Source organism: Eleutherodactylus coqui, chromosome 6 (genome assembly GCF_035609145.1).
Source record: "Eleutherodactylus coqui strain aEleCoq1 chromosome 6, aEleCoq1.hap1, whole genome shotgun sequence".
NCBI lineage: Eukaryota > Metazoa > Chordata > Amphibia > Anura > Eleutherodactylidae > Eleutherodactylus > Eleutherodactylus coqui.
Window position 1 is genome coordinate 216,569,277 of NC_089842.1, and position 236,531 is coordinate 216,805,807.

Consider the following 236,531-nt stretch of genomic DNA (forward strand, 5'->3'; position numbering starts at 1 on the left):
AGTACATTTGGGTTTCAATACCCAATTCAATTATATACCTCTTCCTGTGACATCACACCCTTGCCTCTACAGAACGCCCGTGACTGTCTGTCCTCTATCTCTAACACTATGTTATCGCTCTAGCTAAAACTTCTCAAAAATGTTACTTCTTGTGTTTCTGTTGTCCCACCTGAACCCAATACCTCCACTGCAGTCTGCGGGACCACCAGAAGGCCTCAGCAGTGCCGCTGGGGGTCACATATATCCTGACCTTCCCTTCACTCCCCATATTCAGTCACTTGATCATTCACCGGCACCTCAAAAACATCTCCGGAATCTGCCCTTTCTTCGCTGTGGAGACATCAGAACCTCTTCCTGTCGCCCCGATCCACTCTCCGCTGATTACTGCGACTACCGATCAGTCTGCAGCTCCCGAAACTTCCCGACCCACTCCAACTGCAGCGGCCAGCCTCATCTGGTCAAGCAGCTACACCGCTGCCTCCACCCTGTGCCAGTCACCGCACCGCTGCCTCCACCCTGTGCCAGTCACCGCACCGCTGCCTCCACCCTGTGCCAGTCACCGCACCACTGCCTCCACCCTGTGTCAGTTACCACACCGCTGCCTCCACCCTGTGTCAGTCACCACACCGCTGCCTTCACCCTGTGCCAGTCACCGCAGCGCTGCCTCCACCATGTGCCAGTCAGTGCACCGCTGTCTCCTCCCTGTGCCAGTCACCGCACCCCTGCCTCCACCCTGTGCCAGTCACCATACTGTCAACTCCACCCTGTGCCAGTCACTGCACTGCTGCCCCCACCCTGTGCCAGTCACTGCACTGCTGCCTCCACAATGTGCCAGTCATGACACCGACTACCTCACACCTCTTCATGTATTAAGCGCTTCTCGGCAGCTCTGTGCACCTGCCTAGAAATGTATGCCAGGTCCGACCTAGTGTACATATCTGGTATAATTTAATTGATGTAGATTATACATAAATCTGTCAATCTGGGGTGGCCACATCCCTTATGTAAAGTGGCCATGGCTTTTCAGAACAGTGGCGGGACCTCTGCAGAAAGCAAAAAAGTTGCAAAACTTTTGCGCAAATGCCAGCTTGTGCAAAAATGTGTCACTTTTTTGCAACACAAACTGGTGTAAAAGCTGCCAAAGGACCTTCAGAGGTAAGATCACAAGATTCGCAAGTCCTCAAATAAAAGGGTAAAGCAGCAAGTAGGTGGAGGAGGAAAGTGTTAACCAAGTGTAAGAGGTCTGTATCACTTTAGTGGGTCTGCTCTGGGTCTGCATTTAGGGAGTTTGGGATCTGAATTTATATAGGGGGTCTAGAAGTTCTGAAATCCCCCCCCCCCCTCCCCTCAGCCTAAATAAAATTTATTTAGGGTGGGGTTTCATTTATTTAGGAGCTGCCCCTTTTCCTGATATGTGTAATACGAGTATAGTAAATCCTTGTATTCCATAGAAAGTCTTCATGTAATTCAGGTCTAAATAACAAGTGGCCGCTACCATTCCCCTTTTCAGGAGGACATATCCTTACACAGTCCAATGCTGTCGGCGAGGATTGGAGACGGGCGGTGTGTTGGGGCACAGTCCTTTGATGATGAAAATGGTAATACACAGTTTTAAATGCTAGCACGTAAAGAGGGGGGGGGGGGGGGGGTTCTATAGGCACAACATATCAAGGTGATGATGGGAGAGTGGGGAGCCCAAGTAATAAGGCCAGTCCTGGACCTGGGGTCTACTTACTCAGCACTGATCAGTACAGAATTCCGGATCTAAAGAAGTTAAACATTCACTTTAATATTACTGTGGTGAATTAGAAAACAATGATTAATACGTGAAACCCCACGCCCGTCGACATGAACAACAGATGATCGCCGAAGTGGTCTCTCCTGGTATTTATCCATCCACCCCTTAATGATAGCCATGTTTTTGGACATTAGCCGATAGTCCATTGCCGGGGCTTTGGAGGACTCTTCTATTCAGATCTGGAATTTTCGGTTTTGAGATGATAAATCAGTATGCAGAGAGTAGCGACAAATATACAGGCAGCCAGGGCCAGGCGGATGTGATTCTGGAGGCTATTATACGTTTCTGCAGGAAAAAGAAAATGTATGAAAATTATATCAGATTACTTTATTTTACTTTATGTAAAAGTTTAAGGGGTTGTCCTGCGCCGAAACGGGGTTTTTTTTTTTCAACAGCCCCCCCGTTTGGCGCGAGACAAACCCGATGCAGGGACTTAAAAAAAAAAACGCACAGCGCTTACCTTAATCCCCGCGCTCCGGTCACTTCTTACTTACCGGTTGAAGATGGCCGCCGGGATCTTCTTCCTCGGTGGACCGCAGGGGTTCTGTGTGGTCCATTGCCGATTCCAGCCTCCTGATTGGCTGGAATCGGCACGTGACGGGGCGGAGCTACACGGAGCTGATCTCCGGCACGAGCGGCCCCATTGAGAAAAGAAGAAGACCGGGACTGCGCAAGCGCGTCTAATCCGGCGATTAGACGCTGAAAATTAGACGGCTCCATGGAAACGAGGACGCTAGCAACGGAGCAGGTAAGTGAATAACTTCTGATAACTTCTGTATGGCTCATAATTAATGCACAATGTATATTACAAAGTGCATTAATATGGCCATACAGAAGTGTATAGACCCACTTGCTTTCGCGGGACAACCCCTTTAAAGTAAATTTCTAACATTTTTACATTTTTGCTCCCTGTAGGGAGACAAATCAGGCAATTGCATGTTACCATTGCCAAGCTAACCATAGAACATTCAAAGACTTCTCTGAATAGGATGTTGTATGACTGCCTCAGCACTAGTACTGCCTAATCTGCCAGTTTCATTGCCCTCTGAGGAGGAACTATGCAATTTGGAAGTCTTTAAACAGTGGGCATGGACTCACTGTGCCACTGACTGGTTTGACTGTGGGGTGCTCCTGAGAACTGCTTTAAGGCTTCCCAGGTCTTCACCCTTTAACCCCTCATTAATGGGAATCTGGCCTTTGCTGCAAGGAACCCCCTGGTCGTTGCCCCAGAAGTAGTCTCAGTTCAGTTGCAGCTGTGCCAGACAGGTCGAAAGACACCAAAGCTTGGTATCAAACGAAGAGCAAAATATGTACTCGTAGTATAGGAAGCTGATGTCAGGACAGGTGGGGTTAAAGCAGTATGGTAAACAGAAAGACGTTCAAGGCGAGCAGAAATTGTGCAAATCCTAGTCAGAAATTGGGGTTGGGACACACAAAGTTCAGGAAAGCTGCGTAGACAGGCAATGGGTCAAACCAAGAGTTAAACAATACATATTCACATGGATCGCTTGGAACTTTATTGCTTATGCACCCTCCAGCGGGAGAAGCTCCTTAGAGACAGGAAAGCTGGGTGCGCACAGTAGTCCTTTAAGTGGAGAATAGTGCAATATTTGCCACGCAGGACACACCAAGAATGCCAATGGGAGGGGGAAAGTGAGCACCACCGGCCGCAGCCAGCAGTCATAACATAAGCAAGCATAGTACTCACCATTCTACAGGGAAGAAGTCATTATCTCTATTGGCAAGTCATCATGTAGCTCACAGAAGAAGCCACCATGATATGAAGATGTCTCAAAAAGCAACCGTAACACCTACATGCCAAGGTGAAGCAATCATATTATGTCTCTTGCTAGTGGGAAGCCCCAGTTTTACCCACATTTGGAAAATAACCATGATCCCACAGATTATTGGGGATCAATCATGGCATTGAGAAGTTGTATTGATGTCAACATGCTTATGATGCATGTGATCAAACATAAAACCCATGTGCCAACAAGAAGCAATCATGAGATCCCCAAATGGGAAATTGGGAAACAACCATGATGTCTAAATTCTCTTTGGAGCTTCCATGATACCCAAACAGCATTCAACGCCCAGAAAATCCTTATCATTACAATGGAAAACTGTGATTTTGGTGTCCTTACTTTTCACTCTGACTTCGTAATGTTGGTTACACAGGTAGCCCCAATTCTCTGTGAAAATCTCTGCTCTGTAGACCTGCTGATCGTTGGCGATGAGATTCGATAACTTTAGCGATCCATCCTCCGTGGCAGACAGTCTACCACTATAGCTGTCACGTTGATATTGCAAAATACCGCCTGGTCGTGTAATTGCTATGTGATCAATGTTATTGATGTCCCAGACTGCATGGACAACTTCTGCAGCTCTTGGATGATTTGGCAGCCTCAAAGTAACATTTTGTCCAAGACCACGAAAGACTTTTTTTGTGGAACTGCAGGACTCTTCGGGATCTAGTAAAACACAGAGATTAGCAGATGGGTTATTTCTGTATTCTAGCGCCTGACCTGTTTTGGACTGAGCAATTTTTCAGTTTTTTCATTCTAAGCATCACAGCTTTTCATTGTTTTGCAACTTTTTTAACATTTTGTTGTTTTGCTTTTTGGGTGGAGGATGAACGAAAAACAGCAATTCTGAAACTGTCTTTTTTTCATTTTCAGTTCATGGCAGAACACACCAGAGGCCATTGTTAGACCTCCAGCTGCCAAAGCAACCAATCGGCACCCTATAATCACATTGCAGAATGTCTGATCAGTAACAAGGAGAGCCCCCTCCCTTTCAAAGACCCTTAGATGCTGCTCTTTGCATTGACCAGAACATCTAAGGATTTAAATGGCTGAAATCTTAGGGCTCACACCCACTTCCGTTTTTCTTGTGCGTTTTTTTCACGCGATTGTCAATGGGACTTTCTAATGTTAAGAACGCATCGCAAGTTGGTGTTTTGCAATTTTTGTGCAATGTCGCGCGACTTTGTAGCATCACATGCGAGGATTTTCGGGGGAGGGGGGGCTTGGAGGCTTGAAATGTAAGCCCTACCCCCAAAATAAGCTGTAGCTGAAGAAAAAAAAAAAGTATACATCAACTCTCCCGTTCTGTCTGGGGCGCCGCAACAGCTTTTCCCTGGGTCCCGGCACTGTTCATCTTCTTCATCTTCTGGCCGGGGATTGAAAAATCCTGGGCTGCTGAAAGCGCTGGCTGTTATTGCCTCATGCTTAGCCAATCACAGCCAGTGCTCGATGAATGGCTGTGATTGGTTCCATCACTGCCATTCATCGAGCACTTGCTGTGATTGGCTAAGCATCAGACCTGGGGAGAAGCTGCGGCAGTGGCGGAGAGCACTTCTAGGGTGATGTATATCTTTTTTAAATTTTTTCCTGCCGCTATGGCTTAGATTATAGCTTTGACAGTAGGATTTCCTACTGTCAAAGTTGCATCGCACAGAACGAAAATCGCGTTTTCATGCGATGCGATGCAACAGTGAAGAAGGCTTAATAGGGAAACATGGGCTACAAAACCTCACGAGTCGCGGGCATGTTGCCGGACCCGTGAGGCTTTTGTGTTCGGTTGTTGCATGCTACAAAACATCACATGTGTGAAGGAACCCATAAGGAAGCATGGGCTTCTCATACATGCGATTTGTAGCATTGTAGCGACGCAACTTTGTAGCCCATGTGAAGGAGGCCTAAATGAGGAAAATTGGCTTCTACCTCATCAGTGAGGGTGGGTTGCCTTTCTCTGGATCAACACAACTGGGGATGGGAGGTGGTAGGCTCAACTAGATGGACATATGTCTCTTTTCACCCTTAAATACTATGCCACTATGTTCTCTATTGCTGGTCATTAGAGCAGGACCCTGACTGTCATCCTGCCAGCAAGAAACTACCATACTCCAATAGGCCTAAGTAAACATGTCGGGGAAGTCATTCATTTTATAGGGTAGTAGTATTACATTATACCACGATCTGACAGGCATTCTACAGGTCACTGACTGCCATTACAACTGCAGTACACCATGCAATCTCATCGTTGGGGGCTGTTCGAGACCCCCGAACTCCGATCGGGGGATTTATATGCTGCTGTCAGAATTGACAGCAGCATTTATAGGGTTCACAGCTGCTGTTTGGAGCAAAAAAAACAAACCCTCATACTGCTATACCAATGAAGAAAATTAAAAAGTTATGGCTCTTGGAAAGTTGGGCCAAAAAAACTAAAAGAAAAAAAATGATAAACCTCTGATCCTGAAGGGGTTTAAGTAAAACATAGATGCCCTGAGGTAAAGAGTGCCATCCCGAGACACATTCTCTTTAAAGTCATCCATTGTCAATGGTTCTAATAGGGCAGCACAATGGCTCAGTGGTCAGCACTGGGGCCCTGCTCATGGCGTACGCACAGCATGTCCGCCCCGTGTTCTAAAGGGTTTCCTCTGCTTTCTCCTGTTTCCAGTTTCAAAAAATATATGATAAAATAATTGGCTTCCTAAGAAATTCTCAGTACTGTGTATATCTGAGGTAGAGCGGAACACAGGGACTGATGGGGGAATGCGGAATAGGTTGGTGCCATAAAAGCAGCAGTTAATAAATGAGTCAATAACTTACCAACTTTTGGGGGAGGTCCATCATTTCCTATGGATAGAAGAAAGAAGCTTTAGAACTTTTCACAGACTGAAACCAAAAAGTTTCTATCGGATATACAACAAGGCGAGGGCATTGCGACAAGTCACATGACTACCGCTATTATGTGCCTTCTTTACTCCATTACAGTATTTGTTCCTTTTTTCTTAAATATTCTCCCATTAGAACAATCCCGCCTCTTAACTCCCTCTGTGCCCTAAGAGTCAGCTGAGGTCTGTCTGTTGGTGGCTGTCATACAGTACATAATTCCTATTGAATGGGAGACTATTGAATGGGAGACTCATAATACATGATCGAGCCGAGTGCACCCTTCATACACTCCATCTCAAGAGACTTTTGAAAGCAAAACGTTGTCCTGTAGAAATTATCCAGCTGCTTTAATTTATGCCCATGGCCGCCATCTTGCCTCACGTCCATCTGCTGGTAGCTGCGGCGCATACTCTCATCATATCCATGACAGGCATCTGGGTCCAGCCTCCTACCTGTCGTTTTATGTAGAACACACCTAGAGTCTTAAAGGGCCAGAGTCACCCTACTATTCTGTCCCCTGCCAATCATGGAGCACCTTTGGTTATATCAGGAAACTTTAAAGGGGTTGTCCAGTTGTAAACTATAGATGGCTTATCATCAGGACAGGTCATCAATAGTAGATCATCAGGTGTCAGTTGCCCAGGACCCCTGTCAAACTGCTGCATTCGTAAACTGAGCTGATTTCTGCAGAAAGCAGACAGCTCCATTCCTACTGCAGTGGCCAGTTTTGATATTGCAGGTCAAGTTTCCACTGAAATGAATAGGAACTTGGTCTGCAATAACTAGTCTGTCCACTACAGTAAGAATGGAGCTGTCTGCTTCCTTTGGAAATCAGCTAAGTGCAAGACTGTGCTGGCCTCAGCATACAGCTGTTTCCCGGGGGTCCTGGGTGACTGACGCCGCTGATCTACTATTGATGACCTCTCCTAAGGATAGGACATAAATAGTTTAGAACCAGACAACCCCTTTAAGGAAAGTAACTAAGCTTTTGGTCTTTTGGGTCCAGATCAAGGTGTTTCTCGTTTATGCTGACTTCCGGATTTCTGACTCTGGCTATTCCTGACTACTCTGCATTCTCCACTCCTGACCTTGATTTGCTTGACTGACCATTGTCCTGTCTGGTGCCTGCCCCAACTCCTGGCCAATTTGTGCCTTGCTGAACCTGCTCTGTGTGCCCTCACCTCTGGCCTGCCTTGTTCTGAAGTTTTGCTGCCTGCCTTGATTCTGGATTTATGCCTTTGTTCACATGCTCAGGTATCGCATTAGTGCTGTAAATATTGTATCCTGTATTCATTTTTGTATCCATCTTCCATTTTGTATCAGGTACCTATCCTGTACGCTTCTGTAATCTCATTGTCCTTTTCCTTCAACAAGAATTGCAAAGATGCACTAAAGAATGAAAAAAGACCTTGATGATTTAGACCATTCCATACCAAAGAGACAGAGGAAGACTCATGGGCCCGGAGTCGGAGTGATCTGTTCCTGCGATATCTTATTGTTAGACATTTCTGTCCCTCTTGTTTTAGGAAGCCAATCATGCTTGGTGCCACTCCGCTTGAGAGAATTCTGCTTGGCAACAAGGATCTTAATTTTCTTGTTTAGTTTTTCGAACCAATGATATTAAATGAATTATAACAAATTATAATTATTACAAGTGGGCCTTGTTTTAGTCCCGTTGCAAATGTCTTTTGGTGTGTATACTTCTGTTTGTTAATTGAATAAACAAATGACTTCCATTAAAAGTGGCTTGTGTGTAGTTTGCTAGTTACTTTAAGCTCGAATATATACTTTCTTACTAATTTGGAAGCATAAGAACATACCTTCTTAGCAAAACTTTTTTGCTTTCACTAACAGATGCTATATAGCTAGGAGGACCACTTCCAGTGTAATGGCTTAGGGACCCCACAAGAAAGCCCAGATCTCAACTTGTGGGGTGAAAGGGTGAAGACCAGGCTTCTTCAGGTGTTGCCTCTGGATTTGGCCCAAAGCCAAACCAGTATGTGGCACGGTAGGTCCACATTTGCTGATTCTGATACTGGTGTTAAATTTTTCTGACTTACCATCAGTTCTGACATCATAAAGTTGTACGCACACATACTGCCAATTCACATCAAACAGCTCAGCTCTGTAGATCTGCGCATCTTTGGCTGTTAACCTTGTAATTACTAAAGATCCGTTGTTGGCGCTGAAGAGTCTTCCACGGTATCTGTCGCTATGCGTCCCCAACACTATTGGTTGCCCTGGTCCTGTGGTGGCAATGATTTGCATCTCAAAATTCCACGTAATAAAAGATGACTGATTCAGTGTCTGGTTAACTCTTAGTATGACGTCTTCTCCTTCATGTACAGTAAGAGTCGTAGATCCACAACAGGAGACATCTAGAATAAAAGAAATATTTAGGTATAGAGTGCCCTTTTGTTTCAGTTCTGGGTATAAATAGATGATGGATAAGAGCTCTGTATTGTCCCCTAATATACCTATACATAGTTATTAGAGCGCCCCCTTATTACAGTCCTGGGTATAATAGATGATGTGAGAGATCCCTGTATTGTCACCTGATATATCTATACATAGTTATTAGAGCGCCACTTGTTACAATCCTGGTTATAATAGTTGATGGGAGAGATCTCTGTATTGTTCACTGATATAATTATACATAGTTATTAGAGCACCCCCTTGTTACAGTCCTGGGTATAAATAGATGATGGGAGAGATCTCTGTATTGTTCCCATATATATCTATACATAGATATTAGAGCGCCCCTTTGTTACAGTCCTGGTTATAATAGATGATAAGAGAGATATTTGTATTGTTCCCTGATATAATTATACATGCTTATTAGAGCACCCCCTTGTTACAGTCCTGGGTATAAATAGATGATGCGAGAGATCTCCGTATTGTTCACTTATATAATTATACACAGTTATTAAAGCACCCCCTTGTTACAGTCCTGGATATAAAAGATGATGGGAGAGATATCTACTGTCTACTGATAACTGATATTTTATACATAGTTATTAGAGCGCCCCCTTGTTAAAGTCCTGGGTATAAATAGATAGTGGGAGAGATTTCTGTACTGACCCCTGATATATGTGCACATAGTTATTACAGCGCCCCCTGGTCACATTCCTGGGTATAAACAGATGGTGGGAGAGATCTCTGTACTGACCCCTGATATATTATACAGAGTTATTAGAGCGCCCCGTTGTTATAGTCCTGAGTATAAATAGAATATGGGAGAGATCTCTGTATTGTCACTCATATAGTTATACATAGTTATTAGGTGAGCTGTCAAATTGAATAATCCCAGTTTTGATAACCTCTTTGGGAATTGTAGTCCGCCCATTTCATTTATTACTTTAGTTGCTGGCTTTGTTCCCGCTCAAGCTCTGATATGTCTTTCTTGAGTACCGCTGCCCAAAATTGCCCACAATATTCCATGTGTATTCTGACCAGTGACTTGTAAAGAGGAAAAACAATGTTCTCATCATGTGCCCCTAGACCACTTGTTCATGTATCACATGATCTAATTTGCCTTGGCAGCAGCTGCCTGACACTGGTTGTTCCAGTTAAGCTTACAGTTAACTAAAATCCCCAATTCCTTTTGCAGCATCCGAGGAGCAGGCTCACAGCCGAGGAGATAGCAGGGTAGATAAGGTCTTGTCACAGAACTCTACCATCTCTTCCCTTAGGGGTAACATGGGAACCAACCAAGTTACTGTTGGGGGAGTTTCACAAGGAAAACCTAATCCACGGTTTACCTTAAAGTCCTTTGTCACTCGTGACGCCACCGTTCCATCTTCTGCGGTGAATCCAGAAGTTGAAAATAAATAGTCCACACAAAGGGATAACTTTCTGAGCAAAACTGGGAACGGTCAGTAGAGCTCATTTACTTAAATAAAACTATTTACTGTCCACAAACTTTACATCAGCCAGCAGGACACCGGTGTAGACAGGATAGTGGTGTGACAGGGAGGATTCACATGATGGCAGATGAGTCCACAGTCCTACGTTTCTGTGGGGTTCTGCTCCCAGCAACTCTCTTGTACTCTCCAGCTCTCTACCGTTACAGCCTCACCTTGTTTTCTCCATTCATGCTTGTTGCATATACTTTCAATAGCAGGAGTCATATACTCACAACCTCCATTAGCCACTCGATCAGGTGGTTTTTAAACGTAGAATATATTCAGGCAGGTGGGAACTTGAAGTAATGTGAATAAAAAACTCCTCTTTATTATAATTCATGCATATTATGATCACAAGTTCGGAGGACGCGTTTCAGCCCGCCTTGAGCCTTGATCACCTCTTACGTAACGTCACTAATCATCTGCTTAAATAACAAAGCTAATTAAAAACATCCCCTGACCTTTAACCCCTTCTTAACTTTCTTATGGATTTCCCACCCCGCTCCCTAAGGGTAAGAATTAACCATATTATCTGTATATATTCAAATGGATATATAAACATGGATAGATTTATACAAATATATTGCACAGAATAAATAAATTGTTAATACACAGAAACAATGAGTGTGTTATTCTTATTGAAACGTTGTTGTGATGCCGATCTAATATATATGCATTATAGATAGTGAACACCTTTCAATGGACATAATTTGATATAATTACCATGTAACACAGCTCCCCTGTATGTTGAAGTCAATCTAAACAATTACTCTGTTCCGATATATTGGTATATGGTCTAGATCAATCTTTATCTTGGATTTCATATGTGCTTTATATAGAAATAGAATACTATTTATTACATAATTTTGCCTTTTGTAGTTATTTCTAATTGCTTTTTTGTTTTTACTTCAAACGGGAAAGGTTATTACGTTTTAATAAAATAAAATCAAGACTATATATTACTTATGATAATTATTGCAAAAAAGGCCAAAACGAACGGTCCACATCGATGTTGCTTCCAAATCGCATAACCGTCTCTAAACCTCCACTTTCTTGCAAAAAATATGTTGAAAAAAATCTTTAAGTTTGTTTTTCATTAACTGAAACACCAGTTCCTTATGAATTGCATAATCCAGTATAACTTTATAACCAAGAGCAACTTATGAAAAATAAATATTAGCTTTTACATATTATAAAAAAAAAAATTCAATAGCAAAAAAAAATAATTTTTTTTCTAAATATTTAAGTGTTAGTTCGTTGTATAATCAGCAATTCTAACGAAATTTCTTTTAAAAATTATGAAATTAGTTTCTCATTAGCTGTAATACCAGTTTTTTATGAATTGCATAATCCATTATAACTTCATAACCAAAAGCAATTTAGCAAATATAAATATTAACCTTTTTTTTATATTATGAAACAACAATTCATTTGCAAAACAAAAAAAAATAATTTTTTAATACATTTGCAATTAGTTATAATATCTTGTTTTCATCAATTAGATAATTCATCAAATTCTTGCAATCCAAAATAGTTATTCAGAAATGGATGTATGATTTTTCAAAGTAAATGTTAATTATTAGATGGTGTTAATTTTATATATATATATAATAAATCAGTCTTGGAGTTAAAGCCCTTCGGATATCTCGCATCTAGGGTTAAAATCCAGTAGCCCTCCCGTTTAAGGACATATACTTTATCTACATTTTGTTTTATTTTGCTTTTACATTTGACTCTCTCAATGCCAAAGTATGAGAAATTTTTCAGGCTTCCTTCATGCTCTTCTAAAAAAATGTCTGACTGCACCAGAATGTTCCGCATTATTATTTTTAATGTTCCTGACATGCTCAGTTATTCGTGTTCTTAATTTTCGGGTTGTGCACCCGACATAAAATTTTTCACATGCTGTGCAGATGATGACATATATTATGTTAATTGAGTTGCAATTAATGTATTCTTTTATGGGAAATTCCCTAGTTTTGGAACTATTCATAAATGAATTGCATTGTTTCGCCATATGACATCTACTACATCTGGTGTGTCCGCATTTCGCAAATCCCTTATAGGGTAGCCATGTTTCTTTGTCTTCAATCTGTTCTAACGAGAAGAAACTTGGGGACAAAATGTTCCCAAGATTTTTATTTTTTCTAAGCAGTAGAAAAAACCAAAGAATTACGGTAGATTTTTCATTTTTATCTTTCTTTCTGAACAATAATTCCTCTCTATCTATTTTATTAATGTTCCATGATACTTTCTGTGCAATATATTTGTATAAATCTATCTATGTTTATATATCCATTTGAATATATACAGATAATATGGTTAATTCTTACCCTTAGGGAACGGGGTGGGAAATCCATAAGAAAGTTAAGAAGGGGTTAAAGGTCAGGTGATGTTTTTAATTAGCTTTGTTATTTAAGCAGATGATTAGTGACGTTACCTAAGAGAGGTGATCAAGGCTCAAGGTGGGCTGAAAAAGAGTTTTTTTATTCCCATTACTTCAAGTTCCCACCTGCCTGAATATATTCTACGTTCTCTACCGGTACACACTCACTTTTTGGAAGTCACACTGAGCACTGCCTGGCGGTTCCTCGCACTCTCCCTCAGTTATCCATTTTAGCACCGAGGAGGCCTGGGTGATTTGCTCCCAGGGCAGATATTAGGCCATCGCTCAGCCTCTTCCATCTTGGGGATCCTCGAAGAACGAAGCATGGTTTCTCCTACTCACTAGAAGGCTCTCTCTTCCCAAGACTCCAACTTAGACTGACTGAGCTCTGCTTAGCTTAACTCTCTCTTCCTCTCTTTTCCCCCCCTCGCATACACCTTGCAAAACACATATATATGTGACATACAACAAGATACATTTTTCAGATATAGCCCAGACCTTAACCCATTCATTGCTGCAGAAGTGCAATACACATCAAATACACACACATAGAAGACACTGACAATACAATTGCACAAGACAAACACATTCATACTTATGGAGCGACCGTTAACTCTGGGCCACTACACTTTTCCATGTCAGTGTTCCCCATTTAGTGTGTAATGGGGACATGTATTTCCTCTGCCATGTAGTAATGTCACTCTGAATAGAGCGTTGCTGTGCATGTGCGGTCAGTGCTCCAATCATTTCAATGAGAGTGAAAGAAATACCAGTGCCATAGAAAGTGAATGGAGCATTGGTTCATTTGTGTGGCCAGCTCTCCATTCACTCTCTTCCGCAATGCGGGGTGCAGTAACTCCACAGTGTGGAGGACAGGGGACACAGGACCCCCATTCTTTAGATTGGTGGGAGTCTCAGTGATGAGACCCTCACCGATCAGCAATTTATTGCCTATCCTGTGGATAAGGAATAACTTGCTATTCTAGTACAATCCCTCTAGTGTAGAAAGTAGTGATGTAGAATGATACACCCGTAGACATGATAATTGTGTAGGTCTCTCTACTAACCTTCAACTAACTGTTCTCTAAAACAGCCTCCGACATACACAGTTCCTTCCTTACCACCCTCTCGGTTCGAGCTATCCTGAAATAAGTAGGAAAAAACCTTTGCAAGACTCAAAATGACCAATACTTTGAAACTCACTTTTCTGTTGACAGACTAGAAGAAACCAGCAGCAGAGCCAGAAGTTTATATTCATGTTCTTGAGTGGTATCTCCGACTTCTAGGAATAGTCAACAATGTGCACTTCCCTCTCGGTTATAAATGACACAACTGAGCGTTACCAGATGACACACCACATCCTACTTCTCCATAGGTATCCAGTTGCAACACCCAGTGGTGTTAAAATTGACCAACCAAATTTACAATTTACGTCATGCGTCAATTAGAGATGATGGAAAAGTCAGATTTGTTTCAACAAACCTCAATTCTGAGATTAAGACAGTTTCAACCCTCAAGAGATAGAAACCTTGAAGTGAGGGCTCTCACACATTTCCGTAAGTCACATTCATGTCATAAAAGTATTTTTTTCTTGATAGCTGATTAATGTCAGTGTGCTGCAAGTCAATAAAAGACAGAGCTTCCAAATGCTGCCTATGTGTGCCATCCCTCCACCCCCCATCCCCCGGAAGTATGTTTTCCCACGGAAAATACGTACTTCCCTGAAAAAGTTTGTGCGCCCACGCCACAAAATAATACAACCCCAATTCCAAAAAAGTTGTGGTGCTGTGTGAAACATAAATAAATATTAAAAAAAAAAAAAAGAATACAATGATTTGGAAATCTCATCTAACAATGTTTTATTAACAGTAGAACATATCAGAGGGTGGAGGGAAGACATTTTTCTATTGCATTAAAAAAAAATTAACTCATTTAGAAAGTGATGGCAGCTACGCATCTCACAAAAGTTGAGCCAGGAATAACAAAAGGCAGGAAAAGTAAGAGGTACTACTGAAAAACAGCCGGAGGGTCAATAGTCTACTAAATCACGTGACTATGCAAACAAAAAAAACATGTTAGAGAAGCAAAGTCTATTGGGGCAAAAATGGTCAGAGCTTCACCATCTGTGAAAAACTGCATCTAAAAATTATGGAACAATGTCAGAAAAATGTTCTTTAGTGTAACATTGGGAAGACTTTGAATATCCCACCATCTACAGTTTATCATATCATTAGAAGGTTCAGAGAATCTGGAGAAATTCACGTGCACAAGGCCAAGAGTTACTATTGGATGCTTGAGATTTACGGGCCCTCGGGTGGCACTGCGTTAGGGTCCATTTGGCGGGAGGAATGTCGGGTAAACAATGCTCGTCACTCGGCATTGTGTGTCCTCGCTGCCGTGCTGTCACACCAGAGCTAGTATCGCTGCCTCACTCACAGAGTGGCCAGAAGGGGGGCGCGGAGGCTGCAGGAGATTTCTCTCCTCTTGCTCCCCTGCCTCTCTCCATTGACTTAACATAGCGGTCGTTCATTACTGAACGGCTGCTATTTACACTGAACGGTCAGCGTTCAACTCATCGTCCATCGTTTATGCTGTATAACGATGGATGATTAGCTGAACGCTGATCGTTCAGTGTAAATAGCAGCTGTTCAGTAATGAACGGCCGCAATGCTAAGTCAATGGAGAGGGGCGGGGGAGCGTGAAGAGAGAAATCGCCTTCAGCGTTCCCGCTGTGAGCCATAGATACTAGCTCCCGTGCAGCAGCATGAGAATGAGTATGTTCGGGGACGAGTGTCAGGCCTCCTTTGCGCGACATTTGTCCAGTCTAAATTTGCCTTTATATACAGGCATGACTCTGTAATGTAAATGGCATGGACTCAAAAATACTTCCAGAAGTCATTGTCTGTGAACATAGTTCACCATACAATCCACAAATACAAGCTACAGCCGTATCATGCAAAGAAGAAGCTATATTTAACACAATCCAGAAATGCCAGTGTCTTTTGAGGGCCAAAGCTCATTTAAAATGGACTGAGGCAAGATGGAAAACTGTTCTGTTATCAGATGAGTCAAAATGTGAAATTCTTTTTGGAAACCACAGATGCTGTGTCCTGCAGACTCAAGAGGAGAGGGACCAACCAGCTTGTTATCAGGGCAGAGCTCTGCATCTCTGATGGTTTGGGGGATGCATCAGAGGCTATGGCATGGGCAGCTTACACTACCAATGCTGATAGTATATAGAGGTGGTAGAACAACATGTACTCCATCCAGACAACGTCTCTTTCAGGGAAGACCTTGTATATTCCAGTAAGACAATGCTAAACCACATACTGCATCCACCACAACAGCATGGCTTCACAGAAGAAGAGTCCGGGGTGAACTGTCCACCTGCAGTCCGGACCTTTCACCAATAGGAAACATTTGGCGCATTATGAAACTAAAGATCCGTCAAAGACGACGGAGGACTGCTGAGCAGCTACATCAGACAAGAACGGGATAACATTCCTCTTCCAAAACTCAAGCAAATGGTCTCACTTTCCAGAAGAGAGGATGCTACATAATGGTAGACACGGCCCCGCCCAACTATTGTGAGATGTGTTGCTGCCATCAATTTCTAAATGGAAAAGTGTCTCCCTTTTCCCCTCTGATATGTTCTTCTGTGTATAAAATATAGTTAGATGAGATCTCCAGATCATTGCTTGCTTTTATTTACATTTTACACAGCAGCCCAACTATTTTGGAATTGGGATTGTATGCCCTACTCACATAAGTATGTCCGCTCCCCTTGACAAAAGGTCATTGTTGTGCTGAAATGTGAAATTCCTCTTCATCTTCAGCTTTTTAGCTAAGGCCTAAAAGTTCTCCCCACAGCCAAGACATATGAAGGATACGAGAGATGGTTGTCATATGCCCTACACAACCAGGACTTACCAGAAACTCCTGCAGCTCCTTTAATGTTGCTGCCAGCCTTTTGGAAGACTCCCACACTTATCTTCTGGTCTTTTCATCAATTTTTGAGGGACGTCGAGTTCTTAGTGAGGTCGCTGTTGTGCCAAATGTAATCCTCTTCTTGATGACCATGTGCTCCATGGTGTATGTAATGCCTTGGAAAGTTTTTGGCTCCCTTCTCCTGACTGACACCTTCCAACAATCAGATCCCTGTGATGTGTTATAAGCTCTTTGCGTACCAAGAAAATGTCAGCAAAATCCTCGTAGAAGAGCCAAACTTTATATGGGGGAGATCAGAATCCCTGTAAAAAATGGCAGCGGAGTGCTGACTACTAGTTATCAGGAGGTTACATGTGATTGGCTGATTCTGAGCACAACCACATCCCTGAATATAGGCGGGTGTGAACACTTATGCAACCACATTAAATTAGTTTTATTATTTTTTTCTATCCTAAAAGATTTCAGTTTGTTTTTCAGTGGAATGGTACAGATAGTGGGTGGCATGGAAGGTGGAAAGAAATCTGAAATGATTCACCTTTGTTGGATTTTTTAACATGAGAAAACCTGGTGTTATAACAGGTGTGTAGACTTTTTATACTCACTGTATATAGGACTGCAGTATTATAAAAATTGTGTTGTGCAGAGTATTAAAGGGGTTGTCCCGCGAAACCAAGTGGGGTTATACACTTCTGTATGGCCATATTAATGCACTTTGTAATGTACATCGTGCATTAATTATGAGCCATACAGAAGTTATTCACTTACCTGCTCCGTTGCTAGCGTCCTCGTCTCCATGGTGCCGTCTAATTTTCAGCGTCTAATCGCCCGATTAGACGCGCTTGCGCAGTCCGGTCTTCTCCCTTCTGAATGGGGCCGCTCGTGCCAGAGAGCTGCTCCTCGTAGCTCCGCCCCGTCACGTGTGCCGATTCCAGCCAATCAGGAGGCTGGAATCGGCAATGGACCGCACAGAAGACCTGCGGTCCACCGAGGGTGAAGATCCCGGCGGCCATCTTCGCAAGGTAAGTAAGAAGTCACCGGAGCGCGGGGATTCGGGTAAGTACTATCCGTTTTTTTTTTTAAACCCCTGCATCGGGTTTGTCTCGCGTCGAACGGGGGGGCTATTGAAAAAAAAACAAAAACTGTTTCGGCACGGGACAACCCCTTTAAGGCAGCAGAAATATAGTCCCAAGCCCTCACTCATGACCTGAAGGCTGTAAGTTCAATCCCCTCATGGTTTGGGTAGCTGACTCAAGGTCAACTCAGCCCTCCATTTTTCTTTCCGAGGTTGGCAAAATGAGTACCCAGCTTGGTGGGGGGTGATAAATAAATAACCTGAAAGCACTGCAGACCAAGTTGCACTATACAAATAACAAGATTTTAAATCCATATAGCTCCTACCAATGTCTTGAAGACGTTTCCTGGAGTTGACCTTTCATCATCAGCCCTGTCTTAGTTTCCATGAAGCAATAGCGGAGACGACATCCGTTCTTTCACAACGCCAAGCTTCCCTTATCAATTCCTGTTTTTGTATTTTTAGCTTTTGTTGTGTCTTCACACTTCACTCTCTGATGCACTCTGCGTAGATTGCAAGCTCTTGAGTCCACAATGTTGGTCATTTCCAATCTTGTGTTATACATGGATTAGTGCAGCAATCAATGCTTGTTAGAGGTACAGATGAAGCCAAGTTTGATTGGACTGTGCTAATGTTCTGGGACAACTTATCTTATATTAACCCCTTAGTGACCAACCTGCATGCGCCAAATTTTGGAAATCTGATATGTGTCACTTTAACATAGAATAACTCCGTAAAGGTTTTGCATATCCAAGTGATTCTGACATAGTTTTTTCGCCACATGTTGTACTTCACTTAGGTGGTAAAAATAGACTGATAGAATTTGTGTATATTTATTAAAAGTACCAAAATTCGGAAAATTGTGAAAGAATTTAAAATTATCAACATTTTGAGGAACACTTTGTTTTCCTGCACCAAGCGAAGATTGAAAAGGCTTATAGGTGTCAGAATGATAGATACCCCCACACATGACCCTATTTTAAAAACTACACCCCTTAATGTATTCAATGAGGGGAGTATTTTGACCCCAGAGTTTTTTTTTTCAGTAGTTAATGCAATTTAGAGGAGAAAAAAAATGACATTTCATTTTTTTGCAAATATGTCATTTTAAAAACAGGATTTTTTTCTATAGTGCAAATGAAAATGGGGATTTACACCGTAAAATGAATACCCCTGTTTTTCCTGTGTTCAGAAACATACCTATTGTGGTCCTAATCTTATGTCTATATGCACAACGGGGCCCAAAACAAAAGGAGCAGACAAAACAGACATTTCGCTTGGAGGCATTTTAGGCACCATTGCTCACTTGTAGAGCCCTTGAGTGGCCAAAATGACAGAGGACCCCACAAATTACCCCATTTGGGAAACTAGACCCCTTAAAGAATTAATCAAGGGGTGTACTGCGTATTTTGACCCCACAGTTTTTGAATGAGCCTAAGCAAAGTAGAAGGAAAGAAAAATAGATTATACCTACCCGATAATCGGGTTTCCAGGAGTCTCCACGACTGCACCAATTGAGATTGCCTCCTCCTGATAGGACAGGAACATACTGAGAGGTTAAAAGCTCCCTCCCTTCCCCACTTTCCTCAGTGGATTCTAACGAATTGCCGGGGTAGGAGCTTAAATTAAATTCTTTCCCTAACTGGGATTTTTTTTTTGGGGGGGGGGGGGGAATTATATTCTATAATTTCTTTACTATGTTCTTAGGGGGGGGAAGGTACAGGTGCTGTCGTGGAGACTCCTGGAAACCCGATTATCGGGTAGGTATAATCTATTTTTTCCCCAGTCGTCTCCACGACAGCACCAATTGAGATGTACCAACTAAAGTTTATTAGGGTGGGATTGCTGCCGAGAGGACTTTGCGGCCGAAGGCCATGTCCTCGTCCTGCTGCACTTTTACCCTATAGTGTTTAATGAACGTGTGGGTTTTTTTCCAGACTGCGGCCTTGCATATCTGCTCAACCGAAGCTGAGCTATGTTCGGCCCATTAGGATGCTACTGCCCTTATAGAATGGGCTTTAAGAGCTAAGGGGATTTCCTTCCCGAGGGCCTTATAGGACTCTATGATGGCCAGGCGGATCCACCTGGCTATGGAGTTTTTTGCCGTTTTGTTCCCTTTATTTGGGCCACTGAACTGGATGAACAGGTTGTCGTCCCGTCTCCAGTGGCTTGTCACATCTATGTAGCCTAGGACTGCTCTCCTAACGTCAAGGCAGCTTAGGGTTTTTTCTTCCTCGTTTTTAGGTTTACTAAAGAATGAGGGAATTATTATGTCTTGGGACCTATGAAAATGTGATACCACTTTTGGCATGAAGGCAGGGTCCGTTTTAAATACTAATTTGGTGTCCGAGATTTTTAGGAATGGGTGGCGAATGGACAAAGCCTGAAGCTCGCTAACCCGCCTTGCGGACGTGATGGCTACTAGGAAAACGGTCTTGATCGTAAGCATTTTTATCGGTAGTGCTTCAATCGGCTCGAATGGTTCCGCTATCATGGCCCTTAGGGCCCAATTAAGGTTCCAGTCTGGAACAAGGTTTATGGGTCTAGGTCGTAATCTAGCTGCTGCTGTCAGGAACCTGTTGACCCATCTATTGTCCGCGAACTTTGTGTCGCATATGGCGCTAAGGGCTGCGACCTGGACCTTCAGGGTACTTGGAGAGAGGCCCATCTGTAGGCCCTCCTGCAAGAACTCTAAGATCAAAGGGATGTCCGGGATAGAATCCCCGGAATCCCTTTCCTGTCTCCATGTGGAAAACCTTCTCCAAACCTTCTGGTAGATAAGGTGGGTTGTCCTTTTTCTGCTGGACATTAACGTTTCTACCACTCTCTCTGAGAATCCCTTCCCCCTTAGTGAGGATTCCTCAAGAGCCATGCTGTTAAGTGGAGTTTGTCTAAGCCCGGGTGGTTCAGTGGCCCCTGTGATAGCAGATCTGTCCAGGTAGGAAAGGTGACTGGGTCCTGGACGCTCAACGTTGTCAGAAGACCGAACCAACTTCTCTTGGGCCAGAAGGGGGTCACCAGGATTAGCGTGCATACCTGGGTTCTGAAATGTTGTAAGACTCTGGGGATCAGCGGTATCGGAGGAAAAGCGTATGCCAGCCCCTCTCCCCAGTCCTGGCCTAGGGCGTCTATTGCTGTAGGACGATCTCCTGGCCGGAGGGAGAAGAAATTGCTTACTTTGGCGTTCTCCCTGGTTGCAAACAGGTCCAATTGTGGGATCCCCCACCGGTTGGTCAGGGTTCTGAATGCTTCCAGGGAGAGAGACCATTCTCCTGGCTCTATTTGCCTTCTGCTGAGAAAGTCCGCTTTTGGGTTTAGCGTCCCCTTTAAGTGTGTTGCCGTGATCGAAAGGATGCGGCCCTCTGCCCAGTGGAAAATTTTCTGCGAAATGTTTTGCAGGGCAGGAGACCTTGTGCCCCCCTAGTGCCGAATATGGGCGACCGTGGTGGTATTGTCCGACAATATCTTTATATGCTGGTTCCGTATCGAGTTTCCTAACTGCTGTAGGACCCGCCATACGGCCTGTAGCTCTCTGTAGTTGGAGGATTGTTCTTTTACCCTTTGAGACCACGGGCCCTGAAAGAACTGGTTCCCCACATGCACTCCCCATCCCCAGGCGCTTGCATCCGTTGTGATGTGCGTGGCTGGGTTCTGTAGCCAATGAACCCCTCTCTGCAGGTTCGCTGGGGATGTCCACCAACGCAGGGATGTTTTCACTGTTTGGGATATACATTTTTGTCCCTAGCGAGGACTGCTTTTTGTCCCACGTGGATAGGACGGAGGCCTGCAGAGCTCTGGTGTGAGCCTGGGCCCATGCTACTCCGGGATTGCATGACGTCAGGCTTCCCAGGAGAGACATGGCTTCCCGAATTGTGCATGATCGTCTCTGTAGGAAGGATTTGACCAGCCTTCAAGTTTTTTGTATTTTTTCCTCAGGCAGGCAGGAGCATTGTAATTCTGAGTTGAGCGTTATGCCCAAAAACGTCTTCTTCCTGTCAGAGTCTAAGCTGGACTTTTCCCAGTTTATGATCCATCCTAGAGACTGGAGGAGTTCTAGCACTATCTCTAGGTGTTTCGTTAGTAGTTTCCTGGACTCTGCTATTATCAAAATATTGTCCAGGTAGGGTATTATTAGGATCGACTTTTTCCTCAGGTAGGCGGCTACCTCTGCCATAATTTTGGTAAAAATTCTGGGTGCTGAGGCGATCCCGAAAGGCAGGCATCTGAATTGGTGGTGCTCTATTCCTTTACCCATATCCACTGCGAACCTTAGGTATCTTTGGGCCCCCTCGTGGATCGGTACGTGGAAATAAGCGTCCTTCAGATCGATGGATGCCATGTAGGCCCCTTTGGGAATCAACTTCATCGTTGAGGAGATGGACTCCCTTTTGAATTTTCTGTACTTGACGCAGGTGTTCAGAGGTTTCAGATTCACTATCATCCGCTGTTTCCCACAGGGTTTTCTTACTAGAAAAAGCCTGGAATAATGGCCCTGGGTTTCCTCGTTTCGAGGTACGGGGGATGTTGCGTTTAGCTGTTGCAGGTCCCGAACGCTTTGCCTTAGTAAGTGTAACTGTTGCCCTGAGCCTCCCATGATAACGAATTTCCTTCTGGGGAGGGACACCAGTTCTATCCGGTATCCCTGCTGTAAGACCTTTGGAATCCATGGGCCTTCGCAAATTGCGGCCCATTGATCCACAAAGTTCCCCAGCCTTGCCCCTACGGAGCTGGCGTCAGGGTCCCTGCTTGGGCTTCCCCTGGTGGGGGTTAAAGAGGATATTTCTTCCTCTGCCCCCTTTGGGGTAACTCCAGCGGCCTGTCTTGCCCTTGCCTCGGTAGGCCTCGGGCTGTTGCACTGGGGTTCGGAAGAAGGTCTTCCCTCTCTGCGGCTTTTCTTCCGGGAATCCCCTCTTTTTGTCGGCCGCCTTCTCCAGGATCTTGTCTAGGTCTGGTCCGAACAAAAACTGACCGTAGAACGGGAGGGCGCATAGCTTATTTTCAGAGGCTAGGTCGCCTGACCACGATTTCAGCCATAACACTCTCCTGGCTGAGTTAGACCGGGCTGCAGCTTTTGCCGAGAGTTTAACCGTTTCGGCCGCGGCATCCACTAGGAAATTTGTTGCCATACGCAGGATAGGAAGAGAATTTAGGATCTGTTCCCTTGACGTCTTATTGGTTAGGTGTAGCTCCAGCTGTTCTAGCCATACCCCCAGAGTGCGCGCCAGGCAAGTGGCTGCGATCCCTGACCTAAGTATGTTTGCCGCTGCCTCCCATGATTTTTTTAGAAGGCCTTCAGCTTTGCGATCCATAGGATCTTTTATTGTACGGCGTCCTCAAAGGGCAGGCTCGTCCTCCTAGCTACTTTGGCCACTGGGACATCTACCTTGGGTACCTCCTCCCAGCTTGCGCAAACTTCCTCCTCGAATGGGTACCTTCTTTTTACACCTCTAGCGGAGAAGGAACCTGTGTCTGGTTTCTTCCACTCCTTTTGGATAATTTTAATGATATTTTCGTGGACAGGGAAGGTATGTTTACACCTCTCCCCTAGTCCCCCAAATATCTCATCTTGTAAGGTACGTGGTTCTCTGGGCTCTTCCATTTTTAGTGTAGCCCTGACTGACTTAAAGGGGTTGTCTCGCGAAACCAAGTGGGGGTATACACTTCCGTATGGCCATATTAATGCACTTTGTAATGTACATCGTGCATTAAATATGAGCCATACAGAAGTTATTCCACTTACCTGTTCCGTTGCTAGCGTCCCCGTCTCCATGGTTCCGTCTTAATTCGCTGGCAGCTTGCTTTTTTAGACGCGCTTGCGCAGTCCGGTCTTCTATTTTCAGCACGAGCCGCTTCAGTGTGCTCCCCGCCACACATGCGCAGACGAGCTGTCACTGCTCGGGAGCGCGCTGGAGCGGCCATTCTGTACCATCCTCTGTTAGAGGAAGGTGCAGAAACTGGAGCTGCCGTCCCGAGAAGCCGCCCAGGTGTCCAGCTGTCCCGAGAAGCCGCCCAGGTGTCCAGCCGTCCCGAGAAGCCGCCCAGGTGTCCAGCCGTCCCGAGAAGCCGCCCAGGTGTCCAGCCGTCCCGAGAAGCCGCCCAGGTGTCCAGCCGTCCCGAGAAGCCGCCCAGGTGTCCAGCCGTCCCGAGAAGCCGTCCAGGTGTCCAGCTGTCCCGAGAAGCCGTCCAGGTGTCCAGCTGTCCCGAGAAGCCGTCCAGGTAAGTGATGGGTCGGGGGTGATGTTCACTGACAGGTGAAGGCCCCGGAGCCCAGCGCTGGGCTCCGGAACCTAGCGCTGGGCTCCGGGGCCTTCACCTGGGCTCCAGAACCTAGCGCTGGGCTCCGGGGCCTTCACCTAGGCTCCGGAACCTAGTGCTGGGCTCCGGAACCTAGCGCTGGGCTCCGGGGCCTTCACCTGGGCTCCGGGGCCTAGCGCTGGGCTCCGGGGCCTTCACCTGGGCTGAGGGTCTAGCGCTGGGGAGCCGGGAGCGTAGCGCTGGGGAGCCGGGAGCGTAGCGCTGGGGAGCCGGGAGCGTAGCGCTGGGGAGCCGGGAGCGTAGCGCTGGGGAGCCGGGAGCGTAGCGCTGGGGAGCCGGGAGCGTAGCGCTGGGGAGCCGGGGGCTAGCGCCGGTTACCTGCTGCCTGGCGGTGGGTGAGTGGTCGGCGGCTGCGGTGGGTCCGGTCGGCGGCTGCGGGGCGTCTGGTTGCCATGGAGACACAGCTGGTAGCGTCTCGGGAGCGCGCACGTCGGGCTGCAGCGAGCGACGGGAAAAGAGCCGACGGCCATCTTGGGGAAACTTTTATAAGTTGCTGAAACGCTGGAACGGTAAGTACAAACCAGCTAGAAAAGTCATTTACAGGGGGGCTTAGTAATGTATGCTTAATGGGGGGGACTGGGCAAAAAAAAAAATTCACTGCTTCCTCGAGACATCTCCTTTAATCAATTCCGTTAAGTCGTCCTGATAGAATAGGTATCTTTTGTAGTCCTCCTCCTCTGAGGACTCCTCGGCCGCCTGTTCCTCTTGCTCCGATCCGATAGAATTTTCGGAGTCGGAAGGCTTGTCGGGAACATACGCCTTTTTCTGGCGTTTAGCTGGCGGCGCCAGCTGTGACGTTAGGGCTGATCGAACCTCCTCTTTCACCAGCTTCCTAACGTCCTCCATGAATCCCCCCGATTTCCTCTTTGACTAGCCTAGCTACGCAAGCCTTGCATAGAGGCCTCTGGTACGTAGCTGGCACTCCACGCATTTTTTGAGTTATGTTCTGGGGGGGATGTCTTTTTTATCCCCCTGACAAAAAAGGGAAAGTATTTTTTGCGGGTAAATATGCAATTTTTCCATATACAATACATTGGATTTTGCATTTATATTTTTTGCCACACTGGCTACTTACGGCCGCTGAGGCTGAGGTTTCAGCTGTCTCTGGGGCTGGAGCACTCATTGCTATACCAGTGCTGCAGACACCCTGCGACCTGTAGTGCTGGTCCACCTTCTGGCTTCTCTCAGGTTCCTTTATTTTAAATTTTCACGCTCCTGCCCTAAGCCCCGCCCCCTCCGTGCGCCTCCTGATGCGGGCGCGATGAAGTCATTGCGCTGGACACGTGACGTGACGCCCCGCCCCCGCCATCAAGGGGCTTCCTGGAGCGCCGTGCTGTAACTCTGCAGGGAGGAGGAGGGGGACTGAGGCTTTGTACCCCCCATGGGCCGCTGCGGGAGGAACCTGGCCCGGGGGCTACCACCCCATGTGGCGTCCCGGGAGTCGTCTGGCTAGGAAGGGAGGACAGGCTGACCCACTGCCATCCGATCCGCCCGTGAGTAGCTTCTGGCTGGCTTCTCCACCAGCCCCTCTCAGAGATCCTGCCTCCTGGCAGGACAGGAAGACACTGAGGAAAGTGGAGAGCTTTTAACCTCTCAGGATGTTCCTGTCCTATCAGGAGGAGGCAATCTCAATTGGTGCTGTCGTGGAGACGACTGGGGAAATTACGATTTTCATTTTTTTGGCAATTGTGTCAATTTAGAACGTTTTTTTGTGCAGCATACATAGGAATGTGCCCCAAAATCGATATTCTTGTTTGTTCTGTGTTCAGAAATATACCCTCATTGTAGCCCCAATCTACTTACAGGACACAGGGCAAGGCCCATAATGGAGGGAACACCTATTTCAGGGCACAACTGAATAAATTCCAGGCCCAATTGCCCACTTGTGCGGAAAAAGAGTTGACTCCCTAAATATAGTCAAACCCCCCACTTTTTGACATTTCCTAAATCTTAGCTAAAAGTAATAATGTAAACTGTGTGGTATTTCTGAAGACAGAGGTAATTATGGAGGCCAGGTTGGAAAGGGCACATGGGGCAATAATGTTGGATATCCCTCCTCCTCTCATGCTTTTTTGGGGGGTATTTCTTGACCTCAGTGGCAGGGCTGGAGTGTAAAAAATGGTGCTCTGCAAAGCTTTGTAAGCTTGTTGAGTTCCTGCAGTCTCACATAGAAGACGCTCAACAAGCTGCTTCTGGAACTGCAGAAGGGCGAACGTTCCCGAGGCTTCCTGTAAGAAAGCGGGAAACATCTGTGGAGGATGATCGCGTTGGGGTTCAAATGTCTCCAGTAAGAAATTTCATCTCTCAACGATTGCATTGGTGAGGGGAGATGAAACTTTAAGTTCTTTTACACTTTTATGTGATCGCCATTATCCATTGGATAACAGTGATCACGTGACCAAGAACTGCATACCACAGACCCCCATGACATCTCCAGGCTCTTGGCTACTTTGGTAAATTTCCCAGGCAATCCTTGACTTTTACACATGCGTTCGCCATTTTGCAGAAGGGCGCATATGCTGAAGCTGGGAGAAGTCCACAGATAAAGATTCCATCAGGGGGACAAATCCGGTGACGTTGGGTATGTAATTTCATCTTCCCTCACAGATGCGATCCATAAGGGGAGATGAAACTTTAACTTTTTAAACTTTAAAAATTTTTTTTACACTTTTTAACTTTACGTGATCCTCGTTATCCGATGGATAACAGTGATCAGGTAACCGGGAACTGCATACAGCGGTCCCCGGTGACATCTCCTTGCACTCGGCTATTTTTGCTAGCCGAGTGCAGGGAGATCTTTAATTTATCGGGCTCTCTAGCCTTCTGCATATGCGTGCCACAGGTCGAAATCGCTGTGGGACATCACGATGGATGGAGGTGAGTAGTTTCAGCTCCCCTCATGGATCGGATCCATGAGAGGAGCTTAAACTTTATCTTTATTTGTCTGTTTTTTTTCCCTTTTCCACGATTGCCGTTATCCATTGGATAATAGTGATCACGGCCCCGGGGATCGGTCACCGCAGTCCCTGGTGACATCTCCAGCCTCCCGGCTACCTTCAGTAGCCAGGAGCCAGGAGATTTCAAATTTCCCAGGTCTCCCAGCCTTCTACGCGTGCACGTGACGTTTTACGTCTGGTCCAGAACAGACCAGAACACCGCGGCACATCGTGGAGGACAGAGGTGAGTAGCTTTAGCTCCCCTAATGGATCTGATCCGTGAGGGGAGCTGAAACTTTATCTTCTTTTTATTAATTTTATGCGATCGATGTTATCCAACAGATAATGTGATGGGGAGGGGGTCGAATATCCCAGCCAGCCCCATGACAGCTCCAGGTTATCAGGTACTTCCTACAGCCGATAGCAGGGAGCTGTCGCATCCACAGCCCCCACAGCTTTAATCCTCAGAGCGAGCGTGTTTTTACAGCCCTGAGGATTAAAGCCCCCTTAAACAGGGCATAAAAAGGTAATGGCGCAGTCACTAAGGGGTAAACCCATGGAAAAGCTATTGTTATCGTAACCTGTTAACGACCCTCTGCTGTAGTTGTATGGCACTAAAGCCTCGTTTAGACACAACGATTATCCCTCAAAAAAAAAAGACGTCAATTGTTGTGTGCCTTTACAGTGCAAGGTGATTGCTCAAACATTGAGCGATCACTTTGCGCTCTGAGTAGGGTATACAGAGCGGGGTCGTTTGTCTTCTGTGTCCAGCTGTTCTTTGCTCGGAATGCCCGGCCATTAAGACGGCTTTTGAGCGAATTTTGAGCGATAATTGTTGTGTCTAAATGGGCCTTTACTCTTATGGTGGCTGTTAGATCCTTAGATGTCGTTATCCATGTTGACAGCAGCAATTAAAGGGGTTGTGCAGGGTTAAAAAAAACATGGCTGCTTTCTTCCAAACACTGCACCACCCTTGTCCATAGGGTCGTGTGCAGTATTGCAGCTCAGCTCCATTTAGGTAAATGGGAGCTTAGCTGCAATACCAGACACGATCCATAGACAAGCGTGGCGCTGTGTTGGGAAGAAAGAAGGCGTGTTTTTCTAACCCATGGCAACCCCCCTTTAAGCAGCTAGTTGGAAGGAAGGAACCCAACACAAAATGTTCAGGATGGGCTGATAGATTCACATGCCTGACTGAAAGCTACTGAAGGCTCCCATTGCTGCCATGTATCACAATCTACCGTATTAAGCTTTGCCTGTGGTGGGGCTTATTGGACTGACATTAAAAATATAATATATTGAAATACTGAAGAATATTATGGGGGTTAGAAAATGGCAACAAAAACTGTTACCATGCGGCGGTTGCTGGTCTTCCCGGGGCGTCGTTGTGCAGGGTCCCTCGGTCGGGGCGCGTCCCCCCGGCTTGTTGTCTGGCTACCGGGGGCACAGGTGCCTGGCCAGCCTGGGCGGCGTGGTGCTGGTGGCGCGCAGCACCGTGCGCACCTGTGAGTGCAGCTGCCATGCGCGATCTCCCTTTTATTATGTTCTATTGGGAGTTGGCTGTCTCCCTCTCTCCGCCTCTGGGCGGAGGCTTTTGTTTAAAGGTCTGGCAGAGACTTGCAATCACTGCCAGTCATTGGTTTCCCTCAGTGTGCTAGCTAGTCTGCCTCTGTTGGTCTCTTGTCTGCTATACTTTGCTATTGTCCGCTAGGTTTTTCCATTTGCCTTAGTATTGTTTGTGTTGGTTATTTACATCTGCCTTTTCTGTCTGTATTCTATCCTTTCCATCTAGGTATGCCAGCGCCCCTTTTTGGTGCTTAGTGAAAGTAGGGACTGTTGCCCGCCTGGGGTTAGCCAGGAGAGGAGGCAAGCAGGCAGGGACAGGAGGTTATGGGTGAGATCTAGGGCACCTGGGCTGGCGTATCAAGGGTAGTATACCGTAACATAATAACTGGCCCTTAAAATTGCTCTCCAATGGAGGCCATGAGTACCCTCGCAAGTCAGTCGCAGGATTTAGTGGTCATGATCCAAGACCTGTCCGGTCATATTGTGGCTCAGAAGTAGCGGGAGTTAGTGCATGTTTCTACCTCCCCTTCTATTCCTGAGCCAAAGTGTCCGCTTCCTGAGGTATTTTCAGGGGAGAGAAGCAAGTTTTTTGTTTTTCAGCAGGCATGTAGATTGTATTTTCAGATGCGGCCCCGCTCCTCCGGCTCAGAATCCCAGAAGGTTGGATTGATTGTGTCCTTGCTTCGGGGTCCCCCCCCCCCCCCAGACATGGGCCTACTCCTTGCCCGAGAGTTCGGCTTGCCTGCAGTCAGTTGATTTGTTTTTTCAGGAACTTGGAGGTATTTTTGATGAGCCGGACCATGCGGGGTTGGCGGTATCTCATCTCATGTCTCTATGTCAGGGGCATCAGTGGGTAGATGACTATTGCTCTAAATTTAGACTGTATGCAGGTAAAACCTCTTGAAACGATAGCACCCTTAAAGATGTGTTCTTGTTGGGTCTTTCTGACGCTGTCAAGGATCTACTCATTTCTCATCCCGCTCCCGTGACACTCAATGATGCGATGGGATTGGTGGTCAAAGCTGACAGGAGGCTGAGATCTAGAAAAGAGGAACGTCAGGCCCATAAGGCTAGGGAATCCGGCAGACCCGCTCCCCCTTTTCCCATGCAAACTTCTGGTGTTGAGCCTATGGAAGTGGATCAGCTAAGTCCCGAGGAGCGGGAGTGGTCTCTAGAAGAGTGGCGTCACCATCTTGAGGGGGTAAGGCATCCCATTACCATGTATACTGATCATAAAAACTAGGTATATCTCGCCAATGCTAAGAGACTCACGGTTCGTCAGGCCAGGTGGGCGTTGTTTTTCTTTAACCTCGTTGTTACATATATTCCAGGAGAGAAGAACTTGAAGGCAGACGCCCTTTCACGGAGTTTCAGTTTGTCGGAAATTGAGACAGTGGCTCCCGAGAATATCCTGTCACCTGGGGTGGTGGTGGCAGCTGTAGAATCTGATCTTGTTCCTCATCTATAAAATTGTCAGCAGGACGCTCCCTCGGGGGTGCCGGAGGGCAGATGGTTTGTGCCAGAGACCTTGTGTCTCAGAGTCAATGAAGAGTCTCGCTTATCTGCTCTCGCAGGCCATCTGGGGGCTCAGGGGACTCTGGATTGTGTACTAGACACTACTGGTGTCCAGGCATGTCTCAGGAGATCCGCGACTTTGTTAAGGGATGCTCTGTCTGTGCACACGGTAAAAGTCGGCGTCCAGAGGGGCCTTTGAGACCGTTACCGATGCCTTTTCGATTTTATCACCGATCTACCTGAGTCTCAGAAGTTCACCACTATCCTAGTTGTTGTAGACCGTTTCTCAGAGATGGCACAATTCGTGGCGTTAAAGAAGCTGCCTTCTGCGATAGAATTTTCCAAGATTTTTGTAAAAAGAAATCATTTGTCTACATGGGGTTCCCGAGAACATCGTATCTGATCGCGGTTTTCAGTTTGTTGTGCAATTTTGACGAGCCTTCTGTAGAAACCTGGGAACGTCACTTTCCTTCTCGTCAGCAGTCCACCCACAAACTAATAGTCAGACTGAGCGGAAGAACCAGGATTTAGTGCAATATTTACGGTTGTTTGCTAGCGAAAAGGCTCATCAGTGGGCAGAGTTCCTCCCGTTGGCAGAGTTTGCACTAAACAGCCATACTTATTCTTCCACTGGGGTATCTCCATTCCTTTGGATATATGGTCAGCATCCTCGCTTCCTTACAGCTATTTCTACTCAGTCTGCCTGTTCTGCAGCTGATGTCACCACAGATGCGCTGCAAGGGGTATGGAAAGAAGTACAGAAGAACCTGGAAGCAACGGGGGCTTGTATGCAGTTGCATAGTGGGAAGAGTCTGTCAGTATCTGAACCTTGTAGGATGGGACAGAAGGTATATTTGTCTTCTAGAAATTTCAAATTGAAGGTTTGAAACTGGCACCGCGTTACGTGGGTCCCTTTGTTATCACGCGTGTAGTAAACCCGCTTGCTTATGAACTTGTTTTGTCAGCTACATGGAGGGTTCATAGCGTTTTTCATAAGTCATTATTGAAACCTTTTGTCCCTTCGGTGAACAGAGCGCACCAATTCCCGTTTCTGGCAAAATCTTTTCAGAAAACATTGGGGCACATCTGCACCCTGGATGCCAGTTTTCTAGCCAGAAACCTAATCCAGCTCCTAATTGTCGTAGGTACCAGTCTCTCCAATATGTCATATAGGGGCATTTTATAAAAACCAAGAGTAGACCTAACAGGACTATAGTGATAACTGTTCATCTATTACTTCTGACAACCAGCCTTTATAGCATGTTGAGCGGTTGTCACAGGCTGGCCAGGGGGGCGTTAGCCCTCTGGGCCTCTTGCTCCTAAAACTCCGACTAGGGATGTAAAGATTACTTTCATAATGATCACAAAGACACTGCCATCTAATGAGGCACAATCTTTCACACCATAACTTCAGTTTATCCCCTCCGGCTCCAACATGCATTGTGCCCCGTATACTGGAGACAGGGAGAGCAGCAAAGAAATATCGCACACAGCATCCAAAGGAAGAGTCTGTGTATTAATGTTGATAATCTCTGCCAATGACTGGAGTTCTGGGGGCACTATAACTCAGTGAGACCACAACAGGCACACTATTACTTACACTAAGTCAGGATAGTCCATACACCTTCTCACTTTCTTACACGTTGTAATGTTGTGCCCCCATCATTCTGCACTCAGTACCCCATAATGACAAAGTGACAACAGAACGGAAGAAACCTTTGTACATTATGTAAAAATAAAAAACTCCCGTTTTGCCCTGACATAAGTATTCACACCCTTTGGTACCACACGTGACATTTAACTCTGGGGTCTCACATTCCTTTTGATAATCTCTGAGATGTTTCTACTCCCTGATTGGAGTCACCTGCGGGAAATTCATCTGTTTGGACATAAAAGACCCTGGAGTCTACATAAGGTCTCACCGCTCACAATACATATGTAGTACCCAAGTACACTTACTGTGTATATGTCCAGAGGCCTATTCCTTGTCACAGCATAGCCGAGTGGTAACACAGGGGGAATGCTTATGGAAGTATATATGTATATCACGTCGTGACGCCACCGTTCCCACGCCATTATTCTATGCGGTGGAGAAATAAACACTGGACAAGTGTATCGTACTTCGGGTCCTCAGGAACGATTGAGGCCCGGTAAAACTATACTTGAATGAACTTTGCAAACAGGTTATTACAGATACATTCACGGCAGCAGTTACAGGCAGAAGCTCAGAGGTTGGGAGGAAAAATACACAGGAACAATATGGCCCTATAGTCCATGTTATCTATATGACACCGGTCCTGGACATTAAGTGTTCTCCGGAGGAGGTAAAGAAAGACAAGAATCTCTCCACATACTCTCTGCCAAGAAATTACATAGAAGATGGCTTGGCCTAGATGCACCCCGCACATTCTCCGCGTGGGTGTCACAATCGCGTACCTCTGTGTGGTGATCCTAATGGTGGAGGGCCATATAGGAAAAATAAATGCCTGTAATGTGAACGGGTACCTGGTATGGATGAAGTAGGATGTTGGAGGTTGTGTGCTCTCTCTTTCTCTGGCATGGACTTACTCCTATTAAATCCACTTTACATGCACCAAGAGTAGTCGTTCCTCTTCTTCCATCTTCGCCAACATGGAAGCTGATGGTGCTCCCATGTGGCTCTGTGTTAGCTCCGAGTAGCAGGTAAGATGGAACCCTGCTCCAACACAGATTGAAGAAGACAGAACTGAACTCAACTGCTTCCTGTTCTCAGACACTCACTTATATAATTAGAGCCTCGTGTGGCGCAGAGTGTAAGCTTTCGCTCATGCATGGTTCAGGTAGCCGGCTCAAGGTCGACTCATCCTTCCAAGGTCGGTAAAATGAGTACCCAGCTTGGTGGAGGGTAATAAATAAAAAAAAGCGCTGTGGAATAAGGACTTGCCGGCGCTGATTGGCTGAGACAGTCAATGAGGGGCTGTGATTGGACATCGAGCGCGCCGATAACCAATCACAGCACTCTATTGCCGGAGGCGGGGTTCTCAAACCTAGCCTACGGCAATAGACTTGTGAGTGCAGAGGAAGCCCGGATCAGCGGCAGAGACCAGCGGCCACGACCCGGACTGCAGCGGCTAGGTGAGTATTGCTTTTTTTTTTTTTCTCTACCTAGCTGGGACTGATTTTCGGGGTAGGGCTTCTATTGCAATCCCTCACCCCGAAAATTGGCGAGCGGTTAACGCTGCCAAAAATGTGGCACCAAGTGTTGCCGCGTTTTTAGCAGTGCTGAAACCGCTGCCCATTCATTTTAATGGGCGACGCAGGGCTGAAAACGCCCAAAAATAGAACTTGCATCGCTGTCAAAGCGCAGCGTTGGAAGGCGCTGCGTTTTCAGCCCTGTGTGAGCAGCCCCATTGAAATGAATGGGAGTGTTGTACAGCGTTTAGCGCTGGGCTGAAAAGGCAGCGCTAAACGCTGTAGGGAGGCCTAAGATCACAGACAACGCTGGAGGGGCTTAGGGATAACTTTGTGAATGTCCTTGTATGGCCAGGCCAGAGCCCTGTACTCAATGGGACATCTCTGGAGAGACCTGACAATGGTTGTCCACAGACGGCCCCCATCCAACCTGACAGAGGGCAGAAAACCCCCAAATTCAGGAGTGCAAACCTTGTGGCATCATCCCCAAGAAGACTGGAGGCTGGAATCACTGCCACTGGGACTTCACCTAAATGCTCAGTACAGGGGTGTAGATACTTATGTCACTGCAGAATGGGGGGTTATATATTTTTTTTATTTTCAAATATTTCTACAATTTTGTTGTCATGTTGTCATTATGGGGTACTGAGTGCAGAATGATGGGGGCACCAGGCCACAACATGTAAGAAGGTGGAAGGGTGGGAGGACTTTCTGCACTCACAGTAGTCGGGCCAGATTGGGCACATTATTACTATGGAGGAGCAGTGAGTTCACAGGTGAGTTGTCGCTGGAAGAAGTCTTAATAGCGGTCTGTACCCAAAGAGAATAGGTCGACTCCAGAGACGACCTCACCTGTGATCAATGGAGGTACCTGTACTGTAATCACTACGAGTGTAGAACTGGTATTAAAGTTCATTATATGGTGAGTGCATTATTTAGAGGCATATTAATACCAAGCCACTGTATCTAAGCTCGCCATGTTATAAAACCTCTATCAAATGTATATAATCTTCTATATATTTATCAATGTCTGTCTGTTTGTTGGAGCATCACCCACAAACTGTACCACTGATTGACATGACATTTTGTGCACAGTATAACCCCCACCCAGAGAAGGTTATAGGCTTAAAAAAAACTTCTGAAATTTTGTTATCTTGGCAACCGTATTTGCATTTTTTTGCCTTTCCTTGAATTTTAATGCAGCAACCCTCAAATTTGCTTTCACCAATGGATTCTACAGACTCGATTTAGTATTCCTGGTTATTTCCAACAAGTAATTCCCACTAGAAGAGTCAGACTGAGCACTGGCAATTTGTGATTCAGGAAATGATATGTCCCCAGACAGGAATACATGGAGCAACCGAGGATTGAAAACTGTTGCCCATAGTAACCAAACACAGAGCAGCTTTCATTTTACCTCAGCAGTATAATATATAGCAACCAATCACAGCGCAGCTTTCATTTTACCCCAGCACTAATAGGATTAAAAGATGTTGCCTATAGCAACCAATCACAGCACAGCTTTTATTTCACCTCAGCAGAATGACAAGTGAAAGCTGAGCTATGATTGCTTGCTATTGGCAACAAAAAATGCCCAATGTTACTCAAATCAGACCAGAACTGGGGGTTTGTATATTACACAAACAAACAAATTTTGTGTTTTAGATATAAGCAGCTTTCATTTTATCTCAGCACTGAGGATTAAAAGCTGCTGCCTACTTCAATAAAAACTATTGTTATTAAAAAAAAAAGCTGCTGCCTACAGCGGTGATTCCCAACCGGGGTGCCGCGAGAGGCTGCCAGGGGTGCTGCGGCTCTTTGGCTGGAAATCACGTCGGTACTGTTGTACCTTGACGCAGTGGAGTAGCAAGGTGGGTGCGGGAGGGACCGCCGGCCCCAGTTGCTATCGGTGAGGGGATTGACAGCTCAGCCAGTCAGCTGTAGTCATGGCGTGCAACAGCTTGGCAGCAGCAGGTAGAGAAGCTACTATTGAAGTCTGCCATAAGCCCCTCACAGAGCCTGCACTGCCCCCTAATGCCGGTTAACCCCTCCCCCGGCATTCCTGTCATGAGGGGACACACAGACCCGCCGAGCCAGCAGCTTCCAGGACCTCCAATGATGTCATGTGATACCCAGTGTGGGAGGAGTCAGGGATCATATGACCATGGGGGAGCTTAGTAAATGTAGGACTCTGCTGTGTTCTGTGTGTGTGTGTTGGAGCTGTGGGGGTCAGGATGGATGGAGTGAGTGAGTGGAGCTGTGGGGGTCAGGATGAATGCATGGATTGATTGAGTGAGTGAGTAGAGCTGTGGGGATCAGGATGGATGTAGGGGAGCTGTGTGTGTGATATGTGGGGATCAGGATGGATGTAGCCGAACTGTGTGTGTGATGTCTGGGGATCAGAATAGATGTAGGCGAGCTGTGTGTGTGATGTCTAGGGATCAGGATAGTTGTAGTAGAGCTGTGTGTGATGTGTGGGGATAAGGATGGATGTAGCAGAGCTGTGTGTGTGATGTGGGGATCAGGATGGATCTCGTGGAGCTGTGTGTGTGGGGATCAGGATGCATGTAGTGGAGTTGTGTGTGTGATGTGTGGGGTCAGGATGGATGTCGTGGAGCTGTGTGTGTGATGTGTGGGGATCAGGATGGATGTAGCAGAGCTGTGTGTGTGATGTGTGGGGATCAGGGTGGATGGAGTAGAGCTGTGTGTGTGATGTCTGGGGATCAGGATGGATGTAGTGTAGCTGTGTGTGTGATGTCTGGGAGACAGGATGGATGGAGTGGAGCTATCAGTGTGATGTCTGGGGGTCAGGATGGATGTAGCAGGGCTGTGTGTGAGATGTCTGGGGATCAGGATGGATGTAGCAGAGCTGTGTTTGTGATGTCTGGGGATGAGGATGGATGTAGCAGAGCTGTGTGTGTGATGTCTGGGGATCAGGATGGATGTAGCGGAGTTGTGTGTGCAATGTGTGGGGATCAGGATGTAAATGCACTACAACGAGGTAAGTACCATGTAGTGCATGTAATCTTGTATGTTTAGGTGATATACATTATATCAGCTGTACATATAATTATGTACAGGACATATCCAGTATACATCAGCATCACTTTATAAAGGGGAGGGATGTACTATATGTATTGATATGCAGCATGCTGGGTTAACCTGGGTATCTCCTGTATATAATTATATATGTACAGCTGGTATAAGCTCAAATACTAATATATTACACAGACCTCCTGTTCCTCAGATAATATCTTACACAGACAACCTCCTCCTCTGCTCCCACTACCACACAGCTTCCGACTAGCGCTAAGCCACTATGTACCATACAGAAATGAGCCCAGCACCCACTCTTATGAAAGCTGTCCAAAAGGAAATCTGTGTTGCCCATAGAAACCAATTACAGCATAGCTTTTGTTTTACTTCAGCAGTATAAAAGCCTAGCTGTGATTGGTTGCTATTGCCAACAAAAATTACAGGGGAAGTCGGTGTGTTTTTGATTTTTAATTACGCCAGTATTACACAGACCTCCTGCTCCTCAGATAATAATATCTTACAGCGACAACTTCCTCCTCCTCAAATACTAATATTACACAGATGACCTCCTCCTCATATACCAATATATTACATAGTCTACCTCCTCATATACCAATATATTACACAGATGACCTCCTCCTCATGCGGTAAGATATTACACAGACGACCTCCTCCTCATATACTAATATATTACACAGACAACCTCCCCCTCATGCAGTAAGATATTACACAGATGACCTCTCCTCATAAACTAATATATTACACAGACGACCTCCTTCTCATGCAGTAAGATATTACACAGACGACCTCCTCCTCATATACCAATACATTACACAGACGACCTCCTCCTCATGCAGTAAGTTATTACACAGACGACCTCCTCCTCATATACTAATATATTACACAGACGACCTCCTTCTCATGCAGTAAGATATTACACAGACGACCTCCTCCTCATATACTAATATATTACACAGACAACCTCCCCCTCATGCAGTAAGATATTACACAGACAACTGATGTAATAAAAAAAATTGAAAACTCACTGACTTCCCCTGTAATTTTTATTGCCAACAGCAACTAATCACAGTTCAGCATTAATTTCTTATACTTCTGAGGTAAAATAAAAGCTGCGCTGTGATTGGTTGCTATGGGCAACAGCTTTTTATTTTGGATGACTTCCATAAGAGTGCGGTACTGGGCTCATTGTTTTAGCTCACTTTGTATATTCCAGGACTGCTATTCATAAAATCACAGTGCAACGCATGGGTATATCTTCTAATATATATATATATGCACACACACACAACGCACTGGTATATCTAGTATGATACATTTTTAGAGGGGGGCAAATTTTGAGTTTTTCTATACAGCCCCATGCATTCTTTGTACGCCCTTGCTCCTATACTCAGCCCACCCCCTGCTGATGACATCACTGATATAATAACATACCTGGGACCAGCAGCCTGTATTTCACTTCTGCTTTGCTTGCTCATCATTTTACTCTGTAGACAAAAGTTCTTCTTGGAAATAGAAAATTCAGCTCCATCGCTGAGCGGACAAACAGGAAAAGGAAATCATCGATAAGGACAAAATGTTGTCAGTCTGCAGTTTCTTACCTCACATATGGAAACAAGAGAACTTTCCAGTGTCATGTACAGATTGGACTGCGAGCACTGTATATACTGCGAAGCACTGTATATACCACTAACCCCCAAATGCTATACAGTACAGAACCAGCCAGGGCTGACCTCCAGATGCTACAGAGTGCAGAACCAGCTAGGACTGACCTCCAGATGCTACAGAGTGCAGAACCAGCTAGGACTGACCTCCAGATGCTACATAGTACAGGACCAACTAGGACTGACCCCCAGATGCTACACAGTACAGCACCAGCTAGGACTGACCTCCAGATGCTACAGAGTGCAGAACCAGCTAGGACTGACCTCCAGATGCTACATAGTACAGGACCAACTAGGACTGACCTCCAGATGCTACAGAGTGCAGAACCAGCTAGGACTGACCTCCAGATGCTACAGAGTGCAGAACCAGCTAGGACTGACCTCCAGATGCTACATAGTACAGGACCAACTAGAACTGACCTCCAGATGCTACAGAGTGCAGAACCAGCTAGGACTGACCTCCAGATTCTACAGAGTGCAGAACCAGCTAGGAATGACCTCCAGATGCTACAGAGTGCAGAACCAGCTAGGACTGACCTCCAGATGCTACAGAGTGCAGAACCAGCTAGGACTGACCTCCAGATGCTACATAGTACAGGACCAACTAGGACTGACCCCCAGATGCTACACAATTCAGCACCAGCTAGGACTGATCGCCAGATGCTACACAGTACAGGACCAACTAGGACTGACCCCCAGATGCTACACAATACAGCACCATCTAGAACTGAGCCCAAATGCTACACAGTACAGCACCAGCTAGGACTGACCCCCAGAAGCTACACAGTACAGCACCAACTAGGACTGACCCCCAGATGCTACACAGTGCAGCACCATCTAGGACTGACCCCCAGATACTACACAATACAGCCCCAGCTAGGACTCATCCCCAGATGCTACACAGTACAGCACAAGCTAGGACTGACCCCCAAATGCTACACAGTACAGCACCAACTAGAACTGAACCCCAGATGCTACACGGTACAGCACCAGCTAGGACTGACCCCCAGATGCTACACAGTGCAGCACCATCTAGGACTGACCCCCAGATGCTACACAATGCAGCACCAGCTAGGACTAACCCCCAAATGCTACACAATACAGCATCAGCTAGGACTCATCCCCAGATGCTACACAGTACAGCACCAGCTAGGACTGACCACCAGATGCTACACAGTACAGCACCAGCTAGGACTGACCCCAAATGCTACACAGTACAGCACCAGCTAGGACTGACCTCCATATGCTACACAGTACCCGCACCATCTAGGACTGACCCCCAGATGCTACATGGTACAGCACCAGCTAGGAATGACCCCCAGATGCCACACTGTACAATACCAGCAAGGACTGACCGCCAGATGCTACACAATGCAGCACCAGCTAGGACTGACCCCCAGATACTACACAATACAGCACCAGCTAGGACTGACCCCTAGATGCTAGACAATGCAGCACCAGCCAGGACTGACCCCCAGATGCTACACAGTACAGCACCAGCTAGGACTGACCTCCAGATGCTGCACAGTACAGCACCAGCCAGGACTGACCCTCAGATGCTACACAGTAGAACACCAGCGAGGACAGACCCCCAGATGCTGCACAGTACAGCACCAACTAGGACTGACCTCCAGATGCTACACAGTACAGCACCAACTAGAACTGACCCCCAAATGCTACACAGTACAGCACCAGCTAGGACTGACCTCCAGATGCTGCACAGTACAGCACCAGCCAGGACTGACCCTCAGATGCTACACAGTAGAACACCAGCGAGGACAGACCCCCAGATGCTGCACAGTACAGCACCAACTAGGACTGACCTCCAGATGCTACACAGTACAACACCAGCGAGGACTGACCCCCAGATGCTACACAGTACAGCACCAGCTAGGAATGACCCCCAGATACTACACAGTACAGCACCAGCTAGGACTGACCCTCAGATGCTACACAGTACAGCACCAGCGAAGATTGACCCCCAGATGCTACATAGTGCAGCACCAGCCAGGACTGACCCCCAGATGCTACATAGTACAGCACCAGCGAGGACTGACCCCAAATGCTACATAGTGCAGCACCAGCCAGGACTGACCCCCAGATGCTACATAGTACAGCACCAGCGAGGACTGACCCCAAATGCTACACAGTACAACACCAGCGAGGACTGACCCCCAGATGCTACACAGTGCAGCACCAGGTAAGACGTCGTAGGACAATTATCAGAACTTCAACTTTAATAGGAAATAATATCCACCCTGCAACTTCAACCATTAATACAGAAGTGCTGGGGGTGAATATTTATACACAATATCACTAATATTGTACAATACATCATAAATCCTTCCCACAACTCACGTGAGAACTCGGTAACAAGATGCTGAAACAGCTTTGTGTCCAGAAATCCCGGAACCATCACTCCGCCCCCCAGGAAGCGCAAATTTAGTTTTATCACTTGCTTTTTCCAAAGTAGAAAAAACATCCATTCTGCCAAAGATAATCCCAGATGCCATGTCAGCCCTGCTGCTGTATATGCTGGCCCGTGAGTATGAGGGGATTCTACATTAATGCTGGTTTGTAGTGCTAAACATAGTTATAGTATGATTGTCATGGGGTCTGCTAGTACATACCATATACATATGATTAGAATAGAGCAGCTCCAGCACATCTTCTTGCGCATTTTCTACTTCATATCTTTTATTTTGTGCATTTGATGTAATTTATTTTTTGATTTTGTGTATGTGAAGTCATTTATTCTTACGTTTACTTAGATTGGCGTTTCATATGTTATCGAAGTGAACTATGTGCCAGGCTAAGTGCAACTCCTAATAACTTAGTCACATTTGGTGGCACCTCCCTGTGCCAGATGGACAGTTACACCAGCTACGAGCTGTCACAGGCGTCAGCTATAATTTACAGAAGTTTCTGTTGTAAATTATAGTAAATGTTAAGGGCCATGTGCAGCCGCGCTCGCTAAGGGCTCCGACACAGTTGCTTTTTTTTAACGCAAATGTCAACGGGACTTTTTTAATGTTAAAAAGGCATTGAACAAAAATCGCAAAGCACAATGCATTTTTAAAATTAGAAAGTCCCATTGACATTCGTGTTAAAAAAAACCCTCAGAGATATGGCAGCATTAAAAAAAAAACGTAATTATGTGGGAGCCTTAATGCTAAGCCTCTCCCACGTTTTGAAAAAGCCTGACACGAAAGTCCAAAAAGTCGCAATTTTTCTGAAGACACCAAAAGTGTGATTTTTGAATGGGCCACCCATATCACATCTTGTATCTAAGCTGGGGGCGGTACAACAGGGTACTAGAGCTTCCATGCCCAACCGTATCACATCTTGTATACAAGCTAGAGGCGGTCCGCAGGGTACTAGAGCCTCCATGTCCACCCGTATCACATCTTGTATCCAAGCTAGTGGCGATACAACAGGGTACTAGAGGCTTCATGCCCACCCATATCACATCTTGTATCCAAACTCAAGGTGGTATAACAGGGTACTAGAGCCTTCAGGCCTCACCCATATCAAATGTTGTATCCAAGCTAGAGGTGGCACAGCAGGATAGTATAGCCTTCATGCCCAACCGTATCACATTTTGTATCAAAGCTAGAGGAAGTACAATAGTGTACTAGAGCCTCTATGCCCACCGATATCACATCTTGTATCCAAGCTAGAGGTGGTACAACAGGGCACTAGAGCCTCCATGACTACCTGTATCACATCTTGTGTCCAAGCTCAAGGCGATACAACAGGGTACTAGAGGCTCCATGCCCTTCTGTATCCCATCTTGTATCCAAGCTAAAGGCGGTGCAACAGGGTACCAGAGCCTTCATGACCAACAGTATCACGTCTTGTATCAAAGATAGAGGCAGTACAACGGGGTACTAGAGCCTCCATGTCTGCCCGTATCATATCTTGTATCCAAGCTAGAGTCAGTACAACAGTGTACTAGAGCCTCCATGCCTACCCGTATCACATCATGTATCCAAGCTAGAGGCAGTACAACAAGGTACTAGAGCCTCCATGTCTGCCCGTATCATATCTTGTATCCAAGCTAGAGTCAGTACAATAGTGTATTAGAGCCTCAATGCCAACCTGTGTCACATCTTGTATCCAAGCGAGAGGCTGTACAACAGGATACTAGAGCCTCCATGCCTACCCTTATCACATCATGTATCCAAGCTAGAGGCAGTGCAATAAGGTACTAGAGCCTCCATGGCTGTCCGTATCACATCTTGTATCCACGCTAGGGGCAGTACAACAGGATACTAGAGCCTCCATGCCCCTGTATGACATCTTGTATCCGAGCTAGAGGCGGTACAACAGGGTACAAGAACCTCCATGCCCACCCGTATCACATCTTGTATGAAAGCTAGAAGCAGTACAATGGGGTACTAGAGCCTCCATGCCTGGCTGTATCACACCCTGTATCCAACTTAGATGCCGTACAACAGGGTACTAGAGCCTCCATGCCCAACTGTATCATATCTTGTATCCAAGCTAGAGGCAGTACAACAGGACACTAGAGCCTCCATGTCTACCTGTATCGAACCATGTATCCAAGCTAGAGGTGGAACAACATGGTACTAGAGCCTCCATGTCCACCTGTATTACATCTTGTATCTAAGCAAGTGATGGTACAAGAGGGTACTAGAGCGTCCATGCCAGACAGTATCATATCTTGTGTTCAAGCTAGAGGCGGTACAACAGGCTACTAGAGCGTCCTTGCCCACCTATATCCCATCTTGTATCCAAGCTAGAGGAGATACAACAGGGTACTAGAGCCTCCATGCCTGCCCATATCACATCATGTATCCAAGCTAGAGGCAGTGCAACAAGGTACTAGAGCCTCCATGGCTGTCCGTATCACATCTTGTATCCACGCTAGGGGCAGTACAACAGGATACTAGAGCCTCCATGCCCCTGTATGACATCTTGTATCCGAGCTAGAGGCGGTACAACAGGGCACTAGAGCCTCCATGCCCACCTTTATCACATCTTGTATCCAAGCTAGAGGCAGTACAACAGGGCACTAGAGCCTCCATGCCCATCTGTATCACATATTGTATCCAAGCTAGAGGCAGTGCAACAGGGTACTAGAGCCTCCATGTCCGGTTGTATCACATCTTGTATCCACGCTAGAGCGATTAAAACAGGGTACTAGAGCTTCAATGCCCACTGTATCATATCTTGTATCAAAGCTAGAAGCAGTACAACAGGGTATTGGAGCCTCCATGTCCACCTGTATCACATCTTGTATCCAAGCAAGTGGCGGTACAACAGGGTACTACAGCCTCAATAGCAGACAGCATCACATTTTGTATCCAAGCTAGAGGCGGTACAACAGGGTACTAGAGTCTAAATGGTCTTTCATGTCACATCTTGCATCCAAGCTAGAGGCGGTACAACAGGGTACTAGAACCTCCATGCCCCCCCGTAACACATCTTGTATGCAAGCTAGAAGCAGTGCAATGGGGTACTAGAGCCTCCATGCCTGGCTGTACCACACCCTGTATCCAAGTTAGATGCCGTACAACAGGGTACTAGAGCCTCCATGCCCAACCGTATCACATCTTGTATCCAAGCTAGAGGCAGTACAACAGGACACTAGAGCCTCCATGTCTACCTGTATCGAACCTTGTATCCAAGCTAGAGGTGGAACAACATGGTACTAGAGCCACCATGTCTACCTGTATCACATCTTGTATCTAAGCAAATGATGGTACAAGAGGGTATTGGAGCCTCCATGCCAGAAAGTATCACATCTTGTGTTCAAGCTAGAGGCAGTACAACAGGGTACTAGAGCCTCCTTGCCCACCCATACCCCATCTTTTATCCAAGCTAGAGGCGATACAACAGGGTACTAAAGCCTCCTTGCTCACCCATATCCCATCTTTTATCCAAGCTAGAGGCAATACAACAGGATACTAGAGCCTCCTTGCCTACCCATATCCCATCTTGTATCCAAGCTAGAGGCGATACAACAGGGTACTAGAGCCTCCATGCCTGCCCGTTACACATCTTGTATCAAAGCTAGAGGCAGTACAACAGAATACTAGAGCCTCCATGCCTGCCCATATCACATCTTCAATCAAAGCTAGGGGCAGTACAACAGGGTACTAGAGCCTCCTTGCCCACCCGTATCCCATCTTGTATCCAAGCTAGACGCGATACAACAGGGTACAAGAGCCTCCTTGCCCACCCATATCCCATCTTGTATCGAAGCTAGAAGCAGTACAACAGGGTACTAGAGTCACCATGCCCTTCCGTATCTCATCTTGTATCCAAGCTAGAGGCAGTACAACAGGATACTAGAGTCTCCATGCCCTTCTGTATCACATCTTGTATTCAAGCTAGAGGCGGTACAACAGGGTACTAGAGCCTTCATGCCTGCCTGTATCACATCTTGCATCCAAGCTAGAGACGGTACAATAGGGTACTAGAGCCTCCATGCCCGCTCGTATCACATCTTGTATCCAAGCTAGAGGTGGTACAACAGGGTACTAGAGCCTTCATGCCAGCCTGTATCACATCTTGTATACAAGCTAAAGACGGTACAATAGGGTACTAGAGCCTCCCTACAAAGGCCTAGTGCCCATGGCCATGACAGGCTCCACAAGCGTAATTCTGCAGCGGAGTCCATCACGGCGCCCCCCCCCCCCCCTTCCCCAGAGAACCCATAGTCACCTCCGGATCCGCTGCCCGATTTCCCGCATCCCATGTCGGTGCGCATGCGGCGTGAAATGCGGTGGAAATCTGTCCGTAGGAATTAGGCCTAAGTGCTCCCACCCACTTGCGAGGGTAATAGTGCGTTTTTAAAATCACTGAGATATCAGAGTTGCCAACGTGCGATTTTTGTGTGATTGCGCTGTGATTTTTCTCCCACTAAACTCGCATCGCAAAGCTCTATGTATTGTGACTGTCCTGCGTTTTTTATCGCAGCATTTTTGACACTTTAAACTTAATTATACAGCAGCGCATGCAAATCTGTGATGTGCAATGCGATTTTACGGCGACCATTGACTTGTATGGGTGAGGGAAAAATAGGACATCGCACTAATATAGGGCAGTCGCAAGCGATAAAAAAACGCAACCGCGCTGCGAGAAAAAAACGCAACTGCACATAGCCACATTACAACTCATTCGTTTCAAACTAGAAAGTTTTAGCGCTCTATCGCAGCGCTTAAAAAAAAACGCAAATTGCTAACGCAAGTGGGTGGGAGCCCTAAGGGTCAGTTCTCCACAATAAAGGATGCTTTTGCTCTGATATTATAATCACTTACTTATAACAACGTTACAATCACACAGAGATAAGTTTCATCCGATTCCAACAACTTCTAGGGGAGGGATTGATTGAACAGTGAGTGTGCATGGAATTGAGTGCTTACCACCCCTGAGATTTGTCTACAGAATTATTTATCTGTCTGTCATCATTTACTACATTTTACCTACAAGAATAACATATATTTTTAATTAATAAAGCAGAATATATATAATAATATAGTATATATAATAAAGCAATATAGTGACACATAATATAGTTGTTTCCTTCCCTGACATTTTGTCTTCTGTTTTTTCATGCAGCGACTTTTCTACCTGCTTTAGGTGAGTTCATTTTGCCTAAATGTTATTTTAATATTCATTGCTGAGAAATGGGTAGTAGTGTGTGAGGTTCATTTACTTTTTATGGCATGGACTTTACATTAGTAATGTACGACTGAGGAGTAGTAGAAGTAGTAGAAGAGTCAAAATGTTTTGCTTCTGTACTGAAAGATGGGAAAGGAGAATTAGAACATTTTTTGTGAATCAATGACATTCATTGTACATGGCTTTAATATTTTTTTTCTCTTGTTTTTCAGCTGCAGACCCTGAAAACCCAGGTGAGCCAATAACAAGCAAGCAATGATAGATAGATAGATAGATAGATAGATAGATAGATAGATAGATAGATAGATAGATAGATAGATAGATAGATAGATAGATAGATAGAACTATTATAATGTTTGTAGCTTGTGATAATGTTAATGTCTTGTCTCCTGTCATAGATGTACGCACCAACCAGCCGGTGGTGTCCTTCACACCTGACTGGAGAACCATGTTCTACAATGAGACACTGACTATCTCCTGTCTTGTGCCATATAAAGTGCAAGAGAATCAAACATATACTTGGTACCGAAATAACATAAAAATGGATATAAATAGTCAAAACTTTACTATAAACTCCATTCAGTTGTACGATCGAGCAAACTACCAGTGCCAGACTGGCACCAGTGATATTAGTGAGTATATTCGACCTCATGTTATAACAGGTAAGTCACTCGGATGTGTAATAGTTCTAGCCTATATATCAACTGTACTTCACTGTGAACAACATCAAGATGGATAAACCTGAATACTGTGGACCTTTTGACCTGTGAAATTCACTAGACAGTCAGAGGCAACTAGGTTTAAACTGTAGAAATAAGAGATATGTCCAGCTTCCTTGATGGTCTAGAGTGGTGGAAGAGTTAATGTCAACTTCCTTGCTGATCTAGAGCATTGGAGGGGTGAATGTCAACTTCCTTCGTGGGCTAGCATAGCTTTTCTGGTGGTCTAAGCCAGGTTACTGAAAGCATACACGATAGCCTGGAGAAAATGGGTTGTTTCATACAGCTTCCTTTATGGTTTAGGATTATGGAGAGTGTGATGCAATGTGGTACAGGAATGGCAGCAATTACAGGACACACACAGGTACAATGACAAAAGGTGTTTATTTTAGTAAATAGTACTCAGCTTCTTGGAAGGCTTCAGCTCACACACACAGGAGAGCATTAGGTTGGAGATGACAATGCACACTGTGGTGGTGACCTGCTACACTTGGTCGTTACACCTTTAGTGGTGACCTGCCTCACTTGGTAATCACCACTAAGATATGCATTCATGTCTTTTTAAGTTGACAGCAAAAATCCTAGAAAGATGTAGGATCCCTTGTGGTCTAGTGTACTAGAGGCATTAATGTCATCGTTCCTGGTGGTCTAGTGTGCTAGATAATTTTATGTCATCATCCCTGGTGGTCTAGTGTACTAGAGACTTTAATGTCATCATTAGAGATGAGCGAGCACCAAAATGCTCGGGTGCTCGTTACTCGGGACGAAATTATCGCGATGCTCGAGGGTTCGTTTCGAGTAACGAACCCCATTGAAGTCAATGGGCGACCCGAGCATTTTTGTATATCGCCGATGCTCGCTAAGGTTTTCATTTGTGAAAATCTGGGCAATTCAAGAAAGTCATGGGAACGACACAGCAACGGATGGGGCAGGCGAGGGGCTACATGTTGGGCTGCATCTCAAGTTCCCAGGTCCCACTATTAAGCCACAATAGCGGCAAGAGTGCCCCCCCCCCTCCCAACAACTTTTACTTCTGAAAAGCCCTCATTAGCAATGCATACCTTAGCTAAGCACCACACTACCTCCAACAAAGCACAATCACTGCCTGCATGACACTCCGCTGCCACTTCTCCTGGGTTACATGCTGCCTAACCCCCCCCGCACGACGCAGTGTCCACAGCGCACACCAAAGTGTCCCTGCGCAGCCTTCAGCTGCACTCATGCCACACCACCCTCATGTCTATTTAGAAGTGCGTCTGCCATGAGGAGGAACCGCAGGCACACACTGCAGAGGGTTGGCACGGCTAGGCAGCGACCCTCTTTAAAAGGGGTGGGGCGATAGCCCACAATGCTGTACAGAAGCAATGAGAAATCCAATCCTGTGCCACCTCCATCAGGAGCTGCACACGTGGGCATAGCAATGGGGAACCTATGTGCCACACACTATTCATTCTGTCAAGGTGTCTGCATGCCCCAGTCAGACCGGGTTTTTTTATAAATAGTTACAGGCAGGTACAACTCCGCAATGGGAATTCCGTGTGCACCCACAGCATGGGTGGCTCCCTGGAACCCACCGGCTGTACATAAATGTATCCCATTACAGTGCCCATCACAGCTGAGGTAACGTCCGATTAAATGCAGGTGGGCTTCGGCCCACACTGCATGCCCCAGTCAGACTGGGGTTCTTTAGAAGTGGACACATGCAGTTACAACTCCCTGTGGACCCACAGCATGGGTGGGTACCAGGAAGCCACCGGCGGTACATAAATATATCCCATTGCATTGCCCATCACAGCTGATGTAACGTCAGCTTTAATGCAGGTGGGCAAAAAATTAATTGGATTACACTGTAGGCGAGGGCCCCAAAAAATTGGTGTACCAACAGTACTAATGTACGTCAGAAAAATTGCCCATGCCCAACCAAGAGGGCAGGTGAAACCCATTAATCGCTTTGGTTAATGTGGCTTAATTGGTAACTAGGCCTGGAGGCAGCCCAGTTAAAATAAAAATTGGTTGAGGTGAAAGTTTCAACGCTTTAATGAGCATTGAAACGTATAAAAATTGTTTACAAAAATTATATGACTGAGCCTTGTGGGCCTAAGAAAAATTGCCCGTTCGGCGTGATTACGTGAGGTTTCAGGAGGAGGAGCAGGAGGAGGAGGAGGAATATTATACACAGATTGATGAAGCTAAAAGGTCCCCGTTTTTGATGGTGATAGAGAACAATGCTTCCATCCGCGGGTGCAGCCTACCTATTGCTTAGGTATCGCTGCTGTCCGCTGGTGGAGAAGAGAAGTCTGGGGAAATCCAGGCTTTTTTCATCTTGATGAGTGTAAGCCTGTCGACACTGTCGGTTGACAGGCGGGTACGCTTATCCGTGATGATTCCCGAAGCCGCACTAAACACCCTCTCTGACAAGACGCTAGCCGCAGGACAAGCAAGCACCTCCAGGGCATAGAGCGCGAGTTCAGGCCACGTATCCAGCTTCGACACCCAGTAGTTGTAGGGGGCAGAGGCGTCACGGAGGACGGTCGTGCGATCAGCTACGTACTCCCTCACCATCCTTTTACAGTGCTCCCGCCGACTCAGCCTTGACAGGGGAGCGGTGACACAGTCTTGCTGGGGAGCCAGAAAGCTGTCAAAGGCCTTAGAGAGTGTTCCCCTGCCTGTGCTGTACATGCTGCCTGATCTCTGCGCCTCCCCTGCTACCTGGCCCTCGGAACTGTGCCTTCGGCCACAAGCGCTGTAGGATGGGAATTTTACCATCAGTTTGTCCGCCAGGGTCCTGTGGTATAGCATCACTCTCGAACCCCTTTCCTCTTCGGGTATGAGAGTGGAAAGGTTCTCCTTATACCGTGGTTCGAGCAGTGTGTACACCCAGTAATCCGTAGTGGCCAGAATGCGTGTAACGCGAGGGTCACGAGAAAGGCATCCTAACATGAAGTCAGCCATGTGTGCCAGGGTACCTGTACGCAACACATGGCTGTCCTCACTAGGAAGATCACTTTCAGGATCCTCCTCCTCCTCAGGCCATACACGCTGAAAGGATGACAGGCAAGCAGCATGGGTACCCTCAGCAGTGGGCCAAGCTGTCTCTTCCCCCTCCTCCTCATCCTCCTCATCCTCCTCATGCTCCTCATCCTCCTCCTCAACGCGCTGAGATATAGACAGGAGGGTGCTCTGACTATCCAGCGACATACTGTCTTCCCCTGCCTCTGTTTCTGAGCGCAAAGCGTCTGCCTTTATGCTTTGCAGGGAACTTCTCAAGAGGCATAGCAGAGGAATGGTGACGCTAATGATTACAGCATCGCCGCTCACCATCTGGGTAGACTCCTCAAAGTTTCCAAGGACCTGGCAGATGTCTGCCAACCAGGCCCACTCTTCTGTAAAGAATTGAGGAAGCTGACTCCCACTGCGCCGCCCATGTTGGAGTTGGTATTCCACTATAGCTCTACGCTGCTCATAGAGCCTGGCCAACATGTGGAGCGTAGAGTTCCACCGTGTGGGCACGTCGCACAGCACTGGCAGATGAAACCGATGTTGCAGGGTGCGCAGGGTGGCAGCATCCGTGTGGGACTTGCGGAAATGTGCGCAGAGCCGGCGCACCTTTCCGAGCAGGTCTGACAAGCGTGGGTAGCTTTTCAGAAAGCGCTGAACCACCAAATTAAAGACGTGGGCCAGGCATGGTACGTGCGTGAGGCTGCCGAGCTGCAGAGCCGCCACCAGGTTACGGCCGTTGTCACACATGACCATGCCCGGTTGGAGGCTCAGCGGCGCAAGCCAGCGGTCGGTCTGCTCTGTCAGACCCTTCAGCAGTTCGTGGGCCGTGTGCCTCTTCTCTCTTAAGCTGAGTAGTTTCAGCACGGCCTGCTGACGCTTGCCCACCGCTGTGCTGCCACACCGCGCGACACCGACTGCTGGCGACGTGCTGCTGCTGACACATCTTGATTGCGAGACAGAGGTTGCGTAGGAGGAGGAGGAGTGTGGTTTAGTGGAGGAAGCATACACTGCCGCAGATACCACCACCGAGCTGGGGCCCGCAATTCTGGGGGTGGGTAGGACGTGAGCGGTCCCAGGCTCTGACTCTGTCCCAGCCTCTACTAAATTCACCCAATGTACCGTCAGGGAGATATAGTGGCCCTGCCCGCCTGTGCTTGTCCACGTGTCTGTTGTTAAGTGGACCTTGGCAGTAACTGCATTGGTGAGGGCGCGTACAATGTTGCGGGAGACATGGTCGTGCAGGGCTGGGACGGCACATCGGGAAAAGTAGTAGCGACTGGGAACTGAGTAGCGCGGGACCGCCGCCGCCATCATACCTTTGAAAGCCTCCGTTTCCACAACCCTATACGGCAGCATCTCCAGGCTGATAAATTTGGCTATGTGCACGTTTAACGCTTGCGCTTGCGCTCCAACACTTGCGCTAGCTACGGCTGGACAGTGCGCTGAGAGACATTGGTGGATGGGGCCGAGCACAGCGGAGGTGAGGGTGTGGGTGCAGGCCAGGAGACGGTAGTGCCTGTGTCCTGAGAGGGGGGTTGGATCTCAGTGGCAGGTTGGGGCACAGGGGGAGAGGCAGCGGTGCAAACCGGAGGCGGTGAATGGCCTTCGTCCCACCTTGTGGGGTGCTAGGCCATCATATGTCTGCGCATGCTGGTGGTGGTGAGGCTGGTGGTGGTGGCTCCCCGGCTGATCTTGGCGCGACAAAGCTTGCACACCACTGTTCGTCGGTCGTCTGCACTCTCAGTGAAAAACTGCCAGACCTTTGAGCACCTCGGCCTCTGCAGGGTGGCATGGCGCGAGGGGCCGCTTTGGGAAACAGGTGGTGGATTATTCAGTCTGGCCCTGCCTCTACCCCTGGCCACCGCACTGCCTCTTCCAACCTGCCCTGCTGCTGCACTTGCCTCCCCCTCTGAAGACCTGTCCTCAGTAGGCGTAGCAAACCAGGTGGGGTCAGTCACCTCATCCTCCTGCTGCTCTTCCTCCGAATCCTCTGTGTGCTCCTCCCTCGGACTTACTCCAATTACTACTACCTGAGTGATAGACAACTGTGTCTCATCGTCATCGTCCTCCTCACCCACTGAAAGCTCTTGAGACAGTTGCCGGAAGTCCCCAGCCTCATCCCCCGGACCCCGGGAACTTTCCAAAGGTTGGGCATCGGTCACGACAAACTCCTCCGGTGGGAGAGGAACCATTGCTGGCCATTCTGGGCAGGGGCCCGGGACCAGTTCCTGGGAGTCTGCCTGCTCCTCAGAATGTGTCATTGTAATGGAGTGAGGAGGCTGGGAGGAAGGAGGAGCAGCAGCCAGAGGATTCAGAGTTGCAGCAGTGGACGGCGCAGAACTCTGGGTGGTCGATAGATTGCTGGATGCACTTTCTGCCATCCACGACAGGACCTGCTCACACTGCTCATTTTCTAATAAAGGTCTACCGCGTGGACCCATTAATTGTGAGATGAATGTGGGGACGCCAGAAACGTGCCTCTCTCCTAATCCCGCAGCAGTCGGCTGCGATACACCTGGATCAGGAGCTCGGCCTGTGCCCACACCCTGACTTGGGCCTCCGCGTCCTCGGGCGCGTCCACGTCCTCTAGGCCTACCCCTACCCCTCAGCATGGTGTATTACCAGTAGTGCAGAAACAGAATGCTGTAATTAAATGTGCCGCTTATTGGCCTGTGGTTGGAGGCTGACTTCGCTTACGGAACGCACAGCAGAGGCAGGAAAGAATTTTGCGCAAGCCTGCTGTAACACTTAGCTGGCTGCGTATGAATTAGGACAACTACCCCCAGCAGAGACCCAGTACACTTGTGGACAGGAATACAGCGGTGATGTAAGAGGCAACACAGAGGCAGGAAAGAATTTTGCGCAAGCCTGCTGTAACACTTAGCTGGCTGCGTATGAATTAGGACAACTACCCCCAGCAGAGACCCAGTACACTTGTAGACAGGAATACAGCGGTGATGTAAGAAGCAACACAGAGGCAGGAAAGAATTTTGTGCAAGCCTGCTGTAACACCTAGCTGGCTGCGTATGAATTAGGACAACTACCCCCAGCAGAGACCCAGTACACTGAGGACGGTCACAGGCAGCCCAAATAGATTTTTTTTCCCAAATGTTTTTGGAAAGGCCCACTGCCTATATTCAATAAATATGTCTTCTGTCCCTGCCTCACCACCACTACTGGCCCTGGACAATGTGAAATTACTGCAGGACGTAATGCTCTGCACGGCCGATATACAAAAAAAAAAAAAAGTGCAACACTGCAAAAAGCAGCCTCCACACTACTGCACTTGGTTAGATGTGGCCCTAAGAAGGACCGTTGGGGTTCTTGAAGCCTAAAATAACTCCTAACGCTCTCCCTATAGCAGCTCCAGCACCAGCAGCACTGTCCCTGATCTCTGTCAGAATGCATCTGTGGCGAGCCGTGGGAGGGGCCGATTTATATACTCGGGTGACACCTGATCTCGCCAGCCACTCACTGCAGGGGGCTGGTATAGGGCTTGAACGTCGCAGGGGGAAGTTGTAATGCCTTCCCTGTCTTTCTATTGGCCAGAAAAGCGCGCTAACGTCTCAGAGATGAAAGTGAAAGTAACTCGAACATCGCGTGGTACTCGTCTCGAGTAACGAGCATCTCGAACACGCTAATACTCGAACGAGTATCAAGCTCGGATGAGTACGTTCGCTCATCTCTAGTCATCATCTATCCCTGGTGGTCTAGTTTACTAGACACTTTAATGTCATCATTCCTGGTGGTCTAGTGTATTAGAGGCTTTTATGTCACTATTACTGGTGGTCTAGTGTGCTAGAGACTTTTATGTCATCGTCCCTGGTGGTCTAATGTACTACAGACTTTAATGGCATCATCCCTGGTGGTTTAGTGTACTAGAAGCTTTTATGTCATCATTACTGGTGATGTAGTGTGCTAAAGACTTTTATGTCATCATCCCTGGTGATCTTTTGTAGTAGAGACTTTAATGTCATCATCCCTGACGGTCTAGTGTACTACAGACTTTAATGGCATTATCCCTGGTGGTCTAGTGTACTAGAAGATTTTATGTAATCATTACTGGTGGTCTAGTGTGCTAAAGACTTTTATGTCATCATCCCTGGTGGTCTTTTGTAGTAGAGACTTTAATGTCATCAGAACTGGTGGTCTAGTGTACTAAAGACCTTATTGAAAGCATCCCTGGTGGCCAAGTGTACTAGAGACTTTAATGTCATCATTCCTCATGGTCTTATTTCTTTGGCACAGCGTCTCTTACATCTACAGTTAGTTATATTTTGCCATTGTGTAAAATTAATAAAGTCCATTAAAAGTCTAATTTCATGTTTCCTTCCACCAGATCTTACTATCCTGAGAGTCTCTCGCTACGTGTTTGAAGGCGATATCCTGACCCTAAGTTGTGACAGTCGACTTGATATGAATACAACCGATGCTAAAGTCTCCTTTTTGAAAAACAGTCAACCTGTAAAACCTGTGAATTACGAGACGCATTTATTTGTCGGGAAAGTGGATAAAACTGCAGCTGGAAAATATAAGTGTACAAAAATAGCAATTTTAAAGAATGAAAGAAAGGAAACTGCCACTGAGGAGCAAATTGAAGTTACAGGTAACGTCCTTGTACCTTTATAACGGACCATGCCATTATAATTTAGCCTTTTTGGAAACAGCTGGACATGTTTAAGGGGTATTCCAGGTTGTTTTCAACCAATGAGCTCTGGATAGGCCATCGGTAGTTGATAGACAGGGGTCAGCTGCCTGGGACCCCCATCCATCAGCTGTTTGTCCGGCCCTTCATCCAGTGCAGCAGACAGGGCAAGAAGTGGGGGCGCCAGCTTCACTCCTAGTGAAACTAATGTCTGCTTATGACAACATCCGGCCCGTTGCACTGGACAGCAGGCTGGACAATTAGCTGATGGATGTGGTTCCCTATGCTGGACAGTCATCCATGAACTACTAATAGCCTATTCAGAGGATAGGTAATCAGTTGAAAACAGCCCAGACTACCCCTTTAGGTGCAAAAAACTCTTAAATTACCTTTATACAGTTAGACTGTTGGGAACAGAAGCAGCCAACAGCCGTTCTGGCGACTATTGCTCTCGTGCCTTCACATAGGAGCAATAGTCAATCAGAGAATGAAGGCAGAGCAGTTAGAGATCTCTTCTGGCCACCAACCTCCATTCACTGTGAACCAGCCTTCATTCAGAGATTGAGGACTCCGGTCTACATTGAGTGTGACGTCTCTTAGTAGTCGTTCTGTTTTGGCTCGCTAAAACGGAACGACTAGCAACTACTGAGCGATCTCTTGCTCAGTGCTCTATCAGGGCCCATGTGTACACTGGCCGACAGTCACCCATTATTGCTCATTTGAGCAATTATTTGGGTAAATATCGGCCTGTGTAAAGGTACTTTTAGCACCCGTAATTTGATTACATATTCAATGTTGGAAGAAATTTACTTGCTATCAAAGGCAAAGTCGGTAAAGTGTGCCCTTAGGCTTCAGTTGGTAACATCCTCCAGTTTTAGCTTTGTAACCCCACTGCACTATTTAGAACCTCTCCAAATAGTATCAGCTCACGCATTAGCATATAGTGTAGTCCTTAGCAGGTGGTGAACAGAAGGTGGTAGGGATTTGTGTAATATCATCTTCCCTAGTGGTCTCAGGCATTCAAAGGTTTAATAAGGCTTGTCTGTTGGTGTAGAGTGGTGGGGGTGTTGATATCAACTTCCGAGTTGGTCTAAGGTGCCTTACCTGGTAGTCAACAGTGCTGGAGGGGCTAATGGCAGGTTCACTGGTGATCCTAGGTAGCTTTCTTGGTTGTCTATGGTTGGTCATTGCATACCTCCCTATTGGTCTAGGGTGATAGAAGTGTTAGTTCCAGTTTACCTGGTGGTCTAGATTGCTAGAGGGGTTAATATCAGCTTCCCTGGTGACATAAGGTATTCATCCTGGTGCTTTTAGAGTGGTGGAGTGGTTAATGGCAGGTTCCTTGGTGAACTAAGGTATCCATTCTGGTGCTTTCGAGTGGTGGAGGGGTTAATGGCAGGTTCCCTGGTGGTCCTAGGTAGCTTTCCTGGTTCTTAAGGGTTGGTTATTGCAAAACTTCCTGTTGGTCTTGGGTGATAGGAGAGTTAGAGTTAGTTTACGTTGTAGTCTAGATTGCTGAAGGGGTTAATGCCAGCTTCTGTGGTTGAGTGTTACCAAGTGGTAGGAACATAAATCAGTGTGAGTAAGTGTGAACGAGCATGAGCGAGTGTGAACGAGTGGGGAGCATGTGAGTGGGCATGAATGGGCGGAGACACGTGAGTGAGTGTAGACAGACGGAGATACGTGAGTGGGGCAAATGGGCGGTGATACATGGGTGAGCGCGAATGGGCGGTGACACGTGAGACGCTTGAAAAAGATTACATTGTGTGATCAAAACGTTGCTTTTAATGGAGGAATAAAGGCTGTGTTACATTGCACTTTAGCACCGTTATATGCTGCAACAGAGCGACCTCTACTCACGTGAGCAAGCACGAATGAGCAGAGCTACGTGAGTGAGGGCAAACTGGAGGTGACGCGTGAGTGAGGATGATCGAGTGGAGGCACGTGAGCGCGAATGGGCAGAGACATGCGAGGAGTGTGATCTAGTTGAATTTTGTTACTTCTTTAAGTAAATTTGTAGATCCCCAGTAGAATGTGCTCCATGCTTGGCAATGCCATCCTGTGTATGTCTTGTGCCATGTATGCAGTCCTTGAGCATCCGGGTGCATACTTCTGTACGACATGCAAGCACATTGCACATTTGGAAGCCCAGATCCTGGATCTAAATGAGCGACTTGCAACACTGAAATCCATTGGCACCATGGAAAGGACTTTGCTGCTCACTGAGCGCTCGCTGGGGTAGATGGTAGTATGGTGGTGCAGGATGAGCAGGCACTCATTGGGGTACATGTGGGGGTGGATGGTAGTTCGGGAGAGCAAGATGAGGAAGCAGCTAGCTGGGTGACAGGAAAAGGGGTAGAGGGAAAAGAGCCAGGGAGGCTAGTCATTAACTGGCACACCCCAACAAGTTTGTAGAGTTGTCAGATGAGGGGGATACCACTACAGGATCAGCACTGCTACAGCACGACCTGCCCTCTGACCGCCAGGAGGATGTCTGCTCCAGTAAAAAGGCGAATAGGAGCGCAGAGCAGGTCAAACATGTCCTAGTGGTGGGGGACTCAATTATCATCGAACTTTGTGTTATCTTCCTGGCGCTTGAGTTCAACACATCGCGGATCGGGTTGACAGATTACTAGGAGGGGCTGTATAGGATCCAACAGTCATGGTACACATCGGCACTAATGACGAAGTCGGAGGTTGATGGAGGACCCTTAAAAATTATTTCAGGTATCAAAGATCTAAGCTCAGGGCAAGGACTTCGAAGGTAGTTCTCTCAGAAATACTACCTGCACCACGAGCCACACCAGAAAGGCAGTGGGAGCTCAGGGAGGTAAACAAGTGGCTCCAGAGTTGGTGTAGGAAGAAGGGGTTTGGGTTCCTGTCAGCTACAGGCTCTACCGTAGAGACGGGCTACAACTCAGTGGAGAGGGGGCAGCTGTGTTGGGGGAGAAGATGGCTAGAAGGTTGGAGGAGTGTTTAAACTAGAGACGGGGGGGGGGGGGCAAGAGTAATAGGGGGGAAGACAGTGTAGACAGAATTCTGGGATTAGGGAATGGGGGTTTAGTGGGGAGAGGGGTTAGTAAAGTTAGAGATGACAGAGCAGCTAATAGGACCATAAGTAGCATAATAAATACAAACAATGACCACAACCGTATAAACTGTATGGCAATGAATGCAAGAAGTCTGATCAGTAAAGTGGGTGAGCTTGAAGCGAGAATGTCTGAAGAAAACTATGATATAGTAGGAATAATGGAAACATGGCTTGATGAAAAATGCCAATGAGCGGTGAACTTAAAGGATGACAACCTCTTCAGAAGAGACCATTGAAACTGGAAAGAGGGAGGGGTATGTCTGTATGTTAAATCTTACTTAATGCAGAGGCTACGAGACGATATAGGTGTAGGGTATGAAAACGAGGAATCTCTATGGATAGAAATACAGAAAGGGAAAACTAACAAAATCCTGATAGGGGTTTTCTATAGGCCACCAAAAACAACAGAAGAAACTGAAAACTTATTACTAAGACAAATAGAAAAGGTTTCAAGCCACAATAAAGTAATTATTATGGGGAATTTTAACCCTTTCCAATCCACTGTCTGACTTGTAAAGACATTATGATTTAAGGCTGTAGAGCTCCAATGTTGGAAGACGTCCGTCGGGGTTCTCTTACTGTATATTGCCAGCTTCTGCGCTGTCGGAGCCTATCCAGCGTGTCACCTCATGCAGTACTGGCTTTAGCCAGCAGATAGCGCTGTTGTATAACAGCAGAAAAAGAGTAGGCCCCCTAGGAAAACCAAGATGCAAATTGGATTGGAAAGGGTTAATTATCTAGATATAATATGGGAAGACGAAACCTGCAAATCTCATAAGGGCGATAAGTTCTTGAGAACATTTAAAGATTTAACATTTAACTACCTTACCTAACTTGTATAGGAGCCAACTGGAGGGAGCGCCATCCTGGATTTATTATTAACTAACAAACCAGACAAAATCATGGGGGTGCAGATTGAGGGACAATTGGGAAATAATGATCACAATATAGTTAATTTCCAGTTGTCATTCAATAGGAAGCCTTATCAGGGAGCAGCCAAAAAACTAAACTTTAGCAAAGCTAACTTTGAACATCTCAGAATTACTTTTGGCAACATTAAATAGGACAATGTCCTCAACAATAACAATACAGAGGACAAATGGGAGAAATTTAAAAAACCTCCTAATTACCTCATGTGAGCAGTTCATACCCTTCAAAAATAAAAGAACTACGAATAGAAGGAAACCAATGTGGCTAAACAAGACTACGAGGGGCAATAAGTGAAAAAAGAAAGTGTTTAAATTACTAAAACAAGAAGGCAGTGAAGCACTAAAAACATACTGGGAAAAAAAAAAACTATGTAAGAAAAAGATAAACACTGACAAGGAGGAGGCAGAGAGATTGATTGCTAAATAGAGCAAAAATAACCTTCAATTCTTTTTCAGTTATATAAACAGTAAAAGGATTTGCACTGAGAGCACTGGCCCTTTAACAAATAATACTGGAGAAATCATAGAAGATGATTGGGGCAGGGGCATAACTATAGAGAATGCAGGGGATGCGGTTGCACCCAGGCCCAGGAGCCTTAGGGGGCCCATGAGGTCTCTCTTCTCCATATAGGGAGCCTAGTACTATGAATAAAGCATTATAGTTGGGGGCCCTGTTACATGTTTTGCATTGGGGCCCAGGAGCTTCAAGTTACACCTCTGGATTGAGGAGAAGGTGAATCTATTAAATAGTTTTTTCTCAAGTGTAGTCACGAAAGAAAAAAAAATGTCACACAAGATGCAAGGGGATGAAATGAACCCCCCACTAAATATCATCTGCCTAACGCAGGAGGTAGTGCAGAGTCGACGAATCACCGGGCCCAGATGGAATACACCCAGGAGGTTCTAAGGGAACTAAGTGATGTGATAGATAGACCACTATTTCTTACATTTAGGAACCCTATTAAGACTAGGTTGTACTGCTGGATTATTGCATTGCCAATATGGTTCCAATATGCAAAAAGAGGTCAAGAAGAGTCTCTGGTAACTACAGGCCGGTAAGTCTCACTTCAATAATTGGAAAAATGTTTGAGGGGTTTCTGAGAGATGTCATCCTAGAATACCTCAAGGAAAACAACAGTATAACTCCTTAGCAGCATGGGTTCATGAGGGGTCAATCATGTCAGACGAATTTGATCAGCTTCTGCAACAAAGTAAGCTTTAGGCTGGACATTGGAGAGTCTATTGATCCTGTATATCTGTATATTTCTAAATCATTTGACACTGCGCCACATAATAGGCTGATATATAAAATGAGACAGCTCGGTCCTGGGACGAAAATGTATGCAGCTGGGTAAAGAACTGGCTCGGAGGTAGAAAGCAGAGGATGCTAATAAATGGTTCGTACTCTGATTGGGCCACCGTTGCTAGTATTAAGTCCCATTCTGTTCAATATATTTATCAATGGCCTGATAGAGGGACTGCACAGTAAATTATCGGTATTTGCTAATTATACGAAATTATACAAGATTATTAGTACAACAGAGGACAACATACAGCTGCAAATGGACTTGGATAAGTTGGGAGCTTGGGTAGAAAAAAGGCAAATGAAGTTCAACTTTGATGAATGCAAGCTTATACTGATGGGGTACCGGTAAGGAAGACTTATATTGAAAAAGACCTGGGATACTACTTGAGTGTAGATTTAACTGGGGAAAATCAATGTCAGTCAGCTGCTGCAAAAGCAAATTAAAGACTTGGGGTGCATTAAAAGTGGTATAGGGGCGAGGGAGAAGAGCATTATGCTTCCACTATATAAGGCACTTGTCAGGCCCCACATGGAATACTATGTACAGTTCTGGACTCATGTGCTCAGGAAAGATGTTGCAGTGCTTGAGGGGGTCTAAAGACGGGCAACTAAATTAATAAACAGAATGAGAGGACTGGAATACCCAGAGAGGCTCTCAAAGTTGGGATTATTCACCCTGGTAAAAAAGTGGTTAAGGGGCGACCAAATAACTATGTATAAATACATGAGGGGACAATACAAGAATTTCTCCCATGATCTGTTTATACCCAGGACTGCAACGGTAACAAGAGAGCGCTCTCAATGTCTAGAGGAAAGAAGGTTCTATCACCAACACAGAAGGGAGCTCTTTACTGTAAGAGCAGTGAGACTGTGGAACTCTCTGCCTGAGGACGTGGTGATGGCAAAGTCGATAGAGGAGTTTAAGAGGGACTAGACGTCTTTTTAGAGCACTATGATATTACAGGACATGGACTTTAAATAGTCAGAAAGGTTGCTGATCCAGGGATCTTCCGACTGCCAGACTTGGGTCTGGAAGGAACCTTCTCTGAAGAGTGTTGATCCAGAGATTATTTTGACTGCCATTATGGAGTCTGGAAGGAATTTTTTCCCCAATATGGGGTAAATTGGTTTCTGCCTCATATTTGTTTTTTGCGGTACAAGTTGTATGTTTTGATGGCATCATTTTTGGGTATATATAATGTATTGCATAACTTTTGTAAAAAAAAATTGTAGGGAGATTGGGGGAAAGAAAAGAAATTCTGCCGTTTGCTTTTTGGATTCCATTTTTACGGTGTTCAGCGTGCAGAATAAATAACATGATAACATTATTCTCTGAGTCAGCATGATTCTGGTGATACCTAGTATACAGTTTTTTTATGTTTTGCTATTTTTGTACATTTTAAACATTTTCTTTCTTGAAGGTTTGCTTTTGTGTCGCCACATTCCAAGAGCTGTATTGTTTTATTTTGCCATTGCCAGAGCCCTAGAAGGCCTGTTTGTTGCAGAATGAACTCCAGTTTTTATTTATCTAATTTTTGTGAACATGTAAAATTTTGAGAGCTTTTTATTCCATTTTTTCTAAGAACAAAATTAACTAAATCTGTAATTCTGGCATGCTTTTTATTTTTTACTTCATTTTCTGAGCAGTATAAATAATATATTAACCCCTTAGTGACCAAGCCTGTTTGCGCTTTAATGACCAGGCCAAATTTTGGAAATCTGACGTGTGTCACTTTAACATAGAATAGGTCCGTAAAGGTTTTGCATATCCAAGTGATTCTGATCTTGTTTTTTTCGCCACATATTGTACTTCATTTAGGTGGTGAAAATAGTCCAATAGAATTTGTGTATATATATTAAAAGTGCCAATATTGGGAAAATTTTGAAAAAATAATCTTTTTTTTTTTACATTTTTAATTGTAATATTTCAAATATATCCAAACATACCGTACAAACTTTTGCTAAGATATATATTTCCATCTATTTACTTTATTCTGAATGCACATTTGAAAAAACTTTTATGCTTTTTTAATAGAGATGAGCGAACGTGTTCGTCCGAACTTGATATCCGTGCGGATATTAGGGTGTTCGGGATGTTCGTTATTCGTAACGAACACCATGCGGTGTTCGGGTTACTTTCACTTCCTTCCCTGAGACGTTAGCGCGCTTTTCTGGCCAATTGAAAGACAGGGAAGGCATTACAACTTCCTCCTGTGTTGTTCCAGCCCTATACCACCCCCCTGCTGTGAGTGGCTGGCGAGATCAGGTGTCCGCCGAATATAAAAGTCGGCCCCTCCCGCGGCTCGCCTCAGATGCCTTGTGAGTTAGATGAGGGACAGTGCTGTTTGTACCGGAGCTGCTGTAGGGAAAGAATTTGTAGTTAGTGTAGGCTTCAAGACCCCCAAAGATCCTTATTAGGGCCACTGATAGCTGTGTGTTGGCTGCTGTTAGCAGTGGCAATTTTTTTTTCTTCTCAAAATCGGCTCTGCAGAGCGTTGCACCCGGCATTAGGGACAGAAGTGTTGCATAGGCAGGGAGAGTGTTAGGAGTGAGTGTAGCCTTCAAGAACCTCAACGGTCCTTTCTAGGGCCATATTTAACCGTGTGCAGTACTGTGCTGGCTGCTGTTAGCTGTGCTGCATATTTTTTTTCTTCTCAAAATCGCCTCTGCAGAGCATTGCACCCTCCATTGATACTGCAGGGAAAGAATTGTGTAGGCAGGGCCACAACACAGTTATTATTCATTGAATATACGCAGTGCGGCCTTTTGCTTGTAAAACAAGTGAAAAAAATTCTATTTGACCTGCCTCTGTCCGTCCTAAGGGCTGTGGACACGTGTCGGCTGCGTGTGCAACGTTTAAAAATCAGACGCACCCAGCTACGGTTTACTGCTGGCTTCGCCATTTGCTTTCCTTAATTGGGAAAAAAAATACCTGCTCTGCCAGAGTTATAATAACTCTGCTACCCTCAAGTTCTGTGCCACATTAGCAGGGCCACAGCACAGTTATTAAACTTCTCATGTTCATTGAATATACGCAGTGCTGCCTTTTGGTGGAAAAAAACTGAAAATAATTCTATTTGTCCTGCCTCTGTCTGTCCTAAGGGCGGTGGACACGTGTCGGCTGCGTGTGCAACGTTTAAAAATCAGACGCACCCAGCTACGTTTTACTCCTGGCTTCGCCATTTGCTTTCCTTAATTTGGAAAAAAAATACCTGCTCTGCCAGAGTTATAATAACTCTGCTACCCTCACGTTCTGTGACACATTAGCAGGGACACAGCACAGTTATTAAACTTCTCATGTTCATTGAATATACGCAGTGCTGCCTTTTGGTGGAAAAAAACTGAAAATAATTCTATTTGTCCTGCCTCTGTCCGTCCTAAGGGCGGTGGACACGTGTCAGCTGCGTGTGCAACGTTTAAAAATCAGACGCACCCAGCTACGGTTTACTGCTGGCTTCGCCATTTGCTTTCCTTAATTGGGAAAAAAATACCTGCTCTGCCAGAGTTAATAACTCTGCTACCCTCAAGTTCTGTGCCACATTAGCAGGGCCACAGCACAGTTATTAAACTTCTCATGTTCATTGAATATACGCAGTGCTGCCTTTTGGTGGAAAAAAACTGAAAATAATTCTATTTGTCCTGCCTCTGTCCGTCCTAAGGGCGGTGGACACGTGTCGGCTGCGTGTGCAACGTTTAAAAATCAGACGCACCCAGCTACGGTTTACTGCTGGCTTCGCCATTTGCTTTCCTTAATTGGGAAAAAAAATACCTGCTCTGCCAGAGTTAATAACTCTGCTACCCTCAAGTTCTGTGACACATTAGCAGGGCCAGAGCACAGTTATTAAACTTAGATTATTCATACACTACAGGCAGTGGGGCCTTTCGTTTTCAAAAAAGGGAAAAAATTATATTTGGCCTGCAGTCTTGCGCCAATTTATTTCCTGCCTGTGAAATCAAATCACTGGTAATACAGCATGCTGAGGGGTAGGGGTAGGCCTAGAGGACGTGGACGCGGCCGAGGACGCGGAGGGCCAAGTCAGGGTGTGGGCACAGGCCGAGCTCCTGATCCAGGTGTGTCGCAGCCGACTGCTGCGCGATTAGGAGAGAGGCACGTTTCTGGCGTCCCCACATTCATCGCCCAATTAATGGGTCCACGCGGGAGACGGTTATTAGAAAATGAGCAGTGTGAGCAGGTCCTGTCCTGGATAGCAGAAAGTGCTTCGAGCAACCTATCGTCAACACGCAGTTCTGCGCCGTCCACTGCTGCAAATCCGAATCCTCTGTCTGCTGCTCCTCCTTCCTCCCAGCCTCCTCACTGCACTACAATGACACCTGCTCAGGAGCGGGAACACTTCCAGGAACTGTTCTCGGGCCCCTGCTTAGATTGGGCAGCAGCGGTTCCTCTCCCACCCACACCCTCATCTCCGCTGTCCTCGGCCCCATCCAGCAGTGTAGTTCAGCGCACCGTCCAGCCGTCGCTTGCGCAACTGTTGGAGTGCAAGCGCAAGTACGCCGCCACGCACCCGCACGCTCAAACGTTAACCGTCCGCATAGCAAAATTCATCAGCCTTGAGATGCTGCCGTATAGGGTTGTGGAAACTGAGTCCTTCAAAAGTATCATGGAGGCGGCGGCCCCGCGCTACTCAGTTCCCAGTCGCCACTACTTTTCCCGATGTGCCGTCCCAGCCCTGCACGACCACGTCTCCCGCAACATTGTACGCGCCCTCACCAACGCGGTTACTGCCACGGTCCACTTAACAACGGACACATGGACAAGCACAGGCGGGCAGGGCCACTACATCTCCCTGACAACACATTGGGTGAATTTAGTGGAGGCTGGGACAGAGTCAGAGCCTGGGACCGCTCACGTCCTACCCACCCCCAGAATTGCGGGCCCCAGCTCGGTGGTGGTATCTGCGGAGGTGTATGCTTCCTCCACTAAAGCACCCTCCTCCTCCTCCTCTGTCTCGCAATCAAGATGTGTTAGCAGCAGCATGTAGCCAGCAGTCGGTGTCGCGCGGTGTGGCAGCACAGCGGTGGGCAAGCGTCAGCAGGCCGTGCTGAAACTACTCAGCTTAGGCGATAAGAGGCACACGGCCCACGAACTGCTGCAGGGTCTGACAAAGCAGACCGACCGCTGGCTTGCGCCGCTGAGCCTCCAACCGGGCATGGTCGTGCGTGACAACGGCCGTAACCTGGTGGCGGCTCTGCAGCTCGGCAGCCTCACGCACGTGCCATGCCTGGCCCACGTCTTTAATTTGGTGGTTCAGCGCTTTCTGAAAAGCTACCCACTCTTGTCAGACCTGCTCGTAAAGGCGCGCCGACTCTGCGCACATTTCCGCAAGTCCCACACGGACGCTGCCACCCTGCGCACCCTGCAACATCACTTTAAACTGCCAGTGCACCGACTGCTGTGCGACGTGCCCACACGGTGGAACTCTACGCTCCACATGTTGGCCAGGCTCTATGAACAGCGTAGAGCTATAGTCGAATACCAACTCCAACATGGGCGGCGCAGTGGGAGTCAGCCTCCTCAATTCCTTTCAGAAGAGTGGGCCTGGTTGGCAGACATCTGCCATGTCCTTGGTAATTTTGAGGAGTCTACCCAGGTGGTGAGCGGCGATGCTACAATCATTAGCGTCACCATTCCTCTGCTATGCATCTTGAGAAATTCCCTGTAAAGCATAAAGGCAGCTGCTTTGCGCTCGGAAACAGGGGCGGGGGAAGACAGTATGCCGCTGGATAGTCAGGGCACCCTCCTGTCTATTTCTCAGCGCGTACAGGAGGAGGAGGAGGAGCATGAGGAGGATGAGGAGGAGGGGGAAGAGACAGCTTGGCCCGCTGCTGACGGTACACCGGCTGATTGCCTGTCATCCTTTCAGCGTGTATGGCCTGAGGAGGAGGAGGAGGAGGAGGAGGATCCTGAAAGTGATCTTCCTAGTGAAGACAGCCATGTGTTGCGTACTGGTACCCTGGCACACATGGCTGACTTCATGTTAGGATGCCTTTCTCGTGACCCTCGCGTTGCACGCATTCTGGCCACAACGGATTACTGGGTGTACACACTGCTCGACCCACGCTATAAGGAGAACCTGCCCACTCTCATTCCCGAAGAGGAAAGGGGTTCGAGAGTGTTGCTATACCACAGGACCCTTGCGGACAAGCTGATGGTAAAATTCCCAGCCGACAGCGCTAGTGGCAGAAGGCGCAGTACTGAGGGCAAGGTAGCAGGGGAGGTGCGGAGATCGAGCAGCATGTACATCCCAGGCAGTGCAACAGTCTTTAAGGGCCTGGACAGCTTTATGGCTCCTCACCAAGACTGTGTCACCGCTCCCCAGTCAAGGCTGAGTCGGCGGGAGCACTGTAAAAGGATGGTGAGGGAGTACGTAGCCGATCGCACGACCGTCCTCCGTGACGCCTCTGCCACCTACAACTACTGGGTGTCGAAGCTGGACACATGGCCTGAACTAGCGCTGTATGCCCTGGAGGTGCTTGCTTGTCCTACGGCTAGCGTCTTGTCGGAGAGGGTGTTTAGTGCGGCTGGGGGAATCATCACAGATAAGCGTAGCCACCTGTCAACCGACAGTGCCGACAGGCTAACACTCATCAAGATGAACAAAGGCTGGATTTCGCCAGACTTCTCTTCTCCACCAGTGGACAGCAGCGATACGTAAGCAATACGTAGGCTGCACCCGCGGATGGAAGCTACGTTCTCTCTCACCATCCAAAACGGGGACATTTCTGCTTCATCAATCTGTGTCTAATATTCCTCCTCCTCCTCCTCCTGCTACTCCTCCTGAAACCTCACGTAATCACGCTGAACGGGCAATTTTTCTTAGGGCCACAAGGCTCACTCAAATAATTTTTCTAAACAATTTTTAAAAGTTTCAATGCGCTTAAAAGCGTTGGAACTGTAACTTGAACCAATTTTTCGTTACACTGGGCTGCCTCCAGGCCTAGTTACCACTTAAGCCACATTAACCAAAGCGATTAATGGGTCTCACCTGCCCTCTTGGCTGGCCATGGCCAATTTTTGGGATGTACATTAGTACTGTTGATACAGCAATTTTTGTGGGCCCTCGCCTACAGTGTAATCAAATTAATTTTTAGCCCACCTGCATTACAGCTGACGTTACCTCAGCTGTGTTGGGCAATGCAATGGGATATTTTTATGTACCGCCGGTGGGTTCCAGGGAGCCACCCATGCTGTCGGTCCACACGGAGTTGTAACTGCATGTGTCCACTTGTAAAGAACCCCAGTCTGACTGGGGCATGCAGTGTGGGCCGAAGCCCACCTGTATTACGCACGACATTACTACCTCAGCTGTGTTGGGCAATGCAATGGGATATTTTTATGTACCGCCGGTGGCTTCCTGGCACCCACCCATGCTGTAGGTGCACACGGAGTTTAACCTACATGTGTCCACTTCTAAAGAACCCCAGTCTGACTGGGGCATGCAGTGTGGGACGAAGCCCACCTGTATTACGCACGACATTACTACCTCAGCTGTGTTGGGCAATGCAATGGGATATTTTTGTGTACCGCCGGTGGGTTCCAGGGAGCCACCCATGCTGTCGGTCGACAGGGACTTCACAATAGGGAGTTGTACCTGCCTGTGTCTATGAATTAAAAAGCCCGGTCTAACTGGGGCATGCAGACACCTTGACAGAATGAATAGTGTGTGGCACATAGGTTCCCCATTGCTATGCCCACGTGTGCAGCTCCTGATGGCGGTGGCACAGGATTCTATTTCTCATTGCTTCTGTACAGCATTGTGGGCTATCGCCCCGCCCCTTTTAAAGAGGGTCGCTGCCTAGCCATGCCAACCTCTGCAGTGTGTGCCTGTGGTTCCTCCTCATGGCAGACGCACTTCTAAATACACATGAGGGTGGTGTGGCATGAGGGCAGCTGAAGGCTGCGCAGGGACACTTTGGTGTGCGCTGTGGGGGGGAGGGGGGGCGGTTGGTCAGCATGTAACCCAGGAGAAGTGGCAGTGGAGTGTCATGCAGACGGTGATTGTGCTTTGTTGGAGGTAGTGTGGTGCTTAGCAAAGGTATGCCATGCTAATGAGGGCTTTTCAGAAGTAAAAGTTTTTGGGAGGGGGGGGGGCCACTCTTGCCGCTATTGTGGCTTAATAGTGGGACCTGTGAACTTGAGATGCAGCCCAACATGTAGCCCCTCGCCTGCCCTATCCGTTGCTGTGTCGTTCCCATCACTTTCTTGAATTGCCCAGATTTTCACACATGAAAACCTTAGCGAGCATCGGCGAAATACAAAAATGCTCCGGTCGCCCATTGACTTCAATGGGGTTCGTTACTCGAAACGAACCCTCGAACATCGCGGGAAGTTCGTTTCGAATAATGAACACCCGAACATTTTGGTGTTCGCTCATCTCTATTTTTTAACCATTTAGGAGACATACAAATTTAACATTACTTTTCAGCATTTTGAGGAACACTTTGTTTTCCTGCACCAAGCCAAGATAGCAAAGGGTCATAGGTGTCAGATTGATAGATACCCCTACAAATGACCCTATTTTAAAAACTACACCCCTTAATGTATTCACTGAGGGGGGTCAGGAGTATTTTGACCCCACAGTTTTTTTTTTCAGGAATTAATTCAATTTAGAGGAGAAAAAGTAAAATTTCATATTTTTGCAAATATATCATTTTAAAGACATATTTTTTCCTATAGTTTACATGAAAAAGAGGATTTACACCCCAAAATGGATCCCCCTGTTTGTTCTGTGTTCAGAAATATACCCATTGTGGCCCTAATCTTATATCTGGATGCACAACGGGGCCCAAAATGAAAAAAGTAGTCAGTGTCTTTCAGAACAGAAATTTTGCTTGAAGACCTTTTATGCCCCATAGCACTCTTGTGGAGCTTTTGAGCGGCCAAAACCATAGAAAACCCCCACAAATAATCCCATTTTGAAAACTAGACCCCTTAACGAATTTATCTAGGGGTGTACTGTGTATTTTAAAAACAGCTTTTTTTGTACAGCACACATATGAAGGAAGATTTGCACCCCAAAATGGATACCCCTGTTTGTGCTGTTTTCAGAAACATACCCATTGTGGCCCTAATCTTATGTCTGGATGCACAACGGGGCCCAAAATGAAAGGAGCAGTCGGTGGCTTTTAGAACATAGATTTTGATTGAAGACCTTTTAGGCCCATTAGCACACCTGTAGAGTTCTTGAGTGGCTAAAACCATAGAGAACACCCACAAATGACCCCGTTTTGAAAACTAGACCCCTTAACGCGTTGATCTAGATGTGTAATGTGTATTTTTACCCTACAATTTTTAAATAGATCTAAGCAAAGCAGTAGGAAAAAATTACGATTTTTATTTTTTGGGCAATTGTGTCAATTTAAAAACAGTTTTTTTGTACAGCACACATATAAATGAAGACTTTCACCCCAAAATGGATACCCCTGTTTCTCCCGTGTTCAGAAACATTCCCCTTGGACACATCGCAAGGCCTATAATGGAAGGAGCACCCGTTGGATTTAAGAGTACAACTGAATAAATTCCAGCCCCATTGCCCACTTATAGAGCCATTAAGTGGCCAAAACAATAAGGAACCCCCTCAAATGACCATTGGATAGCACCGATCACATTGCCGGGGGGACTGCCCGCAGCCCAGGATGACAGCTCCATGCTGTTGGCTACCTGCGGGCAACGACAGCATGGAGCTGTCACGTCCATAGCCCACGTGGCTTTATTCCCTGCAGGACACATATTTTTACGTCCTCAGAGAATAAAGCCCACTTGGGCAGGACGTAAAAACACTATGAGCTGTTCACTAAGGGGTTAAAGTAATTCTACAGGCCAGTACGATTATGCCAATGCCAAATTGTAATAGTTATTTTCTTTTTTGCTACTTTTTCACACTTAAAAAAATAAATAAATGAATAAAGAATTTTTTTATCGCTGCATTCAAAGACCCCTAGCATTTTAATTTTTTATCAACGGAGCTGTGTAAGGCCTCATGTCCACGGGCAAAAGATGATTTTAAATCCGCAGCGGATCACCCGCATGCGGATCCGCACCCCATAGGGATGCATTGACCACCCGCGGGTAGATAAATACCCGCGGATGGTCAATAAAAGTGAATTTAAAAAAAAATGGAGCATGAAAAAAAATGGACATGCTCCATTTAGGTGCGGGTCTCCCACGCGGACGGCTCCCGCAGGCTTCTATTGGAGCCTATGGAAGCCGTCCGGATCCGCGGGAGACCTAAAATCAGAATATATGCACATGCTCCGGATCTTCCCTTCTTTGCGGCTTGATCTTCTCTCCGTCGCGGCTGGATCTTTTTTCTTCGGGCCGGCGCATGCGTGCGGCACGCAACCAGCGTATCGTGCACCTCCGCCGGACCGAAGAAAGAAGATCCGGCCGCGACGGAGAGAAGATCAAGCCGCGAAGAAGGGAAGATCCGGAGCGTGCGGAGAGGTGAGTAATTCTTATTTTCAGCGCTCATGTCCGCGGGGCAGGAGGGACCCGCTACAGATTCTTCATGGAGAATCCGTAGCGGGCCTGATTTTCCCCGTGGACATGAGGCCTTAGGGCTCATGTCCACTAAGTAATTATATTTGGCAAATCCGCACGTGAAAAAAAAAGCAAATCCGCATCCCATAGAAAAGCATTAACCACCTGCAGGTAATTAAATAGCTGCGGATGGTATTTTAAGGGATTTGCGGATTTCACGCGCGTGAAAAAAACACGACATGCTCCATTTTAGTGCGGATCACGCGTGCGAGAGCTCATAGTGCACATATCTCAATTGATCTCCTGCATGAAAAAAAGGACAATTATAGTCCATCCGCAGCAGAAATCCGCCTGATTTTCCCTGTGGACATGAGGCCTAAGGCTGCCTGCAGACAGCCAGATCCGCAGCGGGACCCGACTTGAGCACCTGCAGGGACCAGCGCAGCACTCACCAGCTCCTGCGGCTCCAGCTCTGTGATGTGCCGGCTGCCGCCCAGAGCATGCCGCGTGCCGGACAAATCGCGGCCATCTGCATAGGATTGCATTTTCTAACGCAATCCTATGGCAGCTTCCACGGGCGGAAATTCTGTGGGAAATCCCGCCACGGAATTTCCGCCCGTGTGCACGGGGCCTTAGGGTTTTTATTTTGCAGGATGAGTTGTACTTTTTATTAGTATCATTTGTTAAACTGTGCAGCCTTTTGATTATTTTTTATTTCGTTTTTTGTATGATGAGATAGGCTAAATTAGCTATTTTTACCGCGTTTAAAAAAAATGTTTCCATGCCGTGTACCCTGCAGATTAAATAATGTACTAACTTCCTTTTCTGGGTCATTATGAACACAGGGATACCACATGTGTAATTTTGTTTTTAATTTTTTACAAAGTAAAGGTGGGGTTTGGGCGTTTTTATTTTTATCTTTTTAAGTTTTTTACAATATTGTTTTACCTTTTTAACTTTTCTTTACATTTTTCTCTCTTTAGGGGACTTACATAATGCTTTTTTTTATTCTTCTAATACTCTGTTATGCTGAGGCATAGCAGGGTATTAGACAGGCTATGACCCTCAGACAGAGTCTAAGCGTCATAACCTAATTTAGCTGGCAGACCCGGAGGCTATATTCAAGTCTCTGAGTGCCACAGAGACCCATCAGGACTCCCTAATCACATTGCTGGGGTCCGATGGTGACAGCTCTTTACATGCTGCGGTCGCACAGACTGTGGCATGTAAAGGGTTAACATAGCGGAGATCGGAGGTTTTGTGCATTCTCCGCTGTAAGAGCTGGTGCCCGGCTGTCATCTGACAACTGATCACCAGCTCCCCCTGCCACAGGGACCATCGGCCGGCTTCTGACAAGCTGATAGTCTCCGTGGCAACCTGTAAGCAAAGCAGTGCAGGAGTTTAAAAAAAGAAGCAGGACGTTGCCGTCAGATCGGTTCTATCTTCCTGCTTCTTTTTTTAAAGTCCTGCACTGGTTCTCTCTGGGACTGTGCAGGCGGTGTGTGTGCAGAACACAATGCCACAGTTTATGGCATTGTGTTCTGCATGGTCCCATAGTGAAACATAGCCCGAAAATCATCCGGGCTAGATCACTATGGATAGTGTAGCTAGTCTCTGAAAATTTCCAGGTGTGCCACTAAAGGGGTTAAAGGACACTCACAGGTACAATGATAAAAGATGTTTACTAAAGGCAAGCGAACAGTACTTAGCTTCCTGGAAGGTTTTAGCTGCTACGAACAGCAGTACAGATGGTGTAGGAGTTTGGGATATACCTCTGAAGGTGACTGTTATGTCCAGATGGGACACCCTGGCTCTGGGGCCTGCAATCTTCTGAAAATAACTATACACACGTTAAGTACCAACAGGAAGGGAACTGAGAACGGGGCTCATGGACAGACAAGTCATGTCACGGACAGACATAAATCATGACTGACAAACGCTTAAAACACTCACTTGCATACCTGCACGCATAGCCGAATGAAATAACTATACATTGTATGAGGTATAAGTTCTTATATTAACCAAGATACTTAAGCCTGCTTCAAGGGTTCTAGTTGTCTCGCGGGTCCCTACTCTCACAAGACATCTTCTTCATGAATCCTGCCTGCTTGGAGTGGGGGTGGTCGTCCCAATAGGGACAACCCAATGCTGGAACCTGAAGACTTAACTCACCCAAAGATGATAAACGATTCATGCAGACAGGACACAGTACACACCAAGGAATGCATCCCACACAGAACAGGACTGTTTATACACCATGTCCAGCCACCTGCACAGACCCACAGAATAACGTCACTGCTCACACCATACCAAGAAACATACATGGATGCAAACACAAGGGAAATGAGGAAGCCGACACACTCTAGCCAGAGAGCTGGTATATATGTGCAGCAGACCAGTGGGGATTGGTTGGCTGGAGAAATCCACACCCAGACAGCTTAATTGTCCACCAGTTTCCAGAAGCCCAGCTGTGAAGCTGGGCTCCTGGAAACCCGCAGAACAACAGGTCCCAGCAGCACAACCTAACAGTGATCTGCCATACTGGACCCTAGTACCTCTCGTGGCGCCCTGCCATATTATTTGCCCACATGTTGCTATATTTTTTGTTCCGAAAGGTACTGAGAAGCAAGTGGTGAGGAGCAGTTTATGGGTCTTTGTGTTATACCATGTCTTATGGACTCTTCTTCAAAAATGGAGCATCTTCCAGTAAGGTCAATGTTAGGCTTGTTTAGGCCTTTCTAGAATGATCAATGCATGGCCTTATGCTTAGTGATACATGTTGCCCTTCACTATCTCTTGCAGACTTGTTTTCACCTCCAGAAATACAAATAAGTTTATATCCAATATCAGTGAGGATGAACATGACACTGACTTGTGTGACGACTCTTCATCCTTTACGAGCAGACACGGAATTACAATTTGCTTTCTACCGAAATGGCTGGCATGTCCAAGGATTCGGTTCCTCTAATAAATACACGGTTCAATCTGTTCAACTGGAGGATTCTGGGGATTATTCGTGTGAAGTAAGAACGATAATGAACAGTGTGAGGAAGATGAGTAAACAGCTGCAGGTCCTCGTACAAGGTAAGTCAACCCTACATGACCCATGGCATCAAACATGACCAAGACCGTCTTTTACTTAAATCTTGTAATGCCTGTTTCCTATGAAACCCAAAGAATCAACCAGGTGGCACAATTTTACCCATAACACACCACTTTCCCACAACTTAGGATCAAGGTACTCAGCTGGCCCCAGGACTTTGGTGCCCCTAGCTAGCGCAGTGGTTCATTTTCTGGAAGGGCAACCAGGCAAACAGTATGGAGGTTAAAGATACTACATAAAAATGTCTCATATATGATGATTCAAGATAGAATAAGTCATATAGGCCCGTCCCAAAAATGAATGCAATACACTTACATCATCACTGATCAGCCTTCCCCACATCGTACAAATCCAACATGGCACCATCTATATCATTCAGCATCAAGGCAATGGAACTGCACAGCTGCAGGAACATAATAACCAAATCCTGCAAGATAAGGTTTGTAAAATGCGGTATATGTGGGTCAAACTACCGCATTCAGATGTAACTGTAGTATATAACAATTAGCAGAATGTATTCGCATAAGCAAAAGAAACATGCTATAAGCGCACATTAATCTGTCACTCCTAATGTGAAAATATAGAGGTCTGTCATCCAAGCCTTCATAAAGACTTTATAACGGGGACATCAGAGCACATTCATACCAGCTCCGATATAAACATGTGGAAAATGAATAATACCATTACTATACATCTCCTACTCTAACAAAGCCCATAAATGATCTCACACGGGCTCATAACCAAAACCATATTTTCCCAGCATATCACACGTTCACGGACATGCACAGTGGGATATTTTGTTTTGTTAAATTCCCCGCTCTGTTTCAGAGTGGTGATGTGTATATAAACGCTGCCCATATACAATATATTGCCTATGGACAGCGTATGATATGCAGCCCATACAAGTGTATAGGGCTCACGCTGCATGGTACGCAAAGAAATAGAGCAGAGGTGTGCATGGAAGAATGAAAGTCCATTGACTTTAATTGACTCCATTCATCGCGTATGCGTGATACATGGTGAAGATACTGTCGTGGGCATGAGTCCTTTCTCTGTGTACGTCCGCAGCGTGAGCCTTATACAATTGTATGGGCTTCGTATTATACACTGTCCATACAACAGTACATTGCGTATTGTCGGTGTTTTCATACACATGCCCGCACTGAACAGAGTGAAGAATTAAATAAATTAATTTTAAAAAATCCCACTGCACATGTCCCTGAGCGTGTGATATGCAGGGATTTTCATCACCATACGCATATGGCTGTGGGAATGAGCCACACAAGAGTAATGGAATGCAAATGGAACGCTCCCATAATAGGTGTAAAATCACCCACATGTTCATTCCTATTAACACGGGATTATCTAAGGGAACATTGCGAAAAAAGTGTCCTACTCAAGACGGATAATATGTATAGATATCCATATCTATAATCCAAAAATCAAGGATCCAAAAAATGTTTGAAAAATCCCCATATGGATGTTCTCGATAGGTGTTGCTACATATATGTGTTAATTCATGGTTCCCAACACGAAGATATAAAGGTCAATAATCCACACCTTAGCAGAGACATTATAAAGGGGACATCACAACAAATCCATACCAACTCCGATATGAACTTGTAGAGGATAGAGAATTCCACTGCTGTATATCACCCATTGAACCATCTACCAAATCCCATAAATGTCCGTACTAGCATGGGAATAATCAACTGCAAATAGGAACGCTCCCATAATACTTGTAAATCCCCCAAATGTGCAATCGTACTAAAGCGGGATTACATGCATAAACATTGCAAAAATACTAACCTAACAGCCAGCGTTCGGGTCCCTCGCGCTGGGCTGCGGTGCTGCTGCAGACTTCCATGTCCTCTGGCACACCGACAGAGCAGTTCTTCCTGGTAGCGTGGCTTAAATACCCCGCCTCTAGCAAGTTAATGCTCTGATTGGTTAATCGAGTGCCGCGTCAGCCAATAAGAGCGGCGCTCGATTAACCAATCACAGCCATCCATTCAATTACATAATTGAACGGCTTTGATTGGCTGACGCGGTGCTCGATTAACCAATCAGAGCATTCGCTTGCTGGAAGCGGGGTATTCAAGCCCCGCTACCAGGAGGAACTGCTATGTCAGCGTGAAAGAGGACATGGAAGCCTGCATGGGACCCGAACGCCGGCTGCTAGGTGAGTATTATTTACTTTTTTTTTTTACATGTGGCCACGTGAAAGTGCTTTGGAATAAGTTGGCGCTATACAAACAACAAGTCCCCCCTTCTCTAGTAGTAAAATCCATTTTAATTCCTTTCTCTTAAGCAATCCAACATGATCACCCCCTAATAGAGCTTGGTATTTGGCCAATGACCCTGAAATGTAGTTGGTTTACCAAATGTCCTTTTTCTACAAAATGTCTGGGAAGCGGGAGATCAACGGCCTTAGTGTGAATAGTACTCTTATGTTTAACAATTTGAGACCAGACTTCCATCATTGTTTCACCCACATATATCAATCCACAAGGGCACGTAATCACATAGGAGGAAGTGCAAGTATATCTACTTTTGATATGAACAGATCTACTAATGAACGGGTGTGTGAATTTGTGACCCCTCTGCAAATTATTCCGACAAGAACTATTGAGACATGGAAAGTTACCCACCTTCAGAGGGTACAGAAAGGTTTCTTCTGTGTACCAACCACGCTACACACAGATTTCACAAGTGTGTCTTTCAAACTATATGACATCATCGAGGAAGCCTCAAATTCCTTTATATTAATGCAGCCCATTGTAAGGTGGGACCAAGGTTTCCTCAAAATATGTGAAACTCTCCCACTCAAAGGGGTATATATACAAACAAAGGTCCCTCTTGTGTGACCTCTCCCTTGGTGCCAGCATATCACCTATCTCTTGTATCTTTGCTCTATTCATATATTTGGAACTCAAAGGCCTCATGTCCACGGGGAAAATTAGGCCCGCTACAGATTCTCCATAGAGAATCCGTAGCGGGTCCCTCCGGCCCCGCGGACATGAGGCATTAAAATAAGAATAAACTCACCTGCTGCGGGCCATGCAGGTCTTCCCTTCTTCGCGGCCGGATCTTCTTTCTTCGGCCCGGCGGATGTGCTCGGCACGCCAGCTGCGTACCGTGCGCATGCGCCGGGCACATCCGCCAGGCCAAAGAAAGAAGATCCGGCCGCGAAGAAGGAAGATCCGGCCGCGAAGAAGGGAAGACCTGTACTGTCCGGAGCAGGTGAGTTTAATTCAGGCGCGGGTCACCCGCGGATCCGGGCGGCTTCCATAGGCTTCAATAGAAGCCTGCGGGAGACCCGCACTAAAATGGAGCATGTCCGGATTTTTTCCTGCACGCGGGACCCGGGCCTGCAGGGAAAAATGACATCCGCAGGTATTTAACTACCTGCGGGTGTCTAATGCATCCCTATGGGGCGTGGATCCGCGTGCAGGAAAAACGCTCCAGATTTTAATTCTTAATTTCCCCATGGACATGAGGCTAAGGCCTAGGGTAACTTCTTTCCAGAAACTTAGAACACATCTGTTGGAGACGAGAGTCAACCACATCTTCATTAACAATCCGCCTCACTCTAAGTAGTTGACTCCAATGTAAGGAATCCAGAATACTGCGAGGGTGATAACTTTGATAAACCAACAGAATATTTCTATTAGTTGTTTGATGACTTATTGTTGGGAACCATAGATTACACACATTGAGAATATCCATATAGGAATTTTTTTCAATTTCTTTTGCATCCTTGATTTCAGGATTATATACATAGGTAACTCTGCACAATGTCAGTATCGAATATGCATCTTTTCACAATGTTTATTCAGGTAATTCTGCATTAGAACGAATGCCCATTTGAGTGATTTTACACCTATTATGGGAGCATTCCTGTTTGCGGTCAATCATTCCCGTGTTATGGGATTTGTTAGACGGCTGAGTGGGAGATATATAGTAATGGGATTATTCATTTTTTCACATGTTAATATCGGAGCTGGTATGGATGTGCTGTGATGTCCCCCTTGTGATGCCTTCGTTAAGGTTTGGATGACAGACTCAATGCTTGACTCTTTATACAGGTCTGTAGAGCAATGATTGGCAAAAACCCCAAAACAGCAATCTGTGTATAGATTCTAGCTTGGTTTTTCATTCCCAATCATTGCTCTACAGACCTGTATAAAGGGTCAAGCATTGGTTTGAAGGAATGCTGCCATTAAAATAGATGCTGTCCCTAAGGAGTGATGTTACCCCTCCTGACCCACAATTTATGGAAGTACACCAGATCTGGTTAGGGTTGTTGATGCAGATTTCCGAAGTCTCTACACATTTATTAGGTTTCTTAGGATGTCTATAAATTCGTTGTCATGCATGTTTAATAGCTGTGTTCAGGAGGAGTTGGGCCAAACCATTATCCACTGAGGGAAATTGTCAAAAAGGTTTACATGAACAAATATGGCTATCTGAGGAAATGATTATATTTCTCTCTATCGTAGAGTCTGTGAAGCCCATGCTGTCCGTTTTCCCAAACTTGGACAAAGTATTGAGATACGATCAAGTAACCTTTACATGCAATGACCAGAGGAGCAAAACATTTTCCTGGTATAAAGACAATGTCAAACTGAACTCAGTCAGTAATACACTAAGACTTTCTACTCAGGGGGATGAAGATATTGGGCATTACCAGTGCCAGGGCGAATCCGGTGAGAAGAGTAACTCTATTCATCTGGATGTTTTCTTTGGTAAGATTAGCAGTTCAGTTCCGAAATCTCCAGAAGTCTTCATGTTGTCATCAGTGCATGTTGGAAGTTGTAGTTTACTAATATATGAAGAGTCACAGCTTGGAGCCCCTAGGTCTGGAAAAAGGCAGATCTAGGGGGCTACGTGACGACCCACCTAACTAACCTCACGAAAACACTGGTCAATTTTCTGTTGGAAAGGTGAATGGTCACAGCGTAATTAAACATTGAATGATGATGATATAATCTGGAAAACAAAACATCGTAATCAACAACAATATCATTACAATACACTGGATATAATCCTGAAGCATAGTCCTGACCGCATGTCAAAACTCATATAAATATATCAATATATAGCTGAAACGAAGTTACCCTCCACTAGCCGCAAACCAGACAAGCCACAGTGGAGCCAGCCAAGGGGTAATTACATAACACATTCAATAACCAACTCAAAAACAAGCTTCCCGCCTCTTAGTGAAGTCCAAAGTAGAACCAAGCATATGATATGGTTACCAATAACTAAAACATCGGCTGTCAAGGACCCACCACTGCAAGCAGACTTGACCCATGCCCTAAAGCCAAAATACAAAACTTCTGAGAGGTCAAAGCTAAAAATGTCAAGACCCACATCTCTTAGGTACACTCCATCCTTTCCTATATTCAGTAGGGACATCATACCTCCAGTAGTTTGCGACACACTACAAGACCCCCATTAAGATGACCAAATTTTGTCATGGCTTTGTTAACTCTCATTCCGGCCCAATTTATGGCTAGAAAAGATCTCATTTCTCCATTTAATTTCCGGCCAAATAATAAAATGCTTGGGTGTAAATTTTCATATTATTTATTACATTTTTCATGGGGTAACTACCCAGAGCATTGCCCCCCCCCCATCAACTACCAATATATGAGGGGAGCCCCATCTCCTGAGGCCTTGCACTCCCAGCCAATGAACCTCAGCCCTCTTTTTGTATAGCCCCAAATACCTACCATCAGGGCAAATATTATATAATGAACTATAAAAAGTTGAGTAACATCTACTCCTCCTTGCAACTAAAATAAAAAAGGACAATGTAGCTAAGGACTTATTTACGTCATAAGACAAAAAGTCTTGTCAATGCAATTCCTTCCACCAAACAGGAATCATCCAGTTGAACAACCGTTTCCACACTTGGACATATGTCTCCCAAGTCAATAGTGCCAAGGAACACCTTATCCAATCTAACAACCTCAATAGATATTCTGGACAATGTGTCAGTTCGTGCCCTGCCTTTGGTGCCAATTCTATGAAGCGCGCAAACTGTTGGCGAGATAACGCATTAGCAATATGATTTTGTAAACGTGGAATGTGCACTGCTTTAAACAGAATGCTCAACTTCAGGCATGCCAATACTAACTGACGAAGCAGAAAGACCACCGGTGGAGAACTGGCAGACTGACTGTTGACCATGCCCACAACGGCATATTGTCACAATGGAACAGAACCAACTTGTTTGCTGAACAACTGCCCAACAATTCTAAAAAGCATAAATCACTAGTCAATTCCACCTAGCGCTACATGCCAGGCTATGTGCCCTGTGTGCATTAGAACTGGATGCATGCGTGAAAAGATGTAACTCTATATTAAACTGCGCTTCAGCCATCCATAAAGTCCTGCCATTGTTTTCTGATAAATACACGTCCCACATCCTTAGATCATCCCTATGTATTGTAGTTAACCTGATGAAATGCTGAGGTTGCATAATACCCACCATAGCTTGTGCTAAACGTCTGCAAAAAACAAGGCCGGTAGGCATGATTTTGCAAGCAGAGTTTAGTTTGCTGAAGCAATGACTGTAGGAGCCGTAAGGTCCTGTCTAGACAAAAGCCTCCGTAACTTGCAGGTCCTGTAGGGTTGCCTTGGGAAAACGACACTCCATGTTCTGCAAATAAATTTCGATACCCAGAATACATAGCATAGTAGTAGACCCTTCAGTCTTGTCTACTGCTAAGGGCACACCAAAATCACTGAAAACGTCTGCAAGCGTTTGTAGTAAAATCGCACAGGTTTGCCGTCTTGCCTATCCGGCACAAAGGAAGTCATATAAATAATGGATATCTTTATGCCAGATTTTTCTTTCATAACCCAAATATACTAAAAGCCTCGAAGTAGGGGCAAAAAATGGAAAAACCCGACCTAAAACTACCTCCTTTTTTATTTTTTCCCTCACCACCTCCGGTAAATCCTGAACAGACTACATATTTTGAGCTATGAAAGTTCAGGAATTCTAAGTCCGTCACAAAACCCTCCCACAACAACCGTGCCCTTTCATGATTGGGGTACTACTTTAACCATGGAATCTGAAGCAACGAAAGATGGGATGAGTGGATCCGCCACAACTAGCGCATTCATGTCGATAGATACATGATGTTGACCAGAGGCGTAACTTAAAGCTCCTGGGCCCCAATGCAAAACCTGTAACGGGGCCCTCAACTATAACACTTTATTCATAGTACTGGGCTTCCTATGTGGAGAAGAGGGGCCTTATGGGCCCCCTAAGGCTCCTAGGCCCGGGTGCAACCGCATCCCCTGCATCCTCTATAGTTACGCCCCTGATGTTGGCCATCTACACATACTCCCATTGAAGAGTCAGCACACACCCTTCCTGAAAGGCCCCAGCAACCCCCCTTTGTTTAGAACCATCAGGGCCTGAGCGGAAGGAATTCGACATGGCATAGTTGCTATTTGAGTTACCATATCCATCCAGTTAGGCACCTTTGAAGCCGACATCAAACGCATCCAAAGTCCAATATTTTGGTTGCTGCACCGCCATTCTCTGCCGAAATTGCTCATCATACTTTAACCACGCAATACCTCCATTAATCCTATCGGCTTCCCATATCACATCAAGATAGCAAAAATAGAGCACACTTTTAAGTAAACGCTATAAATTTTTTCTTTTTTCTTTACTGAGCCAAAATTGTTTTTTTGGTTCATTCTGCACCCAAAAAAAACCACAAAAAAAGTGGTCAAAGAAGCCATGTACCCCAAAATGGTACCAATCTCAATTACAGCTTGTCACGCAAAAAACAAGCCGTCACAGAGCTCCGTCTATGGGAAAATAAAAGTGTTATGGGACTTTGAGTGAGCTGATGCAAAAAAAATAATTTCCAAAAGTAGAAAAACCTAAAAAAATATATAATTTTGTTATTGTTGCAATCGTACCGACCTGCATAAAAAAATGTATCATGTTATTTATAATGCATGATTAACTCTGTAAACCATTTGTTTAAAGTAAATCGAAGCTGCTGGGGGAGAATACTCCCCGGCCGACCCGCCTCCATGCCGGCAGCACCTTCAGCTGTGTAACAGCACAAAGCGAGTATCACTGGGATATGCTATGGGGCATTGTTTGCCTGACAGCTCATCCTGTCGAAATAGGGCTTTAGAAGCAGCTTACTGGCATTGTTTCCCTCTATCATGTTGAGGTAATCCTTTTTTGTGCTCCTAATCTGGAAAAGTTTTCTCATTAAGGCCATCCTCATGCACAAGGTTGGCAAAACATCATAATTTTACCACCACTTTTGGTCGCAGGTTACTGCACCTGACAGTGGTTTGTACCGCACTCCATCATTGTGATGGGTGATGAGGTGCGTTTAAAAAAGCGCGGGAAAATAGAGCAGACAGCGCTTGAAAATCGCATCGTTAAAAAAAGTCTTGTTCGAGCGCATGTCTGTGAGGCCCCATTGAAATCAATAGGAGCGTTATACCGCAATTACCATGGCGTTCCAAGTGCGGTAAAAAGCGCATGTGTGAGAGTGGCCTAAGACATCACTTAAAATATTATCTTCTTTGAGATTGTCTCTACAGTTTTACATCTTTATTCCAGTGTGGCTTATCCTGCAAGCTCCGATCTCCATCCATGAAGGGGACAGCGTGACACTGAAATGTAGAATGTGGCGCAGCGGTAGGGCGGTTAATACGACATTTTACAAGGATGACAATATGATAAAGTTTTTGGGATCTCAAGAAGACTTAACCCTCGGAACTGTTTCCAAGAACGCGACCGGAAAGTATAAATGTACAAGATTCATAAACACGGGATTAATATCTAAAGTCTACATTGCCGAGGAGTACATTTCAGTAGCGGGTAAGTCTACCATATTTACCTACATTTAAAGTTTTGGTTTTTTTTTTTAGTTTTTACATTTTCATTTTTTCATCCCCACTTTCCAAGAGCTCTAACTTTTTTTCCCCATTGCAGAGCCATATGAGGTACCATTTAATGCATTGAAAGGGCCCGTGAGAGGTTCCAGTATGAGGCCGACCTTCTCAGGTTGATGACTGTTTATCAGGGTCACATGATAGGCTGTAGCAAAGCAAGTTATTTTGGCTTGTTTTGGCCCCATGACTCCTTGGTCGATTTATTTGTGCATGTGGCATTGTCAGCTGGTGTTAGTATATGCGTCGTTAGCTTGTTGCATGTGGGTGGCTTTAATTGCCTTTTAACACTTTCCAATCCACTGTCTGACGTCTGAAGACATTATGATTTAAGGCTATACAGCTCCGATGTTGGAAGACGTCTGTCAGGTTTCTCTTACTGTATATTGCCAGCCTCTCTGCTGTCGGAGCCTATCCAGCGTGTCAAACCATGCAGTACTGGCTTTAGCCAGCAGATAGCGCTGTTGTATACTGGCAGAAAAAGAGTAAGCCCCCTAGGAAAACCAGGATGCAAATTGGATTGGAAAGGGTTAAAGAATAGTATTAAGTGTATATTTTTATATTTGCACTATTTTGTTTGAGTTTCTATTTTTTCGCGCGATTTGCGCATGCAATCCGCGTATATATAGACCCGATGCATCCCAATGGGAGCAGGCACAAGTCCATTTTTTATGCGGATGTGCAATAAATTATAGGACACAACAATTCGCAGAACTCGCCTATCTGCGTTCTGCGAATCGTTGTGTTCTACATATGCGCTCAATGGGGCCGGCGGCAGCAGCGCCGACCCCATTGAGAACATATACTAAAGATCATTCTCCTCTGCCACAGCTGTAACAGCTGTGGCAGAGAAGAACGATGTTCACCCATTGAATTCAATGGAGCCAGCAATACAGCCAGCTCCATTGAAAGCAATGGGCTGCCGGCACGCCCTGTATGAATTTACGGGGAAGGACTTAAAAGATAAGCCCTTCCCTGAAAACCATCCTGAAAATGTGTAAAAATAAAAAAGAATGTATACTCACCTTTTTTCTGCAGCCAGAGTTCAGCTGCGTCCGGCCGGCAGTTCTCCTGAACTGGTCTCTGTAGTATTCAGCAGGCGGGGATTTTAAATGCTGAATGGGCTGCCTCTGATTGGTCACAGCCCTCACCAATCAGAGGCAGCTCTCACTCACCCATTCATGAATGCGTGAGTGAGTGCTGCCTCTGATTAGCTGAGCGCAGGGACCAATTAGAGGCAACTCTCAGCTATTGAATGACAGCTGAGAGCTGCCTCTGATTGGTCCCTGCGTTCAGCCAGTCAGAGGCAGCACTCACTCACCCATTCATGAATTCATGAATGGGTGAGTAAGAGCTGCCTCTGATTGGCTGAGGGCTGTGGCCAATCAGAGGCAGCCCATTCAGCAGGCGGGGATTTTAAATCCCCGCCTGCTGAATACTACACAAAGCAGTTCAGGAGAACTGCCGGCCGGACGCGGCTGAACTCCGGACGCAGGAAAAAGGTGAGTATACTTTTTTTCTTTTTTTTACACATTTTCAGGATGGTTTTCAGGGAAGGGCTTATCTTTTACGCCCTTCCCCGAAAATTCAAACAGCGCTTGCCGGCAGCCCATTGCTTTCAATGGAGCCGCCTGTATAGCCGGCTCCATTGACTTCAATGGGCGAACATCGTTCTCCTCTGCCACAGCTGTGGCAGAGGATAGCGGCCAGCACTTGGCCCTTTCGCTGAAAACGCTGCTAGGTGCAGATTTTTCGGCGAATTGTCAGCCCTGGTCACGTGATTTGCGGATGCGCATCCGTTATGCAATCCGCAAATCACGCGAAAAAACGCCCATGTGACTGAGGCCTGGGATATCAGTCTGGGATATCAACTCCTAAGTCCGCTCCATACTTACCTTATGCACATTCCATGTTAATTAACACCACACTGCATGAAAGGGTCACGCTGGCTCTTCAGCGACTGCCTTATGTTTTCCACCTTCTTGTTTACTGCTATGGTCACCGGCCGTGGTTAGCAGTATCACTCCTCACATCCTCCACTATAGAGTGCCTAAGCAATAGGCTTCTTGAGGTTCCATAAAGGTGTTCCCATGTCCTGTTTGAATCTCGGTTCTCACCCTTTCCTGTGCATCCAGCTATCCTGAATTCTGATTGTCCTGACCTCGGTCTGATCCTTGACTACGATTTGCCTGATTGCTACCTACCCTGACCCTCAACTTGTTTACCATATTGCACAAACTCCACTGGTCCTGACCCCTGCCTGTTGTACTGACTTTGTCCTTGCCTGTTGCTTTGGTACCACACTTCTGTGCCTATGGCCCATCCTGGTCAGTTGTCACTGCACCGAGACTGCACCTGTGGAAGCGACCCAGGGGTTCACTGTAGCAAAGACCAGATCCCTCAATAAGGGGTTAAACAATGAAAACCAGGTGACCCCTTAGTGCTCCCCACAGGAGTAGCTCAAGTCAAATCAGTCAGTGACACAGTGGGTCCACACCTGCTGTGTGATATTTACTATTGACTTCAGCCATGAGCATTAGGAGTACTACGTAGACTTCTAGAATTTAGCAAATTAAATCCCGTATTATGTTCATTGAAACTTCAGTATTAGTTGATTCATATGTTTTATACATTGTTTTATTTTGTTTTAGAACTTTTTACCTCTCCAGACATCAGACTAAACCTTCATCCGGTGGTGGAAGGAGCCGACATGACCTTAACCTGTCACACCAGCATAAGCCTACTCCGACAGTCCACAGCTTTGATGTTCGCCTATTATAAAAATGGAAAAATTGTGCAAGAATTCAGTGTCTCCAGAAAGTACAAAGTTTCCTCCGCCCAGCTGGAGGATTCTGGGAATTATACTTGTGAAGTGAAAGCTACTCTCAGTACTGTGAGGAAAATGAGCAAGGCAGTATCTATTAATGTTCAAGGTGAGCCAGTCATGTAAATGTATCCTGCAAGTGTTTTGAAATTACTTATGACATTGGGGGTCCTTTAACCCCTTAGTGATGGCCCCATAGTCTTTTTACATCCTGCCATTGCAGGACATGTATGGAGGGAGATAGCGCCGCTATCTCCCTCCATACAATGCGGGCGTCAGCTTTTATTACAGATGACACCCGCAGGCAATAGCTGCAATCAGCCGCACAGCCGTTCCTTTACATGCCGTTGTCAATTCTGACAGCGGCATTTAAATACCCTGAACGATGTTCGGGGGTCCCGTACAGCCCCCCTGCGGTGAGATCGAGGGTGTCGTGCAGGTGTCATGGCATACAAGTAGTACAGCAAAAAAAAACTATATAGGTTTGGTATCGTAGTAATTGTACTGACCCATAGCATAAAGTTATCAGGTCATTTTTGTTGCAGTTTGTGCGCCGTGGAAACGGGATGCACTGAAAGATGGTGGAATGTCATTTTTTTCCATTTCTCTCCACTTAGAATTTGGGAAAAACAAAAATGGAAAAAAGCTCCGTCACTAAGGGGTTAAGAAATTGAGGGTACTTAAAGGGATGGGAGGACCTTAAAGGGATTGCTCAGCCACTTCATTAAGAAAAATGCTCAGACCACTTTAAAATAATGACAAAAGTAATTCTCACCTGAACTATCCCACCCCTATTTCATGTCCTGTGAGGAAAGTCAAACATTAGCCACTCTGCAACACCCAAGTGATGGGGGATGCTGCAGGGAAATGTGACTCTCTATCCAAGCATACGTCTGGAGTTGGGAGGGTGTAGTGCATGGACCTTTCACGGTGGCACTTACCAACTCCTGGTCCGGGAAGGAGTTACTGCAGCAAAGGATAGGGCCAATAGACCTCAGGATAAGGGGGGTAGTAGTTGTCAGTTCGTGTCCCCACCGTTCCACACACCGGCATTCATACAGGGCGAATTAATACCACTTGTTAGGTACTGAGGGGCGTGATAGTGGATGGTCACTATGTCGCCCCTAGGTTCCATTATTATGCCTAGTGGGGCTGGAGGAAGTCCATGTCCCGCTATTAGAGACATTCCAGGAGTGCAATGTAATCTCCAGCAAGTAGTTGCTGGAGGTCTTTTCTTTAAAAGTCTTTGGGCCTGGATTTTTGGAATGGATGGTAGGTTGGTAGTGGGGCCATCCATTCCACTTCCTCCACTCCGGGGTAAGTGCAGGGTTAATCAGCACAGGTGCTGAGGCTGGGCCAGGAAGAGGTGTATATAAATAGCAGTGTGCACTGACACAGAGGGAGACTGGATGGCTCCTGGGCCCAGACAGCCTGAGATACCTGCTGGAGGTAAAAGCCCTGCTGTTTGGTGCACCTGCAGAACGTGACCTGTACAGGCAGGGTATGTTATCCTAATGCTGGACTATTGTTTTCATGCCTGAAGCTAAGGCTGGATTTGCTTTTGATTTACTGGATTGCAAATAAACATAGGTCACGCCTGTACTTGGACTTTAAATACTTGTCTCCATCTCTGACTGCCGCAAACCCGCACTCTACCGAGCTGTCTTCCCACACACTGGACAAGTGTATAGTACCTCGGATCCTCAGGAACGGTTGAGGCCCGGTAAAACTTTACTAGTGACTTTAAAACACGGTACAACAGACTTCAGCAGGCAGACTTTACAGTGCAGGCAGATTAGTAATATTCAGACAACTTGAAATGAAAGTCAATTGCCACAGAATGGCAGTAATTATCATCCCGCTCTCATAGACTTCAGCACACGTGGGTGTCAGTTAAAGGTGTACCACTATACGGTGATCCAGACTTCGGACGGCCGCATAGGAGTTATAAACAGACTTAAGACTATTCTCAGAGGTTTGGTAGACTTCTGCACTGATCTTATTTGAGGAAACATATAGTCACTAGAAGTGGTAGTTACTTACAATGGCTCTCTGGTAATGGGACTTTAGGGAACAAAACACATAGGCTCACTCACTCCCATTCTCACTCCCCTCTTAAAGATGCAGTCTTTCTTCCTCCTCCATCTTCAGCGACATAAGGGCTAATGGTGCCCTCATGCGCCTCTCTGGTAGCAAACCCTCAGATGGAAGATGGGTGCTCCTCAGCCAGGAAGATGGATCTCTCTTCTTCCATCCAATCACTCATACTTATAGATTCATCCACACCATGTCACATGACACAGAGAAATAGATACATTCAACATGCAGCAGAGCTCACAGGCAGTGATTTGAAGGGAGTTAACCCTTCAGACGCTGCAGCTGTGTAACACACATACAGAAAATAGACTTGACAGATTTGCACAGTGCATCCACCTAAGACATAACATGTATGACAATTATGGAGGGGTCCAGAATAATGTTCTGGGACACTACACCTACGCTCTCAATTGGATGCTTCCTGGGATCCTCTACTGATTTCTGTACTTCCTGATCCTTGTTGACACAGACAGGTGACTGCTTCAGCCAATCACTGGCCGTCCTAGTCCTTGTTGGCACGGCCATGTGACCACAGTAGCCGATCAGGGACTGTAGAAGGTCACCACTGTGGTCAGTGATTGACTGCAGCTATCATATGTCCATGTCAGCAGGGACCATGAAATACAGAGACCAGTGTAGGACACTGGGGAAACACAGATGTAGTACAGCAGAAAAAGCAAAAGCACAGATGTAGTATTTTAGCAGAAAAAACACATTTTTAAAGAAAAGCAATTGACTCTGCATTGTCGCATTCTAAGACCCATAATGATTTTATTTTTCTGACAGCGGAGCCCTAAATTGTCTTATTTTTTATGGGAAGACTTGCAGTTTTTACTGGAACCAGGTGCATGTTACTTTTGGGTTGCTTTTTATTGCGTTTTTTGGAAGGCAAACAAAACGAGCAACTCTGGCTTTACTTTTTAGAGTGACTTTTATGGCGTTCACCAAGCGAGATAAATAACACAATATTTTCATTGTTGGGTCGTTACGAACACAGTAATACCTATCATCTGCTGCTTTTTAAAAAACGTTTTTGGTATTTTATCAATTTAAAAGGGGTTTTTGTTGTCAAAAATGTGTATTATTTTTAAACTGTATTTTTTTTTTTATTAAACTTTATTGAACTTTTTTGACACAAATTTTTAGTCCCTCAAGGCAACCTAAAGTTGCAATCACTTGATCACTTGAATAGTACACTGTATTCTTATATACTGCATTCTACTAAGCCTATGATAGCAGCCTATTAGAATGCCAGAAGAGGGGCCTAATATGTTGAGTTAGATGGCAGACATGGAGGCCTTTGTCAGGCTTATGTTTGCTTTGGGAACCCCTTGGTACCTTGCGACTGCACTATGCGGTGCTGACGGGTGACAGAAGGATCCTGTCATCTGCCTACATGCTGCAGTTGCTATTGATTCTGATCTGTAAAGAGTTAAACTGGCAGGATCTGAGGTTTCTCTGTTCCTGGCAGTTACAGTAGGAGCCTGGCTGTCAGTAGTCAGCCAAGCCACCGCCTTAAAACGATGTGTGTGCAGGTTTAAAGCCCTTTAGTGGCCACCGTTTAAAGGCATATTGGGCAATTTTTAAATTGTGTCTGGACAATCCATTTAAATGGGTTCTTTAAGATTAGAATAACATGACTGATGTGTTAGTAGGCTGGATATCAACACAACTAATCCTTTCGTCCCCCCAAGCTAAGTGCTGTCACTGTAGGAATAACCAACTACAGAATTAACATATCAATTAGGCCTGAGCTCAATTATTGTGGTGGCACCAGTTGGAGGATTGGGTGGCTACCAGTTCTTTCATGTCTATGGCCAGCGGAGGTGTTAGCCACATGTTATTTCCTGCTGCTCATTCTCCACAACTCCCTCATCTTGGGCTTTTCTTCTCCTTCAGGTATGGCCGTGGTGGCATTTACACCCAATTTTGGCAAAATATTAACGACAGAAGCCATGACTCTGACATGTAACGTGGATCCTAAAATCAAGGACGAACAGGCGTATTACTGGTACAAGGATGGTGGCCAACTGAACATCAGTCAACAGAGCTTCACCCTTCAGAGTGCGCTGGTCAGTGACAGCGGCTATTACCAGTGCCGCTCAACGGATACTCATATAAGTGAACCACTCAGGCTGGATGTCTCTAATAGTAAGTCATTTACATGCAAAAGGTTCTCAAAGCCTCCTATATCTAAGCAGGGGTGCATGACATTCGGAAAGGAAATTCTGCTTCTGTACCATAAACAGCGCCAGTCTTCTCCATGGGCTGTGCCTGGTATGTAACGGGGTAGCGCTGCTTCCACACTTCCCCGTGTACAGCAGCGGCTCAGGAGAGGAGGATAGAAAAAGGACACGGCGCATAGAAACGCCTTCCTTACATTGCTGGCAGCGCTATCATAGGAGCATGAAAGTGCCGGTTCCAGCAGTAGAGAGCATGCAGGAAGCACCATATTGGTGTAGGCTCCAGGACGCTTCAGGGAGGGGTTCCGTCCCCATAGGGATGCGGACCCCTTCCTGAAGCCCCCTTGAGGCTACACCAATGAAGTCCCCTTCTTAGGAGATTGTTAGGGGTAAGCCAAGCCCCAGCCCAAAAGTCCTGTAGGTCACTAGTAGTCCTGCAGGAGGACTACAAATACATTTGTTGCTGCATCACTAAAAGAGAGCAGCAGAAGGAAAGGCCCCTTGGATTGCATTGAGAAAGGGGCTGGTGCACAGCCCAAAGGACATGGCAGCTGCCACTGCGACAGAGGGTGGTGTTAGCGCTGTCCCTGTGCCGAGGACCATCACCAAAGAAGAGAAGGCTATTGCAAGGGCCCTGATGACCAAGGGCCGAAGAAGCACTGCTAGACATGGACCAGCCAGAAAGATCACCGAGGCGAAGGACCCCAGCATGTTGGAGGAGAGAGAATCTCCTTCCCCGCACAAGATTTCCAGACTACACCAATGGCACCATCAAAACTGGTTTAAAGACACAGCTGCCAGATATCTGAGGCTGCTTTCCGCAGACAAAATGTGCGCACAGTACACGGACAATGACGGTGTGACTGGCATGGGCTGGGGAGTACCTTCCCATAAGGGACTGAGTTATATGGGAATGGCAAAGACATGTTTATGGCTACAGTGTTAGTAACATGTTAAATAGAGTCAGAGTTTGTAACTGAAGTGATGTTATGTGTAACGTGTATGTACCGGGGTGTTCTGTGTGGTTTGAGAGATGTACTCTGACACCTACAGTGTCAAGGCTGTGATCATAGTGTAATGCCGTGGACCACAATACTACCACTGGCTTCAGGTATTGTAACTCCTAAACTCTCCCCAGTAGAGGCTGCAAACCATCATTGCCTCAAAGACATAGGGTTCTCAGACCAACCAAATATTTTTTTAAAAATTGTGATTCAAATTTTCAGACATCTCCTGCTTGTTCAGTGTCTGCATTGAAGCTTTGAAGATTTGCATTCTGGGAAGTGTCATCTTTACACTAGGCACTGTAGTGTCATTTGATGTAGGACAAACTGACTTCTGCCCCTTCTTGCATTATAGTCTCCCAGCTAAGCTCTCAGGAGAGCCTGGTGAAAAACTAGCTGACTGTTTCCAATGACTGCCAGTAGAAAAATGTAAAACGGTGCCAAAAGGTGGGCCGACCCTCTAAGCTCTATACTGGTGTGGCTCTTTGTCTTTCAGGTAATCTCATTCTACAAGCTCCTCCATTCATATTAGAAGGTGACAACCTGATCCTCATCTGTCACAGTCGTCAAGGTCTAGATTTGCCACTCTCTGAGTTTGTAAAGGATGGCAGTGCCCTACAATCTAAGAGGAAGAAGTCTGATGTGCTGATGGAAAAGGTGCAGGTTTACATGACTGGAGGATATAAATGCATAAAACAGACCGAATTCTATCCTAACATAGGGTTTGCTGCAGAACTTTTTCTTCCTGTCACAGGTAAGAGCTCATGTTTTTGTAATGAATCAATGGCACTCAAAGGGTCACTCTGGCGAAAACACATTTTTCCATCACTGCCCCCTCACCTCGTACACTCTGGAGGTCTCCTCTGTGTAATGCAGTCACTTCCATGCAGTGCAGCCCGCTCTCTGATGTTTATCAGGTGCCATCTTGAGAGTGAGATGTTTAACTTTCAGTTTCAAGTCTTTCCCATGATGCATCAGCACATATATTAGCTAGACGTTATACCATTTGTGCTTGCTGGGTGGACACTTAAAATTCTCACTACCTTCTATATTCACCTATATAAGTTACAGCCCATAAGTATACAGTCAGGGGGATGAGCTGTGATCTCCTGTATTATACCTTGAACCTGGTGATCATCATCAGTAACTGTGACAGGAGTGTCTATGTCCCACTATAGTCAGTTTCTATGGTAGGTTAGATGCAACAACATCACCTAGGCTGAGAATTTGACTAGAGAATCTGACTAGAAACTGAACACATAACCCCAAGTAGACCTGAGCTGGTTAGAACTGACATCACATGACCATCTGGGGAAAAAGAGGCTGGGAGATGCAGACAGAATTAAATAACTAGCCAAGGTAACACCAGCTCACTTATATATACTGGGGGATAGATACATAGTGAATGGGAAAAATGGCCCTTTAAACTAAACAGTGATTCCTTGCTTGGATATCTGTGTTGGGGATTTACCGTGGTAAGAGGCAGAGCCGTATTTAGGGTTCCTGCTGCCCACAATACTTTTAGTGCCCACGGCCTCTATTGGCAAGTCAGGTAAAAGCTGCTGCCCTTGCAATTTAGATAGCTGCCTGTTTTAATATTGTGGCACTATGCTCTAAAGATCCCGTACTAGGATGCCAGCTGCTTATGCCTCCTGTACAGTCACACCCACTGGCAATGACTGAGTCATGCCGTCCAGCCTTTCAGCATGCCCTTCCAGCGTTTTGGTGCATCCCCCTGCTGCTTACATCGGCACGAGTACCAGTCGACTCCCATGCTTGCTCTGTGCTGCTCTCCGACACTCCCGGAAATGGATAGGCGCACTGAAGTTGAGGTCTCTTCACCTTGACTTCAGTGACGAAGAGGAAGTCATAGAGCATACACCAGAAAACTGCCTTAGGCGGGCTCACATGACTGGGTCGGATTCTGCATGCGGGAGGCCCACAGTGGATTCCAGCTGGGAGCGCGGCCGGTGGCACTGCGAATGGCAAGTAACTGTATCGCGTCTGACCGTAATGTATACGTGTTTTTTTTTTGTAATATCCTGTGCCGTCGCTTAGCGATGACACTGGTAACCGTAGCCCATACGCAATTTATATTGCAGCATATCGGCCGGTGGCACGGAATCCATGGTGAAGTAGTGAATGCTGTGACTTTTCTTCCGCTCACGGAATACGCAATTTGTACCTGCGGTTTTGAAGGAAAATTTGAAACTACATGCTTTTCTATGCCCTCGTTTTATCGTGAATCATCCGTGCGGACAGTAATTGTGGAATCCGCAATTCAAATACGGTGGTGTGAAACCGACCTTAATGAGGCACATGTGATATTTTTAAACATCTTTATATATAAAGACGAAAACCCTCACTCACTTACTGACTTACTGACTGACTCGCCACTAATTCTCTCACTCCCCGATGTCGTAGAAACATGAAATATGGCACAAGCATAAATTATGTCCAAAATAGGAAAAGTAAAGGGGGCCCAACTCGATTATTCAATTCTAGTGCAAAAGAACTAGCATCCAAATTTTACGTACGGAATCTAATTCTCCAATTTCCCGATGTCGTAGAAACATGAAATTTGGCACAAGCATTGATTATGTCATAAATAGGAAAAGTTAATGGGTCCCAACTCAATTATTCAATTCAAAGCACAAAAGAATTAGCGTCCAAATTTTATGTACAGAATCTAATTCTCTCACTTCCTGATGTCATAAAAACTTGAAATTTGGCACGAGCATTGATTGTCATAAATAGAAAAAGCTAATGGGTCCAAACTCGATTATTCCATTTTAGTGCAAAAGAACTAGCGTCTAAATTTTAGGTACGTAATCTAATTCTCTCACTTCCCGATGTTATAGAAACATGAAATTTGGCACGAGCATTGATTATGTCATAAATAGGAAAAGTTAATGGGTCCCAACTCGATTATTCAATTCTAAGCGCAAAAGAATTAGCATCCAAATTTTACGTACAGAATCTAATTCTCTCACTCCCTGATGTCATTTTGTATAAAGGAAACGTCGCATGGTTACCTCCACGTGGTGTTTTCTGGGTAACTCAAAGAACCATGCAAAATGGTGAACATATTTTTTTCCTCGGTATCTCTAAAGTAACCACGACTTCATAAGATTTTCCGTGTGAATACCAGATAAACACCGTTACCAAATTAACTCGGGTGAAGCCGGATATATCAGCTATTATGTCATAAATAGGAAAAGCTAATGGGTCCTAACTCGGTTATTCAATTCTAAGTGCAAAACAATTAGCGTCCAAATTTTACGTACGTAATCTAATTCTCTCACTACCTGATGCAACAAATAATTACACAAATTTTTGCCGCACAAAAGTGAAATTTGCCATGACCATTCTTTGCGTACTAAATATTGGAAATTTAAAGGGTTGCAACTTGATTATTTAATCCTATGCATAAAAGTAACCCCCTATGTAATGTAACTAATAACACACATCTGTACTGCACAAACTTGAAATTTGGCATGACCATTCCTATGTTATGTAACTAATAACATATCTGTACCCCGCATTATATGAGACAGTTATCTTCTCAGCAAAATAAAACGCATTTAGAAATATGAGTATATACTGACAGGAATAAAACTGACTGTCGTATGTATTGAAAGGCTGTAAAGTACAAAAGGAAGTCAACATGGACTGCTGGGATGGAGTATATCTTTAAGAATAACAAGGGGCTGCAACCTTCAGTCTGGGTAGGAAATTTGAATTAAAAGGGGCGTTACCTTTCAGGGTAAAAATGAGGAGAGTGTGTGAGGTGGCACATTCTGTGGGGTGACATTTTCACATACAGTCTGAGATAAATCTCTCTCCTATCTGCCTATACACTGAGAGGAATCTATCTGATCTGTGTGTTATGAGCAGCGTGTGAGAGGTGGACATTCTGTGGGGTGACATTTTCACATACAGTCTGAGATAAATCTCTCTTCTATCTGCCTATACACTGAGCAGAATCTATCTGAGCTGTGTGGTATGAGCAGTGTGTGTGAGGTGGACATTCTGTGGGGTGACATTTTTTTACATACAGTCTGAGATAAATCTCTCTCCTATCTGCCTATACACTGTGAGGAATCTATCTGATCTGTGTGTTATGAGCAGTGTGTGTGAGGTGGACATTCTGTGTAATGGCATTTTCACATACAGTCTGAGATAAATCTCTCTCCTATCTGCCTATACACTGTGAGGAATCTATCTGATCTGTGTGTTATGAGCAGTGTGTGTGAGGTGGACATTCTGTGTAATGGCATTTTCACATACAGTCTGAGATAAATCTCTCTCCTATCTGCCTATACACTGAGAGGAATCTCTGTATAGTTTTCCGTGTAAACGCCAGATAAACACCACTACCAAATTGACTCTGGCGAAGCCGGGTATATCAGCTAGTTATTGTCAGAACCTGCAACTCTCGGGGCCGCCGTGCCCACACCACCGGTCCTGCCACCCGGGTTACAGGAGTGCGGCATAGGGGAGCCCCGGTTCTTGTGATCTCCCCGGGCCGCTGTAAGACTGGTCGCCGCCGGGTTGCTAGGGAGGCAGCTGGTGCTTCTAGTCACTTGACTACCAGGCTGGCTTCCCTAGTAACTGTCTGTGCAGCAAGACTGGGGGCGTGCCCCCAGCACCTCCCTGATTAGCCCTGCTGCTGTCAGGCTCCCCGCCCCAATCAGCTTCTGGGGCGGGAGCGCTGACAGCATTTAAATATGTGTGTTTTCCTTTCAGCCCTTGCCAGTGTTAGTTTGGTTCTCCAGCTGCACCCGCGTTTATCCTGACTACTCTTTGTGACCCCGGCTTTCCTGACACCTGCTTTTGGACTTGACTACGTTTTTGCCTGACCCCTCCGTACTGCGTACCCTCTTGTTGCCAACCCGGATTGTCTGACCATTCTACCGTTGTTTTGTCTCAGTGTCTGTTTGTCTTCCCGTGTCCCGCTTCCCTAGTGAGGGTAGGGACCGCCGCCCAGTTGTCGCCCTGGGGGTTAGCCCAGAGGGGCAAGTAGGCAGGGACAGGGGTTGCGGGATATCTCAGGGACCCCCATATCCCGGACACTGTCCTGACAGTAACACTGGCCGAACGAAGGTCAGACCCTTGCATCCGCCCGGCAACTTTGAGCCCCTCGATGGAGGCCGTGGCGGCTTTAGCGAACCAGGTCCAGGTCCTTACGACCCTTGCCCAGGACCTAACAGCCCGCTTGCAGCTACAGGAACAAGTGGCAGCTGCAGGTCCCATGCAGCCCCCTTCCGCTCCAGGAACAATGTCAGAACCTCGAGCCACGCTTCCGGATTGCTTCTCCGGAGAGAGAGGTCAGTTTTTTGCATTTAGAGAGAGCTGCAAGCTCTACTTTGATCTCCGCCCCCACTCCTCTGGTACTGAATACCAGAAAGTGGGAATCGTAATTACCCGCCTGAGGGGAGAGCCCCAAAATTGGGCTTTCTCGTTACCAGCTGGCTCTCCCACCCGACTATTCCTTGACGCCTTTTTTTCCGCCTTGGGTCAAATTTATGACGAACCCGACCGGGCCGGCTACGCAGTCTCCAAGCTTCTGGCCCTGCGCCAGGGTCGCAAGATGGCGGAGGACTACTGCGCTCTATTCCGCCAACATTGTACAGAATCCGGGTGGAATGATGCCGCCCTAAAAGACCTATTTTTGACCGGTCTGTCTGAGGGTCTTAAGGACCTACTCGTGGCCCACCCGGAGCCTAGAACCCTGGAGCAAGCCATGTCGCTGGCTATTCGGGCCGACCGACGTTTGAGGGCCAGACACGCCGCTCGGACCACCCCACTCCCCACGCCCACTTCTTCGACTGACCCAACCTTTTTACCTCCCACCACCGAGGCCATGGAGCTGGGAGCCATGAACCCCAAGCAACGACGGGAATACCGCCTGAAGAAGAACCTCTGCTTCTATTGTGGGGAGCTGGGTCACCGCATTGCAACCTGCGCTAAGAAGCCACGGCAGGAAAAACTTCCGCTCCTAGGCAGTTGCCGGGAGGACTGTCTAGGAGCCAAAGTACTCCCTGTGTTGTCCAAAATGTTATTGCCCTGCACCCTAGAATTTCATGCTTTCCACCGTACTGGGCAAGCCTTCGTTGATTCTGGGGCTGCTGCTAATTTCGTTAACTTTAATTTCGTTGCTCAACTGTCCGGGGTTTTGTTACGTTTAGAGACTCCGATTTTTGTTTCAGGAGTGGACTCCACTCCATTGCAAGCAGGGGTTGTTAATCTGGTTACCCCTGAAGTAAGGTTTACTATAGGAGCCCTACACGTTGAAACCTGCACTTTTCTGGTGATGAGAGATTTGTCTGTGGACGTCGTCCTAGGCCTCCCCTGGCTCCGGGAGCACAACCCGGTAGTAAATTGGGACACGTTGGAACTGGTAGAGTGGGGTCCCCGCTGTGCCAACCACCTTTGTCCAGTGAAGGTGGGAATCTCCACCTGCGAGGGGAGTCCCCTACCAGATTACCTCTCCGAGTTTTCTGACGTGTTCTCCAAGCAATTATCTGAAGCTCTGCCCCCTCATAGGGAATGGGACTGTAAAATCGACTTGATTCCTGGGGCCAAACTTCCTAAGGGCCGCATTTATAATGTTACGGTTCCAGAGAGAGAATCCATGAGGGACTATATCCAGGACAGCTTGGCCAAGGGGCACATCCGGCCCTCAGAATCCCCGGTGGGTGCCGGGTTTTTCTTCGTTGAAAAAAAGGATGGGGGTCTCCGGCCCTGTATTGACTATAGAGAGCTAAATAAAATCACAGTCAGAAACCAGTATGCTCTTCCACTCATTCCTGACCTCCTCAACCAGGTCGCTGGTGCCCAATGGTTTTCTAAACTTGATCTCAGGGGAGCATACAACCTCATCCGCATTCGGGAGGGGGATGAGTGGAAAACCGCCTTCAATACGCCCCTCGGTCATTTTGAATACCTAGTTATGCCTTTTGGATTGTGTAACGCCCCCGCCATTTTTCAGGGGTACATGAATTCAGTGTTTCAGGATATCATGGGGGTGTTCGTTGTTGTATATCTAGACGACATTCTGATTTTTTCCTCCGACTTGCCGAGTCACCATACCCATGTTCAGACTGTGCTAGCTCGACTCAGACATAACAAGCTGTTTGCTAAACTCGAGAAATGTGTTTTCGGGGTACAAAAGATATCATTCTTAGGGTATATCATCACGCCATGCAACTTCCAGATGGATCCTGAGAAGGTGAAAGCCATCACGGAGTGGGCCCAGCCAGGTTCATTGAAAGCCCTTCAACGCTTCCTCGGCTTCGCCAACTACTATCGCAAGTTCATTAAAGACTTCTCCGTGGTGGCTAAACCTCTAACGGACCTCACCAGAAAGGGAGCAGATGTGAGTACCTGGTCTTCTAAGGCTCTGAGGGCCTTCGATACCCTAAAGGCGGCGTTCTCTTCTGCGCCCGTCCTAGTACAACCGGATCTGTCCTGCCCTTTTGTGGTGGAGGTAGATGCCTCTGAGTTTGGTGTGGGAGCGGTACTGTCCCAAGGTCCCTCCACACTCACTAACCTTAGACCGTGTGCCTATTTTTCTAGAAAGTTCTCTTCCACTGAACGGAACTACGATATAGGCAACCGGGAATTGCTGGCTATTAAGTGGGCTTTCGAAGAGTGGAGGCATTTTTTGGAAGGAGCCCATCACCAGATCACGGTACTCACAGACCATAAAAACCTCACCTATTTAGATTCCGCTAAGAGGTTAAATGCTCGGCAAGCCCGCTGGGCCTTGTTTTTCTCTCGGTTCAATTTTGTTGTTACCTATAGACCCGGTTCTAAGAATGTCAAGGCTGATGCCCTGTCTAGGAGTTTTGGTTCTCCGGAACCTTCCGAGTCTGAGCCTGAGAGCATTCTCTCCCCTGGGGTGGTCCTCGCTGCTGTCTCCTCCGACCTTTCACCTCTCATACACGCCGCTCAACAATCAGCTCCTGAAGCCCTTCCGGAAGGCAAATTATTTGTCCCGTTGTCACTGAGATTGAAAGTGTTAGAGGAGACACATGCTTCAGTCCTAGCTGGACACCCCGGCATCAGGGGTACTCTGGAGTTAGTATCCAGACTCTATTGGTGGCCGCACATGGCCAAGGATGTACGGTTATTTGTGTCCGCGTGCCCGGTTTGCGCAAGGGGGAAGAATCTCAGGAGACGTCCTGAGGGTCCTCTTCTTCCCTTGCCCATTCCGTCCAGGCCATGGTCCCATTTGTCCATGGATTTTATTACTGATCTGCCATCCTCGCTGGGGAATACGGTCATTTGGGTAATAGTTGACCGTTTCTCTAAAATGTCACATTTTGTTCCACTTTGCAAGTTGCCTAACGCCAAACTTCTGTCTGAAATGTTCATCAAGGAGATTGTTCGGTTACATGGGATCCCCGAGGATATTGTGTCAGATAGAGGGGTTCAGTTCGTCGCTCGCTTCTGGCGAGCTTTCTGTAAAAATCTAAACGTTAATTTGTCTTTTTCCTCCGCTTTCCATCCCGAGAGTAACGGACAAACGGAACGGATGAATCAAGAACTTATCCAGTACCTGCGACTTTTTGTCTCTGATAACCAGTATCAGTGGGCCAACTACTTACCTCTCGCCGAATTTGCTATTAACAACCACGTTAACTCGTCGACCCAATTGTCACCTTTTTTTTGTAACTATGGGTTCCATCCCCGGTTCTCGCTTTCTACTCCTTTTGTCTCGAACAATCCGGCCGCTGACATATCCTCTGAGGAACTGTGCACAGTTTGGGCCCAGGTTCGTAAGAACCTTCAGGTTTCCCAAGAGAAACTGCGTAAATACTCAAATAAAAGATGTACTATCTCTGCACCTTTTGTGGTCGGGAGCAAGTTTTATTGTCATCCAAAAATCTGAGACTTAAGGTTCCCTCCCTGAAACTTGCTCCTCGGTTCATTGGCCCATTTACTGTTTCTCAGGTTATCAACCCGGTGTCATATAAGTTGGCACTTCCTGACTCCTGGAAGGTCCACAAGGTTTTTCACAAAAGCTTGCTTAAGAAGTATGTGACTCCAGTTCTACCCACCCAGAACCCGCCCCCTCCTTCTCTGGTACAGGTGGAACTGGAGTATGAAGTAGAAAGGCTTGTTGATGCCCGACGGGTTAGAGGTGTGCTGCAGTACCTGGTCCACTGGAGAGGATTTGGCCCTGAGGATAGGACGTGGGTCCCTGCCAGGGACGTTCATGCGCCACGCCTAGTCCAGTCATTCCACAGGGCTTTCCCGCTTAAGCCCGCACCTGGCCATGGGGGTCCGGTGTCCCCCCGTAGAAGGGGGGGTACTGTCAGAACCTGCAACTCTCGGGGCCGCCGTGCCCACACCACCGGTCCTGCCACCCGGGTTACAGGAGTGCGGCATAGGGGAGCCCCGGTTCTTGTGATCTCCCCGGGCCGCTGTAAGACTGGTCGCCGCCGGGTTGCTAGGGAGGCAGCTGGTGCTTCTAGTCACTTGACTACCAGGCTGGCTTCCCTAGTAACTGTCTGTGCAGCAAGACTGGGGGCGTGCCCCCAGCACCTCCCTGATTAGCCCTGCTGCTGTCAGGCTCCCCGCCCCAATCAGCTTCTGGGGCGGGAGCGCTGACAGCATTTAAATATGTGTGTTTTCCTTTCAGCCCTTGCCAGTGTTAGTTTGGTTCTCCAGCTGCACCCGCGTTTATCCTGACTACTCTTTGTGACCCCGGCTTTCCTGACACCTGCTTTTGGACTTGACTACGTTTTTGCCTGACCCCTCCGTACTGCGTACCCTCTTGTTGCCAACCCGGATTGTCTGACCATTCTACCGTTGTTTTGTCTCAGTGTCTGTTTGTCTTCCCGTGTCCCGCTTCCCTAGTGAGGGTAGGGACCGCGCGCCCAGTTGTCGCCCTGGGGGTTAGCCCAGGGGGGCAAGTAGGCAGGGACAGGGGTTGCGGGATATCTCAGGGACCCCCATATCCCGGACACTGTCCTGACAGTTATCTTATAAAATACACATTTCTTCTCTTCACGATTAGCCTGAAATAATCAACACTACACAACTGATTCTCTGGGAACAAGGCACGAACAAGTCGCATCGCTATGCATCACTGAAGTTGAGGTGTGGACATCCCGATTTCAGACCACCACATAGCGCAAGCCTGGGATTGAACCAATGCTTGCACTGAGATAAGGGGCAAGAGAAGGTGCCAGAATGCTGGAGGGGCTTGCTGAAAGGCCAGACAGCGTGACTCGGGGCCCGCCTCTGTGACTTGAGGCGGGACAATTTGCATATTCTATATATAATAAACATATGTGTAGTTTGTGTGTAACATGCCAAGGAGCGCTATTGGGGCCAGTTTATAATGCTGGTGACAGTATCCCTTTAAAGCTTTCGGGCAATGACTCTGGTCTCTATGCCCCTGTCCCTTCCCTGACCAGAAGACTTGCCAACTCTTCTGCAAGAGTCTCAGAGTTATAGTATATATATGAAGCATATAGTAGGGCCATATGGTGAGTTCAGGACAAAATGCCAGGGAACAGGTTTAACAATGTCCACTTGTGGTGGAGTCTTCTGGACATTTGTCTCGTTTGACCCATACTACTGTTGTTGATGAACACAAAGCCCACATCCAATCAGATTGCTGCTCTCATTTGTATTTAGTGCATTTTCTATTTATTTAAAGGGCAGTTCCATCTGCAGTTGATTTTTCCATGACCGGGTTGGCAATCATTTCTTGGTCACATGGTGTCGATGACTTATAAACCAGATGCTGATTAGTCCCTTCTTTCTAAGTGTCACTCCCATCATGCCTCAAGACAGAGGATATATTCCATCTTCACTTTAAAATGGGAGGAGCTTGCTGTTCTGCTCTTTGTCGCCCCCTGCTGTGTATGACACTACGACAGATCCTTCCATTCTCCTTCATACAATTCCCACCGATGTTTTTACATTTCTTTCCTAGAAATCTTCACATATCTGGTCCTGAAAGTTAAAACGACTCCAGTGATCGAAGGAGATCCCATCACCCTCTCCTGTGGTGCCGCTCTCAATCCAGCCTTGAATCCTCTCCGTGGAATCACAAAGATAGAATTTGCTTTCTACAAGGACGGACAGAAAATACAGGATTTTAGTGAACTTCATACATATGCAATTAAAATAGCCACGATGAAGGATTCCGGCAATTATACGTGTTACGTTAAATGCTCAATTAACAACATAGTAAGGAGCAGCCAAGAGCTCGGGATCACAGTGCAAGGTAATAAGAGGGGGGCAGGCAGTTTGCTGGGGTTCATGTACTTGGTAAACCCCCCTTTAGGCCGTGATATAGGGGCCTGCATCCAATTAGATCACCTTTTAGGCTAATTCATTCCAAGATTTATCTTTATCGAGCTCCAACTTCTCCTGCATTCCCGTCTGTGATGCTTATTTTTTTGTGTGATGAGCTGTAGTTTTTATTGCTACCTCTTTGGGGTACATGTGGCTTTTTTAATCACTTCTATTGCGTTTTTTGGGGAGATAAAATGACATTTTATTTCTGTATTTTACTTTTTTTTTTAATAGTGTTTGCCATACAGGATAAGAAACATTTTCAATTCATTGTACAGATCTTTAGGGATGCAACAATACCAAACATGTGGGTTTTTAAATTTTAAATTTTTTTTTAATGCTTTTATTTACTTTTTTTTTCTTCTTTATTTAGAATTATGTCTCTGTAGGAGACCTCAGCCTGCGATGCTTCTCTACTGCAATGTATTATATATTATCGCTTTTCATAGTAATTATGTTCCATGGCAGACCCAGACGCCATTATCTGGCACCCGGTTGCCATGGCAACCCATTGGCGTGGCACAATTACATAGGCCAATGACATCACAGAGGGAGCACCATCCCTCAGTGAGCACGTTATATGCCGCTATCAACACGATCAGCGAGTATCGGTGTCAGTGCCATCCTGAGCCTGTGCCATCCATCAGATGTAAGTTGGTATTATTGTATCTTGACGCCACCGGAAGCTAGGGGTTTGACAGAGGGATCTCTTACCCAGCCAGAATGTATAATTATATCCTAATGCGGGAAGGGTTAAAAACTGTTAGCATAGAAATTGAAGCGAGTAGAACAGTATTAACAGTCCACACCCCCATGAGCAAGGGGGTACCTGGATGCTCTTTATCCTGCTGCTACCTCTGTCTTTCTCAGTACCCCTTTACAGTAATAATACCCTTTTTATACCTTAGTGCTCCTACACAGTAACAATTCATCCATTGTGCCCCCACAAAGTAATAATTCCCCATTAGTGCCCCACAGTTATAGTATCCCCTACAAGGTAGTAATGCCTACTTTGTGCCCCCTGTAAGGTAGTAATGCCTACTTTGTGCCCCCTGTAAGGTATTAGTGCCTACTTTGTGCTTCTATTAGTTAATAGTCCTCCCATAATTTAATAATGCCCCCTTTACACTGCACAACATAATAGCATCCACTTTGTGCCCTTGTAAGGTAAATAGTGCCCCCTTTGTGCTTCCATGAAGCAATAGTGCCTACTTTGTTCCCCCATTAGCTAATAATGCCTACTTTGTTGTGCTTGATAAGTCCCTCTTTGACTGCACTACTTGCTTTATCTACTTCCTCTGCCTTCCATGTGGCAACATTCATGGACATCTAGATGAATTGCCGCTCCCTGTCTGCTCCCCCTGAGCGCTGGAGGGGAGGAGATAGAACTGGTAGGTGGATACATCTAGATGCAAATGCAGCCTCTGCACAGAGTAAGTAATACAGCAGATAAAGTAGTTTGATGCAGCCCCAAGGAGACTTGCTAACTCTTCCAGGAGCCCGACAGAGCCTTCCACACGATCTGTCACAGTTGGCACACACGTGCTAGGATTTAGTTGGGAGACATTTACTTAAAACCTATTAATCTCTTAGTGACGCGGCCTATATTGGCCATAAGGAAGCAACAATTTTTTCGGGATTTTCATGTTCACGTTTCAAAAGCCGTTACTTTTTTATTTTTCTGTTTACATGGTCACATGAGGGCTTGTTTTTTGCATGGCGAGCTGTAACTTTTGTTAGTGCCATTTCTTGTGTACGTATAATGCATTGTATAACTTTTTTTAGGAGGTCAGAAAGAAAAAGCACATCAATTCTGCCGTTTTTTTCTAGTGTTGATCATGCAGCATAAATTACATGATACGTGTTTTCTGCTGGTCGGTACTATTACAGCAATACTGTAATTATATATATTTTTTAGGTTTTTCCAATTTTTCACAACAGAAATCCCTTTTTTTGTAAAATATTTTTTATTTTGCGTCTCTGCATTCGAAGTCCCATAATTTTGTAATTTTCCCATGGAAGGAGCTCTGTAAAGACTTGTTTTTTTGCATGACAAGTTGTAGTTTTTATTGGTACCATTTTTGGGTACATGTGTTTTGTTTTTTTTATTACTTTTATTAGATTTTTTGGGAGGCGACATGAACAAAAAAAAGCATTTGGCGCAGTTTTTTTTTAGCTTTTATCTTTACAGTGTTTGTCACGTAGAATAAAAAGTATGTTCAACTTATTGTATGGGTTGCTGCATGTGCGTGGGGAGGTATTATTTTTAAACAAAGAGGAAAAGTGTGCAGGAGATTTTTTTCCTTACTATTTTTTAACATTTTCTTTTTCTTTACATTTTTTATGTCCCCTGTTGGGCACTTGAACCTATGGCGCTCTGATCAGTCTCATAATACATTTCAATTAGAGATGAGCGAACGTACTCGTTTAGGGCGATTTTGCAATCGAGCACCGCTTTTTTCGAGTAACTGACTACTCGGGCGAAAAGATTCGGGGGGCGGTGGCGGCATGGTGGAGAGGGGGGTAGCAGTGGGGAACAGGGGGGAGCTCTCTCTCTCTCTCTCCCCCCCCCCCCCCCCCGCTCACCCCCGGAGCCCCCCGAATCTTTTCGCCCGAGTAGTCAGTTACTCGAAAAAAGCGGTGCTCGATTGCGAAATCGCCCTAAACGAGTACGTTCACTCATCCCTAGTTTCAATACTTCTACACTGCAATGCATTTTCACTAATCATAGCAATCACAGGCCATGACATACCCAGCCGCCATTATCTAGCATCCAACTGCCATGGCCCTCCGTGATTACTTAGTAAAGTGCCGGTGATGTCACAGAAGGAGTGACCTTTACATGCCGTAATCAACATTGATTGTGGCATGAAAGGGGTTAACAGCAGGAATCATTGTTCTCACTGATCCCTGCTGTTGCAGCGGGAGACCAGCTGTCAATTACAGCTCCCACTGTAGATGGCGCAGGTTCAGCTTCTGAGCCATCGATAGAACATAAAAGTACGCCCATTCACGGGAACTTCTTCCCAGCCAGGATGTATATTTCCGCCCCGAAATGTGATATATTAATTCTATGGTTTTCTTTTCAGAGCTCTTCTCCACTCCCGTTCTCGTGGTAAATCCTGCAGTAATTCAGCGAGGTAATCTAATGTCTGTAAGCTGTGACTTCTCCATGAATCCAGACAGATCCAATGCAGCTGTGCGGCCCACCATTTACAAGAATGGCAAAGCTATTTCCACAGGCCGAGTGTTCAAAGCTCTCCCAGTTGAGGAGTTCAATGCTGGACAATATATGTGTGAAATTTCGGACTTCGATAGAAAAATCATCAAATACAGCAAAACCACCTACGTCCTGGTTGAAGGTAATTCATTGTAAAGCCTCGTCTGGATGTGGAGTCCCTGTGCTCCGTCCATGGTGAGACAAGTTTGTGAAGCCTACTAAAACTTTATTGTATACATGATACATATGATACACGTGAACACTTCATGGGAAGGCAGCACTGACAGTTGGAAATGTTGCAAACACATACAGTCCCTAATAACGAACGGCCTTAGGACCTGGTACAGTACACAGTCTCTATAAGTCCTTGCATAGGCAGTTCAGCCTCAAGGTGAGCAACTATATAAGGATAGAGTCCTCAACATACATGGCCATGACAGTTTCTTACTGACTGCATTTCAGATGGACCGGTTACTGGGTGAGGGAGATTCCCTCTCCTCCAGTGCACTGGTGCTTTACTACAATTGGTCATCTGGGCCTGGAATTTCATCCATCAGCCACTGCACTCTGTTCTCGGCATACTTCTTCTGGGCAAGCTACAGACAGCCTCCCTGGAACCTGCTGACACTCTGATTTTTCTCATGGAAATCACGATCAGATCTACATGTGACCCATACGGTTGCACAGAGTGCTGGGCCTCAACTTGTAGGGGAACACCAGTGGATTTACGGTGGAAGTCATCTTCTTTAGGTCCGCCGAGCCAGATGATCTTCTGCCTCCATGCTACAGCACTTTGTGGAGCTACATGTATCATCCTCCTTCTTGCTCTGTCTCTTCCCTCTCTGATGGCTTTTAACAGGAGGAGGATGATTCATGTAGCTCCACAAGATGCTACCAGATGGAGGAAGTGAGCATATAAAACTCGGCATTGAAAAGGGACTTCCGGGGCACAAAGGTGTTCTATTACATTGTGGGGCACATTGGGTGCACTTTTACCTTATAGGGGCACAAAGAGGGCACTATTATAGGGCCACAAAAGTGGCACTATTACTTTTTGGGTGCACAAAGGGGACACTATTACCTTAAAGGACATTAGTATGGCTAATATGTTATTGGGATACAAAGAGAGCACCGTTATATTGTGGCGAGCACTATTATCTTATACAGATGATCTTAATAAAGAGATGAACTGTAAAGTCAAGTCAGATAGTTTCTACTTCCTAATACAACCTGAACAAGGGTAAAGTCTGATGGAAGTTGTCAGTTCGAAAACAAAAATGCTACTACCCATCATCAATCTACAGCTCATACAGTGACTTTAGGACTGCCATAATGCCCCCCTGTAGTAAATAAGGAGCTATACTGTCCCCGTAGTCATAATGCCCCCTCTAGCAATAAAAAGTCATAATGCCCCCTATAATAATAGCCATAATGCCCCCTGTAGTAGTGGCGATAATGTCCCGCTAGTAGCCATAATGTCCCTTTTAGTAACATAATGTCCCCCATACTAAAATAATAAGTCACTTAGCTCCCTCACAGTCCCTCAGCACCTTTTTCAACCGCCAGGCATCTTCTGTCTGAGATCCAGCAGAACGATGGCGCGAACGCGATATCACATCATCACACCACCTGTGTCACATAGATGGAGAGCACAGGGAGCAGAGTGTGGCCTCCTGCACTGCCACTGTTAATAGTATCCACGTCTTAAAAATGCAGATACAATTAATTCTAAATTCTGCCATAGAGGATCAGCAGGCTCCGCGGGAACTAGCGAACTCAGACGGAACCGCATAGTGGCGAAACGGACTTCATGCTCGCCAACAAGCGAACTCAGACAGGACTGCGAAACAGACTTCATAGTCGCCGACAGGCGAATCAGACGGAACTGCCGAACTGCGAACTGGACTCCATACTCACCAACAGGCATAAACCAACGACTGACAAGCACTCAAAACACTCACCTGCATATCTGCGCACATAGCCAAATGGAATAACTATAGAATGTATGAGGTATTGGTTTGTATTTTGGCCAAGATATCTAAGTCCAGAAGCCAACTTCACTGGTCCTCATTGTCTCGCAGGTCCTTACTCTAATGAGACAACTAACTCCAGGAAACATGTCTACATGCGGGATGATCGCTGGAACTTAGGGACCTACCTAATCCTAGATGATGAAAGATCACTAGCAAGATACAGTTCACACGACATGTATGGAAACCTGCGCAGACACGCACGAACATGACACTGTTTACACCTAAGCACACTGAACAAACGGGAAAGGCCAGCAACCTCCAGCAGAGGTGCTGGTATATATGAGCAGCAGACCTGGGGGATTGGCTGGCTGCAGCAATCCACATCCAGCCAGCTCAATCAACCCCACTGGTGGAGCTGTGCTACTGGAAACCCATGTAGTACAACATATCCCAACAACACATCCCAACGGTACTTCACCCTTAAAGAGGGGCACCCGGAGACACAGGTACCTAACCCACAGGGTCTGCTGCAAAAGGAAAGGCAGATCATCGCGACATGTCTAAACCGGACACGTTAGTTCAGAACCAGAAAATACTGTGCAAATGCACACAAACCCCCAAGTGAAAGAGAACAAGTCACACGAGCCTAGGACAGAGCCCAGGCATACACGTATGACAGATAAGGAGAGGGAAAAGAGCAATGGCACAACCCACACAGGGGAGTGGCACAAACACTCATCTCCCATTCTGGTATGTACAGTTCACACAAGAACTCAGGAACTCTGACGGAACACGGAAACTGCAATCTGGACTCATGGACAGATATACCACACACACAGAGGAGGGCCCCAAACAACACACTTAACTCCCACCTGAAACGCGTACATTCTCATGAACTGGCAAAAGTTCGGTGGAACTCGGAAATAGCAGACATAGCTCATGGACAGACATAACATGCTGAATGACAAACGCCAAAAAACACAATCAAGCATACCTGCATGCATAAACAGATGTAAATAGATATGATGCAAGGTATTGGTTCGTATTTTGGCCAAGATACTTAAGCCCACGAGCCCACTTCAAGGGTCCTCGTTTTCTTGCGGGTCCCTATTCTAAGGAGACAACTTCCACATGAATCCTGCCTGCACATGGGGCGATCGTCCTGACAGGGACGGCCCCGCACTGGAACCTAGGGACCTACCTCACACTAGATAGCAAACAAAACATAGCAGGACAGGACTGAACGCAGCTTACACCAACAAACCAGGGATTTGCATACAACACAGCACACCATGCACCCTGAACAAGACTGTTCACACCACACGTCCAGCACCCTGCAGCGACACTTAAGAACATAACACTGTTCACACATCGGAAAGCCCAGCAGCCTCTAGCACAGGAGCTGGTATATATGAGCAGCAGACTGGAGCTGATTGGCTGGCTGAAGAAAACCACGCCCAGCCAGCTCAATCAACCCCCACCTGTGGGGCTGTGCTGCTGGAAGCCTATGTAGAACAACAGATCCCAGCAGCACACCCTAACAGCCTCATAGATGTGTCGCAGCTGATTGGAACACAAAGAGGGCACCATTACCATATAGGAGGGCAAACATGGCACTATGACTTAAGAAGCCATTAGTACATTGTGGGAATACAAAGGGGGCACTATTATATTGGGAGGAGATCTCTCTCTCACTCTCCCCCCCCCCCCCCCCCCCCGCTCCCTCCTGCTCACTTCCGCAACTCACCGCTCTTCCCCGTACCCAAATTTTTTGAGATGAGCATAAGGCACTACTTGCTCGAGTAGTTTGCTTTAGCGAGTACGCTCGCTCATCTCTAGATGCAGCAGATGGAGTAACCAAAATGTACAATATTTATTGATAAACACAGAAATAGAAATGAACAATAATAGTATAGCAGTAATGGTTACACAGTTACAACCTTTTACTTACTATCACTTTTCGCTAACTACGGCTAGCTAGATCCTAAGGATAACACTATGCACTGTAGGAAATAATTCTGGGAGAACAATATCACTAGCACTTTACTATTATCAGCACTATTTCATACAATGTCCAGTTATGGAATATATGAAACGGCAACACAACCTTCCGTTAGGGCAGTGATGGCAAACCTTTTAGAGACCAAGTGCCCAAACTGCAACCCAAAACCCACTTATTTATCACAACGTGCCAGCACGTCAGGGGGCAGGGCTTAGCACAACGTATGATTTTTACCTTCGTCGTTCTAAAAAGCACAGGGCTGTTTCAAAATAGACAGGCCCCAGTAGTAATAGGGACAGACCACAGCAGCTCCAGCAGTAATTTTGACCTCCCACAGTGGCCCCCAGTAGTAATAGTGACACATTCACAGCTGTTCCCCATAAGATCCATATACTTATCCCCTCCTCTTCTGCTCGGCGCTGCTGCTGGCGCTGATCCCGGGTGCACACTGTGACGTCCGTGTGCTGCTGGATGCCTCCTCCCCCTGCTCTTGCGGAACCAAGTAGGAAACGACAGGGGAGGGGGATCTCAGCTGCACACTGAAAATACTGTGTGCACCGGAATCAGAGCAGCTAGCAGCACTCCTGAGTGAATGCCAGCAGGGGAGCCATGGCCCCTGCCGATATTCACTAACGTGGTGAGCAGCCAGCGGCAGTGCGTGCCAGCACGGAGGGCTCTGCGTGCTGCCTCTGGCACGCGTGCCATAGGTTCGCCACCACTGCCTTAGGGAATACAGTTTCTTAGATTTCCTTAGTCAGTTTGGCGGTAATATTGACTGAAGTTTTAGGGCTTTTACTTACAACCTTTGTTTTAAACGCTGCGATATCGCTGTGTTTTTTTCAATGGGACTTTCTAATATCAAAATCGTATCACACAAAAATCGCAAGTTTGTGCTGTTGCGATATTTGTGCGATGCGATTTTTTTAACATTGGAAAGTTCCATTAAAAAAACGCAGCGATATCGCAGCGTTAAAGAAAAAATGCTAGTGGGTAAAAGCCCTAAGATAGTTCTTTTTGTGATAGTATTTGTACTTGAGAAAGGGGGGAGTCCGAGTGGGGAGCAGCTGCAGTTTCCAGCGGATTAGGTCTTGCTGGAATTGAGTCTAGAGAGGGAGGAAGGAACCCTAGTAGATGAGTGAGAAGAGACGTTCTGAGGAACTGGTGCTGGCAGCACTTTGGGTGGTCGTTTGACCGCAGAATGGGAACCCTGGCCATGTTTTCCTGATTTGCGTTGAGAGAGGCTGATAGAATCATAGAATGGTAGAGTTGGAAGGGACCTTCAGGATCATCGGGTCCAACCCCCTGCTGAGTGGAGAATTTACTAATTCATCTCAGACAGATATTTGTCCAGCCTTTTTTTGAACACCTCCATTGAAGGCGAACTCCCAAAGAGATCATACATGTTCCACCGGGATTTGAACTCTGATCGCTGGATTCAGAGTTCAGAGTGCCAAGTCTCTGACACTTCTACATATCTTGAGCTGCACCATCTACTTCTCCAAGTGAGGTCCCAGGTGCTTTTATACAGTTGGCCCCTCCCCTTGATGATATCACTGATGATGATTTTCGGGGCGGGGCTTAATGATGGCACAAATTGTGTAGTAAAAAAAGCACTGCCTAACAAAAGGGGCGGAGCTGCAAGGATGAAACTTGTTTCTTCAGTGGTCAATCCAAGCATGCATGTTTGTGGAAGAGCTAGGAAACATGGCTGAAGCAGCAAACATCTTACAAAGAACCTAGGGGTTAATTTCTATCTAATTTCTTCCATTTTCAGCTGGCAGACACCAGAGGAATGGGGTATTGTTGCGGCGAAGTGGCTTGTCATGCCTGGTTTCACATAGCTTAGCAGTGGAAGAGGGCTCCTGCTTCTATGACAGCCAGAGACAGGTGTGATCTATGGTTTTGAGTAGAAGAGCTGATTTCCTAGAATACTGACCACTATGCTGACAAACGTTTTGGGACAGCCACCAATCTTGTGCTGTCAGGTGAAGGGAATATGCAAATCAGATGTGTGAGCATTAAAGAATCCTAGAATGGTAGAGTTGGGAAGAACCTCCAGGGTCATCGGGTCCAACCCCCTGCTCAGTGCAGGATTTACTAAATCATCCCAGACAGATATTTGTCCAGCCTCTGTTTGAAGACTTCCATTGACGGAGAACTCCTGTGGCAACCTGTTCCACTAAATGCTAAATCGTTCAGTTTTCGTTTGTCGTTCATTTTTATGCAGCCATAAAAATCATCATTGGCTCGTTCACTTATTATACGATTTAAATGCCGATCATTCAGTCGCTCTCACTTATACATGAACGTGAACAACTGAACGATTTCTCATTTAAAGAGCCAACGATGTATCTGCCTGTATAAACAGGCTGCCGAGGCGAACTCTGACATTGTTTGCTCGCCAAAAGGCAAAATCTTTTGGTGTAAACAGACTTTCGCGGCTCCTTCAGACGGTTATCTGCGCTATGTGCGAGGCTTTTTTACTGTACCTTCTGCACACGCAGGGCATGTTCATTTGCACGGCAGAACATGCTCCGATTTAGGACCTAAACAGACGAACTTGATTTAGCCCAGTTATTCAGCCGTGATAATCACGGACGTATATCGGGATACAACGAAACCAGTGATTTCAATTATTTCGTTTTTAATTGTACAGGCAAGAAAAGATAGGACTTGCCATATCTTTCCCGCACGTAGTATTAACTACAATAGGGCAGGACCTATCTTCTCGCTATTTTTGCACCATGTTGCGGAGTTTGAATGGCTGTCGAAAAAAAGAAAAAAAAATTTATTCGCAACTACGTTTCGTAGCTGCGCATTCGGCTATCTGAAACCTCCCTTAAATGGCTATTTAGCCTAATGAGTTCCAGGTGTGTTCTTTTTTTCACAGCATATTGTGCATCTGTGCAAATTGCATTGCGCATGCATTTGCACACCTCCCATAGGCAGGTCCTATTATTTTTGCATACATGAGAAATGCACACGCAAGAAAAGGATATGCGAATAAGCACATTGAAATTAATAGGTTCTACTCTCTGCACATTGCTTGTGCATTCCGGTTGTCTACATAGTCTACATTATTCTTTACACACAAGGATTCTGTTGATTGCAGGATTAGATAGACTAGGGGGGGTAATGAGAAACATATTTCTAGACTCTGTAGAAGTAAAATAAATGTATTTTCTTACAGAACGAGTGGTGGGTGCAAAGCTCAGATCTGACCAACAGGATCTTGCGATTGTGGTTGGTAGTAATGTAACGTTCACGTGTTCTACGCCTCAAGGTACCGCTCTTTCATTTACATGGTGGCACAATTCAGTGGAGATAGACAAGAGCTGTGCGACATACGAAGTCCGACAAGATGGTAAAGTGCTCTTCATTGCATCCATTCAGAAGGAGCACTCCGGGTTTTATCACTGCAATGTCAGCAACCACTTTTCATCCATTGAGAGTAATAAGCTGGAGGTCTCGGTCATAGGTAAGACTCTTGAAGGCCAAATCAATGTCAAATATCTCATCCCAATAAGCTTGGCTTAACTGTGAATTTCACTGAAGAAATGTCGCTATTGTAACCTTCTTTGTTTGTCATATTTCCCTCTTACAGAGCCGATAGGTGGCGCCTTCCTCAGCACCAACCAGAAGGTCATTGATGTGGTGTCTGAAGACAGTTTCACATTTACTTGCTCTTTGACTCAAGGTAATGGTTCCCATTTCTTCTGGATACACAACAATCAACACCTGGAACAAGACTCCTCTACCTACGAATACAGGGAAGGAGGGAAAGTACTACATATAAAGTCTGTACAACCGTATCATGAAGGATCTTACCAATGTAGGGTTGAAAAGTACACCTCAAAAAGGGCTTTGTTTTCAGAAAGCGGTACTCTGACTTTAAAAATCTCAAGTAAGTCTTCTTCACATTATTCTACAGGCAGCTCAGGAGACAGGAGCATTTCTTATAATCCTGACTTATTTCATAGGTAAGGGTGGCTCATACCTGAAACCGATGCTGATTGTCACGGCGGTGGTGGCTGTCCTCTTCATCTCTGTTGTAGTGTACAAGTATCAGACCAAGTTAGCTATGCTTCAGTTTTTCAAAGGAAAACTACAGAAAGTAGGTAAGTAGGAAAAGAACATGTTCTAAAGGCAGATCAAGTAAACTACACACTAAAATTCACAGATCAGCCATAACATTAAGACTTGTTGTGGGAGGGCACCATATTGGAGGGTTTCCCCATGGTAGGGTCGGGGCCCTCCAAGGTTGCAGGGAATAGAAGCCCTTCCCAGGGGTGTAGCTAATGGCTCATGTGCCCGGGTGCAAAAGTTTATCTTGGGGGCCCCCCAACTTCTCTTAACCCCTTAATGCAGAGGCGTAACTTGAAGCTTCTGGATCCCAATGCAAAACCTGTAACAGGGCCCCCAACTATAATGCTTTATTCATAGTACTGGGCTCCCTATTTGGAGAAGAGAGGCCTTCTGGGCCCCCTGAGGCTCCTGAGCCTGGGTGCAACGGCATCCCCTGCATCACCTATAGTTACGCCAGTCGCCCTATCGTTGCAGGTAAAGTCCAGGTAGCTGTTAGGTGCTGGCAGAAAGGACAATGGGCTCCTCTCTTCCCAGGATAGAGGCAGGGGAATATTAACAGTGTCCCAATTTAAGCCTCCCGTGATGGTGGTCACACCTTTGCATCATGATAGACAGTAGACGGTGCTGTGGGCCAGTGAATTCGTCAGCTATTGATGCAGTGAACCAGGTGATGACCCTGGAGGTCCCTTCCAACTCTACCATTTTAAGATTCTATGATTCTAAGTCATCCAGGACGCCAGAGGACTTGAGAACTTGAATGTAATAGTAACAGGCCCCAAGTAGCGGGGAACAGTGCAACATTAAAGTCTCTTCCGTTCTGGGATGTTTTGTGAAAGGTACTCAGGCTTTAGGCAAAGTCCTTGTCCTCAGTCTGATGTATGAGTGAAAAAGGCAATGTGGAGCAAGTAGCAGTGCCGGTCAGGAAGAAGTAGGGCCTATCGGCTCATTTCTGAGATCACCGTGTGCCAGCATGGTCCGGAGCTTCTCTGGGCTGTTTCTGTCTCTGCAACTATAGTTCGAGGCTGGACACTCTGTAGCTGATACCCTGTTCCTAGGCTGATCCGGAGGCCTTAATACAAGAACTTAGGTCTTAGGGACCCTCACATCAGAGGTCCGGCTCTCTTGTGTTCGCCTGCATCCTTACATGTAGTGATAACAGGAATCAGGGTCTTGTTTCCTCCACTCAGACGTGGGTCTCACATCTGCAGGAAACATAAATATGTTGTTCACTGAGCTGCTGCGTGACTGCTTCCCTGAACTATACTGTGTGGCTAAGTTCTAGAACTTTTGCTCCTCCCGCTTAGTCTAGCTCGGGCTGGGAGCACTGCCATTACAGAATCCCATTGCCATGAGGGGGTACTTGTCTGTACAATGATTAGGTAGGTGGTCACATCCACATGATGCCAGGACACAAGTGCACCACAGAACATTGCCCATCACACTGCCCCCGCCAGCTTGTCTTCTTCCCATTGTGCATCCTAGTGTCATCTCTTTCCCAGATTAGTGATGGACCTGGCTGTCAACTGGTTGTCCGTCTGATAATTAATTTCAAAGGCTGGTATTTATGTTTTACTGTCCTTATTAACGGCAAAAAATAAATGTCAGCTGAGATCACCTGCGGCCGGGCAAGAACCACACATCATCACGTATGTCACTGCCTGTCTAGATCCCGTCTAGCCCCTGCTGTAAACAGGCACTGTGAGCCCTGACCTTTACCCCAGTGTCTACGTTTCTGCACATCTGGCCGCAGGTTCAGGGTGGGTAGGACACAAAAACGCGGTCTTGCTCTTGGGGGCACTATTACTATTGGGGCTGCTACTGGGAGCTATGTTACTACTGAGATCCCTATTAGGGACACTCTTACTATTGAGGCCACTATTGGGGGCACTATTACTATTGGGGCTGCTACTGGGAGCTATGTTACTACTGAGATCCCTATTAGGGACACTCTTACTATTGGGGCCACTATTGGGGGCACTATTACTATTGGGGCCGCTACTGGGGGCTTTGTTACTACTGAGATCACTATTAGGGACACTCTTACTATTGGGGCCACTATTGGGGGTACTATTACTATTGGGGCCGCTACTGGGGGCTTTGTTACTACTGAGATCACTATTAGGGACACTCTTACTATTGGGGGTACTATTACTATTGGGGCCGCTACTGGGGGCTTTGTTACTACTGAGATCACTATTAGGGACACTCTTACTATTGGGGCCACTATTGGGGGCACTATTACTATTGGGGCCGCTACTGGGGGCTTTGTTACTACTGAGATCACTATTAGGGACACTCTTACTATTGGGGCCACTATTGGGGGTACTATTACTATTGGGGCCGCTACTGGGAGCTATGTTACTACTGAGATCCCTATTAGGGACACTCTTACTATTGGGGCCACTATTGGGGGCACTATTACTATTGGGGCCGCTAATGGGGGCTTTGTTACTACTGAGATCACTATTAGGGACACTCTTACTATTGGGGCCACTACTGGGGGCTCTGTTACTGCTGAGGTCACTATTATGGACACTGTCAATATTGGGGCCACTACTGGAGGCACTATTACTATTGGGGCCACTGTTGGGGGCTCTGTTACTACTGGGGGCACTATTAGTATTGAGACCACCAAGGGGGACAAAGTTACTGGTTGCAGCTACTAGAATAACAGAGGTAAAGCATATTTGGTGATAAACCCCGACCCTAACCACAACCCCTTTAACCTTGGCCGGTATTTTTTTTTGTCAAATGTGCCAACCCTATGATGTAGAACATGATACCTCAGACAAGGACACCTTCTTCTGCTGCTCCACAGTCCAGGTCTGACCATCATGTGCCCATTGTAGGCAGTTTCAGTGGTGCACGAGGGTCTGCGTCTACACCGCCCCGTACACGGCAAGCTGAGATGTCCTCTGTGATCTGACACTGTTCTATCATGACCAGTAGGAATGTTATTAGTAATGTGTCCTACAGTTGCTCTTCTATGGGATCGAACCAGACGGGCGGCCATCATCCTATACAAATCAGTGAGCTTTGGGCTTCACCTCGTCACCCATTCTCCGTCTTGGACCTCTTTTGGTAACTACTAACCCCTACATACCAGGAACACTCCACAAAACCGTCCGTTCTGGGGATACTCTGACCAGTCATCTACATGTCACAGTTTGGTCCTTGTCAGAGTCACTCAGATCCGCACACATCCCCATATTTCCTGCTTCTAGCATCAACTTCAAGAACTGAGTGACCGCTTGTTACCTAATATACCCCCTGGCAGGCACCATTGTCACTAGATCAGTGTTAACCACCTCATTTATCGATGGTTTTAATGTTATGGCTGCTCAATGTATACAGTGATAAAGCTCCAAAAAACCACCCACTATTTAGACCAGATCTTCTGTGTATATTGGCCTCTTTGCTGATAGGACCACCCCTTACAAGAATATTTTTGGGCGATTTCCATAGAGAAGTTCCACAAGGGTCCATAATAGAAGTCCATACAATCCAGTCATAATATAGGCCTCCCAACCGTCCCAGATTCTGCAGGACAGTTTCAGTTTTGGGGTGCAATTCCACGGTTCCAGACTGCAGGAGACATGACCTATTCTCTACCCCACCTCCTCAGTTACCAGGTACAGGGGATGAAGGAGCTGCAGTGACATCCCCTACACATGACCACTGCAGGTCCTCCCTCACATGATTCATCGGCAGTCTGTGGTGGAGTTAAGAGAGGAGCTCCTCCAGAATCACATAGAGGGGAGTGAAGAAGGATGTCAGCGAAGAAGAGATGCTGTTAGGGGAGTTCAACCTACTACAATTCCCAGCATGCAATTGGTCTGCAACTGTCAGGGCTTGCAGGAATTGTAGTTCTATCAATCTGTAGGTTCTTCAATTGTTGAGATTTTCTGGAACAACAACTTCCAGTATTCCCTGACAGTTCAGACATTAGTTCTACCATAATCTCGTGTGGCGATAGGGCGACACACTGCTGTATTTTAGTCTCTGTAATACAGATGTGCATCCTGGCCGGACCGCGGGTCTTCTGACCCAAACTCCGGGCATTTTGCGTTCCTGGTATGAAGATCCCCCAGTCAGGCTGGGACGCACGTCAGTATCATGGTCACATGTGGCCAAGCCACCACCACCACTCAGCAGCAGATGGCGGTGGGACGAGTTGTAGTCTTCATTGGCACAATTTTAGGCTACATATGAACTTTTGATCATTTTTTATCGTGTTTCTTGGCATCCAGATGACAGAAAAGCAGAAATTCTGTCTTTTTTTTTTTAAGGGGGAGGGGAGAGAGATCTTTCTCTAGCACGCGCCGTGCTGGATAGATAATATGGTAACTTTATTCATTGGGTTAATATGATTATGGCAAAACCACATTTATTTTTTTCTTAATTATTTTGCTACTTTTGCACGATAAAAACCCTTAAAAAAACAAACTTGTATTTACCTCATTACATTCAACGAACCATAATATTTATACTTTTCCGCCAACTGAGGTGCGTTTGGTCTTGTTTATTGCAAGACGAGTCGTGGCTTTCATTGATATCATTTTAGGCTACAGGCAACTTTTTCAGCACTTTTTATTGCGTTTGGGAGGCGGATCAATAACAGTTTTGGAATTTTATCGTTCCCCGTGTGGTGAAACAGACATTTTTATAGTCCCGGTCTTTATGAACTAGGCAATATGTGCATTTTTTAAAAATAAAAATGGAGTTTTGTAGGAAAGATTTTTTTAATTTTTAACCCCTTAGTGACCAAGCCTGTTTTCCAAAATTTGGCTCCGTCACTATTGCGCAATCTGACATGTGTCACTTTAACATAGAATAACTCTCTAAAGGTTTTGCACATCCAAGTGATTCTGACATCGTTTTTTACGCCACATGTTGTACTTAACTTAGGTGGTACAAATACTCTGATAGAATTTGTGTATAATTATTAAAAGTACCAAAGTTAGAAAAATTATTTTTTTTTCACATTTTCAACTGCAATCTCAAATATGTGCAAACATACTGTACAACTTTTTGATGAGATATATATTTCTATCTCTTTACTTTATTTTGGATGCACAAAACTTTTGGTTTTTTTTAACTGTTTATGCCAGCAGCTCTCTGTTTCTGGCATAAACTGGCTCTTTTGTAGCCACTTCCTGTTACACCCATCAGGTGTTAACCTTTACCTTTTCTCTCTCTTGCTACCCCTTTGCCTATATAGCACCCTCTGCAGGCCAGTCTGACATTGCTCTGCTACAATAGTGCACATGATAATGAGGATGTACATCCCAAAATGGATGCCCTTATTTGTCCCATGTTCAGAAACATACTCATTCTGGCCCTAATAATATGTCTGTATGCACAACGGGGCCCAAGCCAAAAGGAGCAGCCGCTGGCTTTCAGAACATTTTGCTTGGAGTTGATTTAGGCCCCATTGCCCACTTGTAGAGCCCAGCAGCGGCCAAAACGACAGAGAACGCCCACAAATTACCCCATTTTGAAAACTAGACCCCTTAACAAATTCATCTAGGGGTGTATAGCGTATTTTGACCCCACAATTTTTGAATAAATCTAAACAAAACAGAAGAAAAAAATTAGGATTTTTGTTGGTTTGGCAATAGTGTCATTTTAAAAACAGTTTTTTTTTGTACAGCATACATATAATGGAAGACTTTTACCCCAAAATGGATCCCCCTGTTTGTCCTGTGTTCAGAAACATACCCATTGTGGCCTTTATTTTCTGTGTATATGCACAACGGGGCACAAACCGAACAGAGCATCAAACTTCAACTGTCTTTTAACTTTACGTGATCGCCATTATCCATTGGTCACTGGTCCCAACTTTCGGCTACCTTTGGTAGCCAGGAGCAAGTAGATTGAACTTTTCTGGGCCCTCCCTAACTTCTGCGCTTGCATCTGCCATTTTGGTGATGGGTGCATGCGCCAAAGCTGTGGAAAGGTCCACGGATAAAGATCCCATCTGGGGACATCGCCGGAGGCCTTGGGTAAGTAATTTCACCTCCCCTCCCGGATCAGATCGAGGGAAGGTGAAACTTCAACTTTTTTTTACTTTTACATGATTGCCGTTATCTATTGGATAACGGCGATCACGTGACAAAGAACCGCATGCTGTGTCCCCCTGTGAAATCACCAGGCTTAGTAGCCAGGAGAAAGGACATTTTAAATTACCCTGGAAATCCGTGACTTTTGCGCATGCGTCTGACATGTTGGTGACGGGCACGTGTGCAGAAGCTGGCATAAGGTCCGTGGATAAATCCGGGGTCCTTGGGTACGTAATTTCATCTCCCCTCACAAATATGATCCGATAGGGGAGATGAAAATTAAATTTTCTCCTTTTTTTTTAACACTTTTTAAAAACTTTTACATGTGACCGGGAACCGCATACAGCGGCTCACGGTGACAGCTCCATGCTTTCGGCTACTCATACTAGCTGAGAGCAGGGAGTTTTTATATTTCCCGGGCCTCTGCGCATGTGTGTGATGTAATGACATCTTGTGCGCATGCACAGACGCCGGCATCAGGTCCTAGAGTATGTGAACGCTACGGGACATCGCAAACGACGGGGGTAAGTATCCTCAGCTTTCCTTACGGATCGGATCCGTAAGGGGAGCTCAAATGTTAACTTTTTTTTACATCTGATTGTCTTTAATGCGATAGCTGTTATCCGGTGGATAGCGGCGATTGCTTGACTGGGGGGGGGCTTCCCGCGGCCCCCCATAACAGCTCCATGATGTTGGCATGGAGCTGTCACGTTTACGGCTTGCAGAGTTTTAATCCCACTGGGAGCATGTTTTTATGTCCACGGGGATTATAGCCCAGCAAGCTAGGTCGTAAAAAGGCGATCACTAAGGGGTTAAGCTTTATTTAGCCTGTCGGCACAGTCCCAGATTTTGTCACTACTGTGAGCGGGTCACTAAAGGGCATTATTACTGGATACAGAGGGTGTGGCTTAGCATAAAGGGTGTGGCCTTTCCTAAAAACATGCTGCTACATGCTTCACTATAGTTGTAATTAGTAGGTTTGGGGATTATAGCTCCTAGGAAGTGCGGCGACCAAGACACAAGGCCCACGCTAAGGAGCTGGCGGGGGTAGAGATGGCACTTGTCATGGTGGCTCTACCAGACTCCACCCCGGAGGGACGCATGCAACCTCGGCCAAGGTACCACTAGGCCTCTTCCAGGCAACGCTAGGACAGCAATTAGCTGTATAGGGATGTGTAGTGGACTGTAGAAGTTGTCACTCGAGACGCCACCGTTCTTTTACACCATTGATTATCCGGTGGTAGAAATAATAAAGTCCACACACTGTTATGCTTAAATACCTCAATCACTGGGAACAGGCAGTGACTGGAACTGGAACTTTATTTCTTGTAGTACAAACCAGTGCAGGAAAGACAGTTAGGCAAGGTCAGGGAGGAGAACGCAGGATGACACTGGACCTTCATTCACTTTATCTGTAAGGTTCTTCTCCTGGAAAGGGAACACTCCAGAGGAGGATGGGGAAAAGGAACCCTCCACTGACACTCACTTGTACTGTGTAGCATGAACACTGCATGGTGGACTCCTTTCTTCTCTCTCACTCCTCATAGGCGGTTCCTGGAATTGGTGACCTCAGATTACTTCTCTTCTGCTTCCATCCCTTCACCACATGAGGGTTGAAGGTAACCCCATGTGGCCGGCACTTTCAATCCTCTCACAACCGTTGAAGCAGATAGATTCAGCTGAAGACCACGCCTAACTCCCAATGATTCATATTTATATCATTCAATACCACATGACTAGACAAGCTTGTTACTTTTTCCAGACATATCCCAGCCACTTTCAGACATTAACCTCTTACATGTTGCAGCTGTGCAATACACATAGCTAGAGACAAGACACTTTGCACAGTGCATCCACATAGAAGACATGATATGTATGACAATTATTGGGGGGGCAGATATGTGTTTCGGGCAACTACAGAAGCATTCACATGCGGATTTCAGTGGACAACCCCACAAACATCACATCATGGAAAGCTGTATGTACGTTATTTAGCTGCAGCTTTGCCCCGCATGTTATAGTATGTGGGTCTCCGCAAATCTCTATATGACTCACCTATGAAGAACTTATATAATGAAATGTGTGGGTGGTTTAGAGTTTTAGTGTAGGAATCTCATACTGTCCATTATCTTATCGTTTTTTTTCAGTGCCCATGGAGAAGATTGAAGATAAGATTCTTCTCGTAGACAATATGGAGAATTCCGAGAGGTCAGTACTTATACTAGGATGCCTCTTTTACTTAAAGGGTCACCTTAGAGAACCCATTTTCATATACCCTATTGGACAGTAGAGGTGAGTACTTCTGTTAGGATGTATTAGCCAGTGTGGAGAACAGCTACAAAGAGCGTCTCTTTCTGGAGGACTGAACATTTTTGCATGATATAGACAGCCTATCGATTTCAGTGTGAATTGTGTAATACTTCATTTCTCCTGTGGCTGCACTGCAGGGAAATTGAGCACTTGCTGTTCCACAGTTCACGGCTGATCACTGCAGCAGGGCACTGTGTGATGAGCGTATTGTTAGGGGCCCTTCTATGAAAAGGAGATGTTTGTCAGCCATTAAAGACAATGGATTTTTTCCATTTCTGATTTCTAATTTTTGGGTTTTACTTTCAGACTGTCCAATTTCCACCACTGAGATGACAGAGCAAACCATGGATAATGACTGATGTCCAGCCACGTGTGAACTCCACGTCTACCACATGGCCATCAATTTTTTTATTGTGACCCATAGATGTCCCTCTATGTATTTTCTGCCCTACACCCAATGTCATTGCCTGTACAGTATTGGAAATGTAACCCTCTGTCCCTTTACTAAAACCCCTATATATAGCACTTCAAGCATTTACTGTATTCCTAGATTGTCCCATTGCATCTCTACTGTGGTCTATATGTGGTCACTGTACCACTCCCGTGGCCAAATGATGCCACGCATGCCTTTAATGTTTCCCTGATTTTCACGTACTGTCTTTATTAAAGGGCTTGACCCGGATTAGAAAAACATGGCTGCTTTCTTACAAAAACAGCACCTGTCCATTGGTTGTGTGTGGTAGTGCAACTCAATTCCATTCAAGTGAATAGGGCTAAGCTGCGATGGAGAGGGGTAGGACTGTTTGTGGAAGAGAGCAGCCATGTTTTTCTAATCCTGGAAACCCCTTTAAGGACCAATAGGGTCTCTAGACCTCTAGTGTGCCCCATATATGGACCATCATGCCTTTACCATGGTCTATATGTCACCCTTCATATCTGTGCTGTGGCCTTTGCTGTCTTAATCTAAGATTAATGATGTAAAGTTTTCTAAAAAATTCGTAATATTGCAAATTAAAATAGGATTTTAAGAATTTTACTTGATATTTCAGAAAAAAACAATAAAAGAAAAAAAAAACACCAGGATTGATCTCTAGATATTCATATTTATCACGTTTGTCAAGCACCAATTTTTATCTCCTTTCCATAGTTTTTTTTGCCCAGGGAGCAATGCATGGCCTATAAGACTCACTACATACTCTTGGTGTTCTCCACATGGAGAATCATTACCTCCCCCAGAATGACCAAAACAAAGTGGGAACTGGTGTATTATGTTGCCACCAGAAGTAAGGGGTGGTGACATAATACCGGTGTCAAAGAAGTTTTTCATGCCCCCAGCTTCTGATTGGCTGGGGGCGTGTTTATTCCCCCAAGCGCAGTTCTGACATGGCAGGGGACAGCGGCAATGCTGGGAGCTGCGGCACCAGAGGACAGCAGCCAGTGCCGTTCAGAGGCTGGGGCCGGCAACAAAGTGGTCTCATAAGAAATGTTGAGCTATCTGCTCAAAATAACACAATTTTTTTTTTGCCAAGTTAGTTCAGAAAAATCAGTTTTCGTTCTACACTGACGATCAACGTCTCCCGGTCCAACATGATTAGTAAGTTACAGTATATTCATTGGAGTCTCTGCTTCACCGCGGCGTATGTTACAGACGCATCAATCTGTGGGAACCTAAACAAAAAGAAAGAAGAAAAATTCAAAATCTTTAGATACTTTTTGTTGGTTTTGTTTTTTTTATATTTTTCTACTCCTTTCTAATTAACTATGATATATAAAACTTACCCTATTCTAAGGGTTAAAGGGGTGGTCTCGCGAAACCAAGTGGGGTTATACACTTCCGTATGGCCATATTAATGCACTTTGTAATGTACATTGTGCATTAAATATGAGCCATACAGAAGTTATTCCACTTACCTGCTCCGTTGCTAGCGTCCTCGTCTCCATGGTTCCGTCTAAATTCGCTGGCAGCTTGCTTTTTTAGACGCGCTTGCGCAGTCCGGTCTTCTCCATTCAGCACGAGCCGCTTCAGTGTGCTCCCCGCTACAGCTCTTCTGCGCATGCGCAGACGAGCTGTCACTGCTCGGGAGCGCGCTGAAGCGGCCATTCTGCACCATCCTCTGTTAGAGGAAGGTGCAGAAACTGGAGCTGCCCAGCGGAGAAGACCAGCCCAGCCCAGCCCAGCAGCCCCGAGAAGCCTCCCAGGTAAGTGATGGGTCGGGGGGGGCTGCCGCTGCGCCGGGCTGCGCCGGGGGGGGGGGCTGCCGCTGCGCCGGGCTGCGCCGGGGGGGGGCTGCCGCTGCGCCGGGGGAGCTAGCGCTAGGCCGGGGGGGCTGTCGCTGCGCCGGGGGAGCTAGCGCTGGGGAGCCGGGGGCTAGCGCCGGTTACCTGCTGTCTGGTCGGCGGCTGCGGGGCGTCTGGTCGGCGGCTGCGATGCGTCCGGTTGCCATGGAGACACAGCTGGCGGCGTCTCGGGAGCGCGCACGTCGGGCTGCAGCGAGCGACGGGGAAAGAGCCGGCGGCCATCTTGAGGAAACTTTTATAACTTGCTGAAACGCTGGAACGGTAAGTACGAACCAGCTAGAAATGTCATTTACAGGGGGGCTTAGTAATGTATGTTTAATGGGGGGGACTGGGCAAAAAAAAAAATTAACTGCTTCCTCGAGACATCTCCTTTAATGTTCTTTTGGAGAACTGCCCAATCATTACAACAGTAACCCACAAGCTTCTGTGGTGGTGGATCCGTCTCCCACACTTCCTGCACAGTTCTTCTCCAAAGGTTGTATTGCACGGAACCTACTAAAGTCAGTATCCTCCAGACCGGCAGACATGGGCAGATGCAGGGGCACACCAGGACTGGGGGTCTTCAGGGCACTCTGGGTAAACATGCTCTACACTTTTAAGCCAAGACTGGGGCATATATGGGGCCACAGAAACCATTATGTACAACAGAGGTATTGTTCTCTTAGACCCCATATATATTATATTATATATATATATATATATATATATATATATAATGTGGGGTCTAAGAGAACAATATGTTAATTAATCCAAACATGTTCCACATTGTCTTCATCTAGATGAAACACTTTAACTGGCAGATAAGGCTAAAAAAAATCAAAAACAACTACATATTGATAATTATATAGTAAGAATCTATGTCTCTGCTGTCAAGGAACTAGTGCGGCGGAAGGAACCTTGAAGAGTTAGAGAATTACTGGAATTACAGATGGGTTACTCTTTAGCTTGACTCTTAATTTGGTGTGATATTATGGTGAGTCGGGTGCTTTATTTACACTGAATTACTAAAGGCCTTAATTCCACAGGCGATATTTCACTGCGCTACCTGCGGCGATAATCCACACGCGGGTAATGAAATGAACGCTTTCCATAGAATAACTATATAAAGTGTAGCACCGATGTACACGAGCGGAAAATCGCGGCAATTTTCCGCTCGCGTATAAAAATCGCCACATGATAACGCTCCCCTGCGGTGCCTCCCGCCGCTGTATATCCGTGGACAGACGGCCTTACAATGGGTTTTGTTGTGTTAAAGGGGTTGTCTGAGTTGTATTTTTTTCAGAAAAACACCATTCCCTATGCTATAACAAAACTAATCAGCATATACTCACCACACTCCCTGCTGTGTCCCGAACCGCTGCTCGGACCTCCTCTCCTTTGTTTGTTTACAGGCTGCAGTCCCGCCCAGTTTACGAGACATCGCAGGTGCAGCAGCCAATGACAGAGCTCAGCAACCAGGAGCTTAGCTCTGTCATTGGCTACAGCAGTCTGTGACGTGGCTAAGGCTACCTGTAAATGTGACATCAGAGGGGAGACCCAGACCATTGGAGCGGGACACAACAAGTGGAGGTGAGTGTATGCTGGTTAGTTATGTTATAGCAAGGGGAATAGGGCATCTACTGAAAAAATGCCACTCGCACATCCCCTTTAAAATAAGAAGATAATAGCTTTTTAATGGGTTAAGATAAGATAACTTTCTGTGCTATGCTATCACAATCAAGATAAAATTTGACCAATCTGTGCGTGAAAAGGCTTGGCAACAATAATAGGATTATTACACTGATAAACCTTTTATTTTACTTTTTATTGTATGTCATCATAGTGCCCCCTTTATAGTGCCAGCAAAATGCCCCCATTAACAGTCTTCCAAAGAGTCAGCATTACTAGTGCCATTATTAGTGTTGCTCAGGTGATAAAATCAGGTATTGTTTTGCTAAAGCAAATCGAATCATCCCTAACAGATTTTTAGCAATTGCCCAAATTTTGGCTTTCTGCATGGAGCAGAAGGGAAGGTGTGTTGGGTTAGTGCAGCTGGAGTTCCAGGTGTGAATATGACCTTGATGGGGATTTGAGCCTGGGACCTCACCGCTGCAGGGTGGCAGTGCTGATCACTGGGCTGTGATGCCACCACCATCTTCACTGTTGTTCCAGGAACAGTCTGTGGCCAAATTAGACAACCCAATTTTTACTTAATGAAAGTTGGAATCAGGAGTCTCTATTCATAATTATTTCTTACAATTGAATCGGTCACTCCTGACCCGATTATTTCAATAATCGCTCAGCCCTAGCTTTTTTGCGGCAAGTGTTAGTCGTGACCCTGATATCTGTGCATAATCAGCAAGGCAGGATATTGTTTCTCTTAGACCAGTTTTGTCTATTCTATTACATTCACTCACACTACATTGAGACTCTGATCTTGTTAATTCATTGCTACTATATTATATTTTATTACATATCAATTAAAGTTACTTTTTAAGGGGACCCAACTGAGAGTTTCAGCTTATGGCCAAGGCTGTGGTGGGATTGGTTACAATTAGTGGACCCTTGAGCCAACAAAATTTTAATTCCCATCATAAGTGGTATCATCATAGTTACCACATTAATAGTTCATTAATAAGGGGTCCTTATTAGAGATGAGCGAGCGTACTCGGATAAGCACTACTCGCTCGAGTAATTGGCTTTATCCGAGTATCGCTGTGCTCGGGTCTAAAGATTTGGGTGCCGCTGCGGCTGACAGGTGAGTCGCAGCGGGGAGCAGGGGAGAGCGGGCGGGAGAGAAGGAGAGAAAGATCTTACCTCCGTTCCTCCCCGCTCTCCCCTGCAGCTCCCCGCTCCGTGCCGGCACCCGAATCTTCAGGGACGAGCACAGCGATACTCGGATAAAGCAAATTACTTGAGCGAGTAGTGCTTTTCCGAGTACGCTCACTCATCTCTAGTCCTTATTAAAAATGCCAGAAAAGTGCAATAATTGACAGAAGCATCATAGTGCCCCCATTAATAGTCTCATAAAGGCCCCCATAAGCACTGCCATCATAGTGCCTCCATTAATAATGCCAATATAGTACTTTCATTAATACTGCCAGCAAAGTGCCCCCATTAATAGTTTGACCCCCTTAGTGACCAGCCCATTGCCTTTTTATGTCCTAGCTTGCTGGGCCTTAATCCATGAGGATGTAAAAACATGTTTCCTGCAGGGATCAAGGCCCTGCAATATGAAGACGTGACAGCTCCATGCTGCCGGCTCCGGGAGGTAGCTAGCAACCCGGAGCTGCCATTCTGCGCCACGGGACCCCTCCCCCGGGCATATGATGGCCGGCATTTACCGAAGGATCATATAAAAGTCAATGAGAAAGTAAAAAAAAGTTAAAGATTCAGCTGCCCTGATGGATCAAATCCATCGGGACAGCTGAAAGTACTCACCTGCCTTCTCCGTGATGTTCCGCAGTGTCCTGGGCTCCCGGGTCTCGTTGGTGCCTTCTGCACATGCGCACCCAACGTCATACGTCAGGCGCGCGCACAGGAGGCGCGCGCGGCCCGGGAAATTCAAAGACTCTCTGGTTCCCGTCCCCCATGTGTAGCTGCGAGCAGAGAGATGTCCCTGGGAGTGCGCTCCCTCTGTGACTTCAGCCGGCTCTAACAATGTTTTGCAGAGAACCCGGCTGGTTGCCATAGCAACAGGATGCCAAATACCAGCGTCCTGTATTGCCAGTGCCTGTGATCGCTGTAATAAGCGATAAGGCATTGCAAAAGAGAAGTCCTGCAAAGCCTTATATTACCGATCAGAGCTGGTATGGTGTAAGTCCTTCAGAGGGACACAAATGGTGTAAAAAAAAAAAATTCAAAATAACGTACAAAAAAATAAAATTGTACAAAAAAAATGTTAAAAAAACCTTTTTTATGCTTTACCTCATTTTAGCATTAAAAAAAATTTAAAAGGCACATACTTGGTATCGGCATGTACATAAAGACACGTACAATAAATTGAACACGCTTTTTATCCTGCACTGCAAAAAACATTTTAAAAAACGCTGAAAAATTGAGGTAAAAATTAAGGTACAACATTCCCGTTGTGGCCCTAATCTACTTACAGGACCCATGGCTAGGCCTATAATGAAGGGAACACTTGTTGGATTGCAGGACACAACTGTATAAATTCCAGGCCCCATTGCCCACTTGTGCAGGAAAGAAATTGACACCTTAAAAAATTCCTCCCCCCCTCTCCGCACCCTTTTCTGCATTCCCTAAATCTCAGATAAAAGTAATAATGTGAACTGTGTAGTATTTCCGAAGACAGGGGTAATTATGGAGGCTGCTTGGGATGGTACATGGGGCAATAAAACTGGGTATCCCCCCTCTTCTCATTCTTTTTGGGGGGTATTTTTTTACCTCAGTAGCAGGGATGGGGTGTAAAAAGTGGCGTTTCGTGAGTCTCCGTAAGCTTGCTGAGGTGCGGCGGTCTCACACCGAAGGCGCTCAACAAGCTGCTCCTGGAACTGCAGGAAGGCGAGCGTTCCAGGGGCTTCTTGTAAATTACGTATTACAGGTAGCGGTCTGAATAATACCGGGCTTACGCAGCCGTAGGTGGAATCCGCTTGCGGAGGCCCATAGCGGATCCCCGCTGTGAGCCCGGCCGTGGCGCTGCGTACGGCCGCGTAATTTACTGCGCATAACTGCCTACTCACACAGGCGGTCATACGCAGTACAACTTTTTTTTGTTTGTATTTCCTGCACCGTCGCTTAGCGATGACGTGGGTACTCTTTTCTGCGAGTGGATTACGTAATTCCAACCCACTAATGTAAGTGGAATTGTGTAATCCAATGCGATTGATCTACATATTACCGCGGATCAGATGCATGCGGAATCTGTAATTCCTATCCGGTCATGTAAGACCGGCCTAAGGTAGATCGCTACCTTTATATCACATGACCGGCGACTGCTCCAGGCTCTCGTTGCTGGGAGTAAGGAGATTTTAAGTTTCCTGGGCTCCCCAACTCCTGAGCATGTGTCCGGTGTTTTGCCGGCGGTCGCATGTGCAGAATCCGGGAAAGTTCACGGAGGAGGATAGCGTCAGGGTTCAAATACGGAGCCCTCCGGTAAAAAGTTTCATCTCATCTCACCGATCGCATCGGTTAGGGGGGAGATGAAGCTTCACTTTTCTTTTACTTTTACGCGATCGCTATTATCCATTGGATAACGGTGAACGTGTGACCAGGAACCACTCACCGCGGCCCCCCATAAAATCTCCAGGCTCTCGACTAAGTTTTGTAGCCAAGAGCAGGCGACGGGTGCGTACGCAGAAGCTGGGGTAAAGTCCGCAGATAAATCTGGGGGCCTTGGGTACGTCATTTCATCCTCCCTCATGGATATGATCCGTAGGGGGAGATGAAACGTAAGCTTTTTTAACTTTTTTTTTACTTTTTAAAACTTTTTTTTTTACTTTTTTTACACCTTTTTTTTTTTACTTTAAATGATTACTGTTATCCATTGGATAATAGTGATCACGTCCCCGATCACCTCCCTCTGCTCCTGGCTACACAAGGTAGCCAGGAGCAGAGGGATTTAGAATTTCCAGAGGCTCGAGCCCCTCTGTGCACGCACCCGATGATTGACATCAGGTGCGCATGCGCAGAAGGGGACTTCGGGTCCCGGAAGACCAGGACATCGCAGAGGACCCAAAGTGAGTATTTTCACCTCCCCTCATGGATCGGATCCATGAGGAGTGGTGGCACTTTTTTTCCTTTTTTAACCTTGTCTCGATCTACGCTATCCGGGGACTTCTCCTGGTTCCCGGCTACCTTCAGGAGCCGGGAGCCAGGAGATTTTAAATTTGCCGGGGCTTCCGGCCTTCTGCGGATGCGCGTGACCAGTGCACCACGGGACACCTCCAACTAGGTGGGTGAGTAATCTCAGCTGCCCTGACGGATCCGATCCATCAGGGCAGCTGAATATCTAACTTTTTAAAAACTTTTTTCCACTTTATTGCGACCGGCGCTATCCTCTGGATAGCGCCAATCGCATTGCCGGGGGGCGGACTGCCCTTGTCAGTACCCGAAGAAGCAGATCTATTGAAGTGAACTCTCCTGGAGGACTTGTCCCAAATGTACAACCTACTGAGGTTCCACAATTCCTCTTAACAATCACAATAATTGACCCTCCACCATTTTTGGAAAGAATTACTTGAGTTCTCTGACAGATTCTTTATTCGATGCCTCGTCGCATACTGCCTCTGATTCTTCTTAGGTACCCTACAACGATTCCACTGCCGTCAGCCTCCAATTTTCCCCTCCATGAAGGGCTATGGCAGTATTGGAGTACAGTCCACCTAACTCCAGTCTTGGATGTCATGTCACTGGTTCCCTATATTCTGGATTAGATATAAGGACTCCTGCATTTTCAAAAATGTGTTTACCCAAGTGTGTCTCAGTTTAGTTACCTGCCATTGAGGCGCTGATTACTTTCTGTTCTTCATATGTAGACATTGAGGTTTTTCTATTTTGAAAAAGAGGATGTGAATGTCCCTATCAATGATAGCATGATGCAAACCATTCTTAGAATAATGACCTGTAATGTTTTGCAACATTTTGTGACACTTTGCTGAATCATAATAATTCTTCAAATAACAGCAATGTTTTGCCTTAAAATTATTGATTATTTGGACTTGTAATACCACTCCTGACCACATGGTGCGCTGTTAAATGAAAGAATATGCGTCAGCAATACATGAAAGACTTTTCATTCCAGTGGAAATGTTCTAAAGCTCCATCCAGTGAATATTTTCAAATATGGGATATGATTATCACTGATGTAAATGACAAATTAAACACTTCAGCTCCTCTTCCCTCCCCCATACACACAGTGAGCATGCTCACTATACTCTCTTATAAAAGTCAATGAGTAATTTTGTGGCTCACTGAATAGTGGTTAGCGCTGGGAGAGGCTACTGGAGTCTGCATATTTACCCTGAAAGTACAATAATATTATTCAGAACCCAATTAAATCATGAGCGATCATGTGATCCATAGCCATGCCAAGATAATATGACCGATATTTAACAAACTGATGCACCAATTGTATTCCATGTGCTTGAAAATTGGTGATTCTGAGTGATCTTCTTTTCTTCACACAGCCATAGAGTTATATAATAAAATTATGTCTGTCTGCTGTCACCACTAGGGGAAGCTCACTGCTTAAGAATTTATACAAGTAGTAACAAAGGCTGTGTACCCCCCGACTCTGTCAGCGACTGTCATGTGGCAGGCAATGCTGGGGGAATGTTATTGGCCTATCGGTTGCACCAGAGTGAAATAGATGGTGATGACAGCGCCTTGGGGTAGAAGGTATAAAAAACTCTAATTCCTGAGAGGGTCTTCTCCAATCATCTTGTGATCCACATCAGTGGAGAGCCCCATATACGGAAGTAAATAAACCCCCATCATAAGGTGGGCGAGCTAAGCAGTTAGAAGACAACCAAATGCGCTCAAACAATACAAGTCCAGATGATTAGAGGATACTCACTCAGGAGAGGGGAGAACACCCAGCCGGATACTGGGTGCAAACTCCCCCCTAGGAATCCTGGATAGCCTTGTGAGGTTGGACACCTACTTGCGTTTTTCTTGTGCGTTTTTTTTACACGATTTTGCTGCGTTTTTTTTTACGCGATTGTCAATGGGACTTTCTAATGTTAAAAATGCATTCCAAGTTTGTGCTTTGTGATTTTTGTGCGATGTGTTTTTAACATTTGACAATCGTGTTAAAAAAACGCAGCAATATCGCGTGAAAAAAAGCGCAAGAAAAACGCAAGTGGGTGTCCACTCAAACAAAGACAATTCCATCTCCACTGAGGATGCTGAGAGTTTATTTGAATTATAAAAAGATGGGCCTCCAGATAGAGGACCTGGAGAGCTACAACGGGTTTCGTCTCTTAACCCCTTAGTGACCAGCCCATAATGTCCAAGCTAAGTGGGCTTTCATTCCTGAGGACGTAAAAACATGCTTCCTGCGGGGATTAAAGTCCCGTGGGCTCTGGACGTGACAGCTCAATGCTGTCAGTGCCAGGAGGTAGCCGACAATATGGAGCTGCTATGGGGGCCGCCTGGAGACCACCCCCTCCCCCCGGCAATGCGATTGGCGCTATCCAATAGATCACATTAAAGTGCACTGATCACATTAAAGTACAAAAAAGTATTTAAAAAGTTAAAGATTCAGCTGCCCTGATGGATCTGATCCATCAGGGCAGCTGAGATTACTCACCCCGGTCCTCCTTACTGTCCCGCGGTGATCTGGTCCTCCAGGACCTGACGCTGGCCTTCTGTGCATGCGCACTTGGTGTCATTATGTTAGCCGCATGCGCAGAAGGCTGGGAGCCCCAGCAAATTTAAGATCTCCTGGCTCTCGGCTCCTGAAGGTAGCCGGAGGCAGGAGATAGCAGCGGGGACCATGTTGAGCAGTCCCTGGGCCCTTGATCGCCATTATCCAATGGTCCTCTGTGATGTCCTACAGCAACCGGGACCTGCCGCAGGCCTCTGCGCATGCACCAATGTGACACGCATGCACAGAAGCCTGAGGAGCCCGGCAAATTTAAAATTTCCTCGCACCTGGCTGTCAAAGATACATGCGCAAAAGTCAAAAATTGCTCCAGAAAATTAAAATCTCCCTGCTTCTGGCTACCTAAGTTAGCAGAGAACCTGGAGATGTCACAGGGCCAATGGATAATGGCGATCATGTAAAAGTTTTAAAAAATTTGAAGTTTCATCTCCCATCAGCGACGCATTTGCGGCCTCCGCATTTGAACCCCGAAGCAATCATCCTCCACGGACCTTCCCTGACTGCTGCGCATGCCCCCGCTGGAAAAATGGCGGACACATGCGCAGGAGTCGGGAAAGGGCCTGGGAAATTTAAAATCTTGTTAGTCCCAGGAACGCTCACCTTCCTGCAGTTCCAGGAGCAGCTTGTTGAGCGTCTTCTGTGTGAGACCGCCACATCTCAGCAAGCTTACGAAGCCTCGCAGAGCGCCACTTTTCACACCCAATCCCTGCTATTGAGGTCAGAAAGTATTCCCCGAAAAAACACGGGAGGAGGAGAAATATCCGGTTTTGTTGCCCCATGTGCCCATCCCAACCATCCCCCCTAATTTCCCCTGTCTTTGGACATACTACGCAGTTTACATTATTAGTTTTATCCAAGATTTAGGGACTGCCAAGAAGGAGGGTGCGGGATTATTGTTAGGGGGTCAATTTTTTTCTACACAAATAAGCAATGGGACTTGGAATTTATTCAGTTGTGCCCTGAAATCCAACGGGTGCTCCCTCCATTATAGGCCTAGCCATGGGTCCTATAAGTAGATTAGGGGCACAATGGGTATGTTTCTGAACCTGGGACAAACAGGAAGATCCATTTTGGGGTGAACGCCTTCATTCATAGTTGTGCTATACAAAAAAACTTGTGTTTCAAATGACACAATTACCTAAAAAATAAAAAAAGGTAATTATTTATTTCTGCTTTGCTTAGAATCACTCAAAAACCGTGGGATCAAAATACATAGTACACCCTAGATGAATTCGTTAAGGGGTCTAGTTTTCAAAATGGGGTCATTTGTGGGGGTTCTCTATGATTTTGGTCGCTCAAGGACTCTACAAGTGGGCGATAGGGCCTGAAATGCCTTCAAGCTAAATGTCTGTTCTGAAAGCCACCGGCTGCTCCTTCTGGTTTGCATATGGACATAAGACTGGGGCCACAATGGGTATGTTTCTGAACACAGGACGAACAGGGGTATCCATTTTGGGGAGTAAATTCTCATTTTCATGTGCACTAAAGAAAAAAAACTGCCTTTAAAATGACATATTTGCAAAAATAAGACATTTTATTTTTTCTCCTCTAAATTGCATTAACTCCTGAAAAATAAATTGGGGATACAAAATACTCCTGATCCCCCTCAGTGAATACATAAAGGGGTGTAGTATTTAAAATGGGGTCATTTGTGGGGGTAGCTATCATTCTGACACCTATGAGCCTTTGCAATCTTGCCTTGGTGCAGGAAAACAAAGTGTTCCTCAGTGTTCCTGACAATACTAAATTTGTACGTCTCCTAATTGGTTAAAAAAAGGAAAGTTTTTCAAATGTGCGTCCGGAATAAAGTAAACAGATGGAAATATATATCTTATCAAAAATGTGTACAGTATATTGGCACATATTTGATATATTACAATTGAAAATGTGAAAAAATGACAATTTTTAAAACATTTTCCCAATTTTGGCGCTTTTAATAAATATACACAAATTCTATCGGTCTATTTTTATGACCTAAATGAAGTATAACATGTGGCGAAAAAACAATGTCAGAATCACTTGGATATGCAAAACCTTTACAGAGTTATTCTATGTTAAAGTGGCACATGGCAGATACCCAAAATTTGACCCAGTCATTAAGGAGCAAACAGGCTTGGCCACTAAGGGGTTAAGTGAAGCCTTTTTCAAGCATTCTGGAGGGACACAAGATGACGCTAGTAGGGGTAATGCTGTGATATGTGATACTGTATGCTGACCTTTCTATCTTATCCTACCCTGAGTGATACCATCTGCTGAGCCGTGTATCTAATCCTATCCTGTGTGATACTATCTGCTGAGCCGTGTATCTAATCCTGTCCTGTGTGATACCATCTGCTGAGCCGTGTATCTAATCTTCTCCTGTGTGATACTATCTGCTGAGCTGTGTATCTAATCCTATTCTGTGTGATAACGTCTGCGGAGCTGTGTATCTAATCCTATCCAGTGTGATACTGTCTGCTGAGCCGTGTATCTAATCCTACCCTGTGTGATACTGTCTGCTGGGCCGTGTATCTAATCCTACCCTGTGTGATACTGTCTGCTGAGCTGTGTATCTAATCCTATCCTGTGTGATACTGTCTGCTGAGCTGTGTATCTAATCCTATCCTGTGTGATACTGTCTGCTGAGCTGTGTATCTAATCCTATCCTGTGTGATACTGTCTGCTGAGCCGTGTATCTAATCCTATCCTGTGTGATACTGTCTGCTGAGCTGTATATCTAATCCTATCCTGTGTGATACTGTCTGCTGATTCATGTATCTAATCCTATCCTGTGTGATACTGTCTGCTGAGCCGTGTATCTAATCCTACCCTGTGTGATACTGTCTGCTGAGCTGTATATCTAATCCTATCCTGTGTGATACGGTCTGAGCCGTATATCTAACTGCTGAGCCATGTATCTAACCCTATCCTGTATGATACTGTCTGCCAAGCGGTGTATCTAATCCTATCCTGTGTGATACTGTCTGCTGAGCCGTGTATCTAACCTTATCCTGTGTGATACTGTCTGCTCAGCCGTGTATCTAATCCTATCCTGTGTGATACTGTCAGCTGAGCCGTGTATCTAATCCTATCCTGTGTGATACTGTCTGCTGAGCCATGTATCTAATCCTATCCTGTGTGATACTGTCTGCTGAGCTGTATATCCAATCCTATCCTGTGTGATACTGTCTACTGAGCCATGTATCTAATCCTATCCTGTGTGATACTGTCTGCTGAGCTGTGTATCTAATCCTATCCTGTGTGATACTGTCTGCTGAGCCGTGTATCTAATCCTATCCTGTGTGATACTGTCTGCTGAGCCGTGTATCTAATCCTATCCTGTGTGATACTGTCTGCTGAGCCGTGTATCTAATCCTATCCTGTGTGATACTGCCTGCTGAGCCATGTATCTAATCCCCTCTTGTGTGATACTGTCTGCTGAGCTGTGTATCTAATCCTATCCTGTGTGATACCGTCTGCTGAGCCGTGTATCTAATCCTATCCTGTGTGATACTGCCTGCTGAGCAGTGTATCTAATTCTATCCTGTGTGATACTGTCTGCTGAGCTGTGTATCTAATCCTATCCTGTGTGATACTGTCTGCTGAGCTGTGTATCTAATCCTATCCTGTGTGATAATGTCTACTGAGCTGTTGTATCTAATCCTATCCTGTGTGATACTGCCTGCTGAGCCGTGTATCTAATCCTATCCTGTGTGATACTGTCTGCTGACCCATGTATCTAATCCTATCCTGTGTGATACTGTCTGCTGAGCTGTGTATCTAATCCTATCCTGTGTGATACTGCCTGCTGAGCAGTGTATCTAATTCTATCCTGTGTGAGGCTGGATTCAGACGAACGTATATCAGATGAGTTTTCACGCCGAGCCGATATACATCGTCTCTCTCTGCAGGGGGGAGCCTGGAAGAGCCAGGAGCAGGAACTGAGCTCCCGCCCCCTCTCTGGCTCCTCTCCATCCCTCTGCACTATTAGCAACAGGGAGAGGCGGGACGGGGGTGGGGCTAATTCACGGAACTTAGCCCTGCCCTGTCTCGCCTCCTTTCATTGCAAATAGTGCAGAGCGGCGGAGAGGAGGCGGGAGCTCAGTACCTGCTCCTGGCTCTTCCATCCTCCCCCCCCCCCCCCCCTGCAGATGAGAACACCGTATATCGGCTCGGCATGAAAACCGAGCCGATATACGGTAGTCTGAATCCACCCTGATACTGTCTGCTGAGCCGTGTATCTAATCCTGTTGTGTGTGATAGTGTCTGCTGAGCTGTGTATCTAATCCTACCCTGTGTGATACTGTCTGCTGAGCCATGTATCTAATCCTATCATGTGTGATACTGTCTGCTGAGCCGTGTATCCAATCCTATCCTATGTTAAACTGTCTGCTGAGCCGTGTATCTAATCCTATCCTGTGTGATACTGTATGCTAAACCGTGTATCTAATCCTACCCTGAGTGATACCACCTGCTGAGCCGTGTAGCTAATCCTATCCTGTGTGATACTGTCTGCTTTGTATCTAATCCTACCCTGTGTGATACTGTCTGCTGAGCTGTGTATCGAATCCTATGCTGTGTGATACTGCCTGCTGAGCCGTGTATCTAATCTAATCATGTGTGATACTGCCTGCTGAGCCGTGTATCTAATCTAATCATGTGTGATACTGTCTGCTGAGCTGTGTATCTAATCCTATCCTGTGTGGTACTGTCTGCTGAGCTGTTGTATCTAATCCTATCCTGTGTGATACTGTCTGCTGTGAATCTAATCCTATCCTGTGTGATACTGTCATCGGAGCCGTATATCTAATCCTACCCTGTGTGATACTGTCTGCTGAGCTGTGTATCTAATCCTATCCTGTGTGATACTGTCTGCTGAGCTGTGTATCTAATCCTACCCTGTGTGATACCGTCTGCTGCGCTGCTGTGTATCTAATCCTATTCTGTGTGTTACTGACTGCAGGGCCGTATATCTAATCCGATCCTGTGTGATACTGTCTGCTGAGCCATGTATCTAATCCTTTCCTGTGTAATACTGTCTGCTGAGCTGTGTATCTAATCCTATCCTGTGTGATACTGTCTGCTGAGCTGTGTATCTAATCCTCTCCTGTGTGATACTGTCTGCTGAGCTGTGTATCTAATACTATCCTGTGTGATACTGTCTTCTTAACTGTGTATCTAATCCTATCCTGTGTGATACGGTCTTCTTAGCTGTGTATCTAATCCTATCCTGTGTCATACTGTCTGCTGAGCCGTGTATCTAATCCTATCCTGTGTGATACTGTCTACTGAGCCATATATCTAATTCTATCCTGTGTGATACCGTCTGCTGAGTCGTGTATCTAATCCTCTCCTGTGTGATACTGTCTGTTGAGCCGTGTATCTAATCCTATCCTGTGTGATACCGTCTGCTGAGCTGTGTATCTAATCCTATCCTGTGTGATACTGTCTGCTGAACTGTGTATCTAATCCTGTCCTGTGTGATACTGTCTGCTGAGACATGTATCTAATCTAATCCTATCCTGTGTGATACTGTCTGCTGAGCCGTGTATCTAATCCTATCCTGTGTAATACTGTCTGCTGAGCTGTGTATCTCATCCTATCCTGTGTGATACTGTCTGCTGAGCTGTGTATCTAATCCTACCCTGTGTGATACTGTCTGCTGAGCCTTGTATCTAATCCTATCCTGTGTGATACTGTCTGCTGAGCTGTGTATCTAATCCTACCCTGTATGATACTGTCTGCTGATCCGTGTATCTAATTCTATTCTGTGTGATACTGTCTGCTGAGTCATGTATCTAATCCTATCCTGTGTGATACTGTTTGCTGAGCCGTGTATCTAATTCTATCCTGTGTGATACTGTCTGCTGGGCCGTGTATCTAATCCTACCCTGTGTGATACTGTCTGCTGAGCCGTGTATCTAATTCTATTCTGTGTGATACTGTCTGCTGAGCTGTGTATCTAATCCTATCCTGTGTGATACTGTCTGCTGAGCCATATATCTAATCCTATCCTGTGTGATACCGTTTGCTGAGCTGTGTATCTAATCCTATCCTGTGATACCGTTTGCTGAGCCGTGTATCTAATTCTATTCTGTGTGATACTGTTTGCTTAGCTGTGTATCTAATCCTATCCTGTGTGATACTGTCTGCTGAGCCATGTATCTAATCCTATCCTGTGTGATACAGTCTGCTGAGCTGTGTATCTAATCCTATCCTGTGTGATACTGTCTGCTGAGCCGTGTATCTAATCCAATCCTGTGTGATACTGTCTGCTGAGCCGTGTATCTAATCCTCTCCTGTGTGATATAGTCTGCTGAGCTGTGTATCTAATCCTATCCTGTGTGATACTGTCTGGTGAGCCGTGTATCTAATCCTATCCTGTGTGATACTGTCTGCTAAGCTGTGTATGTAATCCTATCCTGTGTGATACTGTCTGCTGAGCCGTGTATCTAATCCTATCCTGTGTGATACTGTCTGCTGAGCTGTTGTATCTAATCCTATCCTGTGTGATACTGTCTGCAGAGCTGTGTATCTAATCCTATCCTGTGTGATACTGTCTGCTGAGCTGTGTATCTAATCCTATCCTGTGTGATACTGTCTGCTGAGCTGTGTATCTAATCCTATCCTGTGTGATACCGTTTGCTGAGCTGTCTATCTAATCCTATCCTGTGTGATACTGTCTGCTGAGCTGTGTATCTAATCCTACCCTGTGTGATACTGTCTGCTGAGCCGTGTATCTAATCCTATCCTGTGTGATACCGTCTGCTGAGCCGTGTATTTAATCCTATCCTGTGTGATACCGTCTGCTGAGCCGTGTATCTAATCCTATCCTGTGTGATACCGTCTGCTGAGCCGTGTATTTAATCCTATCCTGTGTGATACCGTCTGCTGAGCCGTGTATCTAATCCTATCCTGTGTAATACTGTCTGCTGAGCCGTGTATCTAATCCTCTCCTATGTGATACTGTCTGCTGAGCTGATACTATCTGCTGTATCTAAGCCTGTAACATGTGATACGTCCTCTTGGAATCACCCACCCATCATGTCATGCTAATTTCTGCCCACTAAGTAGTCCTGTTGTAAAAGCCTTACCGAAGCACCTTGTAAAGCAGGAGTTTGGACTGTCAGTAATGGAATCACCACCAGAGGGCGCTCTAAATGGTCCCTCATACTGTAATACTCCGAATTTACCACTGGGTAGTTACTTCCCAACGTTATACAGTGTCCAGTAGCCCCTCGCAGTGACCACCAGGTGGCGCCCATGCACTACGTTCTCTAGGTACTAATTGCACAAATTAGAATTATGCAAATTAAAAGGCTTTGTGGGTGACTTCTATTAGATCTGGTATTTCCTGCTCTGGGCCTCCGGTGTGTATACGGGGACACCCCACCAGCAGCTCACACTGTGCCGCTCTCTACAGTCTCACAGTGGACAGAATATATTATGGAATGTTTCTATATAATTATCAAAGTGCTTCTAATTAGCAATCTGCAGCTCTAGGGTTCTTGTGGAACTACAACTCTCATCATTAACTGACAGCTGTACGGAGATACGGGGTTAACAAATAGACAACGCGCTGAGAGAAGCCGCCACGTACAGCAACATTTAATTACCTGACCACAGAAGGCCCAGCTCAGCGCAACCATCTCATCCCAGCTGAATTCCTGCCTCGTTACACATCCCTCCACTCTGTATCACTGCATATGTGTATGACTGTTCTATTCAGGAGACTGGGAAAGCTGGGTTACAACTGCCATAGATGTCACAGGGGTTACCACCCAGCTTTCCTAGACTCCGTCATGTAAAAGCTGGCAAGTTATGAGGTAATAGGTCACACTCTCCCTGCATAAATACATCTTCATTCAGGAGTCTGGAAAAGCAGGGTGCAGCAGCCCATATAACTGCTGCAGAGGTTATAATCCAGCTTTCCCACACCTTTGAATGGCAAATCGACAGGCCTGTGTTGCTCTATGAGAATTCATGGCTTCCTTTCAGGAGTTATTAATCCAACTTTCTCTTGCCCCGAATGGAAAATCCATCAGTTATTAGGATAGTCCTTCCAGCCTTTATTGCTCCATCAGTATTTATGACATGCTTTCAGGAGTCTACAAAAGCAGTGTGACAACTGATATTGTTTCCACAAGAGCTATCACTCAGCTTTTCCTAGACTGAATGACAAATTCAGTTATGATACATTGTTCCTTCCCTTCTCACTACACAGTTATTTATAACTTCCTTTCTGGAATCTGGAAAAGCTGGGTTACAGCTAGTACAACCTATATAACTACTACAAGGGTTATTAGTCCAACTTTCTTGTAACCCTGCATGGCAAATTTAGTAGTTATGGGGTACCAGTGCTGGCCTTAGGTTAGATGACACTCTGTGCAGAATTTGTCTTTGTTCAGATAGCAGCATACCCACACTAGAACAGTTCAGTGAATGCATACAGTACCAGAACCAAGCTCAGTACATAAATCAAGCACCAACCAACCACAGTACATAGATAGAGCCCTAGAACCAAGCTCATAACATAAGTACAGTACCAGAATCAACCTCATAACATACATGCAGTCCCAGAACCAAGCTCAGTGTATAAAGAACAGCACCATATCCAAACTCATAACATAAATACACCATGAACCAGCCCCAGTACATAAATACAGCACCAGAACTAAGCTTAGTACAAGAATACAGACCAAGAACCAAGCTTAGTATACAGGACCAAGATTGTAACATAAATACAACCCTTCTCTTCATACTACATAAGTATTTACAGTTTCCCTTCAGGAGTCAGGAAAAGCAGGGTGACAACCAATATAACTGCTGCAGGGATTATTAGTCAAGCTTTCTTATAGGGAGATTCACTCCTCCAGCCTATTTTGTTCCCTAAGAATTTATGACTTCTATTCAGAAATCTGGGAAAGCTGTGTGACCGTCTGTGTGACTGCCAGAGAGGCTATCACCCAGTTTCTCCAGACTAAATCTGTCTACTTATGAGACAATACACTGTTCCTTCTCTTCTCACTGCATGTTTACCAGTGCCGTTCAGGAGACTGGAAAAGCTGGGTGACCTTCATAGAGGACAATGAGACAGAGCAGCTTGCGATAATCAGTGAGTACAGATGCTATGAGGATGCTGAGCGGCTTCCTGTAAGTACTCAGTTTTGCAGATGTTCAGCCCCCTCTGGTTTCCACCTTGCCCTCCCCGTCCACGTCTCTGTGGCTTCGGGCAGTTTCCACCTCTGCTGGGTGGCCGTTCCGTGGATGCACGCCCCTGGGCAGCTGCCCTGCATTCACAGGCGGCGGGTCCAAGAAAAACCAGGATTATTTTTAGCTGCCAATGAAAGCGGCAGGAGACGCAGGGACTGAGGACAGAGCGAGCTTTCAGCCTGTGGCCGGGGAACACCCATCTCCATCCCAAATTCCGGGCACTTTCTTCCTTCACATCGCCTGAGCTGTGATCATGGAGCTTCACGGATCCCCCATCTTCCTGCTGTCCCTCCTGCTCGGACAAGGTAAGTGCTGGATCCTGGCGCTCTCGGACTCGCAACTTGTAAGTGTTGTTGCTCTCCTGGATCTGATGTTGTCACTCTTTTGGGTCCAAAGTTATGGCTCTGTGAGTCCGGTGTTGTCACTCTCATGAGTACGGTGTTGTCCCTCTCATGAGTCTGGTGTTGTATCTCTTATGAGTCCGGTGTTGTATCTCTCATGAGTCCGGTGTTGTTGCTCTCATGAGTCCGGTGTTGTCGCTCTTATGAGCCCAGAGTTGATGCTCTCATGAGTCCTGGGTTGTCCCTCTCATGAGTCCGATATTGATGTTCTCATGGGTCCAGGGTTGATGCTCTCATGAGTCCAGTGTTAATGTTCTCATGAGTCCGGTGTTGATGCTGTCATGAGTTTGGTGTTGATGTTCTCATGAGTCCAGAGTTGATGCTTTCATGGGTCCAGGGTTGATGCTCTCATGAGTCCAGGGTTGATGCTCTCATGAGTCCAGGGTTGATGCTCTCATGAGTCCAGGGTTGATGTTCTCATGAGTTTGGTGTTGATGTTCTCATGAGTTCAGGGTTGATGCTCTCATGAGTCCGGTGTTGTCCTGTCCATGAGTCCGGTGTTGTCCTGTTTATGAGCCCGGTGTTGTCTTGTTCATGAGTCCGGTGTTGTCCTGTCTATGAGTCCGGTGTTGTTACTGTCATGGGTCTGGTGTTATCGTTCGCATAAGTCCAGTGTTGTTGCTTTTCTCGGTCCAGTGTTGTCACTGTCATGGGTCCGGTATTGTCCCTCTTCTGAGTCCGGTGTTTCCCTCTCTTGGGACCGATGTTGACAATCCCATGAGTCCAATGTCATCGCTCTCATGAGTCCGATGTTGTTGCTTTCGTAGGTCCAGTGTTGTCACTCTCATGGGTTCAGTGTTGTACCTCTCATGAGTCTGGTGTTGTCCCTCTCATAAGTCCAGTGTTGTCACTCTCATGAGTCCGGTGTTGTCACTCTCATGAGTCCGGTGTTGTACCTCTCATGAGTCCGGTGTTGTCCCTCTTATGAGTCAGGTGTTGTCACTCTCATGAGTCCGGTGTTGTCACTCTCATGAGTCCGGTGTTGTCACTCTCATGAGTCCGGTGTTGTCACTCTCATGAGTCCGGTGTTGTCACTCTTATGAGTCCGGTGTTGTTACACTCATGAGTCCGGTGTTGTCACTCTCATGAGTCCAGTGTTGTCCCTCTCATGAGTCCGGGGTTGTCACTCTCATGAGTCCGGGGTTGTCCCTCTCATGAGTCCGGTGTTGTCCCTCTCATAAGTCCGGTGTTGTCCCTCTCATGAGTCCGGTGTTGTCCCTCTCATGAGTCCGGTATTGTCCCTCTCATGAGTCAGGTGTTGTCACTCTCATGAGTTCGGTGTTGTCACTCTCATGGGTCCGGTGTTGTCACTCTCATGAGTCCGGTGTTGTCACTCTCATGAGTCCAGTGTTGTCACTCTCATGAGTCCGGTGTTGTCACTCTTATGAGTCCGGTGTTGTTACACTTATGAGTCCACTGTTGTCCTTCCCATTCATTCAGTGTTGTCCCTCTCATGGGTCCGGTGATATTGCTCGCATAAGTCCAGTGTTGTTGCTCTCCTTGGTCCAGTGTTGTCACTGTCATAGGTCCGGTGTTGTCCATCTTCTGAGTCCAGTGTTGTCCTTCTTCTGAGTCCAGTGTTGTCCCTCTCATGGGACCGATGTTGTTGCTTTCTTAGGTCCAGTGTTGTCACTCTCATGGATCCGGTATTGTCACTCTCATGGGTTCAGTGTTGTACCTCTCATGAGTCCGGTGTTGTCCTGTTCATGAGTCTGCTGTTGTCCCTCTCATAAGTCCAGTGTTGTCACTCTCATGAGTCCGGTGTTGTCACTCTCATGAGTCTGGTGTTGTCCTTCCCATGGATCTGTGTTGTCCCTCTCATGGATCCAGTGTTGTCCCTCTCATGGGTCAGACGTTGACGCTCACATAAGTCCAGTTGTTGCTCTCATGAGTCCAATGTTGTTGCTTTCCTAGGTCCAGTGTTGTCACTCTCATGGGTCTGGTGTTGTCACTTTCATGGGTCCGGTGTTGTCACTCCCATTGGTCCGGTGTCTATCATCTCCATACCATTACACCTCCTCTATCATCTCCATATCATTATCATCACCTTCTCTATCATTACCTCTTCTTTTATCACCATATCTTCATCACCTCCTCTATCATATCCATATCATCATAACCTCCTCTACTATCTCCATAACATCTTCATCATCAAAACTTTCTCTATAATCTCCATTTCATAATCACCTCTTCTATTATCTCTGTATCTTCATTACTTCATCTATCATCTCCATATCATCATCATTACCTCCTCTATTATCTTCATATCATCACCTCATCTATTATCTCCATATCATCACATTCTCTATCATTACCATATCTTCATTACCTCCTTTATCATCACCTGCTCTTTCATCTCCATGTCATCACTTCCTCTGACATCTCCATATCATTATTACCTCCTCTATTCTCTCCATTTCATCCTCATCACCTTCTCTATGATCTCCATTTCATAATCATCTCCTCTGTTATCTCCGTATCTTCATAACCTCCTCTATCATCTCTGTATCATCACCTCCTTTGGTATCTCCATATCATAATCACCTCATCTATCATCTCCATATCATCATCGCCTCCTCTATTATTCCCATATCCTCACATCCTCAATCATCTTCATATCATCACCCCCTCTACCATCTCCATATCATCATCACCTCTATTATCTCTATATCATTATCATCACCTTCTCTATCATCTACATATAATCATCAACTCCTCTATTATCTTCATATCCTCACATCCTTTATCATCTCCATATCATCATCAACTTCTCTATTATCTCCATATAACCATCACCTCCTTCATAATTATCTCCATACCATCTCCTCCTCTGTCAGTCCCATATCATCGCCTCCTTTATTATCTCCATATCATCACCTTCTCTATCATATTGATATCACCTCATCTTATATGTCCATATCATAATCACTTCCTTTATTATCTCCATATCCTCACATCTTGAATCATTTCCATTACGTCATCACCTCCTCCATTATTTCCATATCATCACCTCTAACTTTATCATCTCCATGTCATCATCCCCTCCATTATCACCCCCATATCATTTCTTCCACTATCATCTCCATATAACTATTACCTCCTTTATAATCTCCATATCATCAACTCTTCTTTCATCTCCATATCATCCTCACCTCCTCTATTTTCTCCATATCCTTACATCCTCTATCATCTTGATATTATCCTCACCTCTTTTATTATCTCCAAATGATCATCGGCTACTTTATTATCTCCATATCATCATCCCATCTATTATCTCCATATGTTACAGTCTCTTTTATCACCATATCATTGTCATCACCTACTCTATCATCTCCATATCATCTTCTCTACTATCTCCATATCATCATCACCTCCTCAATTATCTCAATATCCTCATTCCCCCGTCCCCATAACATCACTTCCTCTATCATCTCCATATCATCGTCATCACCTTCTCTATCATCTCCATATCATCCCCACCGATATTATCTCCATATCATTAACACCTCCTCTATCATCACAGTATCTTCATCACCTCCTCTTTCATCTGCATATCCTTTCATCCTCTATCATCTCCTTATTATCACTGCCTCTGTCATCACCATATAATCACGTCCTCTATTATCTCTATATCATCATCATCTCTTTTATCATCCCCATCTCTAATATCTCCATACCATCACCATCTCTATCATCTTCATATCATCATAATCTCCTTTATCATCTCCATATCATCCCCACCTATATTATGTCCATATCATCAACACCTCCTCTATCATCACCGTATCTTCATCACCTCGTCTTTCATCTCCATATCCTCACATCCTCTATCATCTTTATATCATCATCTCCATATTATCACTGCCTCTGTCAACATCATATAATCACATCCTCTATTAACTCCATATCATCATCACCTCTTTATCATCTCCACCTCTATTATCTCCATATCATCACCACCTATATTATCTCCATATCATCACCTCCTCTAGTATATCCTCCATCATCAGCATATCTTCATCATCTCTTCTTTCATCTCCATATCCTGACATCCTCTATCATCTCCATATCATTAACTCCTCTAAACTAGCCATATTATCATCACTTCCTCTATCATCTTCATTTCATCATTGTCACATCCTCAATCATCTCCATATCATAACCTCTTCTATCATCTCTATATCATCATCACCTCCTATTTTATCTCTATGTCATCACCTCCTCTAGTATATCCATATCATTCTCACTTCCTCTATTATCTCCCTATCATCATCACCTCCTCTATTATTTCCATATCATCATCACCTCTTCTATAATCTCCATACCATAATCACCTACTCTATCATCTCTGTATCATCTTCATATCATCATCACCTCCTCTATCATCTCCATACCATAATCACCTACTCTATCATCTCCGTATCATCATCACCTCCACTACCAATTCTTTATCATCACCTCCTCTATCATCTCTATATAATCAGCGGCTCTATCACTCTCCTCTGTTATCTCTTCTGACTTTGGGGGACTGTTAGTTCAGCATTTCCCTCCTATATACAATGTTATATTTGAATATGGTGTGTATGTGACAAAATTTCATATATTATATGCTGCCGGTTATATGTCACATGGATCCTTTACTAAGTCAATAAGTTACTGATGACGCCATCATTTCCCGCTCAGTATTGACATAAGTGCTCTTGCCCTTTAAGTGTTGCTTGCCTGGTGCCCGGCTTGCTGATTCTGGGCACAGGTTTGGGTCATATTCTCCTATATCTCCGCTGACTCGTGACTGACCTCCATTGAGTAAACATTTTCATTCTCAGCCCCACAAAAATAGCCGTAAGCTCCAGGAGCGGCCAGCCTGCACCCCCAGTCGGGCGAGGTGTCCTGGGTTGTGGGCGATGGGTATTTATAGATATTCTAGCTTGTGTTTAGATGCCTCCAGGCTGTAATTTACCGTCTCAAGAAGCACAAAGAATTTTAATAACAATGTGCGTAACCTATAAATGTATCCCCCACCCCGCAAAGACCACCCCAATCACCCCTCGGTCTGCTCTCAGGTGTTTAGACATAGTGCCTCCTATAGGAAGAGTATGTTACTACAGTGGGATTCCATTAATCCGGACCCTTTAATTTGGACTGTATTCCTCCAGGTCTTCTACCATAAGTTATTTTATGCAGTTTTCTGTGTACATCTGATAATCCAGAATGCCTGATTATCCAGCAGTGACCGTGTCCTATTGGTGCCAGGTGAAAGGGATTTGACTCTCACAACCGTTCAAGGAAGGATAGGGTTAATAGAGGCTAAGCTATGATTAGATGACTCCGCCCTCACAGGGTGGCACAGCTTGGCGGTAGGTATATGGTGGGCAGGTGCCGCCCCATGGCACCGAGGTATTTTAACCGTATCACACTAGTGTTATAGACTGGGGATAATGCGACCAATCAGAGTCTCCGCCATTTGTGCCTGATTTATAGCATAAGTGCGGCATAGCTGCGCCAATCTCTGGTGAGTGTTGCGTAGCCCGCATGCTGGGCAGAGGATGAAGCAATAGATAGATGGAATTATGAATCCATTCCTCCTTTAAGTCACATGCACAGCTCGCTGGTGTCAGCCACATGTTGTATAGTTCTCCGGACTGTACAGTCGCTCCACCTTGTGTGATGGGACAGCGGGCCTGTGTGCTGGCTGACCAACGCCCTGTACATGTCTCGCCCCCGCGCCAATGCCAAGACTGCAGGTGTCACTATTAAAGGGGAAGGAGCGTGTTATATGGGCATGCTAGGGCCTAGTCTCACCTATTTTTTACGGCGTGTATAGAATCCATTGATTACAATCGCTGCTTTTACATTTGCATTTTTTTACACGATTTTTGGAAGGGCTCGCGCAAATATGTGGTGAATACACATGATATGTGATACATGACGCGTGACACAATACGTGAAGAGAGAGATCATTTAAGAATACGCGATCATCCGTGTGTAATTTTAATTGAAATTCGCGGTCCTATGCAGCGTAGATCGGCGGCCCGTGGGCAGGAGGCCTGACTGTAAATACACAGCATAAGTATACACCCGTGTGAATGAAAAAGGGTTAATATTAATGACTGGGACTGTAGAGTGAGTGCTTCTCTGAGATTGTATCACACATAATAAGATTAGATACACTGGGAAGGGACTGCAGATTATGGGATTAGATACACCAGCATGGTATCATATATGATGAGATTAGATACACCAGGACGGTATCGCACATGATGACATTAGATACACCAGAATGGTATCGCACATGATGAGATTAGATACACCAGAATGGTATCGCTCATGATCAGATTAGATACACCAGGATAGTATCACACATGATGAGATTAGATACACCAGGATAGTATCACACATGATGAGATTAGATACACCAGGATGGTATCACACATGATGAGATAAGATACACCAGGACGGTATCGCACATGATGAGATTAGATACACCAGAATGGTATCGCTCATGATGAGATTAGATACACCATGGTGGTATCACACATGATGAGATTAGATACACCAGGATGGTATCACACATGATGAGAAGAGATACACCAGGATAATATCACATATGATGAGATTAGATACACTAGGACGGTATGACACATGATGAGATAAGATACACCAGGACGGTATCACACATGATGAGATTAGATACACCAGGACGGTATCAAACATGGTGAGATTAGATACACCAGGACGGTATCACACATGATGAGAAGAGATACACCAGGATAATATCACATATGATGAGATTAGATACACCAGGACGGTATCACACATGATGAGATTAGATACACCAGGATAGTATCACACAGGATGAGATTAGATACACCAGGACGGTATCACACATGATGAGATTAGATACACCAGGATAGTAACCCACATGATGAGATTAGATACACCAGGACGGTATCACACATGATGAGATTAGATACACCAGGATAGTATCACATATGATGAGATTAGATACATAATGAGATTAGATACACAAGGACGGTATCACACATGATGAGATTAGATACACCAGGATGGTATCACAGATGATGAGATTAGATACACCATGGTGGTATCACACATGATGAGATAAGATACACCAGGATGGTATCACACATGATGAGATTAGATACACCAGGACGGTATCACACATGATGAGATAAGATACACATGCTGGTATGTATAATTTATCATTTCCTTTTATTGGAGGTTTCGTCGCTTCCTTTAATATTGACGCTAAGAGGCCGCAGGTTCTTCGGGGGCCGGAAGACGCTCAGTTCGGTTACAAAGTTCTCCAGCATGAAGCAGACGGTGAGAAATGGTGAGTCACGTGACACAGCAGTGGGCCCTTTACCTACCGTACTACACTACAACACCCAGAATGCAGTTCAGCAGAGGAAGCACACAGAACCAGCAGGGGGCAGTTATAGGGTACATGCCAAGCCGGGAGCTCTGAAATTCTGTTTACCAGGAGCCACCACTAGGGGGAGCTCCTTGCACACGGATCACTACTGCTGGGAGATGTGTAAATCTGTACATGGTAAGCTCCCCCTAGTGGAGGCTGCGGGTAACTGTGTGAAAGGGAGGAGAGACCCTATGACATTGTAATTGGGGTGTGGTGGTGTATTTGGAGCAGGGTCCCTTTAAGAAAAGGGTGTGATAGCAGACAGTTGCCTAATGTCTCTGGCGCTGTCACGTTTTTCCGACCAGCGTCACATGACTCCCTGGACACCTATGACAAACATGACGGTCATCTACTGGAAAGTGAATCACCCTCCACTTTACTGGCTCGCATTGTAGATGGGCTGCCGACGGGGAAGGGTTAATGAGGACACAGTATGACCACCTGTAAGAGGGGGGGCTCCCCCAGGGGCTGCATTCTGCTATTACATCTGTGTGTACCCCATCCTCTGTAGGCGGGGGCCCTCTACACCTCTTATCCAGATAGGATATAGTAATGCGGGCAGTCAGAGTGTCAGCTCCTTGGCCCAGTGCAGCGGAGGAGGAGATCTCTGTCCGTCTCCTGTTCCTCGCTGTCGTCTGTTTTCTCCATCTTCCTCCCTGAGAAATGAGAATCACAGAAGAGGAAGGTGGGCGGAAGCAGCGAGCCAACAGCCCACCGGAGACCTGTGTTGTGTGATACTGTATTTACTCCTGTCCTGTGTGATACTGTATCTAATCCTGTGTGATATTGTATCTAACCCTGTCCTGTGTGATACTGTATCTATTCCTGTTTGATACTGTATCTAATCCTGTGTGATATTGTATTTACTCCTGTCCTGTGTGATACTGTATCTAATCCTGTGTGATATTGTATCTAACCCTGTCCTGTGTGATACTGTATCTATTCCTGTTTGATACTGTATCTAATCTTGTGTGATATTGTATCTAACCCTGCCCTGTGTGATACTGTATCTACTCCTGTCCTGTGTGATACTGGATCTACTCCTGTCCTGTGTGATACTGGATCTACTCCTGTCCTGTGTGATACTGTATCTACTCCTGTCCTGTGTGATACTGTATCTAACCCTGTCCTGTGTGATAGTGTATCTAATCTTGTGTGATACTGTATCTAACCCTGTCCTGTGTGATACTGTATCTAATCCTGTCCTTTGTGATGCTGTATCTAATGCTGTCCTGTGTGATACTGTATCTAACCCTGTCCTGTGTGATACTGGATCTACTCCTGTCCTCTGTGATACTGTATCTAACCCTGTCCTGTGTGATACTGTATCTAATCCTGTCCTTTGTGATGCTGTATCTAATGCTGTCCTGTGTGATACTGTATCTAACCCTGTCCTGTGTGATACTGGATCTACTCCTGTCCTGTGTGATACTGTATCTAACCCTGTCCTGTGTGATACTTGATCTACTCCTGTCCTGTGTGATACTGTATCTAACCCTGTCCTTTGTGATAGTGTATCTAATCTTGTGTGATACTGTATCTAACCCTGTCCTGTGTGATACTGTATCTAATCCTGTCCTTTGTGATGCTGTATCTAATGTTGTCCTGTGTGATACTGTATCTAACCCTGTGCTGTGTGATACTTGATCTACTCCTGTCCTGTGTGATACTGTATCTAACACTGTCCTTTGTGATAATGTATCTAATCTTGTGTGATACTGTATCTAACCCTGTCCTGTGTGATACTGTATATAATCCTGTTTGATACTGTATCTAACCCTGTCCTGTGTGATACTGTATCTAATCTTGTGTGATATTGTATCTAACCCTGTCCTGTTTGATACTGTATGTAACCCTGTCCTGTGTGATACTGTATCTAATCCTGTTTGATACTGTATCTAATCTTGTGTGATATTGTATCTAACCCTGTCCTGTGTGATACTGTATCTAATCCTGTCCTTTGTGATGCTGTATCTAATCCTGCCCTTTGTGATGCTATATCTAATCCTGCCCTTTGTGATGCTATATCTAATCCTGCCCTTTGTGATACTGGATCTACTCCTGTCCTGTGTGATACTAGATCTAACCCTGTCTTGTGTGATACTTGATCTACTCCTGTCCTGTGTGATACTGTATCTAACCCTGTCCTTTGTGATACTGTATCTAATCTTGTGTGATACTGTATCTAACCCTGTCCTGTGTGATACTGTATCTAATCCTGTCCTTTGTGATGCTGTATCTACTCCTGTCCTGTGTGATACTGTATCTAACCCTGTACTGTGTGATACTGGATCTACTCCTGTCCTGTGTGATACTGTATCTAATCCTGTCCTTTGTGATGCTGTATCTAATGCTGTCCTGTGTGATACTGTATCTAACCCTGTCCTGTGTGATACTGGATCTACTCCTGTCCTGTGTGATACTGTATCTAACCCTGTCCTGTGTGATACTTGATCTACTCCTGTCCTGTGTGATACTGTATCTAACCCTGTCCTTTGTGATAGTGTATCTAATCTTGTGTGATACTGTATCTAACCCTGTCCTGTGTGATACTGTATCTAATCCTGTCCTTTGTGATGCTGTATCTAATGTTGTCCTGTGTGATACTGTATCTAACCCTGTGCTGTGTGATACTTGATCTACTCCTGTCCTGTGTGATACTGTATCTAACACTGTCCTTTGTGATAATGTATCTAATCTTGTGTGATACTGTATCTAACCCTGTCCTGTGTGATACTGTATATAATCCTGTTTGATACTGTATCTAACCCTGTCCTGTGTGATACTGTATCTAATATTGTGTGATATTGTATCTAACCCTGTCCTGTTTGATACTGTATGTAACCCTGTCCTGTGTGATACTGTATCTAATCCTGTTTGATACTGTATCTAATCTTGTGTGATATTGTATCTAACCCTGTCCTGTGTGATACTGTATCTAATCCTGTCCTTTGTGATGCTGTATCTAATCCTGCCCTTTGTGATGCTATATCTAATCCTGCCCTTTGTGATGCTATATCTAATCCTGCCCTTTGTGATACTGGATCTACTCCTGTCCTGTGTGATACTAGATCTAACCCTGTCTTGTGTGATACTTGATCTACTCCTGTCCTGTGTGATACTGTATCTAACCCTGTCCTTTGTGATACTGTATCTAATCTTGTGTGATACTGTATCTAACCCTGTCCTGTGTGATACTGTATCTAATCCTGTCCTTTGTGATGCTGTATCTACTCCTGTCCTGTGTGATACTGTATCTAACCCTGTGCTGTGTGATACTGGATCTACTCCTGTCCTGTGTGATACTGTATCTAATCCTGTCCTTTGTGATGCTGTATCTAATCCTGTCCTTTGTGATGCTGTATCTACTCCTGTCCTGTGTGATACTGGATCTACTCCTGTCCTGTGTGATACTGTATCTAACCCTGTCCTGTGTGATACTGTATCTACTCCTGTCCTGTGTGATACTGTATCTAACTCTGTGCTGTGTGATACTGTATCTAACCCTGTGCTGTGTGATACTGGATCTACTCCTGTCCTGTGTGATACTGTATCTAACCCTGTCCTATGTGATACTTGATCTACTCCTGTCCGGTGTGATACTGTATCTAACCCTGTCCTTTGTGATACTGTATCTAATCTTGTGTGATACTGTATCTAACCCTGTCCTGTGTGATACTGTATCTAATCCTGTTTGATACTGTATCTAACCCTGTCCTGTGTGATACTGGATCTACTCCTGTCCTGTGCGATACTGTATCTAACCCTGTCCTGTGTGATACTAGGTCTAATCCTGTGTGATACTTGATCTACTCCGGTGTGACACTGTCTGCTGAGCTGTGTATCTAATCCTACTATGTGTGATACTGGCTGCTGAGCTTTGTATATAATCTTATCCTGTGTGATACTGTCTGCTGAGCAGTGTATCTAATCCTACCATGTGTGATACCATCTGCGGAGCTGTGTATCTAATCTTATACTGTGTGATACTGTCTACTGAGCCGTGTATCTAATGCTATCCTGTGTGATACTGTCTGCTGTATCTAATCCTACCCTGTGTAATACCTTCTGCTGAGCTGTGTATCTAATCCTATCCTGTGTGGTACTGTCTGCTGAGCTGTGTATCTAATCCTATCCTGTGTGATACTGTCTGCTGAGCTGTGTATCTAATCCTATCCTGTGTGATACTGTCTGCTGAGCTGTGTATCTAATCCTATCCTGTGTGATACTGTCTGCTGAGCTGTGTATCTAATCCTATCCTGTGTGATACTGTCTACTGAGCTGTTGTATCTAATCCTATCCCGTGTGATACTGTCTACTGAGCTGTTGTATCTAATCCTATCCTGTGTGATACTGTCTACTGAGCTGTTGTATCTAATCCAATCCTGTGTGGTACTGTCTGCTGAGCCGTGTATCTAATCCTATCCTGTGTGATACTGTCTGCTGAGCCGTGTATCTAATCCTATCCCGTGTGATACTGTCTGCTGAGCTGTGTATCTAATCCTATCCTGTGTGATACTGTCTGCTGAGCCGTGTATCTAATCCTACTCTGTGTGATACTGTCTGCTTAGCTGTGTATCTAATCCTACCCTGTGTAATACTTTCTGCTGAGCTGTGTATCTAATCCTATCCTGTGTGATACTGTCTGCTGAGCCGTGTATCTAATCCTATCCTGTGTGATACTGCCTGTTGAGCCGTGTATCTAATCCTATCCTGTGTTATACTGTCTGCTGAGCTGTGTATCTAATCCTATCCTGTGTGATACTGTCTGCTGAGCTGTGTATCTAATCCTATCCTGTGTGATACTGTCTGCTGAGCCGTGTATCTAATCCTATCCTGTGTGATACTGTCTGCTGAGCTGTGTATCTAATCCTATCCTGTGTGATACAGTCTGTGTATCTAATCCCATGTTATGGTCCACTCTCGGTACTCCACACTTTCCTCCTCCCGCAGGATACTGGTGGGGGCGCCGTGGTCCGGCTCCGATGGTGACCGGCAGGGGGATGTATATAAGTGTACGCTGGGAGCTCCTCAGAACTCCTCCTGCACCAAGATCCGCCTGGGTGAGTATCCTGCAGCCAGAGCGCTGGTGGCAGCCATGTTGGTGTAACGAAGGGTCTGACTAATGTCTATCTCTTCCCCCCCACCCCCTGTAGGTGAGCTGGCGCTGCAGAACATCTCCAAACAGATGAGTAACATGCATTTTGGCATGTCTCTGACGCAGGACGCACACGGCGGATTTGTGGTGAGTCTCTGAGGGGTCATGTGACTTCATCTCCTATTAGGTGTTGGGGTGCTAACAGGCCCTCCAAAGCAACCAATCAGAACTCAGCTTTCACTTCTCCCACTGCTGAGGTAAAATGAAAGCTGCATTGTGATTGGTTGCTAGGGGCAACAACGACCGGTTTGATAAATAAAGTGGTTTTGGTGCGGCCTTCCTCCATCGTTTGAGGAGGTGAAGCTCACACGGAAAACCGCAGCATAAATTAAGTTGACCCCTTGTCAATCCCACGTGGATATTTTGCGCACTGTACGGATGAAACTTGTAACATCTCCACATAGTTTGTACTAGAAACGCAGCATTTACGCTTTGTGCGAACATACCTTAACCCCTAATGAGGTGTCGGTGATCGCGGGTGGTGCTGCGTTTAGCGCATATCCATGTACGTGTTTGTGCACCTCCCATGGACCTCTATGGGGCTCTTTGGCGCACAAACACCCACAAGAAAAGACGGTCCTATTTTTTTTTGCGCCCACGATAACAGCGGACATGTAGTCTGTCGGAGCCCTTATCGCTTTTAGTTCCTCGTTCTTTTTCTGTAGGCATAAAATCCATGGTTGCCTCGTTCACTTATCGTTCGGGTTAACCAGCGCCCGTTCCGTTCCTCTCACTTATGCAGCGAATGTGATGACTGAACGATTTGTTGTTTGAACGCGCCAATGATGTATCCGCCAGTAAAAACTGCGAACAGTTACGCCATTCACTCATTCAAATGATAAATCGGCTCGTCTACAAGTATGGCTGACGGCGGCTGCGGACGAGCGTATGCGCAATGTATTTGTGCGGCGAACGAAGTTTGATGAGGTAGATTTGCGCATGTATTGGCACAGAGTGCTGTACTTTTTGCACACGCAGGGACAGTTTACACACGTGTGTATATTTTTCACACACAAAAACGTGTAAATACAGTTGTCTGAGGAATTCCTGAAATGCAGCAATCTTTGTTGATCCCAGGATGTAAAGGGTTCACAGAAAGAGGGCGTCATCAGCCTGCCGCCATGTAATCACACAGGGCCATGGGTTGCCATGACAACCAGATGCCAGACAATGGCATCCAGTTCTGCCATGACCTGTGATCACTATGATTAGTTATAATGCATTGCAGTACAGAAGTACTGCAGATTATTATTAAAGCAATCATAGAATTGCAAGTTCAAGTCCTCTACGGGTCTACAAAAATCTGGAAAAAAAAATCCTTTATTGCGCAGCTTCTCCTTTTTGTATTTTTTTCTAAAAAATAAATAAAAGACTCACATGTTTGGTAGCATGGCATCCATAGTGACCCATACAAGGGACAAAACAGATTAGATATCCTACACCGCAAACGCTGTGAAATTTTGCTTGCACCTAGAACACGGTGCGATGCTGCCGCCCCCCACCCACAGTACAATGGGCGATGCGAGGGCACGAGATAGGACGTGCTGCGATTGTATGACCCAATTCAAAAGCTTGGGATTCATATTCGTGCAAGATTTATGTGTCTCGCAACGGACAAATCTTGCGGCCATGTGAAAGCGTCCTCAGGACCGGCTCACATGTAATGCTGGGGATTTTCCGCATGGAGATTCACACAATTTACAGTACAAGCTACATGGACGACATCTTAATATATCTCATCCGCCAGGTGTGGAATAAATTGCCCAGAATCCACAGCATGCTGCTGGCTTACTGCGGATTACACCCTTGTGGAATCGCGTGGCGCTCCACATAGGCATTGTAGTGTGTCACAGGGCAGATCCCGTGCCAGGCTGGGCACCATCTCCTCCAGCTTTTGTATAATCCAAATTCTGACTGGTATTGGTGTTGGCACCTGACAGGGAACACATAACCATGGCACATATTCCCTACGTAGTGCCACCATAGAGTGCACCAAGACTAAGATGTCAGCCGCTCAGCAGTGACTAAGAAGGTGTCCGGCCTGAACGTCTATTTTGTGTGTTCCCTTTAGGCATGGAAGGTGTCACCAAGGCCAGACGGGCATAATAAGGGCAAGAACATAGGCCAATTACCCCTTTAATCCAACCTTTATTTGGTCCTGAAGCCCGTCCCTGGGGTCCCATATTTTTTTTTGGGTGGGAAGGCGAGGTATTACTGCCTCAATGATCGCTAATTAATACTACAAAATAGTGCCGCCATATAGTGCATACTAAATAATAATACTGCTATGTAGTACTGAAATAGTAATATCAGAAGTTCCCAGCTAATACCAGAACCATGGCAGAAGTTTAGACCGTGGTGGGGTTGGATGGTGGACATCCTTTTCACCAGGCTTTAGCCCCTCCTGTGGCTGTTTTACCCCTATCTGCGATGAAGCGATTTGTTTTTCACAGTTTCCACCCGATTCCAGGTTGACGTTCCGCCTGGCATGGTTTTTCTAGCTCCGATGTTAAGGCAAGAGCCAGCCGGGAGGGGGCAGGGGTTGAGGGCATATTTGTGGTCTCCTGGACCAGGAGTTGCTGACGTCTTGAGCCAAAACAAGCGTCTTGTGACTGCTGCGGGCCAAGGCAGGTAAGACATCCGCTCGCTCCTGAGTCAACAGCCTTCCGTAGGTCAACAAAGAGGGGAAGGTAGCAAGCAGAGAGTTCTAAAACAGATGTGGTGCATGCTCCTGGGGTGGCGGCTGTCGGAGGGCACTGCAGAGCACATGCTCAATGATACTAGTGACGACATAACTAGGACCCTGTTCCAATGTATTATCTTCAGGATGTGAGGTGGGAGAGTATGATGGGTCCCCGGGTCCCCCACTAAGGTTCCTCTACCAAGGAGTGTTCTACAGGTTGCGGGGTGGGAGGGTACGATGGGTCCCAGGGTTCCCAACTAAGATTCCTCCACAACGGTGTGTTCTGCAAGTTGTGGGGTGGAAGGGTATGATGGGTCCTGGGGTCCCCAACCATGGAGTGTCTCACAGATTGTGGAGTGGGAAGTTACGATGGGTCCCTAACTAAGGCTCCTCTACCACGGAGTGTTCTACAGGTTGCGGGGTGGGAGGGTACGATGGGTCACGGGGTCCCTCACTAAGGTTTCTCCACCATGGAGTGCTCTACAGGTTTTGGGGAGGTAGGTTCCGACGGGTTCCGCACTAAGGTTCTTCCAACATGGAGTGTGCTACAAGTTGTGAGGTGGGAGGGTACGATGGGTCCCGGGGTTCCACTCTAAGGTTCCTCCACCAAGCAGTGTTCTACAAGTTGCGGGGTGGGAGGGTACAATGCGTCCCGGGTCCCCCACTAAGGTTTCTCCACCACGGAGTGTAGCACAGGTTGGTGGGGTAGGAGGATACGAAGGGTCCCGGGGTCACCTTCTAAGGTTCCTCAACCACGGAGTGTAGCACAGGTTGGTGGGGTAGGAGGGTATGATGGGTCCCGGGTCCCCCACTAGGGTTTCTCCACCACGGAGTGTAGCATAGGTTGGTGGGGTAGGAGGATACGATGGGTCGCTGGGTCACCTTCTAAGGTTCCTCCATCACGGAGTGTAGCACAGGTTGGTGGGGTAGGAGGGTATGATGGGTCCCGGGTCCCCCACTAGGGTTTCTCCATCACGGAGTGTAGCATAGGTTGGTGGGGTAGGAAGGTACGATGGGTCCCAGGGTCCCCCTCTAAGATTCCTCCACCACGTAGTGTTCTGCAGGTTGTGGGGTGCTTTTCTAAGCTTGAAAAAGACGGTGGAGGTGAAATGTATCTGTCACTTTTTGCACTATGGGAGAATAAAAGGAAGCTTATAGCTGATTTGCACCTCTCTATGCTGCCAAGTGTTTATTTGCTTCATCTACATTGGAATCTGCTGGCTTGGTTTTGGCCTTCTGACTTGGCTTTGCATTTATTATCTGCCCGACCCAGAGAGGGTTTCCACGTGGTGTGAGGGTATATGTATATATTGCCATATGTTTTTTATGCTTTTATACCTGTATGCAAGTTCTAATCAAAGTTAAAATGAGACAAACTTATATGTCGCCTTACATCAGATATTCCAAAAGTTTGCAAGGCTGAGAGAGATGTGTCCAGAAATTCAGAGATGATACAGAACCGAACACGAAGGCCGTGTGCTTGGCTGTTTTCCCAGAAGCGCCGTATCTAGATAACGACTGTTCAACTACGTATATAACTTTCAGTGCCTCAGCCGGAAATCCGGACTTCCCATATATGGTTATGCGGTGAATTTGAGCCAATGAGCCCATCACCCATTCCTAGTGATGAGACCAAAGGGTATAAGATCCCATGTAATCTGTAATAAAGTGCGCAGTTATGTCCCCGTGTGAGGAACTATACCAGACCTCCGTGTGTGGTGTCTCTTCTTTACCGCCGGCAGTGGGGCATTGGGGTGGGCCTGATTGGTGCTGTACGCAGAAATTTCCCTGACACATGGCGCCCAAATGTGGGGCGGTAAAACCGGAGCCGTGCAGCGCAGTCCACCCGGATCCACGCCACGGGGAAGCCGTCCTGCTGCAAACCGAGCCTGATCAACTCACAGAACTCCAGGTAAGACCGGCATATATTTATGTTGTGTCTTACGCTGAGACTCTTGCAGCAGGAGGGACTATCTGTGTTTTGTGACCGGACGGGTTGGGTTAAGAGTTCTACAGTGGTGCTGCAGGTGCATTCCTCTTTCTACATGTGGGGTGCTTTCTATCAGCCCGCCACCATATATAGATGAGTGGTGGACAGAGGGGTGAGTGATCTGACTGAGGGGATCCTCCTGTGTAGCTATATTACTCATCACATCTCCCTCTTTCTGCCCTCCTTTAGAGCTGCGCTCCACTCTGGTCCCAGGAATGTGGGACCTCCATGTACAGCACTGGGATCTGTGCCAGCGTGGACAAGTCCTTCAGACCCACCGGCACCATCGCACCCACAGCGCAGAGTGAGTCGGAACAGGAGGATTTTAGTTTTGAGGGAACAACTTGATATGCTTGATGTCCTGTTTTGGGGTTCCCCTATGTGTTATCTTGGGGTTCGCTAGGATACATGATATCTTCATACATCCCTTGTCTTGGGGCTCCGCTGAGGCAAAGTATTTTGTAAGGTATTGGGGTGCACGTCCCCAAATGGGGGCATTACCAGCCTTGTGCCTGTTTGTAGGTATACAGTTCCGTGGTACCCCAAAAAACGTACATCAGATGTGTAGCTGCTAATTAGGGGGACAGCTTCCAGATATTGTTTGCAATGAGTGGTATCTGGGGGTACACTTGTACATGGTTTTTGTTTTGGGGTTCTCTCTTGGGTGATGATTTATTATGGGCTACACCTTCATGCCAAGTTTATTAAGGAGTACAGGTTGGGTCTTATTGTTGGGGTGCAGATAGATGTGCCATGTATTCTTGGGTATGGTATTTGTGTGTGCTGCATTGATTTTGGGGTACAGTAATGCGTTACAGGATTTGAGAGTACAGTTAGCCTTAGCATGATTTGGGGGTACACTTGCTTTTCCTCTTATCATGGTACAGTTAGGAGTACCATGTATTCTTAGGCATGGTATCTATGTGAGGTGCATTACTTTGGGGGGCATAGCATGATTTGGGTGTTCACTTGCATTTTCTCTTATTATGGTAACGTTAGATGTTCATGCTTTCTTATGGTATCTGTGTTGCCTTAATTTGGGGGTACAGCTGGCCGTTTCTTGATTTGGGTGTGCACTTAAGCGTTGCATAATTTGGGGGTACAGTTAGGTGTTTTGTCATTCCAGGGTATACTTGCATTTCCTCCTATTATTGGGTAACAAGTTAGATGTGCATGCATTCTTACAGTATCTATGTTTGATGTATTAATTTAAGTGTACAGTTAGGCATTTCTTGATTTGGGGGTACAATTAGGTGTTGCATGATTTGGAGGTGCACTTGCACTTCCTCTTATTATTGGGGTACAGTTAGATGTCCCATGCATTCATATGGTATCTATGTGTGGTGCATTCATTTGGAGATACGCATGATTTAGAGGTGCACCTGCATCTCCTCTTATTTTTGGGGTACAGTTAGATACATTCTTACAGTATCTATGTTTGGTGCCCTAATTTGTGGGTTCAGTTAGAAGTTGCATGATTTTGGGGTACACCTGCATCTCCTCTTACTATTGGGGCACAGTTTATATATGGTGTCCTTTGTCTCTCCCGCAGGATGCTCCACGTACCTGGACATCGTCCTCCTCCTGGACGGGTCGAACAGCATCTACCCCTGGTATGAGGTGCAGAATTTCCTCAGCAACATTCTCAGCAAGTTTTTCATCGGTCCGGACCAGATCCAGGTTTTTCTTAAGTTTTCATTTTCTTAAAAAATTGTGAAAAAATCTCCCTGTGTTGACGAGCTACAGGTGTCTCATACAGAACTGGAACAACTAAAGGACATGAACATAGAACGCTGCCCCCTAGTGGCCAAAAACACATGAAAATTTTCTACATTTTTCCTGAGTGATCGCTTTGATGTCGTGATAGGCCTGTGCCATTCTACAATCTCTGCTCCGTTACGGGGGACATCAATTGTAATTTCTGTCATTTCCCTTTAAATTGGGACTGCTCTGGCATTATAAGTATTGCTGGTATTTAGTCACAGTTTACAGGTCTCTGACTAGCTAGCGTGTCATTCCCGTTCCCCCGGAGGTCGGCACTTCCTGTGTGGTTTCCATCCTGCGTTCCGATCGCTTTATATAGCGCCAGACGCTGATCGCTGCAAATTGACATTAGCAACACAAAGCAAAAATAAACCGCACACATCTGGACCCAAAAATCCCAGCCGGACCTCAGACTCTGATCTGCGGATATCGGGCAGGGGTTTGGCAAGACAACAAGGCAGTTGCAAAAGGGATCACATACAAAAGGATGAGGGGGTGATGACTTATGCAGTATGGGTAGACTATGGCCATGTTCATGAGATAACCTTTGCAGGTAGGCGTCCTACAATACGGAGAGATTGCAGTCCATGAATGGACCCTGAAGGACTACGCCACCGCTAAAGAAGTGGTGGACGCTGCGAAGAACATCAGTCGTCAGGAAGGACGAGAGACACGGACAGCATTTGCCATCCACAAGGCCTGGTATGTCCTAAGCCAAACGCAGAACCAGGATATATGGATGTCATCTCTTTATACTAATATAGAGCATGCTGGTATAACCTGGGTATCTCTGGTATATAATTATTTATGTACAGCTGGTATACATTATACATCTCCCTGTATATAGGGATATGGACCATGCTGGTATAACCTGGGTATCTGCTGTATATAATTATATATGTACAGCTGGTATAAGTCATATGTCTCCTGTATATAATGATATGGACCATGCTGATATAACCTGGGTATCTCCTGTATATAATTATATGTGTACAGCTGGTATAAGTCATATGTCTCCTGTATATAATGATATGGACCATGCTGATATAACCTGGGTATCTCCTGTATATAATTATATGTGTACAGCTGGTATAACCTAGGCATCCTCTGTATATATTATACACACTATTATCTCCTTTCAGTTCTGAAGCTTTCAGCCCAGAAAGAGGTGGAAGAGAAGGCGCCACCAGACTTCTTATCGTTGTAACAGATGGCGAGTCACATGACGGGGATGAGCTGCCACTCGCCTTGGCAGAATGTGAGAAACGTAACGTTACTCGTTACGCCATTGCGGTACGTTGTGTGTAATGAACCTCCACTTTTTTGATTTCAACTTTCCATTGACCCTTCTTCCTTCATTGTAACATGTTAGGTGCTGGGAAACTATATGAGGAGGCAGCAGGACCCGGACGCCTTCATCAATGAGATTAAATATATCGCCAGCGATCCGGATGACAAATATTTCTTCAATGTTACAGATGAAGCAGCGCTAAATGACATTGTGGATGCTTTAGGGGACAGGATCTTCAGCCTAGAAGGTATAGGACTCCCAGATAAGGTCAAAAATCTAATATGTGCAGTTCCCCTTACTGCCACCAGGTGGAGAAGCAGCACCATTAGCCTCATAACCTATTAGACTGTAATTTGTAGACTATTCTAGGGCAGGATTTTACTATGGATATATTTTGGATGTTGGGGAAACTATTCATGGGGGGTCTAGGATAAGTCAATGTGTCCTGACTTATGAACAGGTATACAAACTAAGTGAACCCCTCTCCATTATTGATCCACTTTTCTTTTTTCCACAGCGACTCATGAACGCAATGAAAGCTCATTTGAACTAGAGATGTCACAAGTCGGCTTCTCCATTCATATTCTGGAGGTAAGGAAAAGAGCAGCACATTGAAATTGCCTTCATGTCAGACCCGCTTGTTTTGTTCTTGTTGTTAGCCTAAGGAATCAAAGGTGAAAGCATGATTATAGCTCTATTGATGGGGTGCAGTACCACTTACAGCCTGCGGGTGCAGTGTTGCCTGCTATGATCTGGTTACAAAATCTGCTGCACATTAGTAACATTTCCTTAGCTGCTATATAATAGTCAACTGCATGTCTTACATGTCATCTTCCGTTAGATGAGGTGAAGACTGAGGTGTCTCACAATAGCTATAGGGGTGTGAAAAGATTTACATGTGGTCACTCGATCTTCACAGGATGGGATCCTGTTTGGCACCGTAGGTGCCTATGACTGGGATGGCGCAGTACTAAAGGAGACCCGAAACAGTCGGATTATGCCCCTGCGGTCAGCCTTTGAGAAGGAATTTCCGGTGAAGATGAAGAAACATGCGGCCTACTTGGGTAATCTGACCTTGTAAATATCCAAGTTCCAGCACCACAATCCAGTCTATCCTTCGACCCAATCTTCTTCCAGGAGACCTTGGGTGCCACCCCTGTCCACAGGTTGTGTCTGGTATTGCAGCTCATTGAAGTGACTAGGGCTAAGCTGCAATACCATACATAACCTGTACTGAGGTGGGCAGCTGTATTTGGATCAAAGCAGACACGTTATTTTTAACCCCCTTAATATTGTCTTCACCATTCCAGGTTACACTGTATCTTCCATAACACTGCGCAGCGGGAAGACAATGTATATCGCTGGAGCCCCCAGATTCAAACACAAGGGGAAGGTGATTGTGTTTGACATGTCAAGGAAAGGCAATGTCATTATCTCTCAGGCTTTGGTGGGCGAACAGGTGAGGAAGCAGTGAGTAAACCTATTGTAATACTTGCTTTATCAGTTATTTCTTAGTACTGTATTGAGTTTCACCTCCTGCAATATCCGTTATGACCACCAGGTGGCAAAGTAATACTCTTAGGCTGCCTGTCGACAGCCGTGACGGAATATCGCTAGCAATATTCTGTTGCAGGGGAGGAGGTGGGAGCGCTGACAGGTCTCAGCGATGAGCCTATCTAATAGATAGGCTCACCGCGTAGAATCGTGGCAAATTGCAGCATGCCGCGATTTTAATCCCACGAGCAGAGAATCGCCATGATTCTCCGCTTGTGGACATAGGGCTGCACTTTCCATAGTTAGCCTATGGAAAGCGTTTACTGCGTTACCCGCACTGGATTATCGCCACGGATAACGCAGTGACATATCGCCTGTGGACAGGCAGCCTTACACTAAGGTTTGTAAGTCACTCTAGGGTAGGATGCTTTATACACATGACATGTGATTGGATATTGTTCTATAAGTATCTGTTTAGTCTCGCCCATCTCTTTACTATTTCTGTTCCTTATGTCTCTACAGATTGGCTCCTATTTCGGCAGTGAAGTGTGTCCGCTGGATGTTAATGGAGACGGAGCCACGGATGTCTTATTGGTGGCCGCTCCAATGTTCCTTGGACACCATAATAAAGAAACTGGACGTGTTTATATCTACCGGGTGGGCCAGGTAAGACCGAAATAAGGGGAGGGGGCATGGTTGGTCATGGACTCGATCATAGGGGGTCCTTTAGGACCACATGAACTTAGTCAATATAAAATAACCCCTAGAAGGAAGAGTCCCTTTAACCCATTTAGGACCAGCCACTGTATATATACGGCGGCTGGTCCTGGGCTTAGAGGACCGTCGATAGTAAAAATACGGCAGTGCTCTAAGCCTCCTGCCTCTGCAATCAGTCAGAGACAGGAACGGGTTACCAGCTGTTAGTAACAGCTAATAACCCGGAGCAGAAGGCAGGAGGGGTTTTTAACCCTTCCTGCCTTCTGCTTCCCCGATGAGCACTGTATGGGCAAAGTGAAAGTCATGTGACCTCCTGGGATTCCCTGCTACTGCAGAGCTGGAGGGTCAGATTAGACCCTGGCAGCTCTGTAGGTGACTAATGTCACCACAGGGGTTGCTTTCCCCTATAATTAGGGATCCTATGGACGCCTTAGCTACAGTGGGAAAATGTCAAATAAAGAAAAAAAAAAGTGAATGTCCCCCAGAGGTCTTATATGACATCATAAAAAACACAATTACACACATAAGTAAAACAAAATAACAGAATAAAACAACAATACATACATAAGAAAGAGAATAACACAAAGCAGACGCCAACAAAAACCGTCGCCGTATGCGCCCTGTAAACCAAAACCATACATACTATATTAAAAACTATAAATGTTAAAAAAATCATTTTTTTTAGCATTTTACCCCCAATAAAACTAAAAAACGGGAAAAAAAGTCAGTGAAAAAGATATAAAAAAAATAGTCCTATACGTCACGGGAAAAAAAACGCAGCAAAAATAATTTTGGTAGCTAAAGGAAAAAAAATGGAGAAGTAAAACCGCCACATGTGTAAAATCCCTAAAAAGTGTCTGGTCCTTAAGGTACAAAACAACCTGGTCCTTAAGGGGTTAATGACTGTCTGTAGTGGTCACCACACTCTTCCAGTGACTCCAGTGGGTGGAGCTATCTGTCTAATTTACATAATCATTCTTTCATCACAGGTCACCCTAACTCTGAACGGTACATTGCATTCAGACCGCAAAGTCCAAGACTCACGCTTCGGCTACGCCATGGCAAGTGCTCCAGATCTGAACCATGACAGCTTCAACGATGTAGTGGTTGGGGCACCACTAGAAGATAACCACCGGGGTGCGGTATACATCTACCATGGGTACCGAAATACTGTCCTACCAGCTTACAAACAGGTATGGGGCTAGAATAATGTGACAACAAAAAAAAATAATAAGTGAACTTTCTGTTAATGATATGGAGAAAATAACACCGGTCCTCTTGTTTTCAGAGAATAGACTCCGCCTCCTTCCACCATGGCCTCACTTATTTTGGTCGCAGCGTGAGCGCTCAGATGGACCTGGACGGTGATGGGCTCGGTGATCTGACGGTCGGCAGCCAAGGAGCTGTTGTCATGCTGAGGTATGGGATACCCTGAAGGGAGACCGGGAGATGGGATTTTGGGTAAAGGTGACTTGGGCACTGAAGAACAAGAATGGGCTATACGAGAGGCCTAGCGGGTATTTGCCCCGAGGGCCTTCATCATCTTCAGGTCCCTTTAGCTCCAACATCTCAAAGTTCCTGATTCCCAGCAAGCCCTATGGTGGTCTTCTCTTACCTGTGGCTGTTACAGAACTACAACTCCCAGCATTGTTGTATATTCCTAACCAACATGTTGATGATGCAGATAACAGTGTCCCTCCATTGCCTTCCCAGGTCTCGGAGTATTGTTCGCGTTAACGCCACCTTACAGGTAAATCCAACCTCCATCAACCTGCTCCAGAAGAACTGCCTGAGACAGGGCAAGGAGTCCGTCTGCCTGAACATCACTGTATGCTTCTCCGTTAACTCTAAGTCCCCCGGGAAATGGGACAGTCGCTTCGGTCAGTAACTAATGGTCAAGAAAATCAAAAAATCACCCGGGACTTACCTGGTAACGTTCATCACTAGGAATGTTCTATCGTTTTCACAGGACTCCATTACAACCTGTCCCTGGACGATCGGAAGGTCACCCCCCGTGCCGTGTTTGATGAGAACTTCCAAAAACTCCTAAGTAAGCGAATTCGAGTGACGACGGGCAAAGTGACCTGTATGGACCTCGGATTCCATGTCATTGTGAGTGTCGGGAGCAACCTAATATGGGGAGGGGGTTTTCACAGTTTTCCACTACAGTCAGATGTTTCTGTGGTTACTGAAGTACAAATATCAGCATTTCAGAAGTTTTTTTTTTACACTTTTATTGACAAATACATCCAGTTTAGGTAAAAGTTCAATATTTCCAGTGTTGACCCTTATTTCTCAAGACTTCTGCACTTCACCTGACCCTGCTGGGTATCAGCTTCTGGGCCAAATCCTGACTGATGACGACCCGCTCTTCCTAATCAGTGATTGGCGTTCATCACAATTTTTTTTTTTTTTATCCACTCACTTTTTGAGGATTGACCGCAGATTCTCAGTGGGATTAAGATCTGGGGAGTTTCCTGGCCTCGGACCCAAAATGTCAATGTTTTGTTCACCGAGCCACTTAAGGTACGCTCCTCCAACCTCTGCAGTCGGTGCCATTTAGTTCATGGGCACCGCTGACTTCCTGGTTGAGTGATCACATGACTCAGCACACTTGATCACTGCAGGGAATCCCTGGCCGCATGTTTTTATATTCCACACCACCTCTGCTCGAGCCAACCCAAACAACCAATCACTGTGAATCAGCCAACCCAAATAACCAATCACTGTGAATCAGCCAACCCAAACAACCAATCACTGTGAATCAGCCAACCCAAACAACCAATCACTGTGAATCAGCCAACCCAAATAACCAATCACTGTGAATCAGTCAACCCAAACAACCAATCAGGTTGCGAATGGAGCAGAGGTGGTGTGGAATTTAATAAGATGCTCCCTGGCCTCAGTGTTAGTGAGGCTATGAATCTGTGCATGCATTGTCACATGATCAAATAACCAGGAAGTCAGAGGGTCACTTGAATAAAACAGTGCTGACTACAGCGGCCAGGGAGGGGCAATATATTACATATAAAGGACAGTATTACAGATGAATGGGGAATTGCTTCTAGCGGATGGGAGCCAAAAGGGGCATTATTAATGACTGGGGACCAATCAGGGCAGTATTATTGAATAGGGCAAAAAGGGGCATTATAATCAACTGGGGCCAAAGGGGGTGGTATAAATAGCAAATGGGGAGGTAACGTTACTGTAATCACTATCACTGCATAGAGCTGGTATCTGACTATTATATGGTGACCACAATATTTAGAGTTATAGTAAGGCTGAGCCACTGAAATCAGGCCCCCGTGTTATAAATGTTGTCTAATAGAATATATATATATATATATATATATATATATACACGCCTTTTTTTTCAAATTTGGGGATGGGGGGTCATTCCAGGTTTTGCTATAGGGCCCCATGAGTTCTATGTTATCCCCCGCTCGTGGGACACTGAAGATGATAGGTGATCATAACTCCCAATCTGGTACCATCAAAGCAACTTCTGATGTCTTTGGATGGCTTGAGGGACTTGGACGAAGACCTAAGACAAATTTGTGATGTTAGAAGAATGTGGTTGGGAGCCGAGAGCGGGTTGTAGGTTAAAATAGGCTTCTACCTTCACTGTGGTAGAGGATGAGATTGGTTGGTAATTGTGAGTGCAGCTCCTAGTATTCGGGGGCCTACCTCAATTCATTGGCATGGACTGGAAGTTTTGTCAACTTGAAGTCTTGGACGTGACATTGCCTTGGTGGAGCCTTGTTGGAGTTTCCATCTGATGCCAAGTAGTTTTCGTACCTCACCATGTACTACTGTCCTATGTGGTCTGTCAAAAGATGACACTGAGATTTGTGATATAGAGACTGTTAGGTGGTCAGCCATTTTGTTCTGTGTTTCTGGCCTAAAGGCCCATTTACACGCAAAGATAATCTTTCCAAAGATTGAAAGTTTAAGCAATCTATTTGCATAAAGTGTTAATGGCCAATGATGGGTATTAACACTTTATCATCTTCATTTGCATGTAAATGGGCCTCCAGGAGCTGTTTGCAGGGCCCAGCTGTGCACACAGCTGCATTGCTCTCGTCGCGGGTGGTGGCAGAATACAATGTTAACTGCTGGCTGCCCATGTAGATAACAGCCTGCAGTCTACTGACAGATAAAGGTGTTTGCTTTATGTCCAGTAGCTGAATGCTGGATTTTAAGTTCACCTTAAACTCATTGTTCAAACGAAAAGCACATGATGCCCGCGTTTACCTGTAACGATTATCGCTCAAATTCAGTCGTTTGAACACATTTTGAGCAATAATGGGTATGTAAATGGGCCTTTAGACCTATATTCAGCACCCACTGTATAATCCCTGGAATAGCTGGAATCCCTTCCTGCCTCTTGATATTTGCATGTAGAAAGGGCCATCATCTCACCTTCCCTGGACCAGAGCTGTGCTGTGCTGTAAATAACCCCCTTTCTTGCTCTCCCACCTGTACTTGTTGGGTAGTATGAAGATACTGAGTTGTACTACCATGAACTTGCTTGGTATAAAAAAAATAGATAAAATCATGACTACAAATATGCCGGGCCTATATTCCCAACTGGAGGGCCTCATGCCGAGATATGGGGAAAATGGAAAATTATTTGTTTTCCACAAGGGATACAGGACTTCACCCCAACCCTCCTGAATGACATCAGGGGGCAGGGGGAAGGTGTGTACTGAGGGATCCTTTATAATGTAGGACCCCCCGGCCCAAATGGTCAGACTACAGCGATACGCCCTAAGCGTAAGGCTGTCCCATTCGCTTCAGTGACTCTGCACATATTAAAACATTGGATCGATATCCAAATCCGGTATCTTTCATTCCCCTGTTTATTTGCCTTGTTGCGTATTCATACTGTATTTCCTTATACTCCCATATAACAACCTTTTTTTGTATATCTTTTGTACATATATTTTGCACTGCTAGTCCTTTTCTAGAATAAATATATAATTTATAAGCCAGCCTTGTCCGTTTTAAAACTAATCATAACTCAGAGTCCCAGCTTCCCTTAACAGCTGGTGGTGGCAGCGTGTATTGGTGGGGGCATTGTAGAGCTTGGAGTGCTTTAGAATGGATTACGTTGTGATTTGTGCTTTTAGTCTGCATGTGGCAAAACCCGGGAAAGCTAGATACAAATCAGCCTGTATTCTAACAGCCCCAAACTTGCAATCTTCCCTAAAGTGATAGTGTACACAGAATAGTCAATCCGTTAGTAATTGGGGACAGAGGCGGGATCGATAGGTATCATCCCCTTTTCTGCTGTACGTGACAGAATTCCCAATCAAATTGCCCACCATCATTGTACAACGGCTCCCACTCTCTCACAGGACACCGTTGACTACCTGAGACCCATCGGCGTCCACCTGCGCTTTAACCTGAGCGACACGGAGTCCAGTCCTGTTCTTGACGACCGTTGTCCTACTTCTGTGAAGAGACTGGTGAGTGTCATTACCTAGAACCCTACCCGGGACAAGCCTAGGACATTGTAGGCGGTCCCTATGTAAACAGTACAAGAAATTTTCTCTTTCCTTTCTCTTCAGGTTCCTTTCTTCAAGGACTGTGGAGAAGATAACGAGTGTATAACAGACATTTCCCTCCGAGCTCAGATGGACATCAATGGCACCAGGTGAGCCGCTGCCCGAGAACATCCTGCTCTGCTTCTAATTAGCATTTTCCAAGGCCTGAACCTTCTGCCGTTTGTCTCGTAACTGCAGGGACCGACCCACTGTAATCCGGAGGGAGCAGAAGAAAGTGTCTGTGGAGATCGAGCTGGAGAACCGCCGGGAGAACTCCTACAACACCAGCCTGAAGGTCTGGTTCTCCAAAAACCTCCTCTTCTCCAGCGTCTACAGCAAAGTAAGCGGAGTTGACCCATAGCGGCTGTCTTATATCAGTACAGGGTTATTACAGACGACCCCCCCGATGTGCGACCCCACAACTCTGTTCAATGACACTCAGATACAGAGATTTGGTATCAGTGGAAACAGAAACTCAAAAGGTTTTGTTGCACAACAGCTGAAATGTTTCCCCCTCAGTGGTGATGAATGTGGCCCCCTTTATCACCGGACACACATGGAGCCTGGAGCCACGCTCCTGCCGTACAGGTTGTAGCGGATCACGACGGACTGATGCAATGGCTTCTGTGATGCCGCAGATCATGGCGGGCGGTACGGGGCATGTAGACCCTGATCACAAGGTGTGAGGTCCGGGGAACGTGGAGGACAAGGAAGAAGGTACTATCGAGCGGAGATAGTTCCACCACTGACCTCTCTAGAGATCTGCAGAACATTGCTCTCTGGGCGGAGCTTCACCAAACTGTGTTCAAAGATGGCGCTGCACGCTAATAGCAGATGTGAAAATGAAGGACACAGAACGCTCTCCTGTCTTCGCTGGCAGCCATTTTTCTCCTATCCACCTAGAGACAACTGTATAACAGTAAGACAGTCCTTGTTGTCCAACCAATCACAGTGCAGCTCTCTTGGACAACAAGGATGTCTTATGGTTGACATTTTGATAAGTAGAAAGTAGAAAGTTTTAAGTTTCTGTTTCTATTGATATCAGATTTCTGTATGTGAGTGTCAGTAACCGGGGGGGTCTGAGGTCTGACATCGGGGGGATCATACGGAATAACTCTGTATCACACAGGACGGGATTAGATACACAGCTCAGCAGACTATATCACACAGGATATGATTAGATACACAGCTCAGCAGACTGTATCACACAGGATATGATTAGATACACAGCTCAGCAGACTGTATCACATAGGATAGGATTAGATACACGGCTCAGCAGTCAGTATCACACAGGATAGGATTAGATACACAGTTCAGCAGACAGTATCACACAGGATAGGATTAGATACACGGCTCAGCAGACTATATCACACAGGATATGATTAGATACACGGCGCAGCAGACTGTATCACACAGAATAGGCTTAGATACACGTCACAGCAGGAAGGTATCACACAGGATAGGATTAGATACACATCACAGCAGGAAGGTATCACACAGGATAGGATTAGATAAACAGTTCAGCGGACTGTGTCACACAGGAGAGGATTAGATACACGGCTCAGCAGACAGTATCACACAGGATAGGATTAGATACATGGTTTAGCAGACAGTATCACACAGGATAGGATTAGATACACGGCATCACACAGGATAGGACTAGATACACGGCTCAGCAGGCTGTATCACACGTTAGGATTAGATGCAGCAGATGGTATCACACATGCCAAGATTGGATACACAGCTCAGCAGGCAGCATCACTCAGTAGGCAAGATGTAATATAATTATGTCATATTGTGGTGATGACATCATCTCTTCTTCCACCCACTACAGGGGGATGCACTGAATAAGGTGGAGTGTACCACGCTATCCGCCAGCACCCGCTCCTGCAGCATCAGCTATCCTGTCCTCAGGTCCATGGCCAAGGTGAGAATGGTGGTGGGCACTATAGAGGTCATGTGTTTGCAGATCTGACCGCTGTCTGCCCACAGGTGGCGTTTGCGCTGGAGTTTGAGTACAGCTGTACCAGTCTCTTGAACAGAGTGCAGATTAGGCTCTCAGTCAGCAGGTAAGGAGGGTGCTCCTGAACTTCTGCCCGGTCCAAAGTGGGCACTACACTGAGCCTTCTCTTGTCCTGTAGTGACAACACTGAACCAGACGAGACTCTGCACGACAACAGCGCCCATCTCAGCGCCCACATCCGATATGAGCCCGAGCTGTTCATTCAGAGGTGAGGGACCACGACAACATCCACAGCGGGTTATGCTGGGAGTTGTAGTTTCCCAAAAGCAGACACGGCCAAAACTTTTTATGCTTTTCACATACTTCAGTTGCATTGTGTCTTCTCCTCCAGTCACATCCAGAGCTGCATTCACAATTCTGCTATCCACTCCTGAGAATCTGTCAGCACACTGTGCAAATAGACCCTCCTCACAGATGTGCTCTGTGCTGCACTGCACTATGGAGATGTAGTTTGTGAATGCAGCTTTGGATGTGACTGGAGCATAAACCTTACCTTGACTATATGGATTCTGTTTGCAGCGAGTCCAGCCTTAACCGCTATGAGGTTCAACCAGTACTGCTGTCCACCCAGGAACCCGGACCAGAGTTTATAACAAAGTTCAAGGTAATGATGGCAGACACATAGTGATATAGCATGGGCATGGCTGAGTTTACCCAGTCCAAGTGACCCATGGGTTACATATAACACTGCCCCTGCCATTACCCTGATGGGACCCTGCATTGGGAAACTGAGAGGCAGCTGCACATTGTGGGGAAGGGGCCCAATGTAATTACCCCCAGTACAGCGAAATATAACATACAACAAAGATATTATAACAAAAATACAATAATGCTGCCACCCAGTGGTCATAAAGGGAAGCGCGCCTCTCAATGACCAGCCAGAAATTTGGTACCAAATTCCGTGCCCTTCCAATTAACCCCCAACAGACACATTAAAATTGGAAAATCCCCTCTGAAAAGGTCACTTTTTTTAATGTAGACTTTGGATTTATGTCTCATGTAAATATATCTGTCGTAGAACGCGGTCGCCATAAGTGCATTTGTACCTCCTTAGTGACCTAATTTTAGCCTTAAGAGCCAGTAAATAGTTTCCCCCTTTTGTGCTCCAGCGGGCAGAACTTTTTATGTTTTCATGGGTGTCGCTGTGTGACCTCTTGTATTTTGGACGAGTTCTAGTTTTTATAGGAAGTGGTTTCGTGAAAACATATAATGTATTCAGTGACTGTTACTAATATTCTTCTGCTGGGGTGATGGAAAAAAAGCTATTTTACTGGTGGTTTTTGAGATTTATTTTTATGGCGTCCGCAGTGTGGTATAATTATTATGTTACCTTATTCTACTGGTCATCACGATTAGGACACCAAATTATAGCGATTTTACTACTCTTGTATAAGGGCTCCCACACGCTTGCTTTTTTTTAGCGCTGCGATATCGCTGCTTTTTTTACGCGATTGTCAATGGGACTTTCGAATGTCAAAAACGCATCGCAAGTTTGTGCTTTGCGATTTTTGTGCGATGCGTTTTTAATAGAGATGAGCGAGCGTACTCGGAAAAGCACTACTCGCTCGAGTAATTTGCTTTATCCGAGTATCGCTGTGCTCGGGGCTAAAGATTCGGGTGCCGCTGTGGCTGACAGGTGAGTCGCAGCGGGGAGCAGGGGAGAGCGGGCGGGAGAGAGGGAGAGAAAGATCTTACCTCCGTTCCTCCCCGCTCTCCGCTGCAGCTCCCCGCTCCGTGCCGGCACCCGAATCTTCAGGGACGAGCGGGGAGATACTCGGCTAAAGCAAATTACTCGAGCGATTAGTGCTTATCCGAGTACGCTCGCTCATCTCTAGTTTTTAACATTAGAAAGTCCCATTGACAATCACGTTAAAAAACACAGCAACATCGCAGCGTTAAAAAAGCACAAGTGGGTAAGAGTCCGAATGTAAATGATATTTTTTCCAAAAAGCACTTTTTTATTTTTCCATGACCGGACCTGTACATTTTCAGTTTTTATTGGTACAATTTTTTTTTTCCTGTATTCCCTTTTTTTTTTTTCTTTATTCCTTTTTGGGGAACCAAGATGATCAGAGAACAGCAATTTTTGTCTTTTTACAGAATTTATCTTGTTTGATAAATGTGATATTTTACAGTACGGGCTATTATGGATGTGGCCACACCAATTATGTGTAGCTTTTTATGTTCCTTTTATTTTTTTCAATATTTAAAGTGTAGGGAATAGAGATGAGCGAATGTGCTCGGCCACGCCCCTTTTTCGCCCGAATACCGCGAATTCCGAGTACTTCCGTACTCGGGCGAAAAAATTCGGGGGGCGCCGTGGCGGCACAGGGGGTAGCAGTGGGGAGTGGGGGGAGAGGGAGAGAGAGAGGGCTCCCCCCTGTTCCCCCCCGCACCGCCACGCCTCTCCCCGCCCCCCGGCGCCCCCCGAATCTTTTCACCCGAGTACTGAAGTACTCGAAAATGGCGGTACTCGGGTGCGTAAGTACTCGAAACGAGTACGTTCGCTCATCTCTAGTAGGGAAGTAATTAGAGCCAATCTCCATCATGCCACTCCTTTTCTGGAAAAAACCCATATATGACAGTCAGAGAGCAAATATGCCCTCTGATTGATGGAGGGTGATAACATGAACAAACACTCACATTCACCCTCCCGAGACATGGGGATATACAGGAGAATCACAGATCCTCTCTGCTGCTAGTCTCTCTTCCCTCTCTCTTGTACACAACACTGACTGACAAGTGACAGCTGTAAATTTAGTATTCCCGACCCCAGCTGTTTTGTAACCAGAATTTAACCTATGAATCTTAGCTTTAAACCGACACCAAGAGCATGTTGGTAGCCTAATAGAACGGAGATACAGTGGTTTAAAGTAGAACGAGCTCTGTTCATCCAAAACTCTAACATTTTTTTCCTGCAGAATGAACAGAGCTGCTCCTAAACTGTAGGGGTTAAAGCTGAAGGGTATAAGCACTAAGGGTTAACTGTTCTACTACAATGTTGCAACAGTGTAACAATGCGTGATGTACATGGAGTTCCCCTCTGAGCAATGCCTTTGTCTTTATCCTCAGGTCCAGTATGTTGACTGTTACCCCGTATACAATGTGTCGGTTCACATCCACACGCCAGCCATGGGATACGGGGGCCTTTACTTCATGTCCGTGTCCAGGATATTATCTGCTGATGATGTAAGATGGGGGGGGGGGGGCGCTGGGTCATCCAGGCCGCTGTGGTTTTGGGGAGGCGGGTGCAGGTTGTTAATCCCTGCTGTGTTTTGTAGGTGATATGCATGTTATCCAATATGACCAGATCCAGGACTGCCATGGTGCCGTTCCACCCAGAAGACCTCGGCCATACCAATATTCTGGTGAGACTGCAGAAGCGCAGCAGCACAGGGTATTGCGGGGAAAGTGTGTGGTATTGCGGGAGGCAGTGACCTTTTCACTTCTGTGATGCTGCTAGCAGACGAATGTGAAAAGGGAAGTGTGCTAAGAAGTGGGTTTTGGGGTCAGCTGTGATAATCTCTTCCGGTATCTGTACCCCACTAACCAGAACTGCAGTAACAGCTGGTGCGAGACCATCATCTGCCGCATCCCCGTCCTCCAGAAGAACTCCGAGCTCTCCCTCTCCATCCTGAGGATCATCCACAACCACTTCTTCAGTAATGTGAGTGCCAAGACATGCTGCAGGATATATCACTATATATCAGGAGGTAGAGAGGACAGAGCGATGTTCTGCAGATCTCTAGAGAGGTCAGTGGTGGAATAATCTGCAGAGTATATCACTATGTATCAGGAGGTAGAGAGGACAGAGCGATATTCTGCAGATCTCTACAGACGTCAGTGGTGGAATAATCTGCAGGCTATATCACTATGTATCAGGAGGTATAGAGGACAGTGCGATGTTCTGCAGATCTCTAGAGAGGTCAGTGGTGTAATATTCTGCAGGCTCTATCACTATGTATCAGGAGGTAGAGAGGACAGAGCGATGTTCTGCAGATCTCTAGAGGTCAGTGGTGGAATAATCTGCAGGGTATATCACTATGTATCAGGAGGTAGAGAGGACAGAGCGATGTTCTGCAGATCTCTAGAGGTCAGTGGTGTAATAGTCTGCAGGCTCTATCACTATATATCAGGAGGTAGAGAGGACAGAGCGATGTTCTGCAGATCTCTAGAGGTCAGTGGTGTAATAATCTGCAGGATATATCACTATGTATCAGGAGGTATGGAGGACAGAGCGATGTTCTGCAGATCTCTAGAGGTCAGTAGTGTACTACTTTGCAGAGTGACATTACTTAGAGGCTCACGCTCTGGGTGCAGGCGGCTATGCTGACCCCTCCCCGTAGAGAACAAGGCTCTGGTCTCAGCCTGGATCGGGGTCCTCCTGCGGAGTCGCTGCCACTAACAAGCCGCTGATTGTTTAGGCAGGAAGTAATGACGTCACGTCTCCCGGGACAGAACAGGATCAATCGCGGCTTTATAGGAGATTACGCTGCGTCTGCTCCACCTCACTAATATTAGACTAGAGGACATGCTGGGACTTATAGTTCCACACTGACAACTTTCTCCTTATTTTACAGTCAAAGTTTCGCTCAGTTAAAGTGATCAGCGAGTTCTTTCTGGATGTAAAGGAAGACGGGAGCCTGTTTACTGACAGTGCAAAACATAGGACAGAGGTATAAGGGCATGTGGGGGGTGCGTACATGTATATCTTCTACAGCAGGAGTCCCCAACTCCAGTCCTCAGGGACCACCAACAGGTCATGTTTTCAGGATCTCCTATAGTAAGAACACCGGTGTTAATGTCTGAAGCCCCGACAATAATAACATCACCTGTTCAATACTCAGGAAATCCTGAAAACATGACCTGTTGGTGGTCCCTGAGGACTGGAGTTGGGGAACACTGTTCTACAGGACGCAGGTGTCATCTTATTACCACAGCCACCGCTAGGGGGAGCTCTTCCCTCCATACAGAAGTATACACTGCCGCCGCTATGGGAAGCTCCTCCCTCCATACAGAAGCATACACTGCCAACGCTAGGGGGAGCTCCTCCCTCCATACAGAAGCATACACTGCCAACGCTAGGGGGAGCTCCTCCCTCCATACAGAAGCATACACTGCCACCGCTAGGGGGAGCTCCTCCCTCCATACAGAAGCATACACTGCCACCGCTAGGGGGAGCTCCTCCCTCCATACAGAAGCATACACTGCCGCCGCTAGGGGGAGCTCCTCCCTCCGTACAGAAGCATACACTGCCGCCACTAGGGGGAGCTCCTCCCTCCATACAGAAGCATACACTGCCGCCGCAAGGGGGAGCTCCTCCCTCCATACAGAAGCATACACTTCCGCCACAAGGGGGAGCTCCTCCCTCCATACAGAAGTATATACTGCCACCGCTAGGGGGAGCTCCTCCCTCTATACAGACGTATATACTGCCACCGCTAGGGGGAGCTCCTCCCTCCATACAGAAGCATACACTGCCGCCGCTAGGGGGAGCTCCTCCCTCCATACAGAAGTATACACTGCCGCCGCAAGGGGGAGCTCCTCCCTCCATACAGAAGTATACACTGCCACCGCTAGAAGGAGCTCCTCCCTCCATACAGAAGTATACACTGCCGTCGCAAGGGGGAGCTCCTCCCTCTATACAGAAGTATATACTGCCACCGCTAGGGGGAGCTCCTCCCTCCATACAGAAGTATATACTGCCACCGCTAGGGGGAGCTCCTCCCTCCATACAGAAGCATACACTGCCACCGCTAGGGGGAGCTCCTCCCTCCATACAGAAGTATATACTGCCTACGCTAGGGGGAGCTCCTCCCTCCATACAGAAGTATATCCCGACACCACTAAGGGAAGTTTCATGCATACAGATATGTAGTCGGACGCCGCTAAGGGGAGCTCCCTGCATTCAGATGTATACCGCCACCACTAGGGGAGGAGCTCCCTGCATACAGATGTATACACAGCAAGCACTAGGGGGAGCACACTGCATACAGATTGATCAGTATTCAGTGCATGCTATAGAAGTGGAGCAGTGGGCTTCCCCTGGTGGTGGCTGCCAACAGTCAGAATTTTAGCATGTAGCTCTAGCTTTTGGGTATTTCTAGGCCCTGTATTGAGTACAGAGGACAGCTGCACTTTATAACGAATGGTTTGTTTACAGAGTGTCCTGGAGTTGCTGCAGCCCGTCCTCCTCCCGCTGTCCCTGTGGATCCTCATTGGAAGCGTCATCGGGGGTCTCCTCCTCTTGGCTCTCATCATCTTCATCCTATGGAAGGTAAATCTGATCCATTCACAGGCCAACGCAAATGCACTGCATTATCATGCAGTAGATCACTGACCTTCCCCATGACAACACTTCCTGTCTCCATGTTATCATAGGGCCCCACATTAATCAGTTTTGATTTCCATAAACAAAAAATAAATCCTGGACTCTAATTTGCTGCACTGAGGCCAACCGTCCCTCTGATGACTCTGGCTGCTCTGCCATCTCAGCATTATCAGAAAGACACCATGTTCTCAGTAGCAGCATTCCTATCACACAGGTATTATTGAGGAGATCACAGCTCTTCCTACTGACTGTATCTTATTTAGGGAAATATAGAGGGTAATGATCATTAAACTGTCCCCACAGCAGGCACAAATGGTACAAACTGTACTGATGCATCATGGGATAGATGTGAAACAAAGCGAAAATCTCAGTCTCAAGATGGTGCCTGGTAACAGTAGAGGGAGGCAGGATGGAAAAAGGTTTTCACACAGGATGGAATAGGCCCACCGCTAGCTGCGCCAAATTCTGTATCACAATCTGTAGTTAGATTGGTGGATGTTTATGTGGAATTTAGCAGCTGCAGATTTGGTTGGGTCCTGCCGGGTAATTCCGTTGTGTGTGAAGGGTCTCTAAAGCGGAACTTCACTATGGAACACACAGACAGGTTTCAGAGTGCGTTATCAGTTTGACATTCACCCGTGTGAATCCAGCCGCATGCTACGTACACAAGAGCGTTCTTGGGCCAAGAAACTCAAAAATGCGCTGTCAAAACCGCCTTCTATCCAGTCTGTGAAGTAGCGATGTGTCGGCGCGGCTTTCAGGCACCTCGGAGGATCAGCAGATGCTTTTTAATTGTTTTTAGTGGGAAACCGTACCGCACCCATGTAAACATTGCACAGCGTGTAATGCGACTGTTTACGGTCTCATTAACAATGGGCAATGCGCTCTGAGGAACGCAAAAAAGACAGGACCTGCCATGATTTTTTTCCTGCACCGTGATGAGGGAAAGCATTGCTTATGTAGGACACCATTCAAAAGAATGGGGTTGATATAGGTGTGCAATGTGAGTCTCGCACCGCACCAAACTCGCACGAGATTCTCACCCGCAGGCTACAGCTACACTGATTTTGGCCAGGATACAGCCAAATTGGAAAGTCATGGGACAGTAAGTTACAGGACATCTCTGAGCACTTCACCTAAGTCACCATGTAGGTCTTACCTTATGATACCACTGCCATCTAGTGGACGCTAAGAGAACTACATCTGCTAGATTATACATGGGTGGAGGGGGATTTACAAAATGATCGATTTTAAATGTTTTCTTCCTCCTACAGTTGGGGTTTTTCTCACGGAAGATGCAGGGGGAGGAGAAGGAAGAGGTCGCCAAGGAGGAGCAATGATCTGCATCTCCCACAAAGCAGAGGAACGCACTTGCCGCTCTCATGTTATTGGGGCCGCACAGCGGCCCTGAGGATTCTGTGCAGACCCCCCTATTTCTGCAGCAGCAACGACACAGTGGACCTTTATATGAGGACGATGCGGCACTACAGGTGGTTCTGCTGCGAGCCCGGACGCTGGGGGAACACAGATAAGACTGGAAGAGAAGGCTGCAGACCAGTGAAGGATTCTCAGGACTACACAGGGAGCTGCAGGGGAGGGGGTGGTGCCTCCAATGAGGGGGACGTCTCCTGCGGACAATCTGGGGTGTGATATATAATCTGCATTACGTTGTATATTTGTGGGTTTTTTACACTGCACAGAAAAAAAAAACTGAATAAGAGTCTGCTGCCAACTGGAAACCATCAACAAGCAGGGGATTTCGGATAGCCGTGTCTCCAGTCCTCTAGAAGAGAAGAGGCCATTACAAATCTATGAGCAGCTGTTATGAAACTTGCTGATGGCTTCCCCTAAATATGAACTGGAGGATAACAGAAAACAGCACTGAGAGACTAATAAAATAGATTCCAAAAGATGAGGGAGTATGCAACATCTGACTACGGGGGGGAGGGGAGCGCCCCGGCCCGACTACGGGGGGAGGGTAGCGCCCCGGCCCGACTACGGGGGGAGGGGAGCGCCCCGGCCCGACTACGGGGGGAGGGGAGCGCCCCGGCCCGACTACGGGGGGAGGGGAGCGCCCCGGCCCGACTACGGGGGGAGGGGAGCGCCCCGGCCCGACTACGGGGGGAGGGGAGCGCCCCGGCCCGACTACGGGGGGAGGGGAGCGCCCCGGCCCGACTACGGGGGGAGGGGAGCGCCCCGGCCCGACTACGGGGGGAGGGGAGCGCCCCGGCCCGACTACGGGGGGAGGGGAGCGCCCCGGCCCGACTACGGGGGGAGGGGAGCGCCCCGCTCCGACTACGGGGGGAGGGGAGCGCCCCGCTCCGACTACGGGGGGAGGGGAGCGCCCCGCTCCGACTACAGGGGGAGGGGAGCGCCCCGCTCCGACTACAGGGGGAGGGGAGCGCAGCACACTGGCATCGTCCAACTAACTAGGGCAGGGGCATGGCACACTGGCACCGCCCGACTACAAGGGGGGGAAGTAGGAGGATGGAGTGCAGCACACATGCCCCGCTGCGCTACTCTAACTTGTAAGGGATAGCAGAGCTCCAGCAGCAGCGCACGTGTGACCACCGCTGCCCTCCTACCACAATTCTTGGGATTGGTGGGGGCTCCAGCAGTTAGATCCCACTCCACCCCTCTCCTGTGTACAGGGAATAACCGCTTTTTGTGCGACATCTCCTCTAGTGTCTCACTGTATCAGAACTGTTCCAAATCCAAGTGATACAGCGCTACTGCCACTAGAGGGCGCTCACTGCATACACTAAATGTAAATACTATAGTCCCACCAAAAATGTCAGTCCCACATATCCACCAATATAACAACCACAATAAATGTCCAAGACCGGACTGCAGAGATCGTCATAAAAAAACTGTTTATTAAGAATTATATAGATAATAAAATCATAACCATGAAGGAAATGCACAGAATGAAGTGTTCCCTGCACCCCAACACACAGGTTTCCCCCCTAGCTTCATCCAGGGACGAAACGTGCGCATCGGGGCGCATGGATTTCCAGAGCCTCGGTTACGAGGTAACACTTCATTATGTGCATTTCCTTCATGGTTAGGATTTTATTATCTATGTAATTCTTAATAAACAGTTTTTTTATCACAATCTCTGCAGTCCGGTCTTGGACATTTAGTTTGGGGTTGATACACTAAATGTAGTAATCTCCAGGACTTCCCCTAGTGGTAGATACAGGAAACCAGAATTTTACCATAATCTGTAGAGAGTGGTTACCCTCTATTCACTAGAGAGCAGCGGTGACATCACTGAGAATACCACCTATCCATCATAGAGAGCAGCGGTGGCATCACCGAGAACGTAGCCCATCCATCATAGAGAGCAGCGGTGGCATCACCGAGAACGTAGCCCATCCATCATAGAGAGCAGCGGTGGCATCACCGAGAACGTAGCCCATCCATCATAGAGAGCAGCGGTGGCATCACCGAGAACGTAGCCCATCCATCATAGAGAGCAGCGGTGGCATCACCGAGAACGTAGCCCATCCATCATCGAGAGCATTGGTGACATCACTGAGAACGTAGCCCATCCATCATAGAGAGCAGCGGTGACATCACTGAGAATGTAGCCCATCCATCATAGAGAGCATTGGTGACATCACTGAGAACGCCACCTGTCCAATCACTAGAGCACAGCAGTGACATCACTAAGAATGTAGCCTATCAATCACTAGAGAGCAGCGGTGACATCACTGAGTACACCACCTTTCTCCCCAGTTATCAGTTGAGCAAAGGACATGTGGCTGTAGTGTAGGATGAGGCAGAGTAATCAGAACCCCTTGTTAACACATTATTACCTCCTGGCTGATAACACAGAACAGCAGCAGTGTCATAGGAACTCAGAAAGTGTTAGTAATAAGACCGTGCAGTGGTACACTGCCTCTAGGTGAGGACTACATGGCGGAACAGATGTGTAGCCTGCAACCTCGCTCTGTCATTGACCGCAGTGAGAGCTTCATATTACTGCGACTCCAATGACAGAGCGCGACGGCACGGCTAAACCGTGATAATGGTGGCACGGCCAGAAGTTGCCATGCAGCCCTAGATGCCTTGCAATATCTCCTCGGCCTCACCGGCAGGAGGGCTGCTGGGAGATGTAGTTCCACAACACTCAGGGGCGGACGCGGTGGCGCTCCGGGTATATGAACAAATTTATCTTAAATTTACAAATATTTTACGTTATAGATTTTTCCGCCTTCACAATTTTTGGATCTTCCCCACAAGCCGCCAAAGGAAAACCAAAAAACGGGAGAATCTGAGGGGGGAGGAGCTTATGTGCAAAAGAAAAAAAATAAAAAAACATAGGCCCAGAACCCGGCCCCACCCTCAGCGCGGCGAGATGTTAGGAGGTGGGGGAGGGGATGAGGGCCGAATCGTCCAGTCTATAGTCCAAGTAATAGGACGTCCATACAAACTACCTCCAAATACGTGAGCGGATCATGTGACCTGACTGACCAATGGCCTCGGAGGGGCCCGTCAGACGGAGGAGGAAATGTAAAACACCTTTTTTGGTTGGGACCACCGCTGCCAGTTCTCGGATGTGGTTGGCGATGAAGTCTCTCTCACACAATGTACACGCTGCTGCAGGAATGCCGGGCCCCTGGGAGCGGGGCCACCTTTAGAAGGTCCATCTGTCATGCGCTTGGCTTTCACCACTGTAGTTGTTACTGGTAGAGGCCTCGGAGCCGGGCGCTTGTCGCGTCGAGTCCTCGCCGTTTAAACTCTTTCGGCAAACCGGGCAAGTATCGTGCTGTGAAGAGACAAGGGGTTAAACGTCAGAAGTGGGGAAGGGGGAGGTGCAGAACTCACCCGCTTCATTCAAAGACCCCAAAGCTTCTGGGAAAGCTGGGTGACATCCAATATGGCTTCCACGGGGTAATTAACTGCCATGCTCCATTCATGAGTGCTAATTCTGCCTGGTGATGCAGCAGATTGCTGTGTGCAATTTTCTACATGACCTCCAGATGGCGCTGCTGTACCAAATCCTATAAAATCTCACAGCCCCAGATCTAATGACCCCCACCCACCTCTACAGGGGCCAGACGTATAATTACCATCTCCAGCCAAGGCACAATGCAGTCTCCGTGGAAGAAGTGGTTGCAGGGCAGCTGTCGGACCTGCTCGGATACGGTGTAGTCATCCTTACACACAGGACACTCCAGACCCAGATCTGACGGACAGAAAACGGGTCACCGGGAGCTGTGGGGGAGGGGTGGGGGATTATTAACCCCTTGCAGCCCGCTACTCACCCACTTGCTCCTGAGTTACGGTGACCGTCGGCAGGGACGAGATCTTCTCCTTGTCGGCCGGCGGGGGGCCGGTGTTTTCTAGTTGGCCCAAAAGCTGTTGATGATAAAAAGGATCAGAAGTTACGATCTCCGGAGCCTCGCTCCCCCCTACGGCTTACAAAACTGAAGTGACCTGAGAAAGGGGAGTGCACTAAACTATTCCAGGCCGTCTGTACTGGCTGATAACAGAGAACAAGAGATGGGATGTGACTACACATGGCAACCTCCCACCAATCAGGTCCAGTATGGCACATATTTGCCCCGCTGGTCTGAACTGTCCTCACATTCAGGTGCCCGCTGTAATGGCGCCCCTCACCTGAGTGACTATGGAGTCCAAGCCGCTCTGCCCCCAGGCGTAGTCACCAGGGTTGGAATGAAGCATCCCGCTCCTTAGAGGAAAACCAAAAGTTATACATTGTAAGGAAAAGTTCATGAACTTAGCACCAGAGGGCAGCAGAGGCACATTCATGCAATATTGTGTCATAACCCACCACAGGGGCCGAGAGAGGGCACATTCAGGTCATGTGTTATGTCATACCCAACCACAGGGGGGCAGCAGATACAGTCTGGCATGGAGCCCCGCAGCTTGGCTCTGCTGTCATCCAGTGTCTGGAGGGATTATTACATTACAGAGGTGTGTAATATAATCCCGACACCAGCTGTAAGCACTGATGACAGAGGTCGTGGATGAGCGCCCCCCGCAGGCTGCTACCATTGTTATACATTGTGACATCGGCCTCTTTATATGCAGGAGCGCTGCATCATAACCCCTTCCTATTCATTACTTTTTTCTCGAAGGTAGTTTTCCATTTGCCGTTTTATTGCCCTGACAACAGGGGGTGACAAAACCTTCCCAGCTGTCCAGTCAGTGCTGCCTACTCTTTCCTACAGCGCCCCCTGTGATAGGATAAGGACTAAGGCCTCCCTCACACGGAGTTTTTTCAACACTGCACTTACTGCGGTTTCAGCAGCGCTGGCAAGGAAGCTGAAAAAAAAAAACAATACCCACCTAGTGGGCGCCATCTGGGTCCCTCCCGCTACTCTCCGGGCACTTGTGAGCGCATCTTTTGCTAGTAACGGGGATTGAAGACCCCCGCCTCCAGCAAATGATTGCTCCGATTGGTTCCTCGAGCGTTGGCTCAGCCAATCAGAGCAATCTTTTGCTGGAGGCGGGTCTTCAAACCCTATTTTCAGCAAAAGATGCTGTCGGTGCTAAATAGTGCCCAGAGAGCAGCGGGAGGACCTGGACGGGGCCTGCTAGGTAGGACAGCTAGCGCTTGCATTTAGCGCTGTCAAGAGCGCAGTACCAAGTTGTGGCACGTTTTAAGCAGTGCTGAAACCACTTCCCATTCATTTCAATGGGCGACACAGGGCTGAAAATGGCCAACCCCCCCCCCCCCCAAAAAAAAAAACAAGCCCTGTGTGAGCAGCCCCATTGAAATGAATGAGAGCGTTGTACAGCGTTTAGCGCAGTGCTGAAAAGGCAGCGCTAAACGCTGTACAAAAACGCCTGCGTGAGGAAGGCCTAAAAGTGGTCTTATGGGATCAGCGTACGGTGTGAAATCCATCACGTCATGTTCCTCCCCCATGCTTTACACTCCAGCTATGATCAGAGACACCTACCATGAGAAAGGGTGGGGGGACCCAGGTAAGGGTGGATTTGCGAGGACCCCGGCGAAGATCTGCTGGATAATTCTGTGAAAAAAAGTAAAGAGTCATTAACACAGGGGAAATGCACCCAAAAATCACCCGACAGGTAAGAGAATAGGAGTGGTAGTCTGATCCCTCCCATTCCCCCCTCCCAATCATCTTGTGGTAGTCTGATCCCTCCCATTCCCCCCTCCCAATCATCTTATAGTAGTCTGCTCTCTCCCCTCTCCCTCCCTAATCTTGTGGTAGTCTGATTCCACCCCCCCCCCCTTTCCCCAATCATTTTGTGGTAGCCTGATCTGGTATTATTGTATCTTGACGCCCCCAGGTATTCATGGTAGAGTTAAGATTGACAGGGGGGTGACGCCCCTGTACCAGATTGGGTGCACAGGCTGTTGGCCGGCAGGTTCTGCAAGGCCATTAAAGATTCTTTAAAAAAAAAAAAAAAAAAAAAACATTCAGCAGCCGCCTGCGCTACAGCCTCGAACCTCATGGAGCAAGGGACTTACCCGGAGCGCAGGGGCTGCAGCGTGCGCATTGATTTGTGCCAGCGCTGCAGCCTTAGGCTGAGGGTTACTATACTTCTTAGGCTTACATTAGGACATGGGATCTCTCCCATGATCTGTTTATACCCAGGACTGCGACGGTAACGAGAGGGCATCCGCTACGTCTAGAGGAAAGCAGGTTTCATCGCCAACACAGAAAAGGGTTCTTTACTGTGAGAGCAGTGAGACTGTGGAACTCTCTGCCTGAGGACGTGGTGATGGCAAAATCCATAGAGGACTTTAAAAAGGGGCCTTGATGTCTTTCTGAAGGGGAAGGATATTACAGGATATAAATCTTAGGTCAACTGTTAATCCGGGTATACCTATTAGGGGTTGATCCAGGGAACAGTCCGATTGCCATTAGGGAGTCGGGAAGGAATTTTTTTCCCCCAAAAGGGCTAATTGGCTCCTGCCTATTGGGGTTTTTATGCAATGATCTTGTGGTAGTGTGATTCCCCCCCCCCCCAATCATCTTGTGGTAGTGTGATCCCTCCCCTGCCCCATCCCAATCATCCTGTGGTAGTGTGATCCCTCCCCTGTCCCCCCCCCCCCAATCATCCCGTGGTAGTGTGATCCCTCCCCCGCCCCCTCCTTCCCTAATCATCCCGTGGTAGTGTGATCCTCCCCTTGCCCCCCCCCCCTCAATCATGCTGTGGTAGTGTGATACCTCCCCCCCCCCCCCCAATTATCCCGTGGTAGTGTGATCCCTCCCCTGCCCCCCCCCAATCATCCCGTGGTAGTGTGATCCCTCCCCTGCCCCCCCCCAATCATCCTGTGTTAGTGTGATCCCTCCCCCGACCCCCTACCCCAATCAGCCTATGGTAGTGTGATCCCTCCCCTGCCCCCCCTTCCCCAATTATCCTGTGTTAGTGTGATCCCTCCCCAGCCCCCCCCCCAATCATCCTGTGGTAGTGTGATCCCTCCCCCGCCCGCTCCAATCATCCTGTGATAGTGTGATCCCTCCCCCGCCCCCCCCTACCCCAATCATCCTGCGGTAGTGTGATCCCTCCCCTGCCCCCCCCCAATCATCTTGTGGTAGTGTGATTTCCCCCCCCCCCCCCGCCACCCCCCCCAATCATCTTGTGGTAGTGTGATTCCCCCCCCCCCACCCCCCCAATCATCTTGTGGTAGTGTGATTTCCCCCCCCCCCCCCCAATCATCTTGTGGTAGTGTGATCATCCCCCGCTCCCCCCCAATCATCTTGTGGTAGTGTGATTCCCCCCCCCCCCCCCAATCATCTTGTGGTAGTGTGATTCCCCCCCCCCCCCCCCAATCATCTTGTGGTAGTGTGATTCCCCCCCCCCCCCCCAATCATCTTGTGGTAGTGTGATTCCCCCCCCCCCCAATCATCTTGTGGTAGTGTGATTCCCCCCCCCCATTTCATCTTGTGGTAGTGTGATCCCTCCCCTGCCCCCCCTTCCCCAATCATCCTGTGTTAGTGTGATCCCTCCCCCGACCCCCTACCCCAACCAGCCTGTGGTAGTGTGATCCCGCCCCCCCCCCCCATCATCCTGTGGTAGTGTGATCCCTCCCCTGCCCCCCCTTCCCCAATTATCCTGTGTTAGTGTGATCCCTCCCCCGACCCCCCTACCCCAATCAGCCTGTGGTAGTCTGATGCCTCCCCCGCCCCCCCAATCTTCCTGTGGTAGTGTGATGCCTCCCCCGCCCCCCCAATCATCCTGTGGTAGTGTGATCTCTCCCCAGCCCCCCCCCCCCCAATCATCCTGTGGTAGTGTGATCCCTCCCCCGCCCGCTCCAATCATCCTGTGGTAGTGTGATCCCTCCCCCGCCCCCCCCCCTACCCCAATCATCTTGTGGTAGTGTGATCATCCCCCGCTCCCCCCCAAATCATCTTGTGGTAGTGTGATCCCCTCCGCCCCCCCCCCCCAATCATCTTGTGGTAGTGTGATTCCCCCCCCCCCCCAAATCATCTTGTGGTAGTGTGATCATCCCCCGCTCCCCCCCAATCATCTTGTGGTAGTGTGATCCCCTCCGCCCCCCCCCCCCCAATCATCTTGTGGTAGTGTGATCCCCTCCGCCCCCCCCCCCAATCATCTTGTGGTAGTGTTTCCCCCCCCCCAATCATCTTGTAGTAGTGTGATCCCCCCCCCCAATCATCTTGTGGTAGTGTGATCCCCCCCCCAATCATCTTGTGGTAGTGTGATCCCCCCCCCCCAATCTTGTGGTAGTGTGATCCCCTCCGCCCCCCCCCCCCAATCATCTTGTGGTAGTGCGATTTCCCCCCCCCCCCCCCAAATCATCTTGTGGTAGTGTGATCATCCCCCGCTCCCCCCCAATCATCTTGTGGTAGTGTGATCCCCTCCGCCCCCCCCCCCCAATCATCTTGTGGTAGTGTGATCCCCTCCGCCCCCCCCCCAATCATCTTGTGGTAGTGTTTCCCCCCCCCCAATCATCTTGTGGTAGTGTGATCCCCCCCCCCAATCATCTTGTGGTAGTGTGATCCCCCCCCCCCCAATCATCTTGTGGTAGTGTGATCCCCCCCCCCCCAATCATCTTGTGGTAGTGTGATCCCCCCCCCCCCCAATCATCTTGTGGTAGTGTGATCCCCCCCCCCCAATCATCTTGTGGTAGTGTGATCCCCCCCCCCAATCATCTTGTGGTAGTGTGATCCCCCCCCCCCAATCATCTTGTGGTAGTGTGATCCCCCCCCCCCAATCATCTTGTGGTAGTGTGATCCCCCCCCCAATCATCTTGTGGTAGTGTGATCCCCCCCCCCCAATCATCTTGTGGTAGTGTGATCCCCCCCCCCCCCCAATCATCTTGTGGTAGTGTGATCCCCCCCCCCCCCCAATCATCTTGTGGTAGTGTGATCCCCCCCCCCCCAATCATCTTGTGGTAGTGTGATCCCCCCCCCCAATCATCTTGTGGTAGTGTGATCCCCCCCCCAATCATCTTGTGGTAGTGTGATCCCCTCCCCCAATCATCTTGTGGTAGTGTGATCCCCCCCCCCCAATCATCTTGTGGTAGTGTGATCCCCCCCCCCAATCATCTTGTGGTAGTGTGATCCCCCCCCCCCAATCATCTTGTGGTAGTGTGATCCCTCCCCCCCAATCATCTTGTGGTAGTGTGATCCCCCCCCCCAATCATCTTGTGGTAGTGTGATCCCCCCCCCCCAATCATCTTGTGGTAGTGTGATCCCCCCCCCCCAATCATCTTGTGGTAGTGTGATCCCCCCCCCCCAATCATCTTGTGGTAGTGTGATCCCCCCCCCCCAATCATCTTGTGGTAGTGTGATCCCCCCCCCCCCCCAATCATCTTGTGGTAGTGTGATCCCCCCCCCAATCATCTTGTGAAAGTGTGATCCCCCCCCCAATCATCTTGTGGTAGTGTGATCCCCCCCCCAATCATCTTGTGGTAGTGTGATCCCCCCCCCAATCATCTTGTGGTAGTGTGATCCCCCCCCCAATCATCTTGTGGTAGTGTGATCCCCCCCCCAATCATCTTGTGGTAGTGTGATCCCCCCCCCAATCATCTTGTGGTAGTGTGATCCCCCCCCCCAATCATCTTGTGGTAGTGTGATCCCCCCCCCCCAATCATCTTGTGGTAGTGTGATCCCTCCCCTGCCCCCCCCCCAATCATCCCGTGGTAGTGTGATCCCTCCCCTGCCCCCCCCCTTCCCCAATCATCCTGTGTTAGTGTGATCCCTCCCCCGACCCCCCTACCCCAATCAGCCTGTGGTAGTGTGATCCCTCCCCCGCCCCCCAAATCATCCTGTGGTAGTGTGATCTCTCCCCACCCCCCCCCCCCCAATCATCCTGTGGTAGTGTGATCCCTCCCCTGCCCCCCCTTCCCCAATCATCCTGTTAGTGTGATCCCTCCCCCGCCCCCCCAATCATCCTGTGGTAGTGTGATCTCTCCCCACCCCCCCCCCCAATCATCCTGTGGTAGTGTGATCCCTCCCCCGCCCGCTCCAATCATCCTGCGGTAGTGTGATCCCTCCCCTGCCCCCCCCAATCATCTTGTGGTAGTGTGATCCCCCCCCGCCGCCCCCCCCAATCATCTTGTGGTAGTGTGATCCCTCCCCTGCCCCCCCCAATCATCTTGTGGTAGTGTGATCCCCCCCCCCCGCCGCCCCCCCAATCATCTTGTGGTAGTGTGATCCCCCCCGCCCCCCCCCCAATCATCTTGTGGTAGTGTGATCCCCCCCGCCCCCCCCCAATCATCTTGTGGTAGTGTGATCCCCCCCGCCCCCCCCCCAATCATCTTGTGGTAGTGTGATTTCCCTCCCCCCCCCCCCCCCGAATCTTGTGGTAGTGTGATTTCCCCCCCCCCCCCCCCCGAATCTTGTGGTAGTGTGATTTCCCCCCCCCCCCCCCCCGAATCTTGTGGTAGTGTGATTTCCCCCCCCCCCCAATCATCTTGTGGTAGTGTGATTCCCCCCCCCCCAATCATCCCGTGGTAGTGTGATCCCTCCCCCGCCCCCTCCTTCCCTAATCATCCTGTGGTAGTGTGAGCCCTCCCCTGCCCCCCCAATCATCCTGTGGTAGTGTGATCTCTCCCCTGCCCCCCTCCCCAATCATCCTGTGGTAGTGTGATCCCTCCCCCGCCCGCTCCAATCATCCTGTGGTAGTGTGATCCCTCCCCCGCCCGCTCCAATCATCCTGTGGTAGTGTGATCCCTCCCCCGCCCGCTCCAATCATCCTGTGGTAGTGTGATCCCTCCCCCGCCCGCTCCAATCATCCTGTGGAAGTGTGATCCCTCCCCCGCCCCCTCCAATCGTCCTGTGGTAGTGTGATCCCTCCCCCGCCCCCCCCTACCCCAATCATCCTGCAGTAGTGTGATCCCTCCCCTGCCCCCCCCCCCAATCATCTTGTGGTAGTGTGATTTCCCTCCCCCCCCCCAATCATCTTGTGGGAGTGTGATTCCCCCCCCCAATCATCTTGTGGGAGTGTGATTCCCCCCCCCCCAAATCATCTTGTGGGAGTGTGATCATCCCCCACCTGCCCCCCTCCCCAAACATCTTGTGGTAGTGTGATCCCTCCCCTGCCCCATCCCAATCATCCTGTGGTAGTTTGATCCCTACCCTGTCCCCCCCCCCCCCCAATCATCCCGTGGTAGTGTGATCCCTCCCCCGCCCCCTCCTTCCCCAATCATCCTGTGGTAGTGCGAGCCCTCCCCTGCGTCCCCCCCCCCCCCCAATCATGCTGTGGTAGTGTGATCCTTCCCCTGCCCCCCCTACCCCAATCAGCCTGTGGCAGTGTCATCCCTCCCTTGCCCCCCCCAATCATTTCCTGGCAATGTCATTCCTCCCTTGCCCCCCCCCCCCCAATCATTTTGTGGCAGTGTGATCCCTCCCTTGCTCCCCCCAATCATCTTGTGGCAGTGTGATTCCCCCCCCCCTTCCCTCCCCCAATCATCCTGTGGTAGTGCGATCCCTCCCCTGCCCCCCCCCCCCAATCATCCTGTGGTAGTGCGATCCCTCCCCTGCCCCCCTCCCCCAATCATCTTGTGATCGTGCGATCCCTCCCCTGCCCCCCTCCCCCACATCATCTAGTGGTAGTGCGATTCCTCCCCGACCCGCCCAATCATCTGGTGGTAGTGTGATCCCTCCCCCCCCGCCCCCCAATCATCTGGTGGTAGTGCGATCTCTCCCCCCCCCCCCCCCATCATCTAGTGGTAGTGCGATTCCTCCCCAGCCCGCCCAATCCTTTTGTGGTAGCGTGATGATCCCTCTCTTGCCCCGACCCACCCCCAATCATTTTGTGGCAGCGTGATCCCTCCCCTGCTCCCCCCAATCATCTTACGGCAGTGTGATCCTGCCCCTCCCACAATCATCTTGTGCTAGTGAGATTCTTCCCCTGCACCCCCCTACCCCCGCTCAATCATCTTGCAGTAGTGTGATCCCTCCCTTGCCCCCCCCCCCCTCAATCATTTCCTGGCAGTGTGATCACCCCCTTGCCCTCCCTAATCATTTTGTGGCAGTGTGATCCCTCCCCTGCCCGCACCCCAATCATCTGGTAGCAGTGCGATCTCTCCCCCCCCCTTCCCCCAATCATCCTGTGGTAGTGCGATCCCTCCCCTGCCCCCCCCCCCAATCATCCTGTGGTAGTGCGATCCCTCCCCTGCCCCCCCAATCATCTTGAGGTAGTGCGATCCCTCCCCTGCCCCCCCCCCCAATCATCTTGTGGTAGTGCGATCCCTCCCCTGCCCCCCTCCCCCACATCATCTAGTGGTAGTGCGATTCCTCCCCGACCCGCCCAATCATCTGGTGGTAGTGTGATCCCTCCCCCCCGCCCCCCAATCATCTGGTGGTAGTGCGATCTCTCCCCCCCCCCCTCCCCCATCATCTAGTGGTAGTGCGATTCCTCCCCAGCCCGCCCAATCCTTTTGTGGTAGCATGATGATCCCTCCCTTGCCCCCCCCCCCCAATCATTTTTTGGCAGCGTGATCCCTCCCCTGCTCCCCCCAATCACCTTGTGGTAGTGTGATTCCTCCCCTGCCGCCCCTCCCCCAATCATCTTGTGGCAGTGTGATCCCTCCCCTGCTCCCCCAATCATCTTATGGCAGTATGATCCTGTCCCCCAACAATCATCTTGTGCTAGTGAGATTCTTCCCCTGCACCCTCCCCCCCCTTAATCATCTTGTGGTAGTCCGATCCCTCCCGTCCCCGCCAATCATCTTATGGTAGTCCGACCTCCCCCGTTCCCTCCCATCATCTTGTGGCAGTCCCCTTTAAGAACACAAGCAGTCTGACAACCACTCCCCATTGATGCACATGGCAGGTTGTCACAGCCAACCTGACCCTTCAACTATCACAAGTATTGTCAGAACAGCAAAGGATTATGGGAGGCCCAGGCCACACCCACTGCAGATAACATACCCTTCGATAGCCGGTGAGCGGTCGGGCCGGGAGCTGACGCGGGACCTGTACCGGGTGGTGGGCTGTCTTGGGGGCCGGCGGGTCACCCTGATGTCTGAGTGGCCCTGATGGCGCCGTTCGCCATCTCTATTGTCTTGGTCCAAGGAGCTGCCGCTCAGAAAGTGCCGGAAGTCGGGGAAGAACATGGTGTGGTCTAAGTGGTCCCAGAGCTGGAAACAGAAAAGCACGTAAAGGGCCCGCTCCCCAATACCATCCGCGGCAAACAGGAACAAAGAAGCCCCCCAGGAGCCACAGTGATTATGGACGGCCTCCGAGGGGTCGCAGTGAAGCTGCAGCACTCACCTCTGCAAAGTGCGTCGTCCCATTATCGTCTATTGTGTTCCCTCCAGCATCTAGAAAACTGAAACCCAAAAGGAAGAGGATTACAATGACTCCTCCCCAGTGCACAGCTCACACCGCAAGCTGCTGCCCCCCAGAATGCCGGGGAGCGATTACTGTTCATAACATGGTTCAAACATACGAGAATTGTGCGGTATAAACAGGCGGCGCCACGGGCAGGTGGGTGATAATGCCCCTCGCCATCCTGCTGATGACATCACTAGCAAACGAGAATCATGAAATTCTCGTCCTGTCTAAAAGGGCCACTAGTCACATCCAAAGATGCGTTCCTGTTACCCTCCAATCTCACTGCTGCACCCCACTGGTTCAGTGTCTTCAGTGATAAGCTGCAGTGCATTCTGGGAGATACAGCTGCTTTGGATGTGACTGGAGGATGAGATTAGATGGATAGGCAATAAAGAGCAGAGATTTTCATTTTTCTTATTTTCTTCTGTTCCGCATTCCAAGCGCCATAACCTTTTTCTTTCTGCGCTGGCGTGACGTCTGGGGGTTCGTGTTTTACAGCATTCACAGTGCAGTAAAGTGACCTATGACCTTTGCTGTCGGGGTCGGTACAACTACATTGATACCAGATTTATACTTTTTTAGGATTTTCTATTTTTAAAGAGTAAATAATTTTTTTCTGAAACAATTGCTTTTCGACGCCTTTTTCAGAGAGACGTAACTTTATTTTTAGGTTGATTGGGCTGCGGGGGCTAGGGGGTGAGCTGCAGTTAGCGACAACATTTTGGGGTGCAAACATCTTTTTGATTACTTTTTATTCTAATTTTTGGAAGTCGGTATATCAAAAAAAAAAATTGTAACTGTAACATCACATTTTTCTTTAACGTTTTATAGTTTCCAGCGAGCGGGATAAATAACGGTTTAACCCCTTAGGCGGGAGTCACACAGGCCGTAATTGATGCGGAATTTCCATGTAGACTTTCTGCATGGAAATTCCGCCTGCGGCTTTTTATCCCGGGATCAGCCAGCAAAGCGGACGATCCGTTGAATTCAAAGACGCGGCATGTCGATTCTTTCCTCGTTTCCGCGGTGGCCTCTCTCCTCTTTATGGGGAGAGTCGGTCGTGGCGGAACGCAGGCAGCGAAGCCGTTCCAAAATCTGCGGTGAAAGGCCGCAGGTTTTGAAGCTGCATTTCTCCCGTGGAAATCTCGTAGGCTTAACACTCTAGAATGTACGAGGGGCTGCTGAGAAGGCTTTGGCTTTACCCAGGAAGCAACGAGATAGGAAGATGAAACTTTCCATTTATCCCACATCCTCTCCACTGAGGTCAACAGACTTCTTACATCGGGATTCCAAGTTCTGTAAGCCTTGCAAAAAGAAGGATTTCGGTTGTGCCTCAAACCAGTCATCCGTAGCAGCCATGGCATCAGAAATGGAGTGAAGTTTGGTACCCTTGAGGTGTTTCTTCAGGTTTGGAAACAGATGATAGTCGGAGGGAGCTAGATCTGGTGAATAAGGTGGGTGGTCAACCAGCTGGAAGCCTAGCTCCACCAGTTTTGCCGCGGTCACTTGTGCAGTGTGAGCGGAGGCGTTGTGTTGCAGGAACAAGATTCCTTTGGACAGCTTGCCGCATCTTTTGGTCTTCAGAGCTGCCTTCAATTGGTCCAAAAGTTGAATGTAATACCTTGCATTGATGGTGGAACCATTTTGAAGATAGTCCACTAGCAGCATGCCCTCCTTATCCCAGAACACACCATCACCTTAGTGACTGACCTTCTTTGGGCGAGGAGAACCACTGTGCCTCCACTCTTCTGACTGCTCCTTGGTTTCAGGGTCACACAAATAAATCCAGGTCTCATCCATGGTGACCAGTCGATCCAGGAAGTTCTTATCAGTCCTGAAACGCTGACAAATGGACCGGGAAGTTTTCACTGTCATGCTTTTCTGATCTGTTGTCAGACATTTGGGGACGCACTCTGCAGATGGCTTCTTCATGTTGAAATGTTCATGGATGATGACACAAACACGTTCACCAGAAATCCCCATGATGTCTGCTATTCCTGCAGCTGAAGTTCACCGATTCTCCAGTATGAGGTTGTGCGCAGCATCGACGATCTCCGGAACAACAACCTCTCTCGGTCGTCCAGGACGTTCCTCATTATTGGTGCTGAAGTGGCCCGTTTTAAATTTGGCAACCCAGTTCTTAACTGTAGAATATGGAGGGCATTGATCGCCCAATGTCTGCGACATATCACCATGAATATCCTTCGCGGACTGACAAGAATTGTATCACTCCTCTGCTCCCATTTGCTGTGAATATCGCCTTAGACTCCGCCACTTTGTTTTCCCGCGTGCCGAGATCAATGTTGCTATAAGCTACAAACACTAAATTTTGAAGACATATATTAGACGAATAAGGCTTTCATGTCATGTAACATTCGTTACCATAGAAACAAAAAAAAAAAAACACAAAGCCTTATCAGCACCCCCTCGTACAGTTACATCCTGCAGGTTCAAGGCATTATGGAGGGGTAGAGGGGGCGGGGGTTTGGATCCATATAAAAATTGGTGCCAACCTTATTACAGCTGCCCCCCCGCCCACAAAAAGGTCCAATTAGCACCGAATGCTGTTAACTTCCAAATGCCATTGTCAATTCTGACAGCAGCATTAAATGCCCTGACGGGAGTTTGGGGGCAGTTTTAAAAAGTTTTATTAAACATTTAAAAAAGGTAATAAAAACACAAACATTAATAAAAAAAAAAAATCTAAATAAAAAAAAAGTCACCCCGTCTCTAAGAAAAAAATATAATAAAAAGCAATCAAAAAGCTGGATCTACTCCAAAATGGTACCAATACAAACTACAAGACGCCCCACAGAAAACGAGCCCTCGCACAACCATGTCGACGGAAAAATAAAAGTTCTGGCGGTCAGAAAATAATTTTATGCCGTAGAAACAACCCCCCCCCCCCCCAAAAAAAATGGTGGAATTTCATTTTTTTCCATTTCACTCCACCTCATCTACATGTTTAAAGAGTTTCCGGTGCCCCTGAAAAATACGACTCATCCCGCAGACGGATGGAGCCAAGTTATGCCTTTTAAAAATGGGGAGGATAATACAAAAACGTGGGGGGGGGGGGGGGGCCACGTCCTTTAGGCCGGGCTCAGACGACCGTTTCCAACACATTACACAGCTCCGTACACTCGTGTGATACGCGCTATCTCACAGGCAATCAATTACATTGCCTTATGCAGTTCCGCTCACATTAGAGTGTGGAGTTGCGTAATACGTGAGCACAATATAGGGAGCATGTTCTATTTTGCCGCGTATATACACGAGATAAGAGCCCATTCTTCTCTACACTTATTACATCTATTTTACACTGTTATTAAGTCTCCACAGGGGACTTGTGATCATCTGATTGCTTGTAATATATACTGCAGTACTTCAGTATTGCAGTATACTGTGACTTTCAATGTTGCCACCAGCATCTATGCATGGGAGCCTTCAGTAGGCTCGGAGCTGCCATGCCAGCTCACCACTACCCTCTGATGATGGGAGTGCTGATATGGTCCGGGAAGGGGTCACCCCCTCCTCCCACTGACTACTAAACTGTTAACAGCCACGATCAAAGCCAGCTCTAGTAGCAGCAGTTGCCGGAGGCTGTCAGCTATCAGAAACAGCTGATAGCCATCAGGTATGGCGCAGACTTGGCTCTTTAACCCACTGCATACGTACGTCAGGACTGCCCGACAGGAATTTACATTGGGCAGTCATGAAGGGGCAGCGTAGAATCAGGTGAGGACTGAGTGATCTACTCTAGTCACATCCAAAGCTGCATCACCAATTTTGTGAACTGACACTCAGAATTGACCACCGTTAAACAAATACACATATCCCTAATAGATGGAATTTTGGAGACGGTGCCTTATACTCTAGTCACATCCCAAGCTGCTCAGGTTTCAATTCCCCACATGTGAGTGGCACCTACCTGGAGTCTTCAGTCACCTCCTCAATAAAACCAGAGTCACATCGTGGGCATATATATTCCTGGAAGACAAGAAAGAGGAGAGTGAGGCGAAGAAAGTGACGCAGACTAGAGCGGTCTTCTACTCCAATCACCACTAGAGCTTCATCCTGCCTTCCACTTGCCTCCAGAGCAGCATTCACTATTCTGCTATCCCTCACTTGTTATGTCAGCTCTATGTTGTTAGACGTTGTTGGAGATCCGTCTGCTGGCTCCGGCTCCCGGGCGGCTGAGATCCGCAGTGGGATATCGCTATGCCCGTGGACAGGCAGCCGAAACCAGCAGAACAGTGAGCACAGCTCTGGGTGTAACCGGATTGGACACTATGAAGTATACAGCACTGTGGAACATGCTGGAGCTGTATAAAGATTAGTATAACAGCTCTGGGTGTGACCAGAGTAACCGCCTGGTGAATGCAGCTCCAGCTCTAACCAGGGTGGTAGCAGCTCCGGGCACGACAGGAGCATGCCAGCCCATGGGCTGAGGTGTGGAGTTTGCCACATTCCAGGGTGCACTGAGTGGTGGTCCGTGAATCTCCCGGTACCCCCTCCTGAGACATGTTGAGGACGACGGACGTTGCCAGGTAACCAGCCATATCTCTGTATACAGCAGCTGGTGCCCGTGCCCCCCTGAGATACGACACCGTGCGCTCAAATATCATGAAGGGCAGCTGAGCAAGACAATGCCGCCATCGTTCCTTCCATGCATCAGCGTGCCACTGTGAGGCGGGCACCCAGCTTTCCCACAGAGATAACCAGGTACCAGCTGGGCAGCGTGGACTCATCACTCACCGCCGCCAATCTGGTGCCAAGATCCATATCTGGGGTTTGTCACTGGCACCTCTAACGGCTACGCCGCCCTATCTGCTGCCTGTGCAGATTACACCAACGGCGGCTCAGGTATATAAATGGAAGCTGTGAGGAGTGCGGCGCCCCCGGAGACGAGGAGGCGCGAGGTATTAATAGACTCACAGACAGAAGCGCCCGCAGAACTGTGAGAACAGCAGCGAGGTGGTTTATTCTAACCGTCCCCAGAGGGCGCCACACCGCAAAAATAACACCAAGGCAGAGCAGAAAGAACTGCGGGGTACAATATAATGCGGTGGGGACACGTGGACAGCTTATGATTAATGTAATGTTCTGCACAGGTCACTATTACACACTAATGGGAGAACACTGACATGGAGAAGGACTTTGGGGGGGGGGGGGGGGGGGGGGGGGTTACTTAACTGGAGCAACTAGTGTCAGGCAGCTGCTGCCAGGGCAGACAGGATCATGGGGCGCATCAGAAGAGGTCCAGGGGCGCATGACGAGAACATTGTTCTTCCGCTTTACAAGTCACTGGTCAGACCACACATGGAATATTGGGGACAGTTTTGGGCATTGGTACTCAAGAAGGACATGGTATTATTGTATCTTGACACCACCAGGAACTACTGGTGGAGTCAAGACTGACAGTGGGGTCACGCCTCCTGTACCCGATTGGCTCCAGAGGTGCTTCGGCTGCAGATTCTGAAAGGGCACAACAGATTACAGAAAAGGGATACAGCCGCTCCATGTGCAGCAAGGGCTTCGCCAACGGTCATCCAGAAGCCGGGACCACCATACGTTTGCAGTGCAGCGGGGGGGGTTAAAAGCAGGGAGGGAAGCGTCTTTAACTCCCCCCCCCCCCCCCCGTGTCACTGTCACATCGCGGCTGTTTCTCCCTCCCATTTCACATTGAAATCGCAGCCGCCTTCAGGGAAGCCACTGGCCGGAGGGGGGGCTGCAGAGACACTGTCAGCCGCTGGACGCACAGTCCGCGAGTAAAGGAGGGATCGCACAGCGCTGCAGGCCACACGGCTTAGTGGATTACTACTGAAGGAAGGCAACAGCAGTGGGGGACTGCCACAGGGAACCAACAGCGCAGGGACAGTGAGCCAATCAGGAGCTAGGGGTGTGAGAGGGGCGTTCCTCCTGTCAAAACCCGTAGCTTCCTGGTGGCGTCAAGATACACTAATACCGGGGGCTACTAAAGTAATAAATCTAATAGGTGGACTACAATACCCAGAGAGCTTATCAAAATGGGGGTTATTTAGTTTAGTAAAAAAAAAAAAGACTTAATAACTATGTAGAAATATATAAAGGGTCAGTACAGAGATCTCTCCCATCATCTATTCAAACCCAGGACTGTAACAAGGGAGCGCGCTAATAACTATGTATTATATATCAGCGGTCAGTACAGAGATCTCTCCCATCATCTATTATATGCAGGACTGTAACAAGGGGGCGCTCTAATAACTATGTATAGATATATCAGGGGTCAGTACAGAGATCTCTCCCATCATCTTCTTATACCCAGGACTGTAACAAGGGGGCCCTTTAATAACTATGTATAATATATCAGGGGACAATACAGAGATCTCTCCATCATCTATTATACCCAGGACTGTAACAAGGGGGCGCTCTAATAACTATGTATAGATATATCAGGGTGAGTACAGAGATCTCTCCCATCACCTTCTTATACCCAGGACTGTAACAAGGGGGCCCTTTAATAACTATGTATAATATATCAGGGGACAATACAGAGATCTCTCCATCATCTATTATACCCAGGACTGTAACAAGGGGGCGCTCTAATAACTATGTCTACATATATCAGGGTCAGTACAGAGATCTCCCATTATCTATTATACCCAGGACTGTAACAAGGGAGCGCTTTAATAATTGTGTATAGATATATCAGGGGACAATTCAGAGATCTCTCACATCATCAAACTACTAATGACCACTCGTCAGTTAGTATGTGAGTGATTCTCATGCTCCACCCCTGGTTAGGTCATCACTCCGCCCCCTATTGACATCATCGCAGGTCCTATAACCTATATAAAACACAGAGTCTGACCGACAGAAGAACAACACAGTTCGGGCTCTTAACAAGGGGAGAACAAAAATAACACAATGAGAATACAACTAAGCAGTTATTATCTCCGACACAACTCAGCAGTCCTGACAGAAGACACCGACCTACCACCACCACAGAGATCCGGTGGACTGGAGGACCTGCAGTGGCTTCACTGCTGTGGGAGGAGCCAAGTTGTGTTTGTCTTATGTGGGGATCAACATGAATGTAGTAGAGCTGTGTGTGATGTGTGGGGATCATAATGGATGTACCATGCAGGAGAGCTGTGCGTGTCTTGTGCTATGTGTCATGTGTGGGGTCAGAATAAATGTAGTAGAGCTGTGTGGGTGATGTGTGTGGATCATAATGGATGTACCATGTATAAGAGCTGTGTGTGTAATGTGTGAGAATCAGGATGGATGTAGTAAAGCTGTATGATGTGTGGGGGGTCAGGATGGATGTAGCAGAGCTATGTGTGTAATGTGTGGGGGTCAGGATGGATGTAGCAGAGCTGTGTGTGATGTGTGGGGATCATAATGCATGTACCATGTAGCACAGCTCTGTGGCACATTGCGCCACCAGAAACACTGGTACTATAATTTCCTAATATTCACTAGTCTATTTATACCCAGGACTGTCACAAGGGGGCACTCTAATAACTATGTATAAAAATATCAGGGGGCAATACAGAAATCTCTCCCATCATCTGTTTATACCCAGGACTGTAAAAAGAGGGCATCCTATACGTCTCGAGGAAATAGGTTTCTACACGGACATAGAAGTGGGTTCTTTACTGTAAGAGCAGTGAGACCATGGATCTCTCTGCCTGCGGACGTGGTGATGTGGAGCTCCCTGGAGGAGTACAAGAGGGGCCCGCAGTGTAATAATATTACATGTTATATCACTGATTACTCAGGAGGGTCGGTGATCTGGGGACGGTTCCAATTGTCAGATTGGGGTCGGGAAGAAGTTTTTTCCCCTTCAATGATGAAAACTGGCTTTTACCAAATAGTTTTGGTTTTTTTTGGCTTCCCCTGGAACAACACTGGGGGGTAACAGGCTGAACTGGATGGTCCGGGGGTTCTTTCAGCCTAACATACTAGGTTACTGTCATGTGTGATCACTGTATGGCGGTACTCCATGGATACCATATAGTCCGATATACATAACATTTCAGCCTTTTGCTGCCGATTGGCTGAGAAGTTGCAGTAGATTCTGTCACTGGGGACAGCGGGAAGACGAGACGTGCGGAGACCGCTATATGGGTGAATGTCACCTACTGCTCCCTGTTATCAGCCATCTGAGCCGGCTACAGGCAGACTTTCTTCACACGCTGGATGTGGAGTGACGGCGATTTCCCGCAGACTAAACAAAGTGCGCACTGCTCGGGATTTTTTGTGTGGAGTCACCTTGAAACGCGGCCAAATGGCGGAAAACTGTATGATAGGGGGGGCGGGGGAGGGGCACTGGTCCTGACGTAACAAGCAGCATCCGACTCCAGAAACCTGCTGTGCACCAAAGGGCACCTGTCACGGCGCCCTCTACTGGAGGAGTACATCCTATCTCCTACCCCTCCGGACCAGCACTGGGGCATTTAATAATCACACTTCCCCTTTAAATAAAGGGATGAGACTCTTTCAATGGGAAATCTGACCATAATGGACCATTCAGACATGGTTTGGTCTCATCTGCAGCCGCAGCGCAGGAGCAAGGCTGTCGGGGGTCTGACCACGCTGCCGTTATGGAGAGTAGTTCTGCCCCTCGCCATAGACCTCGCGCCCCTGCAGCAGACAGGAGCGGGTGCCGGATTATCAGAGTGCAACCTCTATTTCAGAATGCGGCTATTGTCCCTTTAATGGCGCACATTCAGCTCTGCTGTGCAGCATGTGCCAGCTCACGCCCCCTGCTGTGTGCCCTGCAGGAAGCGGTAAGACGTGCCAGGGACTCGCCAACAACAGCAGATCTCAGAGGATGGGACTCAGCTCTCCCGAAACCCTGAGAGGTAAATCTGTGCCAGGCAGGTTGTAGCAGCAGCTTTGGCGGCCATACTGCTTTCCCGGAGCAGTGCAGACAGGGGGCGCTGAGCAGGCGTGTCAGTCAGGAGTTCAGGAAAGATGGGTGATGATAGCTCTCTATGCATGTGCCAGCGTCGGGTACCACATGACTGGCAGCACCCCGATGACATCACCTGTGGGAACAGCCCTGGGCAATGAAAGAGTGAAGCCAGCGGGTGCGCCAGCGATTGCTCGCAGGTATCAGCACACTACAGTCACTGTACTTGTGACACTCTAGAGCAGTCATCTGTGTGCAGCTCAGGAGCACGGAAAAGAGGGGTGATTCTGCGGCTGACGTAGCAGTCAGCATCCAGCTTTCTCAGACGCTGCAAGTCCATTCTAGAGGAAATGCAGCCAGACGAGGCATTCAGGAGCCCAGAAAAGCAGGGTTATAGACTGCAGCTAGCTTCCTGGTCGGCACCCAGCTTTCCCAGACTTCTGCATGGCAGGAAAAAAGAGGCATCAGGCGGATGCAACTGTGTAGCAGCGGTACTGAAATCCCTTCTGGTTGTCACCCAGCTTTCCCAGAGTTCTGCAGGGCAAATCTCCTTACTCAAAGGGATTCATTACTGTATAACTGGCCAGAGAAAGCTGAGTGAACCCTTCTACTGTTTTCCGCATTGGTTGTCAACCAGCTCTCCCAGATTGCTGCATGGCAGCAGAGAAGGGGCATCAGGCAGATGGAATTGGGTGATATTGGTAATGATGGCCCCACTGGTTATAACCCAGCTTTCCCAGATCCCTGCTTGGCAAATCTGCTTAGACATGGGGATGCATCACTTTAAGACAAGCTGGGTGACCTCCTCCTGCTGCGTCTTTGCTGGCGGCCGTACTTGTTGTCATCCAGCTGTCCCAGGCTTCTGCACGGCAGGACAGAAGAGGCATCAGGCAGATCAGTTTAAAACAGTCAGGAAAAGCCATCTGGCAGCAGTAGTGATTGTGGTCCTGGTTATCACACAGCTTTCCCAAAATCCTGCATGACAAAGTCCCTTAACCATGTGGACTCATTACTGCGTAACTGGCCAGGGAAAGCTGAGTGATCACTCGCTGCATCTGTACTGGCGGCCATATTGTTGTCACCCAGCTCCCCCAGACTCCTTCTGCACCACAGACCTCTCATTTAGGGTCCTGGGAAAGCTGTGTGACCACTCCCACTGCACCAGCGGCCATTAGTTGTTACCCAGCTGTCCCAGACTCCTGCAGGGCAAGAAAGAAGAGGCATCAGGTAAATCTTATTTGTTGCACCAGCTGTCAATGGTAATAATGGTCCCGCTGGTTGTCATCCAACTTTCCCAGAATCCTGCAGGGCAGAGTGGGATCCTTTACTTATAACTGGCTGGGAAAGACTGGGTGACCACTTCTGCTACACATTTTAGTTGTCCCCCAGCTGTCCCACGCCCCGGAATGGTAAGTCTTCTTAGCGATGTGGACCCATTACGGCATAGTAGCCTGGGGAAAGCTGAGTGACCACTCCCACTGCTCTTTACTGACGGACATATTTGTTGTCATCCAGCTGTCCCAGGCTTCTGCACGGCAGGAGTGAAGCGGCTTCGGACAGATCAGTTAGTCACCATCAGCAAAAGGCACGTGACAGCGGTAATGATCACCCAGCTTTCCCAGAACCCTGCATGGCAAATCTCCTTAGTCATGGGGATCCATTACTGTATAACTGGCCAAGGAAAACTGGGTGACCACTTGCTGCACCTGTCCTGATGGTTGTATCGGTTGTCACCCAGCTCTCCCAGATCTGTCATACTCATCATTAAGGGTCCTGGGAAAGCTGGGTGACCACTTCCACTGTGCTTGTACAGCAGGAGAGAAGAGGCATCAATTTACCACTGCCACGTGCCTTTTGCCCACAGCGACAATGATTGTCCTTCTGGCCATCACACAGCTTTCCCAGGACCTTGCATGGTAAATCTCCTTAACCATGGGGACCCATTACTTGTTACAATGTGTCGGTGTGGATGATGCCGGACGGATACAATGTATCACTAGGAGTGCTGATGTCGGCAGGCGGATACAATGTAACAAACCCTTTGCTCTGAGCGTCCCCGTTCACTGACAGCAAGCAACGCAGATGGTGAGAAAGCGCCGTATCCCAGCGGAGCGGCTGGATCTCCACTGGATCCTATCAGGGCGGCTGGATCTCCACTGGATCCCTGAATCTACCTGGCTGTGACAGGTAGATCCCCACATCTCACCTCACCTGGGGCCCCTCATACACTGCAAACCCCTGACAGGGGCCCCATCTCTCCTCACATGTCCATCCTGCTCCCAGGGGCCCCATCCTACTGCAGAGCATCTCAAGGGCCATCACTGCCTTGTCACAATGGCGGCTCCGCCCTGTCAGGGGGAGCTCGGTACTCACCGGCAGCTTGGGGCTGACCTCCCCCTTACAATGGTGGCAGAAGAAGCGATGCTGAGACACCGCCGCCGCCTCCGCCATTTTCCTCTTCCTCCTCCGCCCGCTCCGGCTGCTTCTGCTTCCCCTCGTCACGTCAGTCCTCCCAGCAGCAGCGAGTGCGCGCAGAGAGCGCCGCCTCCTGTCACAGTCGCTCTATCCCACTCTGCAACCAGCGAGAGGCGTACTGTTTCCCCCCCCCCCTGGTCCTCCACAACCAGCGATAGAAGAGCAGAGCGTCCAGCTCCTAGCGACGCTCCAAACTGGTCGCTTCAAACAAGTGTATCATGAAACTTTATTAACAACCAAAGCTGACACACGTCTGTAGTCCTGGTGATGTAGAGGCGGTCGGTACCGGAGCTTACACGTGACTGCTGAGGGTAAGAGGTATTGTGGTACTACAGCTCCCAGCAGAACTGTCAGGGCATGCTGGGAGTATCAAGTTCAGTGGTGACACTACAAGTCTCAGCCTCTGGTGCTATGCTGGAACTTGTAGTTCTACAGCATGAGATGATGCTCTAGGTGTAAGAGAACTCCCATACAGTATTGTATCCCATGCTGGGAGTTGTGGTGCCCCTTATGGCAGTACTACAAGAACCAGCATGATTTCTAGTGGGACTACAACTCCTAGCATGTCCTGTTCCAGGTCGGCCATGACGGCGGTGGAGATGCGGCTCAGCTCCCTCCTGCTGCAGGAGCACTACGGGGAGATCGTGGAGCGTGTCGGCGTCTTCCTCACGCGGACCGGCGCTCAGCCACTGAGAGTCATCGTCAGCGAGACCGGGACCTCCACGGATCAGGTGAGGACTCTGCTTCCTGCCATACTCAGGATCTCTGCTTGCTGTCAGTACATGGAAACAGCCAGAGGCTGAGAACCTGTCCGACCCCATGCGTTTCATGGCTGAGGATTTGTTACAATGTGTCCGGCGTAGACAATCCTCCGTGGCTGCAGACTGATACATAGTAATGGACTCTCATCTCACAGAGGACACAACTGTAACAAACCCTCAGCTGTGAGAACGACGGGCTCCGTTCAAGTTTTCCATCTGTTTCCATTCACTTAAAGCAAGCAGAGGTATTGGAGAAGGTGACCCACAAAACCTTTTATTCATTACACAGCAGGGGCCACCTCAAGATGGGAGCGTTTAGTGGGTGCGGATATAGAGTGGTGGGGCGGATATGGAGCGCGGGTATAGAGCGGTAGGGGGCCAGATATGGGGCGCGGGTTTAGACTGGTAAGGGGGGGATATGGTTTACGATATATATACGTACGCTGAAGGGGGTGGATGGGTAAATCCAGTGTATACATTATACGGGGTACACCTGGCGGTATACATTATATGGGGTACACCTGGCGGTATACATTATACGGGGTACACCTGGCGGTATACGTTTGGTTTTCCGGCAGGTGAAGAAGGCGCTGTGTGTCCTCATTCAGCACAACCTGGTGACGTATCGGATGCACAAGCGCGGCTTCGTGGAGTACTCCGCCCAGTGCGACCGCTGCCTGCGCATCCTCCGCTTCCCCCGCTACATCTACACGGCTAAGACCCTGTACAGAGACACGGGCGAGCTCATCGTGGAGGAACTGCTGCTGAACGGGAAGATGACGGTGACCACTGTGGTGAAGAAAGTCGCCGACCGACTGACCGAAACCATGGAAGGTGAGTGACGCTGTGAGGCTGGGTTCACACGGGGCGCATTTGCCACGAAAAATTCAGTCCGGAAATTCGCCGCGGCAAATCCGCCTGTGGCCGCTAATCCCGCGATTCGCCAGCCATGTGGACGAATTTTTTCAGAAATCTCGTCCACACGGGACGGCAAATCCGTCGCGGCAAAGATGGCAGAAGCCGGAGTTGCGGCGCGGATTTCCCCGCCGCAGCATGTCCATTTTTTTTTTTCCCATATTGCGGCCGCGCTCTCCTCTATGGAAGCGCCGGACGCAACGGAAAAGCGTGTGGCCAAGCCGCTCCAAAACCCTGGCGGAAATCTTGCAGTTTTTCGCTGCAACCAAACCGTGAGATTTCCGCCAGGAATACGCCGTGTGGGAACCCAGCCTTACTGATATCCTCCTGTATCTGCATGGGGGCTGCCAACCGTATAATACAGAGTCCTGTAGAGCAGTGACCTCTAGTGGTAGAAAACCTTAACCGCAGGAACCATTCTCAACTTACTAGTCTATGTTCTTTCAATTGTTAAGAGCTTTGCTTGCTGGCAGTGAATGGGATCATTGTTATTTTACATCTGGAGGTTGATTACCCATCCTGGCTCATACAGCTGAGGCTTTTTTTTATAGTTGCATCCAATACTTTGTGGTCGTCTCCCATCCCCATTATCGTTTCTTCTTACAGACGGCAAGAGCATGGAGTACAGCGATGTGTTGGCAACCTTCAGCCAACTGGCAGACACCCACTTTGTACAGAGATGCCCGTCCATCTCCGATACTGGGGATACGCCCAGCACAGAGGGACGGCGCCCCCCAGCCCCCACTCTAGCTACTAACGAGAAGGAGATGTACATCGTCCCCAAAGTCACACTGATCGGTAAGGAGGTTCGTCGGCGCCCGCGTTATTCGGAAGGATCGGGCGATCGGTGACGTCTCATGTTCTCCGCAGGGAGGGGGAAGCGGCGCCGTTCTTCTGATGACGATGAAGGTGCGAGTCAAAGCAAGAGACTAAAGAGAGACACAGATGCAGAGGTCAGTTCCCGCCAGCAGGGGGCGGTGTTGTGCATTTAGTCTCAGCTCATGTGACTGTGTCCTCTTTCTCAGAGGGGACAGGACGACGGCATCTATTGGCAGATCAACATGGATCGCTTCCACCAGCACTTCCGGGACCAGGCCATCATTAGCGCCGTGTCCAATAAGATGGACCAGGTAGTCGCAGGAGTCGCTCCGAGCCTTGTGCCTCACATATCTGTATGTATTCTCACATGGCCAGCAGGGGGCATCGTCAGTGTACATACTGGGCCGCAGCTTGATGTTTGGGATTGCAGTACTTGATACAAGCGTATATTTTGTGTTCCAGACCAGCAGTGAGATCGTTCGCACCATGCTGAGGATGAGCGAAATCACCACCTCCTCCAGAGCTGCATTTACACAGCCGCTCTCCTCTAACGAGGTAAGGTCACCCGTATATAATTGTGAAGCTAGAGCCCCGCTCCAGCAGAAAAAAAGTGTTCTAAATGGGATCGGCAGATTTAAAGGGGTTTTCTAGGTGAGGATGAGCTGCAATACCACCAACAACCCTTGAATGATTGTTGCGCTGTTTCTGAAGGAAGGCGGACATGTTTTTCTATGCCGGACAACCCCATTAAAGGGGAGGTCTCGCGAAAGCAAGTGGGGTTATACACTTCCGTATGGCCATATTAATGCACTTTGTAATATACATCGTGCATTAAATATGAGCCATACAGAAGTTATATACTCACCTGTTCCGTTGCTAGCGTCCCCGTCTCCATGGTTCCGTCTAAATTCGCTGGCAGCTTGCTTTTTTAGACGCGCTTGCGCAGTCCGGTCTTCTCCTTTCAGCACGAGCCGCTTCAGTGTGCTCCCCGCTACAGCTCTTCTGCGCATGCGCTGACGAGCTGTCACTGCTCGGGAGCACGCTGGAGCGGCCATTCTGTACCATCCTCTGTTAGAGGAAGGTGCAGAAACTGGAGCTGCCCAGTGGAGAAGACCAGCCCAGCTGTCCCGAGAAGCCGCCCAGGTAAGTGATGGGTCGGGGGTGATCTTCACTAACAGGTGAAGGTCCCGGAGCCCAGCGCTAGGTTCCGGAGCCCAGCGCTGGGCTCCGGGGCCTTCACCTGGGCTCCGGAACCTAGCGCTGGGCTCCGGAACCTAGCGCTGGGCTCCGGAACCTAGCGCTGGGCTCCGGAACCTAGCGCTGGGCTCCGGGGCCTAGCGCTGGGCCGAGGGGGCCTTCGTCTGTCAGGGTCTAGCGCTGGGGAGCCGGGGCGGTAGCGCTGGGGAGCCGGGTCTAGCGTGGGGGGGCCGGGGGCTGCGCCGGTTACCTGCTGCCTGGCGGTGGGTGACTGGTCGGCCGTGTTCACTCCAGGGGTCCGGTCGGCGGCTGCGTGGCGTCTGGTTGTCATGGAGACACTGCTGGTAGCGTCTCGGGAGCGCGCACGTCGGGCTGCAGCAAGCGATGGGAAAAAAGCCGGCGGCCATCTTGGGGAAACTTTTATAAGTTGCTGAAACGCTGGAACTGTAAGTACAAACCAGCTAGAAAAGTCATTTACAGGGGGGCTTAGTAATGTATGCTTAATTAGGGGGACTGGGCAAAAAAAAAAATTCACTGCTTCCTCGAGACATCTCCTTTAAAGGGGTTTTTCATTAGAACAAAAAAATCAATACTTACCTATTACTCCCCAGTCTTCTTACCAAATCTTCTCCTGCAGTCCCCCCCCCCCCCTCCCTCACCAGAAGCAAGCCTAATCATTAACTTTTTGTTATGGAGGGCTGACCCATGGGGACTGCAGGAGAAGATGTGGTAAGTACTATTTTATTTATTTTTTCTAATGACAGAATCCCTTTAAGGACAACTCCACCCCTGACGGGCAGCCTCCCACTGCAACAGCTGGGATCAGGAAGAACAGAGATCCCTGCTATTAATCCCTTACATGCCGCGGTCAATGTTGGCTGCAGCATGTAAGGTGTTGATGGAGGGAGGGCGTTACTTCTGTGACGTCACCGGTCCCTTGCTATGTAATCTCAATAGGCTAGCAACTGGATGCTAGACAATGGTGTCCAGGTCTGCCATGGCCTGCGATCACTATCAGGAGCAGTAATGCACTGTAGTACAAAAGTACTGCAATGTATTATAGAGATCATAGCATCACAGGTTCAAGACCCTGACAAGGACATAAAAAATGCAAAAACAGAAAAATGATATATTAGTCTTGAAAAGAAAAAAAAATCAGAAAAAGGGGGTTTATTGTGCAAAAGTAGCAAAACCTAAAAGAAAAAATATATATATGCGCCTTACCCTAATTTTTTTTCTTTTGGAGGGAAGGGGGGGGGGGGGGGCGGTTGAAATATAAGCCCTACCCCAAAAATAAGCCATAGCTACACTACACTAAAAAAAAACCAAACATACATATTACCTAGCAGGCGCCGATCAGGTTCCATCAGGCTTGCTTGCAGTTCTCAGCCGCCAACAGAAGATCGCTTCCTGGTAACAGGGTTTGTAAACCCCGCTTCCAGCAGGTGATGGCTCTGGTTGGCTGAGCCACAGCGCTCAATAAACCAATGTGATGGCTGTGATTGGTTCTTTGAGCGCTGCATTGATTGGCTGAGTCGTGGCGCTCGAGAACAAATTAAAGGCATCGCTACTTGGAGGTGGGGTTTTACGATCCCCATTACAAGGAAGCAACATTCTGTTGGCAGCACAGAACTGCAAGCAAGCCTGCCGGAACTCGGGAGACCAGCGGGAGGGACCCAGACGGCGCCTATTAGGTAAGTGTAAGAAGAGCTTCCCGAAAATAAGTCCTAGCGCCTCTTTTGTGGCCAAAATTAATCTAAGACTGTCTTATTTTTGGGGAAACACTGTGTGTGAGATATATAAATGTATTTTTTTTCTTTTAAGTTTTTCTACTTTTGCACAATAGACCCCCTTTTCTCGATGGGTATGTATATGTGTCTTGGTATTATCGTATGACAGAATTCAAGTGTCTTTTCTCCCTGCCCTCCAAAAAAAAATTAATAAAGGTTATACAATACAACCAATTAAAACAACAACTCTCCACTAAAAAACATTCCTCGTACGGCCGTGGGGGCGGAAAATAAAAAGTTCTGGTTTCTGAAAAGTGAAGATGAAAATCCCCCAAACCAATGTCATGTCTTTATGGCCATTAAGGAGTCATTAAGAGGTTAAAGGGCTACTCCATACGAGGCGGAGTCTATGAGGTGGAACGCCCCTTTAAGAACTCTTTCCATTTTTCCTGTTTTGCAGATTTTCCGAGCTTTACCTGCCGGATACAACATCTCCAAGCAGGTGTTGGATCAGTACCTGACGCTGCTGGCGGACGACCCGGTAATGACTCGTCGTGTGTAGCGGCGTCACCCTGAATGGCCCGCCCCCTGTAACGGCTGTCTCTTCTGGTTGATTTCAGCTGGAGTTTGTCGGACGGTCAGGAGACAGCGGTGGGGGAATGTTTGTCATCAGTATCCTTACGAGATCTATGTGTTTTTAGTTTTTAGTTTTTTTTAGAGGGGGGGGGGGGAATAAGCCAGCATTTGTCAGAATTTTGTTTTCACTTTTTGTTTTATTGATAACTTAACCCCGTAAGATCTTCACAAAGCTGTGGCCACCCTGGCTACCTCCAACCTGGAGTCCATCGTCCAAGAGAGGTGAGAAGCGTGAAAAAAGGCAGTTCTGCACGTTTTTCTTTCAGGCCAGTCTCGCGCTACCGCATTTAAATTGCGGAATTCATGGTATTCCACACCCTCTGAAAAAATAGAACATTCGCGAGTCCGCTCAGATGAGCGCACAGAGATGCTGATTTCTGTGAGCGGATTTAAAATCGCGGCACGTTCTATTTTTCTGCGGAATTCGCATGGATTGAAGTCAATGGAAGCCGCCCAACCCGCAGCCTATCTGCAATTGACAATGCGAATGGGCCGCGGGTACCCGTGTCCAGAGGCGTAACTTGAAGCTCCCGGGCCCCGATGCAAAACTTGTAACAGGGCCCCCAACTATAATGATTTACTCATAGTACTGGGTTCCCTATATGGAGAAGAGAGGCCTTTGGGCCCCCTAGGGCTCCTGGGCCCGGGTGCAACCGCATCCCCTGCATCCTCTATAGTTAGGCCCCTGCCTGTGTCATTGCCCAGTGATGGCGCAGGAACAACAAAGATTTAAAATAAGAAATATGTACTGCGCATGACCGATGCCGAGCGTCTGCGGTCATCCGCAGTATAGAAAGCGAAGGTACAAGGAGTTGCTGATCGGGTTCAGAGACGGAGAGACTTGATTCTGCTGCAAAATCTGACTCGTTTGTGTGAGACCCGCCTTACTATGTTTTAGTTGAACGGTTTGTTTGTTGTGGCAGGTTTGGCTCTCGCTGCGCCCGAATCTTCCGACTCCTCCTACGTAAGAGGCACTTGGAGCAGAAACAAGTGGAGGATTTTGCAATGATCCCAGCCAAGGAGGCAAAAGACATGTTATATAAGATGTTATCAGTCAACCTGGTCACACTGCAGGTCAGTGACATCTATATGTCCATAGGGGGCAGTATTATAGTACTTATATACTTGTACATAGGAGCAGTATTATAGTAGTTATATTCTTGTACATAGGAGCAGTATTATAGTAGTTATATTCTTGTACATTGGGGGCAGTATTATAGTAGTTATATTCTTGTACATAGGGGTAGTATTATAGTAGTTATATTCTTGTACATAGGGGGCCGTATTATAGTACTTATATACTTGTACATAGGGGTAGTATTATAGTAGTTATATTCTTGTACATAGGGGGCCGTATTATAGTACTTATATACTTGTACATAGGGGTAGTATTATAGTAGTTATATTCTTGTACATAGGGGGCCGTATTATAGTAGTTATATTCTTGTACATAGGGGGCAGTATTATAGTAGTTATATTCTTGTACATAGGGGCAGTATTATAGTAGTTATATTCCTGTACATAGAGGGCAGTATTATAGTAGTTATATTCTTGTACATAGGGAGGCAGTATTATAGTAGTTATATTCTTGTACATAGAGGCAGTATTATAGTAGTTATATTCTTGTACATAGGGGGCAGTATTATAGTAGTTATATTCTTGTACATAGGGGCAGTATTATAGTAGTTATATTCCTGTACAGAGGGGGCAGTATTATAGTAGTTATATTCTTGTACATAGGGAGGCAGTATTATAGTAGTTATATTCCTGTACATAGAGGCAGTATTATAGTAGTTATATTCTTGTACATAGAGGCAGTATTATAGTAGTTATATTCTTGTACATAGGAGGCAGTATTATAGTAGTTATATTCCTGTACATAGGGGCGGTATTATAGTAGTTATATTCTTGTACATAGGGGGCGGTATTATAGTAGTTATATTCTTGTACATAGGGGGCGGTATTATAGTAGTTATATTCTTGTACATAGGGGGCGGTATTATAGTAGTTATATTCTTGTACATAGGGGGCAGTATTATAGTAGTTATATTCTTGTACATAGAGGGCAGTATTATAGTAGTTATATTCTTGTACATAGGGGCAGTATTATAGTAGTTATATTCTTGTACATAGGGGGCAGTATTATAGTAGTTATATTCTTGTACATAGGGGGCAGTATTATAGTAGTTATATTCTTGTACATAGAGGGCAGTATTATAGTAGTTATATTCTTGTACATAGGGAGCAGTATTATAGTAGTTATATTCTTGTACATAGGGAGCAGTATTATAGTAGTTATATTCTTGTACATAGGAGGCAGTATTATAGTAGTTATATTCTTGTACATAGGGGGCAGTATTATAGTAGTTATATTCTTGTACATAGGGGGCAGTATTATAGTAGTTATATTCTTGTACATAAAGGCAGTATTATAGTAGTTATATTCTTGTACATAGGAGGCAGTATTATAGTAGTTATATTCTTGTACATAGGGGGCAGTATTATAGTAGTTATATTCTTGTACATAAAGGCAGTATTATAGTAGTTATATTCTTGTACATAGGGAGCAGTATTATAGTAGTTATATTCTTGTACATAGGGGCAGTATTATAGTAGTTATATTCTTGTACATAGGAGGCAGTATTATAGTAGTTATATTCTTGTACATAGGGGGCAGTATTATAGTAGTTATATTCTTGTACATAGGAGGCAGTATTATAGTAGTTATATTCTTGTACATAGGAGGCAGTATTATAGTAGTTATATTCTTGTACATAGGGGGCAGTATTATAGTAGTTATATTCTTGTACATAGGAGCAGTATTATAGTAGTTATAGTCTTGTACATAGGGAGCAGTATTATAGTAGTTATATTCTTGTACATAGGAGGCAGTATTATAGTAGTTATATTCTTGTACATAGGGAGCAGTATTATAGTAGTTATATTCTTGTACATAGGAGGCAGTATTATAGTAGTTATAGTCTTGTACATAGGAGGCAGTATTATAGTAGTTATATTCTTGTACATAGGAGGCAGTATTATAGTAGTTATATTCTTGTACATAGGGGGCAGTATTATAGTAGTTATATTCTTGTACACGGGGCAGTATTATAGTAGTTATATTCTTGTACATAGGGAGCAGTATTATAGTAGTTATATTCTTGTATATAGGGGACAGTATTATAGTAGTTATATTCTTGTACATAGAGGGCAGTGTTATACTAGCTATATTATTGTACATAGGAGCAGTATTATAGTAGTTATATTCTTGTACATAGGAGGCAGTATTATAGTAGTTATATTCTTGTACACGGGGCAGTATTATAGTAGTTATATTCTTGTACACGGGGCAGTATTATAGTAGTTATATTCTTGTACATAGGGAGCAGTATTATAGTAGTTATATTCTTGTATATAGGGGACAGTATTATAGTAGTTATATTCTTGTACATAGAGGGCAGTGTTATACTAGCTATATTATTGTACATAGGAGCAGTATTATAGTAGTTATATTCTTGTACATAGGAGCAGTATTATAGTAGTTATATTCTTGCACATAGAAGGCAGTATTATAGTAGTTATATTCTTGTACATAAGGGGCAGTATTATAGTAGTTATATTCTTGTACATAAGGGGCAGTATTATAGTAGTTATATTCTTGTACATAGGGAGCAGTATTATAGTAGTTATATTCTTGTATATAGGGGACAGTATTATAGTAGTTATATTCTTGTACATAGAGGGCAGTGTTATACTAGCTATATTATTGTACATAGGAGCAGTATTATAGTAGTTATATTCTTGTACACGGGGCAGTATTATAGTAGTTATATTCTTGCACATAGAAGGCAGTATTATAGTAGTTATATTCTTGTACATAGGGGGCTGTATTATAGTAGTTATATTCTTGTACATAGGAGGCAGTATTATAGTAGTTATATTCTTGTACATAGGGGGCAGTATTATAGTAGTTATATTCTTGTACACGGGGCAGTATTATAGTAGTTATATTCTTGTACATAGGGAGCAGTATTATAGTAGTTATATTCTTGTATATAGGGGACAGTATTATAGTAGTTATATTCTTGTACATAGAGGGCAGTGTTATACTAGCTATATTATTGTACATAGGAGCAGTATTATAGTAGTTATATTCTTGTACATAGGAGCAGTATTATAGTAGTTATATTCTTGTACATAGGAGCAGTATTATAGTAGTTATATTCTTGTACATGGGAGCAGTATTATAGTAGTTATATTCTTGTACATAGAAGGCAGTATTATAGTAGTTATATTCTTGTACATAAGGGGCAGTATTATAGTAGTTATATTCTTGTACATAGGGGGCAGTATTATAGTAGTTATATTCTTGTACATAAGGAGCAGTATTATAGTAGTTATATTCTTGTACATAGGGGCAGTATTATAGTAGTTATATTCTTGTACATAGGAGGCAGTATTATAGTAGTTATATTCTTGTACATATGGGACAGTATTATAGTAGTTATATTCTTGTACATAGGAGGCAGTATTATACTAGCTATATTATTGTACATAGGAGCAGTATTATAGTAGTTATATTCTTGTACACGGGGCAGTATTCTAGTAGTTATATTCTTGCACATAGGAGGCAGTATTATAGTAGTTATATTCTTGTACATAGGGGGCAGTATTATAGTAGTTATATTCTTGTACATAGGAGGCAGTATTATAGTAGTTATATTCTTGTACATAGGGGGCAGTATTATACTAGCTATATTATTGTACATAGGAGCAGTATTATAGTAGTTATATTCTTGTACATAGGGGGCAGTATTATAGTAGTTCTATTCTTCTACATAGGAGGCAGTATTATAGTAGTTCTATTCTTGTGCATGGGAGGCAGTATTATAGTAGTTAAATTCTTGTACATAGGAAGCAGTATTATAGTAGTTATATTCTTGTACATAGAGGGCAGTATTATAGTAGTTATATTCTTGTACATAGGCGGCAGTATTTTAGTAGTTATATTTTTGTACATAGGAGGCAGTATTATACTAGTTCTATTCTTGTACATGGGAGGCAGTATTCTAGTAGTTATAGCCTTGTACATAGGAGGCAGTATTATAGTAGTTATATTCTTGTACATAGGGGGCAGTATTATAGTAAATATATTCTTGTACATAGGGGGCAGTATTATAGTAAATATATTCTTGTACATAGGAGGCAGTATTATAGTAGTTATAGTCTTGTACATAGGGGGCAGTAGTATAGTAGTTATATTCTTGTACATAGGGGGCAGTATTATAGTAGTTATATTCTTGTACACGGGGCAGTATTATAGTAGTTATATTCTTGTACATAGGAAGCAGTATTATAGTAGTTCTATTCTTGTACATAGGAGCAGTATTATAGTAGTTATATTCTTGTACATAGGAGGCAGTATTATGTTAGTTATATTCTTGTACAAAGGGAGCAGTATTATAGTAGTTATATTCTTGTACATAGGAGCAGTATTATAGTAGTTATATTCTTGTACATGGGAGCAGTATTATAGTAGTTATATTCTTGTACATAGGGGGCAGTATTATAGTAGTTATATTCTTGTACATAGGAGCAGTATTATAGTAGTTATATTCTTGTACATAGGAGCAGTATTATAGTAGTTATATTCTTGTACATAGGGGCAGTATTATAGTAGTTATATTCTTGTACATAGGAGGCAGTATTATAGTAGTTATATTCTTGTACATAGGAGAAATATTATAGTAGTTCTATTCTTGTACATGGGAGGCAGTATTCTAGTAGTTATATTCTTGTACATAGGGGGCAGTATTATAGTCGTTCTATTCTTGTGCATGGGAGGCAGTATTATAGTAGTTAAATTCTTGTACATAGGAAGCAGTATTATAGTAGTTCTATTCTTGTACATAGGGGGCAGTATTTTAGTAGTTATATTTTTGTACATAGGAGGCAGTATTATAGTAGTTATATTCTTGTACATAGGGGGCAGTATTATAGTAGTTATATTCTTGTACATAGGGGGCAGTATTATAGTAGTTATATTCTTGTACATAGGGGGCAGTATTATAGTAGTTATATTCTTGTACATAGGGGGCAGTATTATAGTAATTATATTCTTGTACATAGGGGGCAGTATTATAGTAGTTATATTCTTGTACATAGGGGGCAGTATTATAGTAGTTATATTCTTGTGCATGGGAGCAGTATTATAGTAGTTATATTCTTGTACATAGGGGGCAGTATTATAGTAATTATATTCTTGTACATAGGGGGCAGTATTATAGTAGTTATATTCTTGTACATAGGGGGCATTATTATAGTAGTTATATTCTTGTACATAGGAGGCAGTATTATAGTAGTTATATTCTTGTACATAGGGGCAGTATTATAGTAGTTATATTCTTGTACATAGGGGCAGTATTATAGTAGTTATATTCTTGTACATAGGGGGCAGTATTATAGTAGTTATATTCTTGTACATAGGGGCAGTATTATAGTAGTTATATTCTTGTACATAGGGGCAGTATTATAGTAGTTATATTCTTGTACATAGGGGGCAGTATTATAGTAGTTATATTCTTGTACATAGGGGGCAGTATTATAGTAGTTATATTCTTGTACATAGGGGGCAGTATTATAGTAGTTATATTCTTGTACATAGGAGGCAGTATTATAGTAGTTATATTCTTGTACATAGGGGGCAGTATTATAGTAGTTATATTCTTGTACATAGGGGGCAGTATTATAGTAGTTATATTCTTGTACATAGGAGGCAGTATTATAGCAGTTATATTCTTGTACATTGGGGGGTATTATAGTAGTTATATTCTTGTACATGCTGGGTGGTATTGGTGGGGGTCAGTATTGTATAATATGGACGCAGATTTTTTAATTATATCTGGTCTTGGTCATTTTTGTGCTGTTGTGTTTTCTCAGTTGGTGGTAGGAGGAATGGGTACGGCTTTGGGCTGTGGAAGTTTACCTTAGACTCTGTGGCCTTCCCGCTTCCTTCTCGTAGTTGCCTCGTTGCAAGCATCTGGATTCATATCCTCTGTAGCTCATCTCCCTGGTTGTGTCTTCTCTTTTCCGTCTTGCCGCTCTCTCAGTTTTTCTATTCCTCATTTTGGAGGGAAGGCGACCATTTATAGCTGGCAGTAACCACTTCATATGTGGCATTGTGTTTTAGGGAGGAAATGGCAAGGGGAATGTCAGGACGCTACACACATGAGAATTGCGGTTAGGCATTTCTCATCTCCTCCAACTTTCCTGGTTCAGCATGTGTCTTCGACATGCATTCTAGAGGTGCCTGATACCAGCGAGCAGCACCTCAAGTGATACGGGGTTGTGTCACGTAAAGCGATGGCTTTATAATGTCAGAAGCGCCAGAGCAACTACCTAAAGGGGCACTAACTACCACAGTGCCGAGTAGTGTCCAGCTACAGATATATAGATATTTCTTGTTTTTGCAAAATTTTGTACAATTTGCCACCATTTACGCGTTTCTCTGCTCCACATTCCTGACCTGTCTCTTTCTGTCTGTCTCATAATCTTTCTTGTACAGGAAATTCCTAAAACTCCAGATCATGCGCCATCTCGAACCTTCTACCTGTACGCTGTGAATCCTCTCTCGGCCACCCGGATGTTGCTGCAGAGATGTTACAAGGTACAGACAACATCCTGATACCCCAGTGCAGGCATGACGTTATTGTTGATGCAGATGCAGTTCTGCTTGTAGCCTGCAGGTGGTGATAGAGTGCAGTAAGGCACAGTTTCTTTAGCACCACCTGTAGGTCACGGGCAGGAACTGCTCCAAGTTTTATCATCTGCTTTTGGTAAATATTCCTTATGAGACAGAGAGAAGCAGCAGTTTTATTTCTGCCTCTTCTCCCTACAGACTGTGGCTAATCTGATCGAGAGGCGACAGTTTGAGACCAAGGAAAACAAGTAAGAACTAATCGTATTCTAAAAGGGCTACTACCACTATTGGCTATGAAGGTGGTGGATTATTGCGCCCTCTGTTGGGGTATATATATAACTGTGACTTCATCACTGTCCTCTCGTACAGGAGGCTGCTGGAGAAATCGCAGAGGATTGAAGCCATCATCACCTCCATGCAAGCTACTGGGGCTGAGGAGTCACAGCTGCAGGAGATCGAGGAGATGATCACCGCGCCGGAACGCCAGCAACTCGAGAACCTGAAACGGAACGTTAATAAGTGAGTAGATGGAGTAGATGTGTCACCGGGGTCCGAGCCTCCCATGATTATTTCCTGGAGCCGTTGGTGAGCTTTTATATGTGTATGTACAACCCAATTACAAATGGGTTGTGCTGCTCTGTAAAATGTAAATACATGGAAAGAAATAAGAATATAACATATTTTATTCCCCGTAGAGCATATCAGAGGGGGGAGGGGAGGCATTTTCCATCTCATTTAAAAAAAATTAACTCCTTTGGACATTTATAGCAGCAACACATCTCACAATAGTTGGGCGAGGCCGTGTCTACCATTGTGTAGCATCCCCTCTTCGGAAGTGAGGAGACCAGTTACTGGAGTTTTGGGAGAGGAATGTTGTCCCCTTCTTGTCTGATGGAGGATTCTAGCGGCTCATCAGTCGGCTTTGCCGGATTTTTAGTTTCATAATGCGCCATATATTTCCTATTGGTGGAAGGTCCGGACCGCAGGGGGCCGGTTAACCCTCGGACTCTTCTTCTGGAAGCCATGCTGTTGTGATGGATGGAGTATGGGGTTTAGTATTGTCTTACTAGAATTTACAAGGTCTTCCCTGAAAGAGATGTTGTCTGGATGGGAACATATGTTGGTCTCCCACCTCTGTATACCACTCAGCATTGATAGTGCCTGTCAGGATGTGTAAGCTGCCCATGCCATAGGCACTAATGTCACCCCATACCCACAGAGATGCAGGTCTGAATGCTGATAACAAGCTGGATGGTCCCTCTCCTCTTGAGTCCGCAGGACACAGCGTCTGTGGTTTCCCCAAAAAATACAAATGTTGCTTCATCTGACCACAGAACAGTTTTCCCATTTTGCTTCAGTCCATTGTAAATTAGCTTTGGCCCAGAGAAGACGCTGGCGTTTCTGGATTGTGTTGTTATATATGGCGTCTTCTCTGCATGATACAGCTGTAACTTGTATTTGTGGATTGTATGGAGAACTGCGATCACAATGATTTCTAGAAGTATTCCTGAGCCCATGCAGATATTACATTACAGAATCATGCCTGTTTATAATGCAGCGCCGCCTGAGGGCCCGTAGATCTCCAGCAACCAATACGGACTGTTGGTCTTGTCCCTTGTGCACATGAATTTCGCCAGACTCTCTGAACCTTCTGATGGTGTTATGGACTGTAGATGGTGAGATATTCAAAGTTTTCACAATTTTACATTGAAGAGCATTTTTCTAACATTGTTCCACAATTTTTAGAGCAGTTTTTCACATATTGGCGACCTCCAACCATCTCTGCTTCTCAGAGACTCTGCCTCTTTAACATACTCTTTTTGTATACAATCATGTGACTTAGTGAAAATTAGTCGATTAAGTTAATCTTTTTAAATGTAATCGAGAAACCTCTTCCCTCTGATATGTTCTACTGGGAATAAAATATGGTTAGGCGAGATCTAGAAATTATTGTATTTTTTTTTCTTTTCTAATTGGGATTGTATGATGATACTTGGCCTTTTAACTTTTCCTCTTTGACCTGCAGATTGGATGCCAGTGAGATCCAGGTGGACGAAACTATCTTCATTCTGGAGTCGTACATTAATAGCACAAAGAGCAAGATTCCCTGATTCAGGGACCCCCTTACCCCTACCTTGTATATACTGTGTACACATTCTACACTGTCTTGTCTTCTACTTTTGAAAGTGATGTATAAAAATTCACCCTGGTGTAATTGCACCACACAAACACTAGAGGGCACTATTTCAGGTAAAACTAATAAAAGAGCCCTTTCCCTTTAAGAAAATAAATCTGCCTCATTTTTATGGGCTCCTATAAGGGTTGTTGCCACTTCACCCAGACACCACATATACATGCGGGGATGTATTATATGTGGACTTGGGCTCATTGTAAGAGAGTTGGGCGGTGGCTTGATGGTGGCCGAACTAGTTGTCCTATGAATTACATGGTGAAAATTAACACCACAATGCGCATCAAAATCTGTATGTGGACTTTGGTGGGGAGTTAAACCGCTGTGTGATCCTACGCTTATTTACCGCATGTAATCTGAGCTCTGATTGGTTGTTGTAGGCAAAATCTTCACTAAGCAAGTGCCGTGTATCTAATCCTATCCCGTATGATGCTGTCTGCCGTGCCGTGTATCTAATCCTATCCCGTGTGATGCTGTCTGCCGTGCCGTGTATCTAATCCTATCCCGTGTGATGCTGTCTGCCGTGCCGCTAATCCTATCCAGTGTATCTAATCCTATCCCGGGTGACGCCGCCTGCTGAGCCGTGTATCTAATCCTGTCCCGGGTGACGCCATCTGCTGTGCCGTGTATCCAATCCTATCCCGGGTGATGCCGCCTGCTAAGCCGTGTATCCAATCCTATCCCGGGTGACGCCGCCTGCTGCGCCGTGTATCTAATCCTATCCCGGGTGACGCCGCCTGCTGCGCCGTGTATCTAATCCTATCCCGGGTGACGCCGCCTGCTGCGCCGTGTATCTAATCCTATCCCGGGTGACGCCGCCTGCTGCGCCGTGTATCTAATCCTATCCCGGGTGACGCCGCCTGCTGCGCCGTGTATCTAATCCTATCCCGGGTGACGCCGCCTGCTGCGCCGTGTATCTAATCCTATCCCGGGTGACGCCGCCTGCTGCGCCGTGTATCTAATCCTATCCCGGGTGACGCCGCCTGCTGCGCCGTGTATCTAATCCTATCCCGGGTGACGCCGCCTGCTGAGCCGTGTATCTAATCCTATCCCGTGTGATGCTGTCTGCCGTGCCGTGTATCTAATCCTATCCCGTGTGATGCTGTCTGCCGTGCCGCTAATCCTATCCAGTGTATCTAATCCTATCCCGGGTGACGCCGCCTGCTGAGCCGTGTATCTAATCCTATCCCGGGTGATGCCGTCTGCTGTGCCGTGTATCCAATCCTATCCGGGGTGATGCCGCCTGCTGCGCCGTGTATCTAATCCTATCCCGGGTGACGCCGCCTGCTGAGCCGTGTATCTAATCCTATCCCGGGTGACGCCATCTGCTGTGCCGTGTATCCAATCCTATCCCGGGTGATGCCGCCTGCTAAGCCGTGTATCCAATCCTATCCTGGGTGACGCCGCCTGCTGCGCCGTGTATCTAATCCTATCCCGGGTGACGCCGCCTGCTGAGCCGTGTATCTAATCCTATCCCGTGTGATGCTGTCTGCCGTGCCGTGTATCTAATCCTATCCCGTGTGATGCTGTCTGCCGTACCGCTAATCCTATCCAGTGTATCTAATCCTATCCCGGGTGACGCCGCCTGCTGCGCCGTGTATCCAATCCTATCCCGGGTGACGCCGCCTGCTGAGCCGTGTATCCAATCCTATCCCGGGTGACGCCGCCTGCTGAGCCGTGTATCTAATCCTATCTCGGGTGACGCCGCCTGCTGCGCCGTGTATCTAATCCTATCCCGGGTCACGCCGCCTGCTGCGCCGTGTATCTAATCCTATCCCGGGTGACGCCGCCTGCTGAGCCGTGTATCCAATCCTATCCCGGGTGACGCCGCCTGCTGAGCCGTGTATCTAATCCTATCCCGGGTGACGCCATCTGCTGTGCCGTGTATCCAATCCTATCCCGGGTGATGCCGCCTGCTAAGCCGTGTATCCAATCCTATCCTGGGTGACGCCGCCTGCTGCGCCGTGTATCTAATCCTATCCCGGGTGACGCCGCCTGCTGAGCCGTGTATCTAATCCTATCCCGTGTGATGCTGTCTGCCGTGCCGTGTATCTAATCCTATCCCGTGTGATGCTGTCTGCCGTACCGCTAATCCTATCCAGTGTATCTAATCCTATCCCGGGTGACGCCGCCTGCTGCGCCGTGTATCCAATCCTATCCCGGGTGACGCCGCCTGCTGAGCCGTGTATCCAATCCTATCCCGGGTGACGCCGCCTGCTGAGCCGTGTATCTAATCCTATCTCGGGTGACGCCGCCTGCTGCGCCGTGTATCTAATCCTATCCCGGGTCACGCCGCCTGCTGCGCCGTGTATCTAATCCTATCCCGGGTGACGCCGCCTGCTGAGCCGTGTATCCAATCCTATCCCGGGTGACGCCGCCTGCTGCGCCGTGTATCTAATCCTATCAGGGTCGTAGCTAAGGACTCATGGCACAGCATCACACTGTGCTTGGATAGCGCCATACAATTGTTGCACGGCGCTATAAGCGATGGGATTGGTTATTGAAGATTGGGCTTTCAGAGTTCTTTCCTTGCTCTACATAATAACGGATATTACTGCGCCATTTTGCAGCAGTCTGAAATCATTCATTCATCAAAAATGTGATTATGAGGCGCTGTGCTATTGGGACATCAACCTTTTGCTGGCTTCACACGGGCGATTGCGATCTTGCTGTGAGAAAAATCACATTTTTATTCACTGCGATTTGTGAGCATCAGGGGGGCTTTCTTTGGAGAATAATCTCGCATCTCTGCCGCCTGCTATAAAATTGTGCGCCAAATTTGCTCAATTTTATCGCGCAAGTCAATGGGCCTTTGTAATGTTAAAATCACATTGCAACGCACATTTGTAGTGCTGCGATGCGATAAAAAGAAGCCTCCCTAGGAATACATGGGAGATAAAAACTAAATCGCAGAACGATAGAGCAAGACCCCCCCCCCCCCCCCCTCAACATCGCATCAATGAAAATCCACCAGTTCTGGATTCACACCTAGCTGAGTGATCGTACTCAAAGAGGGGTCATAAATGGCCGAACATCCAAGTGGAAGAATGTATCAAGTGGGACCACAGGGCTCTGTCCTGGGCCCAATGGTGGTCAACATTCTTATAAATGATCTGGAGGAGGGAATTGATGGGAAACTGATCAAATTTGCTGACGACACAAAACTAGGACTAAATCCAGCAATGGTAAAAGGGGCGGCACTCAGGAACTCATATCCACTTCAGGTAGGTTAGGAAAAAGTCCAAAAGGTTTATTTTCACTCCATACTAGATATGCGACGTTTCGACCTACGTGGTCTTTGTCAAGCATAAGCATACCTAAAAACGCCAACGTATATACACACCATACAGCTACCATAGACCAACTGTAAAAGACGTAGGCCAACCCCATCCTAGCTCACCTCCTCATAGGCCAGTGGGTTCTCTGCCAGGTGCATCCGCTTACCATGTCACAGTTTCATTCAATTAGAGAGGTATAGGTGCGTAACATACTCGATTAATTAGGTGCTGCCATAGTCCATCCCACCGTGCAGTTCACATGGTCCATTGTGCAACACTATTGTACACCCAAACATACCACAGGAGTGCATGCGCGGGATTTACGAACCATCGCGATATCTCCCCTCCAGAGCGTTAACTGGCATCCAAGGCAGAGAGAATTACCTATGTAGCTGCAGCAAACTCCCGCCAGACTGTCCCAAGTCAGTACCTACACTGAGTGTCCATATGGCTAATCTGTCCCTACTGCGCCTGCACTCCTGGTGAAGTCGCTGATATGCCCAACGTTTGTTTTGGTGGTACATCACAGACGGCGGACGGCGCTGCCCGACCTGATATACCACTGGTGAACGTTTTCATGATGATGCAAAGTATCACTCATATCAGACCTGGTATCCAGCTGAGCGCTCCAAACGGGGTATGCAGTAGACAGCTGGAGGGCTGTCTTCTGCATACTTCTGCTGTGTTCTCCGAATGGGATACCAGATGAAACAATGGTATCAGCGGTATCCCGCTGTGAACTCGCGGCCCTGATGAGGCTCATCGTTCTCTTTCAGCTTGCTGAAAGACAACGATAAATGACTCGTTAACGAAAAAACTGAACGAGGTCCGTGCAGTTAGACTCAAAGAGTCTCGCTCAAAAGACGTTTTTGAGCGAGAATCCTTGGGTCTAAAGGGGCCTTTATATACAAAATGAGCCCTCATGTCGTCCTCCTTATATACTAGGACACTCCTGTGTACCCCCCCCCCCCATTATCCTTCCTGTATACCCCCCCCCAGTGTCCTCCTTCCTATAGACTATGACACTCCTGTATAACCCCCCCCCATGTCCTGCTTCCTATATAATATGGCACTCCTGTAGCCCTCTCTGTGTCCTTCCTATATACTATGACACTCCTGTATACCCCTCCGTGCCCTCCTTCCTATATAACATGATACTCCAGTATCCCCCCCGGATCCTGCTTCCTATATAACATGACACTTCAGTATACCTCCCCGGCTCCTTCCTATATACTATGACACTCCTGTATACCCATATGTCCTCCTTCCTAAATACTATGACATTCCTGTATACCCCTCCGTGTCCTCCTTCCTATATACTACCCTGTTCCCCCCCCCCCCCCCAAAAAAAAATAAGCCCCACCCTGATTTTTGGGGTAAGCCATACCCTGAAAATAAGCCCTAGCTGCATTACATAAGAAAAATGAATACATTACCCAGCAAGTTCCTCCCGCTGCTCTCTGGAGCTCAAATGCGCTTCCTGCTTATGGGATTCCTAAATCCCACCTCGAGGAAGCAATGGCTCTGGTTCTCGAGCGCTGCTCAGCCAATCAATGCAATACTCAATGAACCCATGCAATGGCTGTGATTGGTTCATTGAGCGCTGCATTGATGGGCTGAGAAGCGGCTGAAAAACCAATCACAGCCATTGCGTTGTGATGGTGGGATTTATGAATTGGCGAATCAATGCCACGGCTCAGTGGGTTGGAGCTCCAGCGATCAGTGGGAGGGACCTGGACCAAGCCTGCTAGATAAGTATAATAAGACATCCCCTGAAAATAAGGCCTAGCACCTATTTTGGGGGGAAAATAAATATAAGACTGTCTTATATTTAGGGAAAGATGGTATGACACTCCTGTATAGCCTCCGTGTCCTCCTCCTTATATACTATGACACTCCTGTGTACCCCTCTGTGTCCTTATCTACTATGACACTCCTGTATACCCTCCCATGTCCTCTTTCCTATATACTATGTCATTCCCGTGTATCCCCCCGTGTCCTCCTTCCTATATACTATGACATTCCTGTATACCTCCGTGTCCTCCTTCCTATATACTATGACATTCCTGTATACCCCCCATGTCCTCCTTCCTATATACTATGACATTCCTGTATACCCCCCATGTCCTCCTTCCTATATACTATTATCAGGGTTAAAATTCTAAGTACAGCACCAATCGGGCCCACCCCACTTGCCCCGCTGCCGGCGGTAAAGAAAAAAACACCACACAGAGAGGTCTGGTATCATTCCTCACACGGGACATGGCTCTCGGCTGTGCCAACGTCGTGCTTTATTACAGATTACATGAGATCTTATACCCTTTGTCCCATCCCCAAGGGGGTGATGGGCTCATAACCATATATGGGAAGTCCGGATTTGCGGACTGAGACAGTGAAAATCATATAACAGTCATTATCTTGATACTGGCGCCTCTGGCTTACGTACAGAAAATCACGTATTCAATTAACTCCAGTGCAAAGAATCACCCACTCAATTCTAAGAAGTCCGGATTTCCGGCCTGGGACAGTGAAAATTATGTACATGGTTGAACATCTTGATACGGCACTTCTGGGAAAACGGCCAAGTACATGCGTCCTTCATGTCTGGTTCTTCTTTGCTGTGTTTAAGATACATTTTGTTCAAGATACGTTTTTGTCTTCGCCGGGCAAGGCCTCTTGGAATATCTGATGTAAGGCGACATATAAGTTTTTTCTCATTTGGAATTGAATAAAACTTGCATATAGGTATAAAAGTATAAAGAACATATGGCAATATATATATATACCCTCACACTATGACATTCCTGTATACCCCCCCCCCTCCATGTCCTCCTTCTGTAGTTGGCCGGAGTCAGTGGGGCCCCTCCTCAATGTTATATGTCTGGCTCGGGCCATTGTCCTGTCAGTGTCTTAATTGTAGAGTGCATCAGAGTTATGTGTATTGCACCTGTGCAGCACTGAATGGGTTCATGTCTGGGTTATATCTGGAAAATATATCACTTTGTGTGTCATGTGACTATGTCTTATATATGTGTTTGGTAGGCAGTCTACGCTAGGTTGGTCTTGCAAGAGTTTATAGTCTTGAGTTTGAAAGTGAGAGAAGTCTGACACCCCCACTTCAGTGATCGCTCTGGGTGTGGAGAGAATGGAAGAAGCCTAGCGACTTCCTTCTGCTTGACCTGGGACCAGTCTACCAAGAGGGCACAGAGGTCATAGTATGCAGCACTGGGACATAGGGGATGACAGTATACACTAGTGGGGTGCACAAGGGACATAGTACATTATATAGAAGGGGTGCAGGGGGATCATACTGTAGTATATATGAGGGTGCACAGGGGGCTCACAATACACAGGAGGTCATAGTACACTTGACCAGGGTAGGTCAGAGTCACTCCCGCGGCAGCCAATCCATCCCCTCCATGAAATAACACACAGATCACATTTTTGGATTAATTGGCCACAGCAGCCATTTATTATACACACAAACTGATACAATTACAGTTATATATATACCAACTACGAGAAGGGAGGTCCTTGGAGCCCAAAAAATCTGGTGCTTAACCCCTTAGTGACCAAGCCTGTTTGCGCCTTAATGACCAGGCCAAATTTTGCAAATCTGACATGTGTCACTTTAACATGGAAAAACACCAGAAAGGTTTTGCATATCCAAGCGATTCTGACATTGTTTTTTCGCCACATGTTGTGCTTCATTTAGGCGGAAAAAATAGACCGATAGAAATTGTGTTTATTTATTAAAAGCGCCAAAATTGGGAAAATTTTGAAAAAATCGTCATTTTTTCACATTTCCAACTGCAATATCTTAAATATGTGCAAACATAATATAGAAATTTTTGCTAAGATTTATATTTCCACCCGTTTACTTTATTTTGGGCGCACATTGGAAAAACGTTCGTTTTTTTTTAACTATTTAGGAGACGTACAAATTTAACATTACTTTTTAGCATTTTGAGGAACACTTTGTTTTCCTATACCAAGCCGAGATTGGAAAGGCTCATGAGTGTCAGAATAATAGATACCCCCCCAAATGACCTCATTTTAAAAATTACACCCCTTAATGTATTCACTGAGGGGTGTCATGAGTATTTTGACCCCACAGTTTTTTTTCAGGAATTAATTCAATTTAGAGGAGAAAAAGTAAAATTTCATATTTTTGCAAATCTGTCATTTTAAAGACATATTTTTTTCCTATAGTTTACATGAAAATCAGGATTTACACCCCAAAATGGATACCCCTATTTCTCCCATGTTCAGAAATATACCCATTGTGGCCCTATTGTTATATCTGAGTCCACAACGGGGCCCAAAATGAAAGGAGTAGTCAGTGTCTTTCAAAACAGAAATTTTGCTTGAAGTCCTTTTAGGCCCCATAGCACACATGTAGAGTTCTTGAGCGCCCAAAACCATAGAAAACCCCCACAAATGACCCCATTTTGAAAACTAGACCCCTTAAGGAATTTATCTAGGGGTGTACTGCATATTTTGACCCCACAGTTTTTGAATGAATTCAAACCAAGCAAAAGGAAAAAATTGTGATTTTCGTTTTTTCGGCAATTCTGTCATTTAAAAAACAGCTTTTTTTGTACAGCACACATATGAAGGAAGACTTGCACCCAAAAATGGATACCCCTGTTTGTCCCGTGTTCAGAGACATACCCATTGTGGCCCTAATCTTATGTCTGGATACACAACGGAGCCCAAAATGAAAGGAGCGACCGGTGGCTTTCGGAACACAAATTTTGCTTGAAGTCCTTTTAGGCCCCATTGCCCACTTGTAGAGGTCTTGAGCGCCCAAAACCATAGAGAACCCCCACAAATGACCCCATTTTGAAAACTAGACTCCTTAACGAATTTATCTAGGGGTGTACTGCGCATTTTGACCCCACAGTTTTTGAATAAATTCAAGCAAAGCAAAAGGAAAAAATTTGGATTTTTGTTTTTTTGGCAATTCTGTCATTTTAAAAACAGCTTTTTTTGTACAGCACACATATGAAGGAAGACTTACACCCCAAAATGGATACCCCTGTTTGTGCTGTTTTCAGAAATATACCCATTGTGGCCTTAATCTTATGTCCGCATGCACAACGGGGCCCAAAATAAAAGGAGTAATCGGTGGCTTTCAGAACATAGATTTTGCTTGAAGTCCTTTTAGGCCCCATTGCCCACTTGTAGAGTTCTTGAGCGCCCAAAACCATATAGAACCCCAACAAATGACCCCATTTTGAAAACTAGACCCCCTAACGAATTTATCTAGGGATGTACTGCATATTTTGACCCCACAGTTTTTGAATAAATTTAAGCAAAGCAAAAGGAAAAAAATAGGATTTTCATTTTTTGGGCTATTGTGTCAATTTAAAAACAGTTTTTTTTGTACAGCACACATATAAATGAAGGCTTTCACCCCAAAATGGATACCCCTGTTTGTCCCGTGTTCAGAAACATACCCATTGTGGCCCTAATAGACTTACAGGACCCATGGCTAGGCCTACAATGAAAGGAATACCCGTTGGATTTCAGGGTACCACTGAATAAATTTCAGGCCCCATTGCCCACTTATAGAGCCATTGAGCGGCCAAAACTATAAAGAACCCCCTCAAATGACCCCATTTTGAAAACTAGACCCCTTAACGAATTCATCTAGGGGTGTACTGTGTATTTTGACCCCACAGTATTTGAATGAATCTAAGCAAAGCAGAAGGAAAAAGTAACGATTTTCAATTTTTTTGGCAATTTTTTCAATTTAAAAACAGTTTTTTTGTACAGTGCACATAGGAATGAAGACGTTCACCCCAAAATGGATACCCCCGTTTGTCCCAAGTTCAGAAACATACCCATTGTGGCCCTAATCTACTTACAGGACGCATGGCAAGGCCTATAAAGGACGGAACACCTGTTGGATTTTAGGGCACAACTGAATAAATTCCAGGCCCCATTGCTTATTTGTACAGAATAAAGATTGACTCCCTAAAAATTCCCCCCCTCCCCCTCCGCACCCTTTTTGGCGTTCGCAAATCTTAGATAAAAGTAAAAATGTGAACTGTGTAGTATTTCCGAAGACAGGGGTAATTACGGAGGCTGGTTGGAATGGGCCCATGGGGCAATAAAACCGGGTATCCCCCCCCCCTCCTCTCATGCTTTTTGGGGGTATTTCATGACCTCAGTGGCGGCTATGGGGTGTAAAAAGTGGCGTTCCATGAGTCTCCGTAAGCTTGATGAGGTGCGGCGGTCTCACACAGAAGGCGCTCAACAAGGTGCTCCTGGAACTGCAGGAAAGTGAGCGTTCCCGGGGCTTCTTGTAAAATACGTATCACAGGTAGCGGTCTGAATAACGCCGGGCTCACGCGGGTGCAGGCGGAATCCGCTTGCGGAGGCCCACAGCGGATCCCATCTGTGAGCCCGGCTGTGACCCTGCGTACGGCTGCGTAATGTACTGCGCATAACTGCCTACTCACACAGGCGGTCATGCACAGTACACCTTTGTTTGTATTTCCCGCACCATCGCTTAGCGATGACGCGGGTACCCGCAGCCCGTATACAATGTAGTTGCGTATGGACTGCGGGTATATCCGCGACCATGGAGCACAATGGGCTCTATGTTGCCGATATCCGCAGTAAAATAGAACCTGCTGCGTTCTCTTTTCTGCGAGTGGATTACGCAATTCTGACCCGCTAATGTGAGCGGAATTGTGTAATCCAATGCGATTGATCTGCGTATTACCGCGGATCAGACGCATGCGGAATCCGTCATTCCTATCCGGTCATGTGAGACCGGCCTAAGGTAGATCGCTACCTTTTTATCACGTGACCGGGGACCGCTCAACGAGGCCACCCGTCACTGCTCCAGGCTCTCGGCGACCGTTGGTCGCTGGGAGCAAGGAGATTTTAAATTTCCTGGGCTCCCTGACTCCTGCGCATGTGTCCGGCTTTTTGCCGGCAATCGCATGTGCAAAATTCGGGAAGGTCCACGGAGGAAGATCGCGTCGGGATTCAAATACGCAGGCCTCCGGTAAAAAGATTCATCTCCTCTCACCGATCGCATCAGTGAGGGGAGATGAAACTTCAAATTTTTTTTTTTACTTTTACGTGATCGCCATTATTGGATAATGGCGAACACGTGACCAGGAACCGCTCACCGCGGACCCCCATTAAATCTCCATGCTCTTGGCTACGTTTTGTAGCCAGGAGCAGGGAGAATTTAAATTATCCTGGCAATCCACAGCTTTTGCGCATGCGCCCGCCATTTTGGCGACGGGCGCGTGTGCAGAAGCTGTGGTAAGGTCCGCGGATAAATCTGGGGGCCTTAGGTACGTACTTTCATCCTCCCTCACGGATATGATCCATGAGGGGAGATGAAACGTACGCTTTTTAAACTTTTAAAAACTTTTTTTTACTTTTTTTTTTTTTTACTTTTTTACACTTTTTTCTCACTTTACATCCATTGGATGACAGTGATCATGTCCCCGGTATAATCTCTCTGCTCCTAGCTACACATGGCAGCCAGAAGCAGAGGGATTTTAAATTTCCCGGGGCTCGAGCCCGTCTGTTCACGCGCCCGATGTCAATCATCGGGCGCGCATACGCAGACGGGGATTCGGGTCCCGGGACATCGGGACACCGCTGAGGACTGGGGGTGAGTATTTTCACCTCCCCTCATGGATCCGATCCATGAGGGGAGGTGAAACTGACTTTTTTTAAACTTTTTTTTAACTTTTTCGCGATCGCCGCTAACCATTGGATAACGGCGATCGCGATACCGGGGACCGCTCACCGCAGTCCCCGCTGACATCTCCTGCCTCCCGGCTACCTACAGGAGCCGGGAGCCAGGAGATTTTAAATCTCCCGCGCCGCCGGGCCTTCTGCGCATGCGGCTGACGTAATGCCGCCTGGCGCGCATGCGCAGAAGACCGGCTTCGGGCCCCGGAGCGGCAGGAGAGCGGGGAGCAGCGTGCCAGACCTCGGTGAGTAATTTCAGCTGCTCCGATGGATCCGATCCATCAGAGCAGCTGAATCTTTAACTTTTATGTACTTTTATTTACTTTTTTTGCGATCGGCGCTATCCATTGCATAGCGCCGATCGCAATGCCGGGGGGGGCTCCGAACAGCCCGGGATGACAGCTCCATGCTGTCAGCTACCTGCGGACACCGACAGCATAGAGCTGTCACGTCCACAGCCCGAGGGGCACTATTCTCTGCAGGAAGCATGTTTTTACGTCCTCAGAGAATAGAGCCCACTTCGGGAGGACGTAAAAACACTATGGGCTGGTCGTTAAGGGGTTAAACATCCAACTTGTTAACCGTACCTTGCCCCCAACCGTAGTGACCGGCTCGGGGGCACCACTAGCCACCTTAAATTGGCTAATATTGCATAATAAATCGGCCTGGAGGCCCCCACCAGAAGCAACGCCCCCTCAATGCCCTCCTGCACCACCAAGGCCCACAGGTCTATACCTACATCATTTAAATGTATTCCATCCGCCAACCAATAATTATCCTGTCCAGACTCTAAGGCCTCCTGCACACGGGCGGAAATCTCACGGCGGGATTCCCAACAGCATTTCCGCCCGTACACGCCTGCATAGGATTGCATTACAATACGCAATCCTATGCAGACGGCCGCGATTTGTCTGTGCGAAATCATGCGCAGAAAACAAATCGCGGCATGCTCTATTTCTGTGCAGGGCTCAGCTCTGCTACGCTCTGCGCATGCGCCAGATGCCCGGCACATGAAAGAACCGGGGCTGCGAGAGCAGGTGAGTGACGCGCTACTCTCTGCAGGGGCTTGGGCGGGTCCTACTGCGAGAATTCTCGCAGCCGGATCCGACCTGGCCGTCTGCAGGCAGGCTAAGTTTACATGGCGCACACTCACTCCCCCATTCCGTGCAACAAAAGCGGAAATATGCCTATTCAACTGAATTCGCGCGTTGCTGATCCTTTCCACTGACCGGGCCATCCTCCACCATTTCCCAGGTACAATTTCTGACCATACCACTATAACTTTAGGAAAGAGCACATTCAACCGCAAGATGTCATATTGAATCTCCCTCCGCAGTTCCCTAGCTGGGCGACTGCCGAGGTCATCCCCCCCACATGCAGCACTAACACCTCAGACACTCTATCCCTTGCCACATATCCATTTACTTCTGGCAACACCCTGCACCATCTCATACCCCGTAAACCCAGCCACCGAATCACTGCAGATTCTTTTGGAATTCCTAGTTGCCTCCCGTTTTGCCCCATCCTTGCTCTCTCCTCTGCCCAATACACGAATAAATGTCCCAAAATCTAAACCAAGGCCCGTCCTCTGCTTCCTGTATGAAGGAAAAGCCTGCAGTTAAAAAACAGGCACCTCAGTAAACCGTCCCTTACAAAACAATCCACCCTCCCCCCCTGTCTGAACCTAAGAACCCAACCCCAACCTCTCACATCCCCACCAGGTGTACCTAGTATACCATCTCCCTATACCACCACTGCCCCCTGATATCCCCCCAGTGGGCGGACATACGACTTGTACCGTCCGGATTCCCATCTCCCAATCCACTTAACCATAATTGGACTTAAGCCCCTTTCTGCTGCCCCAATACAAAATGAGTGTGATGTCAAACCTGCCCCCTGTAAACCCAAATCCAAAACCACTTTTCTAAAACCCCAGTAAACTGAAATTTTGACAGAAACGACCCGTCCCGATGTCTGAGCAATGGCCCTCCCTTCTAATTTACAAAAACCCGGTAATCACCCAAACATTTTACCGGGCACATGTCCGACCCAGGCACCCCATAAAGATTTACTCTCACTCCTTTTCCTAACCGATCAGTTTTTGACAGGCGTAAGTAAATCTCTACGCCACCATTACCGGCAACACATCAGCCGCTAATAAACCACTCTTTTTTGTTCTGCTGGGTGCAACCAGTTCACTCAAACAAAACGCCCCCAAAAAAGCTAGAGAAAAAGCACACCGAAACAAACACGCCTCAAAGGCATCATTGCAAATGTGCCCCAGCGCCTCACCCATCCAACTGAGCAGTTGAAATGTCACCAGCCGGCGCTTATCAAAACCCACCTGACTACAACGAAAACCCTTCAGGGCCTGACGCACCAAAAAATGTTTTGGAACATCTGTCAACCCCCGCATTTTAAACCCAAGAGCCAATCCGGACACCAATCTTAACTTTTGAGGTGGACCATCCTACAACAGATGCCTCTCCTAACAGCCCTAGCAACGCTCCCACCTGGTCCTCCTCAGATCGCACCTCCCCTGTCCCTAACAATCAACATTCCCATTCACACCACGCCGTCTCGTATCCTGTCCAGGTACCCCGAGCCAGCGAAGACCTAATCAGGTGTTCCGCCACACATCTGCCACGTTCTAGAGTAGAGACGGGCATGGACAACTCTCCTCGTCCGCGTCCGGGACCAGTGACCGAAAGCGCTCCCACTGGAAACAAGAAAGAGAATCTGGAAACTTCAAACAAGATAAAACCAAAAAACGCAACAAATCAACCACCGGAGGAGAATGTGCTGAAACCGAATTAATCGCCTGTACCACCCCCAGATTATCACAGTGGAATCTAACCTTCTTATTGCCCAAATTGTCACCGCCACCACAATGGGGAACAGTTCTAACAGAACCAAGTTCCTAACCAACCCCGACTCCACCCAAAGAGTCGGCCAACTACCTGCAAACCAATGTCCCTAAAAGAAGGTATTAAACCCAACTCCACCAGCAGCATCTGTAAATAACTTACAATCGAAATTGTCAACCAAGTCCGCCATGAACAATGACCTCCCGTTATATTGTCCGAGGAATGACAACAAAACATCTAAATCCGCTTTTGCCTCCACCGAAACCCTAACAAAATGATGCTGAGCCTTAACTCCCGCCGTAGCACTCGCTAGCCTTCGGCAGAAAACCCTGCCCATTGGCATGATACTGCACGCAAAATTCAGTTTGCCCAGTAGCGACTGAAGATTTTTAAAGGGGACCATGTTAGCCCTCCTGGCCGCAATCAAAGCCTGCCGAAGTGACTCTAGCTTGTCCTCATGAAGGCGACACTCCATTCTCTGGGTATCAATAGTGATACGAAAAAAAAATGTTGACAAGTCACTGGGCCCTCTGTCTTATCTGGCCAACAGCGAGGCACACACGCCGGACTCTGCGAGACCCACACACAAGAAGTCGTCTAAATAATGAATCACCGACTTCAAACCCGAAACCTCGCGCACCACCCATTACAAAAAACTACTGAATGTCTCGAAGTATGCACAGGAAATGGAGCATCCAATGGGCAAGCACAAATCAACATAATACGATCTGTCCCCAAAACATCCTAACAAATGAATGCTGCCAGGATGAAGCGGGAGCAACCGGAACGCCGACTCAATGTCTTTGTTTTTGCCATTAATGCCCCATTTCCACAACGACGCACCAACCCAACTGCCGCATCAAAGAATGTGTAAACCACTGAACAAAGTTCAGGGTCAATGCCATCATTTACCGATAGCCCTTTCAGGTATGATAAATGATGGATGAGCCTAAACTTATGCGGCTCCTTTGGTACAACTCATAAAGGGGACACCACCAGATTTGGAATGGGGAGGAAACTAAAAGGACCCGCCCTCCGTCCCAACAAAATTTCCTTCGCTAATTTGTTACTTACAACGGTCGGATAAGACAATGCCGATTGTAAATTCTTACGCGCAAATGGGACCTGATGCTCCGGAGAGGGAATACGAAACCCCTCCGTAAAACCCAACCTCAAAAACTGCGTCTTCTCCACATCTGGATACCTACTTAGATATGGCTCCATCTCTAGAAGTTTCACCGGTGTCCTCCCTCTGCTCCCCACTACCTGACCCCTTTCCTTTTCCACACTTGAAACATCTGGCTGCACAGTGCGATCGTCCATTGCAAATCGAGCAGCAGTGCTTAAACTTGCACCCTGCCCAGAATTTGCACAGCCCGTCGTTGTACCCCAGCCGCTCCGGATGACCCGGCTGCGCTAGTACTACCTGATGAGCCGGCTGACCTGGCCCCCCCCTTGAAAGGGCTGCTCATAACGTGATGGTGCCATAACCTTCAACCAAAGCCCAATGTCCTTGTGATCCCACCGGATACTGCGCCTAACAGCTTTTCTCTGCCGGAACTGCTCGTCGTACCGAAGCCATGCCTGGCCCCCGTACGTCCTGTACGCTTCCCCAATCGAATCTAAATAACAGAACAGGGCCGAGCAGTTCTCAGGAGCTTTTTCCCCCACCACCCCCGCTAAGATTGCAAATACTTGCAACCAATTCCAAAAAGTCTGCGGGATCAACCGCCACCTTTTCTCTTCCTCCTCTTCCTTAGTATCCATCCTCTTACCTTTGTCTAAGTTAAATTTTTCAAGTGGAAGGAGTGAAAAAATTTCCACATATTCGTCCTTCCAAATCTTCTCCCTAACCTCCTTTTTTAAATGGGCACCCAGCGTTCCCTCAAAGCAGACGTATACTTCCCCTTTGGCTTTGTCATCTAAACGAACTGACTTACCCTCCTCTGTCTGCACCCCAATTGTCACCTCCCTGCCCCTAACCTGCTCGCAGCGCAGCAACAACTGCCTGACATTCCCTAACAACAACTGAAAAGCATCCCGAACTATCCCCGCACTAACTTTTGTACTTCCCGCACCTCCCCCATTCCTACCAACACCCGCATTAACATCACACAAATACATCAAATTATCCTCACAAGCTGCATGGGGGCTGTAACCCCACCAGCCGGGGCCACTGGATCCTGACGCTCGTCCTCACTCCCGGTCTCCACTTCTCCAGGCTCCAATGCGCTGCTTGCCGCCGTCCTCTCAGCCTGGCTCCTCACACGTCCCGGGCCAGATTGCCGCCCGTCCTGACTTGCCACATGCACCGCCGACCGCAGCCGTGGGGCCCCTTGCCCTCCCTCCTTCTCCTGCACAGTTAGCCTCCTGGCACACTCCCTGGAGTTAACCATGGCTCGGCTGCTGTGCTGCTCCCGACGTCCATCTTGTCCCCCGGCTGGCCCAGCCTCCCGCGACATAGCCGTCACTCCACTCCTGCCGCTGCCAGCCTCCTCCATCCTCCCCCGCCGACCGCGCTGTCCAGTACATCGCCAGGGGAGGAGGCTGTCTCCATGCCAGCTCTCCTAAAGCCCGGTGCCGCTGGTCCCGCCCAGGGGTCATAGTACACTATATAGGGGGAGGCACAGGAGGATCTTACTTTAGTATGTATGAGAGGGGCACAGGGGGCTCACAATACACAGGAGGTCATAGTATGCAGTACTTGGCCACAGGGGTCATAGTATACACTAGTGGGGGGCGCAGAGGGCTCAGAATATACAGGAAGTCATAGTCTGCGGTACAGGCAGCGCACGGACTGCCCGTCACTGGCATCCCTCCCTATTGACTTGAATGTTCGAGTCTTGTCTGTAAGCGCTTGCGATGCGTTTCTTCACGCACTCCGTGTCCGTGTGCCGCTCCTGAAGGGTCCTATGATCTCCGTCTTTTTAAGAGACTACA

General features: G+C 46.8%; 5 protein-coding genes across 8 annotated transcripts; 3 read left to right on the plus strand and 2 right to left on the minus strand.

The window, feature by feature from the left end:
- Positions 1-1,765: 1,765 nt before the first annotated feature.
- On the minus strand, positions 1,766-37,862 carry LOC136631590 (uncharacterized). Of its 2 annotated transcripts, none has more exons than XM_066605874.1 (5): positions 37,780-37,862; positions 8,538-8,855; positions 6,412-6,438; positions 3,943-4,269; positions 1,766-2,083 (listed from the first exon to the last, which is right to left on the minus strand). In XM_066605874.1, exons 2-5 carry the CDS (start codon positions 8,743-8,745, stop codon positions 1,968-1,970), a joined length of 678 nt encoding a protein of 225 aa, XP_066461971.1. In that variant the 5' UTR covers positions 8,746-8,855; positions 37,780-37,862; the 3' UTR covers positions 1,766-1,967. The 2 variants fall into 2 exon arrangements, with proteins under 2 accessions (XP_066461971.1, XP_066461970.1); XM_066605873.1 differs by lacking the exon at positions 37,780-37,862 and adding an exon at positions 13,972-14,040.
- A 2,596-nt stretch (positions 37,863-40,458) lies between these two features.
- On the plus strand, positions 40,459-122,054 carry LOC136633177 (Fc receptor-like protein 5). Its single transcript, XM_066608710.1, has 18 exons — positions 40,459-40,551; positions 45,600-45,620; positions 45,875-45,895; positions 46,061-46,324; positions 53,721-53,987; positions 72,653-72,934; positions 77,456-77,701; positions 81,571-81,831; positions 84,554-84,835; positions 88,723-88,974; positions 90,507-90,764; positions 100,968-101,261; positions 104,422-104,694; positions 111,718-112,005; positions 112,132-112,431; positions 112,508-112,645; positions 120,823-120,883; positions 121,292-122,054. The coding sequence occupies exons 1-18, from the start codon at positions 40,521-40,523 to the stop codon at positions 121,311-121,313; spliced, it is 3,561 nt and encodes a 1,186-aa protein (XP_066464807.1). The 5' UTR covers positions 40,459-40,520; the 3' UTR covers positions 121,314-122,054.
- Positions 122,055-141,028: 18,974 nt separating this feature from the next.
- On the plus strand, positions 141,029-179,533 carry ITGA10 (integrin subunit alpha 10). 2 transcript variants are annotated; one of them, XM_066608711.1, is made up of 30 exons: positions 141,029-141,106; positions 148,445-148,556; positions 153,594-153,703; positions 153,797-153,885; positions 158,661-158,775; positions 160,024-160,151; positions 160,789-160,937; positions 161,378-161,528; positions 161,608-161,773; positions 162,044-162,117; positions 162,446-162,590; positions 162,837-162,985; positions 163,543-163,686; positions 164,727-164,930; positions 165,026-165,156; positions 165,451-165,617; positions 165,707-165,849; positions 169,098-169,208; positions 169,311-169,396; positions 169,485-169,626; positions 171,121-171,213; positions 171,279-171,355; positions 171,428-171,517; positions 171,829-171,913; positions 174,382-174,498; positions 174,591-174,677; positions 174,863-174,976; positions 175,890-175,985; positions 177,473-177,586; positions 178,915-179,533. In XM_066608711.1, exons 1-30 carry the CDS (start codon positions 141,055-141,057, stop codon positions 178,978-178,980), a joined length of 3,507 nt encoding a protein of 1,168 aa, XP_066464808.1. In that variant the 5' UTR covers positions 141,029-141,054; the 3' UTR covers positions 178,981-179,533. The 2 variants fall into 2 exon arrangements, with proteins under 2 accessions (XP_066464808.1, XP_066464809.1); XM_066608712.1 differs by lacking the exons at positions 141,029-141,106; positions 148,445-148,556 and adding an exon at positions 148,971-149,083.
- A 2,264-nt stretch (positions 179,534-181,797) lies between these two features.
- RNF115 (ring finger protein 115) lies at positions 181,798-203,820 on the minus strand. Its single transcript, XM_066608716.1, has 9 exons — positions 203,666-203,820; positions 196,322-196,380; positions 192,331-192,388; positions 191,989-192,197; positions 184,576-184,647; positions 183,269-183,341; positions 182,914-183,007; positions 182,719-182,834; positions 181,798-182,414 (listed from the first exon to the last, which is right to left on the minus strand). The coding sequence occupies exons 1-9, from the start codon at positions 203,741-203,743 to the stop codon at positions 182,283-182,285; spliced, it is 891 nt and encodes a 296-aa protein (XP_066464813.1). The 5' UTR covers positions 203,744-203,820; the 3' UTR covers positions 181,798-182,282.
- Positions 203,821-203,868: 48 nt separating this feature from the next.
- Positions 203,869-219,805, plus strand: POLR3C (RNA polymerase III subunit C). 2 transcript variants are annotated; one of them, XM_066608713.1, is made up of 15 exons: positions 203,869-204,078; positions 204,345-204,498; positions 205,107-205,362; positions 206,050-206,241; positions 206,314-206,396; positions 206,469-206,576; positions 206,725-206,817; positions 209,650-209,730; positions 209,810-209,861; positions 209,987-210,047; positions 210,749-210,899; positions 217,390-217,491; positions 217,723-217,772; positions 217,894-218,043; positions 219,551-219,805. In XM_066608713.1, the coding sequence occupies exons 2-15, from the start codon at positions 204,352-204,354 to the stop codon at positions 219,633-219,635; spliced, it is 1,611 nt and encodes a 536-aa protein (XP_066464810.1). In that variant the 5' UTR covers positions 203,869-204,078; positions 204,345-204,351; the 3' UTR covers positions 219,636-219,805. The 2 variants fall into 2 exon arrangements, with proteins under 2 accessions (XP_066464810.1, XP_066464811.1); XM_066608714.1 differs by having other exon boundaries at positions 203,870-204,078; positions 206,469-206,573.
- The last annotated feature ends 16,726 nt before the right edge of the window (positions 219,806-236,531 follow it).

Coding starts and splice junctions, on each gene's coding strand:
- LOC136633177 (XM_066608710.1), top strand. CDS start 40,521: ATGTCAGCCCTGCTGCTGTATATGCTGGCCC. Junction 81,832..84,553: donor GGAGTACATTTCAGTAGCGG/GTAAGTCTACCA, acceptor ATTTTGTTTTAG/AACTTTTTACCTCTCCAGAC. Junction 112,006..112,131: donor GCTGGAGGTCTCGGTCATAG/GTAAGACTCTTG, acceptor TCCCTCTTACAG/AGCCGATAGGTGGCGCCTTC.
- ITGA10 (XM_066608711.1), top strand. CDS start 141,055: ATGGAGCTTCACGGATCCCCCATCTTCCTGCTGTCCCTCCTGCTCGGA. Junction 153,704..153,796: donor CTGCACCAAGATCCGCCTGG/GTGAGTATCCTG, acceptor CACCCCCTGTAG/GTGAGCTGGCGCTGCAGAAC. Junction 160,152..160,788: donor TCGGTCCGGACCAGATCCAG/GTTTTTCTTAAG, acceptor TAACCTTTGCAG/GTAGGCGTCCTACAATACGG.
- LOC136631590 (XM_066605873.1), bottom strand. CDS start 14,026: ATGAATATAAACTTCTGGCTCTGCTGCTGGTTTCTTCTAGTCTGTCAA. Junction 6,439..8,537: donor TTATGATGTCAGAACTGATG/GTAAGTCAGAAA, acceptor TTCTATCCATAG/GAAATGATGGACCTCCCCCA. Junction 4,270..6,411: donor TGGACCTCCCCCAAAAGTTG/GTAAGTTATTGA, acceptor GTGTTTTACTAG/ATCCCGAAGAGTCCTGCAGT.
- RNF115 (XM_066608716.1), bottom strand. CDS start 203,743: ATGGCGGAGGCGGCGGCGGTGTCTCAGCATCGCTTCTTCTGCCACCAT. Junction 196,381..203,665: donor AGGTCAGCCCCAAGCTGCCG/GTGAGTACCGAG, acceptor CTTGTCTTCCAG/GAATATATATGCCCACGATG. Junction 183,008..183,268: donor TGGACTCCATAGTCACTCAG/GTGAGGGGCGCC, acceptor TATCATCAACAG/CTTTTGGGCCAACTAGAAAA.
- POLR3C (XM_066608713.1), top strand. CDS start 204,352: ATGACGGCGGTGGAGATGCGGCTCAGCTCCCTCCTGCTGCAGGAGCAC. Junction 206,577..206,724: donor CCAATAAGATGGACCAGGTA/GTCGCAGGAGTC, acceptor TTTGTGTTCCAG/ACCAGCAGTGAGATCGTTCG. Junction 209,862..209,986: donor TGGGGGAATGTTTGTCATCA/GTATCCTTACGA, acceptor TAACCCCGTAAG/ATCTTCACAAAGCTGTGGCC.